At 42.2% G+C, this 288358-nt stretch overlaps 5 protein-coding genes across 14 annotated transcripts; 4 read left to right on the top strand and 1 right to left on the bottom strand.

Moving 5' to 3' along the window:
* Positions 1-13517: 13517 nt before the first annotated feature.
* On the top strand, positions 13518-47543 carry IWS1 (interacts with SUPT6H, CTD assembly factor 1). Of its 4 annotated transcripts, none has more exons than XM_055122302.1 (14): positions 13519-13828; positions 15955-16070; positions 26836-27901; positions 28841-29033; positions 30077-30134; positions 31134-31231; positions 32312-32462; positions 33137-33219; positions 34508-34637; positions 36768-36885; positions 38400-38511; positions 39448-39504; positions 42902-43013; positions 43462-47169. In XM_055122302.1, exons 1-14 carry the CDS (start codon positions 13795-13797, stop codon positions 43588-43590), a joined length of 2457 nt encoding a protein of 818 aa, XP_054978277.1. In that variant the 5' UTR covers positions 13519-13794; the 3' UTR covers positions 43591-47169. The 4 variants fall into 4 exon arrangements, with proteins under 4 accessions (XP_054978279.1, XP_054978277.1, XP_054978278.1 ...); XM_055122303.1 differs by lacking the exon at positions 43462-47169 and adding an exon at positions 47178-47543 and having other exon boundaries at positions 13520-13828; positions 28844-29033; XM_004608125.2 differs by lacking the exon at positions 43462-47169 and adding an exon at positions 47178-47543 and having other exon boundaries at positions 13521-13828.
* Positions 47544-65334: 17791 nt separating this feature from the next.
* PROC (protein C, inactivator of coagulation factors Va and VIIIa) lies at positions 65335-76847 on the bottom strand. 5 transcript variants are annotated; one of them, XM_055122293.1, is made up of 9 exons: positions 76802-76847; positions 75267-75353; positions 73878-74044; positions 72552-72576; positions 72292-72429; positions 72031-72168; positions 68465-68658; positions 67627-67744; positions 65335-65970 (listed from the first exon to the last, which is right to left on the bottom strand). In XM_055122293.1, the coding sequence occupies exons 1-9, from the start codon at positions 76845-76847 to the stop codon at positions 65393-65395; spliced, it is 1491 nt and encodes a 496-aa protein (XP_054978268.1). In that variant the 3' UTR covers positions 65335-65392. The 5 variants fall into 5 exon arrangements, with proteins under 5 accessions (XP_054978268.1, XP_054978270.1, XP_054978266.1 ...); XM_055122295.1 differs by having other exon boundaries at positions 75267-75513; positions 76802-76839; XM_055122291.1 differs by having other exon boundaries at positions 72031-72429.
* Positions 76848-104814: 27967 nt separating this feature from the next.
* Positions 104815-189459, top strand: MAP3K2 (mitogen-activated protein kinase kinase kinase 2). 2 transcript variants are annotated; one of them, XM_055120477.1, is made up of 17 exons: positions 104815-104986; positions 150595-150663; positions 153714-153832; positions 155241-155281; positions 156936-157035; positions 161144-161257; positions 161427-161514; positions 164749-164879; positions 165870-165949; positions 167451-167518; positions 167723-167815; positions 169002-169208; positions 171152-171300; positions 171654-171785; positions 174765-174894; positions 179078-179255; positions 180689-189459. In XM_055120477.1, the coding sequence occupies exons 2-17, from the start codon at positions 150660-150662 to the stop codon at positions 180912-180914; spliced, it is 1860 nt and encodes a 619-aa protein (XP_054976452.1). In that variant the 5' UTR covers positions 104815-104986; positions 150595-150659; the 3' UTR covers positions 180915-189459. The 2 variants fall into 2 exon arrangements, with proteins under 2 accessions (XP_054976452.1, XP_054976451.1); XM_055120476.1 differs by lacking the exon at positions 104815-104986 and adding an exon at positions 106303-106428.
* Positions 189460-192572: 3113 nt separating this feature from the next.
* ERCC3 (ERCC excision repair 3, TFIIH core complex helicase subunit) lies at positions 192573-220223 on the top strand. Of its 2 annotated transcripts, none has more exons than XM_055122628.1 (15): positions 192573-192675; positions 192974-193176; positions 194239-194475; positions 196067-196116; positions 196690-196825; positions 197027-197191; positions 197670-197874; positions 201649-201963; positions 205594-205778; positions 207441-207643; positions 210201-210297; positions 211225-211342; positions 212631-212749; positions 215625-215777; positions 219656-220223. In XM_055122628.1, the coding sequence occupies exons 1-15, from the start codon at positions 192648-192650 to the stop codon at positions 219785-219787; spliced, it is 2346 nt and encodes a 781-aa protein (XP_054978603.1). In that variant the 5' UTR covers positions 192573-192647; the 3' UTR covers positions 219788-220223. The 2 variants fall into 2 exon arrangements, with proteins under 2 accessions (XP_054978603.1, XP_004608184.1); XM_004608127.2 differs by having other exon boundaries at positions 192974-193179.
* A 16216-nt stretch (positions 220224-236439) lies between these two features.
* Positions 236440-264013, top strand: LOC101545408 (cytochrome P450 27C1). Its single transcript, XM_055121240.1, has 9 exons — positions 236440-236676; positions 241249-241439; positions 244393-244592; positions 246360-246569; positions 248566-248729; positions 252389-252555; positions 255307-255385; positions 256331-256534; positions 262190-264013. The coding sequence occupies exons 1-9, from the start codon at positions 236440-236442 to the stop codon at positions 262304-262306; spliced, it is 1569 nt and encodes a 522-aa protein (XP_054977215.1). The 3' UTR covers positions 262307-264013.
* The last annotated feature ends 24345 nt before the right edge of the window (positions 264014-288358 follow it).

Here is a 288358-nt window from a genome sequence, read left to right as displayed (position 1 = left end):
ACTTCCAGTTTCTCCAGCCTTGAGAAAACAAGCCCAGGTGGAGTTTAACTACCTTGTCAGTAATGTCTTTGTGGCACGTCTTATCATCCACCTGTGTTTAACTTCTTCCCCCAAATCTAGAACTCAAGTGTAATCAATCATAAGTAAAATGTCAGTCAAGTCAAATCAAGGAACATGCTGCAAAGCACCTGTTCAGGACACCTCACAACTCTCAAACCAGAGGAACCTAGAGATGTAATGATTATGTGCAGCTTGGTTTCCTGAATGAAGTCCTGGGGCAGAAAAAAAGCATTAGGTAATATAATAATGCAATCTAAATAAAGCAGAGAGGTTTGTTAACTGTACATACTGATCTGAGTTTTTTGGTTATGACAAATGTCATGAAAAATGCTAATGTAGGATGTTAACACTAGAGAATATCAGACAAGGTGTATATGGAAACAATTTCTTCCCAGTTTCCTATCATACTTTTAAAGTATTGCAAAATTATGGGCTGGAATAATAGCACAGCAGGTAGGGCGTTTGCCTTGCACGCGGCAGACCCGGGTTCGAATCCCAGCATCCCATATGGTACTGTGAGTGCATGAGCCAGGAGTGACCCCTGTGCATCGCCAGGTGTGACCCAAAAAGCAAAAAAAAAAAAAGTATTGCAAAATTAAACATTAAAATACAAAATACTCAATTAGAGTCCCTGTGTTGACTGTGTTTTTTTGTTTGTTTGGGGGCCACACCCAGCTATACTCAGAGCTTACTCCTGATTCTGTGCCCAGGGATCACTCCTGGCAGGGCTCAGAGGACCATACAGGTTACTGGGGATCAAAAATAGGGTTGGCTGTGTGCAAGGCAAGTGCCCTACCTCCTGTGCTATCCCTCCAGCTCTGAACCCTTGTTCTTATATTTAACTTTCACCTCACTCCTTTCACCCCTTCCTTTCCCTGCCCTTTGTTATTGTTGTTGTTGTGTTACAATGGCTCCTTGTTGTAAATGCTTAGTAGTGGTGGTTACCATGTTCACCAGAGGTCACACATCTGGTTGCAGGTTTTTCACCCTTAGCGACAGTACACACTAGGAATTGTATTCTTTTCATTGTGGAACTGGTGCACATTTTGGTTGTAGTATTTTCAAGGGGATCTCTACACCTGCTTTCCAGGATCATGTACCTGGCTGTGGTACTCAGAATTTACAGCCACATGCTTACAAGATAGACTCCCCTTGCCACTGAACCATCCCTCGGGCCTGTAAATCTCTGTTCATAATTCTTCTTGAGAATGTATACCAAGGACTACAGTTATTGAGTTATGGGGCAACTTTTTGTGGAATGACCATACATTTTCATAGTGATCATGTAATTTTATCACTAGTTCCTCTTGCCAATTGCATGACCCTTCCAATGTCCCCACATCCCTCAGTATTAGTCAGTTTCTCACTTTCATTATGATAAAATTCTATTTAGTGTGAAGTGATACTCCATTGTGGCTTTATTTTATAATTCCTCAAAAGTTTATGATGCTAAGCATTGTCTCCTATGCTTATTGACCACTGGGGAAATATTTATTCAAGTTATTTCTTTGCTTTTGAGTTGGGTATATGTCTTCTTGTTGTTGAGTTGTAGTTCCTCACCTATTCTGACTTATTAATCTTTTTACCCAGTATATTATTTATAAAACTGTTCTTCCTTTCTGCAGGTTGTCTTTTCACTCTTTTGTAAGTGATTTTTTGCGGGGTAGAGGCATACTCAGTGGCGCTTAAGGCTTACTACGACTCTGCACACAAGCATCACTCATTACAGTGCTTGAGGGACCTTATGTGATGCCAAGGATCAAATCTAGGTTGGGCACATGCAAGGCAAGCGCCTTGCCTGCTATACTATTTCTCCTGCCCCAATTGAGAGTGATATTTTAAAGATTTCAGTTTGAACTCGTTTGTTTTCTTTTATTGCCTATACATTTGGTAACCATTGCTTAAGATTATGAAGATTTGCTTCTGTTTAGTTTTGAAAGCCTTGTAGTTTTAGCTCTAGTATTTAGGTACTTTATTCATCATAAGAAAAAATTTTTCAGGGAGATGCAGATCAAAACAACCATGAGATACCACCTCACACCACAGAGACTGGCACACATCCAAAAGAACAGAAGCAACCACTGTTGGAGAGGATGTGGGGAGAAAGGGACCCTTCTACACTGCTGGTGGGAATGCCGACTGATTCAGCCCTTTTGGAAAACAATATGGACGATTCTCAAAAAATTAGAAATTGAGTTCCCATTTGACCCAGAAATACCACTGCTGGGAATATATTCCAGAGAAGCAAAAAAGTATAGTCAAAATGACATCTGCATTTATATGTTCATTGCAGCACTGTTTACAATAGCCAGAATCTGGAAAAAACCCAAGTGCCCTAGAACAGATGACTGGTTGAAGAAACTTTGGTACATCTATACAATGGAATACTATGCAGCTGTTAGAAAAAATGGGGTCATGAACTTTGCATATAAGTGGATCAGCATGGAAAGTATCATGCTAAGTGAAATGAGTCAGAAAGAGAGAGACAGACATAAAAAGATTGTACTCATCTGTGGAATATAGAATGAAAGAGTAGGAGACTGACACCCAAGAATAGTAGAAATAAGTACCAGAAGGTTGACTCCATGGCTTGGAAGCTGGCCTCACATTCTGAGGAGAAGGAAACTCAGATATAGAAGGGAACACCAAGTAAAATGTGGTTGGAGGCCTCGCAGGGGAAGGGTGATGCGTGCTAAATGTAGAGACTGAACACAATGGCCAATCAACACCTTTATTGCAAACCACAATACCTAATTAGAGAGAGAGAACAAAAGGGAATACCCTGCCACAGTGGCAGGGTGGGGTGGGGGGAGATGGAATTGGGGGGTGGGAGGGATGCTGGGTTTATTTGTGGTGGAGAATGGGCACTGGTGAATGGATGGGTTCTCGAACTTTGTATGAGGGAAACATGAGCACAAAAATGTATAAATCTGTAACTGTACCCTCACGGTGACTCACTAATTAATAAATAAATAAATTTTAAAAAAATTAAGAGTCAGAGACAATCAACAGAGAAGAATCCAGGCGTTCTGGTAAGCACCAAAAGCCGGAGATTTCTCTGGACCCCAGACTGAGCCAACACCAGGGAGCCAGACGGAGAAGGTACAGCCAGCACGCCTTCTCCAGATGGAGCTCCGGCGACACTGAGCTTCTACTAGCACAGCTCCGGGATGCAGGACTGGGACATCTCCAAACGGCCTCGAGACCTTTCCTGAAAAATGAAAACATACAATCTAATGATGCCATCCAACACGTCTGACTGTTGGAGGAAAACATCCAAATAATGATAGCGAGATTTCTGTTTAAAATTGAATGTAATCAAAGTAAGTAAAGTGGAAATTGTCTGCCACACAGACAGAGGGGGAGTGGGAGGGGGGTATGCGGGTGTTTTAGGTGGTGGATCAAATATGAAAACTTTGTAACTATCTCACAGTGATTCTATAAAAAATAAATTAAAAAATTGTGTTGTATATCAAGTTGAACCTCCATTTTAAAAAATTTGAGCAAAGAATCTGTAATGTAAACCAAAATATGGGGGCTGAGGGAGAGTGGAGGGCCAGTTGCTAATTAGTTGCCGTTTATTCAATCTCTGGTCTCTCCCATCTCACACATTCTTCCTTCCTTGCCCCTCATTCCTCCATCCCAGCTCTCTGGATTCAGATTCTCTGCAGTCTGCCTCCTCTGAGCTCGCTCCACCCCTATATATATCTCTCCACCTTGCCCTCTGGGCCCAAGCTCCACCTGGTCTGGAAGCAAAAACAATATAAGGAAGCCCTTCCTGACGGCTGTGGGCCGGCAAAATACCACTTAAGGTGTTTTTCTCCTTTAGTTATTTTTGTATGGACAAAGTAAGAGATACATTGAAACTTATAGGGTGGCTCTTCTGGGAACATCTTTCCCGCAGACTCAGACTACAGAGCTCAGGCCAGATTAATCATTCCTAACCCTAGCAGGACCCAAATCTCGTTATTACTTTTTGCATCATGACAGCATCTGCCCATAACCAAGCTCTTAACTTATAGTTAAGCATTAGGCACTTGGGCCAGGCCCATTTCCATTGCTTACCGCTTGTCCTGGGTCCATCCAGTCCCTCGTCGGGACCCTGCTTTTAGGGTGTGCTAGGAGGTAAGGGCAGCTGAGTCTTAAATAGAGAAAACAGATGCCCAGGAGGAAAGTATCATTTAGAGTCAAATGATGCCCACATAACAAAAACATAGCATTTGCTACTGTCTTCCTGTGCCCATACAAAAATGACATTGCTCTGAATATACACACAAAGAATTTAAGGAGAAGAGAAAAACAATATTTACAAGTCAACCGAGCACAAAGAAAGAAGTTACAAATAAGTACAGAGGAAAGGGAGTACTGTGATGGGAACAACCCAATAAACCTAAACTACCTGAGGCTATGTTATTCTACAGTCCTGAGTATAGACCTAGAAATAGCCCCTGAGCCTTCAGTGTGACCCCAAACTCAAAATTAATATAATTAATTGGGATTTTGACCAAATTATATTGAACCTCAAGCTCATTTAGGGGTACTTATACCAATGTTTGTGGTTTCAGGACATGAGACTTTTAGTTCTTTGGTTAAATTTATGCCTACAGATTTTATTCTTCCTTTTTTATAGGGACTATGTTGCATAGTGTTCTGGGCCTGAGACCACTTCTATTGAAACAAGGGATCATGTGAAGGATCTTGTGATATTGGGGGATCAAATTAAGGGTCTGGCCCATATTAGGTATGTGATGTGCTCTACCACTTAAATTATCAGCCTGGCTACAAAACTATTAGTGTTAAACTTTTTTTTTTTTTGCTTTTTGGTCAACCCGGCAATGCACAGGGGTCACGCCTGGCTCTGCACTAAGGAACTCCCCCTGGCAGTGCTCAGGGGACCATATTGGGATGCTGGGAATCGAACCCGGATTAGCCGCATGCAAGGCAAACACCCTACCTGCTATGCTATTGCTCCAACCCCTTGTGTTAAACTTTCAATGCTGTTATAAATGAATTGTTTTTACCATTCTTTTCATATTATTCGGAGTAGTGTATAGAAGCAATACAATTGTGTTGATTTTGTAACTTTGCTGTTCATAACATTCTTACCCATAAAGGTAGAAACTATTTAAAGTTAATCAGTATGTGGCTGGAGTTATAGCACAGCGGGTAGGGCATTTGCCTTGCACGCGGCTGACCCGGGTTCAATTCGCAGCATTCCACATGGTCCCCTGAGCACCGCCAAGAGTAATTCCTGAGTGCATGAGCCAGGAGTAACCCCTGTGCATTGCCGGGTGTGACCCAAAAAAAGCAAAAAAATAAAATAAAATAAAAGTTAATCAGTAAATGGACAGATAGATAAAATGTCTATATTCCATGTTTACAATGGAATATTATTTACCATAAAAAGTCTTAATACGTGCCATGTGATATAAGCCAGTTACAAAAGGACAACAATTGAATGACTCCACATATATGGATTGTCTAGAATAGGAAAATTTGTTGAGAAATAAAATATATTGGAAGTTACCAGGGGCACTGAAGAAAGGGAAATGAAGATTTGTTATATAGTATACACAGTTTCTGTTTAGAGAGATGAAAATTTTGGTATCTAGGCATTAGCTTAAGAAAAGACATGGGAAATCTATACCATAATAACTTTAAAATACTTAAGAGATAGAAGAAACCTTATAAAATGGAAAAATATCCCATGTTTATGGATTAAAAGAAGCAATATTATTAAAATAAGTGTCCTACCTAAGCTATTATATAGATTCAATGCAATCCCCATACAAATTCAGATGACATTCTTTCAGGATCTAGAAAAGTCAGTAATAAAGTTTATATGGAATTAGAAAAGGTCATGAATAGCCAAAGCCAATAGCTGAAAAATAAGAAATTGGGAGGTATTTCATTACCAAATTTGGAACTGTATTATAAACCTATAGTGATGAAAACTGCATGGTACCAAAATAAAGTTAGACCCTCTGATCAATGGGTTAGAACCAAATACCCTAAGACAAAACCCCATATATATGTGAACAGTTAATTTCTGATAAGGAAGCTGAGAACTTAGGGTAGATTAAAAATAGCCTCTTCAACAAATGGTGCTGGGCAGAATACTTTTATATTTCCTTTATGTGAATTTCAAAGCTGTGAATTGGTGGCCTTAATTTACTCTTATGACACTGAATGTTTTTTTTAAAATCATATCCATATATTTTGTTGAAGATGTGAATTATTGACACTGATCTAACTGTACTGTTTGGAAAGGATCACTAAAACTTTTTGACAACTTCTGTATGTATGTGTGGCTTTTGCTTTTATTTTTAAATTCTTATAAGCAAAGAAAGGGAGGGTCAATGAACCACTGTGTGTCTGTATGTAATTCAAAGATTGCTTCATCTAGGTTACCAATCTGCTCTTGATTATTCTGTGCTCATATAACAATTCTGTGACAGAGGGGGAAGCATTTTTCTACATATCAAATTTTTGTACTTATTTTTTTGGTAATAAACAATCAAGGCTACATAATTTTTTAAGTAAGAAAGAAAAATTTTGTACATCTATACAATGGAATACTATGCAGCTGTTAGAAAAAAGGAAGTCAAGAATTTTGTAGTTAAGTGGATGGGCATGAAAAGTTTCATGCTGAGTGAAATGAGTCAGAAAGAGAGAGACAGACATAGAAAGACTGCACTCATCTATGGTATATAGAATATCAGAGTGGGAGACTAATACCCAAGAACTGTAGAAATAAGTACCAGGAGGTTGACCCCAGGCTTCGAGGCTGGCCTCACGTTCCGGGGAAAGGGCAACTCAGAGAAGCGATCACCAACTACATTGTAGTCGAAGGCCAAGTGGGGGAAGGGAGTTGCGAGCTGAATGAGGGCTAGAGACTGAGCACAGCGGCCACTCAACACCTTTATTGCAAACCACAACAGCTAATTAGAGAGAGAGAACAGAAGGGAATGCCCTGCCACAGTGGCAGGGTGGGTTGGGGGGGAGATTGGATTGGGGAGGGTGGGAGGGACACTGGTTTTACGGGTGGTGGAGAATGGGCACTGGTGAAGGAATGGGTTCCCGAACTTTGTATGAGGGAAGTATAAGCACAAAAGTGTATAAATCTGTAACTGTACCCTCACGGTGATTCTCTAATTAAAAATAAATAAATTATTTTAAAAAAGAAGGTAATATTAACCAAATCATCATGTAAGCACTCAGATGAAGTATTCTGCAAAAACTGTTTTATGGTTACTTCTCTTAGATTCTAAATTCATGCAAGGAAATTGGGGAAGGAGTGTGGGTGGGAGATCTCTCTTAAAATATATTAATTGTGGATTTGTTTGTTTTTAAGATAGTGTAACTTGCTTAAATTTTTATGTGTCATTAACAAATAAAAGACTGTTTTTCAAGAAATGGTGCTGGGAAACCTGGATAAATACATGTAAGAAATTAAAGCCAGATCCATGTCTTACACCTCACACAAAAGTCAATTCAAAGTGGGCCAAAGACCTTGAGATCCGACCAGAAACCATAAAGTACTTGAGGAAAATATAGGCAGAACACTTTAAGATTTGGACCTCAAAGTTGTCTTCAATGATCTGATAGCACTGGCAATGGCAACACAATAAAAATTAAGCAAATGGGACTACATGAAATTAAACAGTTTCCATATGGCAAAAGAAACATGGGCTAAACCTAAAAGATAGCTAATTGAATGAAAAAAAATATTTGCATTCAAGAAATCAGATAAAGGTTTTATATCCAGGATACATGAAGTACTCACAAAAGATCAACAGCAACAAAAATTTCAAAAACCTTACCAAAAAATGGGGAGAGGAAATGAATAGACACTTCTCAGAGTAAGAAAGGTGGACGACCAGTAGGCTGATGAAAAACTGCTGAGCATCACTTATCATCAGAAAAATCAAAATCAAGGCAACAATGAAATACTATCTCATACCAGTGAGCATGGCACATATCAAAAATAGTGTGAACAATTTGTGTTGGCTGGAATGTGGTGAAAAAGAAGTCTCATCCCTTGCTGGTGGGAATGTTGTCTGGTACAACCTCTGTGGAAACGGTGTGGAGAGTTCTTAGTAAACTTAGAATTAAACTGCCCTATGACCCAGCAATACCACTTTGGGGCATCTACCTTCAGGGCATAAAAACACTGTCTTAAAAGGATATATGCACACCAGTATTCATCACTGTACTCAGTACAATAGTAAGATATGAAATCAACCTAGGTGTCCAACAACAGATGAATGAATTATGAGATTATTCTCATAATTCATTCAAAAAGATGAACGAATTATGAGATGAAGTATATATAGACACAATATAGTACTATGCAGCTGCAAGAATTATGAAATCATGCGATTCACTGCAACATGATTAAAACTGGAAAATACGTTGAATGAAGTAAGCTAGAAGAAAGACAAACACAGGATTATCTTACTTATCTGTGGTAAAGAGAATACTGGATGAGTAAATGCAGTAAAAGGTGGATGCCTAGATATCTCTAGATCACTCCAGTGTTTATAAAGGAGAAGGACAGAGAAGGAAAGAAATCAAGGGGGTGGGGACAAGAAGAGAACTGGAAGTAATGGGTGAATAGGCATCAGGGCATCAGTTATACTTGTGATATAGCTGAGTGGTATAGCCATATATTCAAAACACAGACTCAACAAAAGTGAAAACATGATATCTAAGCTGCAATCATTGAAACTTTGTAATGTGTCTGTCAAGTTGACAGGTAGGGATGGGGTGGAGGGTCAGGGTGGGAAGGGAATATGGGAACACTGGTGGAGGGGAATTGGCATTGGTGGTGGGATTGGAGTTGAAATATTATATGCCTAAAACACAATTATCAACAACTAGGTAAATCATTTTTTTAATTTAAGAAATGAAAAAAAAGTAAATAGTATGTGTTGCATAATACTGTGACTGTAGTTAATACCATTGGATTGCATGCTAAAATAGTTATATTTATGCATTATACATATATAACACAATCTAAAGATAGTTTCAAATTAGTCCATGAAGTTTATTTAATCCAATCACAATTTGTAAGCTGAATTCCTTGATGACACACCTGCTGAGGTCTTTGCTCCCACATTTTATTGGTCTTTTGTTCTTGTTTGGGGACCACACACTGCAGTGCTCAGGGCTTACTCCTGATTCTGTGCTCAGAGGGGGGAGGTCCTGGGAGAGGTGGGAGGGGGACTATATGGGATGTCAGGGATAGAACCCAGGGAGACGTCATACAAGGCAAGCACCCTACCCAATGTATTATCTTTCTAGTCCTGCTCCCACATTTTGAATTCACCACAAACCAAAAGCAAAACCAAACAAAAACAACGAATCCTTTTTTAAGATGAATAATTACTCAACCACTTTCATGTGAATGGTCATCATAGTGGAAACTTGCTCAGACAGAACAAACACATTAGCACTTGCTGTACAAGGTGCAGGTATGAAGATATCTCCACCAGAACAATTGGATCATCAGTAGGTTGGACTGGGAATTTCCACACAATGAGTAACCAAAGACTGATACTTTAAATTTTTTCAAAATATGGACTACTGGTGGACCATGAAGTTAATTTGACATGACAAAATTAAATAGAATCAGATGTTGCTATGTGGATCAAGATACATATTATAACATATTATAATGAAACTTAAAAATTTACTCTTCCTCCAACTTCCTTTCCTCCCAACAGACAACCAATACTTTATTTCCTATACAATTTTGAAGTTTAATATAGCTATAAACAACATCAAATATACTAACTTCCCCTTTCCACAAAAGACGGCATATTCTAACACTGTGCACACTTTATCTTTTTGCACTGAATTCAGCAGTATCATAGTTACACAATCCTAATTACTTTTAGACTTTACATTATTTCTGTATTTTACTAACAGAAATATTTCATTACTAGAAATATTTAATTTTACATATATGATACTTGCACATAGTAAGGTAAATTTGTAGACTAGATATTCTGAAGCAAAATTGCTGGACCAAAGAGCATATGAATTTAGAAGTTTTACGTCTCCAAATTTATTTCTGTAGATCATACCAATATGTTCTCATCAGCACCTTATAATGGCAGCAATTTCTGCCATGACCTCAACAAGAGAGTTACTAGAATTTTACAATCTGAGTAGTGTAAGTTCTATTTCAGTGAGATTTCCATTTGTTTATCTTTTATTTTATAGTGAATATCTTTTCAGATACCATGGAGCCACTAATAATTTCTTTCCTGTGAATGGCGTATCTTCTTGTCATTTTTGTACTGTTGAGTTGGTCTTACTGATTTCTTGGGAGTCTACTCATTAGAGTGCAGTCCGTGATTTATGGAAGAAATTAAATATTTTTCTTGAAATTCCCTATTTATATTTTTACTTTTCTGTGGTACATTTGTTCATATCTGTGTGAATTCTATTATTTTAAAAATTACTTGTGTATAATAAATATTTGTGCTCTTTTCTTTAACAGGTCTTGGCTTTCCCCAAAGTTGTTGAATTGTTAATTGTTGAAAGGCATTCTTCCCTCCATATTTAATAATGGGTTCTTTTGGGAGGTGGGGTTGGGCTACATTGGTGGTGTTCAGGGGCTATTTCTAGATCTGTGTTCAGGAGTGACACCTGGCATGCTCGTATCTAGAAACAGGCCCTGAACACCACAGAAATTTAGGGTTGGCAGGCCCCTTAATAACAAATTCTTGGTTTCTATTTTTCTTGTTTTGTTATTAATTTTTTTAAATCACAGCGGGTAGGGCGTTTGCCTTGCACACAGCCAATCCAGGTTTGATTTCTCTGACCCTCTTGGAGAGCCCAGAAAGCTATGGCAGAACCTGGCAAACTAACCATGGCATATTTGATATGCCAAATACAGTAACAAGTCTTACAATGGAGACGTTACTGATGCCCGCTTGAGCAAAGTGATGAGCAACGGGATGACAGTGACAGTGACTGCATTTTCTTTATAATAACGAGGTGACCTGGACATCCTTCTGTGAGAAAAATTGAAAATCCACTTCAATTGTATTAATGGCTATGTGCTGTGCCACAGTACTCATGCCTAATGATACATTATCTACTATTAATTGGCTTTCAAGTGAGTTGCCTTTTTCAGCACTACAAATAACTCAGTGGAACATATCTTTAACCGTGTCCTAGCAAGCGAAGAGACTGGCATGTGTGAGAACATAAACACAACCCAAAAGCAGGCTTCACACTGGTTTCACTTGTTTCTTCCCTGGCAGAGCCCCCTAGTGGCTCAAGCACAAGGAAGGTGAGACTTGAAGACCTTTCTCAGAGGAGAATGAAGGGCCTTGAAATGACTCAATTCCCTCAACTGACTTAAAGGGCATGTGACTCTCTTAGAAGGCTGGTAGGTAAACCCATAGAAGAGCTTATAGCAACTCACCAAGGCTAATAAACCCTGAAGCAGATCCCAAACCCAGGACTCTTATGTGCCCTGTCTGCAGATTTACCAGTGCCTACAGCACAGCAGTTGGGCTTTCGCCTTTCACGCTGCCGACCCGTGTTCGATTCCTCTGATGCTCTCTGAGAGCCCGGCAAGCTACTGAGAGTATGGAGCCCACACAGCAGAGCCTGGTAAGCTACCTGTGTGTATTGGATATGCCAAAAACAGTAACAATAACTCTCTCAATGAGAGACGTTACTGGTGCCCGCTCGAACAAATTGATGAGCAATGGGATGACAGTGACAGTGACAGTTGTTCCTCAGCTTGCTCCCTGACATGTTCAGCAATTACAGGATCTCAAAAAGCTGGCGAAATAATGAGTTCACAGAGAGGACTCAATGCCTCTAAACTAGCAGTCAAGGGAGAGTTCTATTCTGCAATAAAGCCAACTATCTCTTCTCTGTCTTTCATATCCTAGGTGGGGAAAATGGACTCTCCTTTCCATAAAATAGTATCAACTGTGTAAAGGTTGGAATGGACTTGGGAATCAGGGAGACAAAAATCTTTAAAATACTGCCCAGAAAAGTTATCTGTGCTGCTCCAATGTTTTTCAGTTAGGGGTCCTGAGGGGCAGCCAGAAGGAAGAAGCTTTGAGAATCTTTTGGAGCTGTAATTGTACTGGCAAGCACACTGCTTTAACCAAATTCTTTGTTATTTGAAAGGTTTGTCCTAACAAAATTGACTTCCTGAATACACATAAATTTTTATAATTGCTATTATAATGTATTTACAATAATATTGATATTTACGGTCTTGGTGTACAGTTATCTCATTTTACCAAGATGGAAGTGTCCAGGATTTCCCACTCATGCCCCTGTATCACAGCCAGTCTGCCTAGTCCACCCCCACTACATACACCCCCATCCAATCTGGAATTCTGTTTGTATTGCAGTACCAAAAATTTGTTGTCAACTGGTATTAACCTACTTCCTTATTTTGTTTCCCCATGTATCCCGGATGAGTGGCATCATGTGGTGCTTGCCTTTCTCCCTCTGGCTAATTTCACTCAGAATAACCTTCCAGTTCCACATAAATTGCAGCAAAGCACATGGGGAACTATTTTCTCACTCTGATCAAGGTGTTTCCTTGCCTGCTGGGCCCTGACACCGCAGGGGGTCCTCCAAGAACCTCCCAGGCAGCCCAAAATCTGTCACCGATAAACAACATGTGCTAGTCTTACGGGAGTCAAGAAAAAGAACGGAAAGGTACGTTTTGCGTGACTCATATTAAAAAAAAAAAAAAGTAGCTCTTTCCTGAGCGCCTTTCTGAGAACTCTTAATCGGTGGGGTTGTTTCTGGTCCACTTCTCTTTACCCGCAGCTTAGACCTCAGGGAAATAATGTCACGCTCCTCAAAGTGTCACCCGGGGCTTTTCCGGAGGCAAAATTCTTGCACCTCTTGCTGTTGAACGAATGGCTCGCTAAGACGGCAACAGCGTCGCTAGTTTAAAAAAAAAAAAAAATGAAGAAGGAAAACGCCGAGAAAGGACGGTCTTTGACTCAAGCCAAAGCGGTGGCCGTGCCACTGGCGCCGTCCTACAAGTCCCAGAGAGCGACGCGCCACTTCCTCCCCGGGGCCAAGGGCGGGAATCGAGCCCCTCGCTGCATGACGGGACCGTAGGTAACCGGGCGCCTGAATAAAAAAATAAATTAAACCAAAGAATTCCAGCAGGTCTTCACTTTCCGGAAGAGTGACCCGGGAATCACGCAGCTAAGGCGAGGCCGCATAACCAAGAAGTCACCCTGTCGGCGCTGCGATGGCAACCGGACCAGGCTCCCCTCAGCGGCACGACCTGTAACGGAGGCCGGGGCGCCCGCCCCACTTTCCCAGCAGGCTCCTTTCCCATCGTGCAGTGCGCGAGTCCCATCCGGCCTTGCCATTGGCCAGGTGACCGAGGACGGCGCCTGCGCGTTAGCGCCCTTTGAGGGCCGTGGGCAGACGCCATTTTGGCCCCAGAGGTGCTTCTGGGAAGTCAAGCGCCGAGCTGCACGCCTGCCCGCCGGCCGGGGACTGCCTCTCCCGCAGCGGCTTTGAGGTCAAGGGATTCGCAGGTGCCGTCGCTGCGTGACCTATTTGTCTGCAGCCTCCAACCCCCTCCCACACCCACCCCCCACCCCGAGCCGAGAGGGAAGCTCTGAGTCCCGGGCCGCGCCGTCCGGAGTCCCATCTCCGGGCAGGAGGTGCTGGGGGCGGCGCGGGCTGCGGACACTCCCCGCGTTGATCCCGCCTGCCATGGACTCGGAATACTACTGCGGCGACCAGTCAGGTGGGGCCGGCTCCGAGGGCCAGGGCTGCGGGGCGGAGCGCGGGGTTCGGCGGGGCTTGCCTGGCACCCCAGCGGGGCAGGAGGGGAAGGAGCCCCCCGCCTCCACCTCCACCTCCACCTCCGGGACGGTCCCTCCTGGGACTGGACCGGTGGGGGTGGGGGTGGGAGTCGGGGCACTAAGCTTAGATCCTGAACCGGCTACAGAGACGAGATTCAGCCCCCTCTCCACCTAGTCCCAAGATAGAACCATGGAGAGGGGCTGGGGGGGATTCGGGCAAGAAAGACGTCTTCTGCCACGGGCAGAGGTTTCTGCTGAAACCGGGAAGCCGCTTGGACGTGTGTGTGTGTGTGTGTGTGTGAGTGTGTGTGTGTGGTGTGTAATGCTCTAGGGAAGGTGTCCCTGCGGATGCAGAATTTTTTTTTTTCTTTTTTGCCCCTTTTCAGGAGTTGAATTAAACGTTTCCTTTGAGAATCGTTTGAGATGGGTTGGAGGTGGGCGCCGTGCTGCAGGATCTTTGCCTAGACTTGGACGTTCCGTGCTAGGGGCGACTTGATTCTCTACTGGGGTGTGACCCGGCCCCCACCCCACCCCACCCCCGTTTGACTTGTGGACACTATTGAGCGTATCCTTCTGGCACTTAGGGGCTATTTTGTGCCTTTTCCTTTCTTGGAGATCTGCCTTCTTTTTCCTCGTTAAAACATGGTCTTCTTTTCCAGTTAAGAAAGTTCTTTCTGGGACACCCCCCTCCTCCCTCCCTTCCTCCCTCCTTCCCTCCCTCCCCAACTCCGCTAAATACTGCCAGCTAAATACTGCCAGTTCCGGAGTTTGGACAAAAGGAGGCCCTAGACCTACACGTTATGTTGACTTTGCTTTCCCTTGTGTCCTCGTTCCACAGGGTATTCTCGAGCCAAACACTTAGAGGGTTGTCCAAGAGTCACCTTCCCTTCTGAGCTCACTTCCATTCCTTTACTCTCTGACAGCTGAGAGACTTGTAAATGCTTTTCTAAGTATGCACTTAAGCTGCCCCAGCTAGTGTGCCTAAAGTGTTTCCTGTAGTACTATCAGAGACTCTCTAAGACTAGTTATAGACGATGGCGTGTATGTATAGGCTAAGGGCTAGGAGACCAGAAAAAAAGAAGCAGTTCTCCAATTTTTTTTAATCCTTTTACATTTTCTTCCGTTTTACCTAATTTATGCTATCGTGTCATTTTTTCAGGCATTCTGCAATGATTTTTCTATGGCGCTCAAGGTAGTATTTCAGCTTCTTCGGAGCTCTGTGCTCCAATACTCAGTATTGTAGCTTATATGTTACACTTCAGAATTACTCTAATTTGCGGCTAAATATTCACTCCTAAGCTCAGTAGTTCATTAGTGTGATAGTAATTTCATTCATACACATCCTTTTGGTTTACCTGTAGTTGACTGCTGTTTTGTTGTTTCGTTTTGGGGGTGGTTTTGTTTTACTAACTTGAATATCTGGCCAGTTAGTTCTTCCCCTGTCCTTCCCACACCCTTTATATCTTTCAAGTATTGGTTAAAGGTGGGGAGCAACTCATCATTTTGCAATTTTGTAATGGTATGTGCTTTAACCATACTCCTAGACTGGAGTTTTCTCGTGCTCTTTATTCATTAATATTACTGCACATACATCATTTGCTGGGCAATATTCTAGGCTCTCTGGATTCAGCAGTGAGCCAAAAAAATCTCTGTATATTAGGCATTTTCATTTAGATGAAGGAAGACCCATGTTAAACAAAGAAACTTGGAAATTGTGGTAAACTAGTAGGTGGTGAATGCTGTGGAGAGATTAGGCTCAGTTTTTAACAGAGTTGAGATAGTTAAAGAACCCTTAGTTATTTATAGATTGTTGACTGGGTCCTTAAGTATCTTAAGCTTCACATTACTTTGATGATGTATTTTTGCTATGACATGTCACAATACATGTTATAATTGTTGGTATTTATTTTAGAAATATACTGTGTTCTTAATTCACAACATTAACATCATTATACTTCACGAGTGGTAACATTTGCTCTTAAATTATTCTTGATTGACTATGTTCATTTCAGCTGTAGATATCCTCCATCCTACACCTTAAGTGGGTCTTTGTTTTATTTTTGAGCAGATGATGGTGGCGCTACCCCAGTACAGGATGAACGGGATTCAGGGTCAGACGTTGAGGATGATGTAAATGAGCAGCACTCTGGATCAGACACTGGAAGTGTAGAACGTCATTCAGAGGTATTCACTAAACAACATTTGGGGGAGGCTTTTCCCTTGCATTCTGAGACCTGTTTTATTTAGGAGTTGCAGAGGTGCTATCATGAGATTTAGACTTCAAACTTTCAGAATAAATGTTTATAAGCAGTAGAACGTTACTTTAAAAATAAATAGGGATAGTCTGGTTGCTTATAAAACCACAAGGATAGGAATTCTGATTGGATCTCAGTTCAGATATTGACCTTCAACCTCATACTGATTCAGAAAAATAAGTCAGACTTCTATATTTAACTTAATTTTCCCATTCTCAAAGAGATATCTTACTGAGTAGCAGGCATTTGCCAGCTGAAGACCCATCCGAAGGGGGCTTTGTTTAGGGGCCACGGGGCTTACTCTTGGCTCTGCTCAGGGATCAGTCACACTTGGAGGTGCTTAGGGGATCATATGCAGTGCCTGGGATCAAACCTTGGTCGGTTGCATGCAAAGGGGAGCATTTACTATTGCTCTGGCCCCCCATGTCATTTTATATTTATACTGAATATAAAAGGGGGGATTACCAAATCCTAGCAAGATTTGGCTTTCTCAGTCTCAACTGTTCATGTTTGTATTATTGTATGTTAACAAACCAAATGTAATTTTTGAAGTTTTCCTTACTCATTGATATAGATTAGTATTGAGTCTTATATTCATTATTTGAGTATGTTTGATCTAGTAACAAATAATTTGATTTGCTCCCCTCCTTATTTAGTCCGTATTAGTAGTATTAACAAAATAATTATTAACAAAAAAAATGGGACATTTAAAAGGTTTTAAAATTTTACTAAAGTACTGTGATTTACAAATATTCATGATTGGGCTTTAGACATAAGAATGTTCTAGCACCGATCCACCACCGATTCCAAGTTCCTGCCACCTCGGTTCCCTGGTTCTCTCCCGTACCCCACTATCCCAGCCTGCCATCTTGACAGGTATCTTTCCAAGTTCAGTGACTAAAGTTTAGGTCTCATGATTTCAGTGTTGTTACTCTGTTTTGGATATTTAGCTCTGTCATTCCTTAACAGCTCCTTTGGCCCCTGGCCCCTGTTGCTTCTCATCTGTCTCTTCCCATCCACAATTGGACTTTTTTTTTTTTTTTTAGTAAGTCAGCTCTGAGTTTTTGGTAAGCACAAACTGATGCACATACAAAATAAATGATAAAATGGGTAGATTTTCTTTTAAGAACTTTACATGCTGTTATTTTGCTTGATTATTCATGCACAGAAAAATTGTCCAGCTTAAAGTGGATCAGCTTCTTACTTATGTTTTGACATATTAACATAGTCATATATAGTATCACTGTATCTCTGTCATCCCGTTGCTCATCAGTTTGCTTGAGCGGGCACCAGTAACGTCTCTATGGTGAGACTTGTGTTTTTGGCATATCGAATATGCCACGGGTAGCTTGCCGGGCTCTCTGAGAGGGATGGAGGGATATATAGTACACAACAAATATTTATCGAACTCCTGTTTTGTCCAACTTAAGTTAGTGATAGCAAGGAAATCACTGTATCACTGTAATCCCATTGATAATAGATTTGCTCGAGCGGGCACCAGTAAGGTCTCCATTGTGAGACTTGTGTTTTTGGCATATCGAATATGCCACGGGTAGCTTGCTGGGCTCTTTGAGAGGGATGGAGGGATATATAGTATACAACAAATACCTATCGGGCACCTGTTTTGTCCAGCTTATGTCAGTGATAACAAGGAAATCACTGTATCACTGTAATCCTGTTGATAATTGATTTGCTCAAGCTGGCGCCAGTAACATCTCCATTCATCAATCTCAGGGCTAGGATGAATGGAGACGAACAAGGAAATTACCTGAAATTATTCTGTTTGGAATTACTTTCTAGTGGGAAAAGCATCAGTATCATACATTTTTTTGTTACAGTGTATTCGCAGATGATAAATGCTGTAGAGAAAGAAGTTATTAAATAGGTACATGTAGACTTTAAGTGGGTAACATTTGAATTGGTGTGAAAGAAAGTGAGGGAATAGTCATGTGACTATATAGAAGAATGTCTCCAGGCAAAGATCATAAGGTGGGGGTGTGCTTGATGTTTTCCAAGAAAACCAAGTATAACTAAGTGGAGTTTTGGGGTGGGCAAGATCAGAGGCATCACTGGAAAAAAAGGCATATCTTTTAGTTATTTTAGGTCATAGTTTTTGTGTGTTCTTAAACATTTGGACTGAATTCAAATTAATATATTTGATAGGTAGAAATTACCTAATAACAACACTTACATAATTATTTATATAATATCTGAAGTATGCATTTTGGAAAACGGCCTCAATTGACTCATGAGCTCATAATTCAATTTAAAGTGCAATATACACTTTAAGCATCTTCAATTGCTTTTTTGTAATGTGTATTCTGAATATGCATGTTACTGAAAATTTGGAAAATATTTAAAGAAAAATAGCATACGCTTTTCACTTAAAATTATTTTAGTATCTTAGCATATGTCATTAGTCTCCCTTAGCATAACTGTAGGGAGATGGGAACCCCTAGCAGTGGCCACAGGATGTTTCTTGCTCAGTGCTCAGGAGCAACCCCTGGCAGTGCTCAGGATCCTATGTAGTGCCAGAAATTAGTAACTGGGTCAGTTGGATGCAAGACAAGTGCCTTAACCTCTATCCTGTCTCTTCAGCTCATTACTAAGCATTTTTTTTTTTTGGCTTTTGAGTCACACCCAGCAATGCTCAGATGTTACTCCTGGCTCTGCACTCAGGAATCACTCCTGGTGGTGCCTGGGGGACCATATGGGGTGCCGGGGATCGAACCCAGGTCAGCCGTGTGTGAGGCAAATGCCCTACCCTCTGTGCTATCATTCTGGCCCCACTAAGCATAATTTTTTTTAATAATTACATAATATTCTATAACTTGGATACACACAAGTTACCTATTTAACCTTTTTTTTCAGCTTTTATAGATGAAGTTGCTGAAAATAACTATGCAAAATATTTGTCCTTGTTTTCTTAGAAATTTACCAGAATGAAAAAGTCAGCACGTTTTAAGACTTACTCCTCTACAAGATGATTGTCCTAATTTACTAAACTAATATAGTTTGAGAATGCCATTTGTAACCTTATTAAGTATTAAGTTCTGTAATAATGCTCTTTGCCTATTTAAAATGACTTCCAAGTGGGAATTTACAATTATTTTTTCATGGAAAATATTTTCTAGATCCCAGCACATTGTGAAATGAATACAGCTAAATTAGAGAAATGCAGATTACAGATCCCAAACCAAAAAGATGATGTGTTTTAGTTTCTGACTGCTGCCATAACCTCTTCACAAATTTAGTGACTTAGGATGAAGTTTTATTATTATACAATTCCAGTGATCAGAAGTTCTTATCCTGTTTTCATGAAAAGAAACATTTTAAATATTTTTTGCATGGTGGATTTTTTAATTTTTTTTTTTTTTTTGGCCTTAACACACTGATCTGTACAGTGGTGGGATATGTATATTGGTGAAGGGATGGGTATTGGAACAGTGTATGACCAAAACCCAGTCATGGACAACTCTTAACTGTATATCTCACAGTGGTTTAATTAAAAAAAAAAAAAATTGGGGAAGGGGGGCTGGAAAGATAGCACAACGGATAGGGTGTTTGCCTTGCACGTGGCCGACCCGGGTTCGATTCCCAGCATCCCATATGGTTTCCTGAGCAGCACCAGGGGTAATTCCTGAGCACAGAGCCAGGTGTGACCCAAAAAGCAAAAAAAAAAAAAGATTTTTTTTTTTTTTTTAGTTTCAAAAAAATCGTATGTGAAGTGTACGGGTTAGGTTGCATGCCTGACATGTTGCTAATAGTCCTACTGCAGCTCCAGAGGCCCCCAAGCTCATGAAATGTGACCCTAGAGTCTGGAACACAACCAAGGTGTGATTATCTACCCTCACTGCCCAAATAATAATTTTGACAAGGTTGTTACTTCCCATCTACAAACACGAAATAACATTTACATTCCTGCTATCATGTGCATCTTTAGATTTTTGATGTATGGTTTAATACATCTTAATATTGATTCCTAGGTGCTTAATGTTTTTAACACAATTTTAAATGGACTTATCTTTTTTATTTCTTACTCTTGCAGTTCTTTCTTTGCTTATAAAAATGCAACAGATTTTTGTTGTGGCCTGTTGCTTTACTGTATTTGTTTAATGCTTCTGAGTTTTTTAGTGGCCTGTTTAGGGTATGTCTATGTTTATGTGTTTCTGTACACACAGACAAACACATAATATGTCTTCTGTAAATGCTAAATATTAGCTTCTTTTCCAATTTGAAAGCCTTTGATTTCTTTCTGTTGCTTAATTGTATCAAAACTGTGCTGAGTAATAGTGGGATAAGCAGGCATCCTTTTCTTGTGCCTGAACTAGAGAAGGCTTTCTTAGTTAATTCTGAGTTGAATATGATTCTGGCTGTGGGATTTTTGTATATGGTCATTTCTATCTTGAGATATGTTCTTTGTATTCCTACTTTGTTGAGGGGATTTTGTGTGTGGTTTGGGGGAGGGGAGTTGTTTTGTTTTCCATACCCAGTGGTGCTTACTCTTTACTCAGTGCTCTGAGATCACTCATGTTGGGTTCAATGGATCATATGGGGTGCCAGGCAGCAAACCTGGGCCGGCTCTGAGCAATGCAAGCACTTTACCCACTGTACTAAATCATAAATGTATGCCTAATCTTGAAAGACTTTCTTCATTGATAATAAGCTCATATGAGCTTTATCTTTTAATTGTATTATATTATTCAATTTGCATATATGAACTGTCCCTGCATGCCTGGAAATGCATCCCACTTTATTGTGGTATGTAATCTTTTTAATATATTCTTGGATTTAGTTTGCTAAGATTTTGTTGTCAATCTTCCTGAGTTCTACAATAAACAGATTTTGTTTTGTTTTGATCTGGGAGGAGTCATGTTCTGGCTCTGCCCTCAAGGATTGCTCCTGAGGGAGACAATACATGGTGTTGGGATCAAACCCAGGTCAACTTCATACGAGGTATGCTTCCTACCCCCTGTATATCCCTTCAACTCCCTCTAAACAAATTTTAATTATACAATGCAGTATTTGTTAATGAAGTCATGATGCTACATATTGATCCTCAGCTTAATCATTTTATAACTAGAAATGTGTACCCTTTTTATCAGCCTCTCATCCTTAGTTCCCTCAGCCCCTGTAAACTTTCTCTGCACGTTTTTTTCTGATTCCACATTTTAGTGATACCATGCAGTATTTGTCTTTCTCTGCCTTATTTAATGTAATACAATGCCCTTGGAATCCATTCATATTGTCACAAATGGCAGCAATTTCTGTGATGTTCTGCACGTACTCGAGCGCGCACACACCCACACACACAATCTCTTTTTGATTCGTTATTCTATTGACGAACATTTAAGTTGTTGACACATCTTGGCTGTAGAGAATAATACTTTGCTAAACGTTGGCATGTATAAGATATCTTTTCAGTGTTCTGTTTTCATTTCTTTCTGCTATATATCCAGAAGTGGGATTGTTAGATCATGAACTTTTGTATTCTCTTCAATGGTGGCTGCATTGGTCCTTTCCCACTAGCAGTGCATTAAAGTTCCCCCTTTTTCCACATCCTTGCCAGTTGTGTCTTTCTGACCTTACGTTAACAGGTATTAGGTAATAGCTCGTCCATAGTTCTGATTTGCTCTTCCCTTCAGAGTGATGATACTGAATATCTTTGTATATACCTGTTTGCATTTTGTTGTGCAGGCACTTTTTCTTAATGTTCTCTTGTTTGTTTTTGCTTTTATTGCCTTTACTCTTAGTGTCAAATTTTTTTAATTCTATTAAGACCAATACAAGAAATGTACTCTTAGTTCCAGGTTTTATATATAAATCTCCAGTCCATTTTGATTTACATAGTATAAGATGACAATTCAGTTTATTTTATTGTCTCTCTTGTGTTGTCCCAATACCTTTTACTAATGTGTGTGTATATACAAACACACACACATATACATTATACTTTAGAGAGAGGGGGAGAAATCAAGAAGAGTGATGCATCTCACTTAGTTCTCCTTTCTCATAGCTTTGGCTATTCTGCATCTTCTGTGGTTTCATACAAATTTCAGGATTGTTTTATGCCTGTATGTGGGAGTGGGGGTTGGGGGGTCCATTGTTATTTTCTCAGGAGATTGCATTGAGTCTGTAGATTTGGTAAAAGGGACATTGCAGTTAACAATAGCCTTCTAATCTATCAGCGGCAATTTTTGTGTATTCTGCAAAACTGCAGCATTATAAAATTCTTACTAAGAGTTTTTGGTTGACTTCAGGATTTTGTGACATCTGCAAATAACAACCATTTTATTTCCTTTCAGTTTGGATAACTTATTGCTTTTTTTCCTTTCTTAATTACATTAATTACTCACAGGCACTATGCTTTCCATTTATTTGAGCCTTTGCACAACCCCTGAAGTATAGATACTATTCATACTCAATCAGATTCAGGACATTAAGAAAAAAATTTCCTTGGATTGTACTAAAGAAAGTAGCTGAGATAAAATTTAGACTCTGAACCATTTTGACTCTAAAGTCCATGCTCTTAACTCTGAAATATGTTGGACAAAGTTTGTTCTAGAGAAAAAGGTAGAATTAGTAGTAAGGTTTATTTGTTTTTTACCAGTTTTGAAGTAAGAAAGAAGTGGAGGAAAGATATTCTGCCATTTTTATGGCATGGAGGTAACATTGAATTTAATAGTTTCATGTGTCTAAAGTAGAATATCTGGGGACGTAACCAGAATTTCTTGTTTTGAGTATTACAGTGTGCATTCTTTAATCTTTCTCCAAGACTTGATTAATAACTGAAATGAGAAGCATAAAAATCTGTGTTTTGTATCAAAGCTCCCTGAATGATTCTCATTCATACAAAAATTTGTGACTTGTTGGTGCAGTATAGAGAGTTAAAGTTGGAGAAAAGGCAGAAATGAGTATGGATAGGTAGAATTTTTCTTCATTATTACTTTTGGTTAGAATTTTCTTTTTCCAATACTTATTTGAAATGCTTTTCTTTTGACCATGCAAATACCAGCCTTCTTTAGATAAAGAGAATAGTATGGTCTATAGCTTCTTTTGATTATGTGTATTCTTGCTGCAAAATTTAAGTTTTTCAAAGTCAAAATCTTGCAGCATTCCAGGAAATAACATTGAAATTTTTATTGCTGAGTTTTTCAAATTTTAATATGCTAATTGGATAGGATTTATGGACAAACTCAAAGTAAGGGTTTCTAATCTATCTTTTGTAACTATGGTCCACTGAAACATGTCTTTGGAACTCTTCTTAAACAGTGTTTTCTTTCTTTTTTTTGGGGGGGGGGTCACACCCAGCAATGCTCAGGGATTACTCCTGGCGGTGCTTGGGGGACCATATGGGATGCCGAGGATCGAACCCGGGTCAGCCACATGCAAGGCAAACGCCCTACCCGCTGTGCTATTGCTCCGGCCCCAACAGTGTTTTCTTTCTGTGTGTGACTTGGTTTAAGATATTTAACAATTTGTAATGGTAGCTTAATACACAAATTTATCATTTGGAATTTGACTTTACCCAGATGGATAATGAAAAAGCAAGTGTTCTGAAGTTATAGACCTAGAATGTCTAGCTGCCTTTCAATTAATCTGGAATAAATGAAAATACAAATTTTGTAAAAATATTTTCAAGTCATTTATTATTTATTCTCTTGTAAGTTGTTTCATAGAACAATGGAGGACATAAACATTACAAAATGCTCTTTGAAATTTGATTCATGGAGAGTTCACTAATTCACTATATTTTCTAAAGAGAGATTACTTAGTAAATTTATTCGGTGTAAACTTGAAACACAGATGCTCTTTTTTTAAACCAGAATTTTATTGCTTTTAGTATATGAACCTTCAATAAAAAATTTGAAATTAAAGAATTTAAAAATAAAGATTTTATTGAAGATTCAGATACTAAGAGCCAAGAATATTTCTCAGATTCTGAAATATTTGCTATTTGTGGGTTGGTGTATTTAACTTTATGTACTTTCCTCTGCATTTTTTTAATATATAGCAATAATAAGCATATATTAAATTTGTATCCTAGAGCACTTCCTTTCATATTATTTGGTATAACACTGAATTAGTATAAGATTTGTTACACTTTCCCTAAAACTTAAATTTTTCTACCAGGGCTGCTAGATGTGTGACCATGATGACCATGATTACTCCAAGTCTTAATTTTCTTATCATGAATTTTACTGTTGGGAGTAAATGAATAGAGGTGCCCTAACCTGGTATGTTGCTCTTATTAGGTACTTACTCCCTCCCTCCTAACATGTTTAGATCTCTTGGAAGAATATTCTGTACATGAAATCATTGGCTGACATAATTTTGTTCAGTGTTAAAACATTGATGAGAAGAAAACAGTCCCTGTCAGTGTTGAACAGAACTGTAATTTAAAGATCTACTTTCATTGTTGTAAGTTGTTTTGCTTAAATTTGTGGTTTTATAAGAAGACATAAAGATTTCTTTTTCTTAAAGTAATTTTAGCCTTATAAAACCCAAAAATGTTGTTTCAGGCACCGGAATATTGTATCCCTGAAACATTTAATGAATAACTGTCATTCACAGTGATTAAATTTTTTTTAATTTTTTTTTTTTAGAAAAGGACTTAAGAAACATGTTTGCTTGCATTTCTTTGAAAATATGATCTAGAAGGGGCCGGAGCAATAAAAGAACAGATAAGACACTTGCCTTAGACACTGCCAACTGGAGTTTTATCCTGGCACCCCATATGATCCTCAAAGTCTGCCAAGAGTAAGCCCTGAACACCTCCTGGTGGCCCAAAAAATGAAAAAAGAAAGGGATATGAGCTAGAATTATATGAAAGAAAATTTATTTTTATAATTATTTGAATCTGCTTTTCAAAATATAAGTCTCGGTCCTGGCAGAGCCGCTTGCCTCTGCGCCTGGCTGTCTTTACCGGGGCCCCACGGAGCCGGGCGGGTTGAGTTTCCCTTACCGCCCCGAGCAGAGCCCCAGCAGCCAAAAACCTCCAGAACCCAGCCACAGCCATGCTCAAGGCCTCTCTCCAGACATTCAGACAAAGTCTCACTCATGAAGGAACTGGCAGAGGAACCCAGGTGTGCAGGACCCAGGGCTGAGATCCCCAAGCCTGCTCGGATTGGGACTGGGCCCCTTCTGCCCAGATCCCTCATTTTCCAGTAGCTAGGCATTCACACCCAGAAACTGCCCCCAGCGCTGTGTAATCCCATCAAAGGCCAACATCCAGAACCATAAAACCAATCTCCCAGAAGTGCGCAGCTGCAGTGCAGCCACGTAGCATCTTATAGCCTAGTTCTCCCTCTCAGAGAACCCAGCAAGTTCCCCGTGGCATATTCATATGCCAAAACAAGTAACGATGAGGGTCTCATTTCCTGATCCTGAAAGAGCCTCCAATTCGGCACCGTTAGGAACGACAAGTAAAGAGAGGCTTCTAAAATCTCAAGGCTAGGACGAATGGAGACATTACTGAGACCACTCGAGAAAATCAATGATCAATGGGATGATGATGAGGAGGAGGAGGAGGAGGAGGAAGAGGAGAAGCAGAAGAAGAAGAAGAAGAAGTCTCGGGCGTGGAAAGAAGACTAAGTGGGCAGTAGGCATGACTTAGTCCTTGGCACTGCATATTTTTCCCATCCCAGGAGTAGCATCTGAGTACCGCTGGGTATGGGTCACAAACCTAACAGGGAAAAAAATGGCAAGTCTTCTATATAGTTATCTAGTATTGAGTCTCTTATAGTGTAAGCCCAGATTGTGCTCTACAGATTTATTTTGCTGAAGGCTGGTTAACTCCCTTTTTATAGGATCCAAATGGTAGCTGGGATTTTTTTTTTAAGCTGGTATGTTCCTGTATAAAGAATACAAGAATTCTACATTTGCGCGTACATACACATACATTTAAAAACATTGTTGGTAAAAGATGTAAATTAGTGCAGCCATTTTTGGAAAGTGCTATACATTTTCTTTGAGATACTAGAGATAGAGGCAGTGTGATCCAGCAATTCCACTTTCGGGTATCCATAGTGTGCAAGCATTAATACAAAATTGCGCAAGCATTACTATAAAAAAAAAAAAAGTGACATTCACTGTAGTGTTTATTGCAGTATTTTTTTACCACAGCTGAAAAATAGAAGCAGCTGAAGTACCCATCAAGAGATGATTGGAAAAGAAGATGTGATACAGTGGAATCCTGGTCAGCTCTTTAGGGGGAAAATAATTGTGCTGTTTAAAACAGATAGAAAGGAATTGAAAAGGATTATGTGAAACAAAATAAGTCAGAACATTTTTGTGTGTGTAGTGTACAGATAAAATTTGATAAGCAGGGGCTGGAGCACAGCGGGTAGGGCGTTTGCCTCGCACGTGGCCGGCCCAGGTTCAATTCCCAGCATCACACATGGTCCCCTGAGCGCAGAGCCAGGAGTTAACCCCTGTGCGTGCGTCGCCGGGTGTGACCCAAAAAGAAAAAAAAATTGATAAACAATAAGAAGGCAAAATCCAGTAAGCTTGGTTCTATAATAATTAGAACTAAGAGTACCTAAGGAGAAAGGGAGTGGAGAAGTGGAAAATACAGTGGAGAAACTATTTTAGATGCAGTTTAAAAAACATGTTAATGGGATAAAACATTATTAAATTTTATCATTTCACCACCAAGCATAATTTTGCATTAATTCTTCCCTTTCATTCTCCAGAATGACCCTAGTGATCGAGAAGATGATCTCAGCAAAAGACATGTGACAGACTCTGAGAATGATGAGCCCTCAAACCTTAATGCTAGCGACTCCGAGAGTGAGGAGCTTCACAGGCAAAAGGACAGTGACTCCGACTCTGAGGAGCAGGTGGAGCCTCCTGCAAGTGATTCTGAAAATGAGGACGTCAATCACCGAGGGAGTGACTCTGAGAGTGAGGAGGCCAGGAAATTACCTGCTAGTGACTCTGACAACGAGGAGCTTCTTAACGGACATGCCAGCGACTCTGAAAATGAAGATGTTGGCAAGCATCCTGCCAGTGATTCGGAAACGGAAGAGCTCCAGAAGAGTCCTGCCAGTGACTCTGAAGTGGAGGAGGCCCTCAAGCCTCCAAACAGTGACTCAGAGAGTGAGGACCCACCAAGGCAACAAGCCAGTGACTCTGAAAACGAGGAGCTTCCCAAGCCTCGAATCAGTGATTCTGAAAGTGAGGAGCTTCCCAAACCTCGGATCAGTGACTCCGAGAGTGAGGAGCCTCAAAGAACTCAGGCCAGTGACTCTGAAAACGAGGAGCTTCCCAAGCCCCGGATAAGTGACTCCGAGAGCGAGGACCCACCAAGGCACCAGGCCAGTGACTCTGAAAATGAAGAGCTTCCCAAACCCCGAATTAGTGATTCGGAAAGTGAGGACCCCCCAAGGACCCAGGCCAGTGACTCTGACACAGAGGAGCTTCCCAAACCCCGAGTCAGTGACTCGGAGAGTGAAGAGCCTCAGAAGGGAGCTGTCAGTGATTCTGAAACTGAGGGTGCCTCCAGGCACAAACAGAAGCCTGTGTCAGACGATGAGAGTGATGGGGAGAATAAGGGAGAGGAGGTGGAAATGCAGAATGACTCCTTGCATTCCGATAACCAAGTAGACAGGAAAAGATTTCCTAGTTCTGAGAGTGAAGAAGAAGGACCCAAAAGGCCAAATATTGACAGTGATGAAGATGAAGAAAAAGAGGGGGAGGAGGAGAAAGTCGCAAAGCGAAAAGCTGCTGTGCTTTCTGATAGTGAAGATGAGAAATCATGTAAGAAATAATTTGGGTAAAATAATTTCCAAGGCTCTACTCATTTTCTAATGAGTAAAGCTAGGAGAATGTCTTTTTTGGTATAGTAGATATGTAACTCATTCAGCTTAATTTTTTTTTTTAAGTATCACTATGACACCAATTCTCCCAGTTTTCTCTTCAGGTTTTTTCTTGCGGTTATTGCAAGTTTTCAGTAGGAATTTGAAATACTTAAATGTATTTTTACTGGTTTCAAAGGAAAATGTTTACAAGGAAATCTGACAGTATCCACAGTTGTTTGTGGGTATTAACATTAACTTCCTAGGTGTCTTTTAGACTGAAGAAATTTCTCTTCATTTTCAGTGAAGTATGTGAGCAACTCTTCTTTAGAGACTCCAGTGTCTTTGCTGCCTGAGAACTATTTTTGTTGAATTTTAATTTTTTATTTGCTTTCCATGAATTTTTTTAACTCTACATTCCTATGTAATCTGACAATTGTTAGAAAGTATAAGAGTGCCTAGGAGTACCAGTTTGCTAGGCAAGTGCAGCATTCCAAACTGACTAGCAAGGATCAAGCATCATGGAAATTCTTCGTTTTGGTTTTGGGACCACACCTGGCTATCCTTAGGGGTTATTCCTGGCTCTGTATTCAGGAATTACTCCTGATGGTGCTTAGGGAACCTTATGGGATGCTGGGGACTGAGCCTGTTGATAGCTCCATGCAAGGCAAGCTCACCGCCTGCTGCACTGTTTATGGCCCACACAATGGAAATTCTACAGAAGAATATTCAGACCTTTTTAGTTCTGCTAGTACTAGATGACTCTGAATAAATCTTATCAGTTTTTTCCTCTTTTAATACTAAACTATCAGGCCTTTCCTTTTTGCCTTTTACTACCATTGTAAAGCATCTGTCATATAGTGATAAAATAAGATTAATCATGATTTTCCTTTTTCACTAGCAGCAAAGAAGAGTCGTATTGTCTCTGATGCAGATGACTCTGATAGTGATGCTGCATCAGACAAATCCAGCAAAAGAGAAAAGACTGTAGCATCAGACAGTGAAGAAGAAGGAGGGAAAGAAGACTTATCTGATAAGAAAAATGAAGAAAAGGATCTGTTTGGGAGTGATAGTGAGTCAGGGAATGACGAAGAGTAAGTGATGGTGTAACCTGAGTTTTCAAGGGTGCCTATAAAGGGTGGTAGAGAGGGTTTGTCTTTCAAGTTCTTTCATCATGTACAAAATTTTGTTTAGAGGTATAGTGCAAAAAAATGTGCTTTGTTATGTAACATTGGGGGAATCAGGGGTTTAGTTCCTTAACTATTGCTACATGCTACAACATGGGTCACTGTCACTGTCAACCCATTGTTCATCGATTTCTTTGAGCGGGCACCATGGATGAATCTTAAAAATACTGTCATAAAAATAGATATTCAGAGACAGACAAAGTTAATCTTTGGATAGATACCACTGCACAGATGGCACAGGGAAATTTCTAAAGAGATAGAATTATATATCTTATTTAGGGTAATGGCTACATTACTGTATGCCTTTATCAAAACCCATTGAAATGGCACTTTATGGGACCGGAGATGTAGTATAATGGGTAGGGCATTTGCCTTGCACATAACTCATCCAGGTTTGATCCTCTGCATCCCATATGGTCCCTCCCGAACATCCCCAGGAGTAATTCCGGAGTGTAGAGTCAGGAGTAACCCCCAAGCATCACCAGGGGTGTTTTCCCCCAATAAATAAATAAATAAATAAATAAATGATTTGTGCCTGCCGTAGCTCAGAGGATGGAATGCTTTATTTACAGGAGAAGCTTCTGATCCCTGGCACCATATGGTTGCCCAGGCATGAGTGGGTATGGCCCCAAAACCACCAACAGATATTCAACATAATTTACTATGTGTAAATACAGCCTGTTAGAAAAAGATCTTATGATTCCTGTGCCAGTGAAAAGAAAGAAAATGAAGGAACCTGAGAGATAGTATAATCGGTAGGGCACTTGCCTTGCACACCCAGGTTTGATGCCTGGCATCCCATGTGGTCTCTGAGCTCACCAGAAGTGATCTCTCCCTGAGTACAGAGTTAAGAGTAATCCCTGAGCACCAGCGAGTGTGACTCAATTTCTTCTCCCCCAAATAAATAAAAACACAGGACAAGCAAATGAAGGGTGCTTTTTTTCTTTCAGGAATCTTATTGCAGATATATTTGGAGAATCAGGTGATGAAGAGGAAGAAGAATTTACTGTAAGTATAAGGTAGAAATATTTTCTTTCAAATTGCTTGTTTTATGGTTTTCTGGTGTATGGTTTAAATGAGTGGAAATAAACAGCTATAATGTATTCTAAAGAAATCTATAGCAAAGGCACAATAGGGAAATAACAGACAAAATTAAGTAGGGGGTTAGGGTGTGCATATAAAATTTATTATATACCCTTTGTAATGTCTGAGTTAGGGATGGGGAGATAGTGTAGCAGTTAGGTCTCGTGCCTGGCATACATCCAACCCAGTTTGATCCCCAGCCCCCCAACCACCACAACACCATCTTCTTGGGTCCTCACAATAAACTAGCAGCCTGGTTGTCATAAGAATTGCTGGCATTGACCCGCTGAGCACTGTTTACTTAACCCTAAAAGAATATTTTCACAATAAATCTGAATCTGATTCTTGCAGTGACAGACTTGGTAACCAGCCTTAACTGCTAAAGACAACTAGAATAACTACTGATTTCTCAGGAGAAATAATAGGCTCCAATGATTACTAAAGTGTTTTATTTAGCAAAAGAATCGTTCTCAGAAATAATTTTATCTGCTAACTCAGAAGTTAAGAATTTAGAAATCTCAGAAAGGCGAAAGGTCACATGAGGGGAAAAAGAGCTACATAAGTATGTTGTATACATGTGCTCGGTGCTTACTCCTTACTTACTCAATGCCCAGAGTTCAGGGATCACTCGTGGCATTGCTTTGGGAACCAGGGATTTGCTGCCACGGATCAAGCCAGGGATGGCTATGTGCAAGGCAGGCACCCTCTCCACTCTACCATATTCTGCCTCACCGTGTAGCCTCTTTCAGAAAAGAAACACATGAAAACTGGTAGTATTTGTGACCAAGATAGGAGGGAGCTTTTTGCCATATACATTTTAGTGCCGATGTCTATTTTTTATGAAGTTTTTTTTTTTAATGCAAAAAATTCCAAGCTGTTAAAAAGGAAATCTGTAATGATTCTGGCTAAATTACTTTTCCTTAGGGTTTTAACCAAGAAGATCTGGAAGAAGAGAAAAGTGAAATGCAGGTAAAAGAAGCAGAAGATTCAGATTCTGATGATAATATAAAGAGAGGAAAACAGTAAGTCTGGTTTTTGTTGCTGAATAGTGTGTTTTGGTTTCAAAGCCACACCTGATGGTGCTTAAGAGACCAAGAGAAGCCAGGGTTTAGGCCCTCACTTCACACATGCAGAGCATATGCTCAGCCTTTTGAGCCAGTTCTTTACCATTGTCTGGGGTTTAGTTTTTCAAAGGAATTTGATCATGAGAATTTGTAAGTTGAAGGTTATTACTAAGTTCCTCATTATGTGTAGAAAATAACCTGATCATTTTTTTCTTCCATGTACCTCTCTGTATATAGTGCTGTGTACATTCTTTGCTCTTACTATTTTTCTTTCTTGATCCTGCCAAAATTTCCCAGTTATATGGGCTTTTGATATATATTTTACCAACTAAGTGCTTGTAAAAAAAAAAAATAATAGAATAGTAACCTGTCATTGTAACCCCATTGCTCATCAATTTGTTTGAGCGGGCACCAGTAACGTCTCGTTGAGAGACTTATTGTTACCGTTTTTGGCATATCCAATACGCACGGGTAGTTTGCCAGGCTCTGCCGTGCGGGCGCGATAACTCTTGGTAGCTTGCCAAGCTCTCCGGAGGGGCGGAGGAATCGAACTCGGGTCATCCGCGTGAAAGGCGAATGCCCAACTGCTATGCTATCGCTCCAGCCCAATAGTAACCTATTTAAGAATTTATAATTTCTTCAAAACTAGTTTGTGAATCCAGAGACTCTTAACCTCTTAACTGAAAAATGCCTCACTGTTTTATTTGTTGGTTGAGATGGGTGGAATCTTTTATTTAAAAAAAAAATCTGTCTCTAAAGGTGCCAGCCAGAGATTCGATTTTACTGTTTATAGTTTATAAATACAATACTCAAAAATTTTCCTTTTTTAAATTCCTGTTAAGCTGAATGAGCGTGGCATTATCTATGGAAATTATCATGTAACTCACCATGTAAAAGTAGCAAAGAACAAACTAACTCCCCTTTTTATGTATTGATTCAGGTGATTTATAAATGTTTGAAGCACTAAACATGTATGTAGATTTTTATTTTTGTCTAAGTCACATACTGTTTTTCATTTGATTTTGTATTAATACCTAGTATGGACTTCCTGTCGGATTTTGAGATGATGTTGCAACGGAAGAAGAGCATGAGTGGCAAGCGCAGACGTAACCGTGACGGTGGAACTTTCATTAGTGATGCCGATGATGTTGTGAGTGCCATGATTGTCAAGATGAATGAGGCCGCTGAGGTATGCTTCTTTCATCTCTTCTTTTGATTGTGTTTATGCCTTAAACTACATTTAAGGTACTTTGATTTTTGTAATAAAGCTTTTACAGTTCTGAATTTTAAGCATAAAATCACTCAGTTTTCAGTAGCATATTTAGAAAAATTTGAAGACTTTAAGTATGTTTAACAATATTTTTCTTTATTAGAAAAGCTTCATAGGAACCAGAGCAATAGTACATGGAGTAGGGCATTTGCCTTTCATGTGGTCAACCTGAGCCCCAGGGCCCCCTATGGTCCTCTGAGCACTGCTAGAAGTAATTCCTGAGTGCAGAGCCAAGAGTAACTTACCCCTTAGCTGGGTGTGACCCAAACAAAATTTTTTAAAAAAGCCTCACAGCTGGAAAATTATTCCTGTTTGCCTAGTATAATTTGTTCTACAATTAATGTCAGTATTTTAAATGAAAACTGCTCTTCTTAAGTTTGTCATTATTAAAGCTAACTGGAAATTTTGTGAGTTTGATAACACAGATACAGAATTCAGGGATCTATGAAAGTCTTAAACTATCCCCTTCCTGTAGAATTTATAGTTTTTCAGAAAAATTCCGTCTTTTTTTTTAAGTTTAAAATTATAGTGACTGTAATTTATCATTTACAATTAGTACTGCATTTTTTACATCTTTTTTTTTTTCTGAATAGGAAGACAGGCAATTGAACAATCAAAAAAAGCCAGCACTGAAAAAATTAACATTATTACCTACTGTAGTCATGCACCTTAAGAAGTAAGTATTCGGTCCTCTCGAGAAAATCTGTTTGTTTTGGTCTAGATAGATAGCTTAGCTGGCTAAGAGCGTGCAGTAGGCCCGAGTTTGATCCTGGGTATTACATGGTCCCTCAGCACTGTCAGGTATAATCCGCTTACAAAAAAACACAACATTTTCCTTATGATCAAGTAATATTATGATTACACTAGTATCTTAGAAATATTAGAAAAGATTGCCTTTTATTAAATCATAGAAAAATAAGTGAATAGAACTTCCTGAATCATCTTAGTTTCTCACAAATTTCCTTAATACCATGATGCCTGATGAAAACAGAACAAATGACAAACAGATAAATAAAAATGGAGGGGCTGGAGCAGTAGTACAGTGGGTAAAACTGGAGTCTTTCATGGAGCCAATGCAAAGTTTGATTCCCAACAAATCCCAAGCTGCCAGGAGTAATTCCTGAGTGCAGAACCAGGAGGAATATCTGAGCACAGCTGGGTGAGGCCTCCCAAAAAAAGAAAACACTTTCTTTTGACAATCCGTTTTGAGTTTTATAAAATTATGTCTTTCCCTAATATGACATCATCAAATCCTGGGAGACTACTTGTAGCATGTATAATGCTTATATAGCCTGCAATGTCATAATTTATATCATTAGTACTTCTGGATTAAGAACCCTTTATTAATCTCTGTTGCCCTGTGATTTCACTGGTTTACTCATATTCCTGAGTAGCTTTGGTTTTTCCTTGAACCTAGCCGTAGTCTACCTTCAATGGCTACAGAAATATGTTGAACACCTATTTGTTGAGATCTGTTAATAGGTAATAGCTATCTCTGTCACAACAGACAAAATTTTTTGTGGCAAATTTCACATATATTGTTGGGATTTACTTTTCTGCTAGAATCATATTCTCCATGTCCTGTAAAGAATAGCACAGTACTGGGTTCTCTGTCAACTTAAAGAGTGTGAAAATCTCTGTCCTGGTAGTTCAAGAATTTTTTTATTGTAATAATTGGAACTCATTATTTTGACTATACCATTTATAATGGCATTAACTGATCTTGTGTGTGTAATTTGCTTATTTTTAGCGAATCATCTTCCCCTGTCAAGTTTATTTCCTAAAATAGGAACTAAATCTTATGCTGCTTTTGAAACCTGTGAATTAGCTCAGTTAAAAAAAATTTGTAACTCTTTAAAAACTGTTTTTGAAAATATCACTAAATATGTTGCTAAAAAATCCAAAGCAAGCTGGAGTAGAATTAAGGTTTATAAACTTTATCATCATCATCATTATTATTGCAGACAGGATCTTAAAGAAACATTTATCGACAGTGGTGTGATGTCTGCCATCAAAGAATGGCTTTCCCCTCTGCCAGATAGGAGTTTGCCAGCACTGAAGATTCGAGAGGAGTTATTGAAGATTCTGCAAGAGGTTAGAGGCAAATGAACTGTTTGCTCTTTAGTTATCTGATGTTTGTTTGTATTATCACCATCTCTATGACACCATCTGTTCAAATATTCTCTTTTCCATAAGTCTTCCAGAAGGGGATATTCTATGGCATAGAAAGGTACTGAATATTTTATTTTATTTTTTTATTGAATCACCATGTGGGAAGTTATAAAGTTCTCAGGCTTATGTCTCAATTATACAATATTCAAACACTCATCCCTTCAGCAGTGCCCATATTCCACCACCAAAAACCCCAGTATACTTCCCTCCCCCGCCCTCCCACCCCCAACTGCATAACTGATGAATTTCACTTCATTTTCTCTTTACCTTGATTACATTCCATATTTCAACACAAAACTCACTATTGTTTTTGGAGTTTCCCCCAAAGAAAGACAGCCCTACTACCAAGGAAACATTTGATAATTAGTTTTCCATTGCTTAGAATGAAGAGATACGTAGCCCCACTGCTCCAAGTACGTAACTTTTTTTTTTCCTTTTCCCTTTCCTTTTTTTTTGTTTTTTTCCTCCTCCTCCCCCTTTCCTCGCCTCATAGTATAGTGTATGCCACGGCGTGTTTCTCTTCGAAAATGGTAAACAACCGGGAAAGAGGAATATTTTCTCTCTCTCGGCCGGCGTGGGGCTATTGCTTAATTCACGGTCTAGAGAAATAGCTGCTACTTTGATTGTCTTTAACATTTCAACAAAAAAACTCAGTTATTGTTTGGAGTTTCCACCCAAAGTCAGACCTGCTAAAAAGGAACCATTTCACATTGCTGACAATTAAGAGATGTTAAGTCGCGCCACCTCGACCGCGCGATTTTGGATTTCTGTATAAAGTCCAGGGAAAATTCTGCCAGAAATTGCATAGCCCAGTTTACAACAGCTTACAGTCCCAGTGCATTTCTGTAAGAAGCTGATCTGGATGCCAAAATGGGTTAGGCTTCTGGAATCAAAGTCTTTAGGCACAGAGGGTCTGTTTTGCTCTCAGCAGCTCCGGATTTATCTGGGCTGAGGGCGTGGCGTAACACCCACTTCCCATGATTCCCTAGGAGCCCCAAAGTGTAAAAACCGTATACCTCTGGGTTAGGAGTCTTAGAAGGTGGCTCGTGCCATGTGGATATTGCTGCCGCCGCCATTTTCCATGCAGAAAAACAGGGTGGAGAGGAAAGATCCATCCCCGGGGCAGCGCAGAGTTGTAGCCCAGCTCGCAGTCCCAATGCATTGCTGTAAGAAGCTGCTCTGGATGCCAGAATGGGTTAGGTCTCTGGAATTAAAGTCTTTAGGCGCAGAGGGTCTGTTTTGCTCTCAGCAGCTCCGGATTTATCTGCAGTGTGTCCCAAAAAGCCTTATAAATTTACATGTAATTCTCATATTAAAGGGAAAAAACCTTGTAGTACCCATGGTTAGCTGAGACAAATAGACCAGAGTAATGAGCATGTTGTGCTGAATTCCTGAAGCCAGAACACCAAATGTAGTCAATAAACTTACATTTGAGTCCTGAGCTGTGCCATCTTTATGTGGCTTTGACACCCTGGACAAGCTACTTAACTTAAATAACTCGCAAGGAACCTCCTCTATGCTAAGTGTATGGTAGGGTTGGGGGGGCGGTGGTTTGGGCAGCATTGGGACTCAAACAATGGGCACACATGCAGGACCAGTGTTCTACCAATGAACTATACCTCTGGCCTAGTGTTGAATATTTGTATTGGTTCATGTATTCCTCAGAATAAATCCACAGGATAGCAGGTAGGTATATAACTTCCATTTTACAGATAAGGAAATTAAGACAAGTGACCTGTCGAAGGTCACATAACTGGGAGGTGACGGCTATGCTTGGATTTGTTTGATTCTGGGGCTTAGACTGATTTATTTGCTGACCTCAGTTCACACTTTCTCACATTGTTCTAGTTTTCTTTAACTTGTCGTAATACTAAAGTATCAGCCTTTGGCATAAGCACCATGTCTTTGTTTTCATTGTATATTTGTATCTTGAAAATGGAATATTTTATTATTCTGATGTAAATTAATCAAGTCTTAGATGCCCCCCAGTGTAGGTTGGCAGAATTCTCAGCTTTTGAGTAATTATATTGTCTATGTGTTTATATTCCCCAGCTACCTAGTGTGAGCCAGGAGACCCTGAAGCATAGTGGGATTGGACGAGCAGTGATGTACCTCTATAAACATCCCAAGGAATCAAGGTCTAACAAGGACATGGCAGGGAAATTAATCAGTATGTACATTTTGGTTTTTTGCTTGTTATATTTTTGTATGTAGAGAGGCATGTTATGTACATTTTGGTTTTTTGCTTGTTATATTTTTGTATATAGAGAGGCATGTGTAAATGAGTTAGCTGTTTTTACCAATGGTCTTCTGAATTGAGTAAGCTAAGAAAAAATTCTGATACCTCATATACCAACTTTTTCTCCTTAAACTTAGAATATGTTTTTTGCACTATCCAGTACTAAATAGCAAGTAAAACTATGCATTTTCTAATTATGAAACAAGAGTATGTAGAGTTAGGAGTGTAAGTGCAGACATAGAGTCAATAAAATGGGTTCAGATTTTAGATTTCTAATTTGTCTGACCTCATGTCCTCAGTCTAGTGATTTAGACTCTAAGGCTTGGTTTCCTCCTGTGTAAGGCAATTATATTTACTTTAAATCATCAAAATCAGGGGCTAGAGAGATAGCACAGCGGGTAGGGCATTTGCCTTGCACACAGCTGACCCGGGTTCAATTCCCAGCATCCCATATGGTCCCCTGAGCACCACCAGGGATAATTCCTGAGTGCAGAGCCAAGAGTAACCCCTGTGTATCACCAGGTGTGACCCAAAAAGCAAAAAAACAAAAACAAAACAAAAATCATCAAAATTACTAAATGTGAGTGTCTAAAGCACAGGGCCTGACACATAGTCCTCAAAATATGCTAGCCTTTTGCAGTTGTCCTAGGGGGAGTGTTGAGGGGGGAGTAATGGTCTTGTTTATTTTTATTTGTACATAAATTATTAGTTATTAAGTTATTGGTAAGTTACCATTAGCACTCGTAAAAATGTTTAAAGATACACATATCTTGACAGTTGAGTTCAGGAATTTTTTATTTTAAGAATTTCAGTAAAAAGATTGTATTTTCTCAGTAAATTTAGAAATTAGATTGTCTATTAAATGAACAAAGGTAGTTGATCAGGGCTGGAGTGATAGTACAACGGGTAGGGTATTTGTTTACCTTGCACACGGCTGACCCGGTTTCAATCCCCAGCATCCCATATAATCCCCCGAGCACCGCCAGGAATAATTTCTGAGTGCAGAGCCAGAACTAAAACCTCTGAGATTAGGGCTGGAACGATAGTACAGTGGGTAGGGCATTTGCCTGGCATGCGACTGACCCAGGTTCAATCCCTGGCATCCCATATGGTCTCCCAAGCACTACCAGGAGTAATTCCTGAGCACAGAGCCAGGAGTAACCCCTGAGCATCATTGGATGTGGTCCAGAAAGCAAAAAAAAAAGAGAGAGAAGTAACCGCTGAGCATTGCCAGGTGTGACCAAAAAAAAAAGGTAGTTGATCAACTAGTTTTGATACTGGGATTATACTATGTTTGTTTTATAATGGTTATAAAATAACGGTTTCTTTAAGGAAGAATATTCTAGATGCCATAGTAGTTTATTATATGAGAGTATCATTATTTTGGGTAATGGTAGGAGAAATGCTCTCTTTTGAACTTAATATACCATTTCTCCTTACTTAAGATGAATGGTCCCGCCCTATATTTGGTCTTACCTCAAACTACAAAGGAATGACAAGAGAAGAAAGGGAACAGAGAGATCTAGAACAAATGCCTCAACGGAGAAGAATGAGCAGGTATGAGGGAACAGGTATGAGTAAATGTACTGTAATGACTCAGTTATTTTGGTCGATAAGACTATTCGAAAATCTGCAGTCTCAGGATTTTGCTCGTCTTTTTAGGTGGTTTTGTTACTGATAGAATCTTTTCCGTTGAAATGTGATGAATATGTAGTGACTGACTACCCATACTCTTCTTTGACTTTCCTAACTCATTCTTGTGGAATGTGACTTCAGCCACAGTTCTGGCAGCCTCCAGGGCCAGTAGTTTTATTTTGACCACTTGCAGAAAAAACTCCGCAGTCCCATGTCCTAGTATTTGGAGGGGAAGAAAAAAATTGTTAACTGCTTCAGTTTGTATGGTTCAATTGAATACAGATGTATACAGTTGGGAAGCAAGGGAAGAGTTATTAGCCAGAAATTACAGCAGTTACTGCTGTGAATTACCACTCACCCATAGTGTCATCTAATGTGGAGCAGTTTTCTAAAAGTTAAACAATATATATTCCTAGACAACAAATAGACTGTACTGTTAAAAGATGGCTGGAGCGATAGCACAGCAGTTGGGCATTCGCCTTTCACGCGGCCGACCTGAGTTCGATTCCTCCGCCCCTCTCGGAGAGCCTGGCAAGCTACGCATGCGTATTGGATATGCCAAAAACAGTAACAATAAGTCTCTCGATGAGAGACGTTACTGGTGCCCGCTCCAACAAATCAATGAGCAATGGGATGACAGTGACAGTTAAAAGATATTAGTCCTACTTGATCTAGCATGGTAGTTCTCAAAATGCATGTGCCTCAAAATAAAAACTCATATGCAAATAATCATTAAATTGGGATTTTCCTGTTTTCAGTGTAAAGTGGTATAATATTTTTGATAATATTTTGATATTTTTCTTTGCTCTTATCCTTTTCTTCTGTTCCTAATCATTCTCACTGATTGTTTTTTCCCAGCACTGGTGGTCAGACGCCACGAAGGGACTTAGAAAAAGTGCTGACAGGAGAGGAGAAGTAAGGTTTTTTTTTTTATTAATTTTTTCTTATAAGAACATGTAGAGAATGCCCTAATTCTGCTTTGCTTAAAAAGAAAAACGACAAATGAAATGTTTTCATATTGTGGTGGCTTCTAATTATCAGTTTCACATTTATTGTCATAAGTTCTGGAAATTCAAAATCAAATTAAAAAGAGTGTACTCAGAAAATTCTAGTAGGGATTATACGAAAGTGGTGGGAAAGAGCTTATTAAGCAAAGATGGGGGTGAGCATGCAAGACTGGTTTTAGGAATAACAAGCTGACTAAAGTGCTAAGGAAGAAGTTTGGTGTCAGATGTGGAGGGAAAGGTTGGAAATACAGGTGACAACCAACTTTTAGAAGTTCTTAGATCAAGATGAAGAGTTTTCACTTTGTGGTTCCACAAAAAGCTTTTGAGCATAGACATGAAGTCCTCAGATTTTATTTGGAATCCTCAGAGTCCTCATTCTGGTGTCATGCCATAGAATGGTTTGGAAGACAGAGGAAACGAAGACTGGAGATAGTTTAACAAGCTGATCATAAAGCGGGTATATATCAGAAGATTGATGATTTTGCAGTGACAAAAATAATGAGTTTGGTAACTTAAACAGAATTGACTAGAGTTGACAGTAGTTAAAATTTTAACCTAAGTAACTTAAGTATTAGTATTAACCACTGAAATGGAGAGAAAAAATGGATTTGAAGACTAAGTTCTGTTTTCAGTATGTTACGTGTGAGATGGCTGGTGAGTGATTCTTATAAATACTTTGAATCTAGAACTTAAATTTTGGCCTACAGACATAGATTTGGTAATCATTTCCTTAGAAATGGTCATTGATGGGCTGGAGTGATAGTACAGCGGGTAGGGCATTTGCCTTGTACGTGGCAAACCCAGGTTTGATTCCCAGCATCCCACGTGGTCCCCTGAGCACCGCCAGGAGTAATTCCTGAGTGTACAGCCAGGAGTAACCTCTTGAGCATTGCCGGGTGTGACCCAAAAAAAGCGAAGAAAGAAGAAATGGTCATTGAAGCAAAAAAAGTACAAAGAAATAAATTCAATTTTCAAGGGGAGTGTAGCCAAGCTGGCTGGCTTGCCAGTGAAGGTGAAGGAGTAGAGATGCACTTGTTCCTGCCAGAAGAGAAACAAATAAGAGAGTGAGGCCATGGCAGAGGGGTTTGTGCAGTGCGTGCCTGTAGTCAGGCAGCACCAGATTGTAAGAGGAAAACAGTGATGAGCTTGAGGGGTCAAATGCAGTTTGTTCTGGGTGAGTTTGGTAGTAAGACAAACCGTGGTTTCAGGTAAGAGTCACAGGAAATTTTCTTTGGCTACCCAAGTTTTTTTCCATGTGAAATTTGAAAATAAAGTGTGCGTGAAAATTCAGATATTTTTTAAACTTCTCTATGCCTATTCTCCCCACAACCTGCCCCCTGTGCACATTAGTTTCCTACTCTTATCTTCCACTAGGGAGGATAGTTACTTAAAGGTTGAATGGTTCAAACTCTTAGAACTCTACAGATAGACTTTAATATTGAGGATAATAGTCCTAACTTTGTTCCAGCATGATTCTGGAATAGTTCTCAAATATGTATAGCAAATCCTAATTTAACATAGTCAGTAGGTTCTTAGAACTTGACTTTTAAGACAGATAACTTACAGGGAAACCAGTTTTTCATGACCAAGTGATATAAACAAGATGATAGCATCCTTGTCACAAAAAAATCATTAAAGATCCAAAATACTTGTAATATTAAAGAGTAACTTTTGTTCATTCGTATTCAACCACTTTAAGGGTAGTGTGGTCAGAGACTATCCTGCCTCCTCAAAAATAACGTGAGAACCATCTCTAGACAGAATGTTCTTTCTTCTCAAGACATGCACACACAGTTCAACTAGACCAGTTTAGACATCCAGTAAGACCAATCGTGTGGCTCTAGTGATAGCAGATATGCAACTCTTGATTTAATCATTGTAAGGTATGCCACCTTTTTGCACTACCCAAAATAAACAAAAACTAAACACTGAACCTCTCTTTCACATCTTCATGATTTGGGAGGAAGCCAGAGTTCCTGGAGAAAACCAAAACGTATGCTGCAAGGCTGTGTTCGGAATCCACACACAGTGGCTTGAGCTAAGAATTAGTTTCTCTTTCTCATCAGCATTACAGTGAATCAACTTGCTTTTAGAATCTGTTTTTTGTAAAACTTGGTATGTGACACACCACCAAATATTGATGACAGAAAACAGATCATTCATTTATTGCTGTTGGTAAAATGATAAGTATATTTTGAAAAAGCTTAGCTGGTTTCCTGTAAAATTAAAACATAAAACAACCACACCACACAGCAGTTGCATACTGGGGAATTTATCCCAGAGAAATGAGAGCTTAAGTTTTTGAAAAAGCATATTTATGGACATGCAGCTTACAACAGTCCAGAACTGAGGACAACCCAGATGCCCTTCCAAGTAAATGGTTAAGCAGTTGGACTATTTTCATGCCATAGAATATACTTGTAACTCAACAATTAAAAGAAACAAAATATTGATAGATGAAACAAGCTGTTCTCTGACAACTCTCAGTCATGCTGAGAGAATACAGACTATTTCAAATGATTGTATAGAATATTGCACTTATATAACATTCTTAAAATACCAAAACTACTGAACTGAGTAACAAGTTTGTGGTCACAGGAGGTATAGGGACTGGGCAAATGCAGAGGGAGGTAGAAATGTTTATAAACAAGAGGAATCCTTGTGGTGGATACAAACCTACACATCCTGTGAAGTTGCCTAGAACCAAATACACATACAAATACAAGTAAAACTCAGGAAATCTAAATTCTGTGAATTGAAGCCAGAGAAATAATTGTAAAAAATATATGTGGTTTGCATGTAGGAAGCCCAGGTTCAAGAGACACTGAATCTCTGTTGTTTTTTACAGTTGCAGTGCATGTCAGTCTAATTATCTTAGAAATGTAAAGTAACAGTGTAAGTGGAGAATTGAAAAATACATTTAAAAGTATGTTTTTTAAAAAGAAGCAGACAGAAATTGCTGTATGAATAGAATATGCTAAATCATATACACCAGGAATATACTCAGTCTTGGAAACTCATTTTGACCATCTGATTTTTCACCTCAAAAGTGAACCCATGCTCCTATTCCATTAGACCAGACCACCTAAAGAGAGTTGGAAAGGAATTCTAAAAGTGCAAAGCAAGTTGACTCTGGGTACGGTCAAGGAATTGCTACACTTCTGTGAGTAATGATGAGGCCAGCTAGACAGAGTCCGTCAGAAAGCATATAGTTGGTTCTTCCTTGTCGGTGTACTCTTACATGAATAGTCATCAGCTCTGGTTGCCAGAATAAGGAACCTGCTCATCTTTTTTTCCTTTCTCAGGGCTCTTAGACCTGGAGATCCTGGGTTCTGTGCCCGTGCAAGAGTCCCGATGCCTTCAAACAAGGACTATGTTGTAAGGCCCAAGTGGAATGTTGAAATGGAGTCATCCAGGGTAAGCAAACAGGGGAACAAGGTGTATCTCAAATATAAATTGATCATTTGGGTTGGGGAGTTTTTTTTTTTTATGTTTAATAACAATGGTTTGTGTGGTTTTACTGAAATAAAGACTTCTTCTGATCTCTTATCTGGCCAGATCATTCCTTGCTGAGCTTTACTTTAGACTTAAAACAACTTTATCAAATCTGGAAGTTTCTTACTAAATTTCCTCAATTCTGCTGACTTGAAACCTCAGTGATCTGATACAGTCATTTTAGATCCTTGAGAAACAGAACTACATGATTTGGCATTCAACCCCACCCTTTACTTGAACTGTTTTAAATAATTCTGTTGCAAAATATTTAGCCTAGAACTTCCTCTGTCATCATTGTAAATACTATGCAGTGATCTTCATTGTTTCTCAGTAATCTCTCTTTATTTTCCATTCACACTACTCTTTCTAGCCTGGTATTCTTAAAAAGGGCCTAAGCCGATTGGAAAAGCATAAAAGGCGATTTGCAGAACAGAAACGACTCAGCAAACTGCATCGTGCTGTCAAGTTCAGCATTGAAGGCAACAGGATGCCCCTCTAGGCCTGGCCCTACCAGTGTGTATCGGAGAGGTATCCCCAAGGAAGCATGCTCGTGCATGGGCGTGAATTGTCCGCAACTAGAGTGAAGACTGTGTGCTTTCTTAACCAGAAAGGGTCACGCCCACTTCTAGTTTCAAAATAATGAACCTAACATGTATTCCGTCATCAATTCAAGTCCTCTTGAAGATTTACAAATTGATAATGAAGACCCCTTTTTATCAGGGAGCTCATAAGGCCAATAGAGTAGTAAGCCCTGAGAAGTATTTTGGTCTTCCTATTATTCATTTTTAAAGACCCAGAATCTTAGTGGTCCTCATTATAGGCACATAAATTCTCTTTCCCTACTCTGATCTCTTTCTTTCCTAACATTTTTTTTTCTTCTCCAGCACTTATTTTTAAGAATTAAGATTTATAATATGGCCAAGAAAATGTAATGAAAATCTTAATGGTCACTGTTTGGAAGCATACCTTGTATTTTGGAGGGTGTTTGTGGGTGTCGTTTCTTTTCCCACGCTCCCTGTCGGTGATGGTGAGATGGGAAGAAGTGACCCAGCCGTCTGCTAAAGCAGAAATGGGTCAGACATGAGAGGGAAATTCAATTGTATACCCAGCTCTCCCACAGCTGTGATTATGCTGCAATTAAGGCATGTTAGGGTGGCAGATGATCTTATGTCATATTCTCCATGTTGTTCTTACACCTTGTGACACTCCCTAATCAGTATTTTTTCCACATTCATTCAAGGCTTCCATATTGCACAAGACTAATCATGTATTATTAGGAAACATTGTCCAGTGTTCAGAAGGCAGATGGAATGAGAAGGCAGATGGCTTCCCAGTGAAGCGTTTTTGTTTTAAATGTCACTTCCTGGGCTAGGGATTTGGCTCAGCTGTATGAGCCACATGTATGATTCCCTGGGTTTCATCCCTCAGTACTGCAAACAATAAAATTTTTTAAATTGAATGTCATTTTTATACTGGAATAGCATAAATAAATGTAAAGTAATTCTCCAGAATCCTGCTCTTAAGTTTTCACTGTTAACACTTTAGTCTGTAAAATGTACATTCAGCAGTACTTTAAACCTAGCTATTTCTGGTTATTACTGTAGGAAAGTTTGTAATTAAGAGAAAAATCTTCCCACCAATCAAAAATAACGACTCTTTTTATTACTGAAACTTTAATGTTATGTGATAATACAACTTTACTTTTCTTTCATTTAACCACTAACATGTCATTAATGCTGGCTGTGTATTAGTCTGTTATAAATGTGCTTTATTTTCTCTCTCTGGTTTCTTGTTTTTCTCACCTAACTAGTAGTGTGCTATACTATATTTTTATGTTTATATGTTATTTCTTGGAGTGCTTTTACAATAACATTAAAATGGCAAAAAATAGTACATGTTTTTTTATAAATCTTTCAAATAAAATTGTTGCTTGTATTTGTACCATACCTTATTGACATTTTTGGTTATTTCTTTTTAGTCCTTTTTTATATGTATACAAAGACAGTGTTATTTGTTCTGTTTTTGTTTTTATTTAAGTAAACATACTTCAGTGATAATATTGTCATAATAGTTATACTATCGTTTTAATAATAAGCACTTGCTCATCTTTTAAGCTGCTTTGATTTTCCATTGCTATAAAATTGACGAATCAGAAGAGGGGCCATTTAATTTGGCATGTCAGGTATGTTTTCTGCATTCTTAGACTTCTAATAACTTGGCATCTGCCATTTAGAAGTCGTGAAAGCTAGAAAAGGAATAGATTAGAACTGGACTTGGTGTGTCACAATTGCTGGGGCTGGGAAGATCCATAGGACACTGAAGGTTAGGGTTGGTTAGAAAAGTGCAAAAATCAGAGCACTTTGAGAAAGAATCAAGATACCTCTGTGTTTGATAGGATGGTTTATTTTCTTATGATAATTAGTGTTTATGCAAATTCAGACTGTCAGGTAAAATTGATAAAGAAAGATGACTTGAGCAGGAGAGCAATCATTTAGCCGGTAGGCCACTTGCCTTACACACAGCCAACCTGGGTTCAATCTCTGGTATCCCATGTGGTCCCCCAAAGGAGTTATCCCTCCATAAGGAGTTATCCCTGAATGCAGAGGCAGGATCAGTCCCTGAGCGCTGTCTAACTTGGCACGAAGCTTGATTATTTGAAATTGGGCCATTCTTAGAATGGAAGATCAGCTGTTTCTTGTTTAAGAATGACTTAGGAATCTTCGTTCAGATCTGAGATGGAACCTGATTCCAGACAAGAGATAAGACTTGGTAGGCTTCCTGCTCTAAAAAACTTCACCTCACTAGTGCCAGCCTTGGGATGTCTCCTAGTTCTATCCTTATTTTAAAATTTTGTGAATGGTGCTTTACAGATAATGATTTGAGAGTAACATCACCTAGGAAATAAACATTTCTCTGTACCCACTATACAGTACTAAAGCTCAGAATTTTCACAGTATTCTGTCTTTAATATAAAGACAGACTTTTTTCATACTTTTGAGAGTTTTTTTTTTTCTTGGAGACCAAGTTTTGCATGGCATACAAACATTTCGAAGTATTTCTTTTTTAAAAACCAAACCATTGGGGGCTGGAGTGATAGCACAGCAGGTAGGGCGTTTGCCTTGCATGCGGCCGACCCAGGTTTGATTCCCAGCATCCCATATGGTCCCCCTAAGCACTGCGAGGAGTAATTACTGAGTACATGAGCCAGGAGTAACTCCTGTGCATTGCCGGGTGTGACCCCAAAAAGCGAGAAAAAAAAAAAATCAAACCATTAAGCATTAAAAGGCAAAAAGGATGTGTTGGAAGAACTCATAAGCTCCTTAGGTTTAAAAAAAAAAAAGACTTAATTTTCTTACTGTGTCAGGTATTCTTATTTACTATAAATCTAATTGATTTTTTAAGGTAACCATAATAAATAATAATGGCTTGGTATTTATTTTGAGCACTGACTGTTTCTTAGCCTCTGTGTTTTTACTTGACTTCATCTCACTTCTTTTCAGCAGTCCTGAAAGGAGTACAGACCCAAGATCTGATTTCCCCAGGGTCACAGGGTCGTAGAAGATGGAGCATAATCATTCACCCTAAGTCTGAGGCGGGAGCTCTAGTGCTTACTGACTTTGCTTTACTCATCTGCTAACACTTTGCACTGTGCTGTTTTTTTCTCAGAAAACTTTACTAGACATCTGATCCTTATTCTTTCTGCCATTCTACTTGAAGGTGTATAAGCAAGAGATTCACATTAGGTGTCAAAAGGAAAAAGCATGTAGGCAAAACATTCTGATGGGAATAGTTGGGATCGTGGTTTTAATTTTTCACTTTTTATCTGGGAGATCTCCATGGATCGGGGCAACATTTTTAAATAAAACACCAGGCATACAAAATTATTCTTCATTTGAGAGTTTTGTTGTTTTTTTTTTAATACTGTTATGTTTATTTGCTCTGTTCCTGAGGTCATCAACACATCCTGGTTATTGGAAAGCTAGCAACTCTTTGTCTGATAACTTTCAGATAAAAGAAGGTAAAAGACAAAACTGACTACATGTATGTATTTCAGAAATCCGCTCTTTTAACTTTTCCTCCACTCAGTTTCAGGGGACCTCCAAGAAGGGTATCAGTCGACTGGATAAACAGATGAGAAAGTTCACAGATATCAGGAAAAAAAGCAGATCTGCACATGCAGTGAAAATCAGCATTGAGGGCAATAAAATGCCATTGTGACCTTGCTGGGACGTAGCCCCATCGCTGCGGAATGCGCAATGGACTCTTTGGAGAAAGAAGATATTTTAAAACGACTTTTAGTGTATCTGTAAATGGTTCTGCTTGTATCAGTGTTGTCATAGGACTTGCTTTTCTCTTAGTTGTATTTAAAACTGTTGTGTACTTTGTACAGAGGAATATTAGTTATACTTCTATAAACTTTACACAATAAAGTTCCATTCTGGTTTTTGGTCACTGTGTCTTCATTGCCTTCCAGAGTATGAAAATTGATTATTTCTTTTTTTTTTTTTAATTTATTTATTTTTAATTAGAGAATCACCGTGAGGGTACAGTTACAGATTTATACACTTTTGTGCTTATACTTCCCTCATACAAAGTTCGGGAACCCATCCCTTCACCAGTGCCCATTCTCCACCACCCGTAAAACCAGTGTCCCTCCCACCCTCCCCAATCCCATCTCCCCCCCACCCCACCCTGCCACTGTGGCAAGGCATTCCCTTCTGTTTTCTCTCTCTAATTAGCTGTTGTGGTTTGCAATAAAGGTGTTGAGTGGCCGCTGTGCTCAGTCTCTAGCCCTCATTCAGCCCACAACTCCCTTCCCCCACATGGCCTTCGACTACAATGTAGTTGGTGATCGCTTCTCTGAGTTGACCTTTCCCCGGAACGTGAGGCCAGCCTCGAAGCCATGGAGTCAACCTCCTGGTACTTATTTCTACAGTTCTTGGGTGTTAGTCTCCCACTCTGTTATTCTATATATCATAGATGAGTGCAATCTTTCTATGTCTGTCTCTCTCTTTCTGACTCATTTCACTCAGCATGAAACTTTTCATGCCCATCCACTTAACTACAAAATTCTTGACCTCCTTTTTTCTAACAGCTGCATAGTATTCCATTGTATAGATGTACCAAAGTTTCCTCAACCAGTCATCCGTTCTGGGGCATTCGGGTTTTTTCCAGATTCTGGCTATTGTAAACAGTGCTGCGATGAACATACATGTGCAGATGTTGTTTCGATTGTACTTTTTTGCCTCTCTGGGATATATTCCCAGCAGTGGTATTGCTGGGTCAAATGGGAATTCAATATCTAATTTTTTGAGAGTCGTCCAAATTGTTTTCCAGAAGGGCTGAACCAGTCGGCATTCCCACCAGCAGTGAAGAAGGGTCCCTTTCTCCCCACATCCTCTCCAACAGCGGTTGCTTTTGTTCTTTTGGATGTGTGCTAGTCTCTGTGGTGTGAGGTGGTATCTCATGGTTGTTTTGATCTGCATCTCTCTGATGATTAGTGATGTAGAGCACTTTTTCATGTGCCTTTTGGCCATTCGTATTTCTTCCTTGGTAAAGTTTCTGTTCATTTCTTCGGCGCATTTTCTGATGGGGTTGGATGTTTTCTTCTTGTAGAGCTCAACCAGTGCTTTATATACCATTGATATCAACCCCTTATCTGATGGGTATTGTGTAAATATCCTTTCCCATTCTGTGGATAGTCTTTGTATTCTGGTCACTGTATCTCTTGCGGTGCAGAAGCTTTTTAGATTATTTCTTGGTAAGTTAGAAAAAAAAAAGTCATTGCATTTCAAAGGTCATTTTGAAATGACCTTTCAAAGATCAGAAATTTAATCTCTGTCCTGGCACCAAGCTTCTGAGACTTCATTAGAATATATTCTAAGTAACAGGAGTGTCTACCCACAAATGGCCTTCCTATGGGGATTGATCAGATTACTACAGGTCACAAGAAGGACCTGCCACGTAGTTGAGAGATTAGGACTTTGAACAGACCTGACCTAATAGTGTGAGGGTGGGGTCAGGGAGTGCTGAAGATTGAGTTCAGTCTCCTGGCCAATAGTATTTGCCTTGAATAGAGAAACCCCAGTTAAAAGGACACTGAAGTGCAGTGAAAATTCAGCTTGGTTAACACTGATGAGCTAAGGGAAAATGTTCTCAGTTCTGCATAGAGAACGCGAAAGCCCTGTGTTTCTTCTAGATCTCATCCTAAGTGACTTCAATTGGCTGGACCTCCTAGTTGGATCCTTTATTAAAAATAAACCGTTCTTGGGGCCGAAGCCATAGCACAACGGGGAGGGCATTTACCTTGCACTCAGCTGACTTGGGTTTGGTCCCTGGCATCCCATATGGCCTCCCAAGCACCACCAAGATTTCTGAGCACAGGACCAGGAGTAATCCCTGAACATTGTTGAGTGTGACCCGAAAACAAGAAAAAAAGAAAAGAAAAATCAGTACTTTTCTGATTTGAGTCCATTTTACCGAGTTCAGCAACTGAGGTCATAAGAAAATCGCCCAAATTTATAGTCAAAAGTAAGAATAGACCCTATGAGCTGGCATCCAAAATGGGACTTGTAGGTGACTTGAGTCCTCGAAGGTCCGGGGTTTTTAAGAACTCCAGGTGGTTATGAAACAGCAGGAGCTGAGGTGTAGAGAACCCTCGCCAAAAATCTCCCGTGGAACAGGTAGCCAGCCAGTGGAGAATGGGATGGCTGGGGATGGGATTTGGCAGCGCATGAAAAAAGATGCCCCCAGCTCCCTCTCCCTGAGCGGCATTCTCTGGACTCCTCAGCAGACAGCACAGGGATCTCAACCCACGTGCATGTGGCCGTGGCCTTGGCTGGGACCATTTGTATGGGATAGAGAGCAGTGCAGGGAAAGATGCTGGCCTTCGAAGCAAGTGGACTGCATGGGACAGGTAGGGAAGTTGTTCACTAGACCGGCAGTATCAGGGACAGGACAGCTCGAGACACTACCAGTAACATCATTCACGGGAGGTGAATAGACTGCGTGGTACAAGACGGGAAAGTCGTTCACAGGTAAAAGACATTGGGGAGGGTCCTAGTCTTGGCTACCTTTACTGTACAATAAGCACTAAAACTGAATTTTATATGCAGGTCTTTCATATAATTCTCAAGAACTGGAAAAACTGCTTTTCCACCAATAGTGTTAGAATTGAACTGGATCCAAATTAAAATTGAAACAATACCTGGGCTGGAGTGATAGCGCAGCGGGGAGAGCGTTTGCCTCGCACGTGGCCGACCCGGGTTCTATTCCCAGCATCCATATGGTCCCCTGAGCACCGCTAGGAGTAATTCCTGAGTGCAGAGCCAGGAGTAACTCCTGTGCATTGCCAGGTGTGACCCAAAAAGCAAAAAAAAAAAAAAAAAAGAAACAATACCAATAAAATGTTCTTATGTTCATCAGTATTCTTGTTAGGGAAAAAATTGTTTTGGTATTGGGACTATAATGGGGAAAAGAGGGCCAATATATACTGTTCAAGGAGTTAGAGCTACAGTTGAAAGTTACACCAATTGTTTATAGCATAACAGTTCTTCATTAGAAGTGACAAAAGCAAGTGTGATCATAAGTCTTCCATCTTTCACCTATGATTACCATGTTAACTGCATTTTCACACATGGCATTTATTGATGTAATTTCCACATATTTGTAGTTTGTTGAGTGTTGGGAAGTTCAGGGAGAGGGGGTGGGCGTCATGTCCAGTACGTGCTTTGGGCTTAAGTTTAATATTGAGTTTAAAACATAAGGCCCCTGGGGAAGGGGCCAAGGTGGCAGAAAAGGGTACCCTGTGAATAGTAGCTCAGAAAGTAACAACAGAAGCAAACAGGGTTCTGAAGACAGGTCTCAGAGGAAGTGCACTGCAGTAATTAGCGAAGCACTCAGAATTTCTGTGCAGAGTTGCTATACAATAAGCAAACCCAATGGAGGGATTACAGGGTTTGGGGGAGGAGTGAAGAAATTGATTCAATCCCTGCAGTAGGGCAGGCATGCCTTTCAAGGATGTAGTGGTCGATCTTGGTGGCACTGCGTCTACAGTGAAAACCAGGCTGTAAGTTCACCCACAGTCTTGAATCTCCACCAGCGCAATCTGAAAGAATAGGAAGCTGACCCTGAAGCCAGAAAACTTCTATACCGACATCAGCAACATCACCAACAGGCTACACCTTGGTGGCCAAAAGCCACTGGCCCACACGAGACTGAGATTGTGGGAGTCATGTATGCAAGAGTTTTCGCACTGATTGTGCTTCAAAGTCTCAGCAACAGCCAGATAAGCATAAGCACATTAGTTGACTCCGGGTAGAATTGGTAAATACTAACCTTAAATTGCTACCAAGCCTGCACACACCCCAGCCCTCATTGCATTGTAGACACAATGAAGTGGAGGACCTCTCCAAAATTAGTGTGAGAATAGTCCAGAAGGTCCCCCATCACCTAATAGCTCTATAACTTCTCAGATGATGAGAATAATAGAAAGTCTTCAATGAAGAAAGAAAAGGAGGGGGTATAAAAACTGCAACCAAAAGTAACTGAACGGAATAGTAGTTAAGCTTACAAACTTACTCACTGGAAGGCCTCAACAGCACAGTGACAGAGCCGATAACAGCATGCTAGAGGATAAGATTTAGGAAATAATGTAAGCAGAGGCAGAGGAGTACTACAACAGGTAAGTCATTAGCCTTACATGCAACTGACCCCGGTTCTATCCCCTTCTTCCTATGTGATGCACAGAGCCCTGCTAGGAGTGATTCCTGAGCAAGAGAGCCAGGAATAAGCTCCATGGCCCCCCAAAAAAGCTTTAAGGGGAAAAAAAAAGTAAAAATTTATGAAAATAGTAAACTCAGGGAAAGAGTTAAAAAACAATGTTTGAAGAGTAGGAATCCTTGAGAAAAGGGGAAGTTTGAAGAACTATTGGTGAAGGAAATTGTAACAGAACTTACCTGGCCAGAGAATTGAGCTGTATACCCAGATCCGAGAAGTATACAGTGTCTCAAATCAAAGAATAAGGGCTGGAATGATAGTACAGTGATAGGGCATTTACTTTGTACCCGACTGGTCTGAGTTCAGTCTTAAGCACCCCCTATGGTGCCCTTCCCCCACCCACAAGCCCACCAGGAGTGATCCCTGAGCACCATCAGGTGTAACCTAAAAAATCAAATAGGAAAAAACAAAGTGACAAAAGTCAGAGATAGAGTCCCAAGAGCAGCAAAGTCAAAGGCACATACAAAGGGCCACATACGTACCTGGAATTCTGTTTCTTAGATCTTGCTGTTTTATAAAATAAAATCTATAAAATGAAACTTTACAGACTAGATGAAAATGGTTGCACATAGTAAATAAGTTGGATGAAATAAACATCAAAACAGAATACTCTATCCAGCTAGATTGACATTCAAATTAAAAGAAATGACCAAAACCAAAAAGATTAAACTTAGCTCTCCGCTGCTGCATGACCATGGCCCCAGAGGCCAGCATAAACTACTTTGGGCACCAGCAGCTTCTTGCAGAAATGTCTCTAGACTGTGAACTGAGCCCTGGCCACCATTTTATGACGACCACAAAAGGGAGGTACAAGCTTGCAGTGATACAATTTCTGGCAGAAATTTCCCTGGACTTAGTTACTAAAATACAGAAATCCAAAACCGCGTGGCCGTGATAGCAGCCTCATATCTCTTCATTGTCAGCAATGGAAAGCAAATTATCAAATGCTTCCTTTTCAACAGGACTGACTTTGCAGGGGTGGGGGGACTCCAAACAATAATAGTGAGTTTTTTTTAAAATATTGAATGTAATCAAAGTAAAGAGAAAAGTAAAGTGAAATTTATCAGCTACACAGGTATGGGGAGGGGGGGAAGGAGGTATACTGGGGTTCCTGGTGGTGGAACATGTGAACTGGTGAAGCGATGGGTGTTTGAGCATTGTATAACTGAGACTTAAGCCTGAAAGCTTTGTAACTTTCCACATGGTGATTCAATAAAAAAAATTTAAAAAAATAAACTTACTCCAAAGTCCATATTATTCCTTGAACTTGTATATTGCTTTCTCATTTGTCTCTCTTTGCTTACTTGCCCTTTCAAGCTCATGTTCTCTCTTGAACACATATTCCTTTCCTTCTCCCTCCCTCATCTTTCTTTTTTTTTTTTTTTTTTTTTTTTATTTTTGGGTCACACCCAGCGATGCACAGGGGTCACTCCTGGCTCTTCACTCAGGAATTACCCCTGGCGGTGCTCAGGGGACCATATGGGATGCTGGGAATCGAACCCGGGTCGGCTGTGTGCAAGGCAAACGCCCTACCCACTGTGCTATCACTCCAGCCCCCTCCTCCCTCATCTTTCTAAGTAAGTTTCCTTCAATAAAAAAAAATATTTTGCTTCACTTAAAAAAGTCAAGATTCCTAGAAACAAATGAGAATGAAGACATGAATTAGAAGAACATATGGGATGTAGCAATAGCTGTTCTAAGAGGGATGTTCATAGCAATGCCAGTGTCCAGTGAAAAACTAACAAAATCCAAATTCAGTAACCAAACTACACACACTAAGTTACTAAAAAAGAAATACCAAGGGAACTCGAAGTCAACAGAAGTCCATAAAGAAAAAAAAACTTAGAACAGAAACAAATGAAATAGAAAATGAAAAGCAATACAAAAGATCAGTGAATGTACAGCTGATTTTTCAAAAAAATAAACAAGATTGACAAACTCTTAACTCACAAAGAAAAAAATAAAGAAAATTAATAAATTAGATCAGAAATGAAAAGGGTACATTACAACAGATACTACAAAAATTCAAACAATTACCTGAGATTATTACGAAAAAGCTTGTGCCACAAAATTGGAGAACCTAGAACAGAAACACTGTTGGAATCTTAGATCCCTCAAAGGAGTCAGGAGGCAGCACAACACAAATTGCAGCTAGCAGAGAATAATTCAGCCCAACCCTCTGTCCATGCTCCCCCAGGACTCCATGTCCAACAGAAACCCGGCAGGGTCTCCTAACTGACCCCTGTAGGAGTCCCCCAACATGAAGCACACAGTGGAGGAGCATTTAGACTTTTGATCTTTCTGCCAAGTTTCCATCCAGTAACAGAACTCAGGGGACTGGAGTGGCAGGGAGTTGGCAAGGAGGACGGGCAGACAGCACTAAGACTACTGAAAAATCAAAAGTGAAAGTAGATATGTTTCTATACTCTCTTCTAAAAAGAGTTGAAGAGCAAATCTCCACTCAGGAAACGGGTAAGCGTGGGGTGAAGAGCCAAGTCCACTCAGAGGCCGCCGTGTGAACTTAGCAGACCAAAGTTCTGGTTGTTAGATAGATTGAAGAACATCTGTGGCCCCTTCACACCCCTGCTGAGGTAGCACAGGGTCAGGGCCTTGCTGCGGGGAAGGAGGGAGTGAACACTCCTCAAACACATCTCCCCGCCTCACAGAGGCCATCAGGGTTTCCACTGAGTTATATGAACAGTTGCCACTATATGGGATCCATCTTTTTAAAAAGCAAATGAGGGATCAGAGTGATAGGACAACAGATAAGGCTCTTGCCTAGCACACAGCCAACCAGATTTGATCTCCAGCATTTATATGGTTCCCCTCAAGCCCACCTGAAGTGATTCCTAATTACAGAGCCAGGAGTAATCCTTAAGCACTGCCAGGTGTGGCTCCCCAAAAAATTAATTAATTAATTTAATACAATAGCACTGTCACAGCACTGTCATCCCGTTGTTCATCAATTTTGCTTGAGCGGGCACCAGTAACGTCTCCATTGTGAGACTTGTTACTGTTTTTTGGCATATCGAATATGCCACGTGTAGCTTGCCAGGCTATGCGGGTGGGATACTCTTGGTAGCTTGCGGGGTTTTCCGAGAGGGACGAAGGGATCAAACCCGGGTTGGCCGCATGCAAGGCAAATGCCATACCCGCTGTGCTATCACTCCATTTGAACTTTTTTATTTATTTATTTTTTATTTATTTTTTGGTTTTTGGGTCACACCGGGCAATGCACAGGGGTTACTCCTGGCTCTGCACTCAGGAGTCACCCCTGGCGGTGCCCAGGGGACCATATGGGATGCTGGGAATCGAACCCGGGTCGGCCGCGTGCAAGGCAAACGCCCTACCCGCTGTGCTATTGCTCCAGCCCCCATTTGAACTTTTTTAAATTTAATACAATCTTTTTAAAAAATAAAGCAAATTAGTTTCCAGTGTTCATTGTTCCAAGCCTTCCCCTCTCTTGTCTCCACAGTCCTAACAAAGAGGTCCTGAGAGACTTTAAGACTTCCCTCCACAGAGAGTCACAGGTTACAAACATCCAACACAACCTTTGGGAATCCTCAGACTCTGAAACACCACAATTCCCTGCTCCTGACCCTGAACCCTCTGTTTTCCAGAATTCTTGCTTTTAAATCACCTTCTGCTCACCAGCACAACCAGCAATAATTTTCAGATTTCTGGAGGGAGCAAATGGGTAGGAGAAAGAAGAGACAAAATCTTGGAAAATATGAAGAAGAAATGAGAGAAGGGACAAAGGGAGGAAGAAAAAAAAAACATTTAGTCTCTACCTTCCTTTTCAGGGAAGTTCCCCTGCTCTCCTGTGGCCATTGGGTTGTATGGGTTGAGCTTTGTCCTCCAAATTGGTGAGGTTTTAACCCCAGTGCTTCAGAATGTGAGCCTATTTGGAAATAGAGTTGTTGCATATATGATTAATTGAGTAAGCATGGAGGTGGTCATACTGGAGTAGGTAGAACCCTTTTTCTTATGAAAAGGGGAAGCTTGGGCATATATGCACACAGGGAATACATCGTGTGAAGATGAAGACAGAGATGCTTGCAAAAGTTTGTGGGCTAGGAAGACCTGCGGGCAGGGAGTGGGCATGAACAGATGCTCTCTTACAGACAACATTTCCTATGAATTATTCACTTCTGATGCCGACATGTTCCTCCTTTCTGATATTTGCTGGCTTCCACCTGCAGTGTCTCCCACAACATTTCATTTTTAGTGGGGTCTGAGCAGCAGCAAGCACGCGTGATGCTAAAGGCTCTCCCAATAGTGTTCGAAGGAAAGACATGGAGTGAAAAGTTTCAATGACCCCACACATTTGCTTTCTGGATCCCTGAACCAACTGGAATGGGAACCTTAGGGTGTTCCTATCCTAAACCCCAAAATATCTACTAGTAGGGAGACAACCCAGGCAGCAAAGTGGCTGCTGACTGAATCTGAAATCCAGACTGGGCTTGTTCTATGGGCAAGTTCTTCTTACACCCTGTATCAAGAAAAAGGCTCCCTATAAAACTGGATCTGTAACAGAAGCCCCTTTATCAAAAATGGGAATGGATCTATCAAGCTCAATCTGGCCCTGCAGGGCTGTTGTAATTCCGAGAGGTTAATTTACTCCCAAGCCCCAGAAACGCCTCCACCCCTTGCCAAATAGAGACTAGAGGAAGGATGACCAGAGAAGGAATAAAGCGAGCCCAACCTGTGCGCTAGCTCTGTCCTCAACATGCAGAGTTCTAAACATGGCTCAGATAAGCAGACCTTTAGTCATTCACAGATTTAGTCATTCACACAATGCCTGCATTATGTACCCCCAGAAAACAACTTCCAATATTTACTAGCTGTGCAGTTATTAAACACAGTTAATATAAAATACTCCAAGTTGCTGGGTGCTGCCCTTAAGAACTTTATGTTCTGAAGTCTCTCAATCATGTGGTTGAGTGACATTACCTAGACACAAAAGTTTAGTCTCTACCTTCTTTTTCAGGGAAGTTCCCTTGCCCTTCTAGATCTCTGGCTTATCCCAACAGGTCAACCTTGGCAAGCACCGCTAAAATAAAGCTCCTTGTATGTGACTGCCACCTTGTGTTTTTTTACAAGTCTTTTTCATATGCTCTATACAGAAATTAGTAAAACTTCTAATAATATAAACCAATCCTAATAATTAATGTCTGCCTAGACATGAACTAATTTTACCAATCTTTTCAAAAACACTTTTGGGGAAGGGGTATTTTTCTCTATTTTTAATTTTTTTTATTGTACTTGCCTCTTCTCTGTTATTTTCTTTATTCTGTTTAAGTTGTAAATACATTTTACTTTTTAAAATCTATCTTCCTAGGATGAAAATGATAATAGAAATATATCAAACCACAATACCCAAAATGAGAGCGAGAGCGAGAGAGAGAGAGAGAGAGAGAGAGGGGGGGGGAAAGTGCCTGCCATAGAGGCAGGCAGGGTTGGGGGCTGGGGGGTGATGCGAGGGAACCTAGGGACACTGATGCTGGGAAATATACACTGGTGGAGGGTGGGTGTTGGAACACTGTATGACTGAAATCTACTCATGAACAGCTTTGTAAGGGTCTATCTCACAGTGATTCAATAAAATAGTTAAAAACAAAGAAAATGATGATAGAAATGAGATTTTTTTCTTCTTTTCCAATACATTACTTCATTTGCATTGTTATTTTTTCATTTTTCATTCATTTAAAGATAATTTCTAATTCTTCCTGTAGTTATTTTTTACTCATATGTTACTTAGAAGTGTATTATTTAGTTTCCAATATTTGAGAATTTCCTTCATACTTTTCTAATATTGATTTTTTTTTTTTTTTTGCTTTTTGGGTCACACCCGGTGATGCACAGGGGTTACTCCTGGCTCTGCACTCAGGAACTACCCCTGGTGGTGCTCAAGGGACCATACGGGATGTTGGGAATCAAACCTGGGTCGGCTGCGTGCAAGGCAAATGCCCTACCCTCTGTGCTATTGCTCCAGTCCCTAATATTGATTTATTTAAACTCCATTGTCATCCAAATGTATCACTGTCACTGTCACTGTCATCCCGTTGCTCATCGATTTGCTCGAGCGGGCACCAGTAACGTCTCCATTGTAAGACTTGCTGTTACTGTTTTTGGCATATCGAATATGCCACCGGTAGCTTGCCGGGCTCTGCCATGCAGGAGAGATACTCTCAGTAGCTTGCTGGGCTCTCTGAGAGGGGCGAAGGAATCGAACCCTGGTCAGCCTCGGGTAAGGCGAACGTCTTCCCCACTGCATTTTCGCTCCAGTCCTCTGCAAATGTATATGCTATAAAAGGTATAAAGGCCAGAGCGATAGTACAGTGGGTAGGGCATTTGCCTTGCATGTGGCCAACCTGAGTTCAATCCCCAGCATCTCCAGGAGTGATTCCTGAATGCAGATGCAGGAGTAACCCTGAGCACCACTGGGTGTGACTCAAAAAGAAAAAAAGTATGAATAGTTTTCTTATGATATTTATTGAAATTTTTGTTTGTTTGTTTGTTTTCATTCTTGGGTTCTTGGGCCATACCCACCTGTGCTCAGAGTTTACTCCTGGCTCTGCACTCAGAGATCTCTTGACCCTAAAGCACAATTGTTTTTAACTTTGATGGAATCCAGTTTATATTTGATCCTTGTGCTTTGGGTGTCATTTTGCTTTACAGATAGCACAATATTGAAGTCTTACTTTGTGTTTTAATCTTAGCATTTTAATTTAATAGATGAATTAAATTCCCGCTATTGATTTGACATTGTTTTATTGCAATGCTTCTGATACTAATGAACGTTTGTGTTATTGTTCAATTTTCTTTAACCATTTCATCTTTTGTATTCTTTGGACAGTTCCAATGTACCTTGGGATTTAAAACTTTTTGTTTTTGGGGTACTTCACTGGAGTACAGTAATTTATGGGATGGGGCTAAAACATTAGTACAGCAGATAGGGCATTTGCCTTGCACAAGTACACCTTAGGTTCGATTCCCAGCATCTGATATGGTTCCCTGACCATCACTACGAGTAATTCATGAGTACAGAGCTAGGAGTAATCCCTGAGTATTGCTGGGTGTAGTCCAAAACAAACAAACAAACAAAAAAAGAGGCAGAATGTCCTGACCCCCGTGCCAGGCTGTCTTCACCAGGGCACCTTGGAGGTGAGTGGGTTGAGTTTCCCTCCCCGCCCCAAGTAGAACCCCGGCAGCTGAAAACCTCAAGAATCCAGCTGCAGCCATACTTAAGGCCACTCTCCACATGCTCAGATGAGCCTCACCCATGAAGGAACTTGCAGAGAAATCCAGGTATGGGGAACTCGTGGCTGAGATCTCCAAGCCTGCTCGGATCGGGATTGGGCCTTCTCCATCCAACTTCCCAGTTTTTCAGTAGCTTGGCAGTCACACACACAAACTGCGCCTGGTGCCATGTTCATCAACAGCTTAGATCCAGAGACTATAAAAAAAAAAGCTCCTGAAAGAGAGCGATGTAGTATTTCCTGGAGCAAATGGCTGCAAATGTGGCCACGTGACCTCTTATACTCTAGCCCACTGATGTACCTAAAGTAACACACATTTGTTTAATTTTAACATACTTGCTTGTATTCTCTTATATATGAGCTTAAATGGCTCTAGAATGAAATACAACAAACTTCACACATTTCCCTCTTATTGTGGTGGAAAGATGCTTGCTGATGGGGTGGGTGTTTGAACATTATCTGTAATGTACTATTGTGAACTACTTTATGAAAATAAAATGTATCAAAATTGCAAAAAAAATAAAGAAGAAAAGTAAGGGAAAAAGGCTATGGAAATAAACTCTGAGACATGCACATCTGAAAATAATTATAACTCTACTTCAAAGATGACTCTTTTTATATTTAAGAATTCAAGATATAAAAAAAAGAATTCAAGATATAAAATCACTTCCTCTCAAAATTATGAAGATCTTGGGGCCAGAGCAATAGCACGGTGAGTAGGGTACTTGCCTAGCATGTGGCTGACACAGGTCAAGCTCCAGCATGGAGTCCCCTGAGTATTGCCAGGAGTGATCCCTGAGTGCTGAATCAGGAGTAAACCTGAATAAGCACTGCAAGGTGTATCTCCAAAACACACAAAACAAAAAAAAATTTTGAAGATCTTACTCTATCTTCCACCATCCAATGCTGCTAAAGAAAAATCTGCCTAGTGCTTTGAAGTAAGTACTTTGAATTACTCTTATTTTTCAATTCCTCCAGAAAATTTTCAGATTGTTATTGTTGTTGTTGTATGTTTTTTGAGCCACACCTGGAGGTGCTCAGAGCTTACTCCTGTCTCCATACTCAGAGATCACTCCTGACCAGACTAGGTGTACTATAATGCTATTGTGCGGGGATATAAACCTGTGTGGGGGCCGGAGCGATAGCACAGCGGGTAGGGCGTTTGCTTTGCACGCGGCCGACCCGGGTTCGATCCCTGGCATCCCATATGGTCCCTCAAGCACCACCAGGAGTAATTCCTGAGTGCAAAGCCAGGAGTAACCCCTGAGCATCGCTGGGTGTGACCCAAAAAGCAAAAAAAAAAAAAAACTGTGTGGGTTTTTTTGTTGTTTGTTTGTTTGTTTGTTTGCTTGCTTGCTTTTTGCTTCTTGGGTATAGTAGAACGCCCAGCCCAGAAAACAACATGCTGCCAGGCCTTAAAGAGGGAGCAGGACTGTTGTCACCGCCACGGCTGTCTTCACGCACCAGTATTGGCCTTTGTGTCTTCCCAGAAATATATCTACTTTTCAAATGTATTGGCTTATGCCAAAAAAAAGTTTCTAATTTCCTTTCTGTATTTACTTTTTTCTTTTTGGTCAGCATTTTCTACTTCTCCCATGGCTGGACAGTTGCCTTTGAGAATATTTCCAAAGCAAATGTGTGGTTCCTGCTCTCCATTTTGTCTCATCCATTCTGCTCGTATACCATTACCATTTCTGCTCCCTTGGTCTTTGTATTTCCTTTCCTCTTGGTTTGTGTTTCTGTTGTTTTGCAATTACGTTATATTTTCCATATCCTTAAGTAGAGTTCTTATGTCATTTGCTGCATTTATTTGCTAGGCCGGCTAACAAGCGCCACAAAAATGTTAAGCAACAAAGTGTATTGTGCCAGCATTCTGGACCTTAGTAGCCAGAAGCAGAGTGTTGACAACACCAGCTTCTTTGCTTGACTCAGAGAGAACCCTTCTGTCTCTCCTAGGTTCTGAGGACTGGCTGGCAGTCTTTGCTGTTCTGCTTATAGACAAAACACCCTGATCTCTGACTTCACACTTTCCTGGTATTTCTTTGTACTCCCATCATCTTCCTCCTTAGTAAATCTACATTCAAATTTTTCTCTTTTAATAAGAGCACTTCCCAGGCTCTCCAAGAGGGATGGAAGAATCGAACCCGGGTCGGCTGTGTGCCAGGCAAACTCCCTACCCGCTGTGCTATCAGTAAGCTACCGAGAGTATCCCTCCCACACAGCAGAGCCTGGCAAGCTACCCGTGGAGTATTTGATATGCCAAAAATAGTAACAAGTCTCACAATGGAGACGTTACTGGTGCCCACTCGAGCAAATTGATAAACAACGGGATGACAGTGCGATAGTGCTACAATAAGATCACTAATCATATTAGTGCCCATCCACATTCTTATTACTGTACTGCTTCATATAACTAGCAACATTTTCAGTGAGTTTATTATTCCGTTAGGGTCAACTTCTGAGGTTCTAGGGGTTTCACACTTCAGCATATAAATAGGATAGGAGTCAATTCAACCCGGAAATCTTTATGATGATAAATTTTATATTTCAATTTAGCTGAGTCATGGTGTCCAGATATCTGATCAAGCAATATTCTGGATGTTTTTTGTAGGAGTAATTTTTTCTTCAAATTAACATTTAAATCAGTAGACTGATCATTTGTATCACTTGTCATACCATTGATCTTCGAGTTGTTGAGCAGTAACATCTCCATTCGTCCCTGTGTAGCCCAATGACATCTGCTTGCTCCAGGAACACGAAAAGCCTCAAACTGTTTGTTCAGGGTTTTGACTAAGAAATCTGACCATTTCATAGGCCACTCGGTCTTTTGACGTCCCTTGGAATCCAGTCAGTAACAGCTCTAGTCCAGCGGTTGTCTCTGAATCGCATTACGTGTATGGCCCATCTGATTTTCGACGCCTTGGCAAACGAGACAGCATTCCTGATTCTTGATCCTCGATGCAGCTCGGAACTCTGGATCCTTCTCTCACTTGAGTGAAATGTGATATTCCAAGCATAGCTCTTTCGATTCCTCTTTGGGATACACTGTTTTTGTAGGGCCCAGGTCTCTGAGACATATTTTAGTGCAGGAAGACCGGTGGAGTCAAAAAGATTTGCCCAGAGCTGGAGATTCTTCGTCCTCTTAACAACTTCTTCGACTCTCTTTAAGGTATTCCATGCTGCTCTCTTCCTCCTGTGCAGTTCTGGCGCCAAGTCGTTCCTCATGTTAAGTTCTTGACCCAGGTACACATAACTGCTGCATTCGGAGATGTTCGTTCCATTGAGAGCAAGTGGAACATCAGGGACTAGTTCATTTTTCATGAACATTGTCTTGGTGAGATTCAGCTGCAGTCTGACCTTTCCATACTCGCAGTCAAAGTCAGCCAGGATTTGTGCCACTTGGCTAATGTTTGGTGTTATTAGAATGATGTCATCAGCGAAGCGGAGGTGGTGTAGTTGCCGATCGTCTATCTTCATTCCCATTCCTTCTTATTCCAGTTGTTGCATAACGTTCTCGAGGGTGGCACTAGAAGAGTTTTGGTGAAATGAAACTCTTTTTACCAAACCCCTGAACCCCTCTCTTTACGTCGATGATCACTTCCTTGTAGAATGGCGAGATCCTGGTGGTGAATCCGTAATAACAGCTCGCAGAGGATCCTGATGTACTGAGTTTGAACACTTTGTTTGACTAGAGCTCCGATGACCGCTTCAGTCTCAACGAAATCAAAGGCCTTCTTTAAATCAATGAATGTTAGACAGAGCAGCATCTTGAACTCTTGCGAAACTTCAATGGGCTTGGTCACCATGTGGATATGGTCAAACATGCTGAATTCTTTTCGGAACCTAGCTTGCTCGAATGGTTATCCTTCATCTAGTGTTCTGCCTACTCTATTCAAGATGACTCAAGTGAACAATTTGTAGATGACGGATAACAGGCAGATCGAGTGATAGTTGCTGATTTCGTGGATGTCTTCCTTTATCAGTAGACTGATAAAGCAGATTAAACTAGGGTGGTCATATCCTGTTGAAGGACTAAATGAAACAAAAACTGACATTCTTTGATCAAGAAATCAGTAGACCACTTCTGAGTTAAAACTGAAATTATTTTCTGAGCTGCTCCCATTAGGTTTTTGGACTAACCAAGCCCTAACAATCTCATCAGCTAAATTATTTAAAACAAGCTCTCTTTTATATTCTATGCTTATTATCACTAATTTCTTATTCTAATTATATTACCACTAATTTCTCTATGTGTGTATCTGGTTGTTGTTACTCCTACATTTCAATTTTGCGAAAACTAGCATCTTTACTGTATTAAACCTTTAGATAACTTCATCCTGATGGTTCTATTTCCTTGGAAAACATGCTTGCTTTTAACTTTTTTTACTCATAAAAGTATATTTACAATAATATATCATAATATGTAATATGTATAATATAATAACATAGTCTCTTATCAACAGTTTCTTACTCTAAAGCCACACTTACATCCAAAACTTATCTTTGCAACTCTCTGTTGATGAAGTAAATGGAATTCACCATCACCTTCTACACACTTTCAGTGCGTGTTCCATGTTCAGCCTGTACACCTTGCTGGTACAGGGCCAAACATTTCCAGCATGCAGTCTTTCTCAAACCATCATCTACCAGAAAATGCACTAATTAGTCCTGGGATTGGCTACTTCCCACTTACAAACAGCTTCACCCCCTCCTTTTTCCAGAGCCCATAAAGAGAAGAATCTAGTGCACCCCGTCTCATGCATGTCTCCTTTCCTGTGGTTGCACAGAAACAATTCTTCCAAGTTTCCTCAGATTTGTAGGTAGCACATGTGGTTCTGAAAGGCTGGTTGTCATCTGGTTACACCTTTGAACTTCAGGAATGGCGCTGTGCTGGCTCAGAGTACTGCTCTTCCTTCTTCTTGGCCCTGGGGCCTCTATAATTCGGGTCTACCCAAGCAGAAAAGTCCCTGAGATTCACAAGTGTAGTACATTTCAAATTTCAGTGATCTGGAGAGTTTCACATAAGATGTCTGTCCCTGCAATCTAAATCAATTAAATCAAAATCTGTGATGGTGGGCCTGAACAGTTGTCTTTGAAATCTTCCAGGGCCCTCAAGTGTAGAGACATCTCATCCCCTCATTTACTGAAGGGAGGTTACCTGCCTGGGGCCACAAAGACACTATTTTTAGGACTTAAACTGACTTGACTTTCACCACCATCTGTTTTATAAAAAAACCCATTCCTTTCTTTTTCTTACAGTACTTTTTTTCCCTTTGTGTGTGTGGGGGGAGGTGAGTGTGCGTGCACACGTGTTTACATGCCAGTGATAGAACCAGAGCCACGAAGCATATGTTCTATCACTGAGCTAAGTCCTGGGCTCTAAAGTGTTGTTCTTTTTTTTTTTTTCTTTTGCCTTTTTGGGTCACACCCAGAGGTACACAGAGGTTACTCCTGGCTCATGCACTCAGAAATTACTCCTGGCAGTGCTCAGGGGACCATATGGGATGCTGGGAATCGAACCCGGGTCAGCTGCGTGCAAGGCAAACTCCCTACCCGCTGTGCTACTGCTCCAGCCCCTAAAGTGTTGTTCTTAAGCAGCTTCATCACTAGGCTGTGAGCTCATTCTGGCTGCACCCACAACTTCTGGGCTCTGGCTGTGTGGTCAGTGACACCCTCCCAGAGCAGCAGATAAAGGGACAGTGGAGAACAAAGAGGAGCCTCTGGGTTTGGGAGTTAGGCCTAGATTAGAATCCATGCTCTGCCATATTAATGTTCCTGAATCTCAGTTTCCTCCCCTGCAGTATGGGTTAAAAAGTTCCACCTCTCTATTTGAGTTTTCTATAAAGCTTTGACCCAAGGCTTCCTGACTTCCACAGACTCCTTCCAAGACCTTGTGAAGGGCATGTAATATTATTATTATTTTTTTAATTATTTTTCTTTCCTCCCCCCCCCCGTGCCCCCCGATTGGGCATGTAATATTATAATTAGGCTCAGATATCAATTGTTCCAGACTCCACAAAACTTAGACCTGCTCCTCCCTAACCTCCTGAGTGGTAAGTCTGCACCTAACATGTAGGGTATGCAGTAGGTGCTTAATACATGCGACTTCCTTCCAGAACTTCCCAGCAAGTGGATGAAATGACAGAACAGCTTTGCTGTGCTTGATGTGCACCTCTTTAATGCTCCCATGTATTGTCATTCAACAGGTCAGCCCCCATTCCAAGAGTGACCCACCGGGGTGTAGGGCCAGGATGAGGGACACTAGGGGGACTGGTTCTTGAGCAGAGACTCTGCGCGCCTGATGTGGTCGTGGATCCAGTCGAGGTAGCGGCTGACTTTGGTGTAGACGCCGTAGTTGTGGAGGCGCCCGCAGCCTTCGCCCCAGCTCACCAAGCCCACCAAGAACCAGGTACCTCGGAACTGGACGACCATCGGCCCCCCACTGTCACCCTCACAGGCGTCCCGAGGGTCGCCCAAGATGCCTGCGCACAGCATGTTCTCCGACACCTCGTTGTGCATGACCTGGATGCACTCGTTGCGCGGGACTACAGGAATCTTGATGTAGTTGAGCACGAAGGTGCGGTTCCTCTTGGTCTCGCTCCGGTAGCCCCAGCCGGTCACCACCGTCTCCTGGCCCACCTGGGTGAGTTCACGCTCCGAGAGATTCCGGTCTGGGAGACAGATGGGCAGGATGGTCGGCGAGAGCGGGGCGGGCCGCGCCAGGCGCAGCAACGCGATGTCGTTGTCTGTGGTCCTCCGGCTATAGTTGGGGTGGATGAGGATTTCCTGGATGCTTATGTCCACCTCCGACTTATCCTTGCGCCTCAGGTCATACTCTCCTGCAGGGCAGAGGGACTGTCAGCGTGGGCCGAGGAGATGTTCATAGCCCTGCTGGAGGGCAGCAGTGGTCGCCACAGACATTCCTGGGTCTCAGATCCAGGGAGGGTGATGGGCTGGGAGGGTCGCTCAAAGGGGCAGAATGCAAGTGTGCATTCAGGGCTCACTCCTGGCTAAAACCATGCCAGGGAGTAGCCAGCTGTGGCTAGCCTCCTTGTTCCCTGGAAAATAGGGGCACAGTCTAGCCCCACAAAGGGAACATGGAGCAAGGGCAGCTGGGGGAACAAGGCTCTTGCCAGCGAAGAGCAGGAAGGGATATGACAGGTGGGGGAGAAAGGTAGAACAAGCAAGACCTCTCAGGAGGGCCCAGGAGATAAGGGCTCTGCCAGGAAGTGAAGATCTAGATTGGACACAAGAGACAAGGTTCTCTCAGGCAAGGCCGACAGTTACTTGAAGGGTTCAGGAGGTTTTGGTGGTGGGGAGGTAGGGAATTGTAAGCAGACAGCAGAGAGATAGTACATGGCAGGGTGATTGCCTTGCATGAGGCTGACCAGGGTTTGATTTCTGACACACTATATGGACACCCACTACCAGAAGTGATCCCTGAATGTAGAGCCAGAAGTAAGCATTAAGCCAGAAGTAAGGTGTTGCCCAAAACCACAGACACACACACACACACACACACACACACACACACAGAGATATATATAGAGAGAAAAAGTGAGGGTCGGGGGGAAGGAAAACCTCCCATCTTAAAAAAACTATTCTAAACAAACTTCTGCAGGAATTCACAAAGCATTGGTTATGCTGGAGAAATAGTGAATATGCTTATTCTCAAAATATATTTTCCTTCTTTTTTTTTTTTGGCTTTTTGGGTCACACCCAGTGATGTTCAGGGGTTACTCCTGGCTTTGCACTCAGGAATTACTCCTGGCAGTGCTTGGGGGACCATATGGGATGCCAGGGATCGAACCCAGGTTGGCTGCGTGCAAGGCAAACGCCCTACCTGCTGTGCTATCACTCTGGCCCCCCTTCTTTTCTTTTATGGTCTTTGGACCACCCACTTTACTTCAGGAATGCCAAGAGATGCTGTGGCAGAAGCCAGGGTCCCACTATGTGAAGACAGACCCTGGTACCAGGCCATGTGGACTCCCTGTGAATCTGTACACAAAGATGGCAGAAGCCCACACATGAGCAAAGAAGCAAACCCCTAATATGCAATACATTGTACAGAAGCACCAAGGCTTACCTCTGGGAGAGATCCCAGCCTATAAAACAGAAGGTGTCATTGTGGGTAAAATTCCACCACTGGAATGGCAGAGTAGGCGCGCACAGCCTCTTTCCCCCAACGCCCTTGCATAGAGCTCAGGCACCTCTTCTTTTGTATAGGGACCCACACCCCGTGATCCACACCACTTCAGGGCACAGGGCCACTCCCTGATGCACAGGCCTGAGGGTTCAGAGCTTAGGCGGTGCTGCAGTGTTCATAGTGTGGACAAGCTGGGGCCACCAATGCTGCCCAGGGTCCAAATTCAGGGCCTCACACACTGCCAAGCAAGTGCTCCAACACTTCGAGCCACATAATAAGGACCCTGCAAAACCAGTGAGCCTGTATGGTGCCACCCCTTCCTGAGGCCTGTGGTGGCCCCAGCCCACACCTAGCCGGACGGTGAGCTTCTTGGAGTCCTCCATGCAGTGGGCCGCCGTCAGCACCCAGAACGTGTGGATGAGCACAGCCCCACAGGCCAGCTTCTTCTTCGAGTCCAGCAGGATCACCTGGAAAGGGGGGTGGGGGGACAACATCACGGCCCGTAATCACAACCCCAGGACCTCAGGCTCTGGAACCCGACACACTATATCACAAGCTGATCTCTCCCAGCTTTCCTGTTCTCGGGTGCAGATCTAGAGCGCGCCTCAGCACTTTCTAATGTGAATGTTCTGTTCCATGGTACCTCTCTGCTTTTGCCCACACTATTCCTAGAGATTTCCTCACTGTACCTAGAGAATTCCTCACATCCCTAGGCACACAGAGTAGCTTCCAATTTTCTAGCATGCCTTTGAAACCACCAGGCTGCCTTGAGCATCGCCCTGGGTTTCACTCCATTGTGTCCTGCCTCCATTCTGCTCCACTTCCCTTCTTATGCAGTTAGGGTTTGTATACCCCAGGGTCCCATAGAGAAGGGGACCAGGTGTCAGTTCCGCTTGTGAGGCTAGAGAGATACAGGGTCAGCCCTCCCTGATGGTCCCCTCCCTTAGCCAGGCCCACCAGCACAGCATTATCTTTCTGGTTCTTTTGTTCACTGTTGTATCTGTCCCTTCTGCAGTCTTCCCTCCCCTCATGTCAGGTTACCTCCATCCTGCCCCCAAGCCACCCCCATCACTAACCCATACCACTGGCAGCAATACCCCCCACCCAGTGAGCAAAGTCAGCACTTCCCCCTCCCGCTCTGTGTTTCAGAGGGCAGGAATTCCCAGGCCTTCCCCCTCCAACCTCACCTGCCAGGGGCTGTCACCCCATGAAGTCAGCTTCCCCATGACAAGTCGTGGATCTACTTGGTCTGCTTGTGGATCTACTTGGTCTGCTTGTGGATCCACTTGGTCTGCTTGTGGATCTACTTGGTCTGTGCTACGCTTCAGGTACTTTCGACGTCTCTCAACTTGTCTAAATGGCCTTCCACAAGGGAATTTCACTGCAGGAAGAGGAGGCAGTGAGGGTTTGCCCCCACGACTCTAAGCACTGCCCTCCCTTCTTTTTTTTTTTTTTTTTTTTTTTTGCTTTTTGGGTCACACCTGGCGATGCACAGGGGTCACTCCTGGCTCATGCACTCAGGAATCACTCCTGGCGATGCTCAGGGGACCATACGGGATGCTGGGAATCGAACCCGGGTCAGCCGAGTGCAAGGCAAACGCCCTACCCGCTGTGCTATAGCTCCAGCCCCTGCCCTCCCTTCTTTGTGCAGCTCCAGTCTGTGGGCCATCTGACTTTAGGACTGTAGGACTTTAGAGAGACTCAGGCCATAAGGTTCCTCAGTCAGCAGACAATACCACCCAGCAATAAGTTAGAGCAAGCCACCATTCCCTCCCTCCCTAGCCTGTTGCCCAATGTCCCTGGCCCGTCTACTCCAGGGTTGTTGAGAGTAATTGCAAAGAGATAGATCACTGAGCTGCTCCCAAGTTCCTAAGAAAGGTAGAAGAGTATGGGGAGGAGGAGGCAGATTATGCTCAGAGAACTCTGATGGAGCTCTGAGCGTGGTGGGGAGGTCCCCTGCTAAGAGAAGCCAGCACTGGCAGGCACTGAGAGCTAGAAGGTCAGCTAGAGTTACCCCACAATGGCCTTTGCACTGGGCAGAGATTCTGACTTATTGTAGAGGCCAGGGGAAACCATCTGCCAGGGAACTGTAGAATAAGGGAGAATGGAGATGAGATGACAGCAGGGTTCCAGAAGCTTGACCTCAATTGCATGTGGTAACTCACTTGGCCAAATAAAGAGGCAAAATCGGGTACCAGACACACTACTTTGCAGCCAGAACCCCAGAAACCTCCAAGCTTCTTGTGAATGAAGCATATGCGGGTCACAGACAAGACTACTGAGAACTTGTAAAAGAAATGGTTAGAGTCCTATGACTTCTGTCCAGGCCTGCCCCGGTGGCTTAACCTTCCTCTCACCCCACAGAAGAAAAGAACACACAGAAGGTGTATGGTCTGTAGAGAGAGTGAACCTGACATGGGGGCCCAGCAACTTCAGAACTCCAGGCCCCACCCCAGAGAAACAGGTGTGAGCTTAACAAGAAGCAGGCATGAGACACCAGCTTCCCCTCCTACCCCGTCAGACCACAATCCCAAGCATGAGCTTAGAGGAGTCCTCTCCAAGAGCAGCCTAAAGAAAATACCAGCAGGGGCTTTGTACAGGGATGACCCAGTTTGATCCTGGGCATCCCATATGGTCCCCTGAGCCCTGCCAAGAGTGATTCATGAGCACAGCACCAGGAATAAGCCCGAGATATGGCCCAAACTACACTCCCCCTGCATACAGAAAAAGAAAAAAGCAAAGGATACAGGCAGGGGTGTTGGATCTGTCACCTGTGCCCTTGAAAGCCATAAGGGAGGGAGGAAATGATAGTACAGAGGGTACACAGCTGACCTGGGTTCCATCTCCAGCCGCCATATGGTCCTCTGCACCCTGCTAGGAGTGATCCCTGTGCGTGGAGCTAGAAGTAAGCCCTGAGCACTTCCAGGGCTGTTCAGGTCCAGAAACCACAGTGACAAGAGAAAAAAGCCATGAAGGAGGATCTCACAGTCAACAGATCCATCAAGCACTTCTTTACAGCTTCCTGTGACTCTCATGATCTCAAAATCAAAGTTATGAAGCAATTCAGTGAATGGATTGGAATATAAAGTGGCGGGGCCGGGGTGGGGGGTGGGGGTGAGCTGAGGATGTAGCTCAGCGGTAGAGCACAGGCCTTGCATGTGGAGGACCCGAGTTCAAATCCAAGCACCACAAAATAATAACAAGATCAACCTGGCTTCTCGTGACCACGCAGAAGAAACAAAGTGTTAGGAAGCCTCCGAAGAGAACACAGAGTGAAAGATAGAAAATGAAGGCATAATAAAACCAGAGGATTTGTTCAGAAGAAGAGAATCTGAATAATAGGAGGTCCAGAAAGAGAGAACAGAGAATACAGAAAGGAATCAAAGAAATCGCTAGCGAATTCATTTTGGTAGGAGAGTAAGGTGCGGAGACAATAGTATCAAAGGGCAGGAGAAAGCTGGTCCTTTGCAGAAAGCTTGCCAAGGTGGGGGAGGGGGTTAGGGCAGGGAAAGAGCCATTGATAGGGGAAGTGGTCAGCCTAGACACAAACTGGGTGCTGAAAGGAGGTAAAGTGATATGCAAGATACCCTTTCAGTACTGTATTGTGAACCACAGTGCCTTAAAGGGAAAAAAGGAAAAAGGGAAAAGTGCCTGCCATTGAGGCAGGCATGGTGGAGGCGGGGGAAGGGAAACTGGGAACACTGATGGAATGAAGGGGACACTGGGAAGGGCCTGGTGCTGGAACATTGAATGCCTGAAACTCAATCATGAATAACTTCATAACTTGGCAATTCATGCTGATTCAACAAAAAAAAATTTTAAAGCCTTAATTTGGGGGCCAGAGATAGTACAGGGATGAAGACATCTGTTTTGCATGCTGGGCTCCACCTGGTCCCCTGAGCACCAGAGAAACGAATAACCATTTCTCCACAGCATGGCAGAGTGTGGTCCAACTGCCACCCCCAAATTAACTTTGTTCCTGGAGGCAGGAGATAGGAATTTCCCCTCCCCACAAGGCACCACACAGTGAATGCAAAACAGCCTGCGCTGAAGAACAACCTTTGTAAGAGTTTGTTGTAAGAGTTATAAAACTCGCCTTCTTCATTAAGTGGATGGTTGGAGAGATCGCTTGGGATGGGAGATGTGTGCTGAAAGTAGATAAAGCACCAAACATGATGGTCTCTCAGTATCTGTATTGCGAACCATAATGCCCAAAAGGAGGGAGAGAGAGTAAGAAGGAAATCGTCTGCCACAGAGGCAGGGGGTGGGGTTGGGTAGAGGTGGCAGGATGGATACTGGGGACATTAGTGGTGGAAAATGTACACTGGTGTTTGATCATTTTATAAGTGAAACTCAATCATGAAAGCTTTGTAATCACATCTCAAGCTAATTCAATACAAAAATTAATGGAAAAAAAACTCGACCTCTTGATTATATATAGAAATTTGATCAAGGAAAAATAGAAAAGGAAGCAGAATCTGTTCCTTACTCTCCTGAGAAGCCAACGGCAAAGGGGCCCCGGGTAGAGGGGAAACAGGGGGTGTTTGAGACACAAAGCTAAGCTCAGTGGGTGGAGGGAGATGCTGGGCTCAGAGCCTGCGAGATAAGCTCCTGGAACCCAGAAAGAGAGAGGATGTGGGGAAGAAGAAGGACAAGCATGCCTGCAAGGCTCTCCCCTTTATAAAACGCGGCCCTTCCTCGCCCAACCCGGAGAGGCCCCGCGAGCCGCCACCCCTGGCCAGGTCGGGCTCACCTTTGGGCCGGCACTCCAAGTAGTCGTCCCCAAGCTGGTAGCCCGGCGCGCACTTGCAGCGGCGGCGACCCGCGTCCTCCTCCAGGCAGTAGTGCCCGCAGCCGCCGTTGTCCACCGAGCAGTTGGAGAAGAGCACCTCTGCAGGGCACGGGATGGTGACACGATGCCACCCACGCCGTGTGCCGGCGCAGGGCTCCCCATCACTACCACCACAGCCTCCCCGCCCCCCACCACCCCTCCCCGGGAGCCTGAGCCGCTCACCGTGCGCGCAGAAGCGGCCCTCCCAGCCCTGGCTGCAGTCGCAGCGGAAGCCTCCGATGCCGTCGATGCACCTGCCGTGGCCGCAGCACGGGCTGTCGCACGGGTGCTCCGGGGGCGGCGCGGAGCACTGGTCCTCGTCTGCGGCGTGGGGTGAAGGTGGCATTGTCACTGGTACCGTCAGTGACCCTCCCTGTCCCCACAGTGGTTCGAGACCCCTGCGGGATTGGGGACCCAGAGCCAAGAGTCTGGCGCGCACTCACCGAAGTACTTAGACCAGAAAGCCAGCTGCGGAGAGAAGGTGCTGTGTCAGGGGCCATCGCCACGTGTGTCTCTGGGGGTCCCATGGGGGCACCTTTTGGGTCTGATCCAGGGAAAGGAGGAAAGCCTTCGAGTGGAGGGGGGAGAGAAAGGCCCAGGGGCAGCTCTCCCGGGAATCAGTTGGGTTCTTCAGCATCCTCATCTGCTCTGCACCCCTTGAACAACACCCTGCCTCCTACAGCAGGAAGCTGTCCTCAGGATGGTCTGCAACCACCAAAGATCACAGCCGTGGAAAGCTTTACCGTCAGGCAGCTCTGCCCCCAGGCAGCCCTTGTCACTCATCCCAGCTTTCCAGGACCGCTCAGGCATCCGGACTGATGCCGACTAAGCCTGAGTATCTCCCAAGCAAGCATCAGTACCATGTGGTGAGACATGGTGTGTTGATCAGACATTTGGACTGGGGGCTCCGGAGACAGCACAAAGTGCTAGGAGCACACCTGGTGTGCCCTGCACCATCCCCGAACATACCCCAGGATTACCCTGAGTCCAAGCAGCTCGAGACCAAGTATTGCCAGGAGCAACACACAGGCTCCCTATGCTCTGCTTGTGAATCCCACTCTCCCGGGTCAAAAAAAAAAAAAAACAAAAACAAGCTGAAGAATGTAGCTCAGTAGCAGAGCACTTGCCTTGCATGTGTGAAGCCCTAGGTTCTATCCCAATAGCAGCACCACCACACCAAAAACAGTCTCTGATTTGAGGCTGGGCAGACAGTAGAGTAGGTAGGGCACTTGCCGTGCATAAGGACCACCCACGTCAGTCCCCAGCATCCCATATGGTCCCTGAACAACACCAGGGGTAATTCCTGAGTGCAGAGCCAGGAGTAACCTGGAGAATATCATCAGGTGTGACTCAACCCCTACCCCCCAAGCCCCCAGCCGGGTCTGTGCTTTTCAAGCAGGTGCATCCACTGCTGCTCTGGGGACAAATAATATCTGGACAGAGCGTGGGGAGTCAGGTGACACATAGCCTGATCAACAGTGGCACGGATGTGTGCAGGGATGGCAGCCTCTCTCTAGATGGCAGGGGGAGGACCCGAGAGGCACAGGCAGGGAGGACTGAATGGCAGCAGGTTGGGGAGGAATCAGGTGAAGGCCCCCAGGTGCTCTCCTGCCCGAGCTGATGAGGCCCTGACCAAAGGTGACATCCTCGGCCTTTGCCCCCTCTGCCCCAACAGAAGGGGCCCAGCCTGCTCCTCCAGCCTCAGCCTGCCAGTAGCCCACTCCAAGGCTTGCCCTGCGGTTCCGGGGGGGGTTCCAGGAGGGTCTTACTGTTTTATCCACATCTTGGAAAACTTCTCGGGCCTCCTCAAAGTCACAGATCTCCTCCATGCACTCCCGCTCCAGGCTGCTGGCCCGGAGCTCCTCCAGGAAGGTGTTGGCACGTTTGCGGATGCGTAGAATCTGGTGGGCATCCTTGCTGCTGGAGAACACTGAGTCTGGGGGGAGCAATAGGGTGGCTCACTTTGGTGAAACTGAGGTAGACTCCCCAGGACTAGAAATGTGTCCGGTAGCAACACTCTCTCCCGCACATCTGTTTCCCTTCCACATAAGTCAGTGATTGGATCAGAAGACAGAGGATGGCCATTCATACATTCCTCTGAACCCCACCTTGACTTCCAGGTGACCTTGAGCCTTCACTGCTAAAGCTCAATTTCCTCATCCTACAATGTATGAGGACCTTTAACTCCAGGCATGCATACACACACACACACACATACACACACACACACACACACACACATACACAGAGAGAGAGAGAGAGAAAGAGAAAGAGAGAGAGAGAAAGAGAAAGAGAAAGAGCTATCGATCATTGTTACCTGATATAGAAACCAGCACCAATGATATGTGCCATATACTGTTGTTGTCGAGATTGCACAGTTGGATTTGTCTCATCTTGACTCAGCTGGGCCCAGCCTTCCCCTCCCCTCCCCCACCTCCCCGTTCCTGAAACACTTCCTGGTCCCTTCCCTTGATCAGGCAGAGCTGAAGGTCATCACCTGCCATGCCATGGGCAATACCAAATGCCTCCTGGACTCTGAGATGTGTCCAGAACAAAAAAAGAAAAGTACATGTCAAGGGCCTGAGTCAGAGAGCTTCGGAGTGGGAGGTGCAAAGGCCAGGAAAGACCTGACCAGGTAGGTAAGTAAGTATGAAGGAGACTAGTAGCCCAGAAAAACAGGTAAATGCAAGCGACAGCTCAAGGGCAGGTGAGGCTGCTGAGTAAACCGGGAAGCTCATTTCTCCTGCAGACCCTCCTCCCCCAGACATCCAGGAGAGAAGAGGTCCACGAGAGGGGACCCAGCAAGAGAGCTCTAAGTGTTCATTTAGGAGTGACCTCAGAGCAGTGGGGTTGTGACCTTGATCTTTAGTTGGTCAGGGTGGGAGGGAACAGAAGCCCTAGAGGAGCCTGGAACTTATTCTCCTGGGTTCAAGAAGGAGCTCTAGGAAGTCAGGGTAGACTGTCTTCCAACACTAAAGACACGGATGTGCTCCAAGCCCCTGTGACCCAGCAACTGACCTCTATGGGGCTGTCACTCACTTATTCACCATCTGCCCCTCTCTCATCTCCTGGAGGCTCTGAGAAGATGGTGTGAAAGTCTGGGAAAATTGCAAAGACAGTCTTCTGAAATGTTCCCCCCAGGTCCCAGGGGGCCTTACCGAGAGGAGCAGGTGTGCCGGACACTCCCCAGCTGGTCAGGAGCAGCACAAGGCTTGCAAGCAGCCACATTCTGGAGTTGCTGACACCTGTCTGAGGAGGACTCTTGAGCTTCCAGCAGCCCCACCAGGCCGTTTTGACAGATGCAGCCACCCAATACCCAGCATACACACAGGGGTGGGACAGAGAGCCACCTGGAGCCTCAGTCTCCTTCACTCTGGAGCTAAGGTCACACCACTGGCCTTGAGTCTGAAGGCAAAGGGAGAAAGTGGCTGAGCAGAGGGTCCCAGAGAGTATCAAAAAGGACTCAGTGCAGGGACTTGGCGCCTGCCCCAGAATGATCAGGTCCCCCCGCCCCCCACCACCCCGTTCCCTTCTACTGTGAGTGTTGGAAGGTGGTGCTTTTGCTGATCTAAAACCAGGCTAAGACTATTAGCTAATGCCTATTGGACACTCATGATGTTGTCTTTCAGGCAGTTTGTACATTGCTCAGAGGCCGCCATGCCAGATGGATTGGTGCAAATCTCAGCTCCACTATAGCAGCGTTGGGTAAAAAACCTAATGGTTCCATACCTGTGTTTCCTCACTTAAGAAATAGATTTAAAAAACCTACATTTCTGCTTACGGAACCATTGTGAAAAATAAACAGCTTCATCCATTTAGAGTTTGAAAAATATGCCATGCACAGAGCAAACATTTAGTAAACATTTTCTCTTATTAGCTTAGGGCTCAATACTACCCAAAGTTTCACTCCATTTCTAAGAGGGAAATTGGATCTCAGCAGGAGTTATACAACTTATTCAAAACCTGCAGACTTGGTCCCAGAGCAATAGTCCAGAGGGTAAGGTGCTTTGCCTTTCACATGGCAGGCCTGAGTTGGATCCCTGGCACCCATAAGGTTCCCCAGTACTGCCAGGAATGATCCCTGAGCACAGGCTCAGGAGTAAGCCATTAACACTGCTGAGTGTAGCCCCAAAACAAAACAAAACAAAATAAAAAACCTCACAAATTGGAGGTGGCAGAGGTATAACTCAAAGCCAGGCCAGCTTGACTCTAGACGTGGGGTCTTAACCCCAAACCCTTAACCAGGGGTTCCCCCACAAGGCCATAGAGATAGCTCTGCTGCAAAACCACACAGAGTGGGTCGGCCTACCTGCCCCATTAGCAACTTCTCCCCATCACTCTCAGTGGCGAGCATTTATTTAAATCAGATGCCCCAAATATAGAGGTGGGGGAAGGGTGGGGGGCAATGGGGAGCCCTGAGCTCTAAGCTACCTCTGATGATAATCCCTCAGCTCAGGAGACCCTGAGATCACTTCCACTTCCCCAGAGCCTGAAAAGGGGGTGCATGGTGGGTGGGCCCCTGGGGACTGTGACTCCAGGCCCGAGAAAGGCCAACCAGTGCCTGTCCTAGCCTGTGGTCAAACCCTGATTGTCCTTGACCCCAAGTTCTAGCCAGCCTCTTGAACCCTGGCTCCAGGATCCACCCCTCGCCCTACTCAACACCCCTCGTGGACCTGCCTCGAAGGGGACTTACTGGGGTGGGTCGTGGAGAAACAGCCGGATCGCCTTCCTGCCGCCATGACAGCCTGGTACTCAGGTTAATCCATAACTGCAAATATTTGCTCAGCCCTCAGTGCTGGAGCCTCCCTCTCCACAGATCAACAAACAAGTTCCTGACTCTGGACCGCTCTGTTTACTCGGAGCCCACCTCTGCCCACCTGGCAAGGCACAGCACATCCCAAACTATACAGATGTGTTCTCCAAGCCTCACCGCGGCCGAATGAAGCACGATAACGGCCCTGTTTGGTAGATGATGATATTTTTACCCAGATCTGCACAGCTGGCATAATGTCACCATAATTCATCCAACCCAGGATGCCAGTAAGTATAAGATGCCCCATGTCAAGAGTATCATGCTAAGTGAAATGAGTCAGAAAGAGAGGGACACACATCGAATGACTGCACTCAGTTGTGGAATATAAAATAACGTAATATGGGACTGACACCCAAGGACAGTAGACAAAAGGGCCAGGAAGATTGCTCCATGGTTGGAAGCCTGCCTCATGAGCTGGGGGAGAAGGCAGCTGGAATAGAGAAGGGATCACTAAGTCAGCAATTGTTGGAGGGATCGTTTGGGATGGGAGATGTGTGCTGAAAGTGGATAAAGGACCAAATGTGACAGCCTCTCAGTATTTATATTGCAAACCATAATGCCCAAAAGTAGAGAGAGAGTCTGGGGAATATTGCCTGCCATGGAGGGGGAAGGAGGGTTGGGGTGGGGGAATGGATACTGGGGCCATTGGTGGTGGAAAATGTGCACTGGTGGAGGGATGGGTTTTTGATCATTTTATGACTGAAACTCAAATATGAAAGCTTTGTAAATGTATCTCATAGTGATTCAATTAAAAAAAATGATGCTCCGTGTCACAAGCCAGTGCCAGGGGAAAGTTACATGATCGACTATGTCCTGCTGGCCATCCCCAAACTGATGTGAAACATGAGAAACTATGTCTCTTGGGGGTCCCTGTCACAAGGTGGGGGAGGGACTCTTTCTAGACCATCAGCTTCAATGACTCCACAAAGCCCCTGCTATTTATTGCACATGACTATTCCTGTGACCTCAAGTTTGTCATTGAGGTCCATCAGAAATCTTGCATGACATACAACAATCCACCTTGCTGGTAAGAGGCAGCCCTGAAAGACAGAGTGAGTCGGTTTTTCTGATACCTCTTGGTCACCTTGGTGAACAGGTGAGAAACATTTAAGAGGACCTGGAAAGGCTGTAGTCAGTGTGTGACAGGGCTACAGGCAGCAAGAGGAGAAGGAAAAGGTGGGCCGCACCTCTGGGGGAAGCCTGCTCTGTGTCGGCAGATCAGGCTTCCTTCCCTGTCCCTGTCCCTGCTGTGACTCCTTTCACTCCCTGGAGCCTAGACCATGCTCAGAGTCACCAGGCTTCCCTTCCACACAGGAAATGTGACTCACATCCCCATCTCTGGGGATCACTCTGGGAATTGACCCCAAGGGTCACACAGATTTTCTACCCCAGGCTACAGGAGCTGAGCCTTCGTGTTCCTTCCATAAACACTGGACCCAGGTGGTTCTAAAGCCTGGGTGTAGGATAACGTACCCTCAGGTAGTTTAGGTTTATTGGGCTACTCCCGTCACAGTGCTCCATTCATCTTTGTTTATTTGTAACTTCTTTGTGTTCTGTTGACTTGTAAATATTGTTTTTCTCTTCTCCTTGAGTTTATTCAGAGCCATGTCCTTTTGTATGGACATAGGAAAACTTAGCAAATGCTATGCTTTTGTAACCTAGGAGTCATTTGACTCTGCATGATATTTTCCTCCTGGGCATTTGTTCTCTTGACCTAAGCCTCAGCTGCCCTTACTTCCTAGCACCCCCAAAAGCAGGGTTCTGACGAGGGACGAGACAGACCCAGGGTAAGCGGTGAGTTGTGTGCTACCCTGGCATCGAGATGGGCCTGGCCAAAGTGCCTAATGCTTAACTACAAGTTAAGAGCTTGGTCATGGACAAATGCTGTCATGATCCAAACAGTGATAACTAGATTCGGACCCTGCTAGGGTTTGGAATGATTAATTTGGCCTGGGTGCTGTAGTCTGACTCTGTGGCAAGATGTTGCCAGGAGAGCTGCCTTGCAAGCCTCAATGTATCTCTTGCTATGCCCATACAAAAATAACTAGCATTAAGATGTGAATAAATTCTTGGACTAAGGAAAGGAGAAAAAGTTTAAGAGGTATTTTGCCTGCTGGCAGTCAGGAAGGGCTTTGGAATGCCCGGCCCTCAGGAAGGGCTTTCTTATGTTGATTTTGCTACCTGACTTGTGTAGCCTTAGAGGGCAAGGTGAAGAGAGACAAGTAGGGGGAGAGACTAGTGAAGAGGGCGAATCCAGAGCTGCGGTAGATGCAGAGAGAGGACAGAGCTGGGAGTACGGGAGATGAGAAAGATGGAAGATTGAATAAATGGTAACTAATCAGCAACCAGCTTGGTCCTTGTTCTTCCTTCGCCTGTCCTTGGCCAACAGCCGTCCCGATCCAGCCCATACACAGCAGTTCCAGAGCACCGAACATGGGCGGTGAGACAGAGCTGCCCGGAGAGCCCGTGAGTGCACACGCCTTTCGCCGTGCATTAGTTTTTTACACCTGGGCTTGCACATCCATGCTCCAGCCTATGGCAGACGAGCAGGGGGCCACTGGGCAGAGAGAGGGACTGAGACACTTGACCACAGAGACTTAGAGAATCTGAAGGAACTGCAGTGGTGGGCCTCACCTCCAGGTGACCAGGGCACATTCTGACCATGGGTTCCTAGGGACCATGCCCTCTCAGAACACCCTCCTTTCCTTAAATCAATGGAGCCATTAAATAAATGTCTCCCTCTCAACCATGTAACGGGCCCTGGGGTACCACCCATGGAAGAGGGCAAGGGGAACGCGGGGTGGAAGTCTAACAAGGCAGGTCCAAGTGGCACAGGCCAGGTCATTGTTACACCTTAAGGAACTTAGGGAAGAGGGATCAGTGCAAGTTAGGGTGGTCAGGACAGGCTGCCTGGAGGATCTGGTACTTCAAATGGACATCAGAGGGCAGGTAGGAGCCAAGTAGTAAAGGAAATGTGCCAAAAGGGGTGTGAGCGGCATGCAAGTGAGAACAGCAGAGGGGAAGCGAATGGCAGTGGGAGGGAAGTGTCAACAGAGCTTGGAATGGAGCTCATAGATGGAGACTGTGACAGTGACTGTGACAATCTGTGGCAGTTGCCTACACAAGGGGAGATGTGCTGTGACCTACCAGGCAGGGTGCATGGACACCAGATGCATGACCATAATAAGGGGGTGGCATGTACAGCTAAGGAACTCATGAAAACACTTCCTGCACCTGTGTTCGTGGGCCAGAGTCTTGCCTCCACCATAAGTCTGCAGCAGCTGCTGCTCTGCTCCTCTCTTCGCCAGCTTCTCTGCATATGCACAAGCACTTACACACACACACACACACACACACACACACACACACACAAATGCACATACACACGCTTTGCCACTGTATTTTCTTAAAATTGGGCTTTCCTAGAACACCTTCCCTTCTCACAAAGCTCCTTATCTCTTTCTCTTGAGTCCCAGCCCAGCCGTCAATGCCGTGTGAAGTGTAGCTAAGAGCTGAGCATGATCAGAACCTGAATATCCTCCCCAGCTGCCCACATATGAGGCCATCCAGTTGCCAGCCTCACGGTGCTCTGGGGTGCCTGCATCATTGCTGCCTCACCGGCTGGCAGTAAGAAGAGCTGAGCCACCTCCCCCTTCAGGGAACCTGCCCTCCACGGGCGATTATCTCCGAGTTTCTCTGGCCTCTGAGAGGTAGAGCTCCCCTGAAAGAACTACCCAGAGTCGAGGTGTCTTTTCCATGTGCAATAGATAGCCAGCAGGGGGCGCTGCTCCAGTACCCAGGGTGAAAGCTGGCAACTGTTCAAGGTGCTACCTCACCAGAGGCTCCCTGGGCCACTCATTAACCTTGCCTGCCTCTGGGGTTTCACTTCCCAGCTGTGAGTCACCCCAGGTGGGTGATTGAATTCTAGCAGGACAAACTCCGGGTATCTGAGCTGGGCTTTGAGTTGTGACCTGGAGAAGAGAGAATTTGCTAATATGTGGAAATTTGCTGTATTTACGAACATGCTGGCAAATGAAGGAGAAACGAAGGCCTAGGGGCTTGGGAGGAAGACAAAACCATCGGCTGGAACAAACAGCAGGGTGTACAAAAGTTTATTTATAGGGACAGGAACAAGAGGGTATGCACCTCAACTTTTCTCCTTTCTAGCTGTGTTCTTTAACTTCTCTTGTCTCATTTTCCACATCTGAAAACTGATGCAAATTATAGCAATCCACCTGGCATAGTTCTGTAAGGATTCAATTAAACATTTTCTACAAAGTGAGTAGGACCTTGGACTTAGCAGGCCTAACTAACAATTTCCTCTCTAGGCCTCCCCCCAAATATAGAAGAAAGGTATTTTTGTTGGATCAGAACACAGCAGGGATGGGAGCTGCCCTTAAAAATGCCTGTGAACATTGGCCAAAGGTCAGCCAGGAAGAAGAAGAGAGGAAAGTCCATCTGCTCAAGGGCTCTGAGGTCTTAGTCACCCCTACCGAATCTAACACCCCAGCGCTCTTACCTGGTTAGGGTTGGCTCTGGTAGAAGGTGAGTGAGCCCAACTTGAGCTATTCTACTAAGCAGAGCAGGGGAGCGTCTGGGGCTGCCAGCTGCGGTTTATGCACGCCCTGTGCCCACTGCTCAGTCTATCCCAGGTTCTGACATGGCAGCAAAAGGGTTCAACATTCACGCAGGCGGCGTGGGGAGGAGAGAAACCAGAAATTCTGTTGAGGACTCCATTGCATGCTGGAGAGTGATGCAGTCAAAGTCAGCAGTACAGAGAGAGTACTCCTCCTCCCCCTCCTCCTCCTCCCTCTCCTCTTCCTCCCCCTCCTCCTCCTTTCCTTCTCCTCCTCCTCCCCCTCCTCTTCCTCCTCCCCCCTTCTCCTCCTCCTCCTCCCCCTTCTCCTCCTCCTCCTCTTCCTTCTTCTTCACATTCTTCATCTTCTTCCTCCTTCAGGTTCATTAATTTACAAGCAGTAAAATTTGCTCATTTTCCTGAGACTTTGATTATGAACGTGATGAGGTTAATACCAGTATGAAACGGCATTCCTTATATATATATGTAGAGAGAGTATACCCTAATGATAAATAAATACAATCAATTTAAAAATTTTAACTTAATTTTTAAAAGTTCACTTATTTTATTTACTTGTTTTGGGTTTTTTTTTTTTTTTTGGTTTTTGGGTAACGCCCGGCGATGCACAGGGGTGACTCCTGGCTCTACACTCAGGAGTCACCCCTGGCGGTGCTCAGGGGACCATATGGGATGCTGGGAATTGAACCCGGGTCGGCCGAGTGCGAGGCAAACGCCCTACCCGCTGTGCTATTGCTCCAGCCCCCTTGTTTTGGTTTTTAATCTGGCAGCACTCAGGACTTACTTACTCCTGACTATGAACTCAGGAATCACTTCTGGAGGCCCTGGGGTACCTGGGTACTGGGAATTGAACTGGGTTAGCTGCTATAGACCTTTAGAAATAAATAAACATCAGTACACACTATATTTTTTTTTTTTTTTTTTGCTTTTTGGGTCACACCCGGCGATGCACAGGGGTCACTCCTGGCTCATGCACTCAGGAATCACCCCTGGCGGTGCTCAGGGGACCATATGGGATGCTGGGATTCGAACCCGGGTCGGCCGCGTGCAAGGCAGACGCCCTACCCGCTGTGCTATCACTCCAGCCCCTCACACTATATTACTAGAGGTCAAATTCCAGAACCAGGGATATGACTCACATGGTAGAACACATGATTGGCACAGTCAAGGTCTTTCTCTTATGACTTTACATGGGCCCCTGAGAAAAACTGAATGTGGCCTTGGTAGTCCCCAAGCACAGAAAAACCTATTTTCATCTTCCATCACAAAATGGACTCTTTTACCCAATATTCTCATGTTCTTTCCCTTCTGGTAACCACTAACATGGTCTTACAGTCCAAAATCATGTTCACTTGGTGTTTTTGTTTGGGGGCCACACCTGGGGTATCTCCCAGCTGTGTTTTGAGGGACCTTGTGATGCTGAGGGTGGAGCCCTGGGTTCCAGGGTTCCAAACATGAGCTCCAGCTCTTTAAACTATCACCACAGTCCAATTTCTGTCCCCCCCCCCCCCTCCTTGGATGTGGATATTCCTGGCAGTGCTCGGGGGACCATAAGCAGTGCTGGGGAATCGAACCCGGCAGTCCGCATGCCAGGGAAGCAGGGAAGTACCTTCCGGGCCATACAACCTCTCGGGCCCATACCTGCATATCTATGACTCTACAAATATTATGGGATTGAGGACCGTGTCCTAGGTGACAGCTCTAACTTGTCACCGGAGGTTTCGCCTGCTCCCTAGTCCTTCAGGGCTAGGGAATGACGCAACTTCCAAGGTGTCTGGACGGCGAGTCCTCCCACGTGTGTGTGTTGGGGTGGGGGTGTGGGGACGAGCCTCACCCCGCCAGGCCAGCCCCGAGGAGGCTTTCCGGGAAGGCTTCCGGGGGGAGGCAAGCCGGGGCTGGAGCGCCGGGGCGGGGCGCAGGGGTGGGGAGGTGGAGCCGGGGCGGGGCGTGTAAGCAGGGGGCAGGTGCTAGCCGCGGCCCACCTGCACCGTCCGGACCTCCCTCCCGGCCCGGCTCCTGGGCTCCCCCGCACGGTTTGCGGGCCTGCAGGGCCGCGCCCGCCGGCCCGCGCCTACCTCGGCGGCCCCGGCAGCGAGCCCGCTCGGCCCCCGCCACCCTCCCGGGGCGTCTGCTGGCCGCGCGCCGCGCGCTGACTCAGCCGGTGACTCAGCGCCCCCTGACCGCGCCGCGTCTGGCCCGCGCTGGGGGCTGGGCGCCGAGAGGAGGGGGGGGCGTGCCAGGGAGGCACGGAGAGGCCCCGGAGGGGTGATGGCGGTCTCGGGCAACTTCCGAAGCCCAGGCCGGGCTCAGCGACCGACTGAGCTAGCTGGCCTGGGCTGTTTGGTGTGCAACCCAGGAGCGGAGACTTAATTTTTTCCGTGTTTTTTTTTTTTTTAAATGGTTGAAAAATACCCGCAAGTATTCTTGTACTATATGAGAAAGAGCTGGGCTCTTTCTTTCTGTCCCAGCTCAGGGCTGGGACAAATGGAGGAGACGCTACTGGCGCCCGCTGGAGTCAATCGATGATTAACGGGATGACAGTGCTGCAGTGACAGCGCATGAGAAAGAGGCGCGTTTCAAATCTCCGTGTGCAAGCAAAGGAACGGAAGAGCAGCTCTGTGTGCGCCCGCGTTGTTCCAAGCTGCGACCGCAGTGCACTGGTTACTGTCTGGGCCCTGAAATCTGACGTGGGCACTCTGTCCCTTGGCAGGTTTGTCACCTGCAAACCAGAGCTTGAACAGGCCAGCAGTTAAGGTGGCGCGGGTGGGTGGAGAGCATGCCCGGGGAGGGGAGAGGGACTCCAGTCCGAGGGGATTCCCGCCTGTCCCCAGCGCGCGCGCGCGCGCGCGCACACACACACACACACACACACACACACACACACACACTCAGCACCCTCCAGTCTGAGGGGATTCCTAGCCTGACATCAGCACACACACACACACACACACCCCTCACCACCTTCCAGTCTGATGGGATTCCCAGCCTGACCCCAGCACACACACACACACACACACACACACACACACACACACACACACACACACACACACACCCTCCAGTGATGCTGCCTCTGGGGATTCAGGCTTATCTGTACCATCACAGGGAACCCTACACTGTGATGTGGCAAAGTCCCTCATGGGGCCACACACATCTTGCTTAGTGCTTGTTGCTTCTGATTACCTATTAACTAGACAGGGGTCACACAGTTTCAGGTCTGCCCCCTTACTAGCCTGCTGGCTCCCAGGAATGTGACAGACTTCATCACCCACATGCTGAGGCAGAAATTGGTCATCCAGTTTCTGGCCTAAGGACAATTTTTTTTTCAAACCTCAATAAAAAGTACTTTGCAACAGTTTCACCAAACAACCAAGCTTGCACAGTGATGCACTTTTACCGTTGATTTTTTTTAAATGATGGTCATAAATGCATTTTATGACCTACAGTTGGTTGTAACCTGCAACATGAAAAATGTGATGACGTCCAGACATATTTCACACTTCTCTTTAAATGCAAAACCGAAGTACCTTGAGAGGGGCTTCTTATCTATCAGCCGGGGCTTCCTGGTTCTTGGTTTGTGCTATGCCACTGAACTTCCTTTGACTTAAGACAACCCCTGGGGCCGGAGCGATAGCACAGCGGGTAGGGCGTTTGCCTTGCACGCGGCCGACCTGGGTTCGATCCCCAGAATCCCATATGGTCCCCCAAGCACTGCCAGGAGCAATTCCTGAGTGCAAAGCCAGGAGTAACCCCTGAGCATCGCTGGGTGTGACCCAAAAAGCAAAAAAAAAAAAAAAAGACAACCCCTAACTTCTATGAGCAGATATTCAATAAATCCACAGAGGTGTTTGTTTATACCTGATTGGCTCTGAATCCCAGTAACTGGTGGGGAGAGAGAGGTCAAGTGGGGGGAGTGAGGATGAGGATGGAAAGGAATCTCACTGCAGCTTACCAATGTTTGCATTTTGTTACTTGTATATTTAAATTTCTTATTTTAAAATATTTAAAACCTACAGAAGGGGATCAGAAACATAAAGTGACAGTCCTGTATGCCCATCACCAGGTCTATGTCTTCTGTCTCCCATGCCGTTCAACTCTCCTTCCACAGATGTCTCCAACCAGCTGTAATACTTCCCCGCAAGTGGAGGAAAACTCAAAATTATTATTATTATTATTATTAAATTTTATTGAATCACCATGAGATAGTTACAAGTTTTCATGTTTAGATTACAATCTCACAATGATCAAACACCCATCCCTACACCAGTGCACATTCCCCACCACCAATATCCCGGTTATATCCCCCCATCCCAACCTCCCCCTTCCTCCATGGCAGACAATATTCCCCATACTCTCTCTCTACTTTTGGGCATTATAGCTTGCAACACAGACACTGAGAGGTCGTCATGTTTGGTCCATTATCTACTTTCGGCACACATCTCCCATCCCAACTGGTTCCTCCAGCCTTCATTTTCTTCATGATCCCTTCTCTATTCCATCTGCCTTCTCCCCTTCGTTTATGAAGCAGTCTTCCAACTATGGGGCAATCCACCTGGCCTTGTATTTACTGTCCTTGGGTGTCAGCCTCATATAATGTTATTTTATACTCTACAAATGAGTGCAGTCCCTCTATGTTTGTTCCTCTTTCTGACTCATTTCACTTAGCATGATACTCTCCATGTTTATCCATTTATAAGCAAATTTCATGATTTCATCTCTCCTAACAGCTGCATAGTATTTCATTGTGTAGATGTACCAACGTTTCTTTAACCAGTCATCTGTTTTAGGGCACTCGGGTTGGAAAACTCAAAATTCTTAATATTTTGGGCACCCTGACAGTTGACCATAGAAGACCCAAGGTTAAAGTTACTTGCTACCCTGTAGATTGTCCCCTCCTGTCACTCTTCCTGTTTCTAGTCTGGCTGGAAGAGCGTCTGGCAGGACTGGGCATCCTCTCAGCAGCTATGCCTATGACGGACCCTGCTGGTAGGTCTGCCTGTCCTGAGTCCTGGCTGTGGGCAGTCAGTCATCTCCCAGAACCTCTTCACCCAGATGTCCCTTTGGGGAGGTGACAGCAAAAACCACGTAATGAAGATAGAAACTGGATTCCATGGTAGAGAAGAGACTTCGGTAATAGAGAACAATGCAAAGCAGCAAATGTGCAATTGGTTGTTTGTTATAGCCGTTTAATCATGTTTGGTGTCCATGGGAGAAGCAGACAAAGCAGGTGTTTTGCCAGGATGAGGTTCCTGAAAAACCTCTATGTCAGTGACTGCTCCTGTGAATCCCTCTCTCCATAAGAGAGAAACTTGATGTTGTATTGTCTCAGCTCCTGTATTTGTTCTGGCTCTTAAATAAACTGACAGCTTGCGGTATAAACTAGAAAGTGCTCTTTGGTGCTCTGACAGTGAAGAATGCAGCTCTTGGAAGAACAGAAGGCCATGTCTGCTTGAGAGAAATAGTTTGGTGGGTATGGAGATTGCCTTGCATGCTGCCAACTCGGGTTTGATTCCCAGGATCCCATGTGATCCCTGAGCCCACCAGGAATGATCCCTGAATGCAGAGCTAGGAGGAAGCCCTGAGCATCTCAGAGTATGCCCCTAAACTGAAACAATCACTGAATAAAATAACTGAATAAAATTATATAGATGTATATATATTTACATATATATTGGCTTTGGGGCCACATGCAGTGGTGCTCAGGTCTTACTCATAGCTTGCTCAGGGATCACTCCTGGTGGTACTTACCCATAAGTACCATATGGGGTGCTAGGGATTGAACCCAGGTCAGCTACATACAAGGCAAGTGTTCTACCCACTGCACTATCACTCTTAGCCCCAATTAGTGATATAAGTTTACAGCTATGGAGGAGAAACAGGTTTGAATAATAGAGTAAGAAAAAACAAGAACAAACTTGGATTAAATGAAACTGAAAGACTACAAAATGAAAGGAATTATCCTTAAAACCAAAAAGCAAGGTTCAGGAATGTGGCTTGGCCATAGAGCAGTGCCTTTCATGTGTGACATCCTACTGAAGGCAGTGGGGGAGAGGGGAAGATATCTGAACACCATGAATCTAACTAAATACTACTATTCCAAATATATGAAGAAGTCATAAAACTCAAACAATTAAATAATCCCATTAAAAAAAGAGGAGACTATCTGAACAAATACTTTTTCAGAAACAAGATACAGATGGCCAATAGGCACATGAGAAAAAGTGCTCCAATCCACTAAATCAAAACAATAAGGAGATTTCACCTCATACATGTGAGAATGACCTATTTCCAAGGTCAGACAAGTTCTGGAAGATCTAAGGAGGGCTGAATCCTCATTCACTGTTTGGCTGCAAGGTAAATTGGCTTGAACTCTAGAAATGGTCTTGAGATGGCTTAAATACTGAAAATAAAGTTACTGAACCTGGGGTGGGACCCTAAACTTGATCCTTGCCACCGTGCCATAAGCATCGTACAATCCTGCCAGGTGTGCAGACGGTGTGACCAAAGTGTGCTCTGGTACCAGGTGAGCACCACAAGCAAATGTGTGAGCACTCGTCATCACAACAACAACAAAGGGAAGGGAGGGGTGGGGAAGTAAACAAAAATACATATAGATCTACTATATGAGCCAGTAATTCCGCTCCTGGATAGCTATCTAAAGAACACAAAAGCATAATGCAAAAAGGAGCAGGCACACCTATGTTCACCACAGCACTGTTTACAACAGGCAAGATCCGGAAACAACTTGTATGCAAGAAATTATGGTGGGCCAGAAAGGTAGTACAGGGGTTAAGGTGCATGGCTGGATCTGACCCTAAGTCGATCTCTGGCACCATGTGGCTCCCCAGCATGGCTAAGTGCAGACCTGGAGGCCCCCAGAACCATCAGTGGCCCACGTGATCTCTGGCACCACACAGCCTGAGTAGCACCACATCCCTATTGAACTGGTGTTCTGGCAGGATGGAAATCACTAAAAAGGACTGTCCTAAGTACTATTTGGAGGCCACCCACAGAAAGAAAGAAATTATAGTGTATATATGTATATATGTGCATATGCATACATGTATACACTAGCACATGACAGGGAAAATGCAGATGTTACTGGCGCCCACCCAAGCAAATTGATGAACAAAGGGATGACAGTGATACAGTGATACAGTGATGTATACACATATTAATATACAATAAAATGCTACTATAGGAAAAGATGAAATCTTGCCTTTGCTATGACATGTATGGAATTAAAGGGGATCATGCTGAACAAACTAAGTGACAAGGAGGAAGATGAATAGCAGATGATTTCTCTCATATGTAATATATCTGTCACTGTCACTGTCATCCCGTTGCTCATCGATTTGCTTGAGCAGGCACCAGTAACATCTCCATTGTGAGACTTGTTACTGTTTTTGGAATATAGAATACGCCACAGGGAGCTTGTCAGGCTCTGCCGTGTGGGCAAGAGGGGTGGAGGAATCGAACCCAGGTCGATTGTGTGCCTTATATAAAGAAACAGAGAGAAAAAATAGACAATGTCCAGTGAAAACAAACCATTAGACTCTGATCCCAGACTTAAGGATATTAAGAGGGTGGGGATGCAGAGTGAGCTAAAACAATCCAGTGGACTGTGGCTGGTAGATAGATATAGGCACTTGAATGGTAGCCGTGGCATCACTGTACCTCTAAAACACATAAAGACATTTTACTTCTGTATACCAATGTTGTTTTGATAAAAAGTAAATTTAATCGGGGCTGGAGTGATAGTACAGGGGTAGGGCGTTTGCATTGCATGCGGCCGACCCGGGTTCGATTCCCAGCATCCCATATGGTCCCCTGAACACTGCCAGGAGTAATTCCTGAGTGCAGAGACAGGAGTAACCCATGTGCATTGCCGGGTGTGACCCAAAGAGCAAAAAAAAAAAAAAAAAAAAAAAGTAAATTTAAAGAAAGGAAAAAAAGGGGTCTGGAGCAATAGCACAGCAGGTAGGGCATTTGCCTTGCTAGTGGCCAACCTGGTTTTGATTCCCAGCATCCCATATAGTTCCCAGAGCAACTGCCAGGAATAGTTCCTGAGTACAGAGTCAGGAGTAAACACTGTGCACCGCCAGGTGTGACGCAAAAGAAAAAAAAAAGATGCCAAGAGCTCAGTGAAATTAGGCAAATGGTCTTTTTTGTTTGTTTGTTTTTGTTTTTGTGGGTTGCACCTGTCGATGCTCAGGGGTTACTTCTGGCTCTGCACTCAGAAATTACTCCTTGTGGTGCTCAGTGGACCATATGGGATGCTGAGGATCAAACTCAGGTTGGCTGTGTACAAGGCAAATGTCCTACCTACTGTACTATCACTCCAGCCCCCTTTTTTCCCTTTTTTTAAATTTAGTTTTTTTTTTTTTTTTTGCTCTTTGGGTCATAGAGCAAAACCAGAACCAGAGATGTCCTGCTTTTACTCAATTATTTCAAATTCTTAATGTTGGATACCTTAGGTTCTTTTATTTTTTTATTATTATTTTTCTTTTTCTTTTTGGGTCACACCCGGCAATGCACAGGGGTTTCTTCCTGGTCGGCACTCAGGAATCACCCCTGGCGGTGCTCAGTGGACCATATGGGATGCTGGGAATCGAACCCGGGTCGGCCGCGTGCAAGGCAAACGCCCTACCCGCTGTGCTATTGCTCCAGCCCCACCTCAGGTTCTTTTAAAACAACTGTTTTGTCCTCATCTATGCATTTATCTACTTAGAAAATCCTCCTGGTGATGCAAGATGGAAGCAGGCTAGCAGGATGCACATATGAGAGCCTCACGATCAGGATGCAGATATTATACTGAGTCCCTGAAATTACAAACAGACAGAGTGGGAGTGGAGTACTGCAGGTGACCTCAATCTGGCAGGATGGCAGTGTTATCTCAGGAAAGCATCTTCCCTGTAAAAACAGGGAAGGTGAGAACTGCCTTCCTGAGTTGTGCGGAGGCTGGGGTGCGTCTCGGAGGAGCCCCATGTGGAATGCAGTGTCAGGAGTCAATGTTGGGATCCTCAGTGCTTTCCTAAACAAGACTGGGCCTGTCGCACAGCAGAGAAAACTCTCAAGTCCTCTATCCTCACTGGAGCTCCTTTGGAGAGATTTTCAGGAAGCCCAGCCCAAAAACTCAACTCTTGTGGCACTCTGAAGGGCCACAACTCTGGGCACAGGTGGTAGGTGCCAGAGAAGGCATGCAGAGCTTATACCATGCAGACCTGAGTTGAAATCCTGTCTTCTTCACTCACAACTCCAGTGACTCTAAGAATTCATTTTTTCTCTAGACAGTTTTCTCATTGTAGCACTGTAGTACTTTTATCCCATTGTTCATCAATTTGCTCGAGTGAGCACCAGTAACATCTCCATTGTGAGACTTGTTATTACTATTTTTGGCATATTAAATACGCCACGGGTAGCTTGCCAAGCTCTGCCATGCACGCGGGATACTCTCGGTAGCTTGCCGGGCTCTCCGAGAGGGGCGGAGGAATCAAACCCAGGTCGGCCACATGCAAGGCAAACGCCCTACCTGCTGTACTATCACTCCAGTCCTTCCTCATTGTATTTAGATAAATTTTTTTGTTGCTGGGGAATCCAGTCCAAGGCCTTATGGCATGCAAGGTTTGTGCTGTAACACCAAGTGAATGAGTTAATAGATTGATGTGTGTCCTAATCTCCCAGAATGGAGTGATCCACAGTGCAGTAATAGTCGGAGGTGCAACTGCGGGGTGGAGGGGAGGAGGGTACTTTCTGTTGGCTTAAAGAAGATCATTTTCCAGGGAGTATCTGAGTAGTTCTGTTTCTAAGAAGAGGGCCAAATAAGTTGAGAACTTCTGCTCTCACCCTGGTTCCTTGGGGGAAGTGGTGCGGCTCCATCTGCAATCCCACAGCAAGGAGAGCCCAGCTGCCTGCACCCGGTCTGAATGACGTGTGCCTGTTAATCTAGTCTCAGGGATGGAGTGTGCAGCCATGAGTCACCTCAGCCCGCGCCAAGGAGACCCCCTCCTCCCCAGCCGGCATGGGCTGAGACCCGGTTGCCAAGCAATAAGACATAACATATATAAATACAGTACAAATTCTTGCTGTCTTTTCCATGCCTCTCCTCTCCGCCCTGAGCCTTGCCTCCAGCTTGTCCTATGGCAGGAGTCTGATCCTCAGCTGAGCCCAGAGTGACTGCAGACAGTGGCGCGTGGAGCCCCAGAGGTGGAGGTGGAGTTCTGCGGGCACAATGAGGACAAGCTGTGCAGAGAAGGAGAGAAGGGTGGAGAGAGGTCTGAGCAGTGGCACACATGTTGGGTTTTACCCTTCTGGCTGGCTTTGCTCCTTTCTTGTAGGAGTTAACAAATATTTGACTCTTTCCAGTTAGTGGTGGATATGTTTACAAGTCTTCATGTGGGTATGTATTTTCATTTCACTTGAGAAGAATACCCAGGAAGAGTGGAAATGCTGGTTCATTAACTAGATACTATTATCTGCATCTCACAGATGAGAGATTAAGCCTTTGGGAGTTTAAGCAGCTTGCCTGCGCTCACATAGCTTGGCTGAAATTCAAAGCCAAGGCTAACCTTTGTGCTAGGAGGTCACTGACAGGAAGTAATATTTTTTGAGTTGAAAGCATTTCTTGGGAGGTAATGACTGTAGCAATGTGTCAGTAGACTGGCACTGAACATAGGCTGCTGCTCTCATCAGTGAGCAGGGTCACAGGTCATCTTGGAAAGGCACAGGAGCAGGTGACCTCTGGAAGCCTGAGTGGCAAGGGCTGCATGAACTTTTCTAGGTTTCTTTCGGGGGGGAGGGTGGGGTGAGAGCACTCCCATGGTGCTCGGGACTTACTCCTGCCTCTGTGCTCAGGGGTTACTCCTGGCAGTACTCAGGGGACCATATGCTGTGCCAGGGATCAAACTGGGTTTGGCTACATAGAAGGCAAATGCCTTACCCTGTACTATCTCTTCAGCCCTCTGTTTTGTTTTGTAAAGGTGTTATCTACCAGTGTCTCCACTGGTAAAGATCATACTTCCATGGTAGTTAATTTGAGATGAGAGGCTCCGAGACAAGATCCTGTTACTCATCAGTTTTTACATTCTAGTGAATATTTTAATTTTACTTTTGTGCGTCCATTTTTGTCTTTTACAAAGTTGTTCATGATTGGGTTTCTGTCATACAATGTTCCAATACTCAACCCTTCACCAGTGTACATTTCCCACTATCAATGTCCCCAGTTTCCCTCCTGCCACCTCACCCCAGCCTGTCTCTAGGGCAGACACTTTTCTTCTCTCCCTCCCTCTTCTTCTTTCTCTCTCTTGCTCTCCTTTTAGAATTGTGGTTTGCAATACAGGCACTGAAAGGTTATCATGTATATCCCTTTACTTCTCTAACTCCTTTTAGCACTCAGTTCTTGTCCAAAGTGATCATTTGGACACTTTGGACACTATCATTGTCATTTCCATAGTGGGGGTTCCTTCTCTGTTCTACCTTCACTTCTGCCTCATTTGGTTTTTTTGTTTGTTTGTTTGTTTGCTAGCTTGAATTTTGTGTGTGTGTGTGGGGGGGGGAGGCATTGTGAATTTCTTTCCTCTGCCATTTCTTTCATGTATGTGTTACTCGACATTTTATTTTGTTTTTTCTTTTTAAATTTTTGTGCCACATCCAGCAGAGGTCAGTTGTTACCCAGCCTGGTTGACTCTGCTCAGGGATCACTCGTGGTAGAGTTCAAGGGACCGCAATTGGGGCTGGGAATCAAACTTGGCATGTGATGCCAGGTCAGTTCCCTACCATCTGTATTATCTCTCCAGCCTCCTTTCCTTCTTTTTTTCATTTATGTGTGCCTCGTGGGGCATTTCACTATATAGGAAACAGTGCTTTACTTTCGTTGTTTTAATGTTCTGTGTGTACTAGGTTTAGCTAGAAGTCTTTGTGTTGACTCCTATGCCTTTATTTATTTATTTATTTTTCATTTGAGGAGGGGGCATCTCCCAAGCAGTAATCAGAAGGTCCTGGGTCATTCAGTGGAATATTTGGTCAACCAGGCTGTTTGGTAATAGGGCCTGTAGATATGCTCAGGCCCATCCAGAGTGACATGCGGCCAGGCCATCAAGAAGGTCACAGGAGCTTCAGGGCTATACCAGAGGTGCTGGGGGCACATGTGTTGCTGGGGTTCCAACTCTAGTTGCTGTACAATCACAAAAAGGTTTGTGACTTTTTAACATAATCCCAGGATTTTCTGACCACCTCCTTATTCCATGATGTAAGCTACTATAAGCACTACACTTCTATACCTATTCTGATTTTTTATAGAGGAGATGGTATTGTCACCAAGATTTGAGCTAGATTATATATCCTTTGGGGGATATTTTATTTTGAGGCCCCCCTCTGGCTGCAGAAATTTTGTGGGTTATTTTCCTTTTTTTGAGGGGCACACCTGACAGTACTCTGCGGATACTCCAGGTGGTGTAGAGTCACCACATGTGGTGCTGGGGTTGGAGCTGGGGTCACCTTCATGCTTGCAAGCACCTTACCCTTCTCGTATTTCTCTGGCCCAAGCTGTAGGTTCAAATGGCAGCAGGTTGGGTGAATGGTACGGCTATGGAATTAAGAATTATGATGGCTTTGTAAAATCAAACTGATGACTGTAGGGAATAGAGAGTAAGTGCCAGGTTCAATGGGTGGGGGTTCCATGCCTAGCCAACCAGGCAGGGCAGTTTCTCTGTTTGGAAATAACTACAGATTTCACAAACTTCTGTACCTCCTGGAATAACTCATCTTTCTGCTCTTCTTGCTTTAGAATAAATTACAGGGTACAGGACTGATGATAGTGGAGGCTCAGAGAAAGTGGGGGCAGGGGAAGGGTGGTCTAGGGACTCCAGATTTCGACTGTCCCGTGTGACAACAGGACTGTATGGATCACTCATGTCACAGACCCTGTGTGAGCTCACTGAACTACTCCTAGCTCACTCTTTCAGGAGCCTGGTCATAGGAGTGAACTAAAGGAATCCAAGTTGGTGACTCATAATATGAACCCATAATCTGACACTTGGTTTCCTTGAAAAGAATTGTGTCTTCTGGTGGTGTTTCAGCACCTTCACTCTAAAGGGCCTATTCTTCTGCTATTTCTAGAGGGAGGTTGAAGCCTGGATAAGAGCTATCTGTTTCCACTTGCTTTCCTTCCTTCACCACAATCCTGGAGCAGGATTTTTTTCCCCAAATGTCTCCCAGACAAGGAAACGAACTGTATTAATTCTGTTGTTCTTTACCAGCCTTGCCCTGATATCTCGGCCGTCACAGCAAAGGAACCCCACAGAGGCTGAGCAGCCGCAGCAGTGAAAGGGCCCAGACGTCAGTGGCACTACTGCCTCCACGGACACTGAAGTGCTCTGCTCAGCTCCTGTCAGGCTGCCTGTAATGAAGAGTCAGGCCTTCAGAGGAAGGAAGCACAGTGGGGCTGTGAGCCTGTGGTGACTTGTAAGAAGCAGTTATGGATTGGGTTGAGGGGTCATGAGGCATAAGGATGAGGATGACTAACAGTTACTCTTTTATTATGGTGTCAACCCTTTTGACAGTGTAAGGAGTGAAATTAGGATCCTACAAACCAACTCTGAGCACCACTGGGAGGCTAAGAATGAAGGAAGCCAGTGAGGTTGCAGGATGGTAAGGCTGAACCTGGATTTAGGGCCCCAGGTACTGGGAGGGGCAGCTAGAGGCCCAAACAGGGAGTGGTGCCCAAGCATTGATTAATCAGGGAGGGGCTCCAGCCTTATCCAGGGAGGGGCCTGAGCAATCAGGTGCTAGGAACGCCTGGACAGGTGGATTGTTCAGTGCTCTCCTAGGTGTCCTGTCTCAGGTGACTAACCACAACCACACCATCTTCCTCTGCCACTTTTTCTTCACCTGTCATTGAGAATAATTTTGCTGACCGACTTTTCAGAATGTCTGTGAAAATAATTAAATATAGTAAACTAAAGAGAGTAAGAAAGAGAAGGAAGGAACAGAAAGGAAAGAAGAGGAAAAGAAAAATAGTAAAGTAATATAATTAAGAGAAATGAAGAAGTAGATATTCCCCATTTTGCTATCAAGGCAGAGAGGTCAGAATCAGTGGGCATCAGGGTACACAGCTTGGGGCCACTAGGAGGCTTCAAGCAAACACCCGACTTTGTAGAAATAGATTACAATTTATGATTAGGTGTTTTAAATAATTTGAGTCTTAAAAGCATATATTTTACTACAAAGTCTTAGGATTCACTGACTCAGATAACCCAGGATCTATGTACCTCTATGCCCTTTTCAAAAGGAAGTGCTCCAGTGTTAATCCATTGTATTCTCTTTGCATTACGTCATGAAAGTGAGAACAATTAGTCAACACGAGGGCTAGGGCATGTGAAAGGATAGTCCCCCATTCCCCCCCCCCCATGAGTTTCATTTCTGAGGTTTAGTCAGCTTGCTTTCTCATTTTGCCTCAAGCACTCAGGAAAAAGTGAAATGCCTCTGTTGTGTTCCCCAGCAGTTCAGAAGCTGTCATTAACACTGTTCATCATTCATTGACAAATGTGTCATAAAAAAAAATTAGGATATTAACATTCTAAGTATACAGGCAGCGATTAAAATTTGTTAAAGGAAAATGAACTGAAGCTACTTAAACTGTTTCTAAGCCAGACCTGGTGTTCTTGGAGTACAAGAATGAGCCCTGGGTTGTGGAGAGTGGACAGTACCCATACCCTTAGGAGGGATATCTATCTTCTGCCTGAATCTATTTCATGTGCTAAGGAGGAGATTTGGTGGTCTTTCGTGGCACCCACAGGGAGAGTCATAGTGTCCCTGGAGGCCTGCATGACAGCACTGAGTGCCATTGCTCTGAGTGCCTGAAAAATCTACCATCCTTTTCATTGTTTGGTTTTGGTGCTATGGGTCAAATCTAGAGCCTCATACATGAAAAGTATGTGTTTTACCACTGAATTACATCCTCTACCTATTTTTTAATTTTACATTGTACATGTTTTTTGTTTGCTCATTTGCTTGGGGATCATAACCAGTGATGCTCAGGGCTTATTTCAGACTTTGCACTCAGGGAACAGTCCTGGGGAGCTTGGAGGACCATATAGGATGCCAGGGATTAAACCCAGATCAGCCATGTGCAAGACAACTATCACTTTGGCCCCAACATTTTACACTTAAAAAAATTTTTTTAGCTTATTTATTTTATTTTTTTGGTCACACCTGGAGATGCACAGGGGTCATTCCTGGCTTTGCACTCAGGAATTACCCATGGCAGTGCTCAGGGGACCATATGGGATGCTGGGAATCAAACCCAGGTTGGCCGTATGCAAGGCAAATGCCCTATCTGTTATGCTATCGCTCCAATCCCCATTTTACACTTTTTTAAATTCTGTTTTTACCTCATATCATGGGGAGCCTGGCAAGCTCCCTGTGGCATAATTATATGCCAAATACAGTAACAATGATGGGTCTCATTCCCCTGACCTTGAAAAGCCTCTAATAAGGCACCATTGGGAAGGAGGAATAAAAAGAGACTGCTAAAATCTCAGGGCTAGAATGAATGGAGACATTACTGGGCCTGCACGAGCAAATCGTTGATCAACGGGATAACAATGACAGTGACAATGATCTCATATCAGAAGCACACAGAAACATGGTGAGGATATTGGGATTTGGTTTAGAAATCTCAAGAACACTGGAGAGATACAATTTTCTTTTCATTTACTAATTCTCTTTGGGGCCAGAGAGTATAGTAAGTAAAGTGTGCGCATGAAGGTTCAACCCCTGGCACCCCACACAGTCTCCTCGAGCAGAGGCAGGAGTAAGGCCTGAGAAATGCTGGGTCTGGCACCAACGCCCACCACCGACCCCCCTGCAAAAAAAAAAGCACGAAAAAAACTTTAAAAAAATTTTCTCTTGAAAACCTTATTTACATGTAATAACCAAAAAAATCACTCAACCTATTTTCTATTTAATATTTCCAATGCTGTGGACTTTAAGCATGAGTCTAAAACATTCAGGAAGTAATTTTATCACAACCCAAAGCATCTCTTTAAAGGGACATCTAATCCTCTATTTAATGTAAATGTTGTTTGAATGCTCTAACATTATAAATGTCTATATGCCTTAATTCTTCAATGGTAAAATTATTTAATGTATGTTTACCTCAGGGCTGGAGCGATAGCACAGTGGGTAAGGCGTCTGCCTTGCACTCGGCCAACCCAGGTTAGATTCCTCTGCCCCTCTCGGAGAGCCCGGTAAGCTACCAATAGTGTCCTGCCCACTAGGCAGAGCCTGGAAACCTACCCATGGTATATTCAATATGCCAAAAACAGTAACAAGAAGTCTCACAATGGAGATGTTACTGGTGCCCGCTGGAGCAAATTGATGAACAACAGGACAACAGTGCTACAGTGCTATGTTTACCTCAGATAAATCATTATTTAAAAAAACAGGAACCATCTCTAGCAAAGATCAGGGGGACTACCAGCAACGCAGGATGGGTATTCAGTGCTGCCCTAAGGCCTGGTGGTGTTTGGGACCACCAGGGCTACACTCTACAGTGTTGTAGGGAGTGGGGTAAGTGGTACCAGGGATCAAACTCAGGGTTCTGCTCATAGTAGGTATATGCTCTACTATTTGAGTCACCTCCCCTGCTTCAGGGAATTCTTAATTAAAGTCATAGGAAGCTGAGAGCAATACTTTCTATGTAATATGCATGAATGAAATATGTTCTATAAGAAGTAATTAGTAAGTAACACGAAAATGGCTCATATTTGTTTAACTTAGGCAAAAACTAGTGTTAGGTTTTCCATCCACTTTTCATGACAAATGTTGGAATTATGGCATAATTTAATCTCCAGTATTCATGTCAGTGTTTTAGTTACTATCAAAGGGCTTACTTACATTACATTCTGTGTTAGACTAGCAGGATAACTATACTAAATCTGTAATATCATTTAAATGTTTTATGAAATAATTCACTAGCGCTTTTATGAATGATTTTAATTCATTTTCTGTGAAGTGTTACTGCCATGCAACATGTACATATGATTCAATATACTTGGTCCTTCCTGGGACTATGGGCTTTTTTATAACTGTTAAAAATTACAGTTAGAGGGCCAGAGTGATAGTATAGCAGGTAGGGCGTTTGCCTTGCATGCAGCTGGCTCAGGTTCAATCCCTGGCATCCCATATGGTTCCCCTGAGCACTGCCAGGAGTGATTCTTGAGTGCAGATTCAGGAGTAACCCCTAAGCAAAGCCGTGTGTAACCCAAAAAGCAAAAAAAAATTCCAGTTAAAATCTTTTTGAGGGGCTGGAGTGATAGCACAGCAGGCAGGGTGTTTGCCTTGAACGCGGCCGACCCGGGTTCGATCCCCAGCATCCCATATGGTCCTCCGAGCACCGCCAGGGGTAATTCCTGAGTGCAGAGCCAGGAGTAACCCCTGTGCATCGCTGGGTGTGACCCAAAAAGCCAGAAAAAAAAGAATCTTTTTAAATAGTTCAACTGCATTGGATTCAGAATTTTGGGGGTTAAATTTTCTCTTACTCTTGTTCTACAATTTCATAAAAATGTGGTCTTTTTAATAGTAAATTCTACAAAATTAGTTAATTGTGTTTTTAGGCTTTATTTATGTTATTATTTTGTTTATTGAGATGACAATTTTCAATTCAATATTTTTTTGTTTTATTTTGGACCACACCCAGTGGAGCTCAGGGCTTACTCCTGGCTCTGTACTCAGGGATCACCCTAGTGATACTCATGGAACTTTATGAGATTCCAGAGATCACACCTGGTTGGCTGCATGCAAACAAAGCACTCTGCCCACTGTAATATAGCTCTGGTCCCCAACTCAGCACATTTTACTGCAATGTAGGATTTATTTCGAGTTGGTTATATATCTAATGCTAATAAAATTATCTGTAAAACTTTGCTCATACAGAACAATGAAAACCTAAAAAGGGAAATAGCACAATAAAGAGCTATGCATAAATAAATAATTGGATGGAAATAAAGCTACAAAAGGAATGAGGCTTTCGTCTCATTTTCTATTGTCAAAATGTAGAATACAATAAAAATATATATAACAAATATAATTTTAAGGAAGTATGTGCTTAGCAACTGGTAAATGAAAGAATAAGAGATGATCTAGTTCATAGAAAATGTAAGCAAATGTTGTTAGAAATCTTGTCTGTGGTCTTTTTTCATACAGAAAATCTCTTTTTAATTTTAATTGAATTACCCCGAGATACACACTTACAAAGATTTTCAAAATTGTGTTTAAGTCATACAATGTTTCTTCACCAGTGCACATTTTCTACATTGATGTTTTCAGTTTCTCTCCACCCACCTCCCTCAGGTCTGCCTCTATGTTAGGCATTTTTCTTCTTCTCTCTCTCTCTCTCTTTCCTTGTGGGTACTACGGGCTGCAATACAGGTATTGAAAGATTATCATGTATACCCCTTTACCTCTTCCAGCACTCAGTTCTTGTCCAGAATGATCATTTCCAACTATCACTGTCATAGTAAAGAGAACACTTCTTAAGCTATTCCAAATATCAGAAATCCCAGAAGTCACTTTTCTTTGGTTATGGAACCACTATAATTGTCACGAGATTTACTATGATAATGTCTTACTTTTTTTGAAACAATGGGCTTCCACCCTGTCCTATATAATAACAATAATAACAACAACAAAAACAATAATAATAATGATAATAATACCTGTAGTAATTTTAAATCTATAGCATATGGCATTCAAAAGGGGTTCTGCTGTTTCCCAAGTTTCAACTCTCCGTGCTGATACCTGAGGGCCTACATCTCTGGTTGCTATGGTTCCTTGGTCCCCTTATAACCTAATCAGGGGGTCTGTCCAGGCATGGCCCAGTATGTATGCCCAGTTCCAGAGTGAGCTTCTCATGGACTTAACCTATATAGTAATACTAAGTTCTCTGCAGGCAAAGACACGTGGATCAGCTCTAGTCAATGAGAACATATCAAAAGTAAGTTAATCTATCTGTGACAAATATGAACCCCTCTCTTTTATTCCAGAGTGGGGAGTTGTGTTTGGGCCACTCCCACCGGTGCTTGGGCTTACTCCTGGCTTTGAGCTCAGGGATCACCCTTGGCTTGAGAGACCATATGTGATGATGAGGATCAAATCCAGGTCAGCAGTGTACAAGGCAAGTTGCCCAACCTGCTGTAGTGTTTTTTCTAACCCATGAACCCTTCTCGTATATGAAATTCTGGACACCTGTGGACAATACTGGGGGAGGGGGTTGTGCTTCTAGCTCTACCATTCCTGTGTGCAGCCGGCTGTTTTAACTTTCTAAAATGTTCTCGAGATATTCTATGACGGAGAAAGAAACAAAAAAGAAAGATACGGTGATGAGAATGGAGTAGTCTCCAGAAGAAGTGTCTCTCAAGAAAGGTTTCTAGGACATTTCTTTTTTTGTTGTTATTTCTTTTTGGGTCACACCTAGCGATGCACAAGGGTTACTTCTGGCTCTGCACTCAGGAATCACCCCTGGCAGTGCTCAGGGGACCATATGGGATGCTGGGTATCAAACCTGGGTCAGCCTCGTGCAAGGTAAACGCCCTACCTGCTGTGCTATTGCTCCAAACCCTCCTAGGACATTTCTACTGATTTCTTTTGCCAGTTCTTAATGACATAGCCACTAGTTTCAAGGGAGCTGAGAAAGGAACCCTTTATTATGGTATAAGGGGATTATGTGCTCAGGTAAAGGATGACTACAATGGAAAGGAACTTGAACTTGGTAATATCATTAGCTGACTTTTCTGCAAAAACGTAGAGAGTGTCTGTGGGGGCTGATAGGAACTTTTCCTTAATGAGGAGAGAATCTTGAGCATTCCAAACTTCAGATCTTGGTTTCTAATATTATTCTCTACCCAAAGGAAAAACACTTCTTGGAGAAATGGCTGATTCTAGAACAGGGGTAGAAAATATTCAAGATGAGTTTGGTGTATCTGGCAGCACTAGAAAGAAAGGAAGTTCTCAAAAAGTAAAATAAAACCACACAATAATGTCGGAATGTTCATGGAACATAGGAGCCAGTGGAAAGAGGTCCCAACTGCCAAACCTGGAACAATTTGAGAAACAAAATCATAATGTAGTATTGGGTTACAACCCAAAGTACAAAATAAATATCCAAGGGTTCTTATTAAAGTAAATAAGTGACTGAAATTATATGAGGAGGAAGGACAAATTCTCTAAGGAATTTAAGAGAATTCTCCACTCTTTTCTCAGGAATTTGAGTTTAACTCCCCATTTACAAATGTGAGCTTGCAGTTATTTCCTCACACAGTGCAGTTTAGGAAGAGAGGAGAAAATGAAAAAAATAGAGTACTTTGAACTTTCATCTTCCCCCTGGGCCCAGACCTCTGCTACAGTCATGCTGTACCAGATCTTCAGTCAGACTAAGAAGCATCTAAATTTTGTATTGGAGCTGGGGATACTGAAAAACCACTCTGTTCCACCAATCTGTAACTGTTTAATCCAGATGTCAGTTGAATTGGAAGAATAATCCAGAACCCTGAAAAAAACTTGGTCCAAATGATCAATACAAGTTCTGCTCAGTGAATGCAGATCACAGTAAACTGAAGAGTCCAGACTTCTAAATGAAATGTTTCACTGTAAATCTTCTTAAAATGAAGGTCTTCCAAGAAGTTATTTGCACAGTTTCCTACTTAAGCAGGAAATATTTCCCCTCTTAACTGAATGGACATATGTTGATGTGATGTTGAGGCTTATAATGATTATTAAATAGATGAAACGATATATATCATGAAGGCTGAAAATATACTTCAAACATTTATACTAGTATATAGGAAACAAACTACTATAATTTAAAGGGGAAAAACAGAAAAACCAAGCAGATAACACCTTAAACAGGAAGCAAGACCAACAAGAATTTGTACCCTTGATAGGCTATGGGGAATGGTACCTCCCCCGGACCCATAATTACCATAGTCTCATCATGAGAAATCTCTGACATACCACAATGGAGGAATATTCTTCAAAATTCCTGACCAGGATTCTTTGAGCTGTCAAGGTCATTAAAATCAAGGGTAATCAGAGGCAAGAGGAACCTAAGCCTAAATATATTAGACTAAACGTAATGTGATTCTGCACAGAAAAGGGGAGTAAGTAAAAACTAAAGAAGTACCAAGGAATAAAGAACTTTAGTCAATGACAGTGCATCAATATTATTAATAGTGACAAATGCACTACATTGTAAAATGACAATGGGGAAATACTAGGAGAGGTGTATATGGTAACTCCCTGCATTCTCTCCTCCGTAATTCTGTAAATCTAAAATTGTCTGAAAATTAAAAGCTTATGAGGGTGGGGAAGAGGCAGGGCAGTGAGGACCTTCTGCCTCTTTTCTGTGTGGGAAAAGAGGTAGTTATCTTAGATTTTAAGAGATGACAATTCACAGCCCAACCAACTTTGGGCCCATCTATTGTATTCTTGAACACATGGGAAAAGAAAATTCACTGTTTAAGCAGTTTGGGGCAGGTATTGTATTTCCTGAAGCTGATTCCTCTGTCTTGAATGCCTACTTCTCCATCCTTACTTCCTCCAACAAATAATTACGCTCGATTCAAGTTTCAAACACTGTGATAGGCAGGACACCTGTCTGAAGAACTCTGTTAATCAGGGCACAAGGCCTGCATAGTTCTGGACACTGTGAACATCATGAGTTGTAACCCCATGATTAGATTATGTTAAGTGGCACAGTTGACTTTAAGAATAGATTAGGATCGTAGTCTGGAGTGATAGTACAGCAGGTAAGGCACTTGCCTTGCACATGGCTGACCTGGGTTCGATCCCCGGCATCCCACATAGTCCTCTGAGAACAGCCAGGAGTGACCTCTGATTGCAAAGCCAGGAATATTTCCTGAGCACTGCATTGTTTGGCATTTTGTTATGCAGCAAACAAAACTAACATCTTGTTATGCAGCAAACAAAACTAACCACGTCTCGTCTGAAATCTTCCCCTCAGTCCCCAGTCACACATGTGAGAAACATCTTTCTGCTTCTGTGGCACTTCATACACATCCCTGTAACAGGATGAGCCACTTACTATAATGATCCATTCACTTCTCCACTGTTCTCCAAGATTCTCAGTGCCTGGAAAGTGGTGAGTGCATCGCTATACTGCGCACTGGGCAGCATAGCAAAAAAAAATTTTTTTGAGACTTCATTAAGAAAAAAAAATTGAGTTTGCAATCATATGTACTAAGGACCTAGGATGTTAAAGGTTAAAGTCTAATAAGCTAGAGAAAAAAAAAAAGAAAAGAAGGAAAAGAGTACTATATTGTGCATCTAAGGACCCAGGAGTAAGTAGTCCTCAGGTTAGTATGTGAAGAAAGGAGTGAACAGAAGTATGAGGAAAAATTTATCTCTAGAAGACTTGGTAAACATCAACTGAATGCCTGCTATGTGGTCTGGCTAGAAACTGTGGAAGACAATACAGAATTTTTCTCTCAATGATATATCCCCCTTTTTGTGGCACTCTAGAATGTTATAAACCAAAGAAATGTTAAAGATCTTGATACCAGACACACGTATTCTTCAAGTCCCCCACTTTTTTGTTTGTTTGTTTTAGGGCCACCAACAGTGCTCAGGATTTACTCCTGGCTCTGAGCTCAGAGATTACTGGTGGTGGTACTACTGGGCCACATGGGGTGCTGGGTATCGGACGGGATCAGCTGCATGCCATGCAAGCACCTTACCCTCTGCCTATCTCTTTGGTCCCAAGTCCCCCACTTTTTAAGCAAGTGGAAGCAGTGACTGGCTATTTAGCCCTGGAGTGTTTTTGTTTTTGGATCACACCTAGTGGTGTGCTGGGTGCCCAAGGGCTGGGATTTAACCTGGGACTTCCCACACACAAAACATGTACCCCAGCCCCTCGAGCCATCCCTGTGGCCTTAGCTCTGTAGGTTGTAGGTCTACTAGTATCCTTCGTTCTTTGTGTTGGGTACCTAATTCTCAGTGAACCACTACTGATCAGCACAGTCTGGTAATCATATTGGTGGTTTTCATATTCCGAGTATTAATGAGCATCCTGGTTCCTGCACCTTTGGTACCTCAAATAGCCCTGTTAAAAAAAAAAAGAACAAAATCAAGGAAGCTATCCAGGTATTTTGATATTACACAACAGCCTCCCTGTCCCTACACCAAAGCCGCCAACTCTTCTGCGCTGCAGAATTAGGGCAATTGCTCACCTCGGTGCCCGCTTGGGTGCGCTCCCATCTCCCTCATTTCGGCTGCTGGGGAGGAACGTGGTCTGGAAAAGGCAGTGCGCGGTGGGCTCCGCGAGGGACCCTTGACTGAGGGTCAGATAGCACCGGAAGCTGTAAGGGACCTCTGTGAAAAGGAAGCCAAAGAGGGAAGATTTCTGAATCTGAGTAGCGTGGGAGTCCGAAAAATGCAGAAGAAATGCTGCATCGCAGGTGAGTGCCATCCCCAAGGGCCTCCAACGCTAGCTCGATGAATTCTGTTCTGTGGGCGATGTGGGAATGAAGGCAGGCATCAGTGACGGAGTTTCGGGGTTTAGATGCTACCACTGGCTTTGCGGGGTGGAGTCTCAGTGGGCCGAGGTTTCCACATCTGTTGAACTGGAGGAGTTAACACTTGCTGGGCTGACCTAAAAAAGCAGAACAGTTGTATGCACGAACCCCTATCAATAACAGCATTGTCAATCACGGTGCCTAACAACAAAACAGATCCACAGAAACACAACAGGACAGAAAAACACATGTAAAATTTCAAAGGAGAACACTCCGAGGTGGTGGTGGCGGTTCACAGGTGATAAGCTACCAAAAAAAAAAAAAAAAAAACCTAAAGTGCAGTAGAAACAAATTCTGAAATGAGATTCCCTTAGATTAAGAGTCAGAGGGCTTTTTGCCTGCAAACGAGTTGCCACGGCCTCGGGTCGGACGCTGCCTGTCCCGGCTCAGCAGCCTCCCAGCTCGGCCCCGAGGCCACACGCGAGACCCTCTCCCGAAGCCGCGGCTCCCAGGCCAGGCACGGACGCTCGGGGACGGACGTGCGAGCGAGCTCACCGTGTACCCGGCCCGGGGCAGGCTGCCCGGAGCCAGGGGCGGGGCCGCGAAGGGGCCGAGCCGGGACTGGGAATCCCCCGAACCGCCCAACGGGCGGGAGGGCGGGGCCCGCGGAGCGTGCGTGGGCGCCGCGGCCACTGCGCAGGCGCAGCAGGCGCCCCTGGGCCCCGGCGCGTGCCCGCGGCGGGTTCGGCTCCCGGCTGACGGAGGGCTGCGCGCGCACGAGGGCTCTGGCAGTGACGTGCGCCGCGCAACGCCAGACGTCACGGGTCGGTGTGTAGTGGCGGCCGGGCTACCCCCGGCGGCGGCGGCGGCGGCGGCGGCGGCGCCCGGGGACGCTGGTGGGGCCGCTGGGTGCGGCGTGGGGGGTCGCGAGGTTCGCCGCGACGGTCCTGGACGACGAGCCGGCGGGCCCGCCGCCCCGGCCGCGGATTCGCCGCTCTCGCCCGGGCGCCGGCCCCTGGCGGGCGCTCTCGGCTCGCAGCTTCCTCCTGGGCCGCCCCGCGCTCGGGGGGCCTCGGCGCCGCGGCCGCCGGCAGCAGCGAGGAGCGCCGGAGAGGGCCCTGCCGGATCGTGACGGCCCACGCGCTCGCCAGCCCGCCCGGCCCGGGCTCCATGTGAAGGAAGGACGGGCCTGCCCGCGCCCCCCACCTCCACCCCGGACCCGGCCCGCGCCCGACGGCTCGCGCGCCCCTCCGGCCCACGGGGGTCCGCGGCCTCCCCGCGCGGGGGCCGCCGTGACAGGCCGCGCGGGGGCGGAGGGGCCGGCTCGGAGGCGGCGGCGGCCCCTCCTCGGGCCTGCGGCTCCTTACGTCCCCGCGGAGCGGCCGGTACGTGCTAGTGTGTGCTTGTGTATGTGTTCGCGTGTGTATATGTGGACGTGTGCGCGTGTGTGTGCTTGTGTGTGTGTGTGTGTGTGTGTGTGTGTGTGCGCGCGCGCGCGCGAGGGAGAGAGAGCGCGCTCCCGAGCGCGCGCGCGCCCGAGGAGGGGAGTGAGGAGGGGGCCGGCGCCAGCCTGGGCCGAGCTCCCGGGGCGATTTCGCTAGGTGGTTTCGCCCCGCTCCAGGTGGGCGGATCGCGGGCCGCCTGCCTCCAGTCAGTCCCCGAGCCTGTCACCGGCGAGGTGACTGCAGGGCTCTGGAGCTGTCAGACACGTATTTTGTATGTGTTTTTTTTTTTTTTTTTTTTGAGGAGGGAACCCGCAGCTGCTCCCCTCCTCCCCTCCGGTGAGCCGCGGCGCTAACACGCAGTGAGAGAAAAAATGCTCAGTCTTGGCACAGCCCCCCCCCCCGGCCCCCCATTGATGAGGGTTTCTTCCCGCTGCTTGCTGTACTGGGCAGCAGCGCGGACCACGCACGCACTAGTTGGGCGCCGGTCTCAGGCCTCTCTTAAGGGCGTTTGCCTGCCCATTTCACAGATGAAAGAGAAGGAGGCGTAGAGAGGGCTCGAGGAACGTGCCAAAGTATCCCATCAAGGTTACGCAGCCGCTGATGCGGGAGGCCTTGGGGCGGGATTTGTTGCCTGTCCCGTAGCGCTGTGTTTTTCTACCTCTTGCAAAAAATTTACAAGAGGCGAAGGAGAAGAGCTGAACACTGACCTTACCCCCTCCCCAGCCCCCCCCCCCCAAGGTTCTAACCATTTGGGTAAATATAGTTGACTCTCTAAGGTAGGCTATTTGAAGTGTTACATGCAGCCTAACCAAGTCATATTTTAGGCATTTAAAAGACTAAGAAAACATGGCTTTGTTACTTTGCCTTTACCTCCTTTGCAATAGGACTGAACAGAAAGAAGTTCTTTTATCAAAAGCTGCTTATTAAAGTATATTTTGGCAGTAGCATATTTCTTGAAAAGTTACAAATTGATATGAGCAGGTTTTATTGAGGAGAGTGTGTGTGTGTGTGTGTGTGTATGTGCGTATGAGCGCGCGCGCTGTTGGGAGAGGAGATGGGGGGAGCGCAAAACAGGCCTTGGCAGGATAGAACATAGGGCCTCAAACATGGCAAAGCATATGTGTTCTACCTCTGCAGCCACATCCTGGGACCCACGTGCAAGTGTTTTTTTTTTTTTACTAAAATTTAAAATGTTATCTTTATTGTAATTTAGATAACATGGCTTCAGTAGTATTGTTTATGTTTAGAAATTAACTGTACCTTCACCACCAGTGTACCCTCTGGTATTTTTCCTTTGTGTATACTTTCCTTTATATATTTCCTTTGTTTTGCTCTATGTATTTTGTGAATTCTAATCTAACCCAGAGGTCTTTCATCCATTTGAACTAACTTTTGTATATGGTGTGAGGTAATGGATCCAGATTCATTTTTTTTTTGCATGTGGTTATCTAATTTCCTCAATACCTTCTGTGTAATTTTCATGTCATCTGCAGATAGTAAGAGTTTTAGCTTCTTTTCCAATTCAGATGCCTTTGATTTCTTTTTCTTGCTTGATTGCTGTGTTAGGATTTCCAAATCTATAGTTAATAATAGTGGGGAAAGTGGACAACTTTGCCTTGTGCATGATCTCAGATGGAAGGCTTTCAGTTTTTTGCCACTGATGTTGGTTATAAGTTTATTGTTCCTTCTGAGTTTGGATTTGTAAGTCTTGCCTATTTTTTTTAAAATCAGCTCCTGGTTTCAGTTATCCTTTGAAATATTATATTCTTGATTTCTATATTCTTGATTTCTGATCAGGCTTTTATTTCTTTCTACTCAGTATGGGATTCATTTGTTCATTTTCCAGTTTCTCAATTTGAAAGGTTAGGTTATTTATCTGACCTTTTTCTTTTTTTCCTGATGTAATTCTACGTTGCTATGAACTTTCCACTTCATACTGCCTTTGTTGTGTCCTGTAGGTTGTTAGTTGTATGTCTTTATTCTTGTTCATTTTGAGAAATTCTTAAATTTCTTCTTTGATTTCCTTCTTTGACCCAATGGTTGCTTAGTATGTTCCTCAGTTTCCAGATGTTGGTGCTTTCCCTTGCTTTATTTTTATAGTTAATTTCTACCTTCATAGGATTGTGTGCTGAAAAGATCCACTTGATTTGATGTGATTTCTATTTTGTTGGCTTTATAGACACTCGAATTCTTGGGGTCTGTCGTGGAGAATTTTTTTGTATGCAATGAAGAATAATGTATATTTGGCTTTTCAGGGGTGCTGGGTCCATCTTATATATGTTAATCCTTGTTCTTCCAATTTTTTTTTTTAAAGTTTGATTTTGTGGTTTTTGGGCCACACCGAACAGTGCTCAGGGCTCATTTCTAGTTCTGCACTCAGGGACCACTCCTGGTGGGCTTGGGGGAACCATTTGAGATGCTGAGGATCAAACCAGGGTCAGCTACCTGCAAGGCATTGCCCTATCCCGTAGTGCTCTATTATTGTTCCAAACCCTCAGTTTCTTCTTTATGGCCCTTATTTCTTGATATTGTTTGGTTGGTGTATTCAGTGACAAGAGTCAAGTGTAAAGTTCTCCCACTACTATTGCATTGCAATGCATATAGTACCTCAGATCTGATAGCAGTTTGCTGCCCCTTTGTTTGGCTTGCATATATTGATGAGTTAAGTTCTCTTAATATAATTAATTAATCAACTCCTTGACTGGTATGTAATGCCCTTCCCTCTCCTTTCTTTTGCTTGAAAACTATTGATTGGGACCCACTCAATGATTTACTCTGCTCAGGACTCACTCTTGGCAGTGCTCTGGGGGGACCATTTGTAATTGGGATTGAACCAGGGCAGGCCACTTGAAAGGCAGGCACCTTAACCTCTGTCCTCTCTCTTCAGCCCCCTGCATTTTTTAGTGTACCTTTAATATGTATGATTGTTTTTCCAGCCTTTCATTCTGAGTTTGTGTTTATTGTGAGGGATTTGTTCTGTCTCTTGTAAGCAGCTAAAGGTGGGACTTGGGGGCCAAAGAGATAATAGAGGGATTTAAGGCACTCATCTTGAGTGTGGTTGATTCTGGTTCAGTCGTAGGAGTGAACCTGAGGACCCCCGTGAGCAATCTCTGAACAGTAGTGTGTTTGCCTTGCACACACAGCCAGCCCGGGTTCGATTCCTCCGTCCTTTTTGGAGAGCCCGGCAAGCTACCTGAGAGTATTCCGCCTGCATGGCAGAGCCTCGCAAGCTATCCGTGGCGTATTCAATATGCCAAAACCACTAACAAGTCTCACAATGGAGACATTACTGGTGCCCGCTCAAGCAAATCGATGAACGACGGGTGCACAGTACTGCAGTACTTTTAAAAAAAGGTTGAATTTTGCTGCTCTGAGCCTTTTGATAGAAGAGTTAAGTACAATGACATTTAGAGAAATTATTGATATGAAAGAATTTGTTGCATTTTTTTCTATGAAGATTTTGATCATTTTTGCCATTTACCATTTGTTTTTTTTCATTTCATATTCCTTACGGAGCTGTTCTGGAGGCAACAGATCTCTTCAGCTGTTGTTTGAGAATGTTGTCACTTCCTCAAATCTGAGTGATAACTTTGCAGGCTGAAGGACTCTTGGTTGGAGGTTCTTTTCATTCAGTACTCTGAATATATCATTTCAGTCTTTTATTCCTGTAGAGTTTCATTTTAGAAATCTGACGAGACTTTTACCATGTTTCTTACGTGTTAATATTTGATTCTTTTAAGTAGTCTCTGATTCTTGCCATTTTGATTACAATGTGTCTTGGTGATGTTTTGTTTGGATTTATTTTGTTTGGCACTGTCTGGGCATCCTGGATCATCAGTTCTGCAATTTATTTTTGATAGGTTAGTTTATTCTTATGCATAAAGAATAACAGGGAACTCTCAATTTGCTTAAAATTTCCTTATTGCCAATTTGGTTGATAGACTATGTGGCAGTCACAACACAGTAATTTGTGCATTGTCTTATGCAATATTTCTGAGTTGTCAAAATTTAGCATGTAGAAAGTTATCCTTTAAAATTTTATTTATTTTTTTGCAGTGCTGGGACTGACTCCAGGGCCGTCACCAGCAGTGCCGAGGACACTCCCAGCAATTCTTGGACTGGGATGTTGAGTGTTCTGGCAGACTGGTGGTGCTTAGCACTACAAGGGAGAACTGTATCCCATATGCTTGAGGAGTAGAAACAGAGCATGCTCTTCAGCAATGAAATTCAGGGCCTTGTATATACTTATCATGTGCTCTACCATTTGAACTTATAAGAAAGTTATAACGGTGTGAATATTTTTCTTTCACTGCTGGTGTGGTATTTTGTGTGCACTGAAGAATAATGTATATTTGGCTTTTCAGGGGTGCTGGGTCCATTTTATATATATTAATCCTTGTTCTTTTGATTTTTTTTTTTTAAGTTTGATTTTGTGGGTTTTGGGCCACATCTAACAGTGCTCAGGGCTCATTCCTAGTTCTGCACTCAGGGACCACTCCTGGTGGGCTTAGGGACCATTTGAGATGCTGAGGACCAAACTTAGGTCAGCTGCCTGCAAGGCATTGCCCTACCCCGTAGTGCTCTATTATTGTTCCAAACCCTCAGTTTCTTCTTTATGGCCCTTATTAACATTGTTTGGTTGGTGTATTCAGTGACAAGAGTCAAATGTAAAGTTCTCCCACTACTATTGCATTGCAATGCATATAGTACCTCAGATCTGTTAGCAGTTTGCTGCCCCTTTGTGTGGCTTGCATATATTGATGAGATTATTTATCAACTCCTTAACTGGTATATAATACTCTTCCCTATACTTTCTTTAGCTTGAACACTATTGGGTTGCATACATTAGTAAAAAATTAAAGTGACTTTACATTTCTTAGTACAGAAAATTCTTGATAAATTTCTTTGATTAATTAAAATTTCTTGTATAATTGTGAATGTTTAAGAAATTTATTGATGACCAATTATATTAGTTTATAGCTTTCTTTACTACATTCAGAAAATTTGTAGTTGAGCATCTTTGTAATATCTATAGAAAAAAGGAGAAATCCCCAATCTGACAGTTGATGGTTCACCAGTTGATTTGTTCTGATTAAAGTTTAAACATAAGTTGAGTCGAATTATGTTTATGTTATGTGATACTATAAAATAGTCATGTTCTTCATAAGTCTTGTTTGAGAGAACTTGCTGTTAAAGCCCCTAAATTACTGAACTGCAATATGTACTTAATATATTGGAAACAATTGTTTTGTTCTCACAAATGTTAATATGTATGGTTTTGTTATATGCAGGTTTTGTACCTTACCACCACCAAAATGTCCAGGATGTTCCACCACCGTCATTCTAGTCTGCCTTTTCATTTTTTCCTCACCTCTTTTTTCTACTGCTAGGTAATCTCAGTTTGTCATCATCTGATTTTGTCTGTTCCCTTGATTTGTTTCTCCGTGCATCACAAAAAAATGAGATCATCCAGTATTTGTCTTTTTCATTCAAACTCTTTTCACTTAATGTGCTACCCTCCAGTTCCACCAAAAGTTGCAGTGAAGTGCATGATTTTTTTCCTTTTCTTAGTTGCGTAGTATTTCTTTGCGTGTGTGTGTGTGTGTGTGTGTGTGTGTGTGTGTGTGTGTGTGTGTGTATATACCAAAGTTTCTTATATCCTTTTACCTATTGTTGGAAATGTGTGTTTCTTATCTTTGCTGGTGCTTAAGTGCTGCAGTGTATCTTTTTGAATTGATGTTTGTATTTTGGGGGTAGACTCAAAAAAGTGGAATCATAAGGAAGGTCATATGGAAGCCCTACTCTTACCTTTTTTTTTTATGTCTCCATACTATTTGCAATAGAGGTTGAACCAGATGACATACTAAATAGTGAATGAGGATTCATTGGCTTGCCTCTCCATCACAATTCATACTAGTGTGAAATGATATCTAATTGTCATTTTTATTTGCATTTCTCTGATAATTGACTATAAACACGTATAGCCTACTGGCCATCCATATCTCCTTTAGGGAAGTTAGAATTTTTTTTAGGGGGCCTACACCAGGTGGTGCTCAGGGCTTACTCATGGCTTGCTCAGTGGACCATATGTGGTGCCAGGGATTGAACCTGTGTTTGATGCATGCAAGGCAGGTGCCTTACCCTTACTGACTAGCTCTCTGTCCTCTATACTCAATCTATAAAATATGCTTTAGGTCAACATTTTATTTCTACTTTATTGCTACCAAAATGATAAATCATATTTAACGGATCCTATGTTAAATGAGGTCATTTTAATAGACATTTCTTACAACTTTTGATTTTAAACCCCTCTACCCCCTTTTTCCTTTTCTTGTTATTATTGTTATTGTATTGACCTAGAGTTCAGAGACATCTGGTTGTGGTGATCTCACACTTTAGTAGTGGTGGTTCTGGTACCCTCATCTTTAGTGGTGGTGCTATACATGCTTTGGTTGTAGTGTTTGCTGCAAGTTACACAATTTGGTTACGATGCTTGGACATATTTGGCTACTGTGTGCTGTGCTGGAGATCAAACACTTTACTGTGGTGCCTGATGACCAACATTTGGGGCATTGCTAGGAACCAAACCCATGGTCTTATGCCTGTAGGGCAGGTTCTTTACCACCACTCTACCTAATCCATCCCCTTTGGTTGAATTTTCCAACACTTTGTAGTAATGGAGTTCTATAGGCTATCCCACCACAACTTTTTACTATAAGACAGTTTAAAGCATATAGGAAATTGGTAATAATGGACATTGATAGGGTATCTTTCTAGATTCAAAATGTGTTGACCGCCTAAAATATTTGATTTATTTATGTATGTTATTATTATGCATGCATGTTATTATTATTTTATTTTATTGAATCACCATGAGATACAGTTACAAGCTTTCATGTTTAAGTTACATTCATACAATGATCAAACACACATCCCTCCACCAGTGCACATTCCCCACCACCAGTCTTTCCAGTATACCCCTCTTTTCCCACCCTCTCCCTGCCTGAGAGGTTATCAGAAACTGAGAGGTTATCATGTTTGGTTCTTTATCTACTTTCAGCACACATTTCCCATCCAGAATGATCCCTCCAACCATCATTTTCTTAGTGATCCCTTCTCTATTCCAGGTGCCTTCTCTCCCTGCTCATAAAGCAGGCTTCCAACTATGGGGCAATCCTCCTGACCCTTGTGTCTACTGTCCTTGGGTGTCAGTCTTATGTTTTGTTATTTTACACTCCACAAATGAGTGCAGTCCTTCTATGTCTGTTCCTCTCTTTCTGACTCGTTTCACTTAGCATGGTATTCTCCATGTCTATCCATTTATAAGCAAATGTCATGACTTCTTCTCTCCTAACAGCTGCATAGTATTCCATTGTGTAGATGTACCAAAGTTTCTTTAACCATTTGTCTGTTCTCGGGCACTCGGGTTGCTTATGTATGTTATTTTTGACTGAACTGTTTGAAACTAAGCCATGGGTATTATGACACCACCCCTTAATATATCAGCATGTTTCTGATATGCCATTGTTACATAGACAGAATACCACGATTGAGAGGCCAGAGAGATAGTAGTGCAAGGCAAGTAGGGTGCTTGCCTTGCATGCAGCTAACCCAGCATTGTTAGGAGTGATGCCTGAGCACAGAGTCAGGAGTAAGCCCAAAGAAGAACCACAGGGTGTCAACCAAAAATCAAAACAGAACAGCTTCCTTCCTTCCTCTCTCCCTCCCTCCACAACCAGCTGTGCTTAGAGCTTACTCCTGCTGGGGCTCTGGGGACATATATGTAATGCCAGAGATTACAACAGGGCTGGTTGTGTGCTGGGCAAGTGCTTCACCTGCTGTACTTAAATATTCCCATTTATACTGAAAAGTATTTTTAATGAGTTTTACAAAATTCATCCCTAACAAACTAGGCTTCCACAGGGTAGTTCATTGCTTTTGATTTCTTTGATCTCTTCTAATAGGTTAGCAGTCTTACATCATCCTCCATTTAACATGGAATTTGTTGGGGGAGGGTTTGGGACTCACCTGGTGGTGCTTGGATACTGCTCCTAGCTATGTGCTCATGAGTGGCTACGAACAGTGCCCAAGGCACCATGGGTGTCAGAGATGGAGCCCATGCCTCCTATATGTGGAGTGTGATTCAGTCTTTTTAAACATCTCTCTGGCCCTAATATGGCACTTTTTTGGGTTTGTTTTGGGGTCATAGCTAGTGATGACCAGGAATTACTCCAGGCTCTGCACCCTGGTGGTGCTTGGAGGCCGTTGTGGTGCACGTTGGCCGTGTATAAGACAGCACCCTACCTGATGTGCTATCTCTTCAGTCCCTAATCTAGCACTTTTTAATGAGATCAAGATAGTTTTCTAATAAAATGGGTTACAGTTTTTATTGTCTGATTTCCCTCCCCAGCTCCACTTATGGTCTGACTAGTGTAGTTCTAACAGAAATTTTCCTCTGATCTGTGAAAAAACACTTAATGATCCAGGTAAACCAAGTGTTAAGACACAATTTTTTTCTTGTTTCCCTTCCCCCCCCCCTTTGGTTTTAGACCACACCTGGCAGTGTTCAGGGATCATTCTTTTCCTTGTGCTCAGGGGATATTTTGTGTCAGGGATCCCCCCAGGGTCATGTACACGCAAGCAAGTACCTTAACTCCTACACTATTTTTCTGGCCCCTAGTTGCAATAATTTTTTCATAGATCAGCTGGAAATTTCCATGGACAGGCTAGTGGCTGAAAACCACTGAATGTTCCTCTGTTCTCCTAATATTATCTAAGTTTAGTAAGTTAGGTTTAATTGGTAGATTAGTTTACTAATTAAATATTTTGGGCAAGAATTACTAGGGATGCTGTGTACTTGATGCTGCTTCTTACTAGGAGACATGGATTATCAAATCCCATTACTGTGATGCTAAGATCACTTGGTTATGAGGGTTAAGGTATGGTATACCTTCCTCACCACAGTTAGCATACATTTAAAGACATATGTCTATATAATTTTGTCCTTTGCCCTAGGATTCATTGGGAACATCGAATGACTGTTTTTCTTGTAGTGGTTAATCACGTACTTATTTCATAACATCTCATCCTACTGTTGCCTTTATTGTTCTTTAGATTGTTGCTTAATTTTTTAGTTATACTTTGTCTTCCTAGCTGATAGGGGGACAGGGATTGAATCTTCTTTGGAGTCTCTCCTACAACCAGAACACTGCCTTTTAAAAATTTTGAAAGCGCTGTGTGTTTTATAAACTTTGGAATTTTTTTCTCTAAAGATAACTCTTCCTTGCCCCCACACATTATAGTTATTTTTTTAGTAGTACTGTACTGCACTGTAGCACTGTTGCCCCATTGTTCATCGATTTGCTCGAGCGGGCACCAGTAACGTCTTCATTGTGAGACTTGTTACTGTTTTTGTCATATCGAATACTCCATGGGTAGCTTGCCAGGCTCTGCCATACGGTCGTATAGACTATAACATTAATGACAAAAAATAGTTTAAGATACAATTTATCAAAAATTCTTATAATTGCCAAATTAAATTCCCTTGTGACCACTACCTTAGAAAAAATATTCTTGAGCATTATTCACCTGCCTCTGCCTTGGTACTCACCACACTGTACTATAACCATCTGTGTTCTTCAGTAGTTAGCTCTTCCAGGACAGAGGCAGTGTTTTGTTGATTTTAGTGCCCCAACACCTAGCATAGTGCGTGGAGCCAAATGTTTATGAAACAGACTTGTCAGGCAGCAGGGACTTTAGGATGATTTACAAAAGGTTTCATTTGAATGTGCTGTTTGTTTTCTTCTGAATTTATTCAGATGCTGCCCCCAATCCCTCCCCCCCCCACTTTTTGGCTCTTTTTATTTAGCAAATAAATAATTTCTACATTCTAGTCACTTCTTTAAGTACTCAAGGTATTAATTTAATTCCTATAACAACAACCCAATGAATTAGTTGTTGTTTTTATATCCATATTATGGAGAGAAAAGGAAGTATAGAAGCAGTTAGTAATTTGTCCACATTAATACATCTTGTTTATCCTGAAGATGGGACTTAATGGAGGCAATCTGGATCCAGAATCTGTAATTTTAAAAATTAATTGTACTGTGCTACTTTCAGGGGAACCAAAAAACAGGGGTAGTTTTACCATGATAATGTCACTCTTATACATGTTGTACTATGCACCAGGGTGTGATGGGCACATCCAGAGCCCTTGAAAAAGAGACAGTAGTTGGACTAAATTAGAACATCCTACACATTGATTGTGATGTTTATTGGAAACATTTAAATACAGGAAAATTAAGAAAAATGAATTATGGAGTTGACAGTGTGAGCTGTCTATTCCAACCTGAATGTCAATCCTGCCTCTACTGTTCAACCTTGCAGAGTTGTAATAATCTGTAATATAGATATAATAATAATAATAATATAACAATCTTTAAGTAGAGGTGCTATACCTAATTCATAGTTTGCTAGGTTTAAGTAAGATCCTATGTTTAAGACAGCATCTGCACAGTGTTCAGTAAATCAGTAATTGTAAAGATAATACGTAGTTCACACAAGCTATGTTTAATAAGTACATTGAAGTGATTTTAGTATGATTTATTTAGTATGATTAGGACTGGTAATAATTCAGTTTAATTACAAAAGATGAAGAGAACTAAAAATGACACATTTTTGCCATAATTGTTTCATTTTGTTAAAAATAACACATGGGTGGCTGGAGTGATAGCACAGCGGGTAGGGTGTTTGCCTTGCATGAGGTTGACCCGGGTTCGATTCCCAGCATCCCATGTGGTCCCCTGAGCACCGCCAGGAGTGATTCCTGAGTGCATGAGCCAGGAGTAACTCCTGTGCATCGCCAGGTGTGACCCAAAAAGCAAAAAAAAACCAAAAAACAACAAAAAAAAATCCATATGGGTATGAAAGTCTCTGTTCCATTTGGAGTTAATATTTCCCTTCTAGTCTTTGTTTTTTGGCTCTCCCACAGGGTCATTTATGAGGGCCTGAGTATGAAAGCCTCAGGATATAGTGCTGCTTAGGCCTTCAGTGTTGGGTTACTTGGGCCACTTCAGTGTTATTTGGGTACCTCCAGGGCTACACTCAATAATGCTCAGAAGTGCTCCATGACACTACATGGGGGGCCATGTGCTGGGGATCCATCCAGGCTTGACCATATGTAGGGCAAGCACCTTAACCACTATATCCTATCTCTGGTCCCACTCTCCTCATCTAGTCTTTAAGTATTTATTCACATAGGCCAGCTTTAATAATTTGGTGGGGAGGGGGTGGTAACTAGCCTTTGAATCTAAACACTCAACTTCATTTTATTTATTTATTTTTTTTGCTTTTTGAGTCACACCCGGCAATGCACAGGGACAGGGGTCACTCCTGGCTCTGCATTCAGGAATTAGCCTTTGAAGTGCTCAGGGGACCACATGGGATGCTGGGAATCGAACCCGGGTCGGCTGCATACAAGGCAAACACCCTACCCCCTGTGCTGTCTCTCCAGCTTCTCAGTTTTTATAGAAACTGACAGTTCTCAGCTTGCTTTTCAAACTCATGTTCTTCATTGAACATGTATCTCACTTGCTTGTTTTGATGTTTCTTTGCTTGTCTATTTCTGCTCTAGAGAAACCTGTGTTTTTTCTTTAACATGTACTTCTCCCTTTCTCTCCTCTCTCATCTTTCTAAACAAGGTTCAATAAAAATTTTGTTGCTTCACCAAGACAAAAAGAAGAACAAACTAACAGCTTCCTATATTTAGTTTTGTTGGTTTATGTAATGTTAAACTTCCTTATTACTACTATGACAAGTTTAAAACATGCTAAATTTTCAGAAGGTGATGGGAACAGAAATGTTTAGTTTAGTGAAAAATAAGCTTAACAAGTAGTTATTATTTAGCAGTTTATTGAAAGATTTTTATGGAGAAAATGGAGAATGTTAATACAATAGATAAATTTATAAGCGCAATATTGTTTCCTTGCTTTCTAGTATGTTTGATACTAGATAAAAATATGAATTACTAATTTTTAAGCAAAGGATTGAAAGCTACATAATCATATTTTATTTCAATTTCCTCTTCAAGTTTTTCCCCATAAGTAACTTTAATTTTCTTTGTATTCCTTGGCAGTAGTATTTTAGATTAGATCTTCATTCTTCATCCTCCATATTTATCATTATCTCTTGATATTTTCATCTCTTTGTTAGTTTAGTTTGCATTCGAAAACCCAGGTTTGACTTTTATGACCACATCAAGGGTTTTCTGTTTATTATACCATCCTGTATCCATTACACTTTTCCCCATCTTGTGGGCATTTTAATTTTGCAGTTTAATCTGTTATTCTTGCAACCGTGATCTTGCCTGTTGCCTTTTATCTTTCATCTTATTTTGCATCTCTGCCTGGTTCTTTTTTAGCTTTCTATTCTTGTGTTTTAATGGTATCTCTTTTGGCATTGAGGCCACCACAAAACTTTCTATAAATTTCAAAGTGTATCTTGGGAGGAAGGGTAAATTATATTTGACTATTTGTTATGTGCCAGAAACAACAATGAACATTTAATTTCATAATAAATATGGTAGGTCCTATTATCCTGTGTTTGCAGGTGAGGCAATTGAGGCTCAGTATTTAAAGGAACTTGTTTAGAGTGACATGGTAGAGTGAATTTTGTTTAGTTCTTCTAGTTAGAGCAAGAATTCCCTAGTCTTTTTATATTTACTTTGCTTCATTACGTGTAACATACTCTGCATCCTAGTTTTACTTACTTATTGTTTAGGGGGGCAAACCTACTGGTGCTCAGGGTTTACTCCTGGCTCCGCTCTCATGGCAGGGCTGGGGGAGGAAGGCCTTACTCCTGGCTGGCTTTGGGGATCATATGTGGTGCAGAGGGTCACATTATAATATAAGTAATAATTTATATTATGTATACTTTTCAGCAGTATAAAACTGTGGGAAAGTTTTAAAAATTAAACTTGCTCTTGTTCGGGTCATATACATAGTACGGAGATTAAGGTGCTTGCCTTGCAAGCACCGAGCCTCAGTTTGATCTCTGGGAGCACAGGGTCCCCTAAGCATGTGGACCCCTGAGGACTCCTGAGCACAGGAATGCCAGTCTTTTAAAAATCAGTGGTATAAAATGTTATTTTTTTTTCTTGTATCTGGAAAGAGTGGTATAGGAGTTTAATGTCCTTGGTAGAAATTTGTAATAAAATTTTGAAATGGCTCAGTGACTTGGAATGTCATCCTTATAAGTGTATGGTCACCCATTCAAATCCCCAGTTCTTCTCAGGACTTAAGCTCTTAAGTACAGACAGTATGGCTCAAAATCAAAACTATACTTTTCCTTCATATTATCTTGCAACATTTCTTTCAACAAATGTGTTAGTGTGTGCTTGAATAAATCGTTGATACCAGCTGGGTGTGCTGCAATTCAAATTACTTTGATGCTGTTTACTTGGAGATAGATTTCCAGGTTAAGAGCTCTGACACAGGTTGAGTGTTCAGAGCTCAGCTCCACAAATTGCCTTTCCCTTTTAGACCCATTGACAAGTTCAAGTAGTTACCTGTTTTTCTAATCCAAAGTCTATAAATTGAAATTCACATCACTCTTTCCGTGTGTTAATTATAGAGTGGTTTTGAGAATTCAAGAAAAATTTGCTTACTAGAATGCCAGCTTATTGTGAAAGAACATTATTCAGAAATAGATGGAAGTTGTACACAGGGAAAACTGTGAGGAAAGAAGGGCAGACATTCATACCTTCCTCTCATACCTTCCTCTAATATACCATTCTTCCTTAACCTTCAAGTATCTATCTGACTCCTATCCTTGTGGATTTGTCATGGAAACTTTATTACCTAGGTGTGGATGATTAAATTATTGGACCTTTGTAGTTGATTTCAGCCCTCTGTCGCTCTCCCCTTTCCTTTTCCAAGAGGTCATTGATGAGACTGTAAATTCCTACCCTCTGATTTCTCCTCATAGCTAGCCTTCATTCTTAGATTATTTCCAGAAATCATCTCATTAACATAGCTCAGGTGTGGTGGGTTAAAGGAATTTGTTATGAATGCTAATGAAGGCCTATGTTATTCTCACCACTTATTAAATTACAAGGGTTTCTGTCAGAATTGGAGGCAAAGAGCAAATATGTTTATTTTATTGTAAATCAAAGTATCACATCAGGGCTAGAAGAAAATAGAATAAGTCAAAGCACCCTAGCTTCTAAAGTTTTTAATAAGAGAAACTAACCCCTTCTACCCACATGTAGTGACCAAATGTAGTTTTATGACTGTACTTGAGTTGAGTGGTGAAATTTAGTGTTTTCATTTATGTCCAGAAGGGAGAAAATCGTGTTATTTGTCAACATCCCTACCATAGAAGCAATGCTGTGGGAAATTTTTTAAATTATTTTTATAAATTATTAATGGGAGCCAGTAGGGAACATGTGAGATGATAGTAATAATAATTTTTATAGATTTTGGGAATAGATCTGGAGTCCAGGTCCGTTTTAATTGTTTCAGTGTTTCCATTTTCATAATAGTTACATGTTACTATGTGCTGTTTTAGATTTGTGATTAAAGATGCTTACTTTTCATTATTCGATATTTGTGACTACTATAAATTTGATTTAGCACATCTTAGTAGTATTTGTGGAGTTTTAATTTAAAATATTTTGTTCCTTTGTTTTAGTATGATAAGCAAATTAAACCACTGTCTTCTGATTCACTTTAAGGAGAGATTATTATCATTATATGATGGTTGTAATTTACTTTTAGATAAGTTCAAACTTTTTTGTTTGTTTTTGTTTGGGGGTCACACCTACCAGTACTTAGCACTTACCTCCTGACTTTGTGCCTAAGGGTCACATCCTTTGTACCATCTCTCATGCCCATAAATGTAGGCATTTCTAATTAGCTTATTGGCTCCTTTAAAAAAATAATAATGTACAATATAAAAGAACAATATGTTAGACAATATTTACAAGACTTCTAAGTTGTTCACACTATAAGGAAACAAAACTAGAGGACAACTCTATCAGCAATACCCTTGGTGTTGACAGTAATCTCCTTTAAGAGATGTGACATTAGCTATCCAGTTTGTGAGTAGTTAGTACATGACTGCATTCTAATTACTCCTTCCTCCCTTCCTAAGCCACCATTCACAGTTGTTTATAGATTATTAACTATTACTCCATAATTTGAGAAAGGGTAGGTTAATTGTATATTCTAAGATACTGTAATATATGTTAATTGTTATCAATGGTTATGTTCCACTATCAAGGACAGTTGTAAACTGCTTTAGGGGTTAAAGATTTACTTAGGGATGTATATGAAGGATGTATTATTTACAATTCTCCCGAAGAGAGTACTACAAACTCTCCCATACTACTTATTGAACTCTGATGGTAGACAGAATACCTAGGTTCAGTCTTTTTTTTTGGCCAGAGTAGACAGTTTGAATCACACCTGGTGGTGCTCAGGGGTTCAGGAGCTGCTCCTGCCTGTACTTGGGAGTTGCTTCTGGTGGACCACGTGGTATTGGGGATTGATTGCAGGCCTACTTCCCACAGGCAGAGCATGTCCTCATCCCTCTGAGCTATTTCTCCATCTGTACCCTCACTAGTTGTAAATAGATGGTAACAGTTGGTCCCCTGCAGCGGACCCTAGTGTTGTGTGCCCTGAGTTCACACTATTCCCTGCCTTCCCAGGAGAGGCCCACCAAGTACTAAGCAGCCAGGCTAGGGAAGCTGGCTCCATGGAAAGGAGTGAAGGCAGTGCTGTGGTCCCCCACAGTGGCAGCCACTAATACAGCCACAAGTTAATTTCCTCGTATCACTAGAACTTCAGAGGTCTCCCTGTCAGTGGGGAGAATGCTGAGAGCGAAGTGGAAAAGACATACACTCAGACTACAGAAGAAACCATGGATAAGAAGCACAGAACCTCACCACAGGTAGCATGTGAAGATTGTAATCCGGAGGACTCAAGTCAGTAATATCCACCTAAATAATCTCTCTGAGAAGAAATTCAGAATGGAAATCCTTAGGATGTTTAATGAACTCAAAGAAACAATGGAATGAGCACCAACAAAACACAAGAGGACATGAAAGCATAAATGGGAAAACTACAAACAAATGACAAAACTGAAAAACTTGGTATACTAAGTGAAAAACTTACTGGAAGGCTGGCAGGGTAACAGTTACTAAAAACAGAATCTCTGAGCTCAAAGATAAGGTACAGAAAACCTCCAGATTACAGCAGAAAGATGGAAAAAAGCTGTGCAAAATAAATGAACAGATGACAAGAGAACTTTGGGATGAAATCCGGAGGAACAGCATATCATTGGAGTTTCAGAGGGCCAGGAAGGTAACCTTTATAAGGAAGGAACAATAAAAGGCATCATTACTAAGAAATTCCTAGAGTTGGAGAGTGCATGCAACTAAATCTAGGCGGTCTGAATGGTACAAAAGAGATCCAAACAAAAATACTTCAAGGCATCCTAATTAGAATAATAAGAACTACAGAGATGTAATTCTGAAAGCAGCATCTAATTATATACAATGGAGCATCCTTAAGATTTATAGCAGATTTATCAAATGAAACCCTCCAGACCTAAAGACAATGGTGACATATAGTGAAAAAAACTCAATGAAATAACTGCCTCACCAAGAACACTTTCCCCCGCCATAGTCTCATTTCGATTTGAAGGAACACTACACAACTTCATGGATAAACTGCAATTCAGGAACTTCAGACGCAAAACCATTTCTATAAGACAAAGGGGCTCTTTTAAGACAAGACAATTCCCACAAACATGCCAAACTCCTACAGAAAGATGGCACAAAACTCTATGATAATCTCAATGTCAGTGAGCAAAATGCACCAATAAGAGACACAGAATGGCAGACTGGATCAGAATACTGAACCCAAAATTCTGCTGCCTGCAAGAAACACATTTGAATAGTCAGAGCAAACTCAGACTAAAAGTCAAAGGTTGGAAGACAATCCTTCAAACAAATAACTCCCTCAAAAAGTCTGAAATGGCCATACTAGTATCGGACAACATCGACTTTGGGCCCAAAAAAATTGTAAGAGAGAGGGTAATTTCTTAATGATCAAAGGATGTATAGTGTATCAGAAAGAACTCACGTTCATAAACATATATGCACATAATGAGGGGCCAGCAAAATACTTAAAACAGCTGCCAATGGACTTGAAGAAAAACATTGATAGCATCACAGTAGTGGTTGAAGACTTCAACACTGCTTCCTCACCTCTCAAATCAATCAGACTGAAGTTCGGTAAAGAAATACTTATTATGAAGGAAGAGGTGGAAGAGAGGAGGATGTGTGTATGTTTTATGGCAGGAGGATTCTCCGAAGTAATCTCTGTTAATTCTTTGAATTTCTGTTTTGTCTGTTGTGGCATTTCCCCCCATGGCTTTTCACCACTCGAAGCTAAATATACATTCTTCTACAATGCAGATGGGATGTTTTCCAAGATAGACCACATGCTCAGTCACAAGATGGAATGGACACTAACAAATGAAGTCAAGAGGATAGAAAAATAGTTACTTTATAAAAATGGAAACAGAAATAACTTTTAACACCCGGAAACTAAACAGCTCATTATTGAACAATCAGAGGGTCAGAAAAGAAGTCAGTGAGGAAAAGATTCCTGGAAACAAATGAGAATTCACAACCTACCAATATTTGTGGGACCTGGCAAAAGCAGTGTTAAAGGAAAGTAAGCATTCATCAGAAAAGAAAGTGCCACATAAACACACACACACACACACCAGCACACACAAAACAATCCAAAAAGAAGATAATTTCAAAGCAAATAAACCAAGAGCTGGTTCTTTGGAAAAATGAACAAGATTGGTAGACCACAAGAAGGAGAGCGAGAGGAATGGAAGGAAGGGAGGGGAGAGGGAGGGAGGGGGAGAAAGAGGGAGGAAGGGGGAAAAAGAGAGAAGGAGAGGGGGAGAGAGAGAACTTTAATAAGCCAAATCAGAAATGAAAGAGGGGTTGCCACAACACACAACACAGAAATGCAGAAAATTACCATGAGAGAACCTACAAGAAATGGATAAATTACTGGACTCAGGTAACCTCCCAAGGCACAAGAACTCATCAGAAAGATCGTACACCATGATCGAGTGGGATTCATCCCAGGGATGCAAAGATTTCACATATGCAAGTCAATTGACATAGTACACCATATCAATGAAAGGAAACGTACAAACCATGTGATGATATTAATAAGATGCAGAGAACATTTGACAAGATCCATCACTCATTCTTGATAAAAATTGGGAATTAACAAAATGGGAATTGAAAGATCTCTTCTTAGTATAGTCAAAGTCATTTATCACAAGCCCACAGCAAACATTATTCAAATAATATTCATTGGGGAAAAAATAAAAGCCTTTCCACTAAGATCAGATACACAACAAGGAAGCCCACTATTACCACTTCTATTCAATATAATACTGGAAGTACTTGCCATAGCAGGAAAGAAAAAGATATTAAGGGTATTCAGATAGGAAAGGTCAAGCTCTTAATATTTGCAGATAACATGATCCTAAGAAAACCATGAAAACTTTACCAAAAACTCCAAACAATAGGTTTGTGTAGTAAAGTGGCAGTGTACAAAACTAATACATAAAAGTCTGTGTCTTCGCTATACGGAAATAAAGAAAAGAAAGAGATTTAAAAAATAGTCCCTATTCATATCTGTGTCTCAGAAAATTAAGTATCTTGGAATCAGCTTAACTAAAGAGGTAAAAGACCTTTACAAAGAAAATTACAAACACTACTTAAAAAAACTAAGAACACAAGGAATGGAAACAAATCACCTGCTCACTCATGGATTGGGAGAATTAATATCAAGATGTCAGTACTTCACAGTGCATTGTCTACAGATTCAGTGCAGTTCTTGTAAAGATACCCATGACGTTTTTTTAAGAAATAGATCAAACAGTTCTGAAATGCAAATGGAACAATAAGCCCCCATCCCACCAAAGAGGTAAAGCAGTGCTCAGGAAAAAAATGGGGGAACATCACCTTCCTCAACCTCAAACTGTAATACAAAGTGATAATAATTAAAATAGCATGGTATTGGAATAAAGATGGATTCTCAGATCAATGGAATAGTGTTGAATATCCTGATTCCGATCTTCAAGTATATGATCACTTAATCTTTTATACAAGAGTGAAAAATAAAAATGGAGAAAGTAAATTCTCTTCAACAAATTGGTGCTGGGAAAAGTGAGTGAAAAATAAGTGGAGAAGAAAATTCTTTTCAGGTGGTGCTGGGAAAAGCAGTCAAGTACATGCAAAAAACCAAACTCAAACCTCTTTAACACCATGCACAAAAATCAAATTAAAGTGGATTAAAAACCTTGATGTCAAATATGAATTCCTAAGGTATAAGGTGAAAAAACAGGCATAACTCTCCATGACATTGAAAATAAAGTTTTCTTTAAGGTGAAACACCACTGACCAAATGGAAACAAAGATAAATGGGACTGTATTAAATTGTTTCTGTATCTCAAAAGAAATGATGACCAGGTTACAAAGACAGATATACCATGGAATGAAATTATTTGTGTACCACTCTTCTGGACTGGACCGATAGCACAGTGGATAGGGCATTTGCCTTGCACACGGTCAGCCCAGGTTCAATTCCTCCATCCCTCTTGGAGAGCCTGGCAAGCTACCGAGAGGATCCTGCCCACACGGCAGAGCCTGGCAAGCTACCCGTGGAGTATTCGATATGGCAAAAATGGTAACAGCAAAAACGGTAACAACAACAGTAACGTCACAATGGAGACGTTACTGGTGCCCACTTGATGAACAACGGGATGATAGTGCTACAGTGCTACCACTCATCTGATAAGGTGTTAATATAAAAGATATATAAGGCACTAGTAGAAGTAGAACTTTACAAGAAAATAAGATTTCAACCCCATCAAAAAATGTGGAAGATGAACAGAAAATTTCTCAAGGAAGAAATACAAGCGGTAAAAAGCAAGTGAAAAAAATGCTCTGCATCACTAATCTCCAGATAGATGCAAATCAAAACAGTGATGAGATATCATCTCACACCAGAAAGACTGGTGTACATTAAAAAAAAAAAAAACTAGCGCTGGGGAGAAAGGGTCTCATTCACTGCTGGTGGAATGTTGATTGAATGTCTTTTTTTTTTATTTCAACCTTTTTTATTTTTTTTAATTTTAAATTTTTTATTGAGTCACCATGTGGAAAGTTGCAAAGTTTTCAGGTTTAAATCTCAGTTATACATTGCTCGAATACCCATCCCTTCACCAGGGCACATATTCCACCACCAAGAATCCCAGTATAGCTCCACCCCGCATCCCCACACCCCTAGCCCCCCCACCTGTGTAACTAATAAATTTCACTTTACTTTCACTTTGATTGCATTCAATATTTCAACAAAACTCACTATTATTGTTTGGAGAGTCTCTCCCCTAAAGTCAGACCTGCTGAAAAGGAAGCATTAGATAATTTGTTTTCCATTGCTGAGGATGAAGAGGTATGAGGTCGAGTGACCACACTTAGCGGCCTCTCGTTTTCGGGTTTCTGTATTTTAGTAACTAAGTCCAGAGAGATATCTGTCAGAAGTTGCATCATTGCCAACTTGTACTTCTCAGTTACATTATATTCCACATATGAGTGCAATCTTTCTTTGCCTGTCTCTTTCTTTCTGACTCATTTCACTCAACATGATACTTTCCGTGTTGATCCATTTATATGCAAATTTCATGACTTCATGTTTTCTGACAGCTACATAGTATTCCATTGTGTAGATGAACCAGAGTTTCTTTAACCAGTCATCTGTTTTGGGGCACTCTGGTTTTTTCCAGATTGTGGCTATTGTAAACAGTGCTGCAATGAACATAGAAATGCAGATGCTATCTCTACTATACCTTTTTGCCTCTCCGGGATATATTCCCAGGAGTGGTATTGCTGGGTCAAATGGAAGCTCAATTTCTAATTTTTTGAGAATCGTCCATATTGTTTTCCAAAAGGGCTGAACCAGTCGGCATTCCCACCAGCAGTGAAGAAGAGTCCCTTTCTCCCCGCATCCACGCCAACACCGGTTGTTTTTGTTTTGGGGGATGTGGGCCAGTCTCTGTTATGTGAGATGATATCTCATGGTTGTTTTGATCTGCATTTCCCTGATGATTAGTGATGTTGAACATTTTCTCATGTGCCTCTGAGCCATTGGATTTCTTCTTTAGGAAAGTTTCTGTTCATTTCATCACCCCAATTTTTGATTGGGTTGGCAGTTTTCTTCTTGTGGAGTCCAACCAGTGCATTGTATATCCTTGTTATCAACCCTTTATCGGATGGGTACTGCGTAAATATCCTTTCCCATTCTGTAGATTGTCTTTGTACTTTGGTCACTGTTTCTCTTGAGGTGTAGAAGCTTCTTAGTTTGAGATAGTCCCATTTATTTATCTCTGTTTTCACTTGCTTGGCCAGTGGCGTGTCAGCTTTGAAGATACCTTTGGCTTCAATGTCGTGGAGGGTTTTGACGACCTTGTCTTCAATGTACCTTAGGGATTCTGGTCTGATGTTGAGGTCCTTAATCCATTTTGATCTGACTTTTGTACATGGTGATAGGTGGAGGTCTAAGGAAGAAATCAAGCTCTCACTATTCGCTGATGATATGATATTATACTTAGAAAACCCTAAAACCTCTACCAAGAAACTCCTAGAAACAATAGACTCGTATAGTAAAGTTGCAGGCTATAAAATCAATACCCAAAAGTCCATGGCTTTCTTTTTTTAAGAAATATTTTATTGAACCACCGTGAAAACAAGAAAAAAAAATACAAAGCTTTCAGGTTTAAGTCACAGTCAAATACTGATTAAACCACCATCCCTTCACCAGTGCACCCGTTCCACCACCAAGAACCCCAATACACCCCCCTCCCACCCCACCCCCCATCTAAGTAGCTAATGATATTCCCATTATTCTCTATATATATTGAGTACATTCCATATTTCCATACAGAACTCACTATTATTGATTGGAAATTTTCCCCAACAATCAGGCCTGCTGAATAGGCATCATCTAATAATTTCTCTTCATTGCTAAGAGTGAAGACTTTGAGTCCGCGCGGCCGCTGTTGCGGCCATGCGGTTTGGGGTTTCTAATATTTTAGCTCAGTTTACAGTCAAAACGCATGGCTGCAGGAATCCGCTCTGGTGCCAAAATGGGTTAGGAGACCTCAGGATCACAGTCTATAGGCGCAGAGGGTCTGCTTCTCGTGGCGCGGCTCGCGGTTCATCTCTGGGCGGAAGGCGCACCGGGAACGCCCCCCCTCCCAGGACCACCTACAGGCTACGTCACTAAAGAAAGTCCTACCTCCTGGTGGAGGGGTCTTAGAGGGTGGCTCTCACTGCGTGGCTGCTGCCGCTGCCGCCATTTTCGCTCAGAAAAGTGGGGTGGAGAGGGAAAACAATCCCTCCCCGGGCTGCACGAGGTTGTAGCTCAGTTCACAGTCAAAATGCATGGCTCAAGCATCCGCTCTGGTGCCAAAATGGGTTAGGAGACCTCAGGATCACAGTCAATAGGCGAGGAGGGTTTGCTTCTCGTGGCGCGGCTCGCGGTTCATCTCTGGGCGGAAGGCACGCCGGGAACGCCCCCCCTCAGTCCATGGCTTTCTTATATGCAAATAGTGAGAGAGAAGCGACATGATAAAAGCTATCCCGTTCACAATTGTGCCTCAAAAAATCAAATACCTCGGAATCAGCTTAACTAAGGAGGTAAAGGACCTGTATAATGAAAACTACAAAACGCTACTTCAGGAAATAAAAGAAGACACGAGGAAATGGAAAAATATCCCCTGCTCATGGATTGGAAGAATTAATATTGTCAAAATGGCAATTCTCCCCAAAGCATTGTACAAATTCAATGCGATCCCTATAGGGATACCCTTGTCATTCTTCAAATAAATGGAGCAAGCGCTCCTGAAATTCATATGGAACAATAAGCCCCCACGAATAGCTAAAACAATTCTTGGGAAAAAGAAAATGGGAGGAATCAACCTCCCCAACTTCCAACTCTATTACAAAGCGGTAGTCATTAAAACAGCTTGGTACTGGAACAAAGGCAAAGCGGCAGACCAGTGGAACAGGGTTGAATACTCTGACATATCCCCCCAAATGTATGACCATCTAATCTTTGATAAGGGAGCAAAAAAGGCGAAGTGGAGCAAGGAAAGCATGTTTAACAAACTGTGCTGGCAAAACTGGACAGCTACATGATTGAATGTCTTTCTGGAAAAAAATATGGACATTTCCAAAAGAAAAAAGAAAAAAACAACAACTAGGAATTGAACTTTCATTTGACTCAACAGTTCCACTTCTTGGAGTATACCCCAAAGGCCCAGAAACAAAATGGAGAGAGGACCTTTGCATCCCTCTGTTCTTTGCAGTACCATCCTTGATAGCAAAAATCTCAAAATAACCTGTGCCCAACATAGATATCTGGTTTAAGAAACAGTGGTACATATACACAATGGAATACGTCTCTGTCATAAGGAAAAATAAGTCATGCAGTTTACTGCTGCATGGACGGACCTGAAGAATATCACGCTGAATGAATTTAGAGGGAGGGAGCCTGACACAGAAGGATCTCTCTCAGTTGTGGAATATAAAGAAACATAATGGGTAATAACAAATGACCAGAGACAGTGGAAGCAACATGAGAAAACTTGAGAGGTCTGGGGGATAGGCTGGGGTGTGGAGGGCACCTATTAGAGGAAAGCGTTCAGTTGGGAGGAAGAGGTGATGTTGAAAGGTGATAAAATGCTATGCATGAAATCCTACCAAACCCTCTCAGCAACAGCACTGTAAACCATAGTGCCATGTATGTGTTTGTGTGGTTGGGAGACTGATGGTTGGGAGGCTAATGGAGGGGATGGGCATTGGTGGAGGGAAATGGACACTGGTGAATGGATCAGTGTTGAAACATTGTATGCCTGAAACCCAGTCATGAATAATTTTGTAACTTCACGGTGACTTAAAAGATGGTAACAGACTTCAGAATTTGGAACCTTAAAATATTTCTTTAGGTGATTTCTTAAGAATTTGATTTGTCTGGTTTGATTTTGTGGAGTGCATTATAATTTTAATACAAATAACTTGAAATAGTAAACAGTCAAAGAGATTGAAATATTGGAAGGAGGTTGTTACCTGAGTAAATTGAGTAAGATTGTTTTCAGAGCAGCATTTGGAAGGAAGAGAAGTAGCTGTTTAAATGTGATTAAATTGTGAGAATGAGATTCTTTTACTTGAAGGTAACAAAATTCCTTGCTTTGAACTATGCTTGACATACAATAGATTCTCAGTTGTTGAGTAAATGAGTAACATCAGGATTGTGATTGAAATCACCTATTGGACAATTGAGTGACAAAATTCAGGATCCAGGATAGTAAGTGGAGGGCCCTAGAAAATAATAGATAAGAACTAAATTATACTTATGGTATGAACAGGAAAATAACACTAGTGAAATATGTTTTTAGAAATACTTCTGCCAAAAACAGCAGGAAGATATTTTTGGACAGGAAAGATGTTTTGGAAAAATTGAACATGTATTCTTTATTCCCACTGGAAATTTTGGTTATGTAGGAAGATCTTGAAAGAATTGCAGAGTTTTCTTGGTCAGTAGTTTATAAGCTTTAATAGTTGCATTAATTAAAGGTTCAATCAAGGACACAAGTGCTATCAGAGTTTTGAAAAGAGATTATATACAGTTAGGGGAGAAAAATGGAAATTGAAGGCTCTAAGTGGGATTGGAAGATCTGAGAAAATTCACTGGTTAGTTTTCTTGCAGCAGTGGTACAGAAGGCAAGGTGAACTTTGCAGGTGAATCTGAAAAGAGTGAAGTAGAGCTGGTGGGAAGTCTTTGTACATCTGTTGTTTTTCTATAACTACATCTTCTATGGCCTCTCAGGCTTTTGGTTGACCAGAAGTTGTTCTTTGGTCAGCAGTGTTGACAATCGGGAAGAACAGCTACATGAGAAATCGGAGAGAGTAGAGACATGACATCCACTGGATTTATAAATGTGCTTCTCTTTAGCTGAACATATTGACACAGTAAATCTCTACTTTTGACCAAGTCTAGCCATGTGGGAAGAGGATTCTGGAAAGTGTAGTTTGAACATAAGGAGGATGACTCTTTACAGATTACCACAGCAGGTAATAGAGATTGTATGTGTGTGCGTGCGCACGCACACGTGTACCATGCACAATGATATTTTATACATCTAGGTTCATCCAGTTTTTTTTTTTTAAGAGAGGCAAATGACATTTGTTTATTTATTTATTTATTTATTTAGCTTTTTGGGTCACACCCAGCGATGCTCAGGGGTTACTCCTGGCTTTGCACTCAGGAATTGCTCCTGGCAGTGCTTGGGGGACCATATAGGATGCCGGAGATCGAACCCGGGTCGGCCGCGTGCAAGGCAAACGCCCTACCCGCTGTGCTATCGCTCCGGCCCCAGTTCATCCAGTTTTAAGAGAAGAAACAAGTTCATTAATTTTCCTGTGAAATAGACAAATAACATCTAATTTATGAGATTGCTGTGAGGATTAAATTAGGTGTTTGTAAAGCATTCAGCATGATACCAGTACAATGAAAGTTGTATAATAGAAATAGTTGCTGTTAATTAGTAAAAGTAATTTTTGAAGCAATAATGGGAATTGATTAGGATAAAGGAAGACTATTTTAAAAGACAGGAGAGAAGAGAGATCAGTGGAAATAAGAGTAAAGAAGTAGATATAGGGGGCCGGAGCGATAGCACAGCGGGTAGGGCGTTTGCCTTGCACGCGGCCGACCCGGGTTCGATCCCCAGCACCCCATATGGTCCCCCAAGCACCGCCAGGAGTGATTCCTGAGTGCAAAGCCAGGAGTAACTCCTGAGCAGCGCTGGGTATGACCCAAAAAGCAAAAAAAAAAAAAAAAAAAAAAGAAGTAGAGATATTGCCCATATTTCTGAGTGTTGTTAATCTAGCTTTACAGAACACATGCAAACATGCAGAGTAGCTATGAAGTTGTTATATCAGGTGATTTCTAAACAAAGTTGACTGTGCCATGATGAATGAAGAAATAGCTAACCCGATCATTCCAGCAGTTAAATGTAATGTATATGAAATGCCTACACTCTGAGTGTCCACAGACCTTTTTCTTCTTTCTCCTCTTCCTCTTCTTTTTCCTTCCTCCTTCTTCTTTGTGATGTGGGTGGGAGTCAGGACCACTCCTGGCAGTGCTCAGGGGGCCAGGTGCTAGGGGAATAAAACACACACTCTGCCCCATGAACCACCGCCTTGATCCCTGTAGAATTTATTCTTTTTCTTTCCCTGAGGATATTGAGTTCAGATTGTTGATTTGAGATCTCTATCTTCAGTTAAGCATTTACAGGTATAAATTTCTCTCAGGACTGCATTTGTCACATGCATCCTTTAATTTTCTTTGCCAAAAATTGGTAATCTGAAAATATAAATCACTCTTCCTGTCTTTGCAGATTGATTTTTGTTGAACCATATTTTTATTGTGTCAGTCGAGCTAGTTCTAGGAATGGTATTTGCATAATTGTTAGAATTACATCACTTTGTAGCATATGTATACTTAGTACTTAAATTTTGTTTGAAAATGCTAATCAACATTTATAGATTAACTAATTTGTTGTTCCTACATTATTTTTTAAAATTTAAATAGGATTTTATGTTATTCTATTTTTTAAGATTTTATTATTGAATCACTGTGAGGTAGATTTTTACAAAGCTGTTCATAATTAGATTTCAGTTATACAGTTCCAACACCCATCCCTCCAGTAGTGTACACTTCTCAGCACCAGTGTCCCCAGTTTTCCTCCCATCACCTCCCCTCCTTCTTCAGCCTGCCTCAATGGCAGGCATTTTTTTCCCTCTCTTTTTCACTTTCTCTTTCTCTCTCTTTTTTTACAAGTTACTCCTAAACTCAGGATTTAAAACAACTAGCATTTATTACCAGGAGCAGCACTTCAGGCACAATTTACCTGTTTGCCTTTGGCACAGGATTCTACCAAAGACTAAAATTAAGTTAGCCAGTTTGTAGTCAACAGGGCGTTGCCTGCTTTTTAAGCTCATTCATTTGGTTGTTGGCAGTTTTGATGTCTCTGCTGGATGTTGGTTGAGATGTTGGTTCTTTGTTGTAAGAATCTTTTTTATAGGGCAGTTATGGCACACTGATTTCTTTGGATTGTGCCAGTTAAAGAGAGAAGGAATGAGCAAAGTAGAAATTAGTCAGTCTTCTTGCAGTTAGTCTTAGAAGTTTCATCCTGTCATTTGGGGCGGGTGGGGGGTGTCTTTGGGTAAGTCTCTAGATTTTGTTGTACTTAAAATTAAGAGCATGAATATCAGCAAAGGAATCAGTAAGAGTCGTTTCAAAATTTTCACTATGCCCTCTTCTTGAAATTACTTGTAAAATTTTTAAATTAATTTTTTTGTTTTTGGGACCACATCCAGCAATGCTTATGAGATGCTAGAGACTGAAATGATCTGTAGCATGTAAAACATACTGTCCAGTCTTTGAGCTAATGAATACTTGAAATTGAGCTTATAAGCAATGTGAAATGTACTCTAAAAGGTTTTTCTTACTTTAAGTCTAAATGGTTTTACATTTAATATTATTATGTATGTAGGTACAAATTATTTCCTTATTTGAAAGCTTCAAAGGATGTTGAGATGTTAATGATATTTCACTAAACAGTATGATTTTCATTTTAGTGTGTGTTTCTGTGAATTTACTGTTTAAGAAAGTTGTTTGAATTACTGAGTTTTAGATACAGGTTACTACTTGGGAAGGAGTTGGTAGGGCCATAGCCATCAGTGCTCAGGGGTTATTCCTGGCTCTGTTCCCAGGTTTGGCTACTGGCTGTGCTTGGGTTATGATGTGCAGTGCTGGGGAATCTAACTTGGTAAGTCGGATACAAGTCAAGCACCTTATCTCCTGTACTCTTTCTCTGGCCCACATCTAGATTACTTTAAGTTGTTGTTGTTTTTTAATTAGATCCTAAAATGAAAATGATTGTTAAACAAAAGATGTTTCACAAAATCTCATATAATCAAGGTTAAAAATGTTTATGTGATCTGTAGAATAGAGATCATATTTGCTACATTAAAGGTTTGTGGCCAAAATATTATAAGATCTCATTTTGTTGTTCTTATAGAACATTTTCATAGTTCTCCCCCCTCGCCCCCCGTCTCTTTTGAGGGTCTACACCCGGAAATGCTCAGGGATTATTTCTGGCTCTGCTCAGTAATCACTCCTGGTATGCTTGGGGACCATTTGGGGTGCTTGGGATGGGACCTGGGCTGGCTGCATGCAAGGCAAATGCCCTATCCACTATACTTACCCCTCCAGCCCACTCACAAATCTCTTTTTAATTTATAATTCTTATCAGTGAAATAGAGGAGTATTCTAATAAATGTTGGTATTTTATAAATGTGAATTTGTTAAATATCTTGTTAGACTGATATATTTAGAATGAGTACTAGATTTTTTTTGGTGGTGGTGAGGGGTGGCACACCTAGCTGTACTCAGGGCTTATTACTGGCTCTGTGCTTGGAGATCACTCCTGGCTGGGCTTGGGCAGTCATATGTGGTGCTGGAGAGCAAACCCTAGTTGGATGTGTGCAGTGCAAGCACCCTATCCACTATACTATCTCTCCAGCCCTTTGAGTACTAATTTTGCTTGTCATTTGTAAGTAAAGACAGATATAAGATTTGATTTACTATTGATTTTGTAATTGATTTGTAGAGGAGAGGAGGCATTAATTACAGTAAAAGTATACTTCAATTGAATAAATCATTTTTGTACAATGTGGTAGAAGCCTTTATATTAAGTATTTCTTATCTATATTTTCATGATTTGTTGTGTAAAACTGCTAGTCCATTTTCTTTTTATCCAGCTTCTTGAGGGTGGCATGGAAGTCTGTCTACTATCTTACTGATTTTCTTGAACTTAAGCACTTCAAAAGCATTTTTATGGGCTTTCATGTTTTCTAACCTGCCATTTACTACCTTTTAGACTACTTAGCACTTACTGTGAGCTGCACACCATTATAAGCATAAGGATACAGTGGTACATCAAGCCATCAGTCTCTGCTTTTAAGATGCTCACATGTCAGTAGCGTGGAGACACAAATAAGTAAACTCTTTACATTAGAAGTTGGTTTTGTTTGGTGTTGTGTTATCAAGAAGTAAAAATAGGGTGCTATTTGGGCTGGAGAGAGTACAGTTTTGTGAACTAAACTAAAACTGTACACAGGGGCTGGAGTGATAGCACAGTGGGTAGGGCATTTGCCTTGCACGTGGCTGACCCGGGTTCGATTCCCAGCATCCCATATGGTCCCCTGAGCACTGCCAGGAGTAATTCCTGAGTGCAAAGCCAGGAGTAACCCCTGTGCATCGCCAGGTGTGACCCAGAAAGCAAAAAAAAAAAACCCCACAAAAACAAATAAAGCTGTACACAGTTACAGTGTAGTTTTAGGTAGACAAAAGTAGCTACCAATAGATGAACTAAAATGATGATGAAATAGAACATTACCCTAAACTCTGCCTAATATGTCAGTTACTTCATCAGTATTGGCAAGCAAGTTGAAAAATAGCAAGTGTTAATTCTTTTTTGTAAACCTGACAAATTTCCCATTTTTCTTTTCTTTTGGAGTTTCAATCATACTTTACACAAAGATTCATTTGTGATGTGTAGATGCAATAAAACTATAGAGGCGGGAGCCGAAGAGATTGTTCAGCAGGTATAGCATTTGCCTTGCACCCAGTTGACCTAGGTTTGATTCTTGGTACTATATGTGGTTTCTGAGTCCCTTCAGTACTGATCCTTGAACCAGAGCACTGCCTGGTGTGAACCCCTCCCCCCTGACCACCCCCTCTACCCCCCAAATGAACACAAAAGAAGAAAATTCTAGGGGGAGGAGTTAATCTTACAGGTGGCATGAAGAATTAGAATCTTCAAAACAAGTAGTCTTAGGTATTAAGTGTGCAGTCTTTTATAAATCATTTGCCACAGGGAAGAGGAGTGTAGTGTTAGAGGAGTATGCTGAATTTGTAAATTGTTTTAGATAAGATGGCCATTTAGCAATGTTTATCTGATCCATGAGCACAGGATATCTTACCCCTTTTTTTGTATTACTTCCTTTTCTTGTTTCTTTTAGTAATGGTATAGTTTTCACAGCCATTATTAGGTTTACTTGTAGGTATTTTTGTTGTTGTTGTTGTTGTTGATATTGTTGTGGATGCCACACCTGGCAATGCTTGAGGGCCACCAAGGCCACTTGTGGTTCTTAGGTGCTTGGAGACATACAGTGCTGGGAACTGAATGTAGTGTTTGAATTGCAAAGCCTGCAAAGCCTTTAGCCATACTCCTAGCTCATATGTTACTTCTTTTGATGCAACTAAAGATCTGTTTTGATGGAGCTAAATTGCTTTTTAACTCATTTGGGTGTAGATATGCAAAAATTTATACTATGTATCTTGCCACTCACTCTACTGAACTCATTAGTTTTGAGTAATTTTCTTGATGAGTCTTTAGGACTTTCTATATATATTATCATGTTATACACAGAGAACAATAGTTATACTCTTTGTCCAATTTGAATTCCTTTTTCCCCCCTTTTCCTTCCTTTCTTTGGTTGACTTCCAGAATTGTGTTGAAAAGTATTGGTGAAAGTGGACATACTGTGTTGTTTCCTATTTTAAAGGAAAAACTTTATTTTCGCCCTACCTATGATGTTACCCATGAATATGTCATTTATGTCCTCTGTTATATTAAAGTGTTTCTTCTAGTACCTATTTATTGTTCTTGTCGTAAATGGATATTGAATTTTGTAAAATGCTTTCTGGCATTTGTATGTGTTATCTTTTTGGTGGGGGGCACTGATGTGGTATATTACATTAATTCATTTAAGTATGTGAACTATTCTCATATCCCTTCAAAGAATCCCACTTGGTCTTGATGAGTAATCTTACTGATTTGTTGTTGCATTTGATTGATAAGTTTTGTTTTCTTTTTTTTGGAATTCTGCATCCATATTCATCAGATATTGGTCTACTGGTTCTTTTTGTGGGTTAGGGATTACAGTGATGTTGGTCTCCTAGAATTTACTTGGGCTTATTTGCCCTTTGAAGTTTCTGAAAGTTAGTAGGTTGTGTATCCATTTTTTAAAGAAAATTCTTTTTTTTGTAGAATTAACTGGTGAACCTATATAATTTTGGGCGTTTGTTCATAGGAAGACTTTTAACTACTTTTTTCATTTCTCTATGTGTGGTTGTTATGTTCCTGTTATCTATTCATTTCTGATTCAGTCTTGAAAGATTATCTGATAGTTGTTTCTTATGATCTTACGTATTTCTTCAGTACCAGCTGTAGCTTTGCCTCTTTCATTTCTGATTTTTACCTACAGGTTTTTCTTTTTTTCCTGTTTGGTGTTTATACATTTTATTGAGTTATTTTAAAGAACCAGCTCTTAGTTATTATTGAGAATGTTGCTTTTTTGTCTTGCTGAGATTACTGAGAATTTCCCTTTTTTATCTTTCCAAAAGTAAAATCAGAATAGGTATTTTAGTTCAGAGAGAGGGGGGTATTGGGTGAGTGAGGATGAGGGGGCAAGGGTCAGTATGCCTGTATTGGGTGAGTAGAGGGGATAAGGATCTGTGTGTGTGTGTGTGTGTGTGTGTGTATTGAGTTATGTGTGTGTGTGTGTGTGTATTGAGTTAGTGGAAGGGGCAAGGGTCAGTATGTGTATATTGCATGATGTGGTGTGTGTGTGTGTGTGTGTTTGTGTTGCATAAGTGGAGGGACCAAGGGTCAGTATATATGTGTCTGTGTGTATGTGTGTGTATTAGGTGAGTGGAGGGGGCAAGGGTGAGAGAATGTGTGTGTATGTGTGTGTTTATTGGGTGAGTAGTTGGGGCAAGGTTCAGTGTGTGTGTGTGTGTGTGTGTGTGTGTGTGTGTGTGTGTGTATTAGGTGAGTGGAGGGGTCAAGGGTCAGAGTGTGTGTATGTGTGTGTGTTTTTATTGGGTGAGTAGTTGGGGCAAGGTTCATTGTGTGTGTGTGTGTGTGTGTATTAGTGAGTGGAGGGAGCAAGGGTCAGAGTGTGTATGTGTGTGTGTTTATTGGGTGAGTAGTTGGGGCAAGGTTCAGTGTGTGTGTTTGTGTGTGTGTTTATTGGGTGAGTAGTTGGGGCAAGGTTCAGTGTGTGTGTGTGTGTATTAGGTGAGTGGAGGGAGCAAGGGTCAGAGTGTGTATGTGTGTGTGTTTATTGGGTGAGTAGTTGGGGCAAGGTTCAGTGTGTGTGTGTTTGTGTGTGTGTTTATTGGGTGAGTAGTTGGGGCAAGGTTCATTTTGTGTGTGTGTGTGTGTATTAGTGAGTGGAGGGAGCAAGGGTCAGAGTATGTATGTGTGTGTGTGTTTATTGGATGAGAAGTTGGGGCAAGGTTCAGTGTGTGTGTGTTTGTGTGTGTGTTTATTGGGTGAGTAGTTGGGGCAAGGTTCATTGTGTGTGTGTGTGTATTAGGTGAGTGGAGGGAGCAAGGGTCAGAGTGTGTATGTGTGTGTGTTTATTGGGTGAGTAGTTGGGGCAAGGTTCAGTGTGTGTGTGTGTGCACGCGCACACACGCTCGCGCATGTGTGTGTGCATGTGCACATGTGGGGATGAGGAAGGGGGAAGGGCTGAGGGCAAGTTTCAAACTCCAAGGGAAAAATGAAAGTGAACAAGCAAATAGCAATAAAACTAGTGTCAATGTATATGTTCTTAGGGGAGTGGAATTCTGAGAGAATAATGGAGGAGGTAGCACATCTTGTAGGACTTCTGTCAGCTACATGTGCTTAAGGGACACAGCATGTCTCTTTCATGCCCCAACTAGCAGAATCTTCTCCCCAACCCCAAGGACTGTGAGCGTACAGAATAACTGAATCAGTACAGCAGTGAATTAAAATGATGTAATACATCTCTGTGTTAGCAGTTAGTAGACTAAATCAGTAGTTACTGTATTTTTACTCACAGATGCTACACATAGAAAAAACTAAAAATAATTTGTAAATGAGACCTTCTAGGAGTAGAAACTATTTACTTCTGCTTAGTTTTTCCTGTTGATTTATTGTACATTAATTTTGTAAATTCTTTATATCTTTCTGTGAAGTTTTACATTAGAGAATTGGTGAAAGTATCATAGCTGATACTTAAGGGTGATCCCTGAACACCCTTAGGAATGGCCCCAGGACCATGAATTCTGCTGCCTCCACAATAGTTAAAAATATTATTTTATTATTTTTATATAACTAATAACCTTTGAAAGGCTGCTAAAGTAGCTCATTGGTAGAGTGCATGTCTCACTGTATGATGTCCTAGATTTGATATGACACCACAAAAACAAAATTTGAGAAAAATCAGTGAGTTAAAATTTTTAGGAGAATGTCCTGACCTCTCTAACCACTTGAGTTCTCTTTATTTTTTTCATACTTAGCCATTTTTCAAAAGTTGGATTGATATATGGTTTGTCTGTTTGGGTTTTTTTTTTCTCCTTCCGTTCTAGGAATCAAATCCAGGCCTCATTAATTTACAATATGTGCTCTGCCACTGAACTACATCTCTGGCTAGATATAAGCAATGGAAAGTGTACTTGAGTAAGAAATAAGTGAGTTATCACCTTAGTGGTTGGCATGATTTTCTGAGCAGGCAACCAGCGAGGGCACCCTAAATATACTTTTTTTCTCTTTTTTGCACTTTTTGGGTCACACCCAGTGATGCTCAGGGGTTACTCCTGGTTCTACACTTAGGAATAATTCCTGGCAGTGCTTGGGGGACCGTATGGGATGCCGGGGATTAAACCCAGACCTGCCACATGTAAGGCAAACACGTCCTACCTACTGTGCTATCACTCCTGCTCGCCTAAATATATTTCTTCATGCTAATTACTCTCAGGAAGAAATTTTCCCAGCGTGGGCACCTTATTGAACAGAGGGCTCCACATGAACAGCCCTGTAGAAAGAACTTTACTTTGAGCAAGTGAACAAGCCAGTGGGACTCAATCCCTTCTTGACTGGCTCTGAATGCTGCTAATGTTTGGCTCCTCCCAAAGGTGAGACCAACAACTAATGCTACCACCAGTTAATCTCACCCCTTCATATCCCGTAGAATCCACATCTTGGCCTCTTATGCTGAATTTTCTCCAGGGCAGCTGGCTACCCCAGTCACATTTGGCCAGCAGTCTATTAGCCTCTACTCTAATCAACATTCCCACCAAACCCACAAAGGTATCAGTGGGTACCAGTAGAACCGTAATCAAAAAGTAGCAGTAAGTTCAGACCAAAGAATCCATTCCTTGAATCTGTACAAGAGGTTTCCACAGTTACTCAGGAATACCAAATTGGAATGGAGTCTCTCTTTTTTAAAAAATTTAATCACAGATACACAGTTACTAAATTGTTCATAGTTGGGTTTCAGTCATGTAATGTCCCAACACTTATCTTCGATGTATCTTCGATGGGGAAAGAAGCAATCACCACCCATTGAGTTCCCTCAGAGTTCTCCCTGGCAGTGTGTGGATGGGGGATCTGATAGTGTATTGGAAAGAATCACCTCGAGACTACCACAAGCATCTTGGGAAAACAGCACAGAACCCCATCACACGAAGTGGATGAGGATAGGAGCCCTGAAGCCTCAACAAGGAATATGTGCCTATATAATCTCTGATAAAGAATTCAGAGAGAAAGTAGTGAGGAGTTTTAATAGTTCAAAGCAACAGTGGAACAGACATTCAGTAAAACACAGGAGGATTTGAGAACAGAAATGAGAAAACTACAAGCAGAAATGTCAGACTTAAAAAATTTAGTAGGTGAAATGAAAAACTCAGTGGAAGCCCTCAATAATAGAGTAATAAATAGCTGCTGAAGACACAATCAATGAGCTTGAAGATGAGAAAGAGCAAATTTCTAGGCCACAGCAGAAGATGGAAAAAGACCTCAAAATAAATCAATGGCAGACGAGAACTTTGGGTGAATTCAAGAGGAATAACACAAGAATCATTGGAGTCCCAGAGGAACAGAAGTCAACCCCAATGAGGAAGTAACAGTCAAAAACATTATTGCTAGAAAGTTCCCAGAGCTGGAAAACGCAGGCATCCACATCCAGGAAGCACAAAGGGTACTAGCTAAAAGAGATCCAAATAAAAGACTAAATCATATCCTAATCAGAATGACAAAATCAAAGATAGAGATATAATATTGAAAGCAGCAAGATCAAGAAGTCAAGTTACATACAAAGGAGTGTTCCTAAGAATTACAGCAGACCTATCAAATGTGCACCTTCAGGCCTGAGGTCAGTGATGGGATATAGTTTTAAAAATACTTACTGAAATGAAAGTCTCACCAAGAACATCTAGCCAGACTTGTTCATATTTGAAGGAATGATGTGCAGCTTCAAAGATAAACAACAGCTTGGGAACTTTATAGACTCAAAATTAATTTAGAAAGAACTAGAAGGAATACAGTAAGGCAACACCAACCCCACAAAAACACCAAATCTGTACTGAAAGATGACACAAAACCCCCATGATACTAATCTGTCAATGTCAATGGTATAAATACACCAATTAAGAGACAAAGTGGCAAAATAGATTTTAAAAATTGAGTCCAACATTCTGTGCATACAAGAAACACACTTGAATAAGAGCAAACACTGTCTCAGAGTCAAACGTTGGAAAAAATTCTTCAAGCAACCAACTCCCTCAAAAAGGCTGAGTGGCCATAGTATTTTCAGATGACAGATTTCATGCTGAAAAAGGTTATAAGAGACAGCAAAGGTGATTTCTTAATAATCAAAGGATGTGTACATTAGGGCTGGAGTGATAGCACAACGGTTGGGCTTTTGCCTTTCACGCGGCCGACCCATGTTCGATTCCTCCGCCCCTCTCAGAGCTACTGAGAGTATGGAGCCCACACGGCAGAGCCTGGCAAGCTACCTGTGTGTATTGGATATGCCAAAAACAGTAACAATAAGTCTCTCAATGAGAGACGTTACTGGTGTCCGCTCGAACAAATTGATGAGCAACGGGATGACAGTGACAGTGTACATTAAGAAGAAATTACGCTCCTAAACATACATTGACCCAATGAAGGACCAGCAAAATACTTAAAACAACCAATAGACTTAAAGGTAGACATTAAGAGCAATACAATAGTAGCTAGAGACTTCAACATCACTCTGTCACCTCCTGATAAATCAACAAGACTAAAACTCAGTAAAGAAAGGAAGGAATGGAAGAGAGAATTTTTACGTCATAAAACGAGAACCCAGAAGAAATGGATACATTCTTGGATTCCTATAACCTCCCTTGGGCTGAACCAAGATTTGGAATAATGAAACAGACCTATTAAGATTGAGGAAATTAAAATGGCAATCAGAAATCTTCCCCAGAGCAAAAGCCCACCCTCAGATGGATTCACTAGTGAATTCTTTGAAACCTTTAATGAGGTCATGCTGCCAGTCTTTTTCAAACTTTTCCAGGAAATTGCAGAAACAAGAACATTCCCAAAGTTTCTATGAAAGAAATATGTTAATAATAAAAGCAGAGACACACCCACACACAGAGATAAAGGAATTGCAGACTAATATTCATGATGAACAGCATAGATGCAAAGTTCCTCAACATCATACTAGTAGATAAAATTCAAGAAGTCATCTAAAAGAGCATATACCATGATCAAGTAGGATTCATCCTGGGATGCAAGGATGGTTTAACATATGCACGTCCATCAACATAATACTCCATATCAATAAAAAAAAATAAAAACCATATGATGATAATAGATTCAGAGAAAGCATTTGACAAGATCCAGCACCTATTAATGATAAAAACTCAACAAAATGGGAATTGAAGGAAGTTTCCTGAATAAAGTCAAAGCCATTTACCACAAGCCCACAATAAATATTATTCTTTGTGGGGGGAAACTTAAAGCCTTCTCTCTAAGATCAGGCACAAGACAAAGTTGTCTATTCTTTGCATTTCTATTTATTATAGTGTAGAAGTACTTGCCATAGTAGTTAGACAAGACAAAGATACCAAGGGCATCCAGATTGAAAGGACAAAGTCAAGCTCTCACTACTTGCAGATGATATGATACTAAGAAAATCCTAAAGAGCTCTCAGAAACAATATTTTTGTGTAGTAAAGTGTCAGGTTACAGAACCAATATGCAGAAACCCATGGCTTTCCTATATGCAAATAATGAAAGAGAAAGGAATACTGAGAAAATAATCCTGTTCACAATTGTGCCTCAGAAAATCACATATTTTGTAATTGCTAACTAAAGAGATGAAATACCTATACAAAGAAAACTACAAAACACTAGTTCAAGAATTAAAGGGCACGAGAAAAATGGAAACACATCCTGTGCTCATGAATTGGGAGGGCTAACATCAACAAAATGTTCCCAGAGTATTGTACAGATTAATGCAGCCCCTATAAGGATACTCATGATATTTTTCAAAGAAATGGATCAGACACTCCTGAAATTAATATGAAACAATAACCCCCCACAAATAGCAAAAGCATTGCTCAGGAAAAGAAGAGATTGGGAAGCATCACCTTCCCCAACTTCAAATTGTACAGCAAAGTGAAAATAATTAAAACAGCATGATATTGGGATTAAAAACAATAGATCAGTGGATTAGAGTTGAATATCCTCACTCTCAATTATATGATTATTTAATCTTTGAGAAAGGTGCGAGAAATAGGAAGTGAAGCACGGAAAGCTTCTTCAACAAGTCATGCTGGGGAAACTGGGAGCTACATGCAAAATAAATTAAAAATGAACTCAGACCTCTTTCTAATGCCATGCACAAAAGTCAAATCAAAATGGATTAAAGGGGGGCTGGAGAGATAGCACAGCGGGTAGGGCGTTTGCCTTGCACGCGGCCGACCTGGGTTCAAATCCCAGCATCCCATATGGTCCCCTGAGCACGGCCAGGGGTAATTCCTGAGTGCAGAGCCAGGAGTAACCCCTGTGCAGAGCCAGGTGTGACCCAAAAAGCAAAAAAAAAAAAAAAAAAATGGATTAAAGACCTCAATATCAGACCTGAATCCATAAAGTTCATAGAGGAAAATGTAGGTAGAACTTTCCATGGCATTGACGCTAAAGTTATCTTTATCTGACCTAGCAAATGGAAGCAAAGATAAACAAATGAGACTACATTAAACTAAAACTTCTGCACTTCAAAGGAAACGATGACCAGGAAACAAAGATAGCCCAAGGAATGAGAAAAATCATTTACCCAAAACTCATCTGAAAAGGGGTTAATATCAAAGATAAAATGGCACTAGTAGAACTTATAAGAAAAAAACCCAACCCTATCCAAAAATGGGGAAAACAGATGAACAGAAACTTCCCAAGAAGAAATACAAACAGCCAAAAGACATATGAAAAAATGCTGTACATTGGGGCTGGAGCGATAGCACAGCGGGTAGGGCGTTTGCCTTGCACGTGGCCGACCCGGGTTAAATCCCCGGCATCCCATATGGTCCCCCAAGCACTGCCAGGAGTAATTCCTGAGTGCAAAGCCAGGAGTAACCCCTGAGCATCGCTGGGTGTGACCCAAAAAGCAAAAAAAAAAAATGCTGTACATCACTAATTTCAGGGAGCATCAAATCCAAACAGCATCAAGATAGAGATATCATCTCACACCACTGAGACTGGCACACATCAAAAAAGAAAAGGACAATCACTTCTGTCATGGATGAGGGAAGAAAGGGACTCTTTTTTTTTTTTTTTTTTTGCTTTTTGGGTCACACCTGGCAATGCACAGGGGTTACTCCTGGCTTTGCACTCAGGAATTACCCCTGGCTGTGCTCAGGGGACCATATGGGATGCTGGGATTTGAACTCGGGTCGGCCGCGTGCAAGGCAAACGCCCTACCCGCTGTGCTATCTCTCCAGCCGAAAGGGACTCTCTTTGCTGGTGTGAATGCTGACTGGTTTTGGAAAACAGTATTGACTTTTCTCAAAAAGCTAGAAAGTGAGCTTCCATATGACCCAGCAATACTGCTGGAAATATATCTTAATGATCCACAAAACACAGTGTAGAAAAGCCATCTGCATTTCTATGTTGATTTCAGCACTGTTCACAGTAGCCAAAATCTGGAAACAACTCAAATGCCCAAGAATAGATGATTGAATAAAGAGACTATGGTACATATACAAAATGGAATATTATGCAGCCACTAGGAAAAATGAAGTCATGAAATTTACTTATAAATGGAAGGACATGGAAGAGTATCATACTGAGTGAAATGAGTCAGAGGGAGAGGGACATATGTAGAATGATTTCACTCATTTGCGAGATACAAAAATAAAGCAGTATCAGACTCAAAGCCCTCAGAAGAGAACAACATAGAAATGACTCCAGGGGCTGGAGCGATAGCACAGCGGGTAGGGCGTTTGCCTTGCACGCGGCCAATCCGGGTTCGAATCCCAGCATCCCATATGGTCCCCTGAGCACCGCCAGGGGTGATTCCTGAGTGCATGAGCCAGGAGTGACCCCTGTGCATTGCCGGGTGTGACCCAAAAAGCAAAAAAAAAAAAAAAAAAAATGACTCCAAACCCTTTGCCAGATTGTCTGATCTAGGGCAAACTGGAGTGGGACAGGTGAGTTCCCCTCCCCACCCCAAAAGAACCCAGCAGCCAAAAACCTCCAGAACTCAATCATTGCCGTGCTCACGCTGCTCTCCACAGGCTGGGACGAGCCTCACCCATGAGTTAATCTGCAGAAAAACCCAGGTTTGCGGAACTTGTGACTGAAATATCCAGACTCGCGCATGGACTACCTTCCCCCATCTCCCTGTGTTTCCAGTAACATGATTGTAAGCCCATGAACTACCTCTCATGCCATATAAACTCACTTATCGCCATGATCCAGAGACTTAGCCCTCAGAAGAGAGTAACATAGAATGACCCACCTCAGAAATGCCTTCAGACCCTGCACCAGTAGGTCTCTTCAGGACAAACCAGAGGGGGCGGGTGAGTTCCCCTCCCCGCCCCAGCAGAGCCCCATCAGCTGAAAACCTCCAGAATTCAATTGCTGCTACTCTTCTTAGGCTCGGACGAACCTCACCCATGAGTAAATCTGCTGTATACATGTATTTTAAATTTGAGAATTCCTGGAGTGCACACTTACACCATTGATGTACCAAGAGTAGCAAACCATAATTGATGGGGTTTAAAAGTAGAAGGCAACCAATCTTATGGGAACTATATTATATGTCACTGTCATCCTGTTGCTCCTCGATTTACTCAAGTGGGCACCAGTAACATCTCCATTGTGAGACTTGTTACTGTTTTTGGCATATCGAATGCGCCACAAGTAGCGTGCCAGACTCTGCTGTGCGGGTGGGATACTCTTGGTAGCTTGCCAGGCTCTCCGAGAGGGATGGAGGACTTGAACCCAGGTCAGCCGTGTGCAAGGTAAACGCCCTACCCACTGTGCTATCGCTCCAGGCCATATATATATATATATACATACATATATACATATGTACATGTATATACATATATATACATATATGCATATATATGTATATGTATGTACGTGTGTGTGTGTATAGATGGAGTGGTGGGAGAGAAACTGGGGACATTGGTAGTGGTAAATATACACTGGTGAAGGGTTGGGTGTTGGAATGTTTTATGACTGAAACCCAATCATGAGCAACTTTATAGCTATCTGTTGGTGATTCAGTTAAAAAAAAAAGAATATCCAGATCCTAATGTTGTACAGTGTTATCACCTTGGATAAATTAACTTTTTGACCTTCAGCTTTCTCATTTATTAAATAGGATACTTAGACTGGATCTTTGCTTCTTGGTTATTTAAAATACAATTCTACACTTTATTTAAAAGCCCTTTAAATTGAGATAGCATAGTAGTTGTTCCTGAAGATGATACTGATAAGCTGATGAAAGCAACATTTTTTGTTTTGTATTCATTATATATTTTTGATAAGCATTGTGTCATTAGGCTTCAAGTTATTATAACTAAAAAGAAAGTGGTTGTAATGTTGAGTTTCTTCCAAATTACATGTATATTTTCCTTTATTAGAGAATTACTGGCATAATTCAGTGGTTTCAAATGGCAACTGTAACAAATAGATAAAGACTCTAGAACTTTGTGAAGAGTTGGTCTATAGAACTGGGTTTACCTGGCATGGGGGCGGGGGTGCGGGTGAAGAAAGAGGTCCCTGGTACATGGTAGAGAGATGTGGTCATTCTAGTGGTAGGTGTGGTGCTGGAATGACGTATGCAGGAAACTATCATTAAAGTATGATAAATCATGGCACATCAGTTATAAACAGGAAGAAAAAATAAAGTAAGATTGAAAAAAACATTAACAGCTGAAAGGAAAATGTACAGTGTTTTTGTACCCCCAAAAATGGAATTAACTGCTAGTTTGGTAATGAAAGACATCTTACATTAAAATCTGGAGCATTTGCATCATCACTCATGGTTAGGGAAATTGAAGTCAAAACTATATATCTCATTCCAGTGAGAATGGTAATATCAAAAAAGTCCAGAATCGGCAATTGATGGCGGGTTTCTGGTGAGAAAGGAGCCCTTATCATGCATCGTTGGTGGGAATGTCATCTGGAAAGAAATATGGAGATTTAAAAAAAAATAGGAGTAGAACTCCTATACACAATGCTGTGATAATCATTTCTTGGCTTCTGTCCCCTAAATTCAAAAATACTAATTTGAAATGATATATGCACACCTATATTTACCATACAATAGCCATAATATAGAAACAACCCAAATGCTCAACTGTGGATGGATGGATCTAGAAACTGGTATATACACAGTGGAATGCTATGCAATGCCAAGGGAGAATAAAACCATGTAATTTGCTGCAAAGTGGAATGAACTGGAGGCTATGCTGAGTGAAGTCAGAGAGGAGGGAAAGATACAGAATGTTCTCACTCATGTGGAACTGAAAGATACACAGCAAGGTAGCAACAAAGGGCCAGACGCAACAGGATAACTGATTCACACAATTAAGTTGGTGGGAGGGGTGTTGGAAGCGAGTCATTGGGGTCCTTGGAGAAGGGGTGTGGTATTGGAATTATATACATTGGAAACCATCATTTGTAAATCACAAAACTTTAATCAATTACTGTAGCACTGTCATCCTGTTGCTCATTGATTTGCTCGACCAGGCATCAGTAATGTCTCCATTGTGAGACTTGTTACTGTTTTTGGCATATCAGATATGCCACGGGTAGCTTGCCAGGCTCTACCTTGCGGGCGAGATACTCGGTAGCTTGCTGGGCTCTCCGAGAAGGGCAGAGGAATCGAACCCGGGTTGACCTCGAACACCCTACCTACTAGGCTATTATTTTTTATTTTTAAAAAAGGTTTAATAAACAAAATACAAGTAAACAAATAAAATTTTAAACATTTGAAAATCACATTTAATAATAACTTGAATCTGAATTCTTCTAGATAGCTCTTGATTTGAATTTATAGCAGTTGCTTCATAAATGGGCAGATGAGCTCTAGTTTTCTCAGAATCTGTCACTGCTCTTTATTCCTTTCATCTTTCTTCCTTTCATTCTTTTTTCCTCCCACCTTTCCAAGATACAATTCATATACCATGAAATGTATCTTTTAAAGTAGTTTAGTATTCAGTATATTCAGAAGTGTGCAATACTTATGATTGCTTTTCAGAAAATTTTATTATCTATAAAGAGACTTGTCTACTTGTAATCATTTTCTGTTTTTTTTTTTATACCCCAGGCCTAGGACATCATTTATATTTTGTCTCTATAGAATTGCCTATTCCAGACTTGTTATAGTATGTGGCTCATTGTGTTGAATTTGCCCTCAAGATAGGTTACTGTGGAGATTGAGATGCTCGGTAGTGTGGTTCATTGGAACAGCTATCTGTTGTAAGGGGTCTCTAAGATGCAGGTTATTCTAATCTGTTTATATTCTGTAGCTTCTTGTCTGTCATTTCAGTGTTGTGAGCATAGGATTAAAGTAACAGATGCTCTGTTTAATCCCGAACGATGCTCTCTAGGGTTAACTTCCACACTTTAGAAATCTCTTCCTGACTGCAGAGTATTGGTTTTTGGTGAGATTTCTTCTTGGTGAGATATCACTCTGTTTTCAATTCATCTGGGTGCTCTCTTTCTGTCCCTGTATAATCTTTGATCATCAGGGTGTCAGTTGGTTTCTGCATAGGTTCATCCAAGTTCTGGTGCAAATTTGCTCCGATCATGGAAGGAGGTAAACCCACGTTCTCCTTGCTCTGCTATCTTGACCCTGCCTACTTAAAACTTTTGACTCAAAAATTCTATGGTTTTTGGTCTTTTTTTTTTGGGGGGGGGTCTCACCCGGTGATGCACAGGGGTTACTTATGGCTCAGCATTCAGCATTCAGGAGTGCCTGGCAGTGCTCGGGGGACCATATGGGATGTGGGGAATCGAACCTGGGTCAGCCGCATGCAAGGCAAACGCCCTACTCACTGTACTGTCACTCTAGCCCCCAAAATTCTGTGGTTTTTGACTCAAAAATTTTTGACTCAAAAATTCTCTGAAGAGAGAGTACAGTAGTGGTTGCCCGCATGTGACCAGCCCAGTTTCAGTCACCAGCATCCCACATGGTTCTTGAGCATTACCAGGAGTGATCACCGAGCTCAGAGCCAGGAGTAAGCCCTGAGTGATGCTGTATGTGGGAAAAAAAAACAAAAACAAAAAAAAGCCCTCTGGTTTTAAGCTAACACAGAAGTCTGAAAAACCCCACTAAATTAAATCTTTTTATATAAAATAATATTAATATTTAGCTCATGCTTATTGGTTGAATATCAAAGTGAAAATTAGCACCTCTTTCCAGCAAGATGTATACAGTTTTAAAACTGTATGTTTGTAATTAGCATTTTTTATATTGATGCATGAGTATTTTTTTGTGTGTGGCTGCAACTGTTCTGTGTCTTATTATTAATGTGTTTATCTTTTATTTCCTAAGGTACTAAAGAATGTTGAAGGGAGAGCCATTTCCCTAATTTCCACATTGTTGAGCTGTTTGCCATAATGGGTGAGTTTAAACTAAAATAATTTTTCATTTCTACTTAGAGGATTAAATAGGGAAGAAAATAATTCTGTATGAGAATATTTAAAAATTTATTAGGTAGATTTGTGTATTTTCATATTTATTGCATGATTTTCAACTCAAGTACTTTATGTATTAACTTCTACCGTTTTGAAATAACCATATTATGCATAGTCGGGACATTAAATTAAGCTGCTATGATGTATTACCATTTTATTAAGACGAAAATGTCCCTGTTAAGGAAACCTAACTTTTCTGCAGAACTGAGCTTAACTGGGAGTGTGTGAAGAAGTGGTTGGGAGGGGCTCTTGGGGTATTGGTGGAGGGAAGAGGGCACTCAAGTGATGGATGATGTGGTGTTGGAGCAGTATATGCATGAAAGGTATACTTAACAATAAAATCACAATACCTCAATGAAAACAGCAAAGAAAAATCAAACAAAGTCACTTTTAAGATTGAATATGTGCTGAGGAATTATTATAATTACCCAATAATGAAATATTATAAGCATAAAAATAATTTACAGCATGAAAAGAATAAGTAAAAAATTTCAGTAAAGAATAAGCAGCAAATTACTGGTGCTCAGGAAAGATCTGTAAAAACATTATACACAGGAGCCCTGTGCTCTACCCTCTGAGCCATAGTTGCAGCCTCTTACTCTCTTTTTGTTTCCGTTTTCTCTTTCTTTCTTCTTTCTTTTTTTTTTTTTTCGTTTTCGTGAGATTGATAGTTCCATAAAGCAGGGATTGCAGGGAAACCTAGGAAAACCAGTGATTGGCCTGCTATATCCTAAATGGGAAAATGAGCTGAGTAGTTAGAAGCTTACGTTTTTAACGTACAGATCCCCGTGTTTTAGCAATCATGCATACTCTCCACGTTTATCTTTCTAAAACTTTATTTTAAACACTTGACATGAATAAGTTATTTAACCTTTCTGTGTATATTTATGGCATAGACTATAGAACTTAAACTCACCCTTGTTCATTCACATAAGAGCTAGCATATTTTTATTTTGCCTACTTATATAAGTGGCAAGCGTATAAACCAAAACTTCATCTTCTAATTTCTTTTTCCACAGTTCCTTTTTTGCCATCAGTGTACTGCCCTCCCATAGTTCAAATTCTCTACCTTCAGCAGCTTCATTTCCTGTTTCAACATAGATGTTCTTTTACTGAGCTATCAACTTTTGAGTCTGATTGCTCTCACATGCAGTTTGTACTGTGTATTAAATTGATTTCTTCTATCCTCAAATAATATTGCACTCTAATAAATATCAAGGCAAAGAATCATCATTGCTTAAAAACGTATCAGAAATAACCAATATATAATTCTATTTAAAGTAAAATATAATGAATTTTTGATCGAAGTTCTTTAGTTTTCAAGTATGGTAAGTAACCAGTAAGGCATATAAGAATTTCTGTTAAAATATTTTATTTGAAATTATTTCCCAAATATTTTCAGTTATTATATTGAACTAAATATCTTCTTGGCATGTGTCAGAAACCCACTGTTTATTCTTGTGTGGTTGGTTGTTGGTCAAACTCTCAGATTTCTTGGCTTTTCTCTGTCTGTTGGGTCTAACATCATCCTATAACATTTATTACTTGTCTAATCCTCCTCACACTTATGATTATCACAAAGATTCCTTAATTCTTCAGTCATTCAACTTAACTGTTATAACAATGCTTATACTGTATACTCACCACTTTGCTTGATCTTTTGCGGGTTTGTTAGTTTACCTCTTGCCAACCTCCTCAAAGTAAGTTTCCTACTGAGTCTTTATCTGCCACATTTTTTGTTTTTTCACTGAGGAAGCCGTTGATTTTCCTACATTGTTTCTATGATTTTCCCCCTGCTAAGTAATGAATGTTTTTGGGTTTTGTTTTTGTTTTTGTTTTTGTTTTTGTTTTGCTTTTTGGGTCACACCTGGCGATGCTCAGGGGTTTCTCCTGGCTCTGCACTGGGGAGCCATATGGGATGCTGGGGGATCGAACCCAGTTCAGCGTGTGCAAGGCAAACATGCAGGACAAATGCACAAGGCAAATGCCCTCCTCGCTGTGTTATAGCTCCAGCCCTGGTAATGCATGTTTTAATGAGTACTCCCCTACGACATGATTATCGCTCAGGAAAGCCATTTAAAAATTGTATTTAGGGGGCTGGAGTGATAGCACAGCGGGTAGGGCGTTTGCCTTGCACGCGGCCAATCCGGGTTCGAATCCCAGCATCCCATATGGTCCCCTGAGCACCGCCAGGGGTGATTCCTGAGTGCATGAGCCAGGAGTGACCCCTGTGCATCGCCGGGTGTGACCCAAAAAAAAAAATAAAAATAAAAAAAAAAAAATAAAAATTGTATTTATAATATAAGCTGTATATTCCCTTAACTTCATTTGCCATTTGTTGATTATCATTAGTAAAGTTGATTTGCTACTGAGAATTAATGAAATTCTCCCTAGACCTTTATCTGTCATAAAGCCATCTGTCATTGTATTACTATCAGGCTAATACTTATAGTTCTTAGAAATCATAAGAATTTCTTAGCAATTTTTGGTATATTTAAAAGTTCATGATGGCTCATTGTTTCATGACCTTTATGAATTTAGTACTTTTTTTTCCCTAAGGATTGGGTTTTTCTTGAAATTAAATTGTTATGGGCTCAATTAAATTTTAATAGTTTAATGTTCGTAGTCATCTTGAATCTTACGGTGAAGATGTTTAAGGAAACACTTCCAGATATTAGTAGGCCATTCAGAGATAAAGCTTTTCTTTATTTCTGACTTAAGAATGGATGAAACAGAAAAATATTTTATCTCTGGCACCACATAAGGTTTCTTGAGCACCACCAGAAGTGATCTCTGAGCATAGAGCCAGGAGTAAGCCTTGAGTACCACCAGGTGTGGCCCTCAAACCATAGGTAGTAAAGTATTATAGAAGCATTTCTTTTGCATTATTATCAATTAATGTATTGATGGTGAATAGATACTGATACTATTTATTTGAGTATATGTTGTTTTTTGGTTATTTTTTTTTAAATCTAGATGATCAGCAAGCTTTGAACTCAATCATGCAAGATTTGGCTGTTCTTCATAAGGCCAGTCGACCAGCATTATCCCTACAAGAAGCCAGAAAAACAAAATCTTTATCTCCAAAAAAACAGGTATTTGTTTCAGCAATATTTTAATAACTATATTGTTATTATATGTATTATTTTCCTTTGATATTCTGTTTTTTCAGAAAATTTGTTTAAAGCCTAAGGAGACAGTGCAAAGAGCAAAAATGCATGCTTTTTCTTGTGGGTAGCCCTGGGTTCAGTTTCTGACACCACATCATCCTCCAAGATCATCCTCCAAGATCACCCCCAAACACCACCAAATGTGACCCAACAAATATATAAATATAGTTTATAGTAACAGTTAAATAAAGTTTAGCTTTTATAATTTTGAAATATTTTGTCATACATTTTTATAAGGGTGTCACTGTCACTGTCACTGTGTCATCCCATTGCTCATTGATTTGTTTGAGCGGGCACCAGTAACATCTTTCATTGTGAGACTTGTTGTTACTGTTTTTGGCATATCGAATACGCCACGGGTAGCTTGCCACGCTCTGCCGTGCGGGTGCAATACTCTCGGTAGCTTGCCGTATGTTTTAAAAATTAAATTTCATTTATAGTGATAATTATTAAAGCTGGTAGTTTATTCATTTTAAAGCATGTAAGATAAAAAAAAATTCTTTTTTGGTGAGGTTTTTTGGTCTACACCTGTCAGTGCTCAGGGCTTACTCAGGACTCAGGGATCACTTCTGGTGAGCTTGAGGCACCAAGTCGAATTTTGGAGCTTGAACCCATGTCAGCTGTGTATGTGCAAGGCAAGCACCCTACCTGCTATACTACCTCTCCAGTCCCGATAAGCAAATTGAATTTATTTTTCTTTTTTCTTTTTTTTTTCTTGCTACATAAATTTCATTCTGTTGAACATTCCAAAATATATTTGTCAGTTTCAGTAATGAGTATTTGTGTTTTTCCAGAAGTATAGTTTTTGTTTAAAATTATTCTGTATATGTGCAAATAAGAGTAATTTTGTTACGAAAATTTGTTGTCAGGGGACTGGAGCTTGCTTTGCACACAGCCAATGAGGGTTCAATTCCCAGCACCCCATATGATCCCCCAAACACTCCCAGGGGTAATTCCTAAGTGCAGAGCCAGGAATAACCCCTGAGCACCTCTAGGTGTGCCCTAAAACAATTATAAAAACAGATATGCAATATCTAACATGAAAAGTAGGAATATATTTTTCTCTGTTTCCTACAGTAGGATTAGCAAATGTCTTGTACCCATTATGCCATCACTAATAGATCATGGTCATTTTCCCCATTGAAACAAGATTTAGCAACATAATTTTCAGTAAAGCTCTTTGACAGACACTACTGACTGATTGAAGTTGACACTTAAAATGAACTCTCTCATCTGTTTTAATGACTAAGCATTTATTAAATAAGATTTAATAATTTTAGAAGTTTTCATTGATTAGAAATTGTTTCTGATATCTGAAATTATCTTATTACAGAATGATGTTCGAGTCAAATTTGAACACAGAGGAGAAAAACGGTGAGGAGAGAAATATTACATCTCAGGTTATTGATTTAATCAAAGGTTTCTAATTAAACTATTAGAGTTTTTATCCCCTATACGTTTTTGAAGGTTCAGGGCTTCCATATTGAGAATGGAGTGACCAGAGAGGTAGTATAGTGGGTAGGGTGCTTGCCTTGCATGCAATACAGGGCTGGAGCAATATTGCAATGAAGGACACTTGCACAGCACACAGCTGACCTGGGTTTGATCCCTGGCACCCCTTGTAGTCCCCAGAACCTGCCAGGAATGATCATTGAACGCAGAATCTGGAGTAAGCCATGAGCATAGCTGCATGTGATCCAAAACAAAAATATATTGAGAATGGAATAGTTTTTGGTAATATGTTAAAATAAACGAGATAGAATCTGTCAAAATTCAGGCTAAATACTAGATAAACTTAATGTTTTTTATTTGAAATATTACAAAATAAATAAGCTGACCACATAGTTTAGCGTTTGACATTTTCAGTCCTTTCAATTTTGCTCAGTGGAAATTAAATATACTTCTCCTTTCATCATCTTATTGTCCCTTTAGATACTATACAGAATTTATGTATGTGAACTTAATAGAGTTCTGATAATTCTTGAGACCTCAATCATATGACATTTAAATATATGTCTTAATTAGTAATATTGAGAAAAGTGAATTGGAGTAGTAGTTGTATATCTTAAACTGATAATGGTAAGCCTAGCTTCCCATCAGGTATCTGTATTCAGTGCAGTGGTAGAAGTGATAGTAGTGGCTGACCACAAAATTGCTAACAAGGCCAAAGAAGAGTGAGAAGATGGGATTTAGTTTCTGATATAGTGTCTAATTAAGTTAATTAAATGAAAGATCTATTTTAAGGACTTTAACAAAAATGTTTCACAAATCATATAACCAAAGATGTAAAAATGTTTTATGCAGATTTTTTTAAATGGGATATACCAGGTATACAAGTGTTGACTAATTTACTTTTTCCTATTTGCACTTTTATTTTTATAAATACTTTCTCTAATTTTTATGAGTCACAAAGAAATAAAATGAACAGAGTAGACATGATACCTTTCCTTAGGGAACTTAAGAGTTTAGTAGTCTCTAATTAGGTCTGTGCTTCCTAGGGCCAGTACAGGCCTATCCTTTGATATATGGAAATAAAATACAAGATTTAGAAGATATAATTAAAAATTATAATCCTTAAAAAATCTGTGTTTGGGGAGGTTAATATATATGTGTTCAAAATGTTGAATTCTTAAGGGTACAGAAATAAATATTTGAATACCTGAAGGATCATTATACTTTATAATAGTTTCATTGCATCCCATTATACAGTTGATACCACAATTAAGTATAATCATTTTCTCCTGTGAGCACTTTCTTTGTTCTTTAATATTCATATAATAGTCCCATGCAAATTATAAACTGCAGAACATTTTGAGAATTTACTTTTTATAATTTTGTTATAATTAACAAAAACTTTATAGTTTTTGAACTTTGTGTTGACAGATATGTGATTAAAAATGAGCTTTTTTTTTAAGAAATGTGAATATTTGTTTTACTTTTTTATCTTTATACCTACAAGATTGTTGTTGTTAGTTTGTCATTTAAGTGTGCCTAAGAAGATAAAATATCTTACCATTTGTCTATATAGAATCCTTCAGTTCCCTAGACCAGTTAAACTGGAAGACCTGAGATCTAAAGCTAAAATTGCCTTTGGACAGTCTATGGACCTGCATTATACCAATAATGAGGTAAGCATACATACTAATTCTTAAAATTCTTATTTTGGAACATAGCATATTTATTTTTAAGATTGAGTATTCTGTATAGTTTATAGATAAACTATCTTTTCATACTCTGTACTCTGCTACATAGATAATAACACTTTGTAGTCAAACACATTAAATTAAACTTAGTGGGGTTTTTGTGTTGATTTTAGGACGTCATTAAATCAGTATGCATATTTAGCAATCAATATATGTGACCATATGGGTTCATTGTGATACCAAGGAGCTCTGTATTCTGAGCAACCACTTCTGAACCTTCTGTAAAATTTGAATTGCATTAGATTATCTCTGAGGTTTCTTTCAGTTGTATGAGATCTCAACATCCCAAAATCATAAAATTTGAAATTTGAACATTTAATAGTTAATTGGCTAATTCATTGTTTGTTTGTTTTTTTAATCTCAAAAATACTTGTTGAGTTTACCAGGCATACTTTTGTATCTTCTGAATTTCTATCCCTTGTGGAATTTATAGGTATGGTAGAAACACAATTAATAAGTGAATTTTTTAATATGTGAAGTTTTTAGAAGGAACTGCATGAAGTATTGTGATAAAGAATAAAAGAAGGATGGTAGGTATTCTACTCTAAGGAATAATTATTGAAGTGGCAATGTTTAGTCACTGAGACTTGAAATATGAAGAGCCAGCCATACAAAGAATTTGAGGAAATGAGGAAAGACTATGCCTGGTAGAGAGAGTAGCTTGAGAGTACCACATACAGAGTTCCTAAGATGAAAAGAACCACCTATTTCAGGAATGGAAGAGGTACCAGTGGAGATAAATAGAATGAGAAGAGAGCTTAAATAAAAATTAAGAAAATTTGAGAAAATATATAAAAATGCTTTGCAGATGTTAAAACTATGAAAATAAAAATATTTAAAAGTGTTGGATTTTTAGATGCATTAGTGTTAATTTAAAGCAAAAAATATGTTGAATATAATTTTCTAAAGTAACCACATACAACTGAAAGCAGAAAATATTTTTCAAGATGACAATTTATATCCAAATAGTATCCCTGAACACAAAGTAATGAACACTATAAGATAGCACTGTAGCTCTGTCGTCCCGTTGTTCATCAATTTGCTTGAGTGGGCACCAGTAACGGCTCCATTGTGAGACTTGTTGTTACTGTTTTTGGCATATTGAATACTCCATGGGTAGCTTGCCAGGCTCTGCCATGCTGGCGGGATACTCTTGGTAGTGTGCCGGGCTCTAGGAATCTAACCCAAATCGGTTGCGTGCAAGGCAAACGTCTTACCCACTGTGCTGTCACTCCAGTTCACTATAAGATGGTAATATTTAAAATTTTATTTTTCATATACTTCTTGAGTTTTCAGTCATGTACACTTCTTGCTTCTGGTCCTGCCTTGGCTTTTACTTTTCTGTTAGTGCTGACCTGATTTTCAGTTTTTAGTCCCTAAGACACTGAGGGTTTTTCATTCATATGTATATATGTATATATATACACACACATATACATGTATATGCATATATATGTACATACATGCATACATACATGTATATGTGTGTATGTGTATATATAGTCATATCTATGAAAGTACAATATATGAAATACATATTACTGAAGTGAGTAAGGAAATTGTAGCTCAAGATAGATGGGCTATGATAGATAGGTAACTACAGTGGGCTACAATTATCCCATCAGGGTAATGTATCTATTATGGGTCTCATTCCCTTTCTTATCTTCCCTATTCCATTACTTTATCTCAGAAGTATCTTTAGCTCATAGTATGATTGCAGGGGAACTCAGATGTATCTGGTGTTTTTCTTTTGTGCAATGTTGGGGATTGAACTCGCCATGAAGATACACTCCCAGCCCCATTCATTGAATTTTTCCTAAAGTTGTATTATGGAAAACTTTCAAATGCCAAAATGCATTAAGACTATAAAGACTATAAATTTGTCTTAATTCACCAGCCTAGTAAATATATTGAGGAAAAATTAGGTTAGTTTGACATAATTTGTTCATATTGTACATAGTCTAACATTTAAAATTGTTGTTTCTTTTCTGAATTCTTATAATCCAATTTTTTCTGGAAGATTGACATCAGGTTAACTGACCTGTAGTTTTAGGAACCCTCCTCTATTTTCTAAGATTGAAAAAAGTTTCAGTTTCTTTTTCTCATGATTTCTGAAGGATTTCTACCAGTGGTCAGTCATATCTAAGTGACCTCTTGTCAGGAAGGTGGTAGAGAAGGCTATCACCTTAGTGTTATCTTAAGGTAAAATTAAATTTTTTTAAATTTGTTATGACTGAGAGATCATCATGAGAATCTGTGATACTTGAAGTTAACCATGTCCTGATTTACAGCAGGGAAAATTCACTGTGGGCCCTTGAACACTGGACATTGGGGTACCGTGCACATGTGAACAGACAAAAAAAAATTTTTGGGGGGGGGTCATATCAGACAATGCACAAGGATTATTCCAGGCTCTGCATTCAGGAACTACTCCTGGCAGTGCTTGGGGCAGAGGGTGGGGGTGGAGGGGTGGGGGGGGAACCATATGGGATTCCAAGGATTGAAATTGGTTTAGCTACATGCAAGGCAAACATCCTACCCGCTGTACTATATCGCTCGACCCAAACAAACAAAAATTTCACTTTAAATCTTGGTCTTCAATTTTTATAGATTTTTTTTTTTTTGGTATTGCATAAATTCCTCTGTTCTAAAGGAGCCATTATTCTATGAACATTTTCTCTTTGCCCGAATCAAAACAACTAGAAGGTTAGAGTTAGGATTGATTGGATTTGTTAGTTGGCTCTTTACCAAGTAAAGTGTGAGAGGAGTGTGTGTGTGTGTGTATTGAGGGGAATAGATCTGGGAGTGCACAGATAAAGTTAGCAGGTTTAGAAAATATGAGAGAAGAAAGGTCTGATTAATAGGTAAGTTGTTTTAGTATAAAATTAGATACAAGCTGATATTAGAATAAATAATCCCAAGCACAGAATAGTAGATAAATACAAGTAAATAGATAAAATTTGCATTATCTTTGCTTTGTAATTGTGTCTTGCTTAAAACAAAGGGATTTTTGTTTTTTTATGTCCATACCCAGCTGAGGGCTCCCTTCCTTTCTTCCTCCCTCCTTCCTTTAACCCCTCCCTCCCATTTTCTCTCCCTCTTTTATTTCCACAACCAGTACTGTTTCTGAGGCTACTTACTCCCAGCACTTTCCGCAGGGTCTGCTTTTGGCTGTTCTGAGTTTACTGATGGTAGGATCAAATATATGCAAACTAGGCCTTTGAGCTATTTCCCTGGCCCCTAGTCAATCCTTTTTTCAATGAAATGGAATTGAAGATTATTGATAATGTCATCTAAAATCACCGAGTTTCCATTTTATTAAAAAGAAAATAGTTACTTTGATTTTTTTTTTCAATTTTGTTAACTATACATTTTCTCATTGACCTCTCAGGTGCTTTTTTCCTCTATAAAATCTAATCCATGAGAAGACTAATGAAATTAGAGTTCAGCAATCAGGGTTTACTATAGGAAAACTGATCTTTAAGCCTTTTTTGTTTTAAAGTATAGTGGTTAGGTCACTAGGCTCGGAGATAAGAACCTCAGGTGGGTTTGAGGTTTGCAGGTATATTTCTAGGATCCTCCCTCTATGACTACTACCCAGTTGCTCATTGTATTTGGTACATTCATAATCATATCAGGCGAACAAGCAAATCTGGTTAATGAATAAAAAAGTAAGTTTCATCAGTGCAAATGAAAGGTAGTCCTACTTTTATATCATATTTGTGTACTTAAAGCAATTTCGGGATATATATACATTGTAACTTAAGTTTAGCAATACTCAGGAATTTTCACAGGAAACTAATATTTATTTGTTTTATAGATGAGTATAAAAATTATCATAGCAAAAATTTATATTCTGTGATTTTGGTTATGATAAGATAAAAAGAGTAAAGTGATCTAGATATATAACCATCCAGAATTTTATTATACTGGAAATCACGGTAATTTGAGACAATTCCATAGTAAAGAGAATCTCCTGGAAGGGATTGACCTGGTAAAATGATTATAGTAATTTTAATTTCTTTCTGTTTAGTTGGTAATTCCATTAACAACCCAAGATGACTTGGACAAAGCTGTGGAACTGCTGGATCGCAGTATTCATATGAAGAGCCTGAAAATATTACTTGTAATAAACGGAAATACACAGGTAAAGAATTGAAAAAAAATTTCAATATGATTAAAAGGATTTATGCCTCTAAAAGCCCAATGTATGAGCACCAGAGAGACAGTGTAGAGGTATGGGCACATGCCTTATCTTTGATAGAAAAGAGATTGTGTTTAAAGCCTTGGAGTGTTTAATTCTTTTTCTTTTGCAGGCTACAAATTTAGAACCGTTGCCATCATTAGAAGATTTGGATAACACAGTATTTGGAGCAGAAAGGAAAAAACGGCTTTCTCTTATAGGTAAGAAAATTAATGTCTGAATCACGTTTGTAGATAATTTCTTAATTTCTCGTCCATCCATTAATGTAGAAAAGCTGCAGATAATAGTAGTGTGACTCTTCCTTCTAATTCAGTTAATCAAATGCTTTAGTTAACTGATACCTCTTGAAAAGTCATTTTAAAAGTGCTGTTATAATAAACATTGCTAAGAGCTTTCAGATTTTGCTTTATTGTTTTTAATATGCACTAAATTATTAATCCTATGATATAAAGAAAAATGGCGTAAATAGTACCGTGGAAGGCACTTGCCTTGCATGTGGCTGATTCCATCCCTGGTACCCCATATGACTCTGCTAGCCCAGCAGGAGTGCTCCCTCAGCACAGGGATAAGCCCTGAGCACGCTAGCTGTGGCTTCAAAAACAAAAAAGAAAAGAAGGAAAATGGATCCTGTGTGGGATTCTTTTCTTTTCTTTCTTTCTTTCTTTCTTTCTTTCTTTCTTTCTTTCTTTCTTTCTTTCTTTCTTTCTTTCTTTCTTTCTTTCTTTCTTTCTTTCTTTCTTTCTTTCTTTCTTTCTCTCTTTCCTTCTTTCCTTCTTTCCTTCTTTCCTTCTTTCCTTCTTTTTTTCTTTCCTTCTTTCCTTCTTTTTTTCTTTCCTTCTTTCTTTCCTTCTTTCCTTCCTTCTTTCTTTCTTTCTTTCTTTCTTTCTTTCTTTCTTTCTTTCTTTCTTTCTTTCTTTCTTTCTTTCTTTCTTTCTTTCTTTCTTTCTTTCTTTCTTTCTTTCTTTCTTTCTTTTTTGCTTTTTGGGTCACACCCAGCAACGCTCAGGGGTTACTCCTGGCTTTGCACTCAGGAATTACTCCTGGCGGTGCTTGGGGGACCATATGGGATGCCAGGGATCGAACCCGGGTTGGCCATGTGCAAGGCAAACGCCCTACCCGCTGTGCTATCGCTCCGGCCCTGGATTCTTTTCTTTTTAAAGGAGGCCTTCTAGGTATTGGGGTAGACAAGAGTCCTCAGTTCTGTGTATCTTCTGTGTAAAATAATTGGTAATGTACATTTTTTTATATGATAAAAGCATTAACATTGTTCAGAAGTTATAGTATGAATGTTTTATATAAGTTAGGCATTGAATATGGTGAATAAGATTAGCATGAAAGGGTCAGGAGGTTAGCGCAAGTAACCTTGCACATGCCTTGATTCAAGGTCCTGAATTCAGTCTCTTTATACCCTGTGCCTCCCCAGCACTGCCAGATGTGGCTCAGGTGAGCCAGACCACCGCTGGACTCACACTAATCCACCTATACCACTGGCCTGAGCATCACTGGCAGTGTTATTTAAAAATTAATTAAATCATAATAATAATGATAGAAGTGGATTTGAAAGGGAATAGTAGAAGAGGAGGTGAAATATGAATAGGAAGGAAGCAGCTGAGTAGGACCAAACAAAAGTTGTGGTCAGGAATCTTAACAGAGACTGGGGATTAAAGAGGAATGTTAATAACAAAAGCAAAGATTTATATGGAATGTGTGCTACCAGGAGAAAAAAATGACCTGGAGCACAGAGCCAAGAGTTACCCTCCTACCACGATTCTGGCACTGCCAGGTATAGTCTTAAAACCCCAAATAATATATTGTTTATCTTCTCCTTAGGTCTTGAGAAGACGCTATTTTTATGACCACATTTTGCTATGTGTCTTTTTTACAATACTACTTTTAGTTTCAGAAATGTTCAAACAGTGAACAGTAGAGATGATACACAAGTAAATGAAAGATACCAATATAGGGACTTTTTAAAAATTTTTGTAAAGAATATTACGGGTACCTACATGACAATTCCATCTCTCTACCCTGATACCAGTAATTTTACCTTCATCTTTATATTTAAAATAGTTTATTTTTTTTTTTTGTTTTCATGCTGTCAGGAATAGAATCCAGGCCTTTTTGTGTGCAAAGTATATGCTCTACCAGTGAATCATTCTTAGCACTGTCCTCTTTAAATCATGGGATTAATGTAGCAAAAAATTGAGAAAATCCTTTCAAAGTACACATTATTTGCTTTACAAATTAGAATGCATGACAATTAATTTATTTGCTTTTTTATAATGTCATAGTTTAGCTTATAGTTTGCTGCAGGTTGACTTTAGGTTGACCTTATGACCACTCACTACTTTCAGACTAGCCACGATAGCACAGCTGGTAGAGCATTTGCCTTGCACAAGGCCCACCCGGGTTCAATTCCTCCACCCCTCTCCGAGAGTCCAGCAAGCTACGGAGAGTATCCCACCCGCACGGCAGAGCCTGGCAAGCTACCCGTGGTATATTCGACATGCCAAAAACAGTAACAGCAAGTCTCATAATGGAGATGTTACTGCTGCCCGCTCGAGCAAATCGATGAACAACGGGATGACAGTGTTTTCATAATGTCATAGTATTATCACTTTAAAGTATTAATAAGTACAGCATTATTTCTGTAGAACCAAATACAAATAGGCTATGTAAGAAGCCTGTGATTAAATGAACTACAGTTCTGTGATTTTTTTCCAAACTGCAAAGAGATTTAAATTCCAGGAATATGACTTGGCACAAAAGAACATACTCAGGAATAAAATACAGCTTTGCAAATTATAAACAGACTAATATGGGCTAACTGACTATGAAGTCATGTTTCTTTAGATAAGGACTGGGAAGACCATCATGGAGTCAAATATTTATAGCATATATTCATTATGAATAATTTTTATTATCTACCACATTCACAAAGGAGAGATTTAGTTCCTGAAACTGGTCCATGGAGATTTAATAACTTTCCTGAAGTAATACAGCTGACAAGTAACTACCACTAGGTTTTAAACAGGTCTGACTCCAAAACCTGTATTCTTTTTCCTATATCATGATGCTTTTTATAAATTACATTAACATTAATATAAACTTGACCTCTAGAAGCTCAGAAGAAATGGAGTTAATCTAAAAATATTTACATATTATTGGTTCTTTATGTTGTTAGCAGTCGGAAGAACACTCCACTTAACTACCTATGAATATTACAGCGAAGTTAATAATAGTAGGATGGGGGTTTAGAAAGCTATAAAAATATTTGAGGTTTACTGATACGAATGTTCTGATCAATTTTAATAACTATTTCTGTTACTGAAATTATTGGTACTGTAAGGCAGAAATTATATATATTTATATACAAAAAATTAGTTCCCTTCTGGTATTTATTTAAAGATAACATGTAATTTTTCTCTTTTGAGCTCCCACTAATAGAGATAGAAGCTCCCCTCCCCCGGGATACATTCCAGATGAATTACACCAGGTTGCCCGGAATGGGTCATTCACAAGTATCAACAGTGAAGGAGAGTTCATTCCAGAGAGCATGGACCAAGTAAGCAAAACTTGGATGTGCTTTTTCATTTTATTTAAAGAGCTTCCATCAGAGTCCATATCACATGGCAGGTACCTAGTTATGGTAGTGTGTGTGTGTGTGTGTATGTGTGTGTATATGTGTGTGTGTGTGTATGTGTGTGTGTATATATGTTCATGTTCTACTTTTCTAATTTCATATTTTTGTTCTTTGTGAACAAAGAGTATAGGAAAATTTGCACTAATTTGTGTATGCATTGTTCATTCACACATAAATTTGGATTGAGGATAATTTTCTTAAATTTGCCACTCAAATGATTGTGTGTAGTATTTTAGTATGAGAATTAGTATTTACAAAAGTAAATTTAACTATGAAACTGTGGTTTGTCAACTTTTAAATTTTAAAAAGGTTTTACAGTATTGAAGTGTTTTCATGGAGTTTGTAGCTTCTACTGTTCCATGAATTTACTTTTTCTAACGTCAGCTACTTTGGGTTACATTAACCTCATTCCTGTAGGGTAGGAGAGGGAATTATTCAGTTTCAATAAGCATGACTAAATGAAATATTATACTTTTCAATTGTTTATTAATCTATAGGGAAGAATATTTTTCTCTTAGGAAAGTTTGAAATTATAGCCTTCTTATAAGGAAAAGCTGTGTTTAAAACATTTAAAATTGGATTACTCTCCACTGATGGAGGGGTTGGTATTGAATTATTGTATGCCTAAAATGTAACTATCAGTAATGTTGTAAATCATGGCTCTTTAACAAAAATTTGAAAAAAGAAAGGGATTACTCTGGAGAAAGACTACTATTGAATATGGGGTTTCTTTGTTGGGTACTGAAAGTGTTGTAGGATTATAGGGGGTGTCCACAATTCAGAATACTACTACTGAAATGGGCACTATAGATTGGTGAATTTTATATTGCCTAAATTGTACTTTAATGAAGCTGTTTTTCAAAAACCAGTAACATAAAATCGTATCACAGTAGAACTCTTATTTTTTTCTAGATGCTGGACCCATTATCTTTAAGCAGTCCTGAAAATTCTGGCTCAGGAAGTTGTCCATCACTTGATAGTCCTTTGGATGGGTAATGCTAATTGTAGTTTTTGCTTTTTAATATACGTGAAGAATGTGCATATATATAGTATATTGAATTGTTAACTTTTTGTGTGCACTCACAGGGATGTAGTTGATATTTGTCTATGTTTATGGCAAACAGTTTTTTTCAGCTTGGATGAATCTCTTAATCTTATGGGGGCTATAGCTTAATTGGTTAAAATTATATATGATTGTAATATTTTGAATATTCCAGTTTGCCAAAATTTTGTTCTGGAAGTTAAATGTGAACTTTGTTTTTATGTACATTTACTTTTAATGCTATTCATGAAACTGCTACCAATTTTTTAATTATATGTTTAGTTTTAGAGATTTTTTGAGTTTCATTTTTTCAGAACATGTTCGTTGTGGCACCATATTATAAATAATTTTCATTCTTAAAATTGTGGCAAACAATGTTGGATTGTTATTTAAAATTTCAGTGTTTTAGTTCTGTGAAATGGTTGTTCATGAATGTAAGCAGATGGTGCAGCTGTAATTGTAATTTTTTGCACTTGTAGTTTTTTTTTGTTACAAGTGCTCCCTCTTCTGGCCTCAGGAGAACAGTGTTCATCTGTAGCAATCAATATCTTCAAATGTCTAATCCTCAGGGATTACTTTATAAAAGCAAATTCTGAAAATATGAATAGTTCTGTATAGGAACTTATGTTAACAAAGTATTAGTATTTAGTTATCTGCCTACGTGGAATCTTTGTATTATATAGACAAGGAAACTTGTCTACCTCAAGGAGACATTTAAAACATTTTAAGATATTCTGGGAGACAGAAATAAGAAAGATAATTATTGTGCACATAATATTTGAAAGACACTGTACTGAACACTCTCATACATAATTACTTGATGAGTTGGAAATGTGTTATCCCTTTTTTATATATGTGTACAAAGTCTCCGATGATTTGCCAAAGTTGCACCTAGTTATGTGACAGAGCTCACATTGAAACATAGATGTTTCTAAACATCTCTGGTTTCAAAAATATGTCATTCTTATCACTAAACTCTAGGGGTTAATTTTATTTTATTTTATTTTATTTTATTATTATTTTTTTTTTGCTTTTTGGGTCACACCCAGCGATGCTCAGGGGTTACTCCTGGCTTTGCACTCAGGAATTACTCCTGGCAGTGCTTGGGGGACCATATGGGATGCTGGGAATCAAACCCGGGTCAGCCATGTGCAAGGCAAATGCCCTACCCGCTGTGCTATCGCTCTGGCTCCATAGGGGTTAATTTTAAAAGTCTAACTTTGTGCTTTTACATAAGTTCTAAATAAATGCTTAAAAAGAAGTTTCTCTTTTTCAGTTATGTTACTGAATTCCTGTATCGATAGATAATAAATTGCTACACATAGAGGTACACACCCATATCTTATATATCTGTATACATATGTAAATTGAGAGTACATAGTATTTTTTAAACATTCTATAGTCTTCTTTATATAATTTGTCTTAATATGACTTTTTCTTTCTACTTTTAGAGAGAGTTATCCAAAATCACGAATGCCTAGAGCACAGAGTTACCCAGATAATCATCAGGAATTTTCAGGTTAGACTAGTCACATTCTAAATACACAAATGTCTATGTCATTGACTATTGTTTGGGAGGGAGGAGGAAGTTTTAAAATTAAAAATTTATATTAAAATTTTAAAATTAAAATTTACATTAAACTTTTTAAATTAAAAATTTATATCTTTTAATCAGAAGCACTTGTCATGATGTGACATGTAACATTCTTATGTGTCTTAATAGACTATGATAATCCTATTTTTGAGAAATTTGGAAAAGGAGGAACATATCCAAGAAGGTATCATGTTTCTTATCACCACCAAGACTATAATGATGGTAAGTATCTGAATTTAGAGTCTCAAAGTATTTAAAATAGTATTTTAAAAGTTGCATTTAAGTAAAATCAAATATTTTTTTCTTAAGTTACAAGAATAGGCTTTAGTTTTAGAGTGTTTATAATGTGGGGCCAGATTGATGGTACAGTGAGTAAGGTACTTGCCTTGCATGCCGATGACCCAGGTTGGATTCCCAAAATCCCATATAGTCCCCCGAACCAGCTAGGAGTGATCCCTGAGCGCAGATCCAGGAGTAAGTCCTAAGCACCATCAGATGTGACCCAAAAACCAAATAAATAAAATGTTTTAGCTACTTACTAGTAGCTAAAATCCTACTAATAGTTTTGTGCCAACTTGCCTTATAATAATCTTGCCCTTAGAACAAACAGAATAATTAAAAATTGTATTTAAAATTATTCCTTGATGAAATTCATACTTCCATCATCTTTTTTTGTTTTTTTTTGATTTTTGGGTCACACCCAGCAATGCACAGGGGTTACTCCTGGCTCTTCACTCAGGAATTACCCCTGGCGGTGCTCAGGGGACTATATGGGATGCTGGGATTAGAACCCGGGTCAGCTTCGTGCAAGGCAAATGCCCTACCCGCTGTGCTATCACTCCAGCCCCCTCCATCATCTTTTTAAAGAAAAAGTTGCTCAATAAATTCTGCAATTTTATTTTGGATCTAAAATCATAAAAAATGAGAATAAAATACTCTTCTCCTTTTTTAACCCCAAAGTGAGGAAATTCTGTTCTTTGATTTTACATATATTTTTGTATGTATGCACATGTCTTAACATAAATTATATAAATTTATATTTAGATTCTATTTCCCACCCAATTTTCTCTTCATTTCTGCTTTCACCTTTTTTCTTGTATTTTTAACTTCATGAGGATATTTCTTGAACTTAAAACTATTACTCTTGATGAAATGGGAAGGCAATTCAAAGGGGTGGAGCAGTTTCCTTCTATGTTCCAGACCTTGAGTTTGATCTTGGTACCATATGGGAAGCCCTCTCTCTCCCCCTAAATAATAACAATAATAATAATGATGATGATGATAATACTCTTATGCTTCACATATTTAATCACTTATTGTGTTTTTAGTTTTTTAAATCAATATATCTGTTTCTTATATACCATAAAGTTTATTTTAAACTAAACAAAATTTTGTTTTCATTTTCTAGGTCGTAAAACTTTTCCAAGAGCTAGAAGGACTCAAGGGACCAGCTTCCGGTCTCCTGTTAGTTTCAGTCCTACTGATCACTCCTTAAGCACTAGTAGTGGAAGCAGTATCTTTACCCCAGAGTATGATGACAGTCGAATAAGAAGGAGGGGAAGTGACATTGACAATCCTACTTTGACAGTAATGGACATCAGCCCTCCCAGCCGCTGTAAGTAATAGAAATTCACAAGGTGAAATGTCTAGCAGAGCATTTGTGGACTTTGATAGTACTGAAATGAATTAACACCAAGCCAGTTCTCAAGATGAGATCAATGTCTCAAAAAAGACAGAAATGTTATTTCTAGGGACTGGAGAGATAGTAAAGGGGTTAAGATGCTTGCCTTACACAGACAACCCTGGTTCCATCCCCAGCACCCCATATTGTTCCCCAAGCCTACCAGGAGTGATCACTGAATGCAGAGCTAGGAGTAAACCTGAATGTGGCCAAAACCCCCGAAAAATGTTATTTCTAAAGGTGATTGGAATGTCAGATCTAAGTATAGGAGTAGTTATTACTGCTAACTAGATTATATAGTTCTTTGCTTGTATTAGAAAATTTATTGCCAGTTATTCTTTATATTCTAGTTTGATGCCTAGCACTAGAATCTCAAGTATGATCTCTTAAGATGTTGTCTAGTAGGGAGAATGAATCAAAGTATACATGCATACAGTAAATTAAGTATTCTAGATATGAATGTAAGAAGGAATTCACCAGTCAAGGCGGTGACATGTTTTAGAATCCCTGGCATATTCTGAAAATGAACAATAGTTCATTGGTTTTACTTTGTAAGGAGGAGATTTGGGCAAACAGGAGTATTAAGGGTCAATCCTAGCTCTGTGTTCAGGAGTGAGCCCTGCTGGTGCTCAAAGTACTATATCTGGATCAGGCTTGGTTGCATGTAGGGCAAGCACCTAATCCTATACTCTCTCACAGTCCAGAAAGTTATTTTATGGCTGAAGTAGGACTATCTTACTTAAAACAGTGTGAATGGGACTAGAAGAATAACTGAAGCAAGAATGTGAAGTATTTGGACTTGATCAACTAAGTGGAGAATTCATGCTCAAAGATGTTTGTAGTAGCAATATGTGCATATTTATAATTTCTCTCCTTTGTGTGTCATATCTTACATCTATGACCTCATAACATAGTGCTGTAGACTTTTTTTAATAGAGTCATCAGATTTCTTTTGCTTGAAAATTTTTATCTTGTAATACAAATCTTTTGGTAATACATTGCTTTCAGCTTCTGCTTATCTGATTGGAAAAGGATTTTTTTCTTTATTTTTGAAAGATAAACATTTTTTCTGGGTAGGGAATTCTAGGAAATGTTTTTTTCTTTTAGCATTTTTAAGTGATAGCCTATTGTTTCTACCTTACATAATTTGAGAGGTTTTCGTGTATATTTTTCTTTATTCCTCTGTCTATAAAATGTATTTTTCCTCATAGCTTCCAAGTTTTTTCATGTTAGAATGAGAGTAATGTTCTACTTCTCAACATCATAGCACTGTAGCACTGTCATCCCATTGTTCATAGATTTGCTTGAGCGGGCACCAGTAATGTCTCCATTGTGAGACTTGTTGTTACTGATATTGGCATATCGAATATGCCACGGGTAGCTTGCCAGGCTCTGCCATGCGGGCAGGATACTCTTGGTAGCTTGCTGGGCTCTCTGAGAGGGACAGAGGAATTGAACCCAGGTTGGCTGCATGCGAGGCAAATGCTCTGCTGTGCTATTGCTGTGCTATTGCTCCAGGTATCGCTCAACATCATAGAAGATGAAAACCTAAGTGCAAATATTGCTTTGATAGGGATTAGAAATAATGCATCATACTGTCAGTGTTCTCTTAAGTTGAATAAAAGATGCTATAGTATTTGTAATTAGAAAAATTAATATTTAAAAATAAGTCATGGGGATAAGAACCTTGCTTGGGTTCAGGATTACTAGAAAATTTAGAAATTTTTCTGAGAAATGTGAACTTGAGTAGTCTTTATTTTTTCTCTTTTATTCAGGAATATTCTATTAGGGATATTACTAATGTAGTGCACCTGTTTAGTCCCTAAATGTTTGTGTGCCATCTGACCAGTCTGTTTTTAAAAAACATTGCTTTGTAGCACCTCGTGCTCCAACCAACTGGAGATTGGGCAAACTCCTTGGCCAGGGAGCCTTTGGCAGGGTCTACCTCTGTTATGATGTTGATACAGGAAGAGAATTGGCTGTTAAGCAAGTTCAGTTTGATCCTGATAGCCCTGAGACAAGCAAGGTAAGAAACATTGCATGAGCTACTTTATCTTATTTTAAGAAACATATTTATTACAATAGCTATAACACATGATAGAATATTTTGTTTTTCCTTAATACAAATCATTTGCAAAATAGATAATTAGATACATTTTTCTTTCTACTGTAGATTTATTTTCTCTTTCAGTACTGCTATTGAAGTGCTATTGGTACTTTAAAAGTTTATTACTTAGGAAATACAAATTTCAGAATGAAATCATCTTGATGGTCCCTGAAATTAGAGGATCTATAGTAGTCATGTTAACAGTTAATATAATAATAATAATAATAATAATAATATACAGTAGTATATTAACAGTGAGTTATGTCTTTCAGGAAGTCAATGCACTTGAGTGTGAAATTCAGTTGCTGAAAAACTTGCTGCATGAACGAATTGTTCAGTATTATGGCTGTTTGAGGGATCCCCAGGAAAAGACCCTTTCCATATTTATGGAATATATGCCAGGAGTAAGTTAATATATTATTAATATATTAATATATTATTTGAAAATAGACCTATCCTTACTTAAAATCTTAGTGAGAAAATAAACAAATTTTGATTATAAAATGATAACCCAAGTTGGGAAGAGTTTTAAGTTAGAGTAGTGCAAAATTTATTTTTCTTTATTTATCTTTGCATTTTGGTAGGGGTTGGGTGCATGTATGTAAGGCATACTCAGGCATCTTTCGGGCCATTCCCAGCAATTCTCGCCTGGTTGAGCCAGTGGTTCAATGCTCGGGCCAACCTGGTAGTGGTCTGAGACCTCCAGGGCTATACCTAACAATGTTCGGGGGTGGGGGTCGGGGTGCATGTGGTATCATGGACTAGAAATTGAACTGGGGTTGGGCACATGCCTTACACGCACCAAAATGGCAGTATCTCCCTGACCCATATCCTTTGATTTTTTTAAAACTAATTTTTTAAATACTGGATTATATTAACATAGATTACAGATGTCAAGCAAAATGTATTCATATTACTTTAAGTGCCCAAAAATGTCCATACCATTCCTCAATTCAGGACTATACATTACATTTAGCTACTGTACCCCTTTTAATTAGAATGCATCACAGGTGATGAGCATAATAATCCTTTGAATTATCTCCCTGGTCTTAGCATAGTCTGTTTTTACATACAGATTTAATAGACAATAGAATGTTTCTGTTGACAATATCATCTTATAAGTTTCTCAAATTGCAACCTCATGGTGTTTAATTTGTTTTCTCATTAAGTATCAGCTCTGAGTGGAATATAAGTTCTTAACTAGATTCAAATTCAACATCTTTAGGGTTGTTTTTTTTCCCCAGCAGGTTTTTTTTTTTTTTTTTTTTTTTGGTTATTGTTGGTTTGGGAACCACACCCAGTGGTATTAGGGTTATACTTGCAGCTTGGTACTTGGGGCTTGCTTTTTGCAGTCTGGGAGACTATGTTGTGCTGGGGATCAAGTCGGGACCTCCTGCATGCAAAGCACCTGCTCTGCATTTTTCCAGCATTTTAAATTAGAATGCAGCATACATGGTATGTTGTAGGAGACTGCAGTGCAATTCCTGATTATTTCACTTAGTGATGCTGAGATTGATTGCTAGATTAGGATGATCAGTGTACTAGTTCTTCCATTACAAAGGTTTAGTTTTTCCCTGAAATCCAGAAAATATTTGGTGACAAATGAACGAATATCCAGTTTCTTTTCAACCATCTTCATAACATTTTAAATTCAGCTTCATAATTATTGCCTGAGTTAATAATTTCATTAGGGGTTGAAAAATGATTTGCAAATTCTCGTTCCTTTTTTGTTACTGAAAGAGCCTCCAGTCGTTGGGAAATATGAGTAAGAGAGGCTGCTAAAATCTCAGGGCTGAGTGTAATAGAGATGTTACTGGTGCCCGCTCAAGTAAATTGATGAACAATGGGATGACAGTGATACAGTGATAGTACATTTTAATCCTAATGATTTTCAGCATGGAAGTATATAATTGATCAGTTTTTAAAAATGCATTCCTATAACAATGGGAATAATATATTTGGGAAAAAGGTTGGATTTATGAGTATTAATGTGGTTCTGGGTCCACACGCAGTGATATTCAGGGATTACTCCTAGCTCTGTTTCTCAGGAATCTCTCTTGGTGGTGCTTGGGGTGGTGCTAGGGATCAAATCAGGGTTAGCTTCATGCAAGGCAAGCAGGCACCTTACCAACTATGCTCTCTCTAGTCCTAGATTTATGAGTTTTCAAAGAACTAGTTTATTAGAATTGTATGTGAATGTATGAGGTTGAACTTAAAGGTTTGAATAAAACTGGATCACTATCATACATTTTTAACTAGTTTCAGGAAAGCAACTCTAAGTTTAGCTTCATTTCTAATCATTATAATAATTTTTATAGTCACACCATCCTTTATAACTGCTGCATTTTTATTTTCAAATATTTTATTGGTAATGTGAATTGGTTTTATAAAAATATCCCCTTTAGGGGTTAGAAAAATAGCTTAAAGTGTGTAAGTGTGGAAGGTCCCAGTTCAATCCTTGGCACTTCATGTTTCCCCAAACCATGATTCCATCAAGCCTAGTGTAGCTTCTTATTAGTATTGCCTGATATCACCCAAAATTACACAATTCCCACCAAAAGAAATCTTTTTTCTGCCACGGATGTAGTTCAGCAATAGTGTACTTGCCTGTTATGAATGAGGTCCTAAGTTAGATCCCTCATTACAGTGACACCCAGCAGTGCTACGGGGCTACTTTCTAGACCAGTGCTAGGAGCTTGCTCCGAGTGTTGTTCAGGGGTACCAATGCAATGCCAAGGATCAAACCTAGGACTTCTGCTTTCAAAGCATGCACCTCAGCCCATTTAACTTACCTCAATAGTCCTGAAATTTCTTTTAAATATATCTTCTTCTATTTTGAAATAGAATGCTGAGTTAAGGGAAAACCTTAAAATCTCACAGGTATTCTGATTTTCTAATTGTAATCATTTTTCCTTAGACGTAGCTTAGAAAATACCTACCAATTTCTGTTTTGGTAAGTTAATTGGTAGGTATTTTAGGTAAGCAAAAAGAAAAACTTGAGATAGAACATATGTAGAAGAGCATATAGGAAAAACAAAAATATATCCAGGGCAAAAAAGAAAGCAAGATTTAATAAAGTACCTGAGAATTTTTTTTTAGAAAAAAATATGGTTGCTAAGGAATAGGAGATAGAATCAGTACAGTGATAGAAATAGAGACATCATGAGTCAAAATTAGTTTTAAATACTTCTGTAGCTCTGACATATACTTCACAGTTAAGAGTCAGGGAATGTAGTGGAATTTTGTGTTAAATTAGATGGCATAGAAATGTACTTATCTGTGATCTCTAAAATCTCTTTTCTTTCTAGTCATGATCTAGGATTGTTTGATATATGATTTATAATGTTTTTTTTATTTCAAATGATATCATTGTTTTATTTTAGGGCTCAATTAAGGACCAATTAAAAGCATATGGAGCTCTTACTGAAAATGTGACTAGAAAATACACACGTCAGATTCTGGAGGGCGTTCATTATTTGCACAGTAATATGATTGTTCATAGAGATATCAAAGGTAATGAGATTTTTTTTAATTTTTTATTTTGCAAGGAAGCTTTTGGACCACACTTGGCCATGCTCAGGGATTGCTTTGGCTCTGTGCTCAGGACTGACCCCTGGCAGTGCTCAGGCACTGTGTAGTTCTGGAGATTGAACCAGAATTCCTACACATGCAACCTGTACTCTCTTACCTATTGTCATCTCTGGTTCCAAGATTTAAAAGTAGTTTTTGAGGGGCTGGAGAGATAGTAAAGCAGGTAGGGCACTTGTCTTACACGTGGCTGCCTGGCTTCAGCCCCTGTGCATCACCAGGAGTGATCCCTGAGAGCAGAGCCTGCAATAATTCTTAAGCTTCGCTGGGTGTAGCCCCAAACAAAAAACAAACAAAAGTTTTTTAATATATTTTGCATGAATATAATGAAACAAGTAATATGACTAAGACATTTAACATTTCATAAACTTTAAAATATTGTAGAAAAATATTTTACTGACTCAGTGTTCTGTAACATGTTCTATTATCCAAATCTTTTTCAAAACTTTAATAGATTGCTTATTTTTTAAAAGGTAAAGATTTGGAAAGCTAAAACTAAGAATAGAAATAATTATTTGACAGAATTTAGATTTATGATCCCAGAAAAAAATATTGAGTGTAAAAATAACAAAGGGCTATAGCTCACTCGTAGAGTATGTGCCTTTAATATTAGGTCATGTGTTTGATCCTTAGTACTGAAAAAAAAATTTTTTTTAACTAGATAAAGGGAAAAATAAAGAGTAAATAAAATAATGACTAATATGTTGCTTTTGGGTTTTTTTTGACCCATTAATCAAAGAGTCTTTCTTTGTTCTAGTACCTGGTGATGTACAGGGGTTGCTCCTGGATCTGCATTCAGGAATCCCTCCTATCTGTGCCCAGGTCAAACCTGGGTTGGTTATGTGCAAGGAAGGATCTTACCCACTATATTATTTCTCTGGCTCCTCCTCCCATTTTCTTATTTTTCAGTAAGATTTTGGGTGTTTGGCATCTTTTATGATTCCATACAAACTGTAATTGACTATTCAGAGTCCTTGAAGAATGTTGTCTGAATTGGATAGGGATTGCATTGAATCTATATAGTAATTTAGGTAGGATGATGATTTTTTTTTTTTTTTTTTTGCTTTTTGGGTCACACCTGGCTCTGCACAGGGGTTACTCCTGGCTCTGCACTCAGGAATTACTCCTGGCGGTGCTCAAGGGACCATATGGGATGCTGGGAATCGAACCCGGGTCGGCCACATGCAAGGCAAACGCTCTACCCGCTGTGCTATCGCTCCATCCCCGGATGATGATTTTTTTAAATTTTATATTGATTTCAGTGTAGGAGTGCTGCTATTTATTCAGCCATTGATTAAGCTGATTGAATTGGGCATGAACTCCGCATTACTATTTTTTTAATTCGGAATGTTAATTTTATTATTTTATTATTATTATTATTTTTCCCCCTTTTTATTGATTCACCGTGAGAATCAGTTACAAGGCTTTCATGTTTAACTTCGGTCATACAATCATCAAGCATCCATCTTTTCACCAGTGCAATAAGTGGTGGTGGAACTTCGGTCATACAATCATCAAGCACCCATCTTTTCACCAGTGCACATTTTCCACCACCAAAATCCCAGTACTTCCACTCCCCCTGTCCTCTCCCTCCGCCCGTGTTCCAACCCTTCCCCTGCTTGTATGGCAGTTTTCCCCAACTCTCTAATTTGGTTACATTCAATATTTTGACACCAGTTCCACCACCACTTAAAACTGAAAAGGCAATGCTAGACAATTCATTTTGTATTGCTTGTTATGGATAGAATATAATGTCCAGGAAATTCTGTGTCATTCTCTTCTGGGAGTTTTAGTTTATAGTCTCTGGGTCTTGGCCATTGATGAGATTACGGTGCTGGGGGCAGTTTATGGGTGTGACTGCCAAACTAGTGGAAAACTAGGGCCCTGGGGAAAAGAGGCCTAGTCCCGATCCAAGCAGGCTTGGAGATCTCAGTCACAGGTTCCCACCTACCTCTGCACTACTGGCCCTAACTGCGTCTTTTGATCTCTTTCGAGATTTATGGGTCTCTGAAATGCACTGTCGTCCCGTTGTTCATCGATTTGCTCGAGCGGGCACCAGTAACGTCTCCATTGTGAGACTTGCTGTTACTGTTTTTGGCATATTGAATACGCCACGGGTAGCTTGCCAGACTGCCTTGCGGGCGGGATACTCTCGGTAGCTTGCTGGGCTCTCCAAGAGGGATGGAGGAATCGAACCCGGGTCGGCCACGTGCAAGGCAAATGCTCTACCCACTGTGCTATCTCTCCAGCCTGGGTCTCTGAAATAAGGCTAATAAATGAGTTTATATAGCTGAGACAGAGGTGGTTTGTGGGTGTGGCTCCCACATACATAACTTTTAGCCATTTAATTTATTGGTAAACTTGGCCCCAAGTTGTTGGAGTCTAGCCAAAGGCACAACAGAAATTTTGGGGTATCTGGCAGTTTAAAGGCACCAATTAGGCAGCTGGTGCACTCGCTCCACAGGTACAGGTTGAACTGCTGGCAGCACCATATCCCCGAGGATGGTCATTTTAGCAATATTGATTCTTCAATTCATGGGCAGCGGATGTTTTCCCATTTCCCAAGGTCTTCAGTTTTTTTTCTTAAGTGTCTTGAAGTTTTTGTGGTATAGGTCTCTTCCTTCTTTTGTTAGGTGTTAGGAAGAATTCTTGTTTCTTTGATTTTGCAAGAGCTTAAGGATCAATGGCAGTAAGTTTTCTCTGAGGGTTTAATAGAACTCACCTGTAAACCCAGCTCAGCCAGAACTTTTATTCTTGGGGAGATTTTAATTACTATTTCAATTTCCATGCTTATGATTGGCTGTTTCAGGCTTTCTACTTTCTCATTCAGTTCTGGGAGATTATGTTTCTAGGAATCTATTCATATATTCTAGGTTCTCAGCTTAATAGAGTAGATTCAGATTTATTCTTAGTAAGTTCTCATGATGTCTTGGATTTCTGGGAGTTCCGTTGCAGTTTCCCCTTTCTTTTTTTTTTCTTTCTTTTTTGGGTCACACCCAGCGATTCTCAGGGGTTACTCCTGGCTCTGTACGCAGGAATTACTTCTGGCGGTGCTCAGGGGACCATATGGGATGCTGGGAATCGAACCCGGGTCGGCCGCGTGCAAGGCAAATGCCCTACCCGCTGTGCTATCGCTTCAGCCTCCTCCCCTTTCATTTCTGATCATTTTGAGCACTTTCTCTTTTTTTCCTAAAGAATATAGCCAATGGTTTGTCTTGTTTATTCTTTCAAAGAACCAGCTCCTGGTTTTATTAATTCTTTGTGTTGCTTTCTTGATCTCTATATCATTGATTTTTGCTGTTTTTTACAATTTTTTTTCCTACTAGCCTTTATATTCATTTGTTGTTGGTTCTCAAAAAAAATAAATTTATTATAAAATTAAGTAGGAACCAGGGATGTAATTCAGTGATAAAATAAAACTAGCACCTGCCTTGCTGCATGTGAGGACCTGGGTTTAGGAAAGAAAGGGAGAGAGACAAAGTAAAGTTAAAAATAAGCGCAAAGCCTGCATAGAACAGATTTACTCTGTGTGTGTGTGTGTGTGTGTGTGTGTGTGTGTGTGTGTGTGTGTATCTGTTGAGAAGGAAAATAGAAAGCAAAACTCACTATTAAGAATTATGAATTATGAAATGTTAGATAATTAACATTAAGCTGTAGAAGCAAGGGAGAGTGCTAGAAGTTATGGATCAGAAAAATTTTTAGAAAGTACCTGTGGAGAAGCTGATTTCTCAGGGAATTAAGTTTCTGCTATGGACTTTCTGCTTGATAACAGAGAAATTAGAACTTTAATTCTTCTTATTTCTCTTTTGATTCTTCATTAAACTTAGTTTTTAAGACTACTTTTTCTTTTTCGTCCTTACCTCCCACTCACAATTGTTCTTTTTTAGAACAGAACCTTCTTAGATCTTGAAGCAGACACAATTTGCTTTAAACATTGTGTCCATTTGGTAATGAGCACTTACTATGTGCATGGCATATGTTACATACTACTCAAAAGATGAAAAATAGCCTAATTTTGGAGGAGAGTCAGCTAAATATCTGTTATTATTTTTTATTATATTCCAAGCTACCAATAAAATAATAAAATGAGGATATTTGTTATTTTTAGGTGCAAATATTCTTCGAGATTCAACAGGTAACGTCAAACTTGGAGATTTTGGGGCAAGCAAGAGACTACAAACCATCTGCCTTTCAGGGACAGGAATGAAGTCAGTCACAGGCACACCATACTGGATGAGCCCTGAAGTGATTAGTGGAGAAGGCTATGGTAGAAAAGCAGATATCTGGTAGGTTTTGATGACATATTTTCCTGAAAACAATCTGCTTTCTTAGATATTTTCATCCCAGCTAGAATTTACTGAGCAGGATTTAAATTGTCTTTTGTACATTTCAAATACAGTGTCCCAAGGGGCTGGAGCGATGGGTGGGTAGGGCTTTTGTCTTGCGTGTGACTGACCAGATTCTCATCACCAGGTATGGTCCCCTGAGCCCCACCAGGAGTAATTCCTGAGTGCAGAGCTAGGAGTAAGCCTTGAGCACCCCTCCCCACAAAAAAAGTCAGAATTATAGGATATTATTTTAATTATGCCTCTTTGACACTTAAAATTGACTAATAGAATCCTTAAATTGTCTGTCTTTTTTTTTTAACTGTCTTTAATTCTGTAGGAAGGATTTAGTCTTAAGCAAACTTCAGATTAGATTGCTGTCTTTTTTTTCCTGAAGAACTTTAAAAGTAATTAATTTTTATTGTTAGTTTCTCTCTTTTTTGGGGGGGGCGAGGGACTGGATCACACCTGACAATACTCAGGCGGGTTGTGCCTGGCTTTGCACTCAGGAATCACTCCTGACAGTGGTCAGGGAGCCATATGGGATGCCAGGGATCCAACCCGGCTCACCCGTGTATAAGGCAAGCACTCTACTTGCTGTGCTATCTCTGGCCCCCACTACTAGTTTCTTATAATTTAGTTGTTGTTTTTTTATTTTACTTTTATAAAGTAGTTCACAAAAATTGATTACATTTAATATTCAAACACCAGTCTCACCACCATTACACCTATCCTACCACCATATTTCAGATGTTTCCATCCCCAACCCCAACCCCAGCCCTAGAGAAGAACCGAAATAATTTATTTTATACTGTTTGTTATGAATAAGCTACTGAAAATGATCCAAAAAACTTTCTTTAGATGAAAGTGTGTGAAGATTGTTGTATTTCTCCAAGGCTATGGCACGCAATTTATGCTCTCATCCGAGAGATTTATGATTCCCTGGATCATGGTCATTGATGGGATTATAATTTAGTTTTAAATCCTTGTTTAACAGTTTATAGTTGAACACACAGTGAATATTTCCTAGTTCTCATACAGAAAAGATTTTTAATAGTAATTTTATATTGCTAGAGATGGTTTCTGATGTAATAATTAATAAGATAAAGATAAAATTAAGTAATAAGATAAAGATAAAAATATCAAAATTCTATAAAGCAAAAATTATTTGGTGAATAATAGTCTTTGCCTTGCCATTTGAGTCCAGCCTTAAATTGTGTTATTTTCATTGATTTTTATATTGAAACTAATATTATATAATTAATACTTTTTAATGAAACTTTGAACTAGAAATCAATTGTATTGAAATATATTAGGTTTCATTTCTCTTTATTTTGTAACTTTTTTTTATTAAGACACTGTATTTGTAATATATTTAAATTTTTTCTTTTTAGGAGTGTGGGGTGTACTGTGGTAGAAATGCTAACTGAAAAGCCTCCGTGGGCCGAATTTGAAGCAATGGCTGCCATCTTTAAAATTGCCACTCAGCCAACGAACCCAAAGCTGCCACCTCACGTCTCGGACTATACGCGAGATTTCCTCAAACGGATCTTTGTAGAGGCCAAACTGAGACCTTCAGCCGATGAACTCTTAAGGCACATGTTTGTGCATTATCACTAGCAGCCAGTAACCTCTCTTGTGCCTCTACTCAGCTCCATCTGTTCATTCACCTTCTCTCTGACTGCACTTTTCTTTTTTATAAAAAGAGAGATGGGGAGAAAAAAAAAAAAGACAAGAGGGAAAGTATTTCTCTTGATTATCGGTTAAATTTGTTTAATAATAATAGTAACCTAAATTTTTTATATTTAATCTTTCTTTTTCCTTAAAAGAACTTGAAACTTTTTTTTTTAATTTTTATAATGTACTGATGTGGTTCAGAGAGATAAAGCACTTTAGTACATAGTCGCTCTTTGTAGTATAAACAGATCATTTGGAATACTTAAAGATTGTATAGCCTCTTTCCCTGTAGCACAACAGATTGGTGGTGACAGGGAGACATGGAAAACAAGGAGAAATGGTGTATAATTTGTAGTGATAGTATTTAAAGTACATCCTTGTATGTGGTGTTGAGCCCTAAACTTGAGTTTAGGATAGGTACTCAACTTAAAGAATATAGATTCATTCTTATATCTATATTCTTTAGATTCTAACCTCTGTCTACCAAGCTTTTTGCTCAGTAGGAATCTTGATAGAAAATACAAATCCTTAAGAGGTATGTTTGTTAATCCTACAGTATAATAAGCAAATACACTATAATAGATCCATGTTACTGGAATCTGTAAACCTTGAGGGATAGCTTTCTGCTTTAAATATATATATATATTACTTTATGTTAAAGCAGATCATTGAGCAAATGAATCCAATTTAAAAATCAAAGATAATTGCTCTAATTATGAGCAGTGAAAGAGATCACATTTTCTAGTCTGCAAAAAAAAAGTGGGAAAAAAAAGAACCAAGTATTATTTAGTATACTTTAAATTATGTTCTGTACTTGAGGGGAGATTTCCCAAAGTAAAGGGAAAGGAGAAGTAACAGAAAATAGTTTACTATCTTACTATTTGTGGCTCCCTGTTTCCCATAGATAACATTCTCTAGGAACTAAGAATATCATCCAGAGTATCTGTGTCTCAGCATTAGTTAGGTAAGACCTTTATTCTTGAGATCACAGAGTACTAAGGCACTTCTTAAAACGGTATCATGTAAAACATTGGTTTTCAAGGGCAGATTGGGGAGATTTCGCTTGGCATTTGGCAATGTCTGGAGACATTTTGTTTGTCACAGCTAGGAAGATGTTCTTTGGGCTCTAGAGAATAGAAGCCAAGATGCTGCTAACAAAGTATGATATATAAGGACAATTTCCTTCCCCCCCAAAATTATTTTACCAAAAATGTTGAAAAGTGCCAAAATTGAATACCCCTATTGTAAATACCAGCCCTAACTTTTAAAGTACCAACCATTTAAAAAGCAGGTTCCTAGCAAAATTAAATTTCAGACAGAAAGTGAACTAATCAAAGTGAAAGTTTCATAAGAGCAGACATCCATGGCTTCAAGTCAAGGGTGAATGATCTCAACAAGACAGCATACAGCACTCCTTTTCTTACCCAACTGCAAATTGCATTCAACTCAATCATTTCTATTTTAGAAACACAATGAATTTAAACATATGGAGCCTGTTTAACTCAGTCATCTGTCTGTTATTTCCTCGAGTTAATTCATAATTGAGGAAAGTCATATCAAAATAAAAGTATTAACTACTGTATAAGAAGTTAAAAACTGCCAGGTATTTCTGTTAATGATGTACTTATTAACAGGTAGGAAATAAAACAAAAGGAAGCAGCTGGGAAACTCCATTCCCATGGAATCTCTAGTGAAATTATGCTACCAAAAACAGGAATGATAGCAGAAATTTGGCCACTTGCAGTTTTTTTTCAGCATATTAATGCAAGTGCTAAGTACTTTATTTTTAAAGGTCTACAAAATAGTAGTCTTCCTGAAGGCCCTTAATGTGATACCTTTCATGGAATTCATAAGGCACTTGAAATATTTTTATTTTCTGCTAGAAGGTATGCTCTTTTAGGGACTCTTAAAAATACTTGTTTCTTAAGTTAGATAGATCTTGGTTTACTGTATCAAGGTCCTATCTGGCATTCCCAGTAGGAATATTTGAAATTCCACTAGCTAGTCTGAGAAGTTAAAGGACAAATATAGTTATTAAAGCTTCTCCCATACCTTTATAATCAAAGGAAGTAGCTGGCAAGAAAATATGAATTAGTGTTCCCCCCCAAAGAAAATTAACAGCTAAATCTTGTGCTATACACATAATTCCCAAGGGTATGGATCTATTATAATTTTTTTTTAATGAGTGAGCGCATCTCTTCTACTTGAGCAAGATCATGGTATGTGAGCCAAGTGAGCTTTTTCTTTGCTTTGTGTGGTTGTGATTCTCATTTGGCTCATTTTTGGTCTGTCAGGGTAGCCATCAATGCAGAATATGAGACAGTGCTCTTTAGAGAGAAATCTTGAGAAGACTGAAACCCAAAGCAAAAGTGTTTGCTTGTTCAGTCTTTTTTAGTTTTCTAAATACTATAGAAAATAAAATCACCTGAAAAGAAACTACTACTTTAACACTGCTACAGAAGACCTTTGTTTTATATGAAAATATTATTAGCTATGGGAAAGTATTGTTCTTTATGTAAAGACTTAAAAATAGACTAATAGTTTACAGAGTTATTATATAAATGATGTGAATTTATTTCAGACAAGTTGTGAAGGTACCAAAAAAACTCATAAAAGGTAATATATTTAAAACTACAAGAACAAAAAAAGCTTGACATGAGATGGGGTATGGGAGATCAAAAGTAAATTTCAAAAAGAAAATTATGAAAGGAAACACTTTTTCAGGAGCAGTTAAAGTGCTCCAGTTTTTTCTTTCTGGTAATGGTATGGATCAGCAAATGGAATTTGAAATTTTTATGATTCTAAATGCGTTTTGTTTTTTAAATGCACAAATGATTCTTCTATACTGTAATGTTTCTTTGCTGAGGCTGGAAAATGGCCAGACTGCTGACTTTGTGCCTTTAAAATGCATTCTGCTTTGATAGTGGCAGACTTTTTGGTGCTGGAGAAGATTCACTAGCAGTCTTATATGTGCTTTTCATGAACTGTCTTTCTACTTAGACCTTGAAAGATTCAATGGCATGACTTAGGCTTGGACCAATGTGAGATCTATCACATTGCAAACAAAGTGTATTGAATAAAAGGGTTGAATGATATAATGACTGAAAATTTTTATGGTTGGTAATTCTTTAAAACTTATTTAAAAGTACATAGGCTGAAATGTTATATAATAAAATGATTGAAAAAATTTTTAACTTCCTCATTTGTAAAGTATGCTTCTAACTTGAAAAATTACTACAGATTTCAAGGCACAGTCAATCTTAATGGAATTTACTTAAGAGATTGAAATGTTAGTACACACATACTAAACTCTAAAAAAATAGTTACAACTTATTTCAGAGTAAATTGCATTGACTTTCACTTGAGAGTTTTTATTTTATTGCCAACCAAAACTACATTGAAAAGATAAAATTGAATGACTTTTGTTTGCTGCAACCCTTACTTTCTGAGACGGATTGTTAGAAGATATGTGAAATCACTGAAAAAAATAATAAAATTTTTATAGAGATGACAAACCAAAAACCTTGGCCATAGCAAGTTTTGTGCCAGTGATTTCATCTGGGGTCTAGGGACCAATAGTTTGATATAAATCACCTGGTGTCAATCAAGAATAGGAATGTAACTCTTTCCTTAATACGGTAAATCTTTTTCATTTGTTCATTAATTGTGGTTTATTGTATAAGGTACTGAATTAAATTATCTTTAAGGAGGTTGCAATCTAGGTGGAAACATAGGCAGCTAGTTAGGAAGTAAGGGGAAAGCAATTTGGGATGATTATTGGCTTACATAAACCAAAATGTTATTATTAACAGGGATTCAAAGCATCCCCACATTGGAGTGCCCCTGTAGTCTTTCTCTCTCTTTCTCAGGACTCTCTCTTACAAAATCCAGCCTCTGCTCAAATAGTTTGATGATTGGGGGAGGGTTTTTTCCCTGCTTTTTCTTTTCTGTTGGTCCAAATTGTTAAAATAATCAAAACATTGATAGTCATTGAGCTCTGTAAAAGTGTTATTTAAGCAAAAATCAGGACGGTTATTGAGACCTTAATTGATCACTAAGTTTGACCTTTATTAAAAATGTAATGTTTATATTTTAATTATAAATTGGTTAAATATTAACAAAAAATTTAATTGTTAAGTTTTGGTAGTGCCTTTTTCTCTATGCCTTAATTTTATTTTATATTAATAACAATTCATATAACCTGCCAAAATGAAGATTTTTCCAAAACCAATAGACTTCAAGAGTTCCTTTGGCCTTAGACATTTATGTATTGCCCCTTAAACATTTCTTAATACCTGTTTCCTCCTCTTATCCTTTTCTACCTCTTTTTTTCTTTGTATTCGAAGAGAAACATTAGTATTAGTCTGTAATAGACACACTGCAGTCCCCAATAAACGTGATTTCCTAAGATAAACCTAAGAAAGAGGTATTCTAATTCTAAAGAGACATAGACAGTTGTTTCCATGTCGATTACTTGATTTTCAATCACATTGGCATTTTCTAAATTCATTGTATATTGAGATCCAGTTATGATTTTTATAACTGACCTAGAATGGTTGTCTTTGTCCTAAATAGGTTAGGTGATTCATAAAGGTTAAAGCAGTGAGATTTAGGATATGGAGCAAGAAATAAATCCAGGGATAGCAAATTCTAATCCTTACTTTCTAACTAACATTTTAATTAAAACTCTAGCTTGTTTTTCTGTGAAGTGCGTGTGTGTGTTTGTGTCTGTGTGTGTGTCTGTGTGTAGTGGGGCAGGGATGGGAAAAAAGGAAAGGTATGAATGTTTAATTAGATTAGATTGTTCTTGCAAGAACACCTCAAATGTGTATGACCTACCGATGATGGATGAGTATCATCCTCCTCAGGTAGGATTGCCAGCACATTTTCCACAAGTAGTACAAATGATTGTTTAATAAAGGCATTTATTATAAGTTGCCAAGCCCTTAGTTAATAAAATAGATTAAAATTGAACTTGTATGTGTGTACAATAGTGAGCTTATATATAATTCTTAAGTAGAAACTAATTGATTTTTGCGTAGTTCTTCATGAACTCTTTGGAATAGAAATTCTGCCAGACATTACTAAAATAAGTTTCTTTGCTTATCAGTTGAGTGTTGTTAAGGAAATTGTCTCATAACCTCTTTTCGGTTGTCTTGGGAAGGCGTGCTGTGAAGCCACTGTTCCTTTTCATAGGTGTTTTTAGCTTTGCTTTGACTTCTACCACAGTCTGGTCAGGATGCCACGATAGGTGTGGGAAAAATTAGTGTCAGCTATCTCTCCTTCTCAGAGCTATAGATAGTAATAAGCTATAGGAGAATCTTTTCTAAGTGATAGGGTGGTCATTTTATAGCTTCAGAAAATTGAGATGAGTCATAGCTGTCATAAAGAAGTTTTTTCTGTTGCCTCTGTACATTCTTATGGAATTCTTCATATTTTCACAAATAAGCATTTAAATAGACAGTCATAGGCTGTTTTTATTAATAACAGGAAAGGCATTAAATCAGTGACTGATGACTTCTCCTTTGTATTCTCAATCTGTATTATCAGAATAACTTTAAACCAAAGCTTTTATATTCCCTGCACATATAGGCCAAAATGATTAGCACTGTTACTTCTGCCCACCTGTAAGCTAATAGTGTCAAATTCATCAAGCAAGTCTTAGAAATTTGTGACTCAATCTATCCTTCAAGTAAAAGGACAGGTGCTCAGTGTTCCCATTTAGAAAATGTAGAATTTATTCCCAATTATTCAGAATTATATAAGCATTAAAAACTTGAGCTTGTACACGTGCCAATCTTTGTAATGTCACTTGACTGTAAATGCATTGAAATATTCCTCAGATTGGTGATGTGCTTTCTTCCTAGTGTCTTAACAGTTTTGAACTTGTGTTTGTCTTGAGGGACATTTCCGGAAAGCTGTGAAAAAAGTAGGTCATGGACTGACTTCTGCTTTGTGCCATAAATTGGCATGTAAGGAAGAGTTGGTTCTCCGAAATACATGCAGAGTTTCTTTCTAAATGAGAATTTCCGGGTCCCTTTCTACAATTGCTGACAGTAAAGTTTAGACTATATTGAAAAGCACTTTTATGTTGACTTATTTATATTTTTTAGAATTTGTTTTTAAGAGCATATGTAACTAGAGGTGATTTTTGGCATTATTATTACTTGGAGAGGGGAATAAAAAGTAACAAAATTACATCCTGAATTCTGTGAGAAACTTTGCATTCAAAATGGATTCGACATGTTCCTATTTTCCAAAGGCGTTTTTTTCTACCTGGAATAAGAAAGGACTAATGAAACATTTGAGCTGGAATGACTTAATAGGCAAAAGAAAATGAGCCAAAACCTTATAAATGTACGCTGTTCGATAAAAGAACAGTGTCTAAGAATAAGAATACTTCTTTAAAAACAAGCAGTTCTTTATAATACAATCTTAATTAGAAAGTAAGAAGTTTACATTTTTTTATTGCTGTTGGTTTTAAAATTGTTACCCTGCATTCTGAAATATTATAAGAGTCAATACCAAAAATACTTTTGAAGTCTGACATCTCTTACATTTCACATGGTTCTTTTTATTCAGATATCATTGTAAATAAAAGTGAAGTTGGATTAATAAGTTTATAAGTTAAATAAGTTGAGAATAAACTTTTGTTGAAGACTATGATTATCAACTTGTAAATGTACCCTCTGATCTAATGTACATTTTTAAATATAGGCATTAAAATCTCTATATTAGTTTCTCTGTATAAACATTTTAAATCTCAGCTGAGAATTTTATAATTCTCAACTGGGAAGTTTGTAATTGTGTACAAAGTTTTTTTCCCTATCGAGGTTGAATTTTTTGCACATTTTTGGAAACGTTTAATTTGTACACTGATTTACTACTCTGACCAATAATTGTTGATGAGTGTATGAGTATCATGAATGAGTGCATTGAACTACTGTCTGTGTCTCTGTTTTAACTTCTTTTAATATGTAGCCATCAGTAACTGCACTGCTATTACTGACTTAAATGGACTTTCTTGCTTTTACAAAGTATACTTATCTATGGTTCTATCTTTGTTGAAGAACTCAGGAGTTCAACATCACTTTCTGATTTTATATGTATTCTAAAATCCATGACTAAGTTGAAAGTATGATTGTAACTGCATATCAGGGGTTGTATGTGTGTGGAGATGTATTTTTTTGTTTGTTGGCACATGTATATATTCCAGTAATTTCTTAATTTCATTTCTACATTTTTATGAACTTGTTTTATAAGGGTACTGTTTAGTTAGAATAAATATATATAAAAGTTTTCTGAGAGATTATTTACTATATAAATATATTTTCAGCTGGCTGATCAAAAAGTTTTTAAATTTTGTTTTTAACCATTCAAAATGTATTTGTATTTTCAGAATTGGATGCAGATTTTCAAGTACTTTTGCAAGGCAGAATATTGAATCTCTTCTGAGAATTCAATTAAATGAAAATAAAAAGGAAAAAACAGATTTTAAACTGTAGCAAAAATGTTGTCTAATTCAAATGGCCATGGAATTCTCAGAGTCTGAAAAAAAAATGTGTGAAACTAAATTGTCTTAAAGAGATGTCAAGATTTTTTTATCTCCAATTTGCTGTTGGCCTGTCATACTGTTTTTGGTTTTGGTTGTTTTTTGTTTTTTTTTTTAAATAAAGACGTATTTTTTAATTCTTCCAAAAAAAGATTTCAGCTTTCAGTTTTTCTCTTAGTGGACAGGGTCCTACCATACTTAGAAAACAACACATAAACATAATTGTGATTTTTCTGTAATTGACTATAACTTGGTTAAGAAATGTCCAAACATAGATTGTTGTGTCTTTCTACTGTACTGTATATTTTAAGTAACTGGCAGAAAAGAATTGGAATTTAAATTTCCGATCTGACAATGTTATTGTACTTATAGAAAATCTTATTTTTAATATGCGGTACTGCATAAATTGCTTGTGTTTGGAATAAAGTCCACTGTTGAAGCTGATTGTCATTAAGTTTAGTGTTCCAAGGAGCCGTATGATTAGGAAAACCTATCGGAAGCCAGATGCTGTGTGGTACGTGCCACATTTCATGCACATTTTGACTTTGTGTTGTTCATTCAAAATTGTGCTTGTAAAAATGTATAAAATTTCTGAGTATTACATTTTCTATGTACTTGGTTTTTTTTTCTTTGCTGGTAAATAGCTTTTTAAAAACCTAATGTAAAAGAAACCATGTTTATATTTTGTTAGTGATCAATGACTTTGTTTATATGGAAATTTGTATATCGTTGGAACACATCTTTGTTTAGATTTATTGTGCATGAAGGCTTGCAATAATTAGCACAATGAAAATTGCTTTTTCTTACACATCAGTTCTTTTTGGGAAAGATTGTGGTGCAAAGGTTTACTATAAGTAAACCTCCTGGACTATGGAATGAACATATATGGATGGCACTTTGAGTGTTAATAAAGCTGATATTTATTTCCACTGTGAATTGCTTGTCCAGTTCTGTTTTTAACATGGTGTGTTCTGTTATTTTGCCTGAGTCGATAACTTCCTTGGACACCAAGTACAGATAAAGCACATTGCAACTAAATCTAGAATATAAGTATAAAATGCCTGCTCAGGGCAGAGCTATAGCTCAAAGGGCTGAAGTGCTTGCTATGCATGAGGGAGGCCTGTTGATACCCAGCATTGTGTTACTCCCAAGTAAAAAGACCTCAGAATCTTGTATAACCTCTGACCCAGCAGTTCTAGTCCAGTGGAAATGATGGCAGTATGCAAAGATTATCTGTAAGTCTCAAACCAAACCTCAGTGATAGGGACCATTACAATAAATTTCACAAACATAGCTTATGACAACACACTTATTCTCTCTGCATGAGAAGAATCTGTAAGTCCCAAAAGAAGGTATTAACTCTGCTTACTCTGAAGTCCTCTATCTTTTCCCTCTGGTATCCCCATGCTTTCCTTGTGGCAACATAATTCCAACCTACCCCTCCTATCTTTCAGTGCTATTCTCCTTACTGTGTCTTTCTGACCACTTGTTTTGTTTTGAGGGCACAGCTGGTGGTGCTGGGGGACTGTAGGAAGTGCCATAGTTTGAATCAGGGTCTATCACGTGCAAGGCAAGCACCTTAATCCCTGTACTTTGGCCACTATTCCTTAAAAAAAAAAAAAAGTCATATTGGACTAGGGCTCACCTGAATGGCCTTGAATGACTTTGTTTCCTCCTTCTAAAGACCCTATTTCTAAGAAATAGTCTGAGTACTGAGGTTAGAATATAAAATATTTTATATTTATATATTTTATAAGAATATAGAATATTTTGGGGAGGGGAATATAAATCCATTGATCAGCCCTTTCAACTCTAAAGCTTCATTTCCTTCCCATGGGCAAAAGACATTCATTATATCCCCAAAGGCTTAATCATTCCAGCATCAACTCAGTTCAACATCTCATCTAAACTTCTTGTCATTCAAATTAATTGTGTGAAAAACTTAAGGTGTGATTATTATCAGCAAACTTCCTTTCCATCTGTGAGTCTGTAAAATCAAGACTAGAAACCTGCTTTCAAAGTACAATGGAAGATAGAGGATATATATATATATATATATACATATATATATATATATATATTCATTCCAGAAGTGAGAAATCATTGTTCACTCAGCAGCATATAACACATGATTCATTTTCTCCACCTTGAAAAGTAGAGACTCACTCTGGAGTTTTATTACTACTTTGACTCTTCCTCAATTGGTATTGTTCAGTTTGGAAAAGGAATGAGAATTGGACACTGAAATATTCCAAGACCCATTCTTCAAAAAACAAAAACAAAAATAGCATTTTCTTGGTTCCTGAACTTCAGATTTACCAACTTCCTCCCAGATATTTTGTCTAATATGCCAGAATTGTGTACTGGGTTGTGCCCTCTGCTAAATTTTTGTTGTAGTGATGCTTGGGATTAAGCCAGTTCCTCACTCATGTGAGAACTGTGCTCCACCACCGAGCAACATCCTTGGTTTCAAATTGCAAGGTAATACCCTTCATCCAATGTGACTAGGTATGGAGAGCACCTGAAGAATTGATAAAGGTTGAATCAAACAGGTGGGCCCTCTGTAAAAAGCTGGTGCTCGGATGTGAAGAGGAAGAAACAAAGAGCTGCTCCTCTCTCATCCCCCCTAGAAGGCAGCACAGTAAGAAGGCGTGAAAGTGGTGAAAGTGGTCATCTTCAAGCGAGCAAGAGGAGAGCACCTTCACCCTGGCCTCCAGAACTGTTTAAGTAACAGTTGGTGGGACTTTATTATAACATTAATCAGACTAATACAGTCACTCACATTTCAATATGTTCAAAATAATCCTTCAAACCTATGCCTTAGTTATACCACATCATCTCTTACAGTTGCTCATTTTTTGTAGTTCTCCTTTATTCATCCGTTTCTGAATACATGAAAATGTGATTCAATGAAACCTACTCTCTCTCCAGAATATTCAGAATGGAACAGTTCTTCAACCTTCACTCTTACCATCCTAGTGAGGTCAGTGAAGTCGAGTGCCACCAGAGCTGTCGGACCTTGCAAAGTGTCTTGAACTCAATAGCTGGTGTGGTTATTCTTTACTAGTAAACTGAATTTTTATTTTTCTACTTAAAACTTTTTCCATTTTATAATAACAATGTTTTTTCACTGACCAAAATCTTCAACCTACAAGCTTGGACAGCATCTTCTTGGGAGGCCAAATTTATAGATTAGGATTCTACAGGTCTGACTGGGGGTCAGAACCAGGGCATTTGTCCATTTATTAGTTTTAACCAGTTTCCACATGTTTGAACACAAGGGCACCCATTTGAGATCCACAATTCAACTTCAGTGGGGCAGTTCTCCTGCCCTTCTCCCAGCCAGACTGCTCCTCCCTAGCTCAATTATGTGGAACACTATCTCACTCCAATACATTCAGGGGTATTCTGGGACTATTATTTATTTATTTTTACCAGATTTATTACTGCTGACATTGTGATATAATTGGTACTTAACATTGCGTTCTTATGGTGTACAAAGTAATGATTTGATGCACATATATTCTGAAATGAGATTCAACTTCCATTTTCCACATGCTTTTATATTAACTTAAGAAATAGCATGAATGCTATTGAGGAATTTGGAACGAAGATTAACTTTGAGATGTATTTAACTCTACAGCAAATGCATTATTAAAATCTTCCAAGGACTTTTAATTTTGAAAATACACCCCATCTTCTCTTTCATGTCTCTGACCTGAGAAAGATCCCACGGGGCTAATTGTTTTTAAAACGGTATACACCCTATTTTTTCTTTACCTTGGAGCCCTCTAACTATCCACATCGCTCTATTCCAGGAGGCAAGATGGTACTTATTGTCGTGCTCCGACTGTTAAAACCGTCCCTTCAACGATCCTAACTGGCATTCAACAACTATCTTATTGGGTGATGACTGGAAAGAAGATGGAGTAAAGGACCCAACAGAGCATCATCATCCACCTGGCAACTCCCGCGGGCCGCTCGCTCCGCCCACCCAGCGACAGGGCCGGAAGCACCGCCTTCCGCAGGGTTGTAGTTCCGGTGCGAACCGGAAGTTCTTCGGCGCGGTCGCGGAGTGGGGGCGTGGGAGCCGCGGCGGGGCGGTGCGAGTGGCCGTAGCTGCTATGGGCAGGAAAGACCGGGCCGACCGTGGTGAGACGCTGCGGGTGCGCTCGAGCCTGCCCACACCCGCCGAGCCAGGCGACTTGTATCGCAGCGGCTGCTCCTGGCTCCCTGGGGTTCCCACAGTCCGCAGGGCTATGGGGTGGGGGGCGACCCGAGACCCCCACGCGGCCCTGCAAGCTGGGCCCGGTGGAAAGCGCTTGCGGGAGAGGACGCCGGGGAGCTAGAGCCGGAGCCCACTAAGTAGAGTCTTTGGGTGGCCCCAGCCCACCCCACCCCCCGTGCTCCAGGCCGCTGGTGGGCTCAGATCTTATTGTCCAATCTGCAGATAAAAAGAAGTCCAAGAAGCGGCAGTATGAGGATGAAGAGGAAGATGAGGACGACCTCCCTGGCAACGAGCCTCAGGAGGCGGTGCCTTCTGCGGCCGGGAAGCAGGTGGATGAGTCCGGCACCAAGGTGGATGAGTATGGAGCCAAGGACTACAGGCTGCAGATGCCGATCAAGGACGACCACACCTCCAGGCCCCTCTGGGTGGTAATAGCACCCTTCTTAGAGGCAGGGCCCAGGGGGCTGTGAGGCCAAAATAGAAGTGTGGGCGAGGGGTCGGGTGGAGGGGGGGAGCTGCCCTGCAGAGCCGCCGGGACAGAGCTTCCAGCCACACCATCCCAACAGCCCGACCCGGCAATGAGCAGCATTCCCACAAGTGTTCCAAGCCGGCTGGGTTTTCTTTGTCTCTTGCGCTCCTTTTACTCATACTAAAGCCCCCGTCCCCCAAATTCTACCAGCGACTCCCTGCTGCTTTTCTCTCCCGGATAAATGTCATTATGTGACAGCTTAATTCCCCATCCAAAAAGTTAGTGGAAGTATATGTTTGCTAAGCATATACTTTTTGCCCAGTTTGAATTCACAAAGGCTCTGCCTTCTTTTGAGCTCTGAGTAAAAGTTCCAACTGTTACTAAAGGGATAGACTAGAAGGCCCACTACTTACTTTTTAGTTACTGGGGCGCAGCTACTTCCTTTGGAAATGCTCTTTTCTCTTTACCCTCGTGTCTGATGAAAGTAGCAGGTCCCCTAGAAAGCTGATGGAGCACTTACCAAATTCCTTTTTTTAGGGCAGCCTCTTTTTTCTTTTTTCCTGTTTTTGGGTTTTTTTTCAAGTGGGAGTGGGAGGGGGCATACCTGGTGGTGCTCAGAGCTTACTTCTGGCTCCGTGTTCAGGGGTCACTCCTGGTGAACTTGGGGGGCCATATGGGGATAGAACGCAGGTAGGCCACATGCAAGTCAAATGCCTTACTTGCTGAACTATTGCTTCAGTTTTTTCTGTTTTGGGGCCATCTTGGCTCTGTGCTCAGGAGTGACCCCTTGGTGGTGCTGAGGAGACGATACCCCGATATGATGGTGATGTCCAGGTTGGGTCGGGGATGGGGGTGCTGTTGAGATTCGAATTGGGGTCTGAAACGTGTAGGGCAAATGCCTTCCTTCCCATTCTGTCTCTCTGGCACCAGTCTTTTTTTTGGTTAAGGATATGGGAAACAGTCTGTTTCTGCAACTCATTCATTCCCTAATCTGAGGGCTCTGTTTGGTGTTTCGCAGGCTCCCGATGGCCACATCTTCTTAGAAGCCTTCTCTCCAGTTTACAAATATGCTCAAGACTTCCTGGTGGCTATTGCTGAGCCGGTGTGCCGGCCAACCCACGTGCACGAGTACAAACTAACTGCCTACTCCCTGTACGCAGCGGTCAGTGTGGGGCTGCAGACCAGTGACATCACTGAGTACCTCAGGAAGCTCAGCAAGACAGGCGTCCCTGATGGAATTATGCAGTTCATTAAGGTGAGCGAGAACTCAGGCCAGACCTTAACATTTGCCTCGTGTTAAGGTAGTGATAAAGGGGACAGGAGCCACAACATTGTTAACTTGTGGCAGTCATTGAAAATGCACACTTAGATCTAGTGTGGGGCAAAGAATACCCCAGCCACTGCTCCTTGGAACCCAACCTTGTGTTTCTTTCTGATGCCACGTTTCCCTTGAGCTGCTTGTGAACTAGTGAGTGCTCACGTGTTAGGGGGAAACAGGCTCATTCTGACTAGGATTATTAGGGAATGCAGGCCCGAGGGACTGGTACTATAGACTGAATTCTATTCTCCACAGTATGTTGAAGCCCTCACCTGTGATGTGATTGTATTTCGCATAAGAAAGTAACTAGGCAGTTAAGGTTATGGCGTAGGGGTTGGTGTCCTTACGGGGGGAGCCACCAGAAGCTCTTGCACACTCTTTACCTGTGCATGTGGAAGAGGTCGTGTGAGCACGTGTGTAAAGGCAGCCCTCGGCCAGCCAGAACGAGAATCTTCATGGAAATCTGAACTGACTGGCGTCTTCGTCATGGGCTTCTGGAAACAACTCTCTGTTGTTAAGTCCCCATTTTTTGATGCTTTTTTATTGGCAGAGTTAGCAGGCTAATACTCCATCCAAGACTGCGAAACTGAGCCCAATGGTCAGGAATTTCCGTTAGGGAAAATAAAAAAAAAACTTCACATTTTGAAATGGTTTAGGTTCCATGTGAAGAGCAGTTGGTTTGTCGTGAGATAAGTGAATATCATTTAGAAGAGATGGGCAGCTGGATTCTGATCCCCAAGTTGTAGTGAAGGACACAGGCATGCGGGACAGCGATGAATTCAATTTCTGAGAAGTTGTCAGGAGCCCCGAGAGGTGACCCAGGGGAGAAAGGCCTCTACCTTTGGCTGGGGTCAGTCTTAGCTGGGAGCATCCTGCAGGGATTCGGTGTTACCCAGTGCAGGAGCAGGGCCAGAATGGTAGCGAAGGCAGGCGGCTGCTGCAGAGCTGGGTGGGAATTTTCATGACCACTGTACAGCATGCTGCCTTCCATCCTGAAGATTCTTGGGGACCCATACAAAATCTAAACTCTGTTCTCCACCATTCAGAAGCTTACATTCCAGTTAGGGGAGGAAGGGCATTGGTGAGGGGCCCAGGAAGCTTAGGAATTTATTCAGCAGTTTCTAAGCGCATGACGGTTTGCCAACTTTGTGCTAGTAGCTATAGTCCTACTAACTGGGTTAGGATGAGGCCTGTGGGGAATGTGAAAGAAAGGGAGAGGGAAAATAGAAAATGAAAAGTAGCTTTTGAAAAATAAGTGGTGGACATCAGAATTAGCCAAGCAAGAAGAAGGTTTTGATCTAAAAAAATAGAAGCTATTAGAAAAAGCTCAATTTAGATTGCACACACTCCTCGACACCCTCCACCTCCCGCCCCCTACCCCCTACCCCCTGCAATTGGGATTACACACTGCATTTTCCTAAGTTAAAAATGGGACTCTCCTCTTGTTGGGTAAGATGTGCTCAGTTGTGAACATGTTCTGCGTGAGCTGCATGCTGCTAACTTGGCTTGTTTGTTACCACCCCTGCAGCTGTGTACTGTCAGCTACGGAAAGGTCAAGCTGGTCCTGAAGCACAACAGGTAAGGGACTCTCACGGTCATCCCAAGTGCTTTCACCCTCTGCACGCTAGTTGGCTCGCAGCTCATATTTAGGAACTTTGCTCTGCTACACTGCAGTCAGTGTCCCCAAATAAGTCAGGGGAGAAGTGAAATGACGGGGCTAACACGGAAGCTTTTCTCATTGGTCACTATGCCCTTCCTTAGCAGCGGGCTCAGGCTTAGATTCTTGCTTATTTAATTTCATTGTGGTACCCAGCCCTCTTGTATTATGTCATAAATATCTAATACCTTAAAACTCAAAATTTGGCGAAGGGTTGTTGGGAGAGTGAAAATGTGGAGAGAAGAGTTGCAGGTGTGGCTTAGTGACAGAATACTTGTCCTGCATTTGTGTGGCCCTGGTTATCCCTAGCACTGTATTGTCCCTGAGCACCAAGCCAGGTGTAGCTCCTAAGCACTACTTTCCCCATGCCCGCCCCCCAGAAAAAATGGAGAGAGGACAGGGGGCAGTATTTCAAGACTACCTAATTGAATAAGCAGTGGAACTTACTGAAAACAGTGTGCAGATCAGTGCACACCTCCTCCCTCCTCTCACAGGTACTTCGTTGAGAGCTCCCACCCCGATGTCATCCAGCATCTTCTCCAGGATCCAGTGATTCGAGAATGTCGCCTAAGGAATGCCGAAGGGGAGGCTACCGAGCTTATCACAGAGACTTTCACAAGCAAATCAGCTGTATGTGGGCTCCTGGGTCCCTTTTGGGTGGGGGTGGGGGTGGGCATTCGGGTTTCAACTCTTGGTGCTTGTCACCCAGCACTTGTACCTTATGGGCCCTGCAGGTTTCTTAGGACTCTTAAATTCTCCTGGTGACTTTGACACTTGCTTGATACTGGGGTTGAGTGTTGGACAAATCCAGATCCTGCCTTTCTTCAACAGATCGCTAAGACTGCGGAAGGCAGCAGTGGGCCCTCCACTTCTCAGGTGACAGATCCACAAGGAAAATCTGAGATCCCCACAGACCTGTTTGACTTTTATGAGCAAATGGACAAAGATGAGGAAGAAGAAGAAGAGACACAGACAGTATCTTTTGAGGTCAAGCAGGTTAGTTTTAATATGCCCCCTCCTGCTTCCTTCTCTGAGGAGTTCCTTTGACTTTTCCTTCTGGTGATGGAGAGTGGTGTAGCCCTGCATCAGTGATCTCTAGTCTGAGAGGTAGGAATCCTGAATTGCTTGCTTTTTTTTGGTATCTGGGAGCCAGAGCATCATTCATCCTAAAGGGGTTATCTGAATGTCCTGTTACTCAGAAGGTAACACCTGTTACCTTCCCAATCACTGGAAGGATATAAGGACGGATATCTAAGGAGCCTTTTTGATGACCAGTTTGGATTTAATTTTGTCTGTGTTCTTAGTCTGAGTTGCTTTTCTGTGCTTTAAACTAGTAGCTACCATATAAGATCTGAAATTGCAAAGGTCTAGATAAACTACTTTTTTGACTGTCAGGTCTCTCGGAATATGTGCTGTTTCTCAAAGCACGGTTTGGAGTTAACAAGATTATGGACCCTTCATGCTCACTCCCCAGGAAATGATTGAGGAACTCCAGAAACGTTGCATCCACCTGGAGTACCCTCTGTTGGCAGAGTATGACTTCCGGAATGATTCTGTTAACCCTGACATCAACATTGATCTGAAACCCACAGCTGTCCTTAGACCTTATCAGGAGAAGAGTTTGCGGAAGATGTTTGGGAATGGACGTGCACGGTCTGGAGTCATTGTTCTTCCTTGTGGTAAGCAACCCCAAAATATGACAGCCTAGTTCTTTGTCTGAATCTGCCAACTTCTTGCTCACCCTTTGCGCATTTCTCCAACTCACGTCTTGCCAGAGGACAGTGTGGGCCAGATGAGTCCGGATTCAGAACTCGCCAAGTGCTTGCTGTGTATGCAGGGCTCCTGGCTATATAATGGTGAACAGAGTAACACTCCTGTCCTCGTGGGACCCGTCTTGGAGGGGTAAAGATAGGTGGTGAACAAAATGACTCACTCAATGATATCTCGGACAGTGAAGAAAACTAGTACAGGATGAGGGGTTAGGTGGTGATGTGAGGGAGGATGCTTCACATTCCAGGTTTGTTTTCTCATTCTTTGTACTCAGTCTTGTGTGAGCTGGGTACATTTGGAAGTTTCAGAGCATAGAAACTTTATTGTTCCTTAGATGGTGTATTACAGTGTCCACATTCAAGAAAGGGCAGTTGTTGCCTCCTCCTTAGTGTTTATTCTATGTCAGTCCTTGCCTGAGTTCTTTTTTTTTTTTTTTTTTGCTTTTTTTTCGGGGGTCATACCCGGCAATGCACAGGGGTTATTCCTGGCTCATGCACTCAGGAATTACTCCTGGCGGTGCTCAGGGGACCATATGGGATGCTGGGAATAGAACCCGGGTCGGCTGCGTGCAAGGCAAACGCCCTACCCGCTGTGCTATTGCTCCAGCCTCCCGAGTTCTTTTTTTTCTTTAATTTTATCCTTAATTTTTTCTTTAATTTTATCTTTTTAAAGTTGCTCACAATAATTTATTACATTCAATATTCCAACACCAATCCCACCACCATAACCTCTCCCCACCACCACCCAAGCCTGCCCCCAAAGCAGGTCCTAAATATTTTGTATGGCTTGTTATGAATAATGAATTAAAAATGATCCAAAAAAAGTTTCCTTAGAGGAAAATGTGTGAAGATCATTGTATCTTCCTTAGAGCCATTAAGCCTTGTATAAGATTACTAACATGTTGTTACGTGTTGAGCCTTGTGTGTTCTTGTGTGTTAATATTTATTTAATTTTGGATCGAGATTGATTGCCTTCTACCTTAACCCCATGAAATATGATGTGATACTCTTGGTACATTAGTGAAGTAGAGGGTAAAACCTCTGTTTGTGTTTTGGATTACTTGGGGGACTCTTTAATGCTGGGGATTACACTCAAGCCTTCTGCATGCAGTGTTATGCTTGCACTAAGTCTGTTGAGCCCCAGCTTTTATTTTGTTTTGGGGCTACTCCCAGTGGAGCTTAGGGCTTATTCGTAACTCTGCTCAGAGAACACTTTTGGTGGGCTTGGGGGACCATATGGGGTGCTGGGGATGGAACCCATGACAAGCTGCATTCAAGGCAAGTGTCCTACCCACTGTATTTTTGTATGCCTTTCAACTTTTTTAAACCCTTTTCTCAAAGTATCTCTATTACACCACTGTCTTCTCAGGTGTAACTCTCATTATTTAATCACTGTCCACTGGTCTTTTAATTGCATTTTGTATTAATCAGTTTTATGTTCTTATGTTGCAAACATTGGTGAAGTCACTCAATACTAGTCTTTCCTTTCAACCTGTTTTGCTTTATGTATTTCTTTTTCTTATGCTTTTTCTGTTTTGCTGCAAAGGCAAAGTTTTTTTCATTTCTTTTCTTAAACTTTTTTGATCACGCCAAGCAATCCAGCAATGTTCAGGAGTTTCTCCTGCCTCTGCACTCAGGAATTATTCCTGATGGTACACAGGGGACCATATGGGATACCGAGGCTGACCCTCGTACAAGGCAAACTCCTTATCTGTTATACTGTCACTCCAGTCTCTGCTATATAAAGGTATACATCTTTATCCAGTTACCTATAGCTAAGTATGGAAGAACTTTGGATACTTCTATATTTAGCATTATTGTAAATAATTGGGAGTGTAACCATTGAGAGTGAGTATATCTTTTTTATCCTAAAATTTTCATATTCGTTGGATAGATAGCCGAAAGTAAGCTTCCTGGATCATGTGATAGCCCCATCTTTGACTTCTTGAGCAAAGTTCATAGAATTTTCCAAAATGGTTGCATGGTTTTATATTCCAACAGCAGTCAGGAGAGTTCTTTTTCCTCCTAATACTTCTTACTGTTGCCTTTGACATAAGTCTTTGTCAGAGGCATGACGTATCTCATTTTATTACATTTCCTTAGAAATCACTGATAATGAAGGTTTTTAATATGTCTTTTAGTCATCTATATTTAGGGGTGCCTGTTTGAAGGGGCTGGAGCGATAGCACAGCGGGTAGGGCATCTGCCTTGCACGCGGCCGACCCAGGTTTGATTCCTCCATCCCTCTTGGAGAGCCTGGCAAGCTACCGAGAGTATCTCGCCTGCACGGCAGAGCCTGGCAAGCGACCTGTGGTGCATTCGATATGCCAAAAACAGTAACAACAAGTCTCACAATGGAGACATTACTGGTGCCCACTTGAGCATATCGATGAACAACAGGACGACAGTGCTACAGTGCTGTTTGAAGAATGCCCAGTTTTTCAGTGTGTGTGTGTGTGGTGTTTTCCTCCAGGCATTTTTTGATATATACATTGGATATAAAAATACTCTGACATTTTTTTATCAGGCATATAGTGTGCAGATATCTTCTGTATTCAAGTAGTTCTCTTTTTCTTTTTCCTTTTTTTTTTTTGCCGTGCTTAAGAAAATATACTGTAATATAGTTCCAGTTGTTTACTTTCATTTCTCATGCTATTTATCAGCCTAGTTTTAGAATAATAATAATAGTAAATTATTGATAGCAAGTATTCAAGTTATATGGAAAAAACCATATAAATTGTTAGGAATAAAATTTTTAAAATAATAGTAATTAATTATCATGTACTGAGTCCTTTATGCAGTCTCTGTTTTAAGCATCCTTACTCCCCAGTAACACTTTCTGCCCTTGGCCTTGGACAAACTAAAGTTTTAGTTTTCCCTTATTCCAAATGGCTACTGTAGCTACTGTAGAGATAATACATAGATAAGGCACTAGGCTTTGCATGGGGCTGACCAGGTTTGAATCCTGGTACCACGCATGGTTCCGTCAGTACCAAGTGGAGTCAGAAACCAAAACAAAAAAGAACCACATCGAAAAGAAATAAAGGACTGGAGAGATAGCAGTTGGTAGCTCTTGCCTTGTATGCAGCTGACCTGGGTTTGATCCCTGGCATCACACGTGGTTCCCCTGAGCACAGTCACGAATAATTTTTTTTTTTTTGGGGGGTCACACCTGGTGATGCACAGAGCTTACTCCTGGCTCTGCACTCAAGAATTAAACCTGGCGGTGCTCAGGGGACCATATGGGATGCTGGGAATTGAACCCGGATCGGCCACATGCAAGGCAAACGCCCTACCCGCTGTGCTACCGCTCCAGTCCCAGTCATGAATAATTCTTGAGTGTAGAGCTAGGGCAGTAACCCTGGAGCATTGCATGTGTGGCCACAAAACAAAACAAAACACACAAACATAAATGACAGTAGGGTTGTTTTTTAAATTTGATTTTGTGTTTCTGCAATTTTATCATTTAAACAAGACTCTTACAAAGTGCTATAGAAAGACCCGGAGACTCTTTTACTCACACTGAAATTTGAAGTGTGTCTGGTTCCTCTTCTATACAGAAGTTCTCAGAGCAATAAATGCCTCGGAGCTTCAGCTAGGAGAATTTTTACAAATAGTCTGTGTCATTCTGAGTCCTTCATTGCAGCCTGGCCTGGAGGAGAATTGTGCTTTGCTTCCTCATAGGTGCTGGGAAGTCCCTGGTCGGCGTGACGGCTGCGTGCACTGTCAGAAAACGCTGTCTGGTGCTGGGCAACTCAGCAGTGTCCGTGGAGCAGTGGAAAGCCCAGTTTAAAATGTGGTCCACCATTGACGACAGCCAAATCTGCCGCTTCACCTCCGATGCCAAGGACAAGCCCATTGGCTGCTCCATCGCCATTAGCACCTATTCCATGCTGGGCCACACCACCAAACGGTCCTGGGAGGCCGAGCGAGTCATGGAGTGGCTCAAAACTCAGGAGTGGGGCCTCATGATCCTAGACGAGGTCCACACCATCCCAGGTAAGCAGATGGAGAGCCGAACTGCCTGTTCGCTAGAGGCGAAATTCACTGCCTGTGGTTGACTGAGGGAGACTGCTGTGGAGCATACCCACCTTGCTAGGAGGACTGGCTGGGTGGTGCACTGGTGGCGGGTGTCCCGAAGCATGGCCCAGAGTACATGTTCATGAAATGTGTTCTTCCTCCATCTTTCTTATTGTTGCATCTCCTAGTTTTCAGTGGCCTTATGAAAAGGCCTCAAATTCTTTTTTTTTTTTTATTTATTTATTTTTAATTAGAGAATCACCGTGAGGGTACAGTTACAGATTTATACACTTCTGTGCTCACACTTCCCTCATACAAAGTTTGGGAACCCATCCCTTCACCAGTGCCCATTCTCCACCACCCGTAAACCCAGTGTCCCTCCCACCCTCCCCAATCCCATCTCCCCCCCACCCCACCCTGCCACTGTGGCAAGGCATTCCCTTCTGCTTTCTCTCTCTAATTAGCTGTTGTGGTTTGCAACAAAGGTGTTGAGTGGCCGCTGTGCTCAGTCTCTAGCCCTCATTCAGCCCGCAACTCCCTTCCCCCACATGGCCTTCGACTGCAATGTAGTTGGTGATCGCTTCTCTGAGTTGACCTTTCCCCGGAACGTGAGAAGGCCTCAAATTCTTATAATAGAAACTCTGCTTCTCCAAATAGTGCAGGCAAACAGTTTTTGAAAGTTATATTAACATGATTTATATAATTTTAAGTACACAATTCAGGAATGTTAGTAAATTCATGGAGTTGTAGAACTATTACCGCAATCTGATTTTAAAACGTCATCATACCCATTCATAGTCAGTATTTTCAGGTCTAGCCTCCAGCAAGCCCTGGATTGTTTTCTGTCTCCATGGACTTGTCTTTTCTGGAAATCTTATTAACAGAATCATACATATTTTCTTATAGCTGACTTCTTTGCATAATGGTTCACCCCTGTTGAATTGAGGTTGTGCTCCTCTTAGTGCCAAATTGTATTCCAGGCAAACCTTTCCTGAGGGAACTTATAAGAAGTATTGATTATCAAGAACAGTGAATGAAATAAAATCTGAGGCAGGCTTTTTTAAATAGTTTTCAAAGTGCCCAAATGGTGTTTGCCTCTGACTTTCTCCTGTGTAAGAAGAGCCACTGTTTAAAGATTCCTATAGATGTTCACTACCAGTCAAGTAGGAGGAACAATGCCTCAGTGTTGAGGCAGAAAGCATCTAGAGCAGAGCATTGATTGCCGAGGTCAGGGGACAGGGAGGGGAAAGTGCTGGGCCGGACCGTGTAGGACCGTGTAGGACCCTGCAGGCCACAGTAAGCACGCTCTGACTTGTACACTGAGAAATTACATGAGGGATTTAAGTAGAGGAGGACATGTTCAACTTACACTATAAAAATATTACCCTGACTCTTATGCCGAGAATATACTGAAGGAAGCAGGGGTGGAAGCAGTGACATGGGTTAGTTTGCAGAATCCCAACAAGAGGCTTGAAATAGTAAAAACTAAACTTGGAAGATGGGGTGTGGGGAAGGAGAGTAGGTATTGGCTCTGAGTGGATTGGAAGTTGACAAAAGAATCATTTTCTACAAATTACTAGAGTTGCTTTGCAATGGTTTAGTTAGAGGCTATACTCGGAGCTTGGAAATGCTTTAGGCTTTCTGTCCCAGTATATTTTAGTGTATCTTGATTACCTCTTGAATTCTGGGTCTGAGATTCTGGAAGGTGGCAGGCATGCTTGGGATTTATTACTGCTTAAGAGGTTCTAGAGGGGGGCTGGAGTGATAGCACAGTGGGTAGGGCATTTGCCTTGCACGAGGCTGACCCGGGTTCGATTCCCAGCATCCCATATGGTCCCCTGAGCACTGCCAGGGGTAATTCCTGAGTGCAGAGCCAGGAATAACCCCTGTGCATCGTCGGGTGTGACCCAAAAAGCAAAATAAATAAATAAATAAATAATTAAAAAGAGGTTCTAGAGGTATACTGCATAGGGGCAACACTGTATCAGTGTCATCCTGTTGCTCATGGATTTGCTTGAGCAGCACCAGTAATGTCTCCATTGTGAAACTTGTTACTGTCTTTGGCATAGCAAATACGCCACAGGTAGCTTGCCAGGCTCTGCCAGCACAGGGATATGCTTGCCATATATAAATAAGTTCTTTATTGCTTTGGATTGCTAGATAAGTTTTTCTCTGTGTGGATCAAGATTGAAGCCACTGATGCTAAGGGATTTTTGAGTTAAAAACTTAAAATATCTTTCAATCATGTTGAATTAGATAGTTTACTTATTTAAATGTATTATTTAAATGTAATATTTTAGATTTATCTCAAGATAAAATTGTTTGTGCTTTTACAAATCTCCCAAAAGAAACCTCATTACAGAACTTAAGTATATTAAGTACTGACTGCCTGTGAGACATTGTGCCAGTTCCATTATTTGGTAAGTGTTATGATTTACAAGCATCAAGCTGTAGTTGGCAAACAAGATGATAACCATGACAATGTCTAACGACACAGATGGCACATAGCATGTGTGTACTGTAATTCCTGTGAGAAGGTCACAAAGGAAGCAGACTCCCCTCTTCAGAGTCATGGGCCCTCTGAACTGAACTGGGATTTATTGGAGGGACCAGAGAGATTTGAGGAAGTTAAACACTCATGTCATATCTAGATGATTCCATAGATGTGTTCCAGATTAAAAATTTATCAGACACGATAGAGTTGAGGCAAGAGACTGATTAGCTCTCAGGTGCTATAGGGAAGACTTGTTTGAATGCTCTCAAGAGGTCAGGCAGGCTCAGAGTTGTTTGTTTTCTAAGCGTGCATTCATACCAGGGTAGGCTTCAGTTTGTGGAACTCCAGAAAGATTCGACAGTGAGTTGGGATTAGATAGCTTTCTGTATTTGTTTTTGGGTCACATACAGCAGTGCTCAGGTCTTACATGTGGCTCTACACTAAGGAATTACTTCTGGCGGTGCTCGGAGGATGCTGGAGATTGAACCCGGGTTGGCCAAGTGCAAGGCAAGAGCATTACCTGATTTATTGTCTCTCGCCCCAGCTCTTTGCATTTTCACTGTCCAACGTTCTCAAGTATGGTGCGGCTTCTCTTCCTTCAGATTCTGTCTGTTTCTGAAATCTTATCCTTAATTATGTTGTGAGATCAACATTCAAATGTTTTAATTTTCTCTCATATCCTTTTTGTGCTCATTTAATTGGATTACATAGAGAGAATGTTAGCTTTGAGAGAAAGGAAGAGCAGGGAAGTTGCTAGTTGAGAATGGGACTAGTCAAAAGGGGGAAGGGACAGCTGGGTGCAGCTGTCTGTCATTGCTCTCCCGTGGCTGACTGGGAGATGCTGGGGGATGAAGAGAGAGTGCCGAGGCTGCCAATCTTCTTTAAAATCCATTTGCCCTCCTACTCTCTACTCTCCGTACTTTTTGAACAAGCCTAAAGTGATTAGTTGCTCTTGCCCAGTCATCCTTGCCTAGAACAGATTTCTGCCACCCAATAACCGGGCATATTGTAGTATTGTAGGCCTTTGTAGTATTGTAGGCCAGTATTAAGTTGTAAGGCTGTATGTGGTAGTGGGACTTTTTAAAAAGTGTGAACCTGCCAAATTATTTCCACAGCCAAGATGTTCCGACGAGTGCTTACCATCGTGCAGGCCCACTGCAAGCTGGGCTTGACAGCCACGCTTGTTCGGGAAGATGACAAAATTGTCGACTTAAATTTTCTGATCGGGCCCAAGCTCTATGAAGCCAACTGGATGGAACTGCAGAACAATGGCTACATCGCCAAGGTCCAGTGTGCTGAGGTAGTTGTCCCTCCCCACACAGTTTGGGAGGGCTGAGGGAAAATGGGGCAGGTTCCTGCCTGGAGGGCAGGCACTCTCACAGGACCTGAGCCAACAGCTGCTGCCCCGGGAGGTGGTCAGTGAGTAGTGGTCATCACCCCCAGGCAGGCTGCTGCTTCTCCCTGCTGGAGCGAGTACCTCGGCTTATTCCCGTGCACCCCCAGGCCCTTCCCAGCACAAAGTCTGTTGGTTTTGATGCCCCCAGAGGGCTCTTGTGGCTTTGAGTGTTGTGTTTCAAAAACGTAGCACTGTAGCACTGTCTTCCCGTTGTTCATGGATTTGCTTGAGTGGGCACCAGTAATGTCTCCATTGTGAGACTTGTTACTGTTTTTGGCATATCGAATACGCCACGGGTAGCTTGCCAGGCTTTGCCATGTGGACAGAATATTCTTGGTAGCTTGCCAGGCTCTCCAAGAGGGACAGAGGAATCGAAACTCGGGTTGGCCATGTGCAAGGCAAACGCCCTACCCACTGTGCTGTTGCTTTAGTACTTCCCAGTTTTGTTCTGTAATCAACACCTGCACAGATCTATGTTCACGGCCACAGAGATAAGTCACAAGACTAGTGTGGGTAAGCCAGATGCCTGAGGCCTTGGTTCAGGTCCTGGCGCCAGGTCCTCTGACCTGGGGGAGCCACCCCTGAGCAGTGCACTGGGAGTAGTGCTCCAGCACCAGCTGGTGCACCCAGATCCCTCCCTGAGTTGTGTTTTTTTTGTTGTTTTTTGTTTTTTTCAGTAAAAATACATGTTTATATGTAGCCCCACTCTGAAGGGACAACATTCTTTCTGGCACCTTCACAGGACTGTTCCCAACCCCCCTACTGCCTACTGTGGCCCAGAAATCCAAATCCTCCTTGCCATCCAAAAACAAAAAAAAAAATGGTTTTAGCTAAGTATAGCTAATGTTCTGTCTGTTCTGTAACCCTTACCTATTGTAAGTAAATTCTGATTTTAATAAATACAAAAAATTGTGCAGGTATCTCCACAACCCAGTGTTAGAACATTTTACCACTCCAGAAAGTTGCCAGGCACATTTATAATGAATCTCTACATCTCCGCCCAGCCCTAGGCAGCCATTAATTTATTTTTTGTGTCATACATTTGAACCTTGGTTGTTTCTCATGATGACAGTATTACTACAGTTATTGTACCTGTTTCCTGGTGGTAGAGCAGTCTTGCTTCCGCAGGACTGTTGTGTAATAGCTTCACTTTAGTGGATCATAGCCAGGGTAGAAAGAGTGTCGTGTGTGTGTGTATGTGTGTGTGTGCTCATGAACTTGAGTTTTAGTTTTATTAGCATAATTTACATCTGACTTATTAACGTATAATCCAGTTACTAACGGAATGGTCTTCAAAAGTTTCCAGTTTTGTTGTTGCTGGTGTTATAGTACAGCAGGTGAGTGTGCTTGCCTTATATGCGGCTGACCTGGCAATCTACAGCACCCCATATGGTCTGTCCCCCTGCCCCCCAGCTCTCCAGGAGTGATCCCCGAGTGCAGAGCCAGAAGTAAGCCCTGAGCTCAGTCAGGTGTGCCCATCCCTCCACACCAAAAAAAAATATATAAATGTTTCCAATTGTGGTCTTTGAACTTGCACACTGACCCCTGATTTTTATTGTATCTCAGGTGTGGTGCCCGATGTCTCCTGAGTTTTACCGGGAATATGTGGCAATTAAAACTAAGAAACGAATCTTGCTGTACACCATGAACCCCAATAAATTCAGAGCTTGCGAGTTTCTGATCAAGTTTCATGAAAGGAGGAATGACAAGATTATTGTCTTTGCTGATAATGTCTTCGCCCTGAAGGAATATGCCGTTAAGCTGAATAAGTAAGTGTTGAAGGGTTGGAGTGACAGCACATCTCCCCTGTGCGAGAGTGCAGCAGGCATGTTGCTCAAGGTCAGGGATTTTAGGCTCTAGAGGTGTGGGTTGGACAGTTTCCCAGCAAGGAGCTTTTTGTTCTCCTGCATACGGTAGGGATACAGAAGGGGCTTCCTTCATTCATCCCTCAGCCTCAGTTCTGCGCTAAGCTCTCCCGAGGTGCTCTCTTCTGACTCTCCTTCCTGAGTTTTCCGAGTCAGCCTCCAGTTTCCTGCCAGATGGGGGGAGGAGGCGCGTGTAGAGGCTGCTGCAGTGGGGGTCTGACACTGCCCCTCACAGCAGTTCGGTCCTTCTGTCTGCCCTGTCGGCACCTTCCAAGGCAGTTGGGACTAGTTCTCGAACCCTTCTGGGAAAGTGGCTTCTTTTCTCTCGGTTACCTTCCTGCACTGTGGAGTTGGCTGTATTCTCTGGGACCCACTAACTAGGCCTGCATCCATCCGTTTTGCTGCTTCCGTGGTGTTGATCACTTCTCTTTAAAGCTGTTACTTTTGTTTTGTTTTGTTTTTTTGTTTTTGGGTCACACCTGGCGATGCACAGGGCTTACTCCTGGCTCTGCACTTAGGAATTACTCCTGGCGGTGCTCAGGGGACCATATGGGATGCTGGGATTTGAACCCGGGTCGGCCGCGTGCAAGGCAAACGCCCCACCCGCTATGCTATCACTCCAGCCCCATAAAGCTGTTACTTTTGGGGGGCGAGGTGGGAGGTGGCTTTGTGGCTTTGTCCCTACCACGTGATTGTCTGCTTGAGTTCAGGGGCAACCCTGTTACGTTTCATGTCTCTCTTCCCTCCCTCCCTCCCCCCACTCCTTTCCAGTATCCTATCAGATTTTCCTGCCATAGAGAACCCTCCCTGACACCAACATTTGAAGCACTGGCGCACCTGAGACTCGTCTCTTGTTGCCTGCTGGCTAGGTTATTGCTGGCACAGTGAAGTACTCCGTGGGTAGTGCTCTCGTGGCTGCTAGAATGATGGCGTCTACTTTTACTTACTCTTTTTTCTTTTTGTACATCCAGTTAATTGTTTCTGTCTTGTTTTCTTATGTCATAGTCATTATGTGGGCCCAGGACATTGCTCTGTTCTATGGCTTGGGACACACAGCTGGCAGGTTGTCTCTGAGCCTTATCACAAAGGGAGGAGGTGTCAGTAAATACTTTGCAGGAAGGGCTCTTGGTGTTACTCGTTTGAGTGAGAGACAGAGTATCGGCTTTGGAGTGAAGACACAGGGGATGGGGGTCCCAGCTCCTTTTAGCTGGGTCACCTGTGGAAAGGTACCCGCCCCTCTGCATCTTTTGCTCTTCTGTCAGAAGGAGATGCCACACCTTCCTCAAAGGATTCTTGTGCCCATCTGATAGGTGTTCAAGTGTTAGGTTTTTCTGTGTGAAGAAAGTCACCTTTCTTTCTCATTCCCTCTATGGGAGAAACTACCAGAAACACATGTGAGTAATTTTGTTGATGAGGGAGGAGGAGGAAAGAAAATATCTAAAAACCTGGTGTGGGGAGGGAAATAGGGAGGAGGAATGCGTTTCCATAGCAGGGCACCAGAAAACAGTAAGATTTGTCTGTTACTCTGGAGTGGACACTCAGGTATGGCACTTCATGGGTGGTGACCAGCGGCCATCAACCTACACGGTTAAGCCCATTGTGCAGCACAGGCGTGGGGAGTTGGGCAGGGTGGTGTGGAACGTTGGCAGAGCTGCTCTTTAGCCGTCAGTGCGCTGCCTTGGCACAGCTCATGGCCTGGGTGGTGGAACAGCCACTCCGGCTGTTTCTTCTGTCCATGCCGGGGCCGTGAGTCTTACCTTCTGTGCTTGTCAGGAACAGTGATGTAGAAACGGGGCTTTCAGCGGGGTACCCAGCGTGGAGCTTGACGGGGCCCCTCCACGCCTGAGGTCTGCCCTTGCTGTTCTTGTCGTTGCCTCCACTGTTGGTACTCGCCTTTGGGAACCCGCCTCTGTAAGAGAGGGCACTGCTGAGAGAGGGTAACCTAAATGTTGAACCCTTTGTTGGGGGATTGGAAGTTATGGAGACTTATTTTGAACTTCGTATAGTAAAAGGTCAGTGGGGAAAAGGCTGAAGGGGGCTCTTTTCTCTTTCGTCTCCTCTGAGAATGCTGGTATCTTTAAGAATAGTTACTTGCTTGCAAATTACAGTGCTTTTCTTTACTACTCTCATGGACTTCATAGAATCCAGGGGTTTCTTCTGTGGATATTAAGCTTAGAAGTAGAAAAGCAGGGAAAAGCACACTCCGAAACCAGAGTGAAGAAGGGAAGATCCTGAAGGGCACGGTGGCCTGAACCGAGCCTGAAGGGTGGACCTAGGATCAGGTGGAGAGGTTGGGGAGTGCCTGTGGCCGCCCGTGTTTCTGGATCTTCTCTTGGTACTCTCACCTGATGACACCCCAGGGGAAGGAAACTTCGTAGGAGCTTCTGTCCCTCGGATGTGCTTTCAGGATAAGGAAGGGGTGGTTCAGTGGTGTGACTAACTCGGCTTCTTTCTTCCCCAGACCCTATATCTACGGCCCTACATCCCAAGGAGAAAGGATGAATATTCTCCAGAATTTCAAGCACAATCCCAAAATCAACACCATCTTCATATCCAAGGTCTGTGTGACCTGTGGGTGAGGCCCCAAGCTCATGTTGGGGTGGCAGGATCCTGGACGGTCTGGGCAGTGAATTGGTGTTTGTTGAAGGAAGCCCAGGTGTCAGTTTTTATTCCCGTTGTCCCAGCATAGGAATGCTGGGTTGGCGTGTGAGAAGCAGATGTGGGGTTTCATGTGTCATAGATAAAATACTTGTTCATGTGTCATAGATAAATATCATCCCAGCCCCAGAAAATCTTTTAACCTGATGGGACTGGGAAGAAAGGCAGCCTGAGTTTCATTCCCAGCACTGGGAGTGATTCCCAAGCACTGCCAGATGTGGATCGAGACCCAAAGTAATTAGTCAGTTATTCTCTTTGTTTAATTAACGTTCCCCCTCCCCCACACATTTTCCACGTTTTGGGGTACAGGAATTTTCATTTATTACTGTGATTTTTAATATGCAAGGGAGGCAGTTGTACTCTGACCTACGGTGAGGTCAGCAGAATGACTCCCGTGGGAATAAATAAGCACTTGGACTAAGCACTCTTTGTCGGTCTGGGGACTTTTGAAGGTCACTGGTGGCATTCGCCTGCTACCTGGTAACCTTTGGGATTTGAGCAGATCCAGCACCCAAAAGAAGGCTTCCTATGAAATGTTCAGGGGTGTGTCAGAAAGCTGCAGTCTCTGATGTTGGTGGCTGGGGACTTAAGTGGTTGGAACCCCCACGATGAGGGTGGTTTCCCTGCCTGAGTCCAGTCCAGTACAGGCAGTGGCCCCTGCTGGGTTACATGTCCCACATGAGCGGCTGGGCCCCGTGGCCACTGGGGAAGAATATTATTATGTTTTGAGATCAACCTACAGTTTATATACATTGGAGCCTAGTTGGTCTTTGCACTTTGTGTCCCATGCATGGAAGCTCTCCTCCTCACATTAGCTGTTCCTGTAGGTGGGTGATACGTCATTTGACCTCCCAGAAGCAAACGTCCTTATTCAGATCTCATCTCATGGTGGTTCCCGGCGGCAGGAGGCCCAGAGGCTCGGGCGAGTGCTCCGAGCCAAGAAAGGTAAGGGCGATTCTCTTCCCCTGCTGCCGAGGTCTCTCCTTGCACACAGCTCAGCAGAGGAAGAGGGAAGGCAGAGCTGCCCCTGGGTCCCTGCAGTGCGATAGGTGCTCCTGGGGGAAGCCAACTGTGAGGAACGGATCCCAGAGCTAGGAGCAGACCTCCTGGCCCTTGTTTCTCAGGCTGGAAGGTGAGTCTGGGTGTTATCCATGGGCAGCTGCCTGGATTTCACACGGTAGCCTCAAAGCTGAGCTACTCTGAGTAACCCCCTGGTCGTGGTAGGTAGGAGGGAGAGCCAGGGTGTGGTGCTCAGTGGCATGGTCTGGGAGGGGTGGCCTAGCACTGGAAGTGTGCGCGATGGACGCTGCTCCCCTGGCTCTCAGTGCAGGAATGTCGGAGGCCTGGTAAGAGTGCCTTGGACCACCCCAGGGGCACGAGAGACTGATGGACCCCGCACTCAGAGCCTGAGGGGGGCTGCCCGCCCCCGGGTGAAGGATTGCACAGGCCCCACAAAAGCTCAGTGAAGGAGGATCTGCAAGGGTTCTTGTCAGCTGCAGGGAAAGGACCTGGGCCCCCATCACAGGATGGAGCAACTGGGATTATCTGCTTTTTTTTTTTTTTTTTTTTTTTTGAGCCATCCTTGTCCTGGGTGCCTGGTGATGTCTCATCATGGCTTTCATTTGCATTTCTCTGATGAATAATGCTGTTGAGCTCTTAATGTTTGCTCCTGGCCATTTGTTTGTTTTGCTTTTTGGATCACACCTGGTGATGCCCAGGGGTTACTCCTGGCTCTGCACTCAAGAATTACTCTTGGCCGTGCTTGGCAGACCATATGGGATACCAGGAATTGAACCTGGGTCTGCTGTGTGGAAGGCAAACACTACCTGCTACACTATCACTCCAGCCCTCCCTAGCTATTTTCATGTCTTTTAAATTTAGAGAACTGTCTGGTTTCAGCTTCTTCACCCTTTTAATAATTGGGTTATTTGTGATTCCATTTTTGAGGTGGTGTTACAGTTGTTTTATATAATCTAGATACAGATCCTTTATCAGAAACACACTTTGTATGGTTTCTCCCGTTCTGTGGATTGTTGATTCACTCTTTTAGTTATGCCCTTTTAAGCACAGTTTTTAATTTTGATGAAATCCAAGTTAATGAAAATGAATTATCCTGTAGGCCTTGGGTGATCTCCTGTGTACAGAACTCCCCGAATGCGTGGCTGGCTTTTGAACTCTGAGCTTCATTCCTGCATTCTGACCACCGGTGTTCTTTCTCCTGCCCTTTCCCTAGGCATGGTTGCAGAGGAGTACAATGCCTTCTTCTACTCGCTGGTTTCCCAGGATACACAGGAGATGGCATACTCAACCAAGCGGCAGAGGTTCTTGGTAGACCAGGGTTATAGTTTTAAGGTATGTGTCCCCTGGGTCTCTGGTTACAGTGGAACCAAGGCTTCTGTTGTGACCTGGCCTTTCAGAGTAGTTGGGGCCACTTGACAACAGGCATGTGGCACAAAGCTTAGGCAGCCACAGAACATTAGTGTGCCCAAGGTCTCTTCATGGGGGTGGTGGGCTATAGGGGATTTGTGGGGGAGATATCTTGCAGGATCCTCCTGTTCCAAGTCTGCACAGTGGGTGGTCAAAGAACGGAACCTTAGGGCAAGTCATGTTTGTTTGTTTGTTTGTTTTTGAACCACACCTGGCAGTGGTGCTCAAGGCCTACTCTTGCCTCTCTGCTCAGGGATCACTCCTGGCAGGGCTTGGAAGACCACAGGGGGGGCCAGGAATTGAACCCAGGTTCGCTGCGTGCAATTCAAGCACCCTGCTCTCTGGACCCTTGCTCTGGTCATCTTGTTGACAGTTTATGGCAACAGATGCTGGTGGGGAAATGTTCTAATCTAGCAGGCTTGGCATGCCAAGGAGCAGTGACCATCACCGTGTTAGCCTGAGTACCCTGGGCTTGCTTTCTCAGGGGTGCTGCCTCCGGATTAGGAGAATCTGTCCTTAGCTGGTGCACCTCAGTGGGCCTCACATATGTCAGAGCTCTCCTTGTGCTACAAGTCACATATTTGAATAACTCAGGGAAATTCTTTTTGTTTGTTTGTTTTTAAATTTTTTATTGAATCACTGTGGGATAGGCCATTACAAAGCCATTCATGATTGGGATTCAGTCATACAGTATTCCAACACCCATCCCTCCACCAGTGCACATTTCCCACTACCAGTGTTCCCAGGTTTCCTCCCATCACTCCCACCCCCCACCCCTGCCTGTCTCTATGGCTGGCACTTTTCTCCTCTCCCCCGCCCCCTCCCCCTCCCTCTCCTTCTTCCCCTCCCTTTCCCTCTCCCCTTCCCCCCTCCCTCCCCTTCTCCCTCACTCTGTGTGTGTGTGTGTGTGTGTGTGTGTGTGTGTGTGTGTGTGTGTGTGTGTGTGTGTGTGTAATATTTACTTTTGGGCACTGTGGTTTGCAATATTGATACTGAAAGGTTATCAAGAATATCCCTGACCTACTTTTAACACTCAAATCTTGTCCAGCATTACCATTCCCAGCTAGTATTGTCATAGTGGTTTCTTTTCTATCTTATCTACCTTCAGCCCCATGCACAATTGTGTTTAGTTCCAACTATTGACCAGTCCTCCTGGCCCCTGTTTTCCCTGGCCATGGATATTCTTCCACTATATATATATATATATATATATATATATATATATATATATATATATGTATGTATATATATGTATATATATATATATATTTTATATACCACAAAGGAATGCAGTCATTCTATCAGGGAAATTCTTAAAGCTTTGTGTTAACTTCCATTGTCTGGAGCATTTGCTCTCTTTCCTGTGTGTGTGTGTGTTGGAATTTGGTCCCCGAAGGTTTTTTGTGGGAACCTCATGCCAGAAGTGGGGGACTCATAGAGCAGCACTGGGACAGTGGAGGAGAGGCTCCTGAGTCGTGATTTGCAGGACTGTAGTTTCGAATCTTCACATCCTTTTGATGGTATCTTATTACACACAGAGTCCTGTTACCAGCCTTGCTGTTACCAGGCTGGGTTGCCTGACCTTTTTCTCTTTAGCCAGAGATGGTGACACTTCTCAGAGTCTCAAGCTAGGCTCAGATTTCTATTTATTTATTCACTTATTTACCTATTTTTTCTTGTTTGATTTTGCTTTTGGGCCAAACTTGGCTGTGCTTAGTGGTCACTCCTGGCTCTGTGCTCAGGGATAATTCCTGGCAGGCTGGGGGATGGCGGGGACCATATGGGTGGGTGCTGGGGATCAAACCCAGTTCAACTGCATGCAAGGCAAGCGCCCTACCTGCTGGACTATTTCTCCAGCCCCAAAGTTCAGATTTTTTGAAGAATTTGCATTGTGATCTTCTTTATCTGTCTGTAAAAAATGTGTGTGCTAGGGCTGGAGAGAGTACTGGGGCACTACAAGGTTCTCAGAGCACTGTGAGGAGCACAGCCAATCACAGAACCAGGATTAGCCCTTAAACTCCTCTGGGACCCTTCTTGTCCCGTCATCCTGTCCTGGCCTCCCACCGCTCCCCCTCTCTGTGTTGAGTTCTGTGTCCAACCTTCTGTGTTTTGGAAGCGTTACAAGGATAAGAGAAGCAATGAATCATGAAGTGCTTTGGGGCCTTCAAAAGGGAGGCTCTGCACAGCAGCACCTACGTGGGTCCGTGTCTAGTTGGTGGAGCTGCCTTAGCCTTCCTGTCTTTCCTGCTGCCCCCTTGAAGGATGGTCAGAGTCCTCAGACGACCAGGCCTTGTAGAAGGTGACCAGGCTGGGCACTGCTGTACTATGATCTCTGGCTACCTGCATATTCAACTGCCTCCATACTGCTAGGAATTGCCTCTAAGACAGATTTTGAGACTTGAAGGAAGAAAATTTTCTTTACATAATCAGCTCAGACTTTCAATGGAGATCTGTGCCTTTTTGTGAATTATGAAATAAAGTGAAATCTCCATTATACTTTATCTTGCTCTTCTAAAAACCTACAAATCCATTCTGTACATCCGGGCTGCTACTGGAAACTGTGGCCTCCCTTGGGACTGAAGGTTCCCTAGGAGGCCAGCAGGCTGTTTGGCCTTTGGTCCCTTTCTTTACCTGGTGCAAAATGACAGAAACTACCAGAGTGGAAGTTTTTAGTCACCAAAATTACCATTCTGATAGTGACCATTTAACTGCTCTATGTGGGGAGCACATTTCTTTGGGTTTTTCTCAACATCTCTTGCCTTAGAATTCTTAGAGAAGCCAAAAAGTGTGGGCTTTGCAGGTGATCACGAAGCTCGCAGGCATGGAAGAAGAACACTTGGCATTTTCAACAAAAGAAGAACAGCAGCAGCTGCTTCAGAAAGTCCTGGCTGCCACAGACCTGGACGCTGAAGAAGAGGTGGTGGCGGGAGAATTTGGCTCTCGGTCCGGCCAGGTAAGTGAGCGTGAGGCTCCAGTGTCAGTCCTGAAGAGCAGGTGTATCCCGGTTCCCTGAGTCTGTGTGTCTGTGCCTCTGCGCCTTCAGTGTGGGAAACCCAGGAAGCTAGAGAAGGGCGGTGGGGTGGACAGGACCACGAGGGCCTCGGCCTCTTCTGAAGCCTGTGAAGTGGGAATGAGGATCAGCTCTGAATATACTTGTAAGTTTTCTTCACACACTGAAGTTATTTGTAAATAGCCCACTTTTGGCTTTGCAACTGTTTACCGAATGCCTGCTGTGTGCTAGTGTTGGGTTGCAGCCTGAGAGCTCCCCAAGAATAGTCTGACCCTGGCCTTATGCAGAAAGGCAAGGAAGGGTGGAAGAAAAAGCCACTGCAGCCTGAGAGGTGGGAGTTTGAATAACCAGGTGAATTTGATTTAGAAGCTTGCTTGGGGCGGCTGTAAGACAAGTCGTTTTCTGCTCCCACCCACCCTCTCAATTTAGGCTTATTTAGAGGTATTAACTAGGTTCAGTCCTACATACCTCAAGTATGGCCCTGAAGCAGTTCCGGCAATGGGGAGTAAGCCACATATTTCCCATGGATGTGGGAACAGCAAGGAACTTCGTTTTTCTGGGTTCAGCTCAAAACTAACAGGTTGTTATGTCCTTCCTGAGCATTATTACATGGGATATAATTAATGGAAGTGTTATGGGCAGTTGTACCAGGTCCTTCCTAGGCGAGAAATAGAATTTAGTCAAGTTCCATTGAAGCAAAGTAAGTACCAAAGTCAAAAACTACGTAGTGTCTAGAACAGGAAAGGAAATAAAGAGCATTAGGGGGAGGTGCCGCTGTTCCTCCTCTCACAGATCTCCCCCCCAAATGGGGGCTGATCACTGGAAACCTTCCTGCCTGTGACTGCATCTCGGGCCATGTCTGACCAGTCCCCCTTGTAGTGTCATTTCAGGCCAGGCTTCTGGGGTCCTGCTTCACTCCCTTTTTTATACTTCCGTAGGACCTGACATAGGTGGAGTGCCGAGCATGGGGTCTTACACTGGACGGGGGTGATTTCTGTATATGTTGTTGCAAATCTAGCCATTCCCATTTTACAGATGAGTTTATTGAGGTGAAGGATCACAGTGTTTGCTCAGGTCGCCCAGTGCGCGATAGACTCAATACTGACGCCCAGGGTTTACTAGCTGTACACTTGATTTAAGGTCTGTGATGCATTCTCCTGAGATTTTGGAAAATCTATTAAAAATTGGGTTCAGAAATTGTTGGTGAGGCAAGGTACCTTTGTGAAAATAGTATCTGCGTCCAGAGGACTAGTGCAGAGGCTTGAGTGCCTGCCTTGCGGGCACATGTGATACGAATCCATGTGTGATCCTGGCAGCTCTTTTTTTTTTTTTTTAACTTTTTATTAAATCACCATGTGGAAAGTTACAAAGTTCGCAGGTTTATATGTCAGTTATACAATATTCAAACACCCATCCCTTCACCAGTGCCCATATTCCACCACCAGAAACCCCAGTATACCCCCCACCCCCTACCCCCTACTGTATAACTAATGAATTTCACTTCATTTTTTCTTTACCTTGATTACATTCCATAATTCAACACAAAACTCACTATAGTTGTTGGAGTTTCCAACCAAGAGAGACAGACCTACTACATTTGATAATTAGTTTTTCATTGCCGGAAATGAAGAGATATGTAGCCCCACTGCTACAAGTACATAACTCTCTCTCTCTCTCTCTCTCTCTCTCTCTCTCTCTTTTTTTTCCTTTTTCCTTTTCCTTTTTTTTTTTTTCCTTTTTCCCCCTCATCCCCCTTCCTGCGCCTCATAGTATGGTGTACGCAACGCCGCGTCGGCCAGCGTGGGGCTTTTGCTTAGTTCACAGTCCAGAGAGGTGGCTGCTACATTAAAAACCTTCAATATTTCAACAAAAACTTACTGTTATTATTTGGAGTTTCCCCCCCAAGTCAGACCTGTTCAAATGGAACCGTTTCACATTGCTGACAATTATAAATGTTAAGTCGCGTCTGCGCGGTTTTGGATTTCTGTATAAAGTCCAGGGAAAATTCTGCCAGAAATTACATAGTCCAGCTCACAGTCCCAGTGCATTGCTGTAAGAAGTCTCTGAATTCAAAGTCTTTAGGCGCAGAGGGTCCGATTCGCGCTCAGTGGCTCCGGATTTATCTGGGCCGAGGGCGTGCCGGTTACGCCCCCTTCCCATGAGTTCCTGGGAGCCCCAAAAGTAAAAACCGAATACCTGTGGGTTTGGAGTCACAGAAGATGGCGCCTGCCACGTGGGTGCCGCCAGACCGCTGCTTTCTGTGTAGGAAGACAGGGTGGGGAGGAAAAAAATCCACCCCCGGCAGCACAGAGTTGTAGCCCAGTTCGGTGTCCCAGTGCATCGCTATCGGATGCTGCGCTGGATGCCCGAATGTGTTACATCTCTGGAATTAAAGTCTTTAGGCGCAGAGGGTCCGATTCACGCTCAGCGGCTCCGGATTTATCTGGGCCAAGGGCGTGCCGGTTATGTCCCCTTCCCATGAGTTCCTGGGAGCCCCAAAAGTAAAAACCAAATACCTGTGGGTTTGGAGTCACAGAAGATGGCGCCTCTGGCAGCTCTTTTTTTTTTTTTTTTTTTTTTAATTTATTTATTTTTAATTAGAGAATCACCGTGAGGGTACAGTTACAGATTTATACACTTTTGTGCTTATACTTCCCTCATACAAAGTTTGGGAACCCATCCCTTCACCAGTGCCCATTCTCCACCACCCGTAAACCCAGTGTCCCTCCCACCCTCCCCAATCCCATCTCCCCCCCACCCCACCCTGCCACTGTGGCAAGGCATTCCCTTCTGTTTTCTCTCTCTAATTAGCTGTTGTGGTTTGCAATAAAGGTGTTGAGTGGCCGCTGTGCTCAGTCTCTAGCCCTCATTCAGCCCGCAACTCCCTTCCCCCACATGGCCTTCGACTACAATGTAGTTGGTGATCGCTTCTCTGAGTTGACCTTTCCCCGGAACGTGAGGCCAGCCTCGAAGCCATGGAGTCAACCTCCTGGTACTTATTTCTACAGTTCTTGGGTGTTAGTCTCCCACTCTGTTATTCTATATACCATAGATGAGTGCAATCTTTCTATGTCTGTCTCTCTCTTTCTGACTCATTTCACTCAGCATGAAACTTTTCATGCCCATCCACTTGACTACAAAATTCTTGACCTCCTTTTTTCTAACAGCTGCATAGTATTCCATTGTATAGATGTACCAAAGTTTCCTCAACCAGTCATCCGTTCTGGGGCATTCGGGTTTTTTCCAGATTCTGGCTATTGTAAACAGTGCTCTGGCAGCTCTTTTGATCTTAGTGCCACACACGATTTCTGGCTGCACCAGTTGTGTAAGCACCGTGATAAAGGAACAAGAGTCTGAAGCCTGGTCACCTGGCCTCAGGATTCTTCTCTAAATGCTGTGTGGTCTTGGACAAGATCCTTCATCTCATGTCTCAGTTTCTGCTTCTGTATGATGGGATTATGGAGCCAGGGAGATCTCCCAAAGGGCTGGAGCACAGGCCTTTCAGATACACATTTGATCCCCAGCCTCACATGACCTCCTGAGTGCCACTGGGTGTATAGCCTAGCTGGCTTCAGTGTTGGGATAGCCCCTCCCCCTCCTCCGAAAACACCTCCTGCAAAAAAGAAAAAAAAAGGAATGATAGTTTATGACTGTGTTTGAAAAGTCAGTGCCTGTATATACTGCTCAGAACAATGCCTGAGACATACTGGTTAGTAAATGGCTACTTGTAATAAAATACATTGACACATTTTGTGAGCTAATTATGATTATGCAAGGCATGTCCTTCCCCTGGAGACTAACGTTGGATTGGGTTCCTGCAGGTATCTCGGCGCTTTGGCACAATGAGCTCCATGTCAGGGGCTGACGACACCGTGTACATGGAGTACCACGCCTCACGGAACAAAGCTTCTACTAAGCACGTGCACCCACTTTTCAAGCGCTTCAGGAAGTGATGCCCAGGGCCTCCCCAGTGAAGGCTGTGGACTGGAGCCACCGCTGGCAAAGGGTTTTCTCTGCAACCTGTACTCAGTCTACCCACATTCTTTCCTCTACCATTGGCCAAATTGGTCTAGATTCAGTATCTGTACTCTGGGTTGAGGAAAGCACATTAAGAACTTTTGTCTTTATGTGTTTTAAATGTGGAGGGGTGGCTGCTTTTGTTTCGTTTTTCGCTTCTTTTGCAGATCACTTCTCAAACTTGTTGAGTGTCATTTCAGATATTTGTAATATGTGGGGCCAGAGAGACACAATGAGTGCAGCTGGCCCAGCTTCAAACCATGGCAACCGATATGGCCCCTGGGCCTTCTGGGGTGTAACTCAATTTTTTAAATTTTGTAATATTTAAGATGTATTTATCACTCTTCACCTGAATAAACAAATATGAAAGTATTTAATGAGTCTCCACCATTCTACATGTTCTTATGCCTTGTCACAGGCATGTGTGTCTGGATGACACACCCCAGGCAAGGCCTCCCTTTGTAGGAGGCACAGAGTTATGCCTCTGTGGCCTGTTCTGGGGAGCTGTCGGGAGATACAAGATAGAGGAGACTTGGCACTTAGTGCTGAAGTGTTGGCTGGGAGCGGGGGAGTGGGGAGACTGTTGGAACAATGGGAGGGCGGGGGGAGGTGGCAGGTTCGGGTTTGGGGGGGGGTTAGTCCACCGGAATAGTTTGCTGTGTTTCCTGCCCCTGCCCTCTGCGGGTGGACCCGGGCAGGTACCCACACTGTATGGCTCCTCTGGGTCACCTGAAGCCAGAGTGCACCTGCTCTAACAGCTGATCTCGGACAGAATAGTCTCATTTCTCCTCCAAAAATAAACTTGTACATACTGCTGTGTTTAGGTGCCTCTGCTCAGCAGGATTGCACCCTTGGGTGCTTTGCATAGTACCTTTATGCTTTAAGAGTCTCCAGACACCTGCTCCCACCCCACCACCCCCACCTTTATTCCTGGTTTGAAAGAAAAGGTGTTAAGGAAAAGTCAGGAAGCAAGATAATTCCATCAATGAAAGACACCCACAGGCATAGGTTGCAAAGAACTTGTTATTCTGAGGAGGAAGAAGCTCATTCTTAAAGGCAGCGGTGCTCACACCTGGGGAGTGTTGAAGCCAGTGCTAAGCAAGGCTGCTAAATTTGGAATCCCCTCGCATCCCCTGCGCTCCACCACAGCGCTGCGCTTCCTGTGTCCTAGCCGCCAGTGCGCCTTCATGGCTGCTTTGTGATGCTGTCGCAACCTGGGACCAGAGAGGAGACTGACCCTTTTGTCAGGAGTTGCTTGATGCAAGAACCATTCTCCCAGGATCTTTGCCAACCTTTTGGGTACCACACTCATCGCCTGGCCATAGTTGGTGCTGACAGAGCGTGCTTCTCTTGACAAATCCCAGAAATGCCCCTAAGCCAGACTGAGACCGACTAAGGCCTGTGCCCAGACACACGTCCTTGTGGCCTGTGCAGCACACAGCCCAGGGAGCTGGAACTCTGTCATTATGTAACTGTGTTACAACTGTCATTACTTTCACAATCTCATTTTTTACTGGAATCATTTCGGTGAAGTGGGATGGTGTTGGGATTCAAACTTGGCATTCTCCGGCCTTCAAGGACTATTGAGCCACAGCCTCAGCCCTAGACAAAGTGATTATCTCCTTCTTGGGCTAGAGGAAGAGTGTAGTGGGTAGAGCCTATTCCTTGCACACGGTCGACCTGGGTTCGATCCCTGGAGCCCCATGTGGTCCTTCAAGCACTCCAGGAGTGCGGCTGGAGTGATAGCACAGTGGATAGGGAGTTTGCCTTGCATGCGGTCAACCCGAGTTCAATTCCCAGCATCCCATATGGTCCCCTGAGCACTGCCAGGAGTAATTCCTGAGTGCATGAGCCAGGAGTAACCCCTGTAGATTGCTGGGAATGGCCAAAAAAATAAAAAAATGCACTCCAGGAGTGATTCCTGAGAATAGAGCCAGGAGTGAGGCCTGAGCATAGCTGGGTGTGGCCCAGAAACCAAAAAGAAAAAAGATTCTTCTTCCCCCTGACAAGTGGAAGGATGGAGCCCCAGGTGAATTTAGTCTGTTGCTTTAAATCTCTTCCATCAACAAGTAGCCAATCAAAATAGAAAATGGGATGGCCAGAGATGAGAGATGGCAGCAGATAGGAGGAGGCCCCAGACCCGCTCTCTCATTGCATACTCTCAGCACATGCCCAGGCAGAGTGCAGGTATGGCTCCTGCATGCCTGGGTAGGTGGCATAATCAGACAGGGACAGATCCTGAGCCCAGGAGTTTCACCCACATGCACCAGGAGATTAGGACAGCTGGGACAGGACAATAGGAACTGCTGGGGTATGATTTGAGAGGCCCAGCAGCAGGCCCAGTGCAAGTGCGGTGTGGCAGGCTGGAGACTAAAGAAACCATTGGGATGCAGTCAGAGACAGACCCGGGGACACATTTCAGACCAGGAAAGGTACACGGGATAGATAGCGACTCGGAAACGGGAACCGGTCATGGGACAGCGGAGGCAAGTAGACTGGAATAGGACCAGGAAGTGGTACACTGGACGGGGCAGTGCCAGAGACAGGACCAGTGATATTCACAGGTAAAGGAGAGGCCTGGACATTTAGGAGGGGACCCAGGCTTATCTACTTTTACTATACAATAAACTCGAACTTAGGAACCTGCCAGTTTTCGTATGCAAATCTTTCATACAGTTCTCAATAACCCATGAGCACAAGAAAATCTACTTCGGTGGTAACACCCCAACCCCAGAAGTTTGACACATCTTCATCCCAGATGAAGTTGGACACAACTTCATCCCTCCTGAAAACAGGTTTCACTCAGGGTAAAACATCAAGCTTCTCTGACCATGCCACCTCATGACACCCTGTTTGTTTTCTCTTTATAAACTAGGGAAGCTTGTTCAGCCCTTGAGGTACTCAGAGATCTCAGGGCCAGCTTGTTTTCCCTACTGCAAAGATTGCTCACGCTCTCCTGCTGTCCTTGAAATAATACTTTCAAATAAAGTCTCTCCTTACCAAGTCTGGACCTATTTTGTATTTGACCATATATATATTAAACTCCTCCTAGTACTTCAGAAACAAGTTGACAAATTCTATCTCGAAAAAAGGCCAACTCTTGTTCCTATGGAAGTATTCTCTTCATTTAGTTATGCCTTTGTTGCATTTGTTAAATTTTGTTGCATTTGCATTCTGGGTGGTTTTGGGTTTTGTTTTTAAGTTTTTATTTTATTAAAGACTGTGAATTACAAAGTTACTCATAGTTGGATTTTTGACAATGTTCCATCACCAATCCTTCCACCAGTGTCAACTTCTCTCCACCAGTGTTCCCAAATTCCCGATTCCCTCTCCTACCCCTGCCCCCTCACCCCCAGCCTCAGCCTGCCATCTTGAAAGGCACCTTTTACATTTGGTTATTGAAATTGGGTCACAGTTTCAGTGTTGTTGACTTTCTGATTTGGATATTTATCTCTACTTTTTTTTTCTTTTTGTGTCACACCTAGCGATGCTGAGGGGTTACTCCTGGCTCTGCACTCAGGACTTATTCCTGGCAGTGCTTGGAGGACCATATGGGATGCCGGTGATTGAACCCGGGTCAGCTGCATGCAAGGCAAATGTCCTATCTGCTATACTATCACTCCGGCCCCCTCTACTCTTCCTTAGCATTACCAGTGTACCTGGATCTCCTAAAACCTTGGCCTCATTGCTTCTCATATTTATCTTCTCTTCTCCCTCTTCATTCTATTTCTTTGCTTCTCCTTCCTATATTCCGGGGCCAAGGGTGATCTATGCCTTCTCCCTTTAAGCCATTGCATTTTCTCATTTAGTTACTCTAAATACCACATATAAGTGATATAATGCCTTTGTCTTTCTTCTTCTGGTTTACTTCATTTAACATATCTTCCAGTTCCAATCTGTGTTGCAGCATATTGCATGATATCATTCCCTGTAGTTGCATAATATTGCATTGTGTATATATATATATATATGTATATATATATATATCATGTCTTCATGATCCACTGATCTGTTGTTGTTTTTGTTTTAACATCTACATCCTATTATTCTGGGTTCTATGTACATTAGTATCTGGTGGTATATAGTCTATGTCGGTGACTATTGACTAGAACTCCTTTTAAAAAGGAGCGTAGGGATCCTACCTGCTTCCACTTGGAGGGCAATTGTGGGCTCACTGGTAACTATTCTATTACCATTTCTCCTGCCTTCTTCCTGAACCAGCTGTCACACCTCATGGAGGAAGGCTACACAAATAACAATGGACAGTTGCTTAGGGATCCTTGGTTATTCACTGAATACTGATCAGCACAGTCATGTAAGGAGGCTGGGAAAAGAGCACCAGAAAGCACTAAGGTTTGGACTCTCCATTCCAGTTTACCCCCAGTCAGAGTGAAAAATCTCTTAATGTGCAGGACATATAGAATATTCTAGAATTTTCCCTTCATCTATGGAGAGTTAGGCCTAAAATAATGCTGCAGTGATCTTATCTAACATTTCTTAAAACAAGATACAAAAGGACCCAAATATTTACAAGTAACCTGGAAATACCAATTTGAATTTTGCAATACATTAGTCAATATGATAAAATGTCAATTAAATTTTTACAATTGGATAGCCCACCATTAGTTACCAGGCCTAAAATAAAACTAAACCAAGCCTGGGAAAGAAAATGTGATCTGTAATGAAAAGGAATCCAGAACTGCACAGGAGGAAGAGAGCAGCATGGAACGCCTTCAAAAGCGTCAAAGAAGTGGTTAAGAGAACAAAGAACCTCTAACTCCGGGAACATCTTTTCAGTTCCACCATTCTTCCTGCACTAATGCCTCAGAGACCTGGGTCCTACGAAAACAGGATGAGAACGCTATTCGGGTATCCCAAAGAGGAATCTAAAGAGCTATGCTGGGAGTAGCACGTTTCTCTCAAGTGAGAGGAAGAATCCAGAGTTCTGACCTCTGTTGACGATCAAGAATCAGGGATACTGTCTCGTTTGCCAAGGTGTCGAAAATCAGATGGGCCGGACACTTAATGCGATTTAGAGACGACCAATGGACTAGAGCTGTTACCGACTGGATTCCACGGGATGTCAAAAGACCATGTGGCCGCCCACCTACGAGATGGTCAGACTTCTTTAAAACCCTGAATGAACATTTTGAGGTTTTTTTGTGTTCCTAGAACGAGCAGATACCATTGGGCTACACTCGAACGTGACAGGGATGAATGGAGATGTTACTGGCACCCGCTCGAGCAAATCGAAGATCAACGGGATGACAAGTGATATAAGTGATACAAGTGATGAAAAGGAAAAGTACAAATCAAACACAGTTGCCTGGCCAGAGAGATAGTACAGTGAGTAGGACACTTGCCTTGCATGTGGCTGGCACAGATTCGATCCCCAGCATTCCATATGGTCCCCCAAGCATTGCCAGGAGTGATGCCCGAGTACAACACCCAGGAATAACCTCTGAACACCTCAGGGTGTTCTTCCAAACAAAAAACAAAACCCAAAACCTCAAGACAAATAGTATCCCAAAATGTGGATTTTTGACTTTTAGCTAAGAAGTATGAAGAGGGCTGAAAGATTTTGATAAGCATGTTGGAAAAATACCTACTTTGCCTTGAACAGACTATTATTCCACTTTGGAAATATTGCCAGTGATGACTAGAAGGAAGCGGGGCATGTGGAAGCTGGTGGGAGGGGGAACTGTGCCACACGGTGGCATGAAGTCTCCCGGGCTCTGTCCTCTGCAGCTGTGTGGAGAGCAGATCGTGCCTTCTGAACTCTTTATATGTATTTTTAAATCCATGACTAAGGTGAGAGTATGCTTCTAACTCCTCATTTAATCTTTTAAAGTAGGTAAAATTTAAATTTTGGGGGTAGCATTTCCGGTGGTGCCATTTCTGGTCCCCTTAATCCTGGGATTTATTTATTTATTTGTTTGTTTATTTATTTTGCCAAACAGGCAGTGTTGAGGGTTTATTCCTGACTCTGAGCTCAGGGATCACTCATGGCAGGCTGCGTACTCTACCTGCTCTACTATCTTTCCTGCTTCTCAATGTAAACTGAGCGATAGCACAGCAGGTAGGGCATTTTCCTTGCATGTAGCCGACCCGGGTTTGATTCCTCTGCCCCTCTCAGAGAGCTCGGCGAGCTGCTGAGAGTATCCCGCTCACACAGCAGAGCCTGGCAAGCTACCCGTGGTGTATTCGATATGCTAAAAACAGTAACAAGTCTCACAATGGAGAAGTTACTGGTGCCCGCTCGAGCAAATCGATGAGCAACGGGACAACAGTGCTGCAGTGCTGCTGACAATGTAAATTTTATGTGTATTTTACCATGCAAAAGAAGGCAATATGGAGTTTATAGCACATAAAATGTGTAATAATAGTAGAAATAATACAAAAGCATAGAGGGTGAAAATGGATGCATGTGGTTTTAAGATTATTGTATTGTCCATGGAGTGGTTTGATGTGGTTTGATATTGCTTGAACGTGGCAGGTGATGTTAAAACAACTAAGGAAACCTCTAAAATATTAGAGAATGATGGCTAATCGAGCCAGTACAAAAGTGGAATTCTGAAAATGGAATCCTGAAATATACGAAGAAAGTAGGAGCATATGGAACTAACGGAGAAATGGTCTTTAATTGAAAGGCAGATCATTAGATTTTGAAAAGAACCAATGCTCTTCCTTTCTTTATGTAGAACTAAGTTTCTAAACTATAGCATTTTTGTTTTGTTTAAAGAATTTAAAAAGATTTATTTCTTGCAGGAAGGTCATCTTGTGACAAATTCTCCTATTTGTCTATGAAAGCACTTTATCTTCACTTTCCAAGGATAATTTTTCTGACTGGAGAATTCTAGGTTTGATTTTTTTTTCTTGACACCTTAACTATTGTGTACGAGTCTGCTTTTACTTGCATGAATTCTGAAGAGGACAGATGTAATTTTTCTCTTGTTCCTCAATAGGCACCATGTATTTTCCTCTGCCCTTTTCAATGTTTGTTCTTTTTCTTTGATTTTCTGTAGTTTGAATATAATATATCTATTGACATATTGTTGTTGTTATTGATGTTTTCTGAACTTCTGGATTAGTGGTTCGGTAACTATCATTACTTTTGAGAAATCATCAGTAATTATCTAAAGTAGTTCAAATATTTTCTATTTTATCATATTCCCATTATAGATACATATATGTACATATAATACCTTTAAGATTATCTCATAGTTCTAGATTTTCTGTTCTAGATTAAAACTTGCTTGCAAGACCTAAAAGTGTAGAATACAAATAAGAAAACATAGATGATGACTTCTTTGACATTGGTCTTAATAATGTCTTTGGGATTCAGATCGAACAGTACAAGAAACAAAAAAAAGAACATAACAAATGGTCCCACATCAAATTAAATGGCTTTCCTTGGCTTGTGGCCACGTTACTCCAGTCTCTGCTTCCACTGTCACACTGCTTTCTCCTCTTGTGTGCCTTCTTTCCTCTCCCTCCCTACTATTGTGATTACATTTTAGGGCCCACCAAACAATAACGGATAACCCTTTATTTCAGAATCCCTATTTCAATCACATAGCAAAGCCCTTTGGATGCAGAAGTTTGCAGGGATATTTCAGAGGATCTTTATTCAGCATGCTGTGAGCATTAAGTAGAGTGCCTGGCATAAGAAACTCCATACATTACTGCCACAATTCTTATTGCTGTTATTAGCATTATAACATTTGAGCAAGAGGAAGTTCTAATGAGTTTTCAGAGCTCTCTGGGTGTTCAGCTAGCTTCTTCTGGCCATTATATCTGAGATTCCTTTCAACAGTGTGGCAAATGAGCGCTGTTCTTCTCCCAGTGGAATTGAACTGGGCCCTCCCAAGGCTCTGATCCCAAGAAGCAAAGCTGAGTGAAAGGTTGCTATATTCACATCTGTTTACAGAGTGTGTCCACAGAATACATTTTATCTGGAGAGCCCCGCACGGTGTGTCTTTGGAGTCTCATACCTGTAAACTCCAGGGCAATGATCAGCTCAAAGAGACACAGCAAGTGTGACCAGGAACAGAGCTCAGGACCCAGAGGTAGGGCTCAGGCTCGAGATAATCCTCTGAGCCAGGCCTGGGTCTCAGAGGAAGGTCGAACTGTTGCTGTGATCTTCCTACCCCCCTGTCCAGGGGCATGGGCTGGCCAAAGCTTGGTCTTCAGTGGGTTTTTAGGAGCTTGGAGCTAACATGTAGGTGGGGAGGGTGTGGTGAGCCACTCGTGATAGTGCTCAGGTGCTATTTCTGATTCTACTCAGGAGTGGCCCTGGTGCTGTTTGGTGGGTTGCATATACAGTGCTGGGGTTGAACTGGGGTCAGCTGTGTGCAAGGCAAGAACCCTGCCTCCTGTACAATCTCTCTGGCTCCAGTCTCAATGTTTAATCTAAGAGAACTGAAAAATAAGATGTGGCTGAAGTCCTGAGGATAGATGATGATGGGGGATCAGAAAGCGTTATCTTAGCCCTATAGCTCTCTGAGCTGTAGTTTCCACATATAGAGAATGAAAATAATCATATTGTCCCTAACACCCCCACAGGGTGTGATAGGGGGAAAAAAGTCAGCGGTGAATTTAAAGATGTCACAGGCAGAGGCTTGTGGTAAATGTCAAATGCACAGCGGTAAGAGAAAGTTCTGTGGTGAGGTGGCCAGAAGGAACTTCCAGAGGAAGTGAAACTTGGTCCTCTAGGGGAGCAATCCCATAGACAGAGAAGAGAAGTGTTGTTGAGGGAACAAGGGGGGAGACAGAGAGTCTTGGAAGCAGGAATGTGCACACCACGTTCTGGGATCTTTCCTGTGGACTTTGCCTTGATGGAAACCCTGGAGCCCATTGTAGGCTATAGACAGACAAACTGCTGTTTAGGACACAAAAACAGGTTGAAGTAAGACTGATAAGTTTTGAGGATGCTTGTGTGTTCACTTTCATTTTCATGTATTTGCACAAAACTTTGTTTATGAGTGTTTAGAATAACTTTACTCATTTTTATCCAAAGCCAGGAGCAACCCCGTGTCCATGATTAGCACTGTAGCCCTGTCCTAACGTTCATAAATATGCTCGACTGGGCACCAGTAACGTCTCCATTGTGAGACTTGTTATACTGTTTTTGGCATATGCCACAGGTAGTTTGCCAGGCTCTGCCATGTGGGTGAGATACTCTCAGTCTCAAGCTTGCTGGGCTTGAAGGACTGACTGGGACGATAGCACAACAAGTAGGGCGTTTGCCTCGCACACGGCCTACCTGGGTTCAATTCCTCCGTCCCTCTCGGAGAGCCCGGCAAGCTGCCCATGGTGTATTCGATATGCCAAAAATAGTAACAAGTCTCACAATGGAAACGTTATTGGTGCCCGCTCGAGCAAATTGATGAGCAACGGGACGACAGTGCTACAGTGCTGCTGATCCCATGTCCTTAGTTGATAAAAACGCTTACCAGGCTATATTACAGCACTTTAATGAAACACTACTCAACAATAAAAATATACAAATTCTGGCAATGAAAGAGCAGGGATGAATTTTTTTAAAGTGGCTTTAAGGGCCGGAGCGATAGCACAGCGGGTAGGGCGTCTGCCTTGCACTCGGCCGACCCGGGTTCGATCCCCGGCATCCCATATGGTCCCCCAAGCACCGCCAGGAGTAATTCCTGAGTGCATGAGCCAGGAGTAACCCCTGAGCATCGCTGGGTGTGACCCAAAAAGCAAAAAAAAAAAAAAAAATAAAGTGGCTTTAATTGTAACAAGCCTGACTTCATTTATAAGCTATCCTAGAAAAGAAAAACTGGGACTGGAACAATAGTACAGCAGGTGGGGCATTTGCCTTGCACCAACCTAGGTTTGATCCCCAGCATCCCATATGGTCCCCCACTCACTGCCAGGAGTAATTCCTGAGTACAGAGCCAGGAGTGACTCCTGAGCATTTCCAAGTGTGGCCCAAAAAGAAGAAAAAAAAGAAAGAAAGAAAGAAAAAGGAAAGAAAAGAAAAACTTTTAGTCTGGAGTTTATTGCAAAGAAGCATAAAGGGAATTTTTATGTGGTAAATGATGTACCAGCTGTTGTTGGTAGTTTATCAAATATTTTTGTTTATCAAGATCCATAAAGCTGCACATCAAAATCAATCCACCTAAACTCATATCATTATACACAAAGGGCATGAAATAATCTGGTATATTTTAAATTACCTAATATATGGTATCATTAAGTTAACTGGTGAAATTATCTTGGTATCTACCACAACACCTAGTCCAGTGATTTCCACAGAGTAGGAACTCAATAATTATAGATAACAGCAAATAAACTGATTGGATAGGTAACCTCATCAAATTTGGGACTTAATGAAATACAGGAATATAGTTCTAAACCTAACAATGATTAGAAAGAGAGCATATACAAAGAAAAGGCAAATTAAGTGGATAGAAACAATGCTGATCTAGTTGCTGAGAAAATTAGAATTATTCTAGCCATTTGCCTCTGTATGACTTTGACAAGTCATGCAGAGTCACTCTAATAATCTCTAATCATCAGTCATTGTTCTTTTTAGTTAAAGGGTTAATGAGATGATCAAGTGAAAATAATGTATGTTGTGAACTACCAAGAATTATATACAAATCAGGTATTAATACCATTATTGTATTTTCAAACAGGGAATTTATGTAACAGGATTTAAGTGACATATCCTAGAAGAGATTTCTAAAGACTCCCTATGCTCTGCTTAAGTTAAATGAAAAGTTAGCACTCTAAAGTGGAAGCAAGCCCCAGATGAGCTATGACAATTTAGAAACCACAACAAATGTGACCCTTGAAAGCTACTTAACCCACAGAGGCCTGTGAGTGCCATGGCTTGTGTGAGGCATCAAGAATCCATAGGGAACAGACAGGAATCCGTGGCCAGGGTGCCTCAGGCACAGTTGGCAGACAGAACGACAGAAGGAAGAACACCGAGACCTCACTGGGAAACAAATTGGCAAACATCAAATCTTGTTTCACCATAGTAGAAAAAGTTCCCTTTTGACAAATAGGTGGTTTTACTTCTCTTAATAGTGGGTTTAGGATTTCCTTATTTGGTGATTGAAACCAAAGTTTATTTCTCATTTTTTAGTGTCACTCCACTACACTAGGCTTGAAGGCACTCAGACATTACCCCAGGCCTCATGATGCCACTTGACACAGGCTAGGAAAGTGCTGTGCCAATAAATATCCCCTAAGGACCTGGGATTAAAAGATTACATGCCTGTGAGAGGCAAGAATGCGACTGGGCCCTGCTCACTGGCATCTTCCTGACCATTTCATTTCCAAAATCTTCAGCGAGAAAACGGGCTATGGAGGTCAATTTATTTATTTTGCTTTGGGGGCCATACCCAGTGGTGTTCAGTGCTTACTCCTGGCTTTATTCTCAGTGGTGATTCCTGGAGAATCACATGTGGCATCAGGGATCAAATCTGGGTTGGTCATGTATAAACCAAGTGCTTTACCCACTGTACTGCGTCGCCAGCCCCATGTGGAAGGGGGGCTGGAGACATTTTTGGAGAAAATTTCCCCCCTTTATTTAGACACCGTGGTTTACAAAGTAGTTCATAATGCACTTGTTACAGTTATTCAATATTACAACACCAGCCTCATCACCTGTGTGACCTTCTCGTGGAGTCAGTTTAGATGTGTGATACTTAGAGAATTCTCTCCTTTCATTTATTGTGAATTAACTAGTTAATAGAGACCCGAATAGAAGAAGTGCCCCATGCTTTTTAATCATCAATCAGCGAGTTTCATTAACGAGGTTCTGACAGAAGTGAATCTGCAAGATGGAGAACCCCACCCTGAGTCATGATTAATGCCTCTGGTAAACACCACTCTGGGAAGAGCCTCAGAATGTGCTGACTCACACACAGAGGCAGTGACGGAGCATTTCCAGGCAAAGTGGAACCAGTGTCTCAAAGGAGAGGATCACTCTCGCTGCTTGCAAAACATTCGAGCAGATGCTCTGCGTCGGACTGTGGCCAGGTGGGAGAGCTTATTGGCTGCTCTAGAGAGAAACCTTGAAGACTGATCTCAGTGGGACTGAGGGTGTGGTTGGGGAAGGGGTGGAACCCAGCACACAGCCCTGTCTAAACCACTCTGAAATGAAATGCTTTGAAATGAAAGTCGGCAGTAGAGGAGAGTGAGCAAGCAATACTTATTCCCTACACCTTTCAGAGTTCACGGTCTCATTATTGATCACATCACTAATGTCTAAGGCATGGCGAATGCTATGAAGCAGGCACCTCTTAATGCCAGAAATGCTGCCCTCATCCGACTTCTTACAGAGAAAAAGGTGGAATGAAAGTAACATTGAAGCTGATTCGGATTCAGATGCAATTCTGCTTTGACTAACTTAGCTTTTCTGAGCCAGTGTCTTAAATTTGTTTTTGTATATAAAATGAGGATAATGTGCCAAGTTTTAAGTATTTGTGAGAATTAAATGGATTAAAGAGTGCAGACATGCATGGGATAATACCTGATGCTCAACACGTTTCTTAAAATGCAAACCAGTATTTTGTTAAGCTATTCTATGGAATCAACAGTTATTCATTATGGGAAGTTAAAACTGTTTTGGCAGCTAAACAGCTGGCTTCCACTGCCTTGCTAGTTGAATCCCATGAAGAATTTCTACCTTTTTTTGCTGGAGGATCTACTTTCCCCTTTTTTGCCTCAGATGGTTGGGGTTGTAACATCATCAGTGGCTACACTAGCACTATCTTTTGCATAGAAAACAGGATTTGAGATCTCAGTTCTTCATCCTTCTGGAATAACTTTGTTTTCCTTTTGTCCTGAATTTTATTATTTTAATTTTTGAAGAAGAGTAGTTTACTGAGGGAGGGAGGAGACTAATTCTAAGGAGAATGTGAGGGTGTGGGGGGGGAGGAGGCAGAGAGAGAGAGAGAAAGAGAGAGAGAGAGAGAAAGAGAGAGAGAGAATTTCATAAAGCAAAGAGAAATTATGTGCCCCAAGCTGAGATGGGGGTGACTCAGATACCAGGAATAATAAGATCACACCATTACTTTTTTGTGTTCTTTTGAAAACACCATTAACCATTAATACTTCATTTGGAAAATGAAACTAGTTGTTGGCATGGCATCAGAGCATAAGAACCTAGCATGGGGGAGAGATCTTTCCCCAAGACCACAGGAAGCTTAGTAAATTCTCCCTGCCCCACCGTGACGAGCAAGTTTGGGTTTTGGAATTTAGAGCCTTGTTTACTAGAATGTCTTGTAGAATCATTCTCTTCTCTGAGACCCAGTTTGACCAACCCAGTTCTAGTCCAGGAATGTACTTCACTAAGTTTTGCTTACCTAACAGCTCCACCCCACTTCCCAGGTCTACCTGATTGATCTGAGGTTCCCTTGATGGGAGTTCTGGGAGATGTTAAGACCTTTCTCCACGTTTTCTTCCACAGATGGCCAATTATGTACACTTTTCCACCTAACGTTTAGAGAGCAACTTTATTTCCCTCCCTTGGGCTGGGGTTAAGCACAGCTCATTGTTTCCCTAGGTATTGCCAACAGACAAGTTTTCTTGAGAGGAAACATTTGGACAAAATCTGGTTTCAGGTCAGTTTGGGACAGATTGTTCTGTCTTGTCTACTCAAAATCAGTCTCATGTCTGATTCTCATGCTCACTGGGGGACAAAGGAAAAAAAAAACACATGGATGGCATTTTCCTATTTTAGGAAATTTTTTTTTAAATTTTATGTTTAAGACTCTAACATTCCACCCATTGTTTCCTCCCCATTGAACTTCCCCACAACTATGAGAATCCTTTATTCTTCGTTCTCTTTCATTATACGAGCAATAAGTATTAGAACAGAGACTAAAGTACAGGTTAAAAATAGAATATCTATCTAGAGAGAGGAAATAAAAGAAATTCTCCCTATCAGAATGATTTACTCTATTTTTGGATTTACATATGCTTCCACTAAAAATTAGTAACAAAACATTAAGAAGGAAACAGTCTACAGTTCTGTAGTAGAATTCCAGATTTGATCATTTATACCAGTGTTTCTCAACCTTTTTCTGACTGTGGCCCCTTCTGACTTTGTTTCCTTCCTGTACCCCTCCCTCCTACTGACTGGCTCCTCATCTCATTATAATCCCCCCCTAACCCAATTTTCACCTGTGACTCCTGTGGAATATCCTGGTGGCCCAGGAGACAGTTGAGAAGCACTGATGTCTACTGATGCAAAAATCTAAAATAGATGTTGGCTTAATTTCATTAGCACCTAAGACAAATGACAAGAACCAGTGACTTTATTTGTATCCACAATTATGACTCTAGCTTTAGAAGTTACCGGAAATGATATCCTAAGACATGAGAGCAAGTGTGTGCAAGGATATCCATTTCTCTATATGATTCAGTCTTTCTTCCTCCCAGTTTTTCTATGCATTCTTTTGCTCTTTTCTTCCTTCCTTCCTTTACTAGTTTTTTAAAAATATAGTAACTCTGGACAAGGCCAGAGAGAGAGAGTACAGTGGGTAGGGCACTTGCCTTGCATGCGGCTGACCTTGGTTCAATCCCTAGCACCCCATATGGTCCCTAAAACCCCTTCAAATGTTGACCCAGGAGTAAGCCCGGAGCACAGCCCAAAATCAACCAAGCAAAAATTAGTTCTAAGAGAAGATGTGGCTTTAAAAATCCTTATGTCTATTTTGAACACCTTACTCTCTTGAGTAAGATGGAATGGATGGAATGACCTTTTTCTATGGTCCTTTAATGATTCTTTGCTCCTGAGGACTAGTGACACACAGAAACAGCTTAAAAGTCTCTAAGGACAGGGGCTGGAGCGATAGCACAGTGGGTAGGGCGTTTGCCTTACACATGGCCGACCCAGGTTCAATTCCCAACATCCCATATGATCCCCCAGCACCGCCAGGAGTAATTCCTGAGTGCAGAGCCAGGAGTAACCCCTGTGCATGCTGGGTGTGACAAGAAAAAAAAAGTCTCTAAGGACAAAGCTATCATGCCTTTCTTCTTACTGGTCCTTTTAGCTGAATTGATCCCTGCTGGGTCTGGCTGTTGGACTGAGCCCTTTCTTCAAACCTTGCCCCAAGGCAGCTCTTTCTTCTCTATTCCCCTTTCCTATGCTGTAACGAGGCATGAACATTGCTTCCCCCCTATTCCAATAGCAGTTTTTTAGACAACCTACAGTGGTTTTAGGGCTGAGCAATGTAACTTGTATTTGTGTACCTGTTTAATTCTTCATATTTTTTTTTTGTTTTGGGGTCACACCCAGTGGATCTGGAAAAGGGGAATTACTTCTGGTGGTGCTTAGGGACTACTGGGTTCTGGTGCTGGGAATTGAACCCAGGGTTCTTGCATGCAAAGCATTTGCTCCAGCCCAGTGAACTATCTCCCTAACCCTCTTCAGTATGCCTTACTCTCAAAATCCTCTGAAGCTAGACAGCCTTATAAGCATCATTGAAGTACTTACTAGTCACATTATGAAAATCAAGTAACCATGGTCTTCTTTCCTTTCCTTACAATTATTTAAACATCACGCAGATCAAGCAGACTTGAGAGAGCATTACCAATCAAAAACAAAATGCTTGCTCATAGTACTAACTTTTGGTTAGTCTATATGTTTTACTTTTACAAGCAGAAACTGTGTGAAATCTATAAAGAAAGTTTGCCGTTTCCAGAGTAAATTGTCGAACTCAGAATCTGGATGCCCTTGGTGAAAACCAGATGACATACTTCTTGCCTTTCCCAAGCCAAGTCCCTCCTTTGCTGGGCCACCAGCATTTTCCAGCCAGGTACTGGGAGCTGTAACTATGCTGGCAAACTTCTCACCTGACCCACCTTCCCAGGAGGCGTGTTCACTTCCCTCTGCATTGTGCAACAGAACCAAGCCTTGGGAGAGACCAGAAAAAAATGCCAACAGCTTGCAGTTAAGTCACCTTCCTCCTGTCTACTCCCAATGGTAGGCTGGTGGAACAGGGAGTACCAGAAAACCACCAATGGGAACAACATGTAATGATCCTCATGGAAACTTGTGGTAAGATTATATGCTCATTTTTACAAGACTGTGAGCTACAAGCAAAAGCATCTAACGTCGTTGTTCTCATTCTCAGTGCTGAGTTAGAATGGCATATAACCTGAAATCAAGAACTTTCTAATCTGCAGCAACAACAGAAGGCTAACTGGATTTCTCTGGTATAACCTCTATCATGTTAAGGGAGAAAACTTATAAAGCTCAGTAACTTTTCTATTTTGGGCTATGGTTGGAAGTGGAATTGACCTTAAAATTCTGTGGTTTCAAAGAACGTCTAAGTGGTGAATTAATTTGATGTCAAGAGGGGGAGAAAAAAAAATCGCCTCATTCTCCTGCAGTCTAATCATAGACCACCCCCTTTTTTTTTTCCAGCGTTAGGGGAGGGAGCATTTAATAATGGTCTGTGTAAACTGATGCCCAGGCGGTATAAGTTCCAACAAGCGCTGCTCGTACAAGTTAAAACGGCGCAAAGAGCAATCCCAAAGGGCAGTCCCCGAAGCAAACAAACAAACAAAAAAATTCTCTTCAATCCACCACCCCGGCCCGACCATGACCATGGCTTTGCTGGCGCGGATCCTGAAAGCAGGTCTGAATCCGGCGCCCGCGCGGGGCTTCTGGGTCCCCGCGGGGGCTGAGGACAAAGAAGCTGGGCTGCCCGGGGCGCCGCGGACCCCCGGCCGCGCAGAGGGACCCCGGAGCCTCGCAGCCATGCCCGGGCCCGGGACCCTGGCCAACCTGGTGGAATTTTTCTGGAAGGATGGCTTCAGCCGCATCCACGAGATCCAGGTAGCGGCGCGCGCCGGGCCCGGAGGGGGAGCGCGCCAGTGGGGGCTGCCCAGGAGTTGGCGGGGGAGCAGGAGAAGGGGAGATCCCAGGAGGGGGCGCTGGGGAGGGGACCCAGAGAGGGGATTCCCGGGGCGGGGGTCGGGAAGGAGGGGCTGAGACTCCTGGGTGGGGGCGCGGGAGAGGAGCTTCCAGGATGGGACCCCTGGGAAAGGGAGGCCGGGAGCGGGGAGCCGGGGCTGGGATCTGGGAAGGGGAGCGGGGAAGGGGACTCGGCTGCGGGCGCTGCTCCTCGGAAGGAGGCCCCGGCGTGGGCTTGGGGCGGGCGGGAGGCGCCGCCCGTCCCCGGGGCCGGCCGGGGGGCCCCGCGCCTGGCCCGGAGGAGCCGCTCCACGCGGTGCACGTCCTGGCTGCGCGCACTGCGCGCGGTTTGGGGCTCCGGGGCGCCGGGGTTTGGTTACGTTGTTTGTTTGTTTGTTTGTTTGTTTGTTTGTTTATTTTTACGTGGCGGGGATCCCTCTAGTCTCGTTCCTACATTTTTTTTTTTGTTTGTTTTATAAATGGAAACGGGCGCGGGCGAAGGGTTTCGCGATTCCGGGTGATTTGAAGCCGCAAGTGAGGCGGGCGGACGAAGGCATGAACATGCAACTCGCCCGCAAATCGGCCCGGGTTTTAGGAAGAACTCAGCATCCGCAAACCACCGTGTGGGGTGGTGGGGGGTGGTGTTGGGACAGGCTAATTCTACCCCTTTCTCTTTTGCCCAGAATTTCTTTCTAAGCCCTCATCAATTGAGTGTTTCAAGACAAGGTGACTCCCCACTTGGGAAAGGTCACCAAGCCCCTTTCTCTTGGCTGTGGCTTCCTGTGCTTGAATTTGTCACTGTCGTTTTTCCAGTCTGCATGCACTGTTAGAAACAGACTGAGATCTGGAGGGGACTGGCCCTTTGGCTTCTTCCAACACTTTCACCCAGACACACAGACACACAGACAGACACACAGACACAGACAGACAGACAGACAGACAGACAGACACACACACACACACACACACACACACACACACCACTTTGCTTTTTGTTTATTGCATATTTTTCTTTCTTCTAAGCACTTCTCAAGGAAAGCCATTTGTAATCACCTTCCTTCCTTCCTTCCTTCCTTCCTTCCTTCCTTCCTTCCTTCCTTCCTTCCTTCCTTCCTTCCTTCCTTCCTTCCTTCCTTCCTTCCTTCCTTCCTTCCTTCCTTCCTTCCTTCCTTCTTTCCCTTCCTTTTTGGGTTGCACCCAGTCATGCGCAAGGCTTATTCCTGACTCTGCGCTCAGAAATTACTCCTGGAAGTGCTCCAGGGACCATATAGGATGCCGATGATCAAATGCTCTACCCACTGTACTATCGCTCTGGCCCCTAGTTTTCCTTCCTTCATCCCTTCCCTCAACCATTAACCGCTTTGATGGGGAGAGGCCGGGGCTGAAGCTGTAGAAGCAGACTTCGTGAAGAGAGTAGAGTGGAGATGAGAAATAATTCCAACTTGCTCTCCTTCTCGCCATCTCCCAGTCCCGCCTTAGACAGTTTTCCCCCAGACATGCTTAGGGAGGGGATCAAAGATTAATTTCTCTCTTTTCTGTGTGGAATATTAATTTCATTTATCAAGACAATAACTTTCAGACTTCATTTTGAAAAAGTATTTGTTTGCCTGCTGACAGATTCAGAGCAGATTAAAAAAATTTTAAAAAAAGCGTTCACCTTTATTTCCATCAGCTTCTATCCTCATACTACCTACCGCCCACAAAGTTGGCTTCATGGCACATTTTTCCTTGATTAGTTGATAATTCTAAAGTCTGGATCTGGGTCAGGATTTAAAACCAGAAAGGAGGTCCGTGGGTTGCAGTGCATGCTTTGTTTTGATCCCACACTGCATGGTTCTTCCTCCAAGCCCCTAACACTCAGGGAGTGACCCCCAGCCAAGAATAGTCTCCCCACCGACAGTAGATGTGGTTCTCCCCCAAACAAACAAGAGAACAGAAAGAAACGATCTGGCAGGAGTCCCCGCTCTTGTAGGGAGTGTCTGAGCTGATGACTGTTTCCCTCACCGCTGCCCTGCTTCCCAACACCCAGGCCTTCTGCCTGTGAGTCAGGCCACGTCTCTGGCAGTGGGTGGCCTGCAGACCCACAAACAAGGGCCACGGAACTACTCTCCTGCTACTACCTCAGTTCAGGATAGCCCCAGTGTCTCTAGCTTACCGACCCCATTGTCCCTTACTCCATTACTTTCCAAATGGTTAGCACTATTCAGGACCCCTTGGGTTGCTACCAGGCCTTAAGCTATCCAGGCAGGAAGTCAAGATTTCAGAGATTTGAGCTACTAGTTAAACCATTTTTTTTTTTTTTTTTTTTTGCTTTTCGGGTCACACCTGGCGATGCACAGGGGTTACTCCTGGCTCATGCACTCAGGAATTACTCCTGGCAGTGCTCAGGGAACCATATGGGATGCTGGGAATCAAACCCAGGTCGGCTGCGTGCAAGGCAAACGCCCTACCTGCTGTGCTATTGCTCCAGCCCTTAGTTAAACCTTCTTGACCTGCTCGCTCTGTTGCCTGCAAATCTCTTCTAAAAGGAAGATAGTGGTCTTTTGAAGGGGTCCAGTGTACTTTTATTGGGCGTGTGATCACAGTGTTAAATTACCAGGGATCTTGCCATTCATTTAAGTGGTTCAGGTCTTTATTTTTATAGCTGCAAAAACTCTAAAGGGCTACCCAGACGTCTAGCTAGAGAGACAGTACAGGGGTTAATTAAGACTCCTGCCTTGCATGCAGCCGACCTAGGTTCAATCCTGGCACCATATGTGGTCCCCTGAGCACTGCCAGGAGTGAACCCTGAGCCAGGATACAAACAAAATAAAAAATTACATAGCAGAGTAGTAGCAGAGAAGACTCTTTTTTTGGTTTTCATTCACACCGAGTCATGCTGGGGATTGACCCCTGGACTCCAGCATGCAAAGTGCTCTCCAGCCCTCTGAGCAATCTCCCTCGCCCAGAGCAGGCATCTCGAATCCAAGTCCCAGGAGATACAAGTGTGGCAAAGAGTGTGACTCATTTCAACACCAGCCCCTCTACAAACACTTGTGAAATCTTGGCTAATCACTTCGCCTCAGGACCTCAAAGCTAACAGTCTTCATCCATTTCATGCATGAATGTGAATTCAGATAAGATTATCCATAATCATCTGTGGAAGGACTGTGGAAGGACTTTGTAAACTATAATAACATCAATAATAGTAATGAACTTTTGGGACAGGGACTAGCTCAAAGTATTAGAAAGAAAGGCTAACAATAATAGCAATGAGCATTGTTCGAGGTAATATGAGGTAAAGTTATGCTATTTCTCAACTTTCCAGGTGAGGAAACTGGGGGACAGTGAGACCTCACTTCCTAACGCCATCCAGTTAGTAAACCAGGAGCCAAGATTCATACTCTAGATTGCCCACACTTGTTATCTACACAAATCTAAGTTCTCTGACTAATGTAATGTTCCACAACCACTAACAAAATGAAGTATGTGCTGTCTATATATGTGAGCAAGTAATTTGTATGATACTTTGAGGATGAGTTCTGTGGTTGGGTCATAGCTGGTGGTTCTTGCGACTTACTCCTGGCTCTGTGCTCAAGGGTCACTCCTTGTAGTTCTGGAGAAACCAGATGTGGTACTTGGGATGTAACTACAAATATAGTTTTAAATATAGCGATTTTTTACATAAATTCAAATATAAATACAGTTCAAATACAAATACTGAACTACATGTGTTCAGCCATGTGCAAGGCAAGTGCCTTAACCTGTTTATTATCTCTCTATAGCACTGTCGCACTGTCATCTCATTGTTCATTGATTTGCTCGAGCAGGCACCAGTGATGTCTCCATTGTGAGACTTGTTGTTACTGTTTTTTGCATATCAAATATGCCATGGGGAGCTTGCCAGTCTCTGCCATGTGGGCGGGATACTCTCGGTAGCTTGCCGGGTTCTCTGAGAGGGATGGAGGAATCAAACCTGGGTCTGCTGCATGCTAGGCAAATGCCCTCCCTGCTGTGCTATGGCTTCAGTCCATTATCGCTCTACTCCAAGATATATATATATATATATATATATATACACATATATATATATAGTTGTTGTTGTTGTTGTTGGGACTTTGTACAGGCCATTTCAAATTGTCTGCAGAGTGTTCTCTCCTCTGCACAGCATTTGGGGAGCCATGGAAGGCCTGTGAGGAAGGGCAGAATCTGTTGGACTCCAAAGCTCATCTGTGTGTGTGTGGTGACATTTCCTTCTTGTTTCTTCACCCAAGAGATTAAAAACAAACAAATCCCCAAATCTATCTTTAAAAAATAAGAACACTCCTGTGACTGTGATTAATGCTGTGGAAATATATTTCTCTTAGAAATAAAGTTACTATTCTGCTCCGTTCTATATGAGCAGAATTTCCTCCGCCCCGATTTTCCGCTCCCCTAACACGAAGGAATGTCGATGTCAAAGGTATATCATATTTGTGTATTTTTTCCTTTCTTGATTTCTCCACGGTATTGCAGCAGAAGCACACACGGGAGTATGGAAAAATCTTCAAGTCTCACTTTGGTCCTCAGTTTGTAGTATCTATTGCAGACCGAGACATGGTGGCTCAGGTGCTGCGGGCAGAGGGCGCTGCGCCCCAGAGAGCCAACATGGGATCCTGGCAGGAGTACCGGGACTTGCGAGGGCGCTCCACCGGGCTCATCTCAGCGTGAGTATGGGGGGCCGTGCTCGAATAGGAATAGGAGGTTCTTGCTTCCAGATGTGGGGCCCCTCAAAACCGGCTTCAAATAAAGTCCGAACGCCCCAGTGGAGTCATGTTGAAAGAGCTTTCGGGGCTGGGGAAGGAGTACAGTGGGCAGCATGCCTGCCTTGCATGCTGCGGGCCCTGGTTTAATCCCCGGCTCTGCATACTGTCCCCTGAGCACCACCAGGAGGGATCCCTGAGCACAGAGGCAGAGTGAGCCCCAAGTACTTCTGGGTATGACCCCCCCAAAACCAATATCAAACCACCCAACCAAAATAGGGCCCCTTTTAGTGTCTGCAAGCTCAGGAGCTGTTTCTCAAGAAAAGCTTGGTGACTCCAGGGGTTTAGTCTGTGACAACCTACTAAGGAGCTAAGGAGCTAAGGAGAAAGGGGATGAGAGAGTGAGAGGGGGTGGAGGGGTCAGCTCTTTCAGAATACCAGCAGAGGGCATAAATGCCTCTTACAATAATGGGTGATTTTCCTGTCTGTCTCCCCGGCCATTTTCCTGGGAATCATGTTTATTAAAAACAATTATTTAGGGCTAGAGTGATAGTACAGCGGGTAGGGCATTTGCCTTGCACGCGGCAGCCCCGGGTTCGGTTCCCAGCATCCCATATAGTCCCCCGAGCACCATCAGGAGTAATTCCTGAGTGCATGAGCTAGGAGTAACCCCTGTGCATAGCTGGGTGTGACCCAAAAAGAAAAAAAATTATTTCCTGAAAGGATAAGTTAGGGAAGGAAACATGAGGACAATGAGGGAGGGGGAAAGTGCTGCTCTAGAGGCAGGGGGCGTTGGGGGGTGGGGGTGGTGGGAGGGAAACTGAGGACATTGGTGGAGGGAAATGAACACTGGTGAAGGAATTGATGTTAGAACATTGTATTCCTGAGACTTAATAATGAATAACTTTGTAACTTATTTCACAGTCATTAAAATTGTTTCCTTTTTAAAGGTTTGCATTAATATAATACTTAGATATGAGATGTATCAACAAAAGGAAAAAATCTTGATATAAATACTTGAGCCCTGAGCTGATTCTGAGCTTCTGAGATCCGGGGAGAGAGCAGAGTGTTTTGCCGTCGCTTGCATTCACTCCTCTCAGAGTTGGGCAAAGGGGAAGAAAATGGATTCTTGCCCTCAGGAAGAAATTGAAGAACCGAGTGAGATCCAATAGTGTGTGTGTGTGTGTGTGTGTGTGTGTGTGTGTGTGTGAGAGAGAGAGAGAGAGAGAGAGAGAGACAGACAGACAGACAGAGGTGAGAGGAAGAGACGCAGACACAGACACACACACACACACTCTTGTGATTGTGATTGATGTTGATGTCTCCCCAATCCATAAGTATTTATGAATATATACATATTCAAAACATCACAAAGAGAATTTCTTTTTTTTAATTTCAATAAACACTTTTAATTGTCCACAGTAACGAGAACCATTCAGAAATGATAATGTAGAAGTAATATACTGGGACAGTTTCTGTCTCATTGAGACGTGGGTCACATACCAATCACTGCTCCGAGCCTTGATCCCGACAGTCTGATTCCTCAGTCCATGCTCTGCAACAGCCTTCCCTGCCCCATTTCCTCCAGAGACTCTGGCCTGTTCTCAGCATCTAACAATTAAAGATTCAATGCCAGGTTAATCGCCTGACTTGAGGGCAGTTGGTGACTTTTCTTCTCTTTTGAATTGTTGGTGCCTGCAGGCTGCCATTTATTTATTTATTTATTTATTTATTTATTTATTTTTACTTTTTTATGGAATCACTGTGAGATAGACCCTTGCAAAGCTGTTCATGACTAGGTTTCAGCCATATAGTGTTTCCAACACCCATCCCTCCACCAGTGTACATGTACGTTTCCCAGCACCAGGGTCCCCAGGTTCCCTCCCCATCACCCCCACCCCCCACCCCCCTGCCTGCTTCTATGGCAGGTGCTTCTCTGCTTTTCCTTTCTCTCTCTCTCTCTCTTCTCTCTCTCTCTTCTCTCTCTCTTCTCTCTTTTCTCTCTCTCTCCTCTCTCTCTCTCTCTCTCTCTCTCTCTCTCTCTCTCTCTCTCTCCTTTTGGGCATTGTGGTTTGCAGTATTGATACTAAAAGGTTATCAAGAATATCCCTTTACCTACTGTTAACACTCAGATCCTGTCCAATATGATTATTCCTTGCTATTATTGTCATACTGGTCGCAGAGAATTTCTTAACCAAAGGGATTAGACAAAAAAATCTACTTGTAGTTCATAGTCTCCTTGCCTAGAAGTGGCCAATTTGCTTGGGATTGGCACGAAGTGTTGATAAAGCTTGTTTAAAAATAATAATCAGGCCAGAGAGACTGCATAGCTGGTAGGGTGCTTGCCTTGCATGTGGCCAACCTGGGTTCGATCCCCGGATCCCATATGATCTTCCCAAGCACCACCAGGAGTCATTCCTGAGTACAGAGCCAGGAGTAACTCCTGAGCATTGTCAACTATGTCCATCCCTACCAAAAAAAGAGAAAATAATAAAAATAATAGTCATGGAGGCTGGAGCAATAATATAGTAGACAGGGTGTTTGCCTTGCATGCAGCTGACCCAGATTTCATTCCTAGCATCTCATATGGTATTCTGAGGTTTGCCAGGAGTGGCTCCTGAACACAGAGCCGGGTGTAAGTCCTGAACACCATCAGGTATAGCCCAAATAAAACAATTTTTAAAAATTTTATAGTAAAAGTAATATATTTATATTTGCTTCTTGGTCTTAAGATTGAACAGATTCCAAGCCAAAAGTTATTCCTCTCACTGTCAAGTCTCTCTTGTCTTCATTTCTTTCTGATTGGCACAACTTGGTGATTATCTATTAATGGGCAATTTTTCAGAAGTTCCCTGAATTTCTTTCCAGAATGTCAATGTCAGGAAGATGATTGAAACATACCTTCTTCTTCTTCTAGGGAGGGTGAACAGTGGCTCAAGATGAGAAGTGTACTGAAACAAAGAATTCTGAAACCCAAAGATGTAGCTGTTTTTTCTGGAGAAGTCAACCAAGTTATTGCTGATTTGATTAAAAGAATTTATATTCTCAAGAGTCAGGCAGAAGATGGAGAAATGGTGGCCAATATCAATGACCTTTTCTTCAAATATTCAATGGAAGGTGAGAACGTGGTGTGAAGGATGGAAAAGGAATGTTTGCTAACAGCTGGACTCATCATTTGCCTGTGCTAACCCCCAAACTCCTAACCCTCAGAGTACTAGCTACCTGGGTGTCCTACCTCTGTTTACCAGTGGGGAAACTAAAAATCTATCCGAATTTTTAGGAGCAGAATCTTAGTTTCAAATCCAGTGTTTTTAACTTAAGATCTGTGTTTCTAATAACAAGTGCAACATTTTGGTTTAGCAAAAGATTTCCTGTGTAAAAGCAATAGATGGGCATAAGAGACAGTACAGAGGTTTAGGTGCTTGCTTAGTATGTCACTTTGACTGTGACCCTGGTTTGAATCCAGTCACCACATATGGTTCCCTGAGCATGGCCAGTGTGGCTCCTGAGCACTGAACCAAGAGTAAACTCTGAGCACAAGAGTCAGGTATCACCCCTGAGCACTGCCAGGTATGGTTCCCAAACAAAAAATTAAATTAAAATTAAAACTAAAAGCAACATAGATTGGGAAGGCATCTACTATAAATTCATCTTTTATTTATTTATTTATTTATTTATTTAATGGTAGGGGGCATACCCAGTGGTGCTGAGGCTTTTTCCTGGCTCTGTACTGGGTCCATCACTTCTGACTGTGTTCAGGGTATCCTGTGGTGCCAGGATGCCAGGAATCAAACCTGGATCTCCTGGGTGCAAAGCACTCAGCCCACTGAACTATTTCTCTGGCCATCTCATTTAATTAAAAAACAAATTCATTTTAGATGAGTAGTACATTCACATGGTTTAGAAATGAAGCTCCAAGAGTATTTATTGATAAGTTTCTCTTTTTCCTTATGTAGGCCATCATTCCTTATGTATCTGTCAAGAACTGTTTCATGCACATATGAGGAAATACATGTGAATACCCTTTCTACTTAAAAATAAACCAAATAGAACAAAAACCTGGCACCAGGGAGATGACTAAAGGGCTGAGGCATATGGCCTGTATGTAGGCAATTGGACAAGATTCTTGTACCACATAGTCCTATCTTAGTACGACCTGGTATGTCTTTGAGTACCACACAGGGAATAATCCTCAGCACCATAGAACACCCATCAGTCCCGTTAAAATGGTAGCATGCCCTTTTGTTTTGTGCCTTGATTTGTTTTGAAGACCTTCTGTCAGCTTTCTTATTAAAAAAAAAAAACCACTTTATCCTTCCTCCAAATTGAGCTGGTATGTGTGTATTTTTTGTTCTGTTTTGGGGCCATATCTGGGAGTGTTCAGAGTTTACTGTTGGCTCTTTGCCAAGGGGTCTCTCCTGAAGCTAGTTGGGGGACCATATGTGGTGTCAGGGATGGAACCAGGGTCAGCCATGTGTATTTGTAAGTTAACCCTTTAAAGCTTTGATATGAGTACTTTCTAAAGCGAGTAACATCAACAGGCATAGATGGGTGACACATTCTTTCCCCCTGCCTCATTAAATTTAATCTGCAACTTGCTTCTGTCTGTGCCTGGATATCCCTTGAGGTAACTAGGCGTGATCTTTTAGTTCCTGGGGGTCGAGTGATCAAAGGTTGGGTCAGATCAGTTGAGAGGAGTGTGAACATGTGACAGGGCCTCTGACTGGGTAGACCTCAGGGGATAGGTAGGGTTCAAGGTCATGAAAGCCACCCAGATCATTTGACAGTGACTTTCAGAGTCAAATAAATATTTAATATACATGTATGTGTGTGATAGAATAAATAGTCTAGAAGAAGAGGGTTTTTAAGCTCTTTCTCGTGCAGGAGTGGCCACCATCCTGTTTGAGAGTCGTCTGGGCTGCCTGGAAACCCGAGTCCCACAGCCCACGGTGGACTACATCAAGGCCTTGGAGCTCATGTTCAGCATGTTCAAGACCTCCATGTACGCCGGTGCCATCCCCAAGTGGCTCCGCCCCTTTATTCCTAGACCCTGGCAGGAATTCTGCAGGGCCTGGGATGGACTCTTCAAATTCAGTAAGAGAAGAATTCGGGGGCACTTTTTGTATGACCAACATGACCTGACTTTATTGCTTATGCTGTCTCGCTCAACCATGCACAGTCATGACAACAACTTTTAGATGGCGGGGGGCGGGGGGGGGCAGTTATCAAATGAGCAGGAAGCATGTGGCTTGGGACTATGTGGCTTGTATTTCATTTTAAAATTCTTTGTATTTTGACAAAATATGCAACAGTGACTATGGCAGTATTTTTCAACCTTCTCCCAATTTTGTTTCCTTCCTATGGCCCATCTATCCTATTAGTTAATCCCCTAGTCTCTGCCATGACCCCCACATTGACTTTATTTTCACCTGTGAGCTCCTTGGAAAATCCTGGGGGTGCTTAGGGGATCATATAGGTCCCAGTTGTAGAGCACTGGTCTGAAGAAGAGAAGATTTTCAATCCAATAGTTTGTCACTAGTTAAGATGCAGAGAAGAGTTTAGTACCCCTGCCCATTCATTTGAACGCTGTTGACTGTAGCTCTTTAGAAAGAGTTAAATTCATTTGGGGAGGTTTCTTTCTGTGTCATCTGGGATAGGACCCCGGGCCTCACACATGCAAGGTAAGAGTTCTACCACTGAACTACATTCCAGGCCTAAATTAATTTGTTTCTTACCTGCTGATAGCACTCAGGTAGGGCATTTGCCTTGCACGTGGCTGACCCGGGTTAGATTCCTCTGTCCCTCTCAGAGAGTCCAGGAAGCTACCAAGAGTATCTTGCCCGCAAGGTAGAGCCTGGCAAGCTCCCCGTGGCATATTTGATATGCCAAAAACAGTAACAACAAGTCTCACAATGGAGACGTTACTGGTGTCCACTGAACAACAGGAGGACAGTGCTACAGTGCTACAGTGCTCCCTGCTGAAAACAAGCTAGGAGGAAAAACCATTTGTTAAAAATTCAGGATGAGGCTTTAAAGCAAGGATAGTCTTCTCATATGGTTAAATTTTTACTGGGTTGGAGAGATAGAACAGGGGTTGAGGTGCTTGCTTTGTGAATAGCCAATTCTGCTTTGTTCCTCGACCCCACATCATATACTCCCCAAGCACTGCCAGGGAGGACCCCTGAGCACAATATACTATAGTGCCCCTACCCCCATTACTGTTAAGGGATTTCTAGGAATAAAACATTTTTAAAATGCTTAGAACAATATTTTTATAACAATGCTAACACTGAAGGAAGAGCATCATGGTTTCTTTCCAAGATCAATTTTTTGAACATATCAGTTCTGAGGTATATGATATGCTAGTTTTTATTGTGACATATCAATTTGCATCACCCTTTCCTCTCATTTCATTCTTCTTTCTGGAAACAATGAGGAAATAAGAAGGGATCCACATTCTTGTTGTTCTAAAATCTTTTGGCTCTTTGATTAGTAAAACATTTGCAAATAATTTACAGATAATTAAAGAAAAATGAGAGATGTTTAACTTGTCTTTAACTTCTCATTCATTTGTACACATGAACAATGCCAAGAATGAATGAAGTTTCAAGGATAAGGGGGAAGGTGTCTGGGTTTCCTTCATCTCTGAATGTGCCCCAGACTGAGTGAAGGTATTGGGAAGACAAAGAGGGATTCAAGAAAAAGGTGATTGTACTGCCAGGAGTGATTGCTGAGTACAGAACCAAAAGTAAACCCTGAGCACCTCTGGATGTGCTCAAAAAGAAAAGAAGTTGGGATGTGAGGTGGACGAGAGAGTAGGAGGCTGCTCCTGTGATGAGTTCTTTGCAAAGCTGTGCTATTGAAGCCAGAACCGTCAGAACTACTTGCTCAGTTCTCCAGGTTGTTTTTGTCCCCTCTTGTCCCAAATTTAATTGACCTTCCCTGATTAGACTAAAGTTCAAATAGGAGCTGGTGAGAGGGGATAAGCTACAAAGAAAGTTTGAGTTTACATGTGGAAAAAAGAAGAAGGAAAAGAAAAAGGTGATACTTCTAACCAAAATTTCTCAAAATAAACACTGTTTTCAAACAGGCCAAATTCACGTTGACAACAAGCTGAGGGACATCCAGTGCCAGATAGATCAAGGGCAGCCAGTGCGAGGTGGGGTGCTCACGTACCTCTTCCTCAACCAGGAGATGACCCTGGAGGAGATCTACGCCAACATGACTGAGATGTTGCTGGCCGGGGTGGACACAGTGAGTTGTCTAGTTTTCTCTTCCGTCTTGGTTTTTGGCATTTCTCACTCAGGGCTTACTCATGGCCCTATGCGCTGGGATCACTCCTGGCAGTGCCTGGGGGGCCATATTCAGTGCCAGGGATCAAGCCGAGGTCGGGTACAAGGCTAGTACATCTTGTACCATCTCTCCGCCCCTGATTTTCTCCTGATACACAGTACAATTAGATCTGTGGTCTTTCCACACAGTCTGAATAGTTCAGATAGGTTTGTACTAGCTTGACATCTGCTTCACTGCCCAAGGTCTCCGGGCGAAATATGTGTAACTTATTATATGTAGGAATTAAGTATACACAAATGATATTATATATAGTCATATAAATATGTAAATTGAATAGGCATTTACATATAAATGAAGTGCATAGTGAAGTCTATAAAAATTATAATCATGATTCCACTATCACACATACAAAGCACCATGTGTTTGATTTTATTTTGTTTTTCCTTCCGTTCCTTTCTTCTTCCTTTCTCTTTGTTGTTCTTGCAGTGACCAAGATTGCACACTTACATTGTGGCACTCATACCGGAGACCACAAATGGTAGCGCTGTAGGGATTACACTTTGCATGTGGAGTGGTGCCAGGGCTCGAACACAGAGCCTCACTCACACTTGGAAGACAGGTGCTCTGCTACTGAGCCACCCCGAAGGCCCCATATTTTATTATTATTTTTTATTTTTTTATTTTTATTTTTTTTATTATTATTATTATTATTTTTTAAATTTATTTATTTTTAATTAGAGAATCACCGTGAGGGTACAGTTACAGATTTATACACTTTTGTGCTCATACTTCCCTCATACAAAGTTTGGGAACCCATCCCTTCACCAGTGCCCATTCTCCACCACCCGTAAACCCAGTGTCCCTCCCACCCTCCCCAATCCCATCTCCCCCCCCACCCCACCCTGCCACTGTGGCAACGAAGGCCCCATATTTTAAAGTTTCAAAAGCATTTCTATTTTCAAACATTTGCTTATTGTTTCACTTGCCAGAAATGAAGCAGACACATATATTTAAAATCTTATACTTTATAATTGAAAATATTCTGAGAAGGAAGGCTTGGACAGGAATAGTTTGGTGGCAGAGTGACTGTCTTTGCAAGCTGAGGTGAATGAGTTTGATCCCCAACACTGCCCGCAGGCACCATCTGTGATCTTTATGGCACTCTGTCATTGGGTTCCCAGCTGCCACAAGTGTGCAGTCTTCTCTAGAACACCACAAACAAGTGGATTTGAGCACCACAACCAAGCATGTGAGCATGGCACAAGTGTGGCAGCAGGTCATTCCAACAGCAACAACTTAAAAGGAAGTGAGGGGCAAATAATTCAGGTCATGGAGACCTGTCCAGTTCTCTACTTTGCTAGAGCTAGTCTCACTTAATTTAATTTAATTCAATAATTTATTTATTTTTCATTTTGGGGCCAAACCTGGCTGTGCTCAGGGCTTACTCCTGATTCTGTATACTCAGGGATCACCCCTGGAGGACTTGGAGGAACCATACACAGTGCTAGGGATTGAACCTGGGTTGGCCACCTGCAAGGCAAACCGCCCTACTGAGCTGTGTGCAAGACAAGCACCCTAGCTGCTGTACTCTTTCTAGTCCCTGCTGTTTTTTAAAATTAAAAAAAGTTATGTTATTGTAATTTAGGTAATAAGGTTACAATGGTGTTCAAGTTTCTGGCAATTGATGTACAAAGTAAACATTTTATGGATTCTCTACAAAAGTAAAACGAAAAGCATATAACTGAAATACCAACTAAGTAATGAAATCAGTACAGTGAAAATTTAAATTTATGACGTGAATATGACAATGTGGGTTAGTTGAAATAGTGATGCAGTGATGAATGCCTGACTGCCCGGCCTGGCCACTACCCTGAGTTGAATACATTTCGCCTCTTGCCCCCTGCTGGTGACTGAGAGAATACAGAAGGGAACTGATGGGACAGAGAGCCAGGGAGGGGAAAGCATCTGTAGACTCATTCTTGCAATTTATGCCCATTTAAACAAAAGTGCCTTTAGGGACTGGAGGTATGGTTTAAGTGCTAGAAACACAGCTGGCATGGGTGAGGCATGTCCAATTCCTGCTATTGCAAGATGACTCCTCCCCCCCCCCCAGCCAGGAGAGCCATTGGGCCCCACGGACCCCACAACAATAATAACAACTATAAAATAAAATAAACTATTGCAGTGCAGTTCATCACAATAAACTGTATTCACCCAAGCCAGACTTTTAGACTGTTGGCAAATGCAATCATTTATGAAAAACCTAAGATAGTTTTGAAATTTGTCAGTGTTGTGGGTGTAGAGGCATTTATTTTCTTTTGTTACTGAGAAGTATTTCTTCACATGGATAGACCACATTGGGTGCTTCCATAAAGTCGTGATGCTAAGTTGGGAATGCAACCTCACATCTGTGACACTCTCCGTTTGATCCCTGGCACTGCAATTTTTTTTAAAAAAGTGATTTAATAGAGAATTTAAGTTTTTCTATCAATTGGAAGCCTCTACATTATTTCCTTACTATAAAAAAGAGATGGTACACTACATTACATATTGCATTCTGTGAGAGCTTGCCTCTAAGAAGCATGTGATAGGGCCAGAGAGACAGCACAGAAATTAAGAGACTTATTTTGCATGTGGCCAACATCAGCTTAGTCCCTTAACACCTCCAGAGATGACCCCTGAGCACAGAGCTCTGAGCACCACTGGGTATAATACAACCCCTTATCCCCCAAGAATCATGTAACAGCTGTTATAGGGAAATATATCAATATTTTAAATATATTTTAAGTATACTTAAATATATTAAAACATGTATTTAAAATTATCAATATCAAAACTTGCATTTTTTTATTTTAGAAGGGGCATTTATGTTATGGGGTTTTCTTACTTATGAGAGTCAAATATAGACACATGGATAATAATGCTCATTTTAATGAAAGTCTTGGATCCTAAGAGAATCCAACAAAATAATTTTTAATCACCAAAGCAATAGTTCTTCAGTCTGAGAAATGGTATAAAGATGATACTGCTTTGTACAACTGAACTAGTCAGTCCTTATATGTCACTTTTCCTGGTAGGGCATGGGAATAATGAATACTTAACCAGTAGTCCTGCTTCCTCTACCCCTTAGACCAGGCCAGCCAGCACAGTCTAGACCAGTTCTATGGGATTCCCGAAGATCAAACACTCTCTGGTGGATGGACAGCCTCAGGCCCTGTCTAGCAAGTGTTGGATGAATCTTGCAAAGAAGATCACAGGAAATGCAGGCATTGCCTCCAGGCTTGACCAGACTCCCCAGCTCCCTTTCAGAACAACTCCAAACAGGAGGGAAAGAACTCTTAAGTAATTTGACATGTTTCAAACTAGTTTTTCCTGTGGCTCTTCTTTGAAAGAATACCTGAATCACATAGTTAATGTTCCTTGCCAAAACTGCTCTTGCTTCTTGCTTCTGGCTAAGGAAAATCATCTTTGATTTAGGAAGGTATAAAGTGCCACGGTAAACTTGTCTGGATATGGTTGTACCTGTGTTGCTTCCCCCGAGTGTCACATCTGCAGGGACTGATGCTGGAACCCTGTATTTTTCTAACCATGAGGCCTGTATCTGTCGGTTGCTTTATTAGACATCCTTCACCTTGACCTGGGCAGTGTATCTTCTTGCAAGACACCCAGAAGTGCAGCAGACTGTGTACCAGGAGATAGTAAAGAATTTGGGGGAAAAGCATATTCCAACGGCCGCAGATGTCCCCAAAGTCCCTTTGGTCAGAGCTCTGCTTAAGGAAACTTTGAGGTAAAATATTCATCAGAGTCCATGTTCAGAAAATGTGTTTTTATGTCCCAGTTTTCTTTGTCTTTTCGTTTTCTTTTAATCATCAGGATTGGGGCCAGAGTGATTGTACAGTGAGCGGGACACTTGCCTTACACAGCTGACCTGTATTTGATCTGTGGCACCCGATACGGTTCTCTGAGCCCTCCAGGAATGATCGATGAGCTCAGAATAGGGATAAACCCTGAGCATAGTCGGTGTGCCCCCGAAACAACAACAAAACAAAGCAAAATAAGTAAAATCATCAGGATTATGCTTTCGACTGAAAACCTGGGTCCTAAATAAACCCTCCAACTACCCTCAGTGGCTCATACATTTAGGAAGGAGATAGTCATAACTATCTTAATGCCTCTCCTCTCTGGTCAAAATTGCAAGAAGGCTTTTCCATGTAACCAGGTGACATAGAAACTGTTCTTCAGAAGGTCTTGGAAGCCATCCTCTAAACAGGCTTGCTGTAGTCGGTCAGCTCATCAGGACTCCCACAATGTTCCTGCATCAGTGCTCCCAGGTTCTCAGTCCTCTGAATAGAAAAGAACAGGACTGATATGTTAGGATTAGGTTTGGGACTCTTCGGCTAGTTACAAGGCTGCTTACAAAATATGGCAGTTCTGTGGGAGTGTCTGAATTGAATTGACAATGAAGCTCCTTTACTGCTGGAGAGGCTTAGAGACACTGGGAGAAGCTGGAGGGCGAGGGACAGTCAGATTCCTTTTCCTGTTTCTATGTGGAGGAATTACCATGACAGAAAAAATGGTCTTTCACACTTACATAACATGCATAAAATAGTTATTTTGAACCTGACTTCATCCGGGTTCGATTCCTCTGCCCCTCTCAGATAGCCCGGCAAGCTACTGAGAGTATCTAACCCACATGGCAGAGTCTGACAAGCTACCCATGGCATATTCAATATACCAAAAGCAGTGACAAGTCTCACAATGGAGACATTACTGGTGCCTGCTCAAGCAAATCTATGAGCAATGGGATGACAGTGACAGTGACCTCATAATCATATTTCAATTTGTATTATATTCCTAATTGACAGCACAATGTCTAATCTTTAAAAAGTAAGAAGGTACATGAAATTTGTCTTTTAAATTGTTTTTGTTTTGGGGCAACATCTGTCTATATTCAGGGGTTAGCTCTGGCTCTGCACTGAGGAATATTTCTGGTGGTGTTTGTGGGGAACGTATGGGAAGCCAAGGATGGAACCCGGGTAGGGCACCCTCAAGGCAAATGTCCTACCCACTATACTCTCTCTCTGGCCCCTATCAATTAAATTTTTTACTTGAAGTTTTCTTGAGATGACTTCTTTTTTTGTTGTTTTGTTTTGTTTTGTTTTTTGGACCACACCCAGCAACACTCAAGGGTTACTCCAGGTTCTGCACTCATAAATTACTCCTGGTGGTGCTTGGAGGACCATGTGGGATGCCAGGGATCAAACCCAGGTTCGCCATGTGCAAGGCAAATGCCCTCCCCTTGGTACTATTGCTCCGGCCCCTCAAGATTACTTCTGAAGGGGCTGGAACGATAGCACAGAGGGTAGAGTGTTTGCCTTGCATGCGGCTGACCCGGGTTTGATTCCCAGCATCCCATATGATCCCCGAGCACCACCAGGAATAATCCCTGAGTGCATGAGCCAGGAATAACCCCTGTGCATTGCCAAGTGTGAGACAAAAAGCAAAAAAAAAAATTAAAAAATAAAAAAATTACTTCTGAGACAATCCAAAAGCATTTTTAAAAATGCATTTCTCAGAACCTTGAGTTCTGTGAACTGTTTTTTGGTTAATAGGGTTGTAAATTTCAGAAACTCAGATCTATTTTTCTTGGGAACACACTAGCACTCTCAAGGCTTTGCTTCATGATGCATAACCCTTATTGATCGTGAAACCCTTTTCCCATATTCCTTAGAATACTCACTGGGCAAAACTAAGCAGTCACCAAGGAGGTTTTTGCAAGATTGCTTAGTCAAAATGGTACCAAGTGTTATTTTTTTCGGAAGTGAAGGCTGTTGCGTGAATATTTGTGCGGTCAGAAGCACTGAGATAAGGCACGCGGAAGAAATGTGTCTCATGGAGGACTAAGGCTCTCTCTAGCTCTTAGCAAAGGCAGAGGGCCTCGTGGATCTCCTTTTATTATCATGGTACCTCTAAAGGGCACAATACAGTGACCTCACAAAAGGCGTCAAAAGATGTTACAGGAAGAACATTGAGGCAATATTATTTTCTTGTATCTGCAGGCCACTTGTATCTAGGCCACTGGAAAGAAGATACAAAACCAAAACCCGAAACCTTCCTTGGGCTAAAAGCACTTGGATTTACATCCCAAAGACAAGGCTGGGCTGCCACAGGAAATCTACATGTCAGTTACAAACTAGGCAGCACCTGAAATCTACATCCCAAAGACTAGGCTGGGCCAGAGCCTGGAATCTACAATGTCAAAAATCAGGCCTGGCTAGCACCTGAGATCTGCATGTCAAAGACCAGCCAGGCTTCTATGAGAGAAGGAAAAATTGCCTCTTTCAATATACTGAATTATTTTCTGAAGGCAGCTTGAAGGGGGAAAATGTTCTTATCTGTAGTACAGTCTACGTGGGCTCGCCCTGGTAGCTCAGTCCATCCCCAACAGAAGGCCATTTGACAGGGCTTGATGTTGAGGAGAGTATGTGAAATGTCATCACACATCCTCTGCACCCCCCTCCCGTTGGCTTCTTTCCAGGCTGTTTCCGGTGCTTCCTGGGAATGGCCGAGTCACGCAGGAGGACCTGGTTCTTGGCGGATATCTGATTCCCAAAGGCGTGAGTCTGGTGGTCTTGGGATGGGCTGTGGGTCGCTGGTGGCCATTGTATTGGAAAAGTCCTGTTTGAATAGAACGTCCTTGTCCCAGAGCAACTGTCCAAGGGTTTTTGCTCTTGTTCTCTGCATACTTTATGACCAAGATAAGCTTCCAGAGCAAGGAGTAATCTCTGGGATATTACTGCTCCTAGGCTGCTTCCCCCTGCCTCTTCCCAGAGGCCCCGGAAATGGCCATTTCCTTCCCGAGAGAGATTTTTGGAAGGATGGAAATTCCTCCTGGGGGCTTGTGGCTTGGCCCTTGTGGTTCCAGAAGCATCTCTGACTGGTAGAGCTGTCCAAGCAGAACTTTTACCTTGGCTCCGCATTCAGTTGTGTTGGTACCAGCCATGAAATGAACAGAGGGAGAGAGCTCAGGATAAGATAGTGAGTTTATTGGAAGCTCAGGGCTGAGGACCCCAAGTCGAAAGTGAAAGAGACCTGGAACCCCGTTAGCTAAGAGGGCCTCTCTTTATTTTTTAATGGTGGACTTTAATCCATATAAATCTTTATCAGTGTAGCAGTGATACAGAGGTAATAAGCAAAAGGCAAACAATCAATGCATCTTTCCTACATAGTATGGCCTTCATGTGACCAAAAGAAAAAGTCAGTATCAGTATATCCTGCCCATTTGGTGCGACCTTTGTTTGTGACCTCCTGTGCATGCACTCCAATAAATCTGGTGGGCCCTTAACCCAGTTGATTGGGGAAAATTTTTTTCCTCCTTTCCCATGTTAACCTTGGGGTCAGTTTCACCATCTCAGTTCTCGTTATAGTTCCTTAATTCTCATTACATATGGTTTCTTAGTTCTCATTACAGTTCTGTGATTCTCATTACATACAGTTACTTGGTTGTCATTACAGTAGGATCCCATTCTTCATTCCTTTTCTGTTATCCATGGTTTCCTCAGACCCAGTTGGCCCTTTGCCACTACACCACATCTTATGAAGATGACAACTTCCCTCGGGCTACAGAGTTCCGGCCCGAGCGCTGGCTACGGAAAGGAAACCTGGACAGAGTTGACAATTTTGGGTCCATTCCCTTTGGTTATGGGGTTCGAAGCTGCATCGGGCGGAGAATTGCAGAGCTGGAGATCCACCTTGTTGTCATCCAGGTACTGCACTGGCCTTGGGCTTGGCCCATTTACTGGCTTCGACTGGGTCAAGACTTAGGCGAATAAAAGAAATGTGATTGGAAAACCTTAAAAGCCAGAGCTTGGCATTAAATCTATCTTATTTCAAGACTTTTCCTCTACCCTCTCTCCCTGCAGTAGCCGGCGTGAGTCGCTGTAGTGGCTTGCCTTGTTTCTTTCCTTCTAAGAGACCTTGGGGACCTGAGAATGATGAGGGATGCCTGGATGCTGCTGTGGGGGGTGTGTGTGTGGGGAGGGAGGGGCGGGGAGCTCTAGGACTTGACTCTTTTCATCGCGTGCGGTGTTCCAATAAAAGGCTAGTGGAAAGATGTCAGTGAGCTGTTCTTAAGCATTAGGAACAAGACAGCATCAAGAATTAAAATGCAGGTTCTTGGGGGCTGGAGGGATAGCACAGTGGGTAGGGCGTTTACCTTGCATGCAGCGGACCCAGGTTCGATTCCCAGCATATGGTCCTGCACCCTGACTATGGCAAATGTCTCTAATTTCATGATTCTCTGCTTCCTCATCAGAAAAATGGGGAGACTGCACTGCCAGGTAACCCTCACAGCCTCCCAACACTGGGGAAATTCCTGAGTGCAGAGCCAGGAGTAACCGCTGTGCATCGCCGGGTGTGACCCAAAGAGAAAAAAAAAAAGCAGGTTCTCAGGCCCAAGTCACAGACAGTGATTTGGTGGGTCTGGGGTGGAGATTCTAGACACATGTGATGCCAAAGGTCTGTGGGCAGCTCTGGAACACACCCTGGAGGACAGAACTGCGGGCACACTGGACCCATGCTAGAAACTGTGTCTGCTCTGGCCTCAAGTATTCTCTGTCTAAAGTGTGTCCTCACTGAGGCACACGCTGCTCTTTCTGGCCTCCCCAGCATGGCTGTCTGCATTTCTATGAATCAGCCACGTACACAGTGCAGAAGTCCGCAGGCTTGTTTCAGCTTGGCTTGGTTAGTGAACACCTTCTGTGAAAAATCTCTCACTGCATATGAAGTTCAAGACAGAGCAGGAATGCACGTCTGAAAGAAGAGTCTAGAGCAGAGACGCTTCTGTCCTAAAGCCTTTGTTTGGGAGGATTGTCCTCAACCCAGTGGAACAACAGCCCTGCCCGGGTGCTTGGCAGATGCTGACTTGAGTGTTGGGAGGCTGTGAGGGTTACCTGGTAGTGCAGTCTCCCCATTTTTCTGATGAGGAAGCAGAGAATCATGAAATTAGAGACATTTGCCATAGTCAGGGTGCAGGGCACAATTTGTGCACTTGATTTTTTTTTCTTAGACAACAGGTGTTGGGACTTCTATAGGAGAGGGTATGGGAGAGCCAGGGAAGGCTGGCGGTCATGGTGAGATGGGGTGCAGAGGCACAGGATGGACAGGAGAAAAAGACCCCCTGCGGGCTAGAGGGAGGGAGAGGCCTCTGTTCAGGGAGAGGGGCAGAGGTGGCCACAGCACCTGGGTCTGATGGCACAGGGTGGGAACCGAGAGGGTCACAGCACACATGGTGTTCCAAGCAGTCGCCCCCTTTGTCAGAGCTCTGCATCTGTGGCTGGGCAGGGCTGAGCGGTGTTGCTGCCCATGTTGGCCAGTCCCTGTGGGGTCAGGGGCATAGGTTGGAGCCCCTGGGCAAATGGGCTGTGGTTTGGCTCTGCCAGTTGTTGCCACTGAGATCCCTAGCAGGTTTCTGGGCTTCTCGGGACCTGCTTTATCATCCACTGTAGCACTGTAGCACTGTCATCCCGTTGCTCATCCATTTGTTTGAGTGGGCACCAGTAACATCTCCATTGTGAGACTTGTTACTGTTTTTGGCATATCAAATACGCCACAGGTAGCTTGCCAGGCTCTGCTATGGGGGCGGGATACTCTCGGTAGCTTGCCGGGCTCTCTGAGAGGGACAAAAGAATCAAATCCAGGTTGGCCACGTGCAAAGCAAACAGCCTACCCTCTGTGCTATCGCTCCAGCCACAAATGTCCAAATAGCTGCCTTTTCTGTGTGTGGGGAAGAAAAATAGACTGTGCAGAGCTGATCTAGGAGAAGTGGAAGCAGCATCTTCCACCGACTCTCAGTATCTTCTCTAGGGAATGTTGTCAGGAAGGGCTTAGGCTAGTGAGTCAGAGATGCAGACACAGAGAAATAGAGAGTAGGGAGATGGGTGGATGAAATGCTGCTGAACGCTCTGTAACCAGAAGACAGGCAGAGACGTTTCCTCCTGTGGTTCTCACTGGGCTGTGGGAGGCCAGCTGCTTCCACACAGGGGAGTTTGGGAAACACAGGAGAGGTCAGCAGACTGGTGCCGAAAGAGGGTCAGAAGCTGGGTGAGCGTCTGTGCGGTGGGGGCTGCTGTTCACATATAACTGTACCTGTGATGGTTCTGCTTTGAGCCCTCATTACTCCTTAAGCATAGTATAAAAAGGGATCATGATTTATAATAGTCTAGAAAAAAATTACAGGAAAAACAAATAAACAGTAACAGAAAGGAGAATGAAGACATGTGCTATAAATTAAATGGATGATTTTTTTTTAACATGAAGAAAATACCACCAATAGCATTCTGCCAATAAATTTGAAGACAAATACAATGGACAGTTTACTAGAAAAACATGAATTCACTAAATTGATTTGAAGGAAAGAGCAGAGACCTCAGATATAGAAAACATTGAATCAGTGTATAAAGATCCACCTCCCTGAAATGTTCCAGACCCAGACTCTTTTGCCGGCATGTTTTATCCGTCCTTCAAGGAATCATCATATTATACTAAATAAAACAGAAAAAGGGAGTCTCACCTTTATTATGAGATTTGTATCACTTTATTCTTCAAAGCTTGGAAAGGATAATCTGGAAAAGGGAAAGTGATTTATTTTATTTTATTTTCACTTTTTTATTAATTTTATTTTTTAAAGTTTTATTGGATCACTGTGAGATAGTTACAAACTTGCATGATTACGTTTCAGTCATAGAATCTTGAGCACCCATCCCTCCACCAGTGTCCATTTTCCACCACCATTGTTTCCCAGTGTCCCACCTGCCACCCCCACCCCATCCCACTCCCTGCCTCTGTGGCAGGTGCAATCCTTCTTAATCTCTCTAACTTGGGGCATTATGATTTGCAATACAGATACTAAGAGGCCATCATGTTTGGTCCTTGATCTACTTTCAGCACACATCTCTCATTCAGTGTGATCCCTCCAATCATCTTTTACTTAGTGGTTTCTTCTCCATCTCAACTACCTATTCCTCCAGCACATGGGGTCAGCTTCCAAACTGTGGCATGATCCTCCTGGCCCTTGTCTCTACTATCCTTAGGTGCTAGTTTCATATTATGCTACTTTATATTCCACAAATGAGTACAGTCATTCTATGTCTGTCCCTCTCTTTCTAACTCATTTCACTTAGCATGATACTCTCCATGTCCATCCACTTATATGCAAATTTCATGATTTCATCTCTTCTAACAGCTGCATAGTATTCCATTGTGTAGATGTGCCAGAGTTTCTTTAACCAGTCATCTGTCTCAAGCATGTGGGAGGAAAGTGATTTATTAACAAAGATAAATATCCTAGGACTGGAGAGATAGTATAGTGGTCAAGGTGCTTACCTGGCTTGCAGCTGCCCCTGGTTTAATCCCTCCAGCACCAAATATGGTCCCCTGAGCCCTGTCAGGAGTGATCCCTGAGCACAGAGCCAGAAGTAAGGCCTGAACACTGCTGGTTGTGCTCCTTCCATCCCCTCCCACCCTCAAAAGACAAACATCTTAAATGAAAAATTGGCAAACGCAATTGAGACAGGTAGGAAATGGAAATTTGGTACCAAATCAGCACTCAAGGCCTCCTCCCAGCTCAGTGCGGGGGCGAGGCTCCCAGCAGTGCTCTGCAAGAAGCTGTGATAGGATTGATCTTAGCCCTTTGAGCTCTCTCGAGGCCACAGAAAGTTTTCCTTAACTAAGCAAATGTTTATTTGTTTTTAATTTAATTTAATTTTTATTTTAATGGTCTGTAACCCCATCAGAGCAGTAACAGCAAACTCCCCAGGGCAGTAGCTGCAGGCCAGTGCTCTATGCATTTCCTTGAACTCAGGAATGAATTCTTAGTCCTTCACCGGAAGAGTGGAGTGATAGCACAGTGGGGTGGGGCGTTTGCCTTGCATGCAGCCAACCTGGATTCGATTCTCAGCATCCCATATGGTTCCCCCAGCACTGCCAGGAGTGATTCCTGAGTGCAGAACCAGGAGCATCGCCATCTCCAGGTATGATCCAATAAGCAAAAAACAAAACAAAACAAAAAACCCAGAAAAGAAAAGATAAAAAGAAGAGTGATGAGCAGATTCACCCTAGTCCTTGAGAGTTCGAAACCTGAGGTGGAAGAGCGGCTTTGTTATTTTGCCCAGGACTGGAGCAATAGCACAGCGGGTAGGGCGTTTGCCCTGTACACAGCCGACCCGGGTTCGATTCCTCTGTCCCTCTTGGAGAGCCTGGCAAGCTACCTGTGGTGTATTCGGTATGCCAAAAACAGTAACAAGTCTCACAATGGAGACATTACTGGTGCCCGCTCGAGCAAATCGATGAACAACAGGAATGACAATGCTACAGACAGTGCTAATCTCCTGCATACTTAATTTTTTTAGTGACATCTGTGCTGTGTTCTCAGAAAGGGGCAAGGTCTGTGACATATTGGTCTGGGCATGATTAGCCCTCTGTGTGCATTCTGTCCTGGGGGATGGGGCAGGCAATTCTGAGCGTCAGAACAACAGGTCTGAGGTGGGATGTTTTAGATGAAGGCATCTTGATGCTAAAACATCCCGAAGCTGCCTGAATGCAAGCTTGACTCTTTTCCGTGATACTCAAATGAATTTGGTGTATGTCCCCATTGTAGCTCTGACCCCAGCCTCCCAACCCTCGTTCCCAGTCTACCCAGAGGACACATGAATGGGTGCCCCTTCTTTGCCTCCTAGAATAAGTTGGAGAGGGAGCCAGGGCAGGGTGGGGTGGTGTGGGTAACATGTGACACTCTATGTTCTCTGACACTGATGCTGCATTAGGTGGTTGGATTTCATACACAGATGCCAAGGGGAGTGGAGCAAGGCCACCCCCAAATCCGGGAGCTGGTGTTTATTAGCAACATGTTGCTTCTCATTCCCTAAACCAGTTTCCATGAGGTCTGGAATCAAAAGTACACATCAGGAATAATTAAATAAGGTCAGTCTCCGAGGGAGAGTGTTGGGATGACTCACCTCCTCCCCAGACCATGCCCCCCACTGCTGCGTGTGAGGAGGCTGCAGTTCCCAGCAGGAAACCAGGAATGTCACTTTGTTCCCCAGTGATGCCTTTGATCCTTCCGTTTCTAAACCTCAAATGGAAGCAGGAGAGGGAGAATTTTGAAATGGCTAATAAAAAAGAAGTCGTTTGAACTTCCTGTGCTGTGTCTTTGTCACCCGGCTTCACAGACTCAGTGGGCATGACAGTCTTGTACCAGACCTCATGCCTCGGGTCTGAATGCCTGGCACGAAGCTAATGAGGCCGTCGGTGTCCTCTCTTGAACCCTTGATTCCTTGAGCCCAGGGCCATGTCTGAAGCAAGCAAAGGATGCTTTCGCATTTTCTCCTTTCCGAATGTCAAACCCTTGCTCTTTCTCTTCATAGCTGCTTCAACATTTTGAGATCAAACCATCTTCCTGGACGAAAACAGTTCATGCAAAAACCCACGGGCTTCTGACGCCAGGGGAGCCCATCCACGTGCGCTTTGTGAACAGAAAGTGAGTCTGGGTTCTAAAATCCAGATGGGACTCTGACACGAATTGGAGATTCCTGTGTTGCTCACTGATCGTGGCGGAGGAGGTAGATGTGGAGGATGATTTTTGGAGGTTGCCTTATTTCTAAACCTGGCCTTGGTGTGTTAATCTTCATGTAAAGCAATCTGAATATATTATTATTTTCCGTGTGTATTCTAGAGTTGCCTTTTCTTCAGGGAAGCAACTGTTTTGAACTGGTGGCACTGAATTCTGCGTCCTGAGTTGATCTGCTCTTGTGTGATACTCCCGATTCAGTTTTTGGCAGTGTTCTCTGCATTGGTGCAAGGAAATGTTGTTTACTTGCAAATTTGTTGCTGGAGTGTATTTTCTGTAATGCCGCATCGACTCCCTGTTAAGGAGGCACTTCCAATTTCTCACTCCTAATAAGAAGAGGGAACATGAAGAGGCCTTTTTAATACTGTAATTATGGAAAGAAGCATGAGAGGCGGCTCAATCCGGAACACCATATCCCACAGCAGAATTCAAAATTAAAATAGTTAATAAGGTTATGCTCTTATTTTACTCTTTCATTAAGGGCTTCATTTTCTAATCATAGTGCCTCAAGATATTAAATATTCATTTTTGTTTGAAAGAAATAATGATAAAATTAAGATAAAAAATGGTGAAATAAAGAATAATCAGGTTTTCTAACCAAGTCTAAGTACTACCCAGATGTGTAGGGACTGAAAATCTGAATATAGGCTTTCTTTTTCTCAGTTGAAAAACTGAATTAAATGAGCATTGTGGGAATCGTATAATTTTTAAACTTTTTTATTTCAAGAAAAAAATATGTAAATGGACATGAGATTGATAAAATAATATTTTTCTGAGACCAGAGTGATAGTTTCATAGGTGGGGCATTTGCCTTGCACATGGCTTATCTGACTTCTATCCCCAGCATCCCCTGTTGTCCCCCGAGCCCCACCACGTGGGATTCCTGAGCACAGAGTCAGGAGTAAACCCTGAGTATTTCTGTGGCACAAAAACAACAACAACAAAAATTGGTTTTCCTCTGATATTGGTATTTTAAATATCCAACCTGGAAATGTTATCCAGCTGGTGCTATATAGGGCTGGATGCTTCCCTTAGTTATGCTGAGTTCTAGTGCCTTTCATCCCACCTGAAGGTTGCTAATAAGAAAACAAATATGGGGGCTGGAGCGATAGCACAGTGGGTAGGGCATTTGCCTTGCATGGGGCATGCCCAGGTTCGATTCCCAGCATCCCATAGAGTCCCCTGAGCACCGCCAGGAGTAATTCCTGAGTGCAGAGCCAGGAGTAACCCTTGTGCTTCGCCAGGTGTGACCTCCCAAAAAAGAAGAAAATAAAACAAATATGTTTTCATAATGCTCTCTCTGCACTGTCACATGTGAAATCTCTATTCCCAATTCCATAATTCTTTTTACATCACCCCTAACCCCTATATCACTCTCCCACTAAAATATCCAGGTTAATCTCCCCCTTTTAGTTATTCTGCCAGATAATCCTTAAATTAGATATAATATCCATTTCACAATAGATATTTTTTCAAGTATGCAACAATATTGAAATCTGTGTGTGATGACAGTTATCCTGTATGAGTTTTGTAAAAATATGTACAGTTAAATATGAAATGTATCATGTTAATCAAATGTTGGTTTACTCTGAAGTCATATGTATATATTTAATAAATATATATAAACATTTATAAACTAGATAAAATTTTATTCTGAGACTAAACATTTAAAAGTGTTCAAACTGGGGCTGGAGTGATAGCACAGTGGGGAGGGCATTTGCCTTGCATGCAGCTGACCCAGGTTCGATCCCCAGCATCCTATATGGTCCCTGGAGCACCACCAGCAGTGATTCCTGAATGCAGAGCCAGGAATAACCCCTGAGCATCACCGGGTGTGACCCCCTTGCAAAAAAATTAAATAAATAAATGTTTAAAAAATAAATAAATAAAAATGTTGAAACTAAGCAGGTGGAAGTAACCTTTTATTCTAGAACTCAGGACACCAGTGATGTATGGCCCCGCCTGGCGAAGGCCTGAAATGCAGGCAGGTCAGGCATAACTTGGAGTCCACCACCTAATCTCAGTAGACAAAGGCCAGTCAGACAGATAGGAGCCTCTTGACGGGATGCAGAGGGAAAGACACAGGTCAACTCAGAAATGTCTGTGTCTATGAAATGGAAATGAAGTCTCTGAAGCCAGCTTACAGGGAGCACAAGACTAAGGGGCAATGTGAAAACTCTCTGAGATGCAGTGAGTGAAGTCCAGAATGGAGTGATGGTAAATAGTAATACAAATAGTTGATTTTTCAACCAGTGATAAGAGTAACAAGAGAAAGAGGAGTTTTATAGCTAGAGCTTCAAGAGACATATCCCATGGATTGCTGGGCTTGGTTTGAACTGGTCTAGATTCAAATAAGCCACTTTAAAGATCTATTTAAAAGATAATTAGGAGGGCTGGAGAACTAGTGCAGTGGAGAGGGTGTTTGCCTTGCCTATGGCCCACCCAGTTCAATCCCTGGTATCCCATACATTTCCCTGAGCACCACCAGGAGTAACCCTGGAGCACAGAGCCAGGAATAAGTACTGAAAATGGCCAGGTGTGGCCCAAAATCAAAACTAAACCAAAAAATTTGGGAATTTTGGATATTCTATTTGATGGCATTAAGGAATTAGTATTAATTTTTTTTGGTGTGGTAAATGGTATTTATGTTAAAGAGAAAGATTGCTCTTAAAAGCCGTAATGCATAATGTCTCTGCATAAGATATAATGCTCTTTTCCGGGGTACCTGAGGTTCATGAGGTGGGTTTATTAAAAAACAACAACAACAACAACAGCTATGGGGAGTGGGAAATGTGTGTATGTAAGAGGGCCAGGGGTGGAGATAGGGGGGGAGTAAGCCATGAAGCAAGATTTCCCAAATGTTAATAATTGCTAGAGCAGACGGAGGGCACCTGGGACATTCATGACACTGTTCTGTCTGCTTTGTGTATATATGATCATTTTCATAATAAAAATGTCTCCCAAATCCAGGGGCTTGACCTATTAGTCGTCTCAGAGTTCATTTTCTATTTCTACTCCTAAACCAGCAGCACTGACTACAGATTAGACTCTGCAGGGAGCTATACCTGCTCTTCCAATGGTTATTGTGAGAAATTTTCTATTGAACAAAAATGTAATTACTGTGCTAGATTTCAGTGACCAGCCAGACAAAGGTCATCTAGCCTCGGTGACAGAGGACAAGTTCAGAGATATCAGGAAGGAGAGTAGCCCAGAGCGGCAGCAGCCTCACAGGGGACCTACTTGGGTGGAACCATCAAGTGGAAGGCAGTGGAAAGCTACATGGCCCGTGGAGCAGGGAAATTCATTGGCAGGTTGTTTCAATTCTTTTTTGAAGGCGGTGCTAGCCAAATAAAGGTTAGTAACTGGCCAGGTCTGATATAGGATATAGGGTAGAGGGTGTGGAAACTCTCACCCCCACACATAGGCGTCCCTGACTTCCTAGGCTATTCCACACTCTCCCATACGGTTGAGAGAGCAGTCCCTGTGGGAACTGTGATGGGCCGAACGCAGACAGAACAGAGGGAGACTGGGCTGCTCAAACTGAGGAAAAGGCTGAAGATCTAAAGTCCCAGCAGGACAATTCAAGGACCTGTAAGGAAGGATGTTCTTTTTTAAATTTTTTTTTAGTTTTGGGTCACACCCGGTGATGCACAGGGGTTACTCCTGGCTCATGCACTCAGGAATTACTCCTGGCGGTGCTCGGGGGACCATATGGGAATCAAGCCCTGGTCAGCTTCGTGCAAGGCAAACGCCCTACCCGCTGTGCTATCGCTCCAGCCCAAAGGCAGGATCTCTTAACCTCTCATCCAACCCCACGTTTCTTTTGACCAGGTATGGTGGTCTATGAGCCACTTGGTGACAGACAGGTGCTCTGTGCAGAGGGAGGCAGGATGCTGATTAACCATTCATGCATGTCACCAGTCTGTGGGATGGAGGTGGGGATAACAGGTGGGGGAGGGCATTGGGACTGAAGACCCTCCATGGGCCATCCTTAGATCTGCTCTGTGGTTGTTCCTGGTCTCTGTGGTCCCTCCCTCCACCTCAGGTGAAATCTCAGACTGTTTGCAATACATTTTAGGTCACTTCTAGAAAGGAAAAAATAGCTCTAGTTACTTTTAGCATCCTCACACTTGCCTTTAATAATGAAGATGCTCCATCTGCCTCAGACCTTCACTTGAGGTCAGACACTCCATTCCCTCAGCTCTGAGCCTGAGGGCTACAAGCCTGTAAGGCCTGGAGAACTCAGCTCCTCTCTTTTATTTTATTTTTTCATGTGACCCCTGGCAACCCAGGGGTCACACCCATAAGCCAGCTCCTGCCGGCACCAGATAATCTCCTCATCAGCCACCCTCCAGAACTCATCGCTGCTTCTCCTGGAAGGGAGCATAAAATGAGGCCTCCATAACCATGCCACTGGACTCTGTACCAGGGGAGCCCCAGAGGGGGTGGTGGAGAGCCCTCTCCACCCCAAGAGACCCAGCTCTGGAAGCTGACCTTCACTACCCCACCGCCGCCACACTCTAGGCCGCTTTTCACACACTCGAGCAGAGTGAACATATTCCTGGACTAATACATCATCATAAAGGGAAATATATTATTTATATATATTTATATTCATATATATACATACATATATATATATATATGCCTCTCAGAGAGCCCAGCAAGCTACCAAGAATATCCCTCCCACACGGAAGAGCCTGGCAAGCTCTCCGTGGCGTATTCAATATGCCAAATACAGTAACAATAACAGGTCTCCTTCCCCTGACCTTGAAAAGAGCCTCCAATCATTGGGAAAAACGAGTAAGGAGAGGCTGCTGAAATCTCAGGACTGGGATGAATGGAGATGTCACTGGTGCCTGCTTGAATAAATCGATGAACAACGGGATGACAGTGATACAGTGATTTATTTTTTTTTTTGCTTTTTGGGTCACACTTGGCGATGCATAAAAGTTACTCTTGGCTCCACATTCAGAAATTACTCTTGGCGGTGCTCAGGGGACCATATGGGATGCTGGGGATCAAACCTGGGTTGACCTTGTGCAAGGCAAACGCTCTACCCGCTGTGCTATTGCTCCAGCCCCAGCTCCTCTCTTTTATACCTTGTCCACCACTCTCCCTCTACCCCTTCCCTCCCAGATGGATTATCTAGCCCATTGAGGAGTGTGGGGCTAGAGGACGGATATGGACCTGAGGAATGCATTCAGGAGCTAGCACACCAGGCTCCTGAACTGGTTGACGGGCGAAACCGATTCTCTCTTCTGGGCTTTTCCTAAATGAGGACGCTCCACTTAGATTTCCTGAAAACTGGGCAGTGACACCCTTCCAAAGGCTTTATGATTGCTCTCACCTTAGGGATCCTGGGGTTCACTTCTCCTGGCTGGGTTTTGTGGCCCGTCCAGACCTTCTGTGGGAGAATAGAACCCCCTGCTGGATTCCTTCTGTCCTACAGTAGGAGGTTCTGGCTTCCTCCCCCTCTCTGGTCTTGTGTGGGGATTCCTTTAGGCCCAAGTTGGGTTGCAATCTCTGTACCCACAGACTCCTGGTGCCAGATACTTCTTGGGGACGCTCACAGACTAGTGAGGGGAAGGTGGATACTTGTCCACCACTAGATTTGCAGTGAAAAGAGACAAAATTGTGGAGGGTGGGGTTACGGCTCGGTGGGAGAGACTTTGCCTTGCCAGGTTGTGCTGCTGTGGAGTCATGTTTGAATGTCTTGTTGCCTTAGTCAAAGCTTCTTCTCATGGAGCTGGTCCTGGTCTTCTTTTTATATATTATTATTATTATTATTATTATTATTATTATTATTATTATTGCAGTGGCAGGGATGAGCACAGGGCTTCCCCCATGGAAGTCCAGTGCTCTACCACAGAGCCACATCCCTGCCTCTAGGCCTGGCTTTGTAAACCTCCCTTGATGGCCCATATGGATTGGTCAGAGCTGACCGTTGGGACAGGCCCTCACTGGACTTCAGTGACAGACACAGGCTTAGATCAGAAATTTCTCGTCTGTTTAGACAAGGGGAGAGCTGTTCTCTAGAATGGGTGACCTGAGTGTTGTCTGGAATGAATTAGGGTGCACAGTTCCTGACAGCCACTTAGAGGCCCCATGTATGTTCATATCTCCTACATTTTTTATGATCTTTTAAATTTAAATTTCTTATTTATTTTCTCTGATGTTGAAACTTGCTTCGTGGTTTCATTCACAGTTTATTATTTGGGGGTGGGCAGGTAGTGGGGAAGCCTCCAGGCAGTGCTCAGGAGTCTTTACAGTTCCCTGAAACTGTGACCATTGGTGGTTCAATGGAAGGTCCCCAAATGTGCTGCTGCCCAGGCCACCTCGGCAATTTGGGGCCCTCCAGGGACACCTAGAGGTGCTTCAGGGGCTCTGAGGCTGCATCCAGAGATGCTAAGGGATCATTTGATGCTGGGAATGAAATCTGAGCTGGGTGCATGCTGGCCATGCATTCTAATCTGACTTATGTCCTAGCCCCTGGAATTTTTAAAATATAGAATGTCTGCATGTTGGGATTGGGACTCAACATATGGCTTATGCCAGTCTTTGAATTGAGTTTTTGAAAACATGCTTACTAATGTTTGTCTGTGGATTATTAAAGTTGGTATGGATTGATCCACTTTTGTTTCATGTATTATGAGGTCATCTTATGATGTGGTCTTAGTAAAATATTGTTTTGTCTTCTTGGTGAATGAATCCCCAGGTTCTAACTCTCTTCCTAAGGCATTTCTCAGTAGGTTGTAACTCTTGATACCTCAATTAATTTAGCTCCTTCAGCTGTACTTTATTTCCTTCAATTTGTCTTATATTTCTATAGCTATTATTTAGCTTTCTCCCTACAGTTCTTTTTTTATCATTCTTAAAAGACATGTCTGATAAGTTGGATATAGCTGGATGGTTTGTTAAAAATCTCATTTGATGATCTCTGTCATTTACCTTTATGTGATCACTGATACATTTGGGATTCATTTTTGACAGTTTATGTTTGCTTTTCATTTTTTTTTAATCTTCCTTCTACCTGACCTCCTTTTTTAGTTAAATTTTCCTGATTTATTTTTTTGATTTGGTCAAGTTATCTTTTCTGTTCATCCCATATTTCCCACTGAGTTGGAAATTATGCATCTATCTCCATTGTTTCAGTGATTATTCCTAAACCTTTCAATCAGGTGGGCCAGAGAGAAAGCACAGGGGTTAAGGCTTTTTTCTTGCATGCATCCAAGTCTGGAATGTGCCTCACTCATTAGAGCCATGGAGAGAAAGCCCCTTTCCTTCTTTTTTATAAAATTTTATCAAATCACCGTGAGATAGTTACAAGCTTTCATGTTTGGGTTACAATCACACAATGATCAAACACCCATTCCTCCACCAGTGCACATTCCCCACCACCAATATCCCTGATACACCCCCCTTCCCACCCTCCCCCTGCCTCCATGGCAGACAATATTCCCCATACTCTCCCTCTACTTTTGGGCATTATGGCTTGCAGCACAGACACTGAGAGGTCATCATGCTTGGTCCATTATCTACTTTTGGCACATATCTCCCATCCCAACTGATTCCTCCAGCCATCATTTTCTTAGTGATCCCTTCCCTATTCCATCTGCCTTCTCCCCTCCGCTCATGAAGCAGGCTTCCAGCTATGAGGCAATCCTCCTGGCCCTTGTATTTATCTACTGTCCTTGAGTGTCAGCCTCATGTTATGTTATTCTATACTCCAAAAATGAGTGCAGTCCTTCTATGTCTGTCCCTCTCAGAAAGCCCTTTTTAAGCCTCTTAAAGATCTAGGAGTATTCTCCCAAATCTCCCTGCCAAAAAATACACACAAGCTGTAAAAGCACATACATAACAAAGTAAAATTAATCTCTAGCTCTGCTTTCATCTGAACAGGCAGAATTCAGCTCTGACCACCTACATCTGTTATTATATCTTTGTGTTGTCTAATATCTTAATTTCACCTCTTTTGCTACCTCCATACCACTCCTGACTATAATTGTTGCTTTAGGCAATAATTTCTTATTTAGATTTACCCACTACTGGTGTCTCATTCCCGGCCGTTTATTTCTTGCATCTCAGGGACTCTCTGGTTCTAACTCTTCTTAAAGCATATGCATCATTTAGAAGTTTTAAAAATAAAATTCTGTTGGAGATAAACTCAGTTTTTGGCATGCTTAGGGTTCCCCCCCCATATTTTTACAGTGTCACCCTGTTTCATTCCACAGCAGGATTATTTTCTCAACAGTGTATTGTGTGATTCATTCCTGTTGTGACACGTAGCTGTTTCTTTGACTCTCCCTGCTATTTCATTACGTGAATACAACATAATTTATCACGAACTTGAAGACCCATTTTCAGCTAACAATTTTATTACAGCTATCCTTCTCCTTTATTGTAAACAATTTCAAGCAGTTACAGAAATAGAATAATGAAACATCATGTATGTAAACCTCAACAATGATCAACTCATCAGCATTCTGGTTTGCATATTGCTCTGCCCATAGATTATTTTGAATTAAACACTACATATTATATTATTACACCTATTAATAGTTTGTTGTACATCTCTAAAATATAGGGATTTAAACAAAAAGAGTTTTATTGCCGCACTTGTGCACACCTGAGGGTGTACTGCAGACCCCAAGCCCTGCTACAGCACCAGGCTTCAGAAGCAGGGTCAGGAACTGTGTTTGGCTCATGAGGGCGGCAGCAGGGATTGCACTCACGGGCTCATGCTTGTAAGGTTTTGGTTTGGGATTTGTCTGGTTTTGGGGCCACACCCAGCTGTGCTCAGAGGTTACTCCTAATTCTGTGTTCTATGGGGTCACCCCTGGTGATGCTAGAGCCATGCTATGCTGGGGATTGAACCCAGGCCTCCAGCATGCGAGCAAGGGGCTCTCTCCAGCCCCAAGACAGGTATTTCAGTAGCCGACCCCTTCCCTGGACCCTCATAGATCAAATTTTTGAAGTAGTTTGAAATAAAATAAGATCCATTTACTAAAATTAACTCTTTGTTTCTTAAATATTTTTTTAAGGTTCTCCTTCTGCGCCCTTTTTTATTTCATTTAAAACTTTTCATGTAGTTTATCTATTGAATAAACCAGGTTGTTTGTCCTGTGTTTCCCACAGTCTGAATGTTGCTGATTTTACCCTGTGAGATCACTTAGCACCCTGGGATTCTTGAATATTAGTAACTAGGCCTAGAGATCACTCTCATTCCTGAATAATTTCATTGTGAATAAAACTCTGTGAGAGGTTATTTTCCCTCAACACTCAACATACTGTTCTATTGTCTTCAAGCTTTGCTGATAGCTCTGGAGAAATTTGAGGTCAATCTTTTCTTGCTTTGCAGGTTGTTTACCTTTGCTTCTTGGTCTTGGAGTTCTCTAGTTTCATTAATTTTGTTCGTCTTACTTACACCTCATTAGTTTTCTTGGAGCTGGCAGCTTCTAAGGAAGAGGCAGTTAATTTCTGATCCTGCATGCTCTGGCAAGTAACCTTTCCTCTGTGGCACTTCCAAGTAAGTTAGATATGCACTCCTGGAAAGAAGCCTTGCCACCTTCATCGAGCGTGGATGGGAGGACACATCACGAGTGGCAGCACCCAGGCACTTGGAGTCCTGCGGGGAACAATAGAGGATGTTGATCATATATATTTGGTGTAGGATAACATTGGTTTGTGCTTTCTCCTCTGCCACAAGGAATTTAGGATGACTGGGTTACACCTATCACAATGCCCCAGGAGCACATCCATTTCCTCGGTATCCATCTTTAACTTCTCCGTGCTCTGCTTTCTCTGTTAATCTGTTAATCACTCATTTCCCCTAACCAGAACCTGTGACTTCTAAGGTTAGATCCTTCTAAGGACTCTGAATTTTGTATTTGTAAGTGAAATATTACTTTTCTCTTTCCCTTAGGTCCTTGGCATAGTTTACTTTAGAGCAATGTCCTTCTTTTATAGACACAGGAAGACAGTTAATGCTATGCTTTTGTAACTTTGGAGTTAATTGACTCCAAATAACATTTACTCCTGGACATCTATCATATTTACTAGACTTAAGCCTCAGTTGCCCTTAGTTCCTAGCACCCCCAAGCAGAGGTTCCCGACGAAGGGACTGGATGGACCCAGAGCAAGCAGCAAGCTACCCTAGTATCAAAATAGGACATACCAAGTGCCATAGAACTTATAATAAGTTTAGAGCATGGTCGTGGACAAATTCTGTCATGACCCAAGGAGAAGTGACTGAACAGGGACCCTGCATGGATTAGGAGTGACTAACCTGGCCTAAGTACTGTGGTCTGGGATCTATAACAAGATGTTCCCAGGAGAGCTACAAGCTTAATATATCTCTTACTGTGTCCATGCAAAATTACTAGAAAGATTATTAAGAAGAATCTAAGATAATTGTTTATGGAATAGGGAAAGGAAAAGTATGTCCTTAGATGATATTCTGCCCTTGAGTGGGTCTCCTAGTAGGAGGAGATCTTTGTCTTAGAAGAGTTTCCCCTGGAAGGAAGGGAAGGGCTTTACATATGTTGGTTGTGCTATCTCACCTAGGTGTAGTTGCAATCCCCAACACTTGGAGGTTAGGCTCTAGACTGTGAGTCTGGAGTGGGGAGAGTAGCATGAGGGACAGAAGGAGACAGGAATGAGGGACAATGTGAGACTGGAATGGGGCATTCAGTTAGACTGGAACAGGCACACTGCGAGAATGGAATAAGTGGTGGGACGGAGATTGGAATAAATGGTGACGGACCACCAACCAGCTTGGTGGCCCTGTTCCCTCCTTCATGCACCTATTGGCGGTGGCTACAGGTTAGGGAGGAGAAGCAGCTCATGGCCACTGAACACATGTGGCGAGAGAGAGCCCACACACTCTTATTTATGGATTGCACATCTAGCGCGACAGCTTCATATTTAGTTATTGAATACACAATTAGGCATCATAACAACCACTCTTGACAGACCAGGAACTAAAAGTTTGTTCACCACGAAATGGAGTTGAGCCCTTATTTTTTTTTTCTTCGCTTTTTGGATCACACCCGGCGATGCACAGGGGTTACTCCTGGCTGTATACTTAGGAATTACTCCTGGCAGTGCTCAGGGGACTACATGAGATGCTGGGAATCAAACCCAGATGCAAGGCAAACGTCCTCCCCGCTGTGCTATTGCTCCAGCCCCCGGAGTTGAGTCCTTTTTTGGCATTTTTAGTTCATATTTGTCATCCAGTTAGTAGTGTGCATTGATTCAGGACTGGTCAGAGATAGTTAGTCATTAAGCTTTCTGGAAAACTAAACTGATTCCCAAACCACTGATTCAGCATTGTTTCATCAAATTGCCAACTATAGGAGCCGGAGAGATAGTACAATAGGTAGGACACTTACCATGCACACGGCCAACCTGAGTTCAATCCCTGGCATCCCATATGGTTCCCTGGGCAACACCAGGAGTAATTCCTGAGTGCAGAGCCAGGAGTAACCCCTGAATCACCAGGTGTGACCCAAACAACAGCAACAACAAATTTCCAAGTATACTTTGTATTTGCCCTTATTCTGTAGTTCATTTTAACTAAAAAATTTCAACAATTTATTATCAATTAATGTTAAGTCACCATGATTAGTTCTCTTCTGTGAAACAGAAGAAATAGAAAATGTGAAGATGTTACATATTTGGTTGCTATTTTTAAAAACCATAATTTTGGGTGGTGTAGAAAGATAGCTGAGGGGTTTAAGAAATTGTCTAGTGGTGGGAGGGATACTGGGAACATTGGTGGAGGAGAATGAGCACTGGTGGAGGGATGTAAACGAAATGAAAACATGAAGGTTCATAAGTTTGTAAGGGTACCTTACAGTGATTCACTAATAAAAAATTTAAAAATAATGATAATAATAAAAATAAAAAAAGAAAAAGAAGTTGTCTATACCAATTAGGCTACACCTTGCATTACATATGATCCCCTGAATACCGTCAGTAGTGACACCTGAGCACAGAACCAAAAGTGGCCCTCACTATTTGCAGGTGTGGCTCCAAAACAAAACAAAAATAATAATAATAAAATTAAAATCATAATATTTTTGTTTGTTTGTTGCTTTTGTTGTTGGGCTACACCTGGCTCAGTGCTTGAGGGACCCTGTGGCACCAAAGCATGACGTCCAGTCCTTTGAGCCACCTCCAGGCCTAAAATCATAGTAATTTGTGTAAAAAACAAACAATTCAAAACTTCGTGAACTGGAAGATTCATGTCACTCATCAAAATCGGAAAGCTTTAAACCATTAGTTTTTTAATATTTGTTTTCTTCCTTTAGAACAGGACTAGGAGAAGAACGTCTACTCAACATAAGTCATATGTTCTCCTTTTGACTTTCATTTCTCTTGCCTTTTCTTTCAAAATTTCCTCTCTTTCTCTTGAGTGGCAGTTCTGGAAACTTATTCAGACTTTTTTTCCAATCCACTGTATGTAGTTGCTAAACATGTTCACTGATTTTTTTTTCCATTTCAGTAACAACTGTTTTCCACTCTATAGACACATTTTTTTGGTCCCTTTCCAAGCATGCCTGCTGACATATTTCAGTGATTTTTCTGCTCTTATGTCCTTCTATGATACCTTTTAATTTTTTAAATATTTTGTTTATTAAATTTTTATTTAATTTTTATCCCCCCTTCCTTCCCTTCCTTTCCCATTGTTGTTGTTGTGATGACTGGGGTTGCACACAAGCTTTAAGCATGTGAACCTCATTAATTTGTGATCTGGATCAGCTTATTCTCAGATCTGGAATCCCCTGGAGTCTTGTTCAGAGTTTCCCTATTTGTTTCGACTCACACTCTCTCTGGCTTCTTCCTCCACTGCCATTTGCTGTGAGATCTGGGGCTTTCTCTGTACAACAGGTGCAGCCCAGATTGAGGGTTTGTCTTTCCAAAGGAGCTTTGCTTTGCTTTTGCCAGACACATCAAGGGTGTTAACAACTTGGGGTTGCTATTTTCTTATTTCTGTCATGGGGGAGTCCCTCCTCAAGGCCTGAGAGCAAGTGGCTAAAGAGGACATTCTCAGGGTTCCGCCAGGATGCAATAAAGGTAGGGAGAGGAGGAAGCAATCTTAGGGGAGCAGTTTGAAACATCTGAGACAACTCCTTTGTAGCCTCCTTTCGCCTCTATAGAGCTGTGCTTTTGGAGATGGTACTGTTTGGGGGGCCATTCTTGGCAGTGCTCAGGGACTATTCTTGACTGGTAGTGCTTAGGAGACCATATATGGGGCCAGGGATCAAAGTGGGGTCAGCTGTGTTCTGGCAATGGCTCTTGCCTTCATAGTTTCTGAAATGAAATCCTTTGAACACGGCAGTCTGACCCTCCCCAAGGTAGCCAGAATGTCAGCCCCAGTGATTTTTCTTTGGGGGGGGGGGAGTGGCTCTTTAATGTTCTCTGTGGAAGGCAGAATAATCCCCTCCCTACATCTCACCCCATATGATCCCCAGATATTTCTACATTGTAATCTCAGAACCAGGGTTATATGTCAAAAAAGAAATAGCCTGTTCATCAGCTGACCTTAGAATGGAGTAGGCCAATGAGACCAGTGTCAGGATTCTGACCTTCAAAACTTATGTGGGAGGGCCAGGCAGAGAACTCACAGGGGTAGGCACATGTCCCATGCCCAGAACCCTATATCTCTCCCCACCCCTCCAGCACCCTGGGTATAGTAGGGGAGAAGTACCATGTTGCCTGAAAGGAAGGAAAGCTGTAAGATACCTTACTGACGTTATCTTGAGTAATTAGATTTACTGAATTGTAGTGACTTATTGTAGTTGTGATAAGAAAAAAAAATGAATATCTCCTTCAAAATGTTGAAAGTTGTTCTTTCAACTTCTCCACAATCCATCTGGGCAGACCAAAAAACATTTTGAGTTTGGATAGATAGGACAGAGGCAGTAAGGCTTTTGCCTTGCTGTGGCAGACCCCAGTTCTCTCTGTGGCACTGGCAATGGTTCCCTCAGAGCCTGCCAGGAGTGAGCCCTGTGTGCAGAGACAGGGGTCTGCCCTGTGCACAGCTAGGTGAGGCCCCCAAATGAAACAAAACAAAACAAAACAAAAAACAAAAAGGAAAGTTGCACTTCATCCAGCATGTCTTGATGATTGGTTGCTGCTTTCACTTCATCCCCGTACCCCAGGTCTTTCCCTGCTCTAAGTCTCAGCACTGAATTCTTTCTCAATCTACAAACAAGTCCTGGCCTTAGAATTGAAGGAGCCAAGAGAAGAATGTCTGTCTCTGTCCCACACAGGGAATCTTCTGGGAGAGGCAGAGAGGGAGGCAGTAATGATACTGCAGGAGCTGAGCTGTGGAGTGCCAGGGTCACCTTAAGTCTCTGCTCGTGGAACAGGCAGCCGGTCAGACTAAATAATGGGATGGCTAGGGGTGGGATTTGGCAGCAGATAAAAGGAAGTCTCAGACCCAATCTCTCTGTCTCTCTCTCTCTGTCTCTCTGTCTGTCTCTGTCTCTGTCTCTCTCTCTTTCAGGCAGGGCTCTGAGTCCTAGAAACAGGCCAGCTAGGCCCAAATAGGGGCAGAATACAAGACACAGGGATCTCATGCACTTGGCTATGGCAGAAAAGTAAGGAAAGCTCACATGGGATAGAGAAAGTGGACAAAGAAGGACTTTGCCATTTTGCCATCATACGCGAGAGGCGAGTAGACTGAGTGGGACAAGACAGAAAAGTCATCCATGTTCATGGGATGGGGGCGGCGTGACCCAGGGGATAGGACCCGTGACTTCCTACTTGGGAGGTGAGTAGACAGTGCAGGACAGGACAGGGAAGTCATTCACTGGACCAGGCAGTGTGGGACAGGGCCTAGTCATTGTCCACGGGTGAAAGAGAGGCCTGGACATCTGGAGAGGAACGCAGACCCTTCTGCTTTTTCTGCATAATAAACTTTACCTTCTATACATCTACACAATGGAATACTACGCTACTGTTAGAAAAGATGAAGTCATGACCTTTGCATATAAGTGGATCAACATGGAACGTATCATGCTAAGTGAAATGAGTCAGAAAGAGAGAGACAGACATAGAAAGATTGCATTCATCTGTGGAATATAAAATAACATAGTAGGAGACTAACACCCAAGAATAGTAGAGATAAGTACCAGGAGGTTGGCTCCATGGCTTGTAACCTCCCCTGCTTGGAGGAAGGAGCAGCTCTGACAGAGAAGGGCACACCAAGTAAAGTGTGGTTTGAGGATCCACACGGGATAGGAGATGCGCACTGAAAATAGACTATAGACCAAACACTATGGCCACGCAGTGCCTCTATTTCAAACCACAACACCCATAAGGAGAGAGAACACAAAAGGGAACGCCCTGCCACAGAAGTTGGGTGGCGTGGGGTGTTGGGGTGGGAGGGTGGGAGGGATACTGGGAACATTGGTGGAGGGGAATGGGCATTGGTGGAGGGATATAAACAAAATGCAAACACGAAAGTTCATAAGTTTATAACTGTACCTCACGGTGATTCACTAACAAAAATTAAAAATCTGCTAACAGTAAGATGAGAAGGGGCAGGAGGACTGGGGTCCCATCCAATGGCCCAGGCCCCAAGCCCCAAGCTGTGTGTTTCTCGAGATGATATATAGAAGGGAAGAATTTAGTTACTGCCACGTGTCTTGTTTCATAAGGAGGCTCTTACTCAGTCCTTGTGCTCTGGACATCTCCAGCACATTACCGACTTGCCCCAGCCATCCCAGAGCTGCCTCGGCCCTGCAGTGGGCCAGACAGGGGGCCGGGAGAGAGCTTGTCATTGTGAGTAATGCCGGCCTGCAGGCTAGGTCTGTGTTTTCAAGTGTAAAACCATGAGCCCTCCCTGCGTGGGTTTTTAAATGTCAGATGTGTGGGTGGCGGTTATATTGTGTTAATATTACCACACACGGGTTTGAAATTACAGCCTCAGTGAAAACCTAGGATTACAACGTGGCTTGCAGAGGCCCTTCTCGTGCCCCAGCCTGGGTGGCATCAGAGAGGTAGTGGCATGTGATGCGAGAGTTGGGGGGCCCAGCCCCCAGGACGGGCACCCAAAGATGTGCAAAATTGCTTTTTTGTATGAGAGAACATAATTTGTCTAAACCTTAGTTTAAAAAAATGTTTTGGCATTTGGCGAAGTGGGAGACAAGTCACACCCTCTTTTTGGGTGTGGAAGAAATTTCCATAAATAGATGATTCTGGAAGAGCAGCAGGGGCTTTCCAGAGAGCTGCGGCCCAGAGGATGGTACAAAGAATGCACGAATGGGGACTCTGGGAGCAGACCCCAGAGTCCTGAGGCTCCCCTCTCTGTTATCCTGGGCATCACAGGAAAGAGAGGTCCCCTAAACCTTCTCTCACTCTCGCCCTCCATGCTCCTGAGAGGAGTAACTAGCCCCCAGATTGGCGGCTGAGCCTTGATGGAAGTTAGTGAGATGTTGGGTCTGTGCAGGGCTCAGCACTATTGGTGTTTGGCTGTGGCAGCTCTCGGGCACCCTGAGGTGTACATAAACACAAGGGCTAGGGGCTGGGGAGATAGCACAGCGGGTAGGGTGTTTGCCTTGCACACGGCCAACCTGGGTTCGATTCCCAGCATCCCATATGGCCAAACGGTCCTCTGAGCACCACCAGGAGTAATTCCTGAGTGCAGAGCCAGTTTGTAGCCCCTGTGCATCACTGGGAGACTGGGAGTGACCCAAAAAGCAAAACAACACACACACACACACACACACACACACATACACACAAGGGCTAGAAGAGCTTTTTTTTTTTTTTTAAATGAAGCTTTCATAAGATAATGCATAAAATGTCTGTCTCAGAATCAGGGTCCTGGCCAGTCAACCCCGACCAACTGGAGTATGATCCCCCTAGCCACTGGACTTACTCCCTATGGGAGAGGGAGTGGGAGGGGGAGAAGCCTCTGCCTACCCCCTCTGTGCACCGCAGCCACCCCACCGCCGCCACCGAGAAAGAACCACACAGAGCAGGGAGAGTTGGAGGTCAAGCAACTCTCATTTTATTAGCTCTCACACACTGATATTTATACAAATTTTTAGGCTTGGATACTGTGAACACCTGGTTATCAACACTTGTCATGTACACTTTGCTGGGCCCTTTACAGATGTTAGCTAATGATTTATGTTTCCCGCTTCTCAAGGCCAGGTATGTTAGCTCAGACAAGTGGTGACTTTCAGGTTTCATCCCATTATCTCCTCAACCAGGACTCCTTTCTGGATGGAGGGCTGACACAGGGCCTCAGGCCCCTGTGTAGAGAGCCTGCTTCTGCTTCTAAGGGCAGGGGATTTGGCCAGGGTCTCAGGCTGGCTGCTGAGACCCCAACAGCTCAGAATTGGGATTCGGCAGAGTCAATCTAGGTTTACCTCCACATTCCTTGTTGAAGCAAGCTGTGCAAAAATAACCACTCGATACTGTGCAGGGTGGGAAATGTCTGAATCCCAGCTTAGCATAGTGCCTATGAGCCACGTGGGATTGGGGACCATGTGCCAGTGAGGTTGGTCCTCAGGGATGAAGGCGTTATAATGCAGTGACTCAGAGGGAGAAAAAACAACTAAAGGAACTTAATGAAGTCCAGGTGTGTTGTTTCCACTGGCATGGTGGGTGGGTTGGTGCTTGGGAATACTGGGGCTTGAGTCCTGGCCTCAACACCCACTCTCAAACTGGGATGCTTTGAGAAGTGTCTGTACCTCGCTCAGTCTCAAATGCTTCAAGGAGCAGCATTAGCTTCTTAGAACTGCCCTGGACACTGCCTGGTTCATGCAAAAAAGGGTTATTAAAAGAGAAAATAATCTGACTAAGAAATAGAATAGACTTTATATTTATAAGACCAAATAGTAGTCCTAATGCCAATTACTGGCTTTCCAGAAGAGCAGGGGGCGCTGTAGTGTGGTATCTGCTAGAACAAAGGGGTCGCATGTGATGGTTTTCACTGACTAACACCTAAGCCTGGATAATGTTAAAGTGAAATTATGCTTGAGTAAACAAAAGCACAGACTGAAAAAAAAAGATTTAAACCCATAAATAGGGTCTGAACAAGTTGAGGGGCAATATCATGGTCTAACATATGCAGAATTTTTGGACTTCAACAAAAAGAGAAATAGAGACCTAGGAAACTAAAAGTACTTAAAGAAGTAATGGATTGGATATTTTCATATTTGGTGAAAGGCAAAATTTAGAGATTTAGGAACTCAGCCAAGTGATGAGTAAGTCTAAATGATAAATTATAGAAACTCACTAAATCCATTTTTTAAAATTTTATTTTTATAAAGTCGTTCATGATGACTTATTCCATTCACCAGTCCAACACCAATCCTACCACCATTACACCTTCCCACCACCATTATTTTCAATTTTCCCAACCACCACCCGAACCTTCCCAATTAGCAGGCCCTAAATAATTTATTTTACATTACTTCTCATGAATAACTTGCTAAAAATGATCCAAAAAAGATTTCCTTAAAGGAAGATGTGTGAAGATTGTTGTCTCTTACCCTGGAGCAATTAAGCCCTTGTATAAGAGATTACTAACATGTTGTAAAAACAAATTTTAATCTGTGTCTTTGCTTGGCTTTCTTTTTTAATAGTAAAAGGTTGGAGGAAAATGTTGGTGCAATCACATGTCTCCGCTTCTGCTGAGAGCTCTTCTTCTCTCTCCTCTCTGCCTGGAGGGGGTCTGGGGGTGCAGAATCTTTCTTTACACTTGGGCCCACAGCTCCTATTGGCTGCTCTTGCTTCCCACACCTCTTCTCTGAAGGTCTCGATGTTTCCAAGACTTCTGTTCTTCTGCTCTTTCTTCCTCCAGCTCATGCTGGCACTGGCTCAGCTCTGCTTCTGCCTGGAGGGATGCCAGAGCTAGATCCTACGCACCAGCTCGTAGGAGATGATCACAACACTGAAGGTAGTTTCAAAATAAGACTTGGCAGGAGCGTTTACACGGTGAAAATTAGCAAGCCCTACCACAGTGATTTCTGGTGCTAACTATTGGGAGCGGGGCCAAATTTTGTGGGTTAAAGGCATGATGTTGGGGCTGGAGCGATAGCACAGCGGGTAGGGCGTTTGCCTTGCACGAGGCGGACCTGGGTTCGATTCCCAGCATCCCATGTGGTCCCCTGAGCACCAACAGGAGTAATTTTTGAGTACAAAGCCAGGAGCAACCCCTATGCATTGCCAGGTGTGACCCAAAAATCAAAAAAAAAAAAGAAAAAAAAATAAAGGCATGATGCCTTTAGGCCTGCCCTCACTTCAGAAATCAGCCATTGGTTGGGGGTTCCCCAGGGCACACTCACTTTTATTTATTTATTTATTTTAATTTTTTTTTTTTTATTGAATCACCATGTTGAAAGTTACAAAGCTTTCAGGCTTAAGTCTCAGTTACATAATGCTCGAACACCCATCCCTCCACCAGTGCATATATTCCACCACCAAGAACCACAGTAAACCTCCCACCCACCCCCCACTCCCCAATCCCCCACCCCACCTGTGTAGTTGGTAAATTTCACTTTACTTTCTCTTTACTTTGATTATATACAAACAAAAAAACTCACTATTATTGTTTGGAGTTTCCCCCCGAGTCAGACCTGCTGGAAAAGAAGCATTTGATAATTTGTTTTTCATTGCTGCAAATAAGGAGATATACACACTCACTTTTAAATAGCAGGTTACAAACCGGGGTACACATAAGCCCTCTCAGGTTGGATAGTGCACTAGAATGACTCCCAGAATGCAGCTGCACTCCTGGATATAGATCAGCACCCATCTAGAGTGGGCCCTGCCTCAGGTTATCTCCCCTGTATATGCAAGTGTGACCACATTGCAGAGTATTGCCAACCAGGGAAATGTATCTGAACTTGGTGTTGGTAATTTTGGGGGGGATTGTTGTTTGGGGGGCACACCTGGCAGTGCTCTGGACTTACTCCTGCCTCTTTAGGTAAGTACAATTGATTGACTGTTAGTCCACATCACTCCGTCTCCAGGCCTTTCCCCTCCCAAGGCTAGGCTGCTGTCACATTGCTTAAAGCCACAACCCTCTCACCACTTTGGCTTCTTTTCTGTGACCTGCCTTCTTCCAGAGTCACCTTGCTCACATAAACCATCATTGTGCAAGGGGTCATCAGGAATTTTATCTGGAAAATTCAAAGGGCTTAGAGTTGACCTCCCAGAACCAAGGTCCACCAACTCTATTCCATAACTGTACCCCAGTATCTACTCTCTCTCACCTCCAGGAGTTGTGTTCCCCTCTAGCCTTTGCATGGTTTCTTATTCCTGGTTCTGAAAATTGTGCATAGACCAGAGCTGTGTTTTTGCAGTCGGCCTTGTCACAGGCTGGTAGTAAACCTCTGTTCAGGTGTTACTGGTCCAAACTGGGGAATAGGGTGGGCTGAGGGAGAGATAACTAGGGTCTTAGGTGGTAAGACCCACTTAACTTTTACCTTTATCTGCAGCTGTGGCTAAGCCAGCATCCCTTCACTGGGGCTCCATGAGCAGTGGGTCCTCCAATTGGTAGCTCTGCTACTTTAGGAAAGGAAAGTTGGGTAAAGGGGGAAGGTTTCATTTTGGGCCCCTTCGTGTCACACTTTTCTTCCAGGGAAGGCTAATTTTTGTCTCATGTTTTCTTCAAATTACTTCACGAGTGCTCATGCCACAAGTAGATATATCTTGGGTCATGGGGTCTCCTGGCTACTCACGAGGAGCCATGCTGAAGTGGAGGCTGAGAAGGTTGGTTGGGATGTACTTTCAGATGGGAAGATGCCACTCAATGCTTGTCTCATAGATGACAGCTCTTCTGAAGCCCTGCTCTGGGCCCTGTCTTTTGGGGGCGGTGTGGAAAGCAAGCTTTTGAATACTGCTGCCCAACAGAAAGAAAGTGTGACTCATACAGGCAATCATATTTTTTCTAACAGCTATTCTAAAATGTGAAAGATAAGAGGACAAATTCATTTCAACAGCATATCTTATTCAACTCACTATGTCAAAAATGGTATCATTTTAACATGGAATCAATATAAAATTTGAGTGAGAATTTTCTCTTTTTGCCCCAAATACTCAAAATATGCTCTGTGTGTGTATGTGTATGTGTGCATGAACACATGCGCACATATGATTGAACCCAGGACCTCACACATGCAAGGCAAGTGCTCTACGGCAGATGATATCTCCAACTCCAAATCTGTTAAATGTTTTATGCTCACTACGTGTCTCTGTGTAGACCAGACCCTATTCAAATAGGACAGTAGCTAGACAACTCAATTCCACACACATTTTTTTCAAGTGTTATATTTATATTGGGCTGGAGTGATAGCACAGCGGGTAGGGCGTTTGCCTTGCACACAGCCGATCCAGGTTCAATTCCTCTGTCCCTCTCAGAGAGCAGGGCAAGCTACTGAGAGTATCCCACCCGCACAGCAGAGCCTGGCAAGCTACCCGTGGCGTATTCGATATGCCAAAAATAGTAACAACAAGTCTCACAATGGAGACGTTACTGGTGCCTGCTTGAGCAAATTGATGAACAATGGGAGGACAGTGCTACAGTTCATATTTATATTATATATCACATATCTTATATTTAATGTGTGCATAGTTTATAGGGACGTATAAACGGAAGGATATTGGAGAAAAACCTCTCAGGAGTCTCTAGTCGTCTGTCTTTCCTGATTGCTGGCAAGTGACAGACCTTCTTGAACAACTGTTTTCTCATTCATGGAACAGGGATAGTAACACCTCCACAGAAGGTTGGAGAGATAGTACAGGATCTAAAGTGCTTGACTTGTATGTGATTAACCCAGTTTCAATCCCCACTGATAGTCCTCTGAACTCTACCAGGAAGTGATCCATGAACCAGGAGTTCGCGAGGAGTAAGCCACAAGCACCTTTGGGTGTGGCCCCCAAACAAAACAAGACAAAACAAAACAAAAAGAGCAGTAATATCTACACAATTGCTGGGAAGGTTAAATGAAAAGCTACATAGAACACAATACAGAGCAGGTGACTAATGCATAGCATTTTCTCCACTCTTAAGGACTTTAAGTAGTGACACAGATCAAGAAATTAAGTTGGTTTCTGAGCCATACTGATCAAAATTTGAGTGAAATATTCGGTCAATAGAGACCAGTTCTGTTGTTTGGGCCAGAGGTTCCCAATGGACAAGTAGAAAACTAGGTCTGTGGGCTGCTGATGGCACCTTTTGTGTTTTTAAATTAAAAAATAATTTTTGTTTTTGTTTTTGGGTCACACCTGGTGATGCTTAGGGATTACTCTTGGCTTGTGCTCAGGGATTACTCCTGGCAGTGCTCAGGGGATCATATGAGGTGCTGGGGATCAAACCTGGGTCAGCCTTGTGCAAGGCAATCACACTACTTCCTGTATTATCATTCTGGTTCCTAATGCCACCTTATGAAGGTAGCATTGCTACTTGGGAAAATAATCTTGTCTTAAGTGCAGAATCTCCCAGGTTAGTATGCTTCGTGAACACTTTGTATATTATTTATTTTGTTGGTGGTAGTTTACTTGTTCTCGGGGCTTACTCCTGACTCTGTGCTCAGGAATCTGGTGATGCTTTTGGGACCAGGGTGTCGGAAATTCAAATTGGGGTCAGCTGTATGCAAGGCAGGTGCCTTACCACTCATGCTATATCTCTGACCCTGGTTTGTGAATTTTTAAAAGTGGGACATATCCAGGTTTATTTGACCAGGTAAGTTTTTCTGCAGAACATATTTTATTTATTTTTGCAGCAGGTTGGTGGGGCCTTGAGGGTGGGCTCGGGTTCTGCAGGGTCACCAGAGGAACATTTAGGGTTTTCAGTGTGATGAGGTGATCCAAAATTAGCACGAAAGCAGGCAGCTGCTAAAAGATAGCTGGGGAGCAGGACGAGACACTCCAAGGACATGGGAATGGGATGCCCAGAGAAAATCCGAGTCCAGACTAGGTAGCTATCACACATTGCTCTTTTCAGCTGACAAATAGAAAATTCTTTCCCATTTAAGGCTAACTATGAGCATCTGGCTTCTGTACTGTAGTTGTGCTTGCTTGCTTTAGCGAATGAGAAAGTTGATTGATGTAGTCAAGTGGAATGTGATCAGAAATGTTTAAAACTTTACCTGGACCAACAGAGTGGGAGACTAACACCCAAGAGTAGTAAAGATAAGGACCCCACAGCTTGGAAACGGGCCTCACATGCTGTGGGAAAAGGCAGCTCAGATAGAGAAGGGAACACCAAGTAGAGGATGTTGGGAGGACCCATTCAGATTGGAAGATGCAAACTGAAAATAGAACATAGATAGAACCTGAAGGCCACTCAATACTTCTATTGCAAACTACAACACCCAAAAGGAGAGAGAACAAAAGGGAATACCCTGCCGCAGAGGCAGGGTGGGGTGGTGGGGGATGGGCTGGGGGTGGTGAGAGGAATACTGGGATCATTGGTGGAGGTGAATGGGCACTGGTGGAAGAATGGGTAAAGGATCGCTGTATGACTGAAATGCAAACACAAAAGTTCTTAAGTTTGTAACTGTACATCACAGTGATTCTCTAATGAAAATTTAGAGATTTAATTAAATTTAATTACAATATATGTGTGTGTGTGTGTGTGTGTGTGTGTGAGTGTATAAACTTAGCCTGGACCAAGGTTTGGGGGCTGAACCCTTTCTTGGCAGCCCTTGAAAGTCAATATAGGGGGCTGGAGCAATAGGACAGTGGGTGGGGCGTTTGCCTTGCATGCGGCTGACCCAGGTTCTATTCCCAGCATCCCATATGGTCCCCTGAGCACCACCAGGAGTGATTCCTGAGTGCAGAGCCAGGAGTAATCTCTGTGAATCTCCAGGTGTGACCCAAAAAGCAAAAAAAAAAAAAGTCAATATAGGCCCTTCCATTTGGTAAACAGTGTGATGAAGTCTTCTTGGGTCATCTCTCACCTGCAACACTTGGGAGGCTGTGTGCACCTGGGCGCTTGGTCCGGGGTAGATTGAGTAGATCAGATCAGTGGATGTTTGAGGGTGTGCTTGGCAGGGTTCCAGTTCCTCAGTATCTCCCCTTACCTGCCTAGTGCCCCATCTCCACAAGAGTGGACCCGAAACTCCAACAGTCCAACTTCTCTCCATGACCGGGTGCCAGGGGTGCTGGATATGGGTATATGTTGTTCTGGCCTCAGCACTGACCATGTGCCCTTAATCCAGCAGAACTGTGTGTATGTGTGTGTGTGTATTGGGGTGTGGGCAGAGGGCAACCATAGGCTGTGGAAGCTCTGGAAATCTGGGGGCTTGGGTCACAGCTGGGTGTCTAGGGGGCCTCCCTGCAACCCCTGTGCTCCCCCCACTTTCTGTGCCTCTCCCCTGCCACATTGCCACACTTCACTAGGTTTCCCCCACTCTCTGCAGACCATCTTAAGGAGGGGAGACACCTTTCCAGCTTCTCAGCTAATTACATCAATTCTTTAAGACGCAAGTGGAACCTGCCTGGACGTCACTGCTGTATTGTCTTGACTACATGAGCCACTTATGCTAGAACAGAAAGATCGCCTGCTTCTGAGCTTCTCTGGATACCATCTTCACTTAGAACACATTCATTAAAATGTACAGTTCAGTGGCTTTTAATGTATTCTCAGAGTTCTAGAATCATCATCATGATCATTATCTAGTTTAAAAATATTTTCATTATCTCAGGTGAGAGATTCTGTACCCAGTCACTCCCTCTTCACTTCCTTCAGTCTCCCAACAACAAACAACCACTAATCTACTCCCTATCTCCCTACACTCACCTACTTGGACTTTTCATTGTAATGAACTTTAAAGTTAAAGAAAATAATTTATGTTAATTCTCGAGCAAATTGATGAGCAATGGGATAGTGACAGTGAATATGATTATAATGGTGTTAAAGCTTATGGTATTGATGTCCAAAATTACTGCAGGCCCATCCCCTACCAAAGTGCCCACAAACCCTCCACCACCTCTCCTAGTCCAGTCTTCATTTGCTAATTCTGGAATTTTAAGGTAGTTTAGATTAAATAGTCAAGATGGATAAAATGGTTCATAGAGCTAGAGATGCCCAGAGGCCTACCTCTACCCTGCAATCCACTGAGCTCCCAGCATCTTGCTCAGGGTCTCTGGCTAAAAGGGAGGGGTGAGAAGGGAGAGAAATAGAGAGGAGGAGAGCGAGGGAGAGAGCAGGGGAGATAGGAGAGAAGAGAGGAGAGAGGAGAGAGAGAGAGGAAGAAGGGGAGAGGGAGAGGGAGGGAGAGGGGGGAGCTAAAGAAGGAGAGAGGAGAGAGAGGGAGGGGGAGAGATGAAAGAGAAGGAGGGAGGGGAAAGAGGGAGTCAGAGGGAGGGAGGTGAAAGTAAAAGAGAGATGTGGAGAGAGGGAAGGAGAGAACGACAGAGGGGAATAGAAGAGAGGGAAGGAGGGGGAGAGGGAGGCGAAAAAATGAAAGAGGGAGAGAGGGGAAGGTAAGAGGGAGTGAAGGATAGAGTAAGAGGGAGAGAAGGGGAGAGCTATAGGGATACAGAGAGGAGGTAGAGGCCTTCCTTCCTCCGACCATATCTGTGCCTTTTCCTCTCCACAGTTTGTGCTCTTATTCACTCAACCATGAAGTAAGCACGGTGGCTTCTCATGGTGGTCTCTAAACTCTTGAGGGGTTTTAGTAATAGTACCACAGGTAGGGCGCTTGCCTTGCATGCGACCTACCTGACCTACCCATGTTCAATGCCCTATAAGTTCCCCTGAGCACCTCCAGGAGTAATTCTTGAGCACAGAGCCCTGAGTAAAACCCTGAGCACCACTGGGGGTGACTCCAATACCAAAGGAAAAAATACCCCAAGCTAAGCCACTTGAAGAGGACTGTGACTTGCGTCTCAGAAGGCCTTTTCCTCTCCACAGTTTGTGCCCTTGTTCACTCAACCATGAAGTAAGCATGGTGGCTTCCAGACCCTTTGCTACTGTGACCTGTATCCC

The sequence above is a fragment of the Sorex araneus genome, chromosome X (genome assembly GCF_027595985.1).
Source record: "Sorex araneus isolate mSorAra2 chromosome X, mSorAra2.pri, whole genome shotgun sequence".
Taxonomy (NCBI): domain Eukaryota; kingdom Metazoa; phylum Chordata; class Mammalia; order Eulipotyphla; family Soricidae; genus Sorex; species Sorex araneus.
This window is presented reverse-complemented; position numbering and strand designations above follow the sequence as displayed.

Coding starts and splice junctions, on each gene's coding strand:
- IWS1 (XM_004608125.2), top strand. CDS start 13,795: ATGGACTCGGAATACTACTGCGGCGACCAGTCAG. Junction 38,512..39,447: donor CAACGGAGAAGAATGAGCAG/GTATGAGGGAAC, acceptor GTTTTTTCCCAG/CACTGGTGGTCAGACGCCAC. Junction 43,014..47,177: donor TTGAAATGGAGTCATCCAGG/GTAAGCAAACAG, acceptor TCCTCCACTCAG/TTTCAGGGGACCTCCAAGAA.
- PROC (XM_055122291.1), bottom strand. CDS start 76,847: ATGGCGGCAGGAAGGCGATCCGGCTGTTTCTCCACGACCCACCCCA. Junction 75,354..76,801: donor TTTCTCCACGACCCACCCCA/GTAAGTCCCCTT, acceptor CTCCTCAGACAG/GTGTCAGCAACTCCAGAATG. Junction 67,745..68,464: donor GGGGTGACAGCCCCTGGCAG/GTGAGGTTGGAG, acceptor CCCCCTTTCCAG/GTGATCCTGCTGGACTCGAA.
- MAP3K2 (XM_055120477.1), top strand. Junction 155,282..156,935: donor GAACACAGAGGAGAAAAACG/GTGAGGAGAGAA, acceptor TTGTCTATATAG/AATCCTTCAGTTCCCTAGAC. Junction 167,816..169,001: donor CCACCAAGACTATAATGATG/GTAAGTATCTGA, acceptor TTCATTTTCTAG/GTCGTAAAACTTTTCCAAGA.
- ERCC3 (XM_004608127.2), top strand. CDS start 192,648: ATGGGCAGGAAAGACCGGGCCGACCGTG. Junction 196,117..196,689: donor CTGGTCCTGAAGCACAACAG/GTAAGGGACTCT, acceptor CTCCTCTCACAG/GTACTTCGTTGAGAGCTCCC. Junction 212,750..215,624: donor ACCAGGGTTATAGTTTTAAG/GTATGTGTCCCC, acceptor TGGGCTTTGCAG/GTGATCACGAAGCTCGCAGG.
- LOC101545408 (XM_055121240.1), top strand. CDS start 236,440: ATGACCATGGCTTTGCTGGCGCGGATCCTGAAAGCAGGTCTGAATCCG. Junction 236,677..241,248: donor GCCGCATCCACGAGATCCAG/GTAGCGGCGCGC, acceptor ACGGTATTGCAG/CAGAAGCACACACGGGAGTA. Junction 241,440..244,392: donor TCCACCGGGCTCATCTCAGC/GTGAGTATGGGG, acceptor TTCTTCTTCTAG/GGAGGGTGAACAGTGGCTCA.